We start from the raw sequence: 288358 nt of genomic DNA, 5'->3' as shown, positions 1-288358 counted from the left end.
CTTAGGAGCCCTTGGTTTATGGACATGTTTGATTAGGGTTTCAGTGCCCAAAAATGTCTATAACAGTTGACCCCTAAAGCATGAGGTTGTTAATCTTTTGATGTCGGGTGAAATGCTTTATCATGAGGATCCGAAGTTTTTTCGAGCTGGAAGGTGACCTGTAATAAGATACAATACAATACATTATCTTCATAATGTTTTTCATGATCTAGCTGAGGCAGGCATTCCCATGCTCAGCTTTAGAAATTCATTTTCATGTACATAAGACAGACAACCGTCTGTGCAGGAGACTGATGATTCTAATAGAGTCATCATCCTTTGATTCGGATGATCATCTGTGCAGCAAAAATGTACATTTGATGTCTTTATTTTCCTGAATATATCGCAGCTCGGATGGATGAAACTAAATTTGGGGTCTTCAAACTCATTCAATCTTCACTCAGAGTACAAGTCGATCCATGTGAAAGATGCTCTGGAGTCGAACATGGAAAGACATTGCTTGATTACCAGTGAATGATGTAAGTTGTTAACAGGCACGAGAGGAATCACCGATAATGATGATGACCCTCGAGGTACTACAGTACAATTCGCGTGGTGTGAATAAGGGACTTGGCGTCGAACACCACACAAAATCTTTCGGTATAAGGCCGTTGATGTAAACCTGTCGCCGGAAGTGAGAAACTTGCCATTGAGGCATGTAAGCTTCAAAGTACTGAAAGGGTTGTTCCTAAGTTGACTTCTTGGATAGTGAGCTGATGTTGACAAGAAGCAACCCGCTGTAGGAGAGCCTTAATGAATCCCACATCTACGACATGGAATGGAGTAAATGATTTTGGAGGTGAAAACGATCTGATGATACAGGGTTCAGGGTGGCGGTCATGAAAGAATGGAGCGTGAATGTATTGCAGTGGATGAGACACAGGTGAATTCTCTGAGCGACTTCTCTTGAACATACCGGCAACACTGACATGGATTGGTAGCGTTAACCCAAAATATGGATGGTGTGATGGACCAATGGTGATATGACCAGTGAATGGAACAACCCAACTCGACTCGGATGCGGAGTGAAAGTGTCATGTTCAAGAGCGACTTGCTACCAATAAAGTTTCTTCAAGTTTTCTTCCTAATTTTTCCCCAGTCATTGCTGACCAGTACCTCTTTATTTTTGTCAAGCTTGAGGAGGATAACATATGCTTATTCTATAATTTTCCCTTTGGGAAAACCCATCGCTATGTTTTAACGAGCCTAGCGACAATGAAACTCGTTCTTGTCTGTATGGACAAGTTTGTCACTATTCGGTTTTAATGAGTTTAATGACAAAGATAACTCGGTCCTTTTCAATTTTAGAGTGTATAAAAGTGACGTAAAGGAAACTCCAATAATCCTTTTTCGTCATATAATCCCTTAAGTCCAAAAAAGTATAAAATAATATGAAAGGGATGAATTTTCGGTAATTCTAACGAGCCGAACCAGACAAGAGATCGATCTTTTTGTGTAATAATCCCTCAGGTCCAAAAAGGTTAAAATCTAGAGTAGGAACAGCACTTCCGATCACTTTAATGAGATGGAGAGGCCAATCTCTCGGAAATATTTTCATATTTTATGAGTCAGGTGAAAAGAGCTTAGAGGAGACTCGTTTTTGAGGAACGAGTGATATTTTCAGGTAGCAGCTGGTTCTAGGTAAGGTTTGGAATTTTCCAATCATGGCAGTGTCACAAGGATGGCTAACAGGATCACTCTTCACAGTTGTTCCTCAAAAAGGGGTAAAAAATCAAATGGAGGTGAATGATCAGCTAAAACAGAGTGGAGGTGATGATGAGAACACGACCAGGGCTCAAAAGCTGATGATAATGCATTCACAATGGTTATTTACCGGAAATTGGTTCATTTTTTAATGAGCTTAAACTCTGGGGTAACGTTTTCTCATTGCTTATGTTTAATTTTTAACGAGCTTGAACTCCACATAAAAACTGCTCATGCCAGTCGTATAATAAGGATATCTCATCTAAGATGCCATTTTTTATGGAGCTTGCACCTTTCAAAGCTTTGCCTCGGATCCTTTCTTTATGCAAGTTAGGAACGACCAATCCTATGAGTTTAAAGGGTTGAGAAACTAAAAACTTTGAAAATAAATGGTCGCTCTTCACTTGCATGCAAAAATGTTTGCATGCCCCCAGGTATAGCGAAAAATTTCCAGGTTACCATATGAAAGCTCCCCATCCGTGTTGCAGACAAAATGCTTCCTTGCCGATGTCTACCGAAATAGACAAAGGTGAGTGGCGTGGTTGCCTCCACTCACATAACTTTGACGAGGGAATCTTATTCCAGTCTAATCCCATTTTCCTAAATGGATGAGTGTGTCAGACTAGTCATATATCCCCCGCGGAAACCTAACCTATACCCAAGGTTTTCCTGCCGAAATAGACCAGGGTGCATACCCCCTGGGTTTCAGTCATGTCCTCCCGAATCACTCGCGCTCTTCAGGTGGACGAACTAGAGATTGATGAGACATTCCTTGCGTGAAAAGACCATTTAGGGATGGCATTTGACTATTTTCTATGTGTGAGCCAGGGAACGAAAGCTGGTTTATGAGCTTGACCACTCGGCCTTCATGCGGAAAACACATTACTCTAAAGAGTGAGGATACAACGCCTCCCATGCAATAAATATAGTCACGCCCAAGGAGTAGATTATAATCTAGAGGTCCTCGGACTACCATTACGTTCATGTAAATGGTTTTCCTTCTCAACGTTATGGGCACATTGGGAAGGATCCCTAATAGTCGACGGGTTCCTTTGTCGAAGCCTGTTAGATTTCTCATCTCAGGCAGAAGCAATGATGAACCAAGCACTTCCCAAGCAATTGAGGAAAGGATACTCACAAAAGCCCCTTCATCTATGATGGTACCGACCATGATCATTTTGTAAGCTTGTACAATGATTCAGAATGGTACATTGGCCGGTACCCGGGGTCTGCCTAGTAGATTCCAATCGAAAGAAACGACTAGGTTGCTTGGAGGTGGGACCGAATAGACGGCCGGATATGACTCTGACGAACTTCCTTCCTGCGGTAAAGGAACGGGTAGACTGCCCCCATGTTCATCGGAGTCTGTGTTTATGAAAAGAATTTGGACGGTGTCGTTCTCATTCTCTTCGGTGATTGTGTCATCTGAAGATAGACCTTCCGAAGACAAGATCGGGTCGACTGCCGCCTCAACCTTTTGAATTTCGTCTAGTATGGATTCAGCGGGTTTATCTTCAATGATAGATGCTTCAACCGACCACAATGGCGTGTCGGTCGGATTTTCAACTAGCGATGGACTCGGCAAGAGTTTCTTGTATCCAGGAGGAAGCCGTAGCGACGAAGCCGAACGGTTATCCAAAACTCTTTTAGCTTTGTCTAGGAAGGGACAATGGTGGACGGCGTGATCGCCTTCACACAATTTACAAGGAAATTTACATTTCCTTTTTTGTCCAAATGCTTCATTTTCACTAGTTTATGGTGTACTTTCAACATTGTCTTCAGAGGTTGATGACACCGGGTTGTGCAAACGAGGAGACCATTCCCTTAAGATCTGAGGGATGCAAGGACAATCTCGATGATAGTGGTCTCCTTTGCAAATGACACATGGATATTTAGGCTTGGATGGTGCAGTGTGTGGATTTTCACTAGACGATGCCTGGTTACCCTTTTTCGCCTTTGGCTCCTTCTTCTTCTTCTCTTTCTTCTCCTTCCCCTTCTTCTCCTTCTTAGTTACTTGATTTTTGGCCTTACCAGCTTTATCAAGCAAAGAGGAAGGAGGAGAGGGAGAATCGGATGAAGTAGAAGGTTTGGGGGTAACTTTAGTATCATCCAGTTGCTGACTTGATTGCTTAGGAATCACGGTGTTCTGAACGACGGAGGTCAAGAAGAGCCATATTGGCAAGCCAATCGTCAATCCTGGAAGTGACAATGTGGCCATATGAGGTGCACCAACATCTCCCCAAGAGGAGAAAGGACTAGGATTTCCCCCAAGGGGAAATCCTTGGTTGGTGGACTCCATTTTCCTCAACCTAAGACCAACGTGGGAATGGTGATATTATTCCGATTAAAATAAATTTTAGACGCTTTAACACAACTTGTTTTTTCAATTTTTAAGAGTCGAGAAAAAACAAAAGATGACTCTAGTCACCTTCGATTTTTAATGAGCCTGAAGTGACAAGTGCTCAGATGGACCTTTTCCTTTAAGGAGTCTAAAAGGGAATGAAAGAGACTACTCTGGAAATCTAGACAGAGGGATTACCAAACCAATCGCAAAACTGCATAATACTTTTTACGGTACGGCAGTCAATCTTCCCGAATGCTGTGTTCAGTGCATTGCAATCAATAGGGCGGTAGACACGGCTTCCTATGGATAAAGGATATAGCCTATTGTGGTCTCCCAATATATACTCGACGATACGTGGGAGCACAAGTCTGTACTAGCACTTGTCATCTCAAAGAGGAGGAATCACCCAACCAACAGTGAAAGCGACAGTTACCATGCTTTACGACGTCGGAATATGTCTCTAGCCTAGACATCTAGATGTTGTGCGTTAGGTTCCAAAGCGTTTTTAGGTTCATTAAATTTATTTTACATTTGATCTTTCTTAAGAAATTTGCCTTTCAAGTTCACCGCGTGATGTAGATGTACAATTCCTAAAATGCAATCTAAGATGATAAACAATCGTTTAATCTTATTTTTTGCAATGAAAATCCTAGCTACTAAAGAAAGAGAGATGATATTCTTTCAACATAGAGCAGAGAGCACACACTAGATGCATTGTCCTAAATCAAACCAACAAGCAGTCCAAATGCAACTGCACATGCATGTATTTGTTTTCAGATTTCTTAATGTGTGAATGACAAGAAGAATGCTAAGTACAAATCTCAACTATCTTTTCAAAGCGACAGTACTAACAAATTTCTCTTCAAAAATGAAAGGAAGATAATGACGACACTTTACTATTTTGAATTGAAAACTGCTTTTGACACTTGAAAAACTACTAATTCAAATCAAATACAAGAGTAACTGTATAATCGACCATCAAGAACAATAGAATTCTTTTCTTTGACTAAAAACATAGCTTCTCATCATATAGCAGCGGGTATTTTGGGTATATTAGCAGGTCTATTCCATCTCAGTGTTTGTCCTCCCCAACATTTATACGTAGGATACAAGATGTAGAATCTTTTCACATTGATGAAACAGAATGAACAGATTGGTTCAATTTTTACCATATCCTGATACTTGCGACACTTTCAAATCAAAAGACGACAGTTCGACTATGCTACTACTTTGTAAAAGAGAACTGAAAATGGCGGAAAATACATAAAAACATTCACAGTTCTTTGCACAATGGAGGCGGAATGATGGAAAGGAAGGGGGTTTCGACAGTGGTATACTGATCACAAACAGCAAAACTCCTGAATAGAGCTGAAGAGAGTGAACATAGAAACCAAAATCTGAGAGCAGAAGAGGTCTTGTCTGATATGCACACCTGTAACACAGGGAAAGTGCGATGCAGTGCACCTACTGCACATGGGAGATGCATCTAGATTCCCAAGAGTAAAAGGTGTGATGGTCCAGGGACGAGACTTCAATTAGGTTCCGGGTCACAGTTTGCAGCTCAGTTCAGGGATTTAGGCTGGGCAAGTGATGTACAGTAAATAGAAATCACAGGGGCTAATCTAATGAGGTTACTAGAGATACCACTAGGACAATTAGAAAGTTTGAAAATCGATTGTTCAGTTTATAAACAAAACCCAGAGATAGACTGAAGCAGCATTGATCTACTTTGCACTTGCATAGAAAATGCAGTTCGAAGGCTAGTTGGCTTGACTTTAGGCTCCGTCTGTAAGTTTATAAAACAAACAAATATAGACAAATAAACAATCTATTCGTTCCCCAGTATGGTCGCCATTTTGTTATCGGGAAATCTAGTGTCCACTCGGAGCTGCTAGTCCCACTAAGACTGGTAGCTATCTTAGAAACAAACAAACTAAAACCACTTTCGTTTTCCTTTATGAGAAGTAGATAAGAGGGGAATGAAGGACACCAACCTCAGTCTTGCACTTGGTTCCTTGCTCGGTTCCTCTCCCTTCTGACAGATCCTTGCCGCTTCTCCCTCATCTACACAGCTTCAAAGAGCACCTGTGGAATCAAAGTAGCATAATACTATTGAAGAATAGAGATCTACAATCATAAACAATATAGGACCAGATATATATTGACCACACAAATGCATATATCATCAAACATACAAGAATGTGGAGGAAAACTTGAATAGCTTTATTAATATCAAGAATAGCAAAGAGGATTACAACCAATTGTTCTGACCCAGTGTCATCCACCAGCATGAAAGCCCTTCTTTCACCTCATGAAAAGCTTAGATCACCCAACACTATGATATTCCAACAAGAAACCAACATCACTTCCTTACAAGATACAAAATTCCAGCCTCCGGATCTCTGGGATGAGGGATCCATATATAGATGATTGCATGGGGATGAGTCAGCTTCTGGGATTTTGATTAGTGTCCTCTCTCTGATAGTTCTTGATTCCACTTGGAGATTGATGATCTCTTACTCATCCCTGGGCGAATTCAGAGAGGTAAGTGTCACAGGAGAAGTTTCTGGAAGATTCCATGATCATCCACCTCGCAAACTGTCTCTGCCATTTGTCCACTCTCGTCCATCGTACCCTACAAATTGGCTTTTCAGTATGCATTGCACCCTTTTCACTGGGCAGGTGGGATGCATCGCACCCTTAGCACTGAGCAACCTGTATGGTCCAGTTTTGACTAGTTCTGAGCAGTTTCCTGTGGAGAACTTCTGGGAGATGATGTAATCAGCTGACCTTGTTGCTTCAGGGTATGAAACAATACTTTTAAGGACTTAGGAGCCCTTAGTATATGGACATGTTTGATTGGGGTTGCAGTGCCCAAAAATGTCTATAACAATCCTGGTGGTATTGGCCCATTTATTCATTTGGACCACTCTGAAAGTCCTCCTCAGTCATGCCAGGAAAACTTGGATAATTGGTCTCTAGAATGCATACAAGGATTTCTGTTGGGCATGGTGAAAATTCTTCGATCTCAGGTTCAGCTGGATGTTCCCCATCAGATTTGGTACATGATTTCTCAATCTCCTTGGTAGATAGGTAAGAGGAATCAAGGGAGATTTCCAAATCCTATTCTGGTTGTGGAAAGCGAGATAATTTCTTGAATGTGGAGAAGATGAACTCTTCATGAGAGGTAGATATCCCAGCTACTACTAGGATTTGAGAAATTACTTCGAGGGACATTCTTCAATCTCTCGATCATTCTTTGAATTTCTCGTGTTGTCTTACGATCCCTGTCTCGCAACATGGATTAGTAAAAAGGGTTTCTTACAACACCCCAATAATGTTTAATCTTTAAAGAGCTTTGAAATTTTAACCTAAATGAATTAAAAACTACTAATTGCAATAAAACTCACCAAACTTGCTTATTTGGATGACCAAGCTTTGGAGCAACCCCACAATAGTGGATGTGTGTCTCTTCACTCACGTCTTACCATACACTCTCTACCCTTTTATTTCCCTGCAACAAAGATTACGCAAAAAACTTGTGAAAGAAACTAAGCTCTAATCCCTTTAGCACCTCCCTGGAAACAACGCCAAAAATGTTGGGGAAAATATGTGTTTTATAATTCCAACATTAAATTATCAATCTGGGACTCGTAAGCTTCGAGGCACAAGCCTAGGTAACACAGGATTGGAGCATCTAGCCTAAATTAGAGTGCGAAGTCAATTTATTGTTTTAATGCTATAAAATAACACTAATTACTGCTATAAAATCAATTCTTAAAAGAACACACCATACACTTGCTCAAAAAGAACACCTATGATAGCAATTCTAACTTGAAATATCTATTAAAAGAAACTCATTACAACTTAATCTATGAAAAACCTTCAATTCAAGACTCCTAATCTAAATGAAATAAATCATTTGAAAGAAATTTCACTCTTCATAATCAAGAAAATCATAATCGAATTTCAAAAGTAAATGAAAGATAAATCAATCTGCATTAAACTGATATGTCTACTTGCGCAATTGAATTCACACTCAGACTTTCTCTTACAAAGAAATGATTATGCTATGAAAAACAAGAAAGATTATAATTGAAAAGGGATCTAATTACTAAGCTAAATCCCAGGTGATGAAATAAATCGACAAGTATTTAATTCTACAAATGCTTAAAAAGAAACTAAGTAATGCAAACCTTAAATCGATATTCCATACTGATTGTTTTAACATACTCAAATTTAAAGTACCAAGAATTGTTCTAAACTAAAACTCAGAAAGTTATTTCATGAAAAGCATTAAATTTAAGTTTCAATTCAATCTTATTATAATTTTAATAAGTCTCTAAACCAAGTTGCAGATTCAATCGAATGTTTTGTCACAGGACTGTTAGGCATTGTTCATGTCAAATACGATGCTATATAATTCGATGCCAAATGGAAAATGTATAGGCAATAAACCAATTTCGTTTTTGAACTTATCACACATGATTGACCTCTGTATCTTTTCGAATTGGACATGTCCCTTTAAATGTTCTGAACCATGAAACTCATAAGATAAACCATTCATGCATCATGAGTCATCGTTCAACATAATTCTTGCCAGTTTATAACAATTAAAAACAAGATCTATAGCGTTTTATTCAAATCTACAAAACATAGTAAAGACTTGGGTACAGAATGAAAGATTTCTAAGATCTAATCATTAACTTCTTCAAAATAAAATCCACACTTCTAAATCTGAATCAAACGTAATTCCTATTGCCTAGATTAACTACAGGACTTCCTTCCAGGTGGTGGTGGGCCCTTGCCACTCCTGGAGCAAGTCTAAATTAACACAATAGTTCTTTTAAAAATTAAAACACATAATCACTTACAGGAATTAAAGTGTATAATCAGAATTATTCTAATTTTTCAGCGATACATCAAAGCTTCCAGTGCAAACAGAATTACATCATAGTTCTACTATTGTTGCTCCTATTACTACCCTCCTAATTTACCACCACCAATGTACATGTAGAGAGAATTGACCTTTTTAAGGTGCAGCTGATGGAAACAAAGCACAACCAATGAACTCAGAAAAAGCAAATACAACAACAAGGCTAAAGTAAGTCACATAGATCTTCTGGACAATCTTCAAATGGGTCACAGTTGGGTTTATTCTGATCAATGCATGGATGGAGGAACCACTTCCATGTTTAGCACAAGATTGTTCAGCAAAAGGCGTTCAAGACCAAACCCAACTTGACATGTTCAGACCATTCACGTTCAACATGATTCTGTACTTAAGATTCTGTACTTAAGAATTGTTTTGACCTTAACTTCCTTATGGTGATGAATTTTTCCGAATGGCTTCTGGGTTATATGAAACAATCTATTTTTAGCATGATGCAAGTCTTAGAATGTCTAGATTCTTCACCATTTGATCACAAAATGCATATTTCCACCTACATAAATTTCATTGCGTACTCAACCTTGTAGTAACTAGTTTAACTGACTTGTGAAGAATTTCGGTGATCGAACCCTGTGACAAAGGAAATTAGCAAAGCCGTCATTAGAAAATCATGGAAAAATCATCTTTAATCATAGAAGAGTCAAGAAAACTAATGATAATGAACCATAGAGTGTAAGATATGTATTTAGCATAAAGTTATGGAATTATGGTATGAAATCGGTTAAAAGTACATGAAATATAGGTTATGAATGGTGGTATTGTATGATGAAGACATAGGCATATTTAAGGCCAAAAAATTATCCTTAGAGAAATTAAAGAATGGGAAAGAGTCTTACCTAGAATCCATCGTAATATTTACTTTCCTCCTGGCTTGTAAGATCCAATCGGAGCTCTGATTTCTATACTTAGAACCTGCACATACATTCACAATAAGCCAAATATCCACACCATCTATGTAGCATAATTTAATTACACTATTCAATGGATTAGTGAAGCGTTTAAGTGTATGAATGTAAATGTAACATAATACGTATAGGAAAATGGTATACTCTTTATATTAATAGAAATAGGAGAGAATTTATAACCAAGAATAGTAGATAATCTTTTAGAGATCTCGTCAAGCTGACTTTTCGTTCCTTGTCACAAATCACGCCTCAATGTCACCCTTAAGCATGAATATGATGACTCTCCTAGATTCAAGGTAGAAACATGAGGGCATGATTAGTCTCCAAAAACAAACCTGATGTTGTAGATGGCAATAAATTTATAAGAGAAGGATCGTACTTTAGGAATTCTTATCCATTTACCAATCTAGGCTCGATATCCACTTAAGATGGGAGGATGAGCTCAAGGGATGAGAGGCGAAGTATCTAAGATAGAATCAGATAGGAATCAAGCTTCGTATCTAAGGTAAATGGTTAAAACAACCCTTGGAAGCTTATGGAAGAGGAATCTTTAGGATTCTTTTTAATTTTCTTGAATTTCTAGAATTAAAGCACCCCCAGCAAGGATAAATCTGCTACTAATCAACACAGGTGCAGAAAGGAGAAACATGTTGTTGAATGAAGGTCTCTAAAGGGGCAGGGTGTACCGAGGCTTAAAAAATCTGATTTGAATCAGTTAGACCCAAAAACTCATTTATCTAGAAAGGTCACACTTAGGGCTTTGTGTAGGGATGATGAATACATGTTCATGAATGATGCTTGATCTAGTTTATAGGCCTATTGACTAGATGCAACAAAATGGCCTATAACAGATTACCCCTAAAGCACAATGTCAGAAATGATGGTTGATGACTTAAGTGATTTACCTTGTGACAAGTTCATATAAAAAACAACTTGTCGACATCATCGTCCATTACAATACATTTTTATCATGATATCTCTGATGAGGGAGGCATAACCATGCTCAACACATAAGCTAATATTACATGTACAATGATCAATAAGTAGTGTCCTCTAATGACAAAGTGTGGATCCATGATTGGATGAATTTAAGACTAATCATAGCCATCATACTTTTTAATATCATATTCATCCTGAAAGCATAGCCCGAATGGATGGAAAGAGATATGGGGTCTTCTATCTTGTTCACTCGATCATCCAACGTACGAATCTAACCATGTGAATAAAGGAGCTAGAGTCGAACATGGAAGGCACCATCTTATTACTGTCCAATGATATAAGCCATTAATATACGTGAGAGAAACCATCGATGATGTTAATGGCTCTCAAGGTACAACAATACAATTTGTATGGCATGAACGAATGAGTTGAAGTCGAACACCACACACAATCTATTAGTCGAAGTCCAATGATGCAAACCTATCGCTGAGAGCGAGGAAACTTTCCATTGATGTATGCAAGCCCTAAAGTACCAAAGGGAGATTTTCTAATTCAACTTCCTAGATAATGAGCTGATGTCAATAGGAAGTGACCCATCATAGGATGGCCTTGATGTACCCCTCATCAATGACATGAAATGGATATCATGAATTGAGACGGAATGGTGCTAATGTAAAACAAGTTAAGGAATGGAAGAGATGGAATGATGGCTTAAGAGTATCGTAGTAGATATCAATTGAATGAATTCCCTTGAACATGTCGGCAACACTAAATGGAGTTGGAAACATTGACCCAAAACCAAAATTAGAGGCTTTGATATGGTAAGATGAAACAAAAAGACAAACAGATTTCCCAACACAACCATAAAGGCAGAGTGGGAGAGTTTTCCCATTTTCCCCAACCATTTTTTGTAAGTTCCTCTTTATTTTTTAACAAGATTGAGGAAGATAACATATGTTTGATCTGTAAGTTCATCCTTTGGATAAATCCCTCTAAGTATTTCTAACGAACCCTAAGAAGGAGTAGCTCGGTGTCGTCATGTTCGACGATTCCATCATTGTTTGACATTTTTACGAGTCCAGTGAAGGTCTAACTTAACTCCTTTTTCATGTTTATATAGCTTAAAAAGAGGCGCAAAAGAAAACTCCAAAGGTCCATTTTTGTAACTAGTCTCTTAAGTCTGAAAAGGTAGAAAACAATACTCAGGAGAACCTCTTAGCCATGTTCGACTAAGGTATTCCTTTTTTGTAAATAGTCTATCTCAGTGTGGAAAAGGGTTAAAATTATATTAAGTAGACTTCTTTTATTTACTTTAATGAGTTCAAAAAGAGAAGTGCTCAACAATATTTTCATATTCTATGAGTCTAAAAGGAGTTGAAAGGGGACTTTAGGGGTTCCTTTTTAGTAAGTTTACAGAGCTTGAAAAAGTGATAAAAATATTCTCTTTGTTCAAAATGATCTATTTTAATTTAGACATCATCAAATCCATTAAATAGTTTTTAACCTACTCATAATGCCACCAAAATATTAAAAATACCTAATTCATGATAAAATTGAGTCACATTTAGGTCAAAATGTTAAAATATTAATAAAATAATTATGAAAATGACCATAAATAGGAAAAAAAGTAATTCATTTTTACCATTTCACATTTTACCTCTCAGTGAGTGAGTTCTAAGTGATTTTTACCATTTATCTTCTGGAGCTAATTGCGGCTAATCCGGTGGATCATTTTGGGTGTTTTCACTTCCAGGTAGGATATCTCACCTTCTTATTTATTTCTACCATTTCCTTTCTTCATTTCATGCATTTTTTTTCAGTTTTTGAGGGACTTAAGGCTTTACATTTTCATCCTAAATCTAGCTCACCCTAGCAGTTTCGAAAGGTGTGTTGGGAAGGAAAAAAATTCACTGTTTATGGCACTGCAGTGCACTATCTGGCCTTAGAGGGGTGCATTGGGTGTAATTCACACAATTATTTTATTTGTTTTACTCAAAATCTTCCCAATTTGTTTTTTTTGTGAAACTCACTTAGTGATTCTTCTTGTAGTGTTTCAGGTTTCTACTAGAATGAAATGGATCTGATATGGAGAGAAAGAGAACATGAAGAACAAGATATGAATACAGAAAATGATGTAGCCACTCTCTAGGAATTGAGATTTTATGGGCTCTTGAAATTTTTATGGCTTCCTGGAATGAGGCAACAGATGGAGTTGTTGGAGCATCTTATTCCATCATGGGATGTTCAAGCACATACTTTCAAACTTGGAGAACATATGCTTGATATACATGTAGATGACATCTACTTCTTGATAGGCCTATTGAGGTGAGGTGCCCCCATCTCATTACCTGGTTCGAGGAGGGTTGGAGAGACAATCAAGGATTACATTAGTACAGATTGTAGACCTCGATCCCAAACGACCAAGAATGGGGAAATCGAGATAAAGGATGTGGTATGTTTACCTATGAGGACGATCATATTTATCAGTGTTAGATTGGCTAGTAGTGCTACCCAATAGGTCTCATATGCAGTATTATTTAGAGTGTATAGATCTGATAGTATTCAATTAGAGCGAGGGAGTAGTGGAAAATATGAAGGAACAACTTACTAAGGCAAAGGATGGACGGTTACATTTTTTTGGTAATGGCTCAATCTTGATTTCATTTTCCTTGGAGTGGATTCCATTGCTCTGACCACAACATATCTCACTCGAGCCTACAAAACCGAGAGTCCCACGGATGAGGAGATGGGTGGATCTCATGTCTAGACATGCATGCCCATCATCGATGAGCTTCACACCAGTCTTCTTTCGATGGTTGTGCATGAAACACATTATGATTGATGACTACCCATACATAGGGATGAATTTCCACAGAGAACTAGAGCTCGTGCTTCCTGATGGCGAGCGATGGGCTGCCATAGGTAAAACAATAAAAAAAATTGATCATTTTTTTGAGTTTTTTAAGTTTACAATTTTTTTTGTATTTTCTATGTATCTGAGTCTAAACTATTGATTTTTTCACATGCAGACATTGGACCCATTTGACTTGCAGGTTCCTTCTATCTTTAGCATGGAGGAGAACCACAATAGACACTATTAGGAGAACATGTTTCTATAGGGGGATGAGAGGTATTGCAGGATCTCAATGTGGTCGAGACTCTTGTAGAGGTCGAGTGACACATGGAGGGGTTGACCCAGGGCATAGTCGAGACTAGGGTCAACCAAATCCCTATGAGACTATAATATCACACTATTAGCATTCCTAGTCGTATCAACTGATGACTATGTAAGATGGCTCGCACAGTTTCTTGCTATCATGAGTATCATGATTAGTATACTAGGAAGCTTATACATAGCCATATTTTCATTGCATGTATATTATTTATATGATAGGCCATGTGGCCATATCTATCTCGGGCACAAGTTTTGTAATACCAAACTTTGATATATATATATATAGCTATTTACCTATACATTTTTCTTATATGCTCTACTATCTCATTTAATGTATGTGATGTGACTTAAATTCAATTTACATGTGTCACAAATGTCTATCTAAAACATGATTTACTAAAGCATCTGTCAATGTGTTTAGAATTCTATAATGTGTTGATATTAGATATAATCAAAATATCTTTCCAAAAGGTGAATCCTTAAGAACTACATTGTAATACTACAAGTTGTGATTCAAGTCTGATAACTTTACAACGGATACCATGGGAAATAGCATCAAACAAGAGTTTGATCACTACACTATACTCAACAATATTATTTGTAGAGTGACCTATACAAATACCTTGTAAAATCAATAACTCACCATTCGGAGCATATATAGCCCATGTTGCGAAAGAAAGATTCTCAGTACTACGACTATTGCCATCATCATAACCAACAAATGGTTGAAGAGATGTTGACATCTGCAAACCAAATGTAAACAATATTAACAGAGATTGTAAGAAACTCCAAAGGGAATCACACTTTAAATACACTCAACACACCTATATACAACATGTACACAATGACCTACACAAAAAAACTCAAGAAGAGTTCTTTTAAGGTACAACCCATTTCTAGGTTGCTCCAATGGAACTCCATCGAAATCAACAATCTCGTAGGCTCATTTAGCAAGAACACATTCAAAAATGTATGGGCCTAGACACATTGGCTCAAACTTCCTCGATCCCAACTTTTGAGACTTTTGATCATACAACAAGACAAGATCACCTTCTGAGAAGAAATGAGGCTTGAAATTCTTGTCATATTGCAACTTAATGTGTTTCTTATGAGCTTCATTAGCCATTGTTAACTCATGTCATGTTTCATCTAAGAAATTCATATGTAAGAGATGCTCTTCTTCTATAGAAGTGGCAGGGAGGAGCTCAACAATCAGTTTTAGAGACAAAATTTCACACTCAATCAAAAGGATTGCTTCCAGAATGTATACCAATTGAAATGGTGTAAACCCAGTAGCAGTTTGAACATAGTTTTGATATGTCCACAAGGCTGCATAAAGGATAATAAACCAATCTAATTTACGAACCCCTATCATGCATTGAAGAAATTTTTTTAAAACTTTATTGATGGCCTCAACTTTCCCATTCACCCGAGGATAGTGGAGAGTTGAACTCTCATGGGAGATACCCAACTTAGCAGTCAGTTTAGACATTATGTGGTTATGGAAATGTTTCCCATGATATGTAACTATAGCCTGTGGTTCACGAAACATTTGTAATAAAATGATTGAAAAATAAGAGGGCAGATGTTTTGCTGGTGTTATTGTATGTAGGCATCACCTTGGCTCACTTGGTAAAATAGTCTACCGTTACAATAATATAGCCATGCCCCCCGACAGAGTGAGGGTTACATCTCATGAAATCAATGCCCCATTTTGAAAATGGTCCAGTGGTGATAAAAAGTTCTAGAGCGAGTGTAGCATAGTTTTTACGATTGTATATATGATAGGCATGACACTTTTGAACCATGAGGATGCGGTCATGAAACGTAGTAGGCCAAAAGTAGCCAGCACACAAAATATTATGTGTGGTGGCATAACCAAACATATGACCACCACATGCCCCAACATGACATTTATTCAGGACTTTCTCAACCTCCTCATGGGTGAGGAACCTTCAAAACATTGTATCGATATGTTGGGCATGGAATCCCCCCATAGCAGGTTTTGGGGCTCAAAGCCCAAGTTTTGGTCAAAGGTTTTGTAAGACTCCGCGAATTGTGGGCGTGGAGCGTGAAGTAGAGGTCAAGTCATAGGGTTTTCCACCCTAAAGTAATGTATGTAATGTAAAGTCATGTCGGCCTACCCATGGTCCGTGGACCATGGGATTGTATAAATAGAGTGAGGCTCTAAGTTGTAAAGATAGTAGATGATAGAGTGAGTAGCGCAGGAATGGTTCAAGCTTAGAGTAGAATTCTAAGTGTCTTGGGTTGTATTAGTAGGAAGAGGCTCTATAGCTGAGTGCGCAAAGGCCTAGTAGAGTCTACAGCTGAGTGCGCAGACCCCTGCAGCTGAGTGCGTAGGGCGGTGTCGAATTTGTAAGAAATATTGAAGATTAATAAAAGAGAAGTTGATTCCTATTCCTGTGTATTTGTTGTGTATTATCTTCTTTATGTTTGTATTCATTTATGTATTGTGCACACTGATATGATTGTTGAATATGTTGTAATAACCATAAATCTTACACACACAAGTTAAGTAATCGGTTAATTAGCAAGGATCTTTGGTATTATACAAGTCACGCCCTGAGTAGGGCTGCACAGAAGCCGCAACGCAGGTCATGAAGGGATCACAAGTGCGCGTAGCAACAGGTCAGACCGCGGACCTCCAGAAGCCCATCAAACATCCCAAGGGTGCGAAAACCTAGTTCTAGCACCCTCCCATACTACTTCAGGTGAGACCTCAGTCCGCGTGCCATGGACTGTTGCCGAAAGGGCCAGTAGTACCAGGATTTGCTTGGCTAAATCACCTCTGAACCTGGGATAGGCCCATACAATCCAACAAATGGTTTCGTTGTCAGGACCAGGATCTGCATAAAGGATGTCTGATGTTGTGCCATTGGAATCCTACAAAGAAAGAAATTGAAGAGCGGTTGGACAAGAAGACTCACGAGTTCGTGGTGCATGAAAATAGGAATCTGCAAGTATCTAAGCAATAGTGGTTAGATCACTACTTGTACACTGAAATCCATGAAATTTTCTTTGCATATTTTCCATCTGAGCTGTATGAGTGGATTGCAAAGTTAGCAGATAGCCAGGGAAGGTGTAGGCTTGACAAACCAACAGTGTGGGCTCTGGAACTAGTGTGCATACTAGAAGCCTCAGAAGGGAAGATATCGTGAGTTGTGGACCACTGGCTTGACCGAATAATAGGAGGATTTATCACTGAGTTCACGATAGACACGATTGTCAGCTACAGTGAGACAGAGCGACGTTTTCTCAAGGGACCACGAGGTATGTATATTAAATATTTGAACATTTGGATTAAGATGTTATTGGGTGAAAAGTGGTTTATGTGAATAAATTAATGTTTGGGACTATGCGGAGCAGAACGATCTACAGAAGTGGAAGTAGTGAGGAATTGGAAAAAAGTCCCCTAATTTCACCCTCGCGAAAAAACGAGGAGGAGCTCACGAAAGTCTCTTCGAGAAGCGCAATCAGTTTGATAAGATCAATAATTCCACGTTTACCACCTCCATACACACCACCACCCATTTCATGACCCTAACCTCCATCTCCACCTACTCCACCTCTGCCACCACCACAGTTCAGGATGGCGAGTGTGATCAAACTGTTGGTGTTCAGAGGAGTAGGAAATGAATATCCGTACCAATTTTGGTTCATGGTAAGAGCAGTATGGGAAGCACAGGGCGTCGTGGATGATAATATTAAAAAGGCTACACTGGCGAGCACGCTACAGGATCGTGCATTAACGTGGTATATCAAGAATTCTAATGACCACCCGAATGTAGGGATTGCAGAGTTCCAGACCGCGCTGAATAGGGAATTTAGCAGGCCAAAACCAGAGACACAATCAATCATCGGGTTTAAGGAAATCGTGATGCTCCTGAGCAAGACCCCTTGGGATCTGGACCAAAGGCTGAAGAGTACGATCCACGAAGCCAATATGACGTTAACAAATGCACAGCATCGTGCATGGTTTGTGGCCTCACTTACGCCACACTTAAGGACGGCATTGTCACAACAAAAACTTTCCACCCAGGTCGAAGCATTGGATATGGAAATGAGGTTGCACAAGACCCCTATACAAGACCCTGGGTTGGGAGTCCAACAAATCCATGCGCAACTGTAGAATCTGTGTCTGGAGATGCAAAGTTTGAAACAAGACCGGACAACTCAGCTGGAGGTGCACGAGGAAGTATGGTGCATAAAATGCAAAGTACAAGGGCACGACAAGGACCACTATCCAGTATTCACGAACTACTTGGCAGGGGGAGGGGAAATGCCATTAAGACCGGAGGCATAGGTGGGGCTGAGCGTGGCGTCTACATTATGGTGCGTGATCTACCAGATAGGAGGAAAACATACCACGGATAATTGTCATCTGTTGCAGAAGTATACATAGACATCCCAGCAATTGTTTTGTAATTTTTGTAGGTTGGTAGGTCATGACAAAAACACATGCCGAAGCTATGAACTAATGATGGATTGAACTCCTGCCTATAGGGTACAAACCAAAACACGAGCCTTTGAACCAAATGCAGGGATGGAGCATGCTAGGTTTTAGGGGCGCAGTTGGGGTCGAGGTGGAATGGGGCCAGGAAGGGTTCACGGATAGATAATTTGTTACAATTGCGGAGGGCCAGGGAATTATGCCCATGATTGTACGAATCTGACTAGGATATCATGTTGGTACTATAACCAGTTTGAACATGAGGAAAAATATTGCCCTTCGCTAATAGCGAAGATGCATGAAAAGGGGGTACTTCAGTCCCCTCCAACCCAGAATTTACAAATGATGAGGTCTGAACCGCGCGAAGAAGACACAAATGTAAACATGATGCTCAAGAGTGGTATGGCCATGGGAGATGATAAAGGGAAGTAGCCAGAAGACAGTGCGTGGGTTCACAAGGCTCCTACAAAGGAACCCTAGTTTGACGTAGAACACGCAAAGGATACATTCATGGAAGCTAAGAAGAGCTTCACGGAGGCCTCCACTTCAGGTAGTAAGGATCAACCAGAACCAAGGATGGATCCTTCAATGCTCACTACCTTTCTGGAGACATGCATGAAACTATTGCGCGAAAAAAAGGCAGTCAAAGGGCTACAGGAACTTATCACTAGGTGTGCGGGGTCAGAAGAACCGCGCGTGGTCCAAAAACTCGGAAAGCATGCATTGCGCACAGGAAGGGAGATGAGGTTGACTGTGCAAATAGGTGAGTACAAAATGGATTAGGTAATCCTAAATCTGGGTTCGGACATGAATGTACTACCAAAAAAAACATGGGAATGCATGGGCAGACCCAAATTACAATGGTCCCCTATTCAGTTACAAATGGCGAACCAACAAAATATTTTTCCCATGGGAAGATTGCAAGGGGTCACAGTTGATATTGAAGACACAGGTGCGCAGGCAGATTTTGAAGTGATAGAGATTGTCGATAACAACAATCCCTATCCCACCCTACTAGGAATAGACTGGGCTACCGATATGAATGGAGTCATAAATCTGAAGAAAAGCAAAATGATCTTTGAGAAAAAATCACTACGCATAGTAGTACCACTAGACCCAGCCGAAGGAGCACAATACACTAAACCGTTGTGCGAGGACAATAGTGATGACGATCTTGACTGTATCTACAAGATAACTGCACAAGGAGAGGATTGGGTGAATCCAACTGCAGATGGAAGAATTTTGTGGGAGCATGAAAGCTCCTGCACTTCGAATTCAAACGAAGAGATAGAGCGATGGCCGAATCGACTGCACGAAGTAACAACACTGAACTGCAACATGATGATCAGGCCATTGCGTTGCATAACAACAGAGGTAAGGGAGCTATCAACATATGATGGATTGTCAACGGTGGATGAATTTCTGAGCAAATTGGAAAGTGTAGTACCATAACAGTAGCGGTTCAATGCGCTAAAGTGGGCATTGCGCGCAACACCTACATGATGGTGTGGTGCGCATCAAGGAACTTTTGAAGACTAGTGCAGATGCAGAAGGATGATGTGCCTACATTTTCAAAAACCACAAATGTGACTAGTAGACAAGTATGACGAATGAGATGATCCACGAATGAACCTCGTGAAATAGACCAAGGTCTATGGGGAAGAGCCCCAGCCTGAATGGGTACATTTATTCTACCATACTCTGGACGTCATACCCATGAATTGGTATACGGAGATGGAGCTCTGCCATGGTATGGGCGAATGGGATGTCTTGCGTGAGGGATTCTTGTTAACATTCACATTTGAAGATCATTGTTTAGATACTGTTGACGATGCACTACAAGCAGTAAAAGCTGCTATCTTTAAAATACCATAGGAGCCAATGGGAGTACTTCAGCCAGAATGGGCAACACAGTTAAGTAGTGCACTGGAGTGTTATAATGTGAATGTTGAGGAGGATGATGAGGACCCACAAAACATTAACATTTTAGAAACAGAAGGCTCTCACGAGATTCACGGACCATCACTTGAAGACCCCGACATCACTGCGCCACTAAAGACGAAGCAGGTCAACATTAGAATAGAGGCGGAACCAAAATACGCAATGCTTGGGGACTATTGGGATGTGCCACGGTTGATAAGATCGCTAAGCTACTCCGCGAATACCAAGGCTTATTCACGATGAAGATCACCCTGAAACCCGACGCGAAGTCAGTTAAGCAGTGGCCTTACCACTTGAATCCAAAGTATAAAGAAAAGGCCCATGACGAATTAGACAAAATGCTCGCAACCGGAATTATTGAACCAATGGAAGAATCCAACTAGGTGATTCCTATGGTAGTACAGGAGAAAAAATAGAAGGGTGAAATAAGAATATGCGTAGACCTCAGGAAGCTAAACGATGCATGTGTACACGATCCATTCCCAACACCATTCACAGATGAAGTACTAGAGAATGTTGGTGGTCAGGAAGCATACTCGTTCATGGATGGGTTCTCAGGGTACCATCAAATCAAGATCGCGCTAGAAGACAAGAGCAAGACGACCTTCACAACAAAATGGGGATGCTTTCAATACACCGTGATGCCGTTTGGATTGAAGAATGCGCCAGCTATATTTTTGCGCGTCGTGGTAGCCTCGTTCAAAGAATACATCCATGAGTTTTTGGAGGTCTATCTAGATCATTGGATTGTTTTTGGATTAGTTAAGCACCATGTAGCGAGCCTACGCTTAATGTTGGATACTTGGCATCAGCACCAGATTGCGCTGAACCTGAAAAAGTGTACATTCCTCATTCCCTTTGGAAACCTGCTAGGACATGTGATCTGCAAACAAGGACTGATGGTATACCCTATGACGATTGTCGTTATCCTAAATTTGGAAGCACCGCAAAGTGTTAAGCAACTGCGCGCTACCTTGGGACACACTAGATACTATAGGAAGTTCATCAAAAGTTATGCCCAAATAACCACACCAATGGAAAAGCTATTGAAAAAATATGTTACATATTGCTGGAATGATGATTGCATGAAGAGTTTAGATGTCCTGAAGGGGAAACTGGCCTCCACACCAATCCTGGTCTTCCCGAAATGGGATGTGGAATTCCATGTACATGTTGATGCATCGTGTATCCCATTGGGAGTCATACTCACACAGGAAGGTGCAGAGGGTAAAGATCACCCGATCACGTTTGCAAGTCTAATATTGTCCAAAGTAGAAAATAACTACTCTACCACCAAGCGGGAGGGGTTGGAAATGGTGTACGCACTCCAAAATTACCAACACTATTTACTAGGAGGACATTTCAAGATGTATACTGACCATTCCACATTGAAATACCTGGTGAACAAAGTTGTGTTGTGGGGGTGCATATGTAGATGGCTTTTACTATTTCAAGAATATGATTTTGATTTCATAGTCAAGATGGGACGCTTAAACGTAGGACCCGACCACTTGTCATGAATTGAGACGGGCGAGGAACCAACAAATTTGGAGGAGGAACTACCTGATGCACATCTCTTTGCAATGCACATCGTGGATGGACACTTCAAAGATATAATCCATTTTCTAACAATAGGGACTACACTGAAGGAGTACTCGATCCAACAGAAGAAGGAATTGGTGGTGCGCATGGTGGAATTTTCTGTCATCGCGGGGCACCTCTACAAGATGGGCAACAATGAGATATTGCAAAGATACGTACCTGAATTTGAACACAGTCAGATCCTCGCGAAAGCACATGGGGGCACTGTAGGAGGACAATATGCAAGATGTGCGACTGCACAAAAGATTCTTCGCACACGGTTATGGTGGCCAACCCTGCACCAGGATTCGAAATCGCACTGTAAGGCCTGCGATATATGTCAAAGGATGGGTAAACCATCACGGAGAGACGAGATGCCACTAAATCCCCAAATGACACTACAGCCGTTTGAGAAATGGGAAATCAACTTTGTGGGTCCAACCAAACCCCCGGGAAAGATGGGTGCGCACTACATCATCACCGCGATGGAGTACCTAAATCGATGGGCAGAAGCACAGTGAGTCAAGGACTGCACGGCCGCTACGGCTGCAAAGTTTTTGTTCGAAAACATGTTGACACGATTTGGTTGTCCGAAAATCTTAATGAACACGTTTCTTGAATGAAACCATCAGTGCACTCACAAAAGAGTTCCAGGTGTATCATCAGAAAAGTACACCATAACACCCATAGGCCAATGGAATAGTAGAGGCACTCAATAAAATATTGGAGACTGCACTGACCAAAATATGTAACCCATAGCAGAACGACTGGGACCTACGCGTACCTGTTGTGTTATGTGCGTACAGGACAATGTGCAAGAAATTGATGGGACAGACACCATTTCGGTTGTTCTATGGTACAGAAGCAATCATGCCAATGGAATACATCATACCTAGTCTGTGAATAGCAGTGCTCATAGGCATGATAGACTGCAAAGCTCTGGAAGAAAGACTCGCGCAATTAGAAGAACTCTAGCAAGAACGGTTCCTGGCTGGATTTCACCAGCAAGTACAAAAATAGCGTGAAAGGCCTGGCACAACTGCCATATCAAGTTGCGCACCTTCAAAGTAAACGACTTAATGCTACTGTATGACAGCAAGTTTGAAAAATTTCCGAGAAAATTCAAAATGCACTGGCTGGGACCATATGTGGTGAAGGAGATTACAGGCAGAGGTGTGGTCCAGCAAGTCAAACTCAATGGAGAACCCTTCCCAGGAAAAGTCAACAGCAACCACTTCAAACCCTACACGGGTGGGCCAACTCTTTGACTAACTAGCTGAAGCACAGTCTTCGCGGCCCGAGGAGCTGGACAAGGGCGCAAGACTATAAACACAAGCACCAGAAGCCGATACCAAATAACGGACATGAGTCAGACACGGATGATTCAAAAGCAATAGAAGAGTGCATGTAGTAGGTCCAGCAAATAGCAGAACAATGTGCCGTGGACCTCCGCTCAGCGTAGGAACAGTTGGAGGGGCTCCCTGCCAAGATCGCCGCACCAACAGAGTGACTTGGGACAAGTCACGATGATTGTGTTGGGGGGCTATTGGGCATGAAATCCCCCCACAGTAGGTTTTAGGGCTCAAAGCCCAATTTTTTTTCAAAGGTTTTGTAAGACTCTGCGAATTGGGGGCGCGGAGCATGAAGTAGAGGTCAAGTCATATGGTTGTCCACCCTAAAGTAATATATGTAATGTAAAGTCATGTCGGCCTACCCATGGTCCGCGGACCATGCGATTATATAAACAAAGCGAGGCTCTAAGTTGTAAAGATAGTAGATGATAGAGTGAGTAGCACAAGAATGGTTCAAGCTTATAGTAGAATTCTAAGTGTCTTAGGTTGTAGTAGTAGGAAGAGGCTCTACAGCTGAGTGTGTAGAGGCCTAGTAGAGTCCATAGCTGAGTGCACGGACCCCTATAGTTGAGTGCGTAGGGCGGTGTCAAGTTTGTAAGCAATATTGAAGATTAATAAAAGAGAAGTTGATTCCTATTCCTGTGTATTTGTTTTGTATTATCTTCTTTATGTTTGTATTCGTTTATGTATTGTGTGCACTGATATGATTGTTGAATATGTTGTAATAACCATAAATATTACACACACAAGTTAAGTAATCGGTTAATTAGAAGGGATCTTGGGTATTATACGGGTCACGCCCTGAGTAGGGCTACACGGAAGCTGCACTGCAAGTCACGAAGGGATCGCAAGTTCGCATAGCGACAGGTCAGACCGTGGACCTCTAGAAGCCCATCAGACATCCCAAGGGTGCAGAAACCTAGTTCTAGCACCCTCACATACTACTTCGGGTGAGACCTCAGTCCGCGCTCTATAGATTGTTGCCGAAAGGGCTAGTAGTACCGGGATTTTCTTGGCTAAATCACCTCTGAACCTAGCTCAGGCCCATACAAGCCAACACGATACCATGACAATAAAGGGTGTCACCGATTATAATGTAATTTTTTGCTTGATATCAAATATGTCGTTGGTTAGAGTGAGAGGTATCAGACTAAAAAGTATGGTTTTGGATATATATGATAAAATTTCCATACCACAGGTTAGATGACACGATTAGGAACAACAGCTCATTTGAAATAGAATCATCAAATGTTGTCTAAGTTTCTGCAGTGGGAAGGTCACAGAGGAGCTCAAAAAAAACAAGAGATTTCTTCGATTTGGATTTGATGAACCTTAAATCATACTATTAAAAGATGAAAATCCATTTGGAGTACTTCCCCCCTATAAATTTTCATGACAAGATGTATGTCATGGGGTTGCAATTGGAAATGACCATAGTCTTGCGGAGCGGGATATAGTGGCGAAACCTTTGGAAAGCCTGGACAATTGCCAAAGCTAACTTTTCAACATGAGTATATTTGATATTGGTATCATTCAAGTTTTGAATCAAATAATAAATAGGGTGTTTAGTCCCTACATCATCCCCTTGGACCAATACCGTAGCGATGGTAGTAACTGCAGCAACAACGTACAAGAAATAATTGCGTTGGTAATCTGGGAGATACAACAAGGATGCCCGAATCAAAACATCTTTCAAGGCATCGAATGGCTTCTGAGAAATGTTTTCCTAATGGATGGGAACCCATTTCTTTAACAATCAAGTAAATCCTTTGGTCAATTTATGGTAGTTGGGAACGAATCTCTGTATAACGTTAGCCTTCCCCTGGAGTCGTTGAGGCTGAAGAAGGGAAGATGGACCAGGAAAATCTATGATCACGTGGACTTTCAATGGGTCAATACAAATTCAATGTTTCGATATAAAAAAAACTAAGAAGTCAACTAGAGCTAACAAAAAACACACACTTGTGCGGATTAAGCCTAATTTTATACTGTCAAGAATGTAAAAGGATATCCCTAAGTTGCATCATATGATCAACATGATTTTTTGAGTGAGTGGGTAGGTCATCCAAATATGGTTGTACAATGTTTTTTATGTAATGGAAGTCATAATTCACTTCCCTCTGAAATGTATCCCCAACATTTTTCAATCCAAAGGGGAGTTTTCTATATGAAAATATGCCCCAGGGACAAATAAATGCAATTTTATGTTGGTCTGCTCAGAGAATGTTGATCTAGTTATAGCCTGAAAAGCCATTCATAAATGAAAATATTTCACAGCCAGCACAATCATCAACAATTTATTCGATGAATGGGGTAGGATAATTTTCCTTAGGATAAGCACAATTAATGTCCCAATAATCGACACTCATGCAAATTGTCCCTTATTTATTCATGATAGGAACAATGTTTGACACCTAATCAGTTAGAGGTACATGAAATTAGCGTGTAGAATGGTTTCAACTTCAGCTTTAATAGCGGAAGCCTTGTTGGGATGAATCGAATGGAGGCGTTGTCGAAACGACCTAGCCTCGAGATACGTCTTAATTTCATGTACAATGACCTTTGGGTCGAACCTGACATATCTTCATAAGATCGAGAGAAAAAGTCTCGAAACTATTGGAAAATGGATTTATAGGTCTTGATTTCACTAGGAGAGAAAGGCACACTGATATGTACGTTCTCAACAATGTCTGGTTTGATTGAATTATCAAGAGGGATAGTCTCTTCAATATTCGAAAAATTCTTCTCAGAATCAATACCATGGATGGATATGGAATTCACATACATCTCATTGACATTGGGATGATATAGTTCACTAAGATTATTCTTGAAGGAATATTGCAAGGAGGAACGACAATGATAATCGTCCTATGGTGCTTCATCTGACATCATGATATTCATGATTCTCTCATCAATAGCAAATGTACAAGAGAAGAAATTAGAGGACATGTCATAATCTAGGGAACAACCAACCCAATTGATCGAAGAGGAGGGAGTAGAGTGTGTCGCACATGCTGAATAAATGGCTTCATAGTTGAACTCAATGGGACTAAGAGGCATGCAGTCACCAAAAGTGTCAATATTGGACTCATCTAGCACTACCCAAGGATCAGATGGAGTAGCACAAGAAGATACCATGTTGACATGGGAAACCAGATTAGACTTGTTAGGAGGAGGAAGAAGAGAAAAGTTTTCAATGAGGGGAGAATATTTAAGCAATCCCACCCTGATATGTTGATATGGATGTGGGGTTTCTCCCACAAGAGGGGCACTTCCAGTAACTTGAGAATTGGTGGCAAATAAAGTGAGTTGATCAATGACTACTATACTTCCCTTATGAGGGAAAGAATTCATTGTGAAATTTGTCGAAACAAGAACATCCATAGCATAAACCCATGTATGACCTTGTAGAAGGTTATAATCTAATGGTTCACAGATATCTTCGACTTATACTGACACTATCTTGTCTCCTAATTCTACTTATAATGAATTCATAATTCCACAAGGCTGCAAGCCTATTCCATCAAAAGCCTTTAGAGTAGTCAGTGATTGATTCAACTAGGGATAACCAATGGCCTTCCAACAAGAAAGGGACGTGATACAGGTTGAGGCTCCTTCATCAACTATGGAGTGATGGATATTCTTACCATGAATAACAACTTGAATCATGAAGGCTAATTGGGTCAGAAGTTGAGTTGTATGATTATCGTGGTTAAAAACTACAAGCTTAGAATCTGAAGGATCAATATAAGAAATTGTAGAAAGCAAAGCCTTCTTCTAGGTGAACATTTTTTCAACGCCTCAAGAGTTGACATAAATAAAGTAGCCTAAGCTAGATCCTCAACTATGTTATAATTCTGAGTAGCTCTTGCACGAGGGTTGAATGTAGATTTATGGATAACGCATTTGGGAGGCTTAATTATCAATTCTATAGGAAACGCATTCAAAGCAGGATCTGATGGAGATGTAGTCAAACTAGTAGTTTGATCAATAACCTGACCATTTGAAGGATTCACATTATCGTAGTCTTTATTTCAGGTGGCCATCATAACATCATTTTTCATCTTAGCGGAGGAAAGAATCAAAACCGAGTTAGAGGAAGCAGGATCCCGGGCAACCATATTGGTCTCTTGATTTAGAAACAGATTTTTCAAGAGAGTGGATGCAATAGATGACTTGAGGAATTGATTCACTTCTTCTCAATGTGGAAAATAATGAGTGAAATGATCCTCATTACAAATCAAGCATGGATAATGAGGTCTCCTCTTTTCATCAGAAGAATTATTATTTTTATTATCCTGCGGAGTGTTATCGGGAAAACTAGTGTCTATGTAGAGCTGCTAGTCCCACTAAGACTGGTAGCTATCTTAGAAACAAACAAACTAAAACTACTTTCGTTTTCCTTTATGAGCAGTAAATAAGAGGGGAACAAAGGAGACCAACCTCTGTCTTGCGCTTGGTTCCTTGCTTGATTCCTCTCCCTTCTGATAGATCTTCGCCACTCGCTTCCTCATCTACCCAGCTTCAAAGAGCACCTGTGGAATCAAAGTAGCATAACACTATCCAAGAACAGAGATCTACTATCATAAACAATATAGGACCAGATATATATTGACCACACAAATGCATATATCATCAATCATACAAGAATGTGGAGGAAAACTTGAATAGCTTTATTAATATCAAGAATAGCAAAGAGGATTACAACCAATTGTTCTGACCCAGCGTCATCCTCTCAGCAAGAAAGCCCTTCTTCACCTCATGAAAAGCTTAGATCACCCAACACTATGATGTTACACCAAGAAACCAGTAGCACTTCCTTACAAGATACAAAATTCCAGCCTCTGGATCTCTGGGATGAGGGATCCATTTATAGATGTTTGCAAGGCAAGTGAGTCGGCTTCTTAGATTTGATTACTGTCCTCTCTCTGATAGTTCTTGATTCCACTTGGATATTTATGATCTCTTACTCATCCCTGGGCGAATGCAGAGAGGCAAGTGTCACAGGAGAAGTTTCTGGAAGATTCCATGATCCTCCACCTTGCAGATTGACCCTGCCATTTGTCCACTCTCGCCCATCACACCCCATAGAAGGGCTTTTCAGTATGCATCGCACCTCCTGTGTGCATTTAGGTGGGATGCAGCGCACTTTGACCATGGAGCAGGTGAGATGGTCTAGTTTTGACCAGTTCTAAGTAGTTTTTCATGGAGAACTTCTGGGAGATGATGTAATCAGCTGACCTTGTTCTTTTAGGGGTTAGAACAACACTTTTAGGGACTTAAGAGCCCTTGGTTTATGGACATTTATGATTGGGGTTGCAGTGCCCAAAAATGTCTATAATAGTTGCCCCTAAAGCATGAGGTCGTTAATCTTTTGATGTCGGGTGAAATGCTTTATCATGAGGATCCGAAGTTTTTTTTTCGAGCTGGAAGGCGACCTGTAATAAGATACAATACAACGCATTATCTTCATAACATTTTCATGATCTAGTTGAGGCGAGCATTCCCATGCTCAACTTTATAAATTCATTTTCATGTACATAAGACAGACAATCGTCTATGTGCACACTGATGATTCTGGTAGAGCCATCATCCCTTGGATTGGATGATTATCTGTGCAGCAATGATGTACATTTGATGTCTTTATTTTCCTGAATATATATCGCAGCCTGGATGGATGAAACTAGATCCAGGGTCTTCAATCTCATTCGATCTTCACTCAAAGTACAAGTCGATCCATGTGAGAGATGTTCTAGAGTCGAACATGGAAAGACATCGCCTGATTACCAGCCAATGATGTAAGCCGTTAACAGGTGTGAGAGGAATCACCGATAATGATGATGACCCTCAAGGTACTACAGTACAATTCACGTGGTGTGAATAAAGGACTTGGCGTCGAACACCATGCAAAATCTTTCGGTCGAAGGCCATTGATGTAAACCTGTCGCCGGAAGTGAGAAACTTGCCATCGAGGCATGCAAGCTTCAAAGTATTGAAAGGGTTGTTCCTAGATCGACTTCCTGGATAATGAGCTGATGTCGACAAGAAGCGATCCGTCATTTGAGGGCCTTAGTGAATCCCACATCAATGACACGGAATGGAGCAAATGATTTTAATGGAGGTGAAAACGATCTGATGACATAAGATTCAGGGTGGCGGTCATGAAAGAATGGAGAGTAAATGCATTGCAGTGGATGAGACATAGGTGAATTCTCTGAGCAACTTCTCTTGAACATACCGGTGACACTGACATGATGGATTGGTAGCATTAACCCAAAATATGGATGGTGTGATGGACCAATGGTGATATGACTAGTGAATGGAACAACCCAACCCAACTCGGATGCGGAGTGAAAGTGTCATGTTCAAGAGCGACTTGCTACCAATACAGTTTCTTCAAGTTTTCTTCCCAATTTTTCCCCAGTCATTGCTAACTAGTACCTCTTTATTTTTGTCAAGCTTGACGAGGATAACATATGCTTGTTCTACAATTTTCCCTTCGGGCAAACCCATTGCTATGTTTTAAGGATCCTAGCGATAGTGAAACTCGTTCTTGTCTGTATGGACAAGTTTGTCGCTATTCGGTTTTAATGAGTTTAACGACAAAGATAACTCGGTCCTTTTCAATTTTAGAGAGTCTGAAAAGGGACGTAAAGAAAACTCCAATAATCCTTTTTCGTCATATAATCCCTTGAGTCCGAAAAAGTATAAAATAATACAAAAGGAATGAATTTTCAGTAATTTTAATGAGCCGAAAAAAACAAGCGCTCGATGTTTTTGTGTAATAATCCCTCAGGTCCAAAAAGATTAAAATCTAAAGGAGGGATAGCACTTCCAGTCACTTTAACAAGCTGGAGAGGCCAATTGCTCAGCAATCTTTTCATATTTTACGAGTCAGATGAAAATAGCTTAAAGGAGACTCGTTTTTCGAGGAACGAGTGATAAATTCGGGTAGCAGCTAATTCCAGGTAAGGTTTGGAATTTTCCAATCACGGCAGTGTCACAAGGATGGCTAACAGGATCACTCTTCGCAGCTATTCCTCAAAAAGGGTAAACAATCAAATGGAGGTGAATGATCGGCCAATACAGAGTGGAGTTGATGATGAGAACATGACCAAGGTTTCAAAGGCTGATGATAATGCATTCACTATGGTTATTTACCGGAAATTGGTTCATTTTTTAATGAGCTTAAACTCTAGGGGAACGTTTGCTCATTGCTTATGTTTATTTTTTAACGAGCTTGAATTCTGCGTTAAAACTGCTCGAAGCGGGTTTATTTTTTAACGAGCTTGAACCCTACAGTAACACTACTCATGATAAGTTTGCATGCCCCCAGCATAATAACGCAAATCGAGGTGCATGCCCCCCAAGCTTCATTGCATTCAACTCGGTGGTTGGAATGAAGGTTTACCTTCGAGATCTTCAAAAGACTCAACTTTGATTTTACGAGATCGTAATCAAAGACTCGATTTGGAAAGGGAGTCATTTCATTTTTTAATGAGGTTGACACAGTAAAAGAACTATCCTCATGACTCCTTGTTTCATTTTTTAACGAGGTCAACACGAGATAAGAACCATCCTCGAAATCCACCGTATTTACAGTATTTGATAGAAAATCAAAAAATAAAGATTGATTAAGGCTGCTGGAATAATCTTCGTAGTAATCCAGAAGATGGGAGCGATGGTGGTAATCTTCCCATGGTGCCTCTCCTATCATCATTGATTGAATGATTCCTTCGTCTATAGAATGTACATGCGACCAAGGATCTGAAGAGTTTCCATATTCCTTAGACCTATCTATCTAAACACTCAATGAGCATTGATTTGGGTTTGCCCCCTAGGCCAAGAAAATTGATTGCTACAATATTTCTAAAATGGCGATGATCCATGATGACAAAATGTTTAGGAATCTTCTGAATCCATTAGATATAGAAGATTTCATATTGCGGGTTTCCACTGTGGCCACTTCCGCCAGATTACTCGGAGGCGGTAGGGAAAAAGTACCCATTAAGGCAGGGTCTTTTAGGAGGCCTACTCCAATATTTTGAAATGAATGATTGCTTCCATGGATCATTGGAATGCTTCCCGTAACTTGTGAACTGTTGGGGAGAAATGTTTGTTGGTCGACGATTGTAATTCCTCCTTGGAAGGGAAATGTAATCTTCCTGAAGTAGGTCGACACAACTGCGGCCATAGCATATATCCAGGGCCTTCCCAGTAGGATGTTGTAATCAAGGTTTCCGTCGATTACTTCAACATCAATTTCTAGTATTTTTCCCCCCAGTTCAACTTGCAAGTTACTTAAAATCCCATATGGAGTGTATGATCGTCCATCAAATGCTTTTAACATCGTTGATGATCGCGACAAGAGTGGAGATCCTAAAGTTTTCCAGCAACTCATCGACATAATACATGTATATGCCCCCTCATCAATAATTGTTCGATGAACAGCTTTGTTGAGGGCTTTCACTTGAATGAGGAAAGCTAGTTGAGCTGGTAACTGAGGATCGTATCCTTTTTTATTAAAGGATACGAGATTAGAGTCCTTTGGGTCAATCCCACCTATTGCTGATAATAAAGCTTGCTTTTGGGAGGGGCAATTTTGCGGTACCTCAAGTTTCGACATAGCAGACAGCGATTGGGCCAAGTCCCCTACTATATTATAATGCTGTGCTGCTCTGGCACGAGGATTAAATGTTGATTTTTGTACTACTCCCTTTGGCGGCTTTATCATTAGCTCAGGAATGATGGGTGGCACAACTTCGGTCGAAGTTGTTGTCGAACTACTAGGTTGATCATTAGCCTTGTTGTTTGACAGCTGTGGATTCTCGTAATCTTTATTCCTTGTCGATATCAAAGCATCATTTTGGTGCTTCGAAACAGACAACATAAGTACTTGGGATCGGGAAGCATTGTCACTAGCAACCATATTTGTTCCTGGATTCGGAAACAGATCAATTAATACTGCTGAGGTTTTTGTATTCTTGAAGAATTTTCTAAGCTCAGCTTTATATGGACAATCTGATGTCCAATGATCCTCATCGCATATAAAGCATGGATGATTTGGTTTCCTATTTCCAGAAGGGTTTACAGAAGATTTTTCAGGAGATGACTCCTCCTGTTTCTTCTTCTTCCCTTTCTTTTTCTTCTTGCCCCCTGGTTGCTTCAGTTGTTTTCCCTTGTTGGTCAACACAGAATTTACCTCCGAGGCAAGAAGTTCTTCATTTGCATTTTGATCAGAAATCTTACGGGCTTTCTTAGATGTAGCCTTTGTCAATTTCGTGCTTGTCGTACCTATCATGCCATCGCCAGCATGAGAGTCTTTTTTTTATTTATGAGGGAGAGGAACAAAAAATTCCGGTCTAGGAGCATCAGGTATTTTATCGTAGAGCATGCTAGACTGAGTATAGATCAAGTCTAGATATTGTGCACGAGAAATAACTTGCTCTTCAATGATGACTCCTCCCTTTGCCACATCTTCTGTGATAGAAGGTAATAATGACTTAATAAACCATTCAGCTAGCAGCTGATCAGGAACATATGTTTTTACGATTCTGTGACAACGTCGCCACTCATGAATATGATCAGATATGTGAGTGGCCGTTGTCTATTTGAAATTGGTAAGAAGCTCTGTTCCTATTTCGTACCTTATTGGTAACTGAAAATGGGTTAAAAAGGTTGTGGCTAGGGTGCTAAACTTATCGAATGAAGCTCTAGGCAATTTGATATACCATTTTGCTGCCAGACCAGTTAAGGTTCGCTGAAAAAGGCGAAGCCTAATTGAATCATCGTTTAGAGTGTTAGATGAACACCACAGATGAAAGGTCATCACATGATTCGACGGGTCTTCACCCGGATTTCCACTAAATTTAGGAATATCTGACGGAAGTTTATGCGGAATCGTCGGCCACCAAGGGGCGTAAGCAATTGGATCATTTGTCAGCTAGTTTAGATTTGGTAATTCTAGAGTTGCTACAAAGGGCAACTGTTGATTCAGGTTAGGTGAAGCATACCCAGGATAAGATGGAATTGCCTGAGCAGTTGGTCTTTGCATACCAACATAATGCATTTGATGCTGGTAACTTTGGTGAGGTTGTTGGGCATAACCATTATAGTATGGTTGTTGATAACCGCTTTGGAAATGAGGTTGCCCATTACTTACAAAGACTTGTTGCTCAGGTCCTTGATATGATTGCTGGAATTGCGGTTGTTGAGATTGAACCAGCCATGGTTATTGGACCATTTGCTGTTGTCCAATACTGGATGATTGACCAAGATGAGGAGTCATAGTACTTGTTTGAGCCTGAGTCGCTCCAGATAAGGAGACACTAACCTGAGGTTGTGATTGAGTCGTTGAGACAAGAAGTTGTTGTATTGCAACCTGAGAAACTTGGGGTTGACATACAACAGGTAGCGCTTGTACTTGCGATGCAGTCACCATAGCAAGTATAGTGGGAATATTCGACACAGGGTGGACTGGTTGCATTGAATATACAACCCTTGGTTGCTGAGGCAGTATTGGTACCCAACCGCTAGATGTAATTCCAGTTTGACCTGAACTTTGTTGTAAACTCCCATATGGTTGTTCTCTGGGAGGGAACAATGAAAAGGAATACTGCCCTCCATATGGTGGCAATCCAATACTTAAAGGGTAGATTGGCCTTTGAAGACACACTGGATCAATTTGTTGAGTTTCAACATAAGAAATACCATATGATAATCCGGATGAAGAAATAGGAACTGACCATGTCGTCGAAACAGTCCCTGATTGGACTCCGGCTTATTGTTGATAACTTGCCGGGACAGATGGTATACCGACGAACATCGTTGGAGTAGCAGCAGGAGGCTCTGCCGCTGCTGCGTCAGATGACACAGTCCTGGATGTTGACGGTTGTTCAGACATATCTAGTCTATCCAAAAGATTTTCTAGCGATTTCGATTGACTTTCTTCCACGATTGCGGATTACTCGATCAACTCAAAATAAAGGGGAAAATGATTCCGAATTAAATGAATTTTAGACGCTTTGACACAACTTGTTTTTTCAATTTTTAAGAGTCGAGAAAAAACAAAAGATGACTCTAGTCGCCTTCGATTTTTAATGAGCTTGAAGTGACAAGTGCTCAGATGGACCTTTTCCTTTAAGGAGTCTGGAAAGGAACGAAAGAGACTACTCTGGAAATCTAGACAGAGGGATTACCAAACCAATCGCAAAACTGCAAAATACTTTTTATGGTATGGCAGTCAATATTCCTGAATGCTATGTTCAGTGCATTGTGATCGATAGGGCGGCAGACACGGCTTCCTATGGATAAAGTATATAGCCTATTGTGGTCTCCCAATATATACTTGACGGTATGTGGGAGCACAAGTCCATACTGGCACTTATCGTCTCAAAGTGGAGGAATCACCCAACCAGCAATGAAAACAACAGTTACCAGGCTTTACGATGCCAGAATACGTCTCTAGCCTAGACTTCTAAATGTTGTGCGTTAGGTTCCAAAGCGTTTTTAGATTCATAAATTTATTTTACAGTTGATCTTGTTTAAGAAATTTTCCTATCAAGTTCACCGCATGATGTAGATATACAATTCCTAAAATGCATTCTAAGATGATAAACAATCATTTAATCTTCTTTTTACAATGAAAATCCTAGCTACTAAAGAAAGAGAGATGATATTCTTTCAACATAGAGCAGAGAGCATAAACTATATGCACTGTCTTAAATCAAACCAACAAACAGTCTACATGCAAATGCACATGCATGTATTTGTTTTCAGCCTTCTTAATGTGTGAATGTTAAAAAGAAAGCTAAGCACAAATCTCAATTATTTTTCAAAGCGACATTACTAACAAGCTTCTTTTCAAGACAAAATGAAGACAATGGTGACACTTTGCGATTTGGAATTGAAAACTTGCTTTCGACACTTGAAAAACTACTAATTCAAATCAAATACAAGAGTAACAATGTAATCGACTATCAAGAACAATCAGATTCTCTTCTATGACTGAAAACGACACTTGCGACACTTCCAAATCAAGAAACGACAGTTCAATTACGCTACTTCTTTGTAAAAGAGAACTAAAAATGGATCACAATACATAAAAACATTTACAGTTATTTGCACAATGGAGGCGGAATAATGGCAAGGAAGGGGGTTTCCAACATAGGTATACTGACTTTTTACAGCAAAACTCCTGAATAGAGCTAAAAAGAGTGAAGAAAAACCAAAGTCTGGAGGCAAAATTAGCCTTCTCTGATCAGCACACCTGTTACACAGGGATTCCAGTATGCATCCCACCTACAGCACACGGGAAGTGCGATGCATACTGATATCCTTGAAGAGAGGGTGTGATGGTACAGTGCGATACTTTTGATCCAGTTCTTGATCACAGTTTGCAGCACAGTTCATGGATTTAGGCTGAGCAAGTGATACTCAGTAAATAAATCATAGGGGTAGATTTAAGGAGGTTACTAGAGCCACCACAAGGGCAATTAGAGAGTTTGTAAATTGATTGTTCAGTTCATAAACAAAACCCGGAGATAGACTGAAGCAGCATTGATCTACTTTACACTTGCATAGAAAATGCAGTTCGAAGGCTAGCTGGCTTGACTTCAGGCTCCGTATGTAAGTTTATAAAGCAAACAAATATAGACAAACAAACAATCTATTCGCTCCCCAGTGGAGTCACCATTTTGTTATCGGGAAAACTAGTGTCTATGCAAAGCTACTAGTCCCACTAAGACTGGTAGCTATCTTAGAAACAAACAAACTAAAACTACTTTCGTTTTCCTTTATGAGAAGTAGATAAGAGGGGAACAAAGGAGACCAACCTCTATCTTACGCTTGGTTCCTTGCTTGATTCCTCTCCCTTCTGATAGATCTTCGCCACTCGCTTCCTCGTCTACCCAGCTTCAAAGAGAACCTGTGGAATCAAAGCAGCATAACACTATCCAAGAACAGAGATCTACTATCATAAACAATATAGGACCAGATATATATTGACCACACAAATGCATATATCATCAATCATACAAGAATGTGGAGGAAAACTTGAATAGCTTTATTAATATCAAGAATAGCAAGGAGGATTACAACCAATTTTTCTGACCTAGCATCATCCTCTCAGCAAGAAAGCCCTTCTTCACCTCATGAAAAGCTTAGATCACCCAACACTATGATGTTACACAAAGAAACTAGTAGCACTTCCTTACAAGATACAAAATTCCAGCCTCTGGATCTCTGGGATGAGGGATCCATATATAGATGTTTACAAGGGGGGTGAGTCAGCTTCTTAGATTTGATTAGTGTCCTCTCTCTGATAGTTCTTGATTCCACTTGGAGATTGATGATCTCTTACTCATCCCTGGGCGAACGCAGAGACAAGTGTCACAGGAGAAGTTTCTGGAAGATTCCATGATCCTCCACCTTGCAGATTGACCCTGCCATTTGTCCACTCTCGCCCATCGCACCCCATAGAAGGGCTTTTTAGTATGCATCGCACCTCCCGTGTGCATTTAGGTGGGATGCAGCGCACTTTGACCATGGACCAGGTGAGATGGTCCAGTTTTGACCAGTTCTGAGTAGTTTTTCATGGAGAACTTCTAGGAGATGATGTAATCAGCTGACCTTGTTCTTTTAGGGGTTGGAACAACACTTTTAGGGACTTAAGAGCCCTTGGTTTATGGACATTTATGATTGGGGTTGCAGTGCCCAAAAATGTCTATAACACGGAGGATTATCATTCTTCTTTTCACCTTTGTCCTTCTTCTTACTTCCTAGTTGTTGAGATTTTCCTTTGGAACGTTGAATGACATTAATATTGGAAGTAGAATCCGTATGAGTAGTGGAATGAGGGATTTGGGTAGCCACAACTAGAGTTGAACTAGATGGTTTATTCGTCGACTACTAGCTGGCATAACCTGTCATGCCATCAGCGGCATGTGATTCTTTACTAGGAGGTTGAGGAACAATATTGGAAGGTTACAGAGCATTTGGTATTTTATCATAGAGCATGCCAGATTGGGTATAAATAAGATCCAAATACTGGGCATCAGCAATTACTTGCTCTTTAGTCACAACTCTACCTTTAGAGTCATATTTTGTGATGGATGGTAACAGAGACTTAATAAATCATTCAGCTAACAACTCATTAGGAACAAAAATTTTAACCAAATGACAACGATGTCGCCACTCATGAATGTGATCATAAATGTGAGTGGAATCAGTTTGTTTGAAATTGGTTAAAATTTTAGTTCCAGTCTCATATCGAATGGGTAACTGGAAATGTGTTAGGAATGTGGTAGCCAAAGTGTTGAAATTATCGAACGAATCTCATGGTAGTTCAATATACCCTTTTGTTTCCATGCTAGTGAGTGTACATTGGAAAAGACACAAATAGACAGAGTCATCATTGAGAGAGTTCGAAGCACACCACAAATGATAAGTCATAATGTGTGCAAAGGGATATTCTCTAGGATTTCCATTCAATTTAGGGATGTCACTATGAATTTTTTTGGAAATAACCGATCACCTAGGAGAATGTCCAATGGGATCATTGATGAGCTTGGTTAGACCTAGAAACTCAAGAGTTGCTACAAATGGGAACTTCCTATTGAGATCTAGTGGAGGATACCCTGGGTAAGACGGGATGGCCTGAGAAAAAAGTATATGTGTTCCGGGATATGAAGAATTTTGATAACCGGAATCCATATAACATTGCTTCATAACTCTAGGATAATCTTGTAAAGGTTGAAACCATTGGGTTTGGATTTGTTAACCGTAAGGAATTTTAGGTATACCTTGATATGGTTGCCTTGTGGGATTTTGCATCATCCCTACATAAGGTTGGTTAGGATGCATCTGAACTATACCACATACATTATGACCCACTTGAATTTGAGGAACGACCTAAACAAGCAGTTATGATTGTAAGTTACCTTGAAAAGGTTGGGTATATGTGGCTTGAGAGGCACCAGATACCAGTGGAATAGGTTGGGTTAAAGTTGCAACCTGTGAAGTTTAAACTACATTAATTTGAGCTTGAAAAGGTTGTTATACAAGTTGATGAATAGGAATCTGAGATGTAGATGGAATAGGTTGAGAGATTAAAGATGAATCCATAACCAAACCAAGTTGTACGAGTGAGGTAGGTTACCAAAAATTAGCATCCATTGCTAAATGTGGAGGACTCAAATGAGGTTGATCAATAATTTGAAGAGATGGACATATTCCTGCAATAGGTTTCCCCCCTCCTAAAAGAGGAGGGGAATACGAAGGAAACTTCTCCACAAGAGGAGGGTTCCCAATATGAGGTGGTTTGGGTTGTTGTATGTGTTCATACCCACTAACATAAGGACCATCCTACTGTTTAACCGCAAGTGTAAATGGAGGAGGAATAGCATAATGTGTAGCACTCATCAAAGAAGTTCCATATAGGATTCCAGAAGAGGATGACATGGGAGAGGTCCATGGACTAGATGTTGCGCTAGAAAAGGTACCAGACAATGATTGGTAACCAAGCAGGATGGATGGGCCACCATACAAATGTGACTTTAGAGATGTTACAAACATGGATAAAGTTGCAACATGGGTTGTCTTGGTCATAGTAGTAGACACATGATGAGAAACCATAACATATTCAGTCATGGTTAACTATCCCAAAGAGGGTTGTTGATGGAAACTCAAGGGTGATTTGAAAGGAAATGAACCAATAAAAAGAGCTTGTGATGGAGTATGAGGAGAAGGAAAATGATGGGCCTGATAAAAATGAGTCCCTTCCTGGATAGGAGAGGAAGTTCGAGGCTCTTCCCGAGGAATCTCTTCAATACTCACAATACAAGATGTAAGCAGTTCACCATCGAGTCCAACATATATAGGTGGTGGTCGGGTGTAAGACAGAGGAAGAGAAGAGGAAGGTCCTAAAGTAACAGGTGTAGATAACTGAGGTTCCTGAGGTTATATAACCTCAGTGATCCAGGTGTATCTTCAAACACCATGGCATGGAAATGCTCAAAAATCAAAGAGTTTGGAATGATGTCGACACAAAGCATAGATCTCGTCTTCCTGATCATGGTGGTGCAAACGGTTCGTCAATCCGAGTCTGGATGACGAAGTTATCACGAAAAGAGTTGCCTTGGTTCCTTTGAAAAAGGAGGCTTTTTCATAAAAATGGACTTAAAGCCTTTATAAGGCAAATCGCATCGGGAATCATGCCAAGGGTGGACTTAAGGCGGGCCTTTGGAACCCCCGATTAGCGATCTCTAATTAATTGGGATCCTAGGCAGGCAATTGGCGATGACAGAACTTTAGAACCAGCGATGGAGTGATTGTCGATATCGGTGATCAGAACAATCGGCGTCGATGAAAACCAAAGGCCAAAGACCAGGACCCCGGATATGTGATGCGACCTCAGCCATCGGATTGGAAACCAATCAACAGTCATGATTAAATCGGTGACCGGAACGATCGGCGTCGGCAATTGGCGATCTGCGATCCCAACTTGTGATATAGCATAGACCCGATCGATTTACAGGTCCGATTTTATAAAATTTGAAATCTGAACTTTCAGATTTTTCAATGTTTTCCAGTGTTTTTTTGGTTTTTGTATTATCGTTTTAAAATGATAAAAGGCTATTTTTTAAAAGTTGTTGCGCCCATCGATTGTTCTATACAAACAAATTCTATTCTTAAGCAACAAACCTCCAATTTTGAAGTAGTCTTTTCCCAAACGTGTTATAAAACATGATGGGTGGCAGAGATTCAAGGCTAAAGGAGGAGGGAGAGAGAGCCTGCATGGCAGAGAGTGCCTGAGAGCCCATAAGCCTATGCTAGAGTGCCGAGAGCATGGATGCAGAGAGCCAAGAGCAACGAAAGGCTGTGTACCAGAGGGCAAGGGCAGTATAACAGAGAGCCTGAGAGACTGCGTGGAGAGAAGCCCAAGATCCTGAGCATGCAGAGAAGCATGAAGCCAGGGCAACGGTTCAAATCCACAGAGCCGCAGAGCTATAGAGAAGCATGGAAGCCAGAGCCGCGCTTGAGATGTGTAGAGCCATAGATCTTGAACTTTAGGCAGATCTTAGAGCTACAATGACATAAGCCAGAGCGCTACAGAGCCAATAGCCAATGAGCTATAGAGCCGAGAGTCTAGAGCAGTTCTGCTCTTTTATGATCGATTCTTCTCTTCATGATCAATTCTACTTCTTTTCATTGATTATTCTCTATGATCTATTCTTCTTTGATCGATTATTCTCTGTGATCGATTCTACTTTGATCGATTCTTCTTTGATTGGTTCTTCTTCTTTCAATCGATGCTGTGAAATCGATGTTTAAGCAAGCTTCAGCACTTTGATAGTCTGATTTAGATGTCCACATTCTTGTGTGAGCAGCCATCTTCTTTCATTGATTCCTTGAGATCGATGATCTGAGTAGCTTCAGCAGTGAGACATCCACTTCTTCAGATGGCCCATGGTGTGAGGTATATAATTATTGTTCATGTATTTCTTCTTTTACATTATGCTGCATGGATCCTTGATTGATATTGATGCAGGATCTTGTTTATTTCATGTTGTCATGATTCCTGATTGATTTGATGCAGAATCTTTCTATATGATGTACTTAGTGTCATAACTCTTCATGTTATGCTTTGAGATCCCTTATTGTATGTTGTTGGGATACTCTTGTTGTCGTCATGCATGTGTTTTTTTTTTACATCCCTTTTGTGTCATGTTGGTGGGATGCGCACAATGCTTGTTTTTGTATCATACTGATAGGAGTCTTTTGATTAAGAGTTCTAGTTGTGGAAAATCTCTTAGAGCCACTCCTGTGTGAGGGAGATTTTCCTTGTATGATCGAGACATCATCTCTGTGTACATCATCTTTATTGACAGCACTTAATGCAGCAGCCTACACCATCTTGACACCGGGGCCCGGAGATGTAGTCCCTCCTGGACGAACTCCGTTATCAACACTTATGTTGTCATGTGTTGATGATTGTTATGTTCCTCTTCTTTTTAGCATGCAGATGTATTCATTAATGTTCTTTTAAAAATAAATTTTAACACATCACGAATGTAAAAGGTCTTGGAAGGGTCCTTCTTCACACCCGAACCTGGATCAAGTGGTATGAGAGCGGTCTTTACGTGTATGTGAATTGCAGTGTGAAAAATGGAATGTGCAATGACAAAGGATGAAAGAGCAAGGTACGAGACCATGCTCGACATTTCCAAGAAAGTGGAAATTGTGTATGAAACTCTACAGAAAGAGACAGAGGAAAAGGGGCGATTACAGCTTCAGTTGCAAGCCACAAAAGAGGCCATGGAAGAACTGAAGCAAAATAGACATAATCTTCAATCAGAGAATGATGAATTGAAGATGTGTCTACATGAAGAGAAAGAGGAGAATCAGAGTTTGCTACTACAGCTGCAAGTAAAGGACGAGGCCTTGGAAAAGCTGCAGCAAGACTCACATGAGGTAAAAACTAGTTCTCCAAATTCATGTATGTTTCCTGATGATGATTTCACTATGTTTGAAAATCACACCATAGGAATTGACTCCAAACTGTTGAAGAGAATGGGATATGAAGGAAAAGGCTTTGGCATTAATGGCCAAGGCATTGTCAATCCCATCTAAGTAGAGGAATTACCTTGTCGAGTAGGACTTGGGTATGTCAGGAAAGAAGTTAGGGAATGCGATCCACCAACAACAAATGATGAGCAGCCCTCATCAGTTCTTTCTAAATCGAAAGAGAAGGTAAAAGATGTTGATTCCTTTAGATCTCATCTTCTGATAATATGATGTCTGTTGGATATTTGGAGATCCCGATTACAGGGTCAAACATGAGGCTTTTTACAAAGACGAGGCACGAGGAGGAAGAACTTGGTGTTAATAACCAAGGTATCACTCAACCTTTGGAGGTTGTGCATGAGCATCGATTTGCAGACTCGAGATACACTAAAGGAGAGTGCTCAAAGTTGTCTGATACTTATTCGAGGAAAGAGAATGATGGGAAAATATACCCATCATCCCATGGCAGTTTCCATTGCAGGAAGAGATTTGAGGCAAACTCTCACCGCCATACTGACATCAGAGACAAAAAAGGAAGGTATAACCATTTTTGATCTTCGAATGTTCATTTTGATTATGATCATGTTGTTAATTATGAACGAAGACAAAGGCATCAAAAAACATGTACTTTTTGTGGTTTACCTAACCATATCTTTTCTAAGCGTTGGAAAAGAATGGTAGCACTCATGAGGCATGAAAAACCCTTTTGACAGCATGAAAAGAAACAAGTTAAGCAGGTATGGAGGAAGAAAGCTTACTGTAGTCATTGCAACAGAAATGGCCATCAAAGAGCCACTTGTTGGAGGCTTCATCCAGAGCAATGCCTTAAAGACAAAGAGTCGGTGTCTGAACCAAGAAGAGCAGTCGTTCGACAGGAAAAACCACCTCAAGGAGGTGACCCATTCACAAAGATAAGTGAGAAATCGTTTCTAGACATGTTGTCGTTTCATGGTCATTATTTTGTAAATCACTTGTTGCATTTTAAAATGTAAACATGATGATGTGTTTCCATCATATAGTAAGCAACAATGATGATTGGTCATGTTTTGAGTCACATATTAATACTCTGAAAGTGATGTTATGTTTCCATCACGTGTTGAAACAATAGTGTTTGGCCTTATGTATGTAAATCATGCGTTGCAGTGATGATGTGCTTTCCATCACTTTTTTGAAGCAAGAATGATGAGTTGACCTTGTGTCATAGCTAGGGTATTACCTCCATCTTGTTGTAAACTTGATCACCGAGTATGTGTTATAAACTCGTGGCAAGTATGGGACATTTGGGTCATTAGTTTGGTCTTGTCATTCAAAGCATGTAATTAGCGAAATAATGTACTATAGGTTGCAGAGGTAGCAGGTGTCGGCTCATTACTTAAGGCTCCAAAGAAAAAAGGTGAAGGAGATGGAAGTGAGACCTTTTGAGGACATTTGTGATGTAGATAGGGTACAGAGAAAGATGCAGATTACTTTTTATGCTTTTGGAGGGCCAAAAGCTCCTCAGTGGGGAGGATTGATTTAGGTGGATCTTTAGACACCATGGTTTGGAAACACTCAAAAATCAAAGTGTTTGGAATGATGTCGACATAGGACCAGAGCATAGATCTCATGTTCCTGATTGTTGTGGTGCGAACGTTTCATCAATCCAAGTCCGGATGATGAAGTTATCGCGAAAAGAGTTTCCTTGGTTGCTTTGAAAAAATGAGGTTTTTTCATAAAAATGGACTTAAAGCCTTTATAACGAAAATTGCATCGGGAATCGTGCCAAGGGTGGACTTAAGGTGGGCCTTTGGAACCCCCGATCAGCAATCTCTGATTAATCGGGATCAGGGGCAGGAAATCGGCAATGACGGGACTTTAGAACCAGCAATGGAGCAATTACCGATATCGGCGATCGGAATAATCGGCGTCAGCGAAACCCAAAGGCCGAAGACCAGGACCCCAGATTGCAGCGATTGAGATATGTAATGTTGTCTTAGTCGTCGGATCGAAAACCGATCAATGGCCACGATTAAATTGGTGATCGGAACGATCAACGTCAACGATCAGCAATCTGTGATCCCGACTTGCGATATAGCGTGAACCAGATCGATTTATAGTTCCGATTTTATAAAATTTGAAATCCGAACTTTCAGATTTTTCAATGTTTTCCAGTGTTGTTTGGGTTTTTGTATTATCATTTTAAAAATATAAAAAGGCTATTTTTTCAAGGTTGTTGCACCCGCCGATTGTTCTATACAAACAGCTTCTATTCTTAAGCAACAGACTTCTGATTTTGAAGTAGCCTTGTCCCAAACGTGTTATAAAACATGATGGGTGACAGACAGCTGAGGCTAAAGGAGGAGGGAGAGAGAGCCTGCATGCCAAAGAGTGCCCAAGAGCCCGAGAGCTTGTGCTAGAGTACCGAGAGCATGGATGCAGAGAGCGAAGAGTGGCGAAAGGTTGCATAATAGAGGGCAAGGGCAGTATAACAGAGATCCCAAGAGACTGCGTGAAGAGAAGCCCGAGAGCTTGAGTATGCAGAGAAGCATGAAGCCAGAGTATCACTTCAAATCAACAGAGCGTTAGAGCTACAGAGAAACATGGAAGCTAGAGCTGCGCTTGAGATGCATAGAGCCACAAAGCCTGAACTTCAGGTAGATCGCAGAGCTGTAGTGACATAAGCCAGAGCACTACAGAGTCAATAGCCAGCGAGCTACAGAACCGAGAGTCTAGAGCAGTTCTTCTCTTTTATGATCGATTCCTCTCTTCATGATCGATTTCGCTTCTTTTGATCGATTATTCTCTGTGATCGATTCTTCTTTGATTGATTCTTCTTTGATTAGTTCTTCTTCTTGCAATCGACGCTGTGAAATCGATGTTTAAGAAAGCTTCAGCACTTTGACAGTCTGATTTAGATGTCCACATTCTTGTGCGAGCAACCATCTTCTTTCATTGATGCCTTGAGATCGGTGGTCTGAGTAGCTTCAGCAGTGAGACATCCACTTCTTCAGATGGCCCGTGGTGTGAGGTATATGATTATTGTTCATGTATTTCTTCTTTTACATTATGCTGCATGGATCCTTGATTGATATTGATGCAGGATCTTGTTTATTTCATGTTGTAATGATTCATTGATGATTTGATGCAGAATCTTTCTATATGATGTACTTATTGTCATAACTCTTCATGTTATGCTTTGAGATCCCTTGTTGTATGTTTTTGGGATACTCTTGTTGTCTTCATGCATGTGTTTTGCTTTTACATCCCTTTTGTGCCATGTTGGAGGGATGCGCAACATCTCTTAGAGCCACTCCTGCGTGAGGGAAATTTTCCTTGTATGATCGAGACATCATCACTATGTACATCATCTTTATTGACAACACTTAATGCAACGGCCTACACCATCTTGACACCGGGGCCTGGAGACGTAGTCCATCCTGGATAAACTCCGTTATCAATGCTTATGTTGTCATGTGTTGATGATTGTTATGTTCCTCTTCTTTTCACCATGCAGTTGTATTCATTAATGTTCTTTTAAAAAGAAATTTTAACACATCACAAAAGTAAAAGGTCTTGGAAGGGTCCTTCTTCACACCCAGACTTGGATCACTCAGATTGTGTTGTCTCTGATTCAGTATAGTTAGGTTCAATAAACTTAGGTAATAAAATTTAAAGTGCTTCTATTTCGACTATGTCGGACTCACCAGCAAATGAAGAAGTAATTTTGGGTTCAATACTCACAAGAAATGATGATTTTGGTGGATCTATTTTAGGTAAAGGACAAGAAGTAGTAGCTCCTGAAGTACCAAATGTAGTAGTCTATGTCTTTTTATGCTTCTGACGATAGCCAGGAGTTGCCTCACATGGAAGAGGAGGCTTATTTTTCATTCTATCCAAACGAAGAAGTGTAGGGTGTTTTTCTTCCACGTCGGTATAGTAAATTTTAAAAATTAAGAACAAAAATAAATCAAGTAGGGTAATCTAGGAATAAAGGTTTACCAAGCAACTATGAACTACAATACACCACCTTGGAGAACCAAGGATCTACATACGGACAGGAAATCTCCTCGAATGTTCTGTTCGGTGTATCACAGTATACAAGGCGATCGAATCGGTTAGCTAAGGTGAGGATAAAAACCTATGGTGGAATTCCAAAATATACTCAACGATATGTGGAAGTGTAGTTTGTGTTAGTGTTGTCTAGTGTGTAACTGTACGATGAGAGCATTCCCATATACTTTTCGTGTGTGGAGTGTCATCCAATATACTTGAAGGTACATGGATAACAGTATTATACAATTACGTACATGGATGTTATAGACATTTTTGTGCCTCGCGTCAAGGAGCAGGAAATGTCGATAATTACAGGGATCCTCAGTCCCTAAACATGTTGTTCTTACCCCTAAAAGAACAAGGTCATCAATCAACAGCACTTCCAATCAGTTCTCCACCTGAAAACACTTCAGAATAGGCTTATTTTGGATCATGTCAGCTGCTTAACTAAGCTTCTGCGCTGTATTGCAACTGTCCCACTCTGTACCTGTGCTGGAAGTCAAAAACAATGAAGGCTACCTGCGCTGGGCGAGATTGGCCAAGTGGCACAGTCCTCCTGCAAGGTGTCAATTGCCCAGGAAGCTTCCAAACTGACACTTGGTTCATCAGATTCGCCTTGTGATGAGTAAGAGGTACTTGATCACCATGTGTAACCAAGGATCTCCAAGTGGACTCAAGAACTGAAGATTAACTGAAGAGGGAGAGGACACAAGGCAGCTTCATGTCAGTCTCAAGCTGACTCATCCTTTCTTCTTCTCTCCTATATATAGAGCTCTTCTATGAGGTCTAAAGAGGCTGGAATTTTGTATAAGCAAGGAGGTGCTGTTGGTATACTGCCAGGATTATTGGGTGATTGTTTTACTAGAGGTGAAGAAGAGAGTTCTTGCTGCCGAGGAGGTGCTGCTGGATTGGGGCCAACATCATTGGTTGTAACTTCCTCTGGAACCCTGTTACTTTCTATCAATAAAGTTTGCATGTTCTTCTATATACTTGTTTTACATAGATTCTTTTGTGTTTACATGTATATTTGATGCAACCTAATCCATGCTTCAATTATGATTGCTTGTATCTCGTAGTTTGCTCCCTTTTGTTGTGCAGATTCTGTGTGTAGCTGGATCGGCTTGGAGAGTAAAGAGCTGGGAACGGGATACAAAGCGAGAAGGACAAGGATCGACTAAGCACAAGACACCAGGTTGGTTGATCCTCTTTCTATTCTCTCTGTGCTTTCATAAAGATGAACATGAAAACTTTGTCATTCAGTTGTTGCTAAAGTCTGTCACCTTTAGAAAGGGTTAGTGTCATCCGCATCGGATACTTTTCCCCACAACAAACTGGCGAATCCGCTGGGGAGATCCTAGTATCTTGTTGTTGTAGAATTTTGCTATTCATTTCTTGAAGAAAGGAGTACCGAATCGAAAAGCTTTTGACTCTATCAAAAGCGAAGTAGAGGGTTTTGCTACTCTTGCTCCTTTGCTGAGCAAATTCAAGATTTAAAGAGCTAATCTACAGATGAACCCTTACTCTTTGTGATAGATCTTTATCCTCTTGATCATCCCTTAGCCTGTACTTAACCCATAGCATTTTATTTCAGTCAAAACAGTACATTTTTGAGCTTTTTATGACCCGGAATTCTTAGCAGACGTAACTCTCGTAAGTCAGTGCAGGCTGTCCACAGGCAGTCTGCATTACAGCGCAGGTGCTCCCTTCGGGAACTGCGCTGAGAGTGAAACTGGAAGACCAGTGCCTGCGCTGGTCCAGTTGGCCTTAGTCTAGCTCAGCTCTTCCTTTGTGTCTTGGCCCTGTTTGCACTTGTTTTTGGCTGATTGCTTGCTGGTTATTGTATTTGCTGTAGACCACTTCTCCTTGACATTATTCTGCCTCAGTTGTGTGATGAAATTGTAAACGTTCTTTCAGTATTTCTTGTTTCAGTTACAATTTCCCATTGTGAAAAGCGAACCTAGTAGCCGTGGCCTCTTAGATTGCGATCTTATGAGTTAGTGTTATTGCTGTTCATAGCTGTTTTGGATTGGTTTGCTTCTCACTTTATGGTTTGAATCTATACTTTTCCTGTATTTAAAACAAGTCTTTCATAAGGTGTTCTTTTGATTGTGGACAAGCTTGTTTATTTCTACTTGAAAGTTGATTCAAAAATCATACAACAGTTTCCTTTTGTTAAGCATCAACATTAAGGATAACGAAAAGAAATACATGCATTGTGCATTTTGCATTTGACTGTATGCTTGACGATTTAGGAAAATGTGCATTTTAGTGTGTGTTCTTTGATCTGTGGAAAAAGTTGTGTCTTGCTCTTTCCTCAAGTAGATTAAGGTTTTCAAAGTTGAAAGATTGAAAAGATTTTGCTTCTCATTCTTAGATTGCATATAGGAAGTTGTATATATACATCTCGTGGCGAACCTGAAAGGCAAACTGTTAAGGAAGATCAACATTAAAATAAACTCAATTTACATAACAACGCTTTGGAATTTAACGCAAACATCTAGAGGTCTAGGTAGAGACGTGTTCCGGTGTCGTTAAACATAGTGACTGTCGATCTCTACGAAGGTGGGTGATTCCTCCTGAGAGTCGGTGGCACTAACACGGATTTGAGCTCCCGCGTACCGTCGCGTATATTGGGAGACCCCTATAGGCTTTTATCCTTTATCCTTAGGAAACCGTGTCGGCCGCCCTACTGATCGCGATGCAGTGAACACAGCATTCACGAAGATCGACCACCCGTACCGTAAAACGTATTCTGTGGTTTCGCGAAAGGTTTGGCACACCCTCTGCCTAGATCTCCAGAGCAGTTTCTTTTGGCCCTTTTCAAACTCTATAACTGAAAAGGTCCAACCGAGCATTTGTCACTTCGGGCTCGTTAATACATCGAAGGCGACTAGAGTCATCTTTAGCTTTTTCTCGACTCTTAAAACATGAAAAAGCAAGTTTGTGTCTAAAAGCGTCGTAAATAAAACTTATTTTAAAGCGGAACATAATCACCTGTTATTCCCACGTTGATCTTTCAGTTGAAAAGTATGGAACCCACCAACCAAGGAAGTAACCTTGGCGGAAGTCCAAATCCCTTCTCCTCTTGGGGAGATGTTGGTGCGCCTCATATGGCTACATTGTCACTTCCAGGATTGACAATCGGCCTTCCTGTTTGGCTCTTTTCAACTAATGTTGTCCAAATCGCCACTAATCCTGAGCAGTCGAATCAACTGTCAGAACAATCTAGAACTACCCACCAGCCTTCTACCTCTTGTGATACTTCCTCTGATCCTTCATCTTCGCAGGGTAGAGCCGGAAAAAGTCAGCCTCCCAAGGAGAAGAAGGAAAAGAAGAAGAAAGGGAAGAAGCAGAAGGAGCCTCTGGCGAAGGCGACTGGGGGCAAGCAGAAGAAAACTGACAAAAACCCACACACTGCACCGACCGGGCCTAAATCGCCATGTGTCATTTGCAAAGGGATCCATTTCCATCGTGATTGTCCTTGTATTCCCCGGATACTAAGGGACTGGTCCCCGAGGTTGCACAATCCGGTAGCATCAACCTCTGGTTGTCAAGTTGATTGCATTCCCTCAACTAGCGAGAGTGAAGGACGAAGAAGGGGACCAAGATCACCCTGTCTATTGTGTGAAGGTCACCATGCCATCCACAAATGTCCATTCTTAGATGAGGCAAAGAGAGTTTTGGAAGATCGCCCGGTGTCACCGGTGCAACTTCCGCCTGGATACCGAAAACTCGCGCCTAATCCCTCGATAGTTGAAAATCCAGTTGAACCACTCAAGTGGTCAGCTGATGTGTCAGTCATTGAGAATGAACCTACCGAATCTAGATCAGACGAAAGTCTAAAGGTCGAAACGGCAGTTGACCCGGTTCTTCCTTCAAAGGTTCTATCGTCCAATGACTCCGTCATTGAAGACCCGTCTTCAAATGACACCGTCACCGAAGTGTCGTCTTCATGTGACACCCTCACTGATGAGAACAAGGATGACACCATCCAGGTTCTCTTTATCAGCACCGACTTCGACGAGCATCCGGGCAATGCGCCCATTCCTTTATCGCAGGAAGGAACATCATCTGAGTCGTATCCGGCCGTATATTCGGTCCCACCACCAAGCAACCTGGTTGTATCCTTTGATTGGAATCAACTAGGCAGACCCCGGTTACCAGCCAGTACACCATTTAGAATCATTGTCCAGATCTATAGAATGGTTATGGCTGGTACTATCATTGATGAAGGGGCGTCTGTGAGTATCCTTTCCTCTATTGCTTGGAAAGCACTGGGTTCCCCAGCGCTTTTACCTGAGTTGAGAAATCTCTCAGGTTTTGATAAAGGAACCAGTCGACCATTAGGAATCCTCCCCGATGTACCTGTTACATTGAAGGGGAAGACCGTCAGGATGAACGTGTTGGTAGTTCAAGGACACTTGGATTATAACCTACTCCTTGGACACGACTATATTTATTGCATGGGAGCGATAGTCTCCTCACTCTTTAGAGTAATGTGTTTTCCACACGAAGGAAGGGTGGTCAAGCTCGTAGACCAGCTTTCATTTCCGGGATCTCGCATCGCAAATAGTCAAATACCAATCCTAAATGGTCTGTTCACTCAAGATTCGCCTCCGCCCCCAGTCCTCCTTCCCGATGAGCGCGAGTAATTCGGAAAGAAAGACTAGGACCCAGGGGGCATGCACCCTGGTCTGCTTCGGGCAGAAGAAACTCCGGGTATAAGGAAGAATTTCCGCAGGAGAACATGACTAGTCTGTACCCCGTCCGAAGGAAGTGGGGTTGTTCTGGAATAATGATCTTTTGTTAAAGTTATGTGTTTGGGAATCATTCACCTTTGTCTAAAAAAGTGGGCAATGCCCAAGTAGGAATTCCCTTATCGTAACAAGTAGTCACCATCTTTAAATTCAAGCCTCGCCCATCGAAACATATGTTTTGGAGGATAAGCAGGGGCAGTAAACTAAGAAGGAGACCGTATTGTTGTGACAGAGGGTAACCATCTTTGGACAACCCAATGATAGACACCGCCGAAGAAAGAGATTGATTTGCGGCAGCGAATAGAACCACTCTTCGGATAATAAGAAAGAGGCAAGCCTCCCTCGATAATACCAATGTTTTATCTTTGAGTAGTGTTCTTCTATTGTCACAATAGCTGTTTGTTAAAAGTGGGCCGACAGGAAGTCTGAGTACTGCGTAAGACCCCTTAAAATAACGAGAAGACAAGTATCGTTAGCATTAGATTAGCAAGATGACAAATAACTGTGAACACCCAAAGAAAAGCAGAAGTAGGAGAGAGGAGGGGCAACCTCGAAATTCTATCCTATACCTGGGGGCATGCAAACTTTCTAGAGTGCAAGCTAGGGGCGGTTATTTATCTGGTTTTAAGATTAGCCGTTTCCAAACTTGCATGAAAGAAAGCCTGTGGGGCAGAAGTAAAATTTGCCAAAATAAGAGCATAGCTGTAGTAAGGCATAAGCTCTATAAAAATTGGTCCTTATAGGAGGCATTCTTATGACTGGTATATCGAGCAGTTTTAGCATATAGTTCATGCTCGTTAAAAAATAAACGCGAAATTCGAGCAGTTTTAGGCCTGAATTTATGCTCTTTAAAAAATAAAAAAGTGTGAGCAAATGTTTCCCCCAGAGTTCAAGCTCATGGAAAAAATGAACCGGTAAATAACCTTTTGAGATCGTAAATTCATTAGCCATAAGAACCTTGATCGTGTTTTCATCCACCACCTCCACCGTTCATTTGGCCGATCATTCACTTCCATTGGTGTGTTTACCTCTTTTGAGAAACAGCTGCGAAGAGTGATTTCACCTAGCCATCCTTGTGACACTGCCGTGATTGGAAATTCCAACCTGCACCTGGAATCTGTAGCTATCCCTGTTTATCACTCGTTCCTCAAAAGACGAGTCTTCTTTCAGCTCTTTTCACTGACTCGTAAAATATGAAAAGTTTGCCGAGTTTTGGCCTTCCAGCTCGTTAAAATGACCGGAACGCTATCCCTCCTCTAAATTTTAATCTTTTTGGACTTGAGGGATTATTGCACAAAAGGATCGAGCGCTTGCCTGGTTCAGCTCGTTAAAAATACCGAACAGCCATCCCTTCTGTATTGTTTTATACTTTTTCGGACTTAAGGGATTAGCTGACGAAAAAGGAATTATGGAGTTGACTTTCTGTACCTTTTTAGACTCTCTAAAAATGAAAAGGACCGAGTTTTCCTTGTCGTTAGACTCGTTAAAATGATTAAATAGCGACAAACTTGTCTTTAGACGAGAACAAGTTTCCCTATCGCTAGGCTCGTTAAATCTTAGCGATGGGCTTGCCCGAAGGGCAGGTTATAGAACAAGCATATGTTATCCTCCTCAAGCTTGACAAAAATAAAGAGGTACTGGTCAGAAATGACTGGGGAAAAATTGGGAGAACATCAAAGTTTAGAGGTAGCAAGTCACTCTTGAACATGACACTTTTCCTCCGTATCACATCGGGTTGGGTTGTCTCATTCACCGGTTTCATCACCATGGTCCTCGCCACACCATCCATTCGGGGTAATGCTACCGATCCATCGCATCAGTGTCGTTATATGTTCAAGAGGGGTCATTCAGAAAGTGTCAACCGTATCCCATCCACTACCATACATTTTCCTTCATCCATTTCATGATCGCCACCCTGAATCATATGTCACAGTTTGTTTCACCTCCACTAAATCATTAGCTCTGTTCCGTGTCATTGATGTGGGATTCATCAAGGCCCTCCTTTGACGGATCGCTTCTTGTCGACATCAGCTCATTATCCAAGAAGTCGATCTAGGGACACCCCCATCAGTACTTTGAAGCTTGCATGCCTCAATGGCAAGTTTCTCACTTCCGGCGACAGGTACACATCAATGACCTTCGACCAGAAGATTTTGCGTGGCGTTCGACGCCAAGTCCTTTATTCACGCCACGTGAATTGTACTGCCGTACCTTGAGGGTCATCGTCCTTATTGGTGATTCCTCTCGCGCTTGTTAACGGTTTTCATTATTGACCGGTAATCAAGCGATGTCTTTCCATGTTCGACTTCAGCGTAATTCTCACATGGATCGACTTGTACTTAGAGTGAAGATCGAACGAGTTTGAAGACCCCGGATCTAGTTTCATCCATCCGGGCTGCGATATATATTCAGGAAATATAAAAGCATTTACCATGTACATCATTGCAGCAGATGATCATCCTCCTCAAAGGATGATAATTTTAGCGGAAGATTATCAGTCTGTCTTCAGACGATCGTCTGTCGTATGTACCAAAATGTATTTATAGAAAGCTGAGCATGGGAATACCCGCCTCAGCTGGATCATGAAAATAATGATGAATGAAAGATAATGTATTGTATTGTATTGTATTACAGGGCACTCTCCTCAGCACTGGAACGAACTTCGGACCCTCTAGCTAAAGCATTTCACCCGATTAATGGCCTCATACTTTAGGGGGCAACTGTTATAGACATTTTTGTGCCTCGCGTCAAAGAGCAGGAAATGTCGATAATTACAGGGATCCTCAGTCCCTAAACATGTTGTTCTTACCCCTAAAAGAACAAGGTCATCAATCAACAGCACTTCCAATCAGTTCTCCACCTGAAAACACTTCAGAACAGGCTTATTTTGGATCATGTCAGCTGCTTAACTAAGCTTCTGCGCTGTATTGCAACTGTCCCACTCTGTACCTGTGCTGGAAGTCAAAAACAATGAAGGCTACCTGCGCTGGGCGAGATTGGCCAAGTGGCACAGTCCTCCTGCAAGGTGTCAATTGCCCAGGAAGCTTCCAAACTGACACTTGGTTCATCAGATTCGCCTTGTGATGAGTAAGAGGTACTTGATCACCATGTGTAACCAAGGATCTCCAAGTGGACTCAAGAACTGAAGATTAACTGAAGAGGGAGAGGACACAAGGCAGCTTCATGTCAGTCTCAAGCTGACTCATCCTTTCTTCTTCTCTCCTATATATAGAGCTCTTCTATGAGGTCTAAGGAGGCTGGAATTTTGGATAAGCAAGGAGGTGTTGTTGGTATACTGCCAGGATTATTGGGTGATTGTTTTACTAGAGGTGAAGAAGAGAGTTCTTGCTGCCGAGGAGGTGCTGCTGGATTGGGGCCAACATCATTGGTTGTAACTTCCTCTGGAACCCTGTTACTTTCTATCAATAAAGTTTGCATGTTCTTCTATATACTTGTTTTACATAGATGCTTTTGTGTTTACATGTATATTTGATGCAACCTAATCCATGCTTCAATTATGATTGCTTGTATCTCGTAGTTTGCTCCCTTTTGTTGTGCAGATTCTGTGTGTAGCTGGATCGGCTTGGAGAGTAAAGAGCTGGGAACGGGATACAAAGCGAGAAGGACAAGGATCGACTAAGCGCAAGACACCAGGTTGGTTGATCCTCTTTCTATTCTCTCTGTGCTTTCATAAAGATGAACATGAAAACTTTGTCATTCAGTTGTTGCTAAAGTCTGTCACCTTTAGAAAGGGTTAGTGTCATCCGCATCGGATAACTGTTATAGACATTTTTGTGCCTCGCGTCAAGGAGCAGGAAATGTCGATAATTACAGGGATCCTCAGTCCCTAAACATGTTGTTCTTACCCCTAAAAGAACAAGGTCATCAATCAACAGCACTTCCAATCAGTTCTCCACCTGAAAACACTTCAGAACAGGCTTATTTTGGATCATGTCAGCTGCTTAACTAAGCTTCTGCGCTGTATTGCAACTGTCCCACTCTGTACCTGCGCTGGAAGTCAAAAACAATGAAGGCTACCTGCGCTGGGCAAGATTGGCCAAGTGGCACAGTCCTCCTGCAAGGTGTCAATTGCCCAGGAAGCTTCCAAACTGACACTTGGTTCATCAGATTCGCCTTGTGATGAGTAAGAGGTACTTGATCACCATGTGTAACCAAGGATCTCCAAGTGGACTCAAGAACTGAAGATTAACTGAAGAGGGAGAGGACACAAGGCAGCTTCATGTCAGTCTCAAGCTGACTCATCCTTTCTTCTTCTCTCCTATATATAGAGCTCTTCTATGAGGTCTAAAGAGGCTGGAATTTTGTATAAGCAAGGAGGTGCTGTTGGTATACTGCCAGGATTATTGGGTGATTGTTTTACTAGAGGTGAAGAAGAGAGTTCTTGCTGCCGAGGAGGTGTTGCTGGATTGGGGCCAACATCATTGGTTGTAACTTCCTCTGGAACCCTGTTACTTTCTATCAATAAAGTTTGCATGTTCTTCTATATACTTGTTTTACATAGATGCTTTTGTGTTTACATGTATATTTGATGCAACCTAATCCATGCTTCAATTATGATTGCTTGTATCTCGTAGTTTGCTCCCTTTTGTTGTGCAGATTCTGTGTGTAGCTGGATCGGCTTGGAGAGTAAAGAGCTAGGAACGGGATACAAAGCGAGAAGGACAAGGATCGACTAAGCACAAGACACCAGGTTGGTTGATCCTCTTTCTATTCTCTCTGTGCTTTCATAAAGATGAACATGAAAACTTTGTCATTCAGTTGTTGCTAAAGTCTGTCACCTTTAGAAAGGGTTAGTGTCATCCGCATCAGATACTTTTCCCCACAACAATGGAATGGGATATCACCCTCAAAATGCAACACTAGAAAAAAAAACAACATTTCCTATGTTTATAAATGTTAGAATATGTCTCTAGCCTAGACCTCTAGATGTTTGTGTTAATGTTTCAAATGGTCCTTAATATTAATTCAATAAATTTTAAAGTTTATCTTGAGTTATGTTTCAATTTTCAAGGCTCACCACTACTTTCACTTAAATATCCTAAAGATGCAATTGAGAATGAAAAAATGTAATTTTCATTTCAATGAAAATCTGTGTATGGGAGGGAAACAAATAAAGAGTGATGCAACATATAATATGCAATAAACAAAATTGTTAAATCAATCCCCCTAATGAAATTGTTCCAATTTCCAATTTCACACGCAAAACCCTAAATGCAATGAAAAATCCATGACATTTTTCTTTTCAATCCACTTAATTTTCAAATGAAATTGTTGGGTAGCGGATCCCCCCACAGCAATTTTTTGGGGCTTGAAGCCCGAATTTTGCTCAAATGTAATGTAAAGACTCCGTGAAATGCAGGCACAGAGCGTGAGAGTCTAGGGTTGTCTGCCCTAATATAATATAATTTAATGTAAAGTGTGTCAGCCTACCCATGGTCCGTGGACCATCAGAGTGTATAAACAGAGCGAGGTTCTAAGTGTAAAGTCAGATTCATATGGGTTTTGGATAAGGAATTAGCTCTGAGTCTGTAAGTTCGCGTCTTGGGTTGTAATAGTAGTAAGAGGCTCTGCATCTGAGTGCACAGAGGCCTAGTAGAGTCTGCAGCTGTGTGCGCGGACCCCTGCAGCTGAGTACGCAGGGCAGAGTCAGGATTGTACTTGGACAGAGAATTAATAAAGATAAGTTGATTCTGAAATATTGTGTGTCTATTATTCTGTTATATCGATGCATCTCTTTACAGTTTTATGTTTGCGCGCACTTGTTATGAATGTTGAATGATTAATGACAATATTGGGCCCACACAATTAAGTAAGATCTATAATAATAGCACAGTAAGGATAAAGGATTTAGACAACACCTCTTTGCGCTCTTTACAGAGCTGCGCGGAGGCAGTTGCACAAGTTGTGAAGGACAGACAGCTACGCAGAGCAACGCAAGTGTGTAGATTCGGTTCGCAAACTTCCTAGACTTCATAAAGACATCCCTAGGGTGGGGAAACCTGGTTCCAGAACCCTCCCATACTACCTCGGATGAGACCTCAGTCCACGCATTGTGGACTGTTGCTGAAAGGGGCCAGTAGTTTCAAGATTTGTTTGGCTAAATCACTTTTGAACCTGGGTCAGGCCCCAATAAACCAACAAATGGTTCCTTTGCCAAGACAGGGATCTGCCTAAGGGATGTCTGATGTCGTGCCACTGGAACCCAACAAAGAAGGAAATTGAAGAGTGGTTGGACAAGAAGCTTCATGAGTTTGTGACCCAGGAAAACAAAATTCCATAGGTATCTGAGAAAAGGTGGTTGGATTGCTACGTGTATACGGAAATCCACAAGATATTCATTGCATCATTTCCTTCTGAACTGTACGAGTGGATCGCGAGGTTAGCCGAAAGCCAGGGAAGGTGTAAGCTCGACCAACCAATAGTGTGGACTCTAGAATTAGTGCGCAAACTAGAGGCATCAGAATATAAGATCCTACGGGTTGTGGACCATTGGCTCAACCGAATAATAGGGGGATTTATCACTGAGTTTGTGATACACATGACCATGAGCTACAGAGAAGCAAAACGACGTTTTCTCAAGGGACCGTGAGGTAAGTACATTAAATCTTTGAATACCTGGATTAATATGTTGTTGTGTGAAAAGCAGGTTATGCGAATACATTAATGTTTGGAATGACGCGGATCGGAAAGATCTACAAAGGTAATGGGGAATTAGGAAACATTCCCTTAATTTCACCTTCGCGAGAGAGCGAGGAAGAGCTCGCTCAGGTCTCTCCGAGAAGCGCGGTTAGTTTGATAAGGCAGCGCATTCTGCAGTTACCACCTCCACTTATGCCATCACCGACTTCACCTCCTTCACCTCCATCTCCACCCACTCCACCTCCACCACCCCCGCAGTTCACCATGGTGAGCGCGATCAAGCTACCCATATTCAGAGGAGTAGGGAACGAGGATCCGGACCAGTTCTAGTTCATGGAAAGAGCAATGTGGGAAGTGCATGGGGTGACGAATGACAACATTAAGAAGGCTACATTGGTGAGCACGCTTCAGGATAGCGTGTTGACATGGTATATCAAGCACTCTAATGATCACCCAAAGGCAGGAATAGCAGAGATCTAGAATGCACTGAATATAGAATTTAGCCAGTTGAAATCAGAGACACAGGCAATCATCAGATTTAAAGAAATCGCAATGCTTCCAGGCGAGACCCCCTGGGATCTAGATTAGTGACTGAAGAGTACGATCTGTGAGGCTAATATGACACTCACGGATGCACAGCATCATGCCTGGTTTGTGGCATCTTTAACATCGCACCTGAGGACGGCGCTGTCGCAACAAAAATTTTCTACCCAGGCCGAAGCATTGGAAATGGCGATGAGGTTGTATGAGACACCAATACAGGATCCGAGGCTGGGATTTCAATGAATCCACACGCAACTATAGAATCTCTGCCTGGAAATATAGAGCTTGAAGTAGGATAGGGTGCCGCGGCCAGAGGCACGCGAAGAAGTGTGGTGCATAAAGTGCAAGGGCTAGGGCCATGACAAGGATCACTATCCAGTATTCGTGAACTACTTGGCAGGAGGGGGGTCAATGCCATTTAGAATGGAGGCACAAGAAGGGCCGAGTGTGACACCCATGCTATCGTGCGCAATCTGTCATATAGGAGGAAAGCACACGATGGATAACTGTCATTTGTTGCAGAAGTATACACAGACTCCTGCAGCTATTTTATAATTTTTGTTGATCAGTAGGCCATGACGAGTGTACTTGTCACAGCTACGAGTTAATGATGGATCGGACCCTAGCCTATCGGATGCAGATAGAAACGTGAGCACTCGACCTAGTGACAGGGATGGCGCGTGCTGGATTTCAAGGGCAAGGTTGAGGACGAGGTGGAATGGGACTAGGAAGGGGTTGCGGATAGTTAATTTATTACAATTGCAAAGGAGTAGGGCACTACACCCATGATTGTACCAACCCAATGAGAATATCTTGTTCGTACTGTGCTCAATTCAATCATGAAGTAGTAGATTGTCCTACATTGATCACATAGATGCGTGAGAAAGGGGTACTCTAGTCTACTCCTACTCAAAATATTCAAATGATGAGGTCTGAACCGCGCAAAGAGGACCCAAATGTGAACATAGTGCTTAGAAGCGGTGCGACCACAGGGGAAGATAAGGGGAAGCAGCTCGAGGAAGATACATGGGTTCACAAGGCTCCTACAAAGGAACCTGAGTTTGACTTATAACACATAAAGGAGACGTTCATGGAAGCTAAGAAGAGCTTCGCGGAGGCCTCCACTTCAGGTAGTAAGGATCAACCAGAGCCAGGGATGGATCCTTCTATGCTTACTACATTTTTGGAGACATGCATGAAACTGTTGCACAACAATAAGGCAATTAAGGGACTACAGGAGTTGATCACTAGGTGTGTAGGGTCAGGGGAACCGCGTGTAGTTTAGAAACTGGGAAAGCATGCATTACGCACCAGGAGGGAAATGAGATTAACGGTGCAGATTGGTGAATATGAAATGGATCAAGTAATCCTAGACCTGGGTTCGGACGCGAATGTATTACCAAAACAGACATGGGAACACATGGGCAGGCCTGCGTTACAGTGGCCTCCTATTCAATTATGGATGGCAAACCAACAGAAGATCTTTCCCATGGGGAGGTTGCAAGGGTTAACAGTTGATACCGAAGGCGCGAGCATGCAGATGGACTTTGAAGTAATAGATATTGTCGATGACAACAATCCTTATCCTACATTGCTAGGAATAGACTTGGCCACTGATATGAATAGAGTCATCAACCTGAAGAAGTGGAAGATGATATTTGAGAAAAAGTCCCTCCGCGTAGTAGTTCCACTAGATCCAGCCGAAGGAGTGTGCTACACCGAACCAGTGCGCAATGATGAAAGTGACGATGAGCTAGATTTTATTTACCAGATAACGGCGTGAGACTAGAAGCAGGTGAACCCGACTACAAATGGGATAATCTCATGGGAGAGCAACAGTTCCTGTACTTCGGATTCTGACGAAGAAGTAGAACGCTGGAAGAACCAACTGCACCAGGTGACAACACTAAATTGCAACATGATGATTAGATCACTGTGTTTCATGACAACAGAGGCAAGGGAACTGCCAACCTATGATGGGGTGACAGTGGTGGATGAATTCCTGGACAAATTTGAAAGCGTAGTACCGGAACAGCAGCGGTACGGTGCGATGGAATGGGCACTGCACACCTGCACGATGGTGGAGTACACATTAGAAGACCATTGGAAACTAACGTGAATGTAGAAGACGAACGCGCTTACGGTTTGGAAGTCCCTAGCATCGAACGATAGCTGGGCAGCCAGGACCAAGCAGCTTGCGCACCCACCTATGTCGATGGGTGCAGGCGTGCGCTGTCAAAGCATATCCAAAAAGAAGTATCAAAAATCAAAACCCAACGCAGCAGCAAGAAAAGAAACACACACCACAAATATCTCACGTCGAAGCATTCACAAAGCTATGCGGAATCATGAATAGAGTTTACCAGGTGGAACAAATTGATTACGACATACACATGCCAGCGATCCGATGGGCCTATAGGGCCATGCACAAGAACCTGAGCACGGGAATGATTCCGAAGACAACAAGTAGAATCGAGGCCAAAGCTTTGGGAAAGAATCCCCACACAATAATTGGGACAGCACGCGAGGACCAAAGCGAAGAGATTAAGCAGCCACGTGAGGATGAACATATGCAGATTTAAGAAGCCATTCAGCGAGGGAACCTTGAGCTTCACGAACTCGAAGAAGATAGGGTACGACTGAAGCAGAGAAACATGATTAGGGATGCGGAAATCAGAAAACTGGAAACCGAAATCACGCAAGCAATATGCATCAACAGAAGGACAAGACAACATATGGGTAGCCATAACACCACACTAGAAGATTGTCGCCAAGAATTTCTGACTCGGGTACCATGGTTGCGACCACACCTTATCAGACTAAGTAACCATGAAAGCGCATCGCATAAGAAAGAACGTGAGGCGTTGACTGGCGCGAGTGTAACTAAGGAAGGCCCACGAACTGGGATGAAAGGTGATTTGAAGCATCGCACTGGTGGTGAGACCACCTGACTATCCCTAGGAAGCACAGTCTCAGCACTCCAAGCAATTGAAAGAGAGCACGGGACTATAAAAGAGTCTGTATGGGAGCTGCGCGACAAGGAGGTTTCACGCAGGATTGGTATGTCTCAAGGGTCGTGGCCGTGCATAGGGGGCTGTGCTGTCGCGCAGGTACGTTGGGAGGCAACTGTTGGTGTCACTGTTCATGAAAAGAGGTCCAATTTAAGGCAAAAAGGAGTGGGCGGCGGGCAATTAAGACACGAATTAAGAACAAGATTTGGGAGGATTTGCTGCCAAGAAGGAATTAATGACGTGGAAGTGGGGGAAAGGGTCAAATTCAAAATCAAAGGATGCTCTAAAACCCCCAGGGCCAGCTCCAAGACAACACTTGGTTGTGTGAGAATTGAGCAAGTACAGAGCCTTGAGCGTCACGTACTATTACCATCATCAAGTGTAGACACAATGACAGCTACTAGAACAAGAGTGTGATTCGTTGAAGTTACCGTGGAGCCCAGTATGGCCCATGAGGAGCCTAGAGAGGCGGTAGCTGCTCCAGAAGTTCCAAAATCACCACGCACACCATGGCCATAGAAAGAAAAGAAAATGATGGGGCTAGTCCGTGTATCACCACAAAACCCCCAGTTTAGCAAATTGTCAATGGCAGAGAAGGGCAAATTTGTCACCCTTGAAATAGAGGAGGAGGAGGAAGACTTGCCAGCTCTAATCACCCAAATTGAGGCATAGAACGATAAGGCGGAGAATGTCTCCCAAGTGCCTTCTACGATAAAGTTACCCTGTACATCCCTCCGTGGAAGGGGAAATCCAAGATACCGAAGGACCTGGAGGCCATGAAGAGTGCACTCCATACCTCACTCCTTCTTGCTGAAATAAGGTTTGAAGGTGCGTCATTGGGATGGGTACCTAATATGAAGTTCGAAGATTGGGACCTCGTAGACAGCGAGAAGTTCCCATAGTTGGTCGCAGAGAAATTATTGAAGCATAAATGGTTACGCAATGTGGAGAGGGCTGGGTTACTCCATTTGCGATGGATACCCCACTACCACTGCACGCCCATCACCATTTTTGTCATCCAGCAGCTACTATGCCTGGTGCATGATGGGTATCTCTAGCTGGAGGAGCCAATTCCCATCACGGCCAATCTAATTCATTGGATTTCTCAACTGCCAGTTAAAGGAAACAACCCTGCAGCCATCGCAAGAAAGAGCAGTGACTTTGCCCTCGCAGAAGCTATGAAGGCCAAGTATAAGCTAGAAAAGAGAAAGCGAGGGTACATAATAGCAAGCATCAAGGACCAAGGGGTGTGCGTAGCCACCCAGCTATTGGCCAGCAAGCTAATGAGGAAATGTCGTGCCAATGAAGTGCCAACATCTGTAATTGCATTGGCAGAGTAGTGCACAGAGGGGGTCCAATTCAACTAGGCGCAGTTCCTCTGCAACGAGTTTTTAACAAACTGTAGAGAGGCCCAGGAGCATGGTAAGACCTTCTACTATGCGTGGTTTCTCTTATCCATCTTGTTGGTTACAGGGGAGTTGCCAGAGGATAGCCAGTTTCCCACTATTGAGGGTGACCTACCTGAAGCCACGAGGTCCACCTCACTCTGGGCTACGAAAGTCGTGACGAGAATTCGTGAGATAAAGGTGTTCTAGGTGTTCATGGAGGTGAGCATACGAACATGGATCAACCGTAGGCCATGCTTGTCCCCTATAGTTCATAACAGCTTGCAAAGCGCGGAAGAATTCAAGTTGGATATGCATAACCTGTATATCCGGGCACGCAAGGATCCCACACAAAAATGGGTGAAGCTCTCGTTCATCACAACGGATGATGCGATCTTCGCGGTAATGGAGTCATGGCCTCTGGAGTGGCGTGCCCTAGACTTGGCAGAAATGGAAAAGATTGTAGCGCAACAACTAAAGAAGGACACCAAGCTACGCATCGCACAGTTGGTTGAGAGGAAGCGCCAAGAACAGGAAGCAGCTACACGTTAGAAGGCGACCGATGCAGTAAAAGTGGCATAGACGACAGAGATTACAACTGCGCCGACTAGAGAGGCCGAGGAAGGCCAGGAGATGTCCTCGGGGCAGTAGACCGGGGAAGTGGACAGGGAGGAGGACCGCACGGACCCTAGTATGACATCAAAACAACTCAAGCGGCCACGCGACCCAGAGAAAACCATCCCCAGGAAGAAAGGGAAAGCCACAATGACGTCCGACAACCCGATCACGTGTACATAAGGTGATATATTTGGTATTAGTAAAACGATTCGGGAAGTCGCGGAGGGCACGCTACAAGGATTTTGGATGGAGCAAAACACTGTGTTGGGGGCACTCCATGCGCAGCTACAAGGTTTACAGGTACAACAACCCCAAACAGGAACAATGGCCCAATATGTTGCAGCAAGAATCATTGAGGCCAAACAGCCACTGCACACTTGTATGGGTAACATCTTCATCTTGCCCGAAGGTGCGTTAGCAGCAGCAAGCGAGGATGACCGAGCTATGATGAGTAGTATGAAAAGCGTCGGCTTGAACTTGGCTGCCCTGTCGCATGAAATACTATACCAGCTGCAGGATGGGGTCATCACTGAACTCTGTGCCTGGGAAGGTTGAGCGATCCAGGTCCTACATGAGCAGAAAATCAACATGGACCAGCTCAGCATCCAGAGGGATGCATTGATTGCGCAAGCTAGCAGATTGGAGTAGGCCGTAGAGGATGCATGTAGGAGCATTCCAGAGTTGGTCGTGCCGGCAGAGCTACCAGTAGCAGAGTGCGTTCATAGATTGGTGCCCAGAGTCCACGAGGCCCGGGAGGAAACGGAAAAGGTTCAGTTGGAGCTGAACCTGCAAATCGTCGAGCTTTGATTGAAGGCGCAACCCTCCACACCCCTGGAAGTCCGAGAGTAGTGCCACCGCACAATTCAATCGGGGTTGGAAGCAATAGAGTGTGTCGTACAAGATTGCACGGGCTTGTTGGATCAATCACTCTTCACGCTAACCTCACTGCAAGAAGATCCAACTATACAGAATCTAGAGACAGAAGCACGATAGTTGCAACAAACTTATGATAATGTCCGAGGGTCTGCGCAGACGGTTGCCCTTACTCAGCGATTGGCCAAGATGAAGGAGGCCCAGGCTCTAAAGGAACAGGTGGATGCCGCACATCAGAAAGAAGCAGTGCTTAAAGCGTGCATCCAGCCTTGGCTTGAGGAAGCATTCACGGTCACCACCAAGATCGAGGGAAAGCTGGCACAGATGCAGGGCATATATGTGCTAAGACAAGGGTTTTCCCCTGACGATGATGCATCAGAGATACACGCACAACTAGTACAACAGACAGTAGAAGAATGTGTTGCGGACTTAGGAGAAGCGCAAAAGCTGCTGAATGGACTCCGCGCGAAGATCACCGCACTAGCCGAGTGACTCAGGACGAGTCATGATGATTGTGTTGGGGGCCTGTTGGGCAGCGGATCCCCCCATAGCAAGCTTTTGGGGCTTGAGGCCTGAATTTTAGTCAAATGTAATGTAAAGACTCCATGAAATGTGGGCGCGGAGTGCGAGAGTCTAGGGTTGTCTGCCCTAAGTTAATATAATTTAATGTAAAGTGTGTTGGCCTACCCATGGTCCGCGAACCATGGGAGTGTATAAATAGAGCAAGGCTCTAAGTGTAAAGTTAGAGTCATATGGGTTTTGGATAAGGAATTAGCTCTGAGTTTGTAAGTCTGAGTCTTGGGTTGTAATAGTAGTAAGAGGCTCTGCAGCTAAGTGCGCAGAGGCCTAGTAGAGTCTGCAGCTATGTGCACAGACCCCTACAGCTGAGTGCGCAGGGTGGAGTCAGGATTGTACTTGGATAGAGAATTAATAAAGATAAGTTGATTCTAAAATATTGTGTGTTTATGCTTCTGTTATATTGATGCATCTCTTTACAATTTTATGATTACGCACACTTGTTATGAATGTTGAATGATTAATGAGAATATTGGGCCCACACAATTGAGTAAGATCTATAATAATAGCACAATAAGGACAAAGGATCTAGACATCACCTCTTCGCACTCTTGACAGAGCTGCGCGAAGGCAGTTGCACAAGTTGTGAAGGACAGATGGCTGCGTAGAGTAGTGCAAGTGCACAGGTTCGGTGCGCGAACTTCCTAGAGTTCATCAAGACATCCCTAGGGTGCAAAAACCTGGTTCCAGCACCCTCCCATACTACCTCGAGTGAGAATAGCACAATAAGGACAAAGGATCTAGACAGCACCTCTTTGCACTCTTTACAGAGGTGCGCAGAGGCAATTGCACGAGTTGTGAAGGATAGATGGCTGCGCGGAACAGTGCAAGCACGCAGGTTCGGTTCACGAACTTCCTAGACTTCATCAAGACATCCCTAGGGTGTGAAAACCTAGTTCCAGCACCCTCCCATACTACCTCGGGTGAGACCTCAGTCCACGCACCGCGGACTATTGCCGAAAGGGCCGGTAGTTTCGGGATTTGTTTGGCTAAATCACTTCTGAACCTGGGTCAGTCCCCAAAAAGCCAACAGAAATGAAAACTAAGATACTTGCTAAAGCACTGACAAAACGGAATATATAGAATGGTAGCTACAAATAGAAATTCTTTCAAACAATCAATGAACAAGCAACAGTTTGCTAATGACCTAACTAACAAGAACAAAGAAAAATCTAAATAAATTCTTATCAAAGGTTATAAAAAACAAAAGAAAAAAAAGTGAATACTTTTCAGAGACCAAGACACACTCAAGTACTGAAGGAAAACCAGTTGGAACCAAGAAAATTATAGAGCAAGGCACAAAATGCAATTTTTTGCATCTAACAGGGGCTAGTGCAGGTGTAGAAAGGGCATCAGTTCTCTACAACACAAGTGCAAAGAAGGCCAAGGTTCCCTGCAACCACTAAGGATCATATATGACTCTGAAAACTGCAACATAATTAGCATAATGACAACAACAATAACCATATAGTAAGATCACATTCAATCATAGTCATCATCATATAACAAGGAAAGTTCAAGAAACCATAATGCCAACAATGAACCATTAGAAGCATGGAATATGATCCCCCTAAACTTGTGCCAACTCTTCATCATATCATATATTTCTCATCAATCAAAATAAATATCAAAGACCTTGGAACATCTCAATATTCATCATGAGCCAATACCCTAAGAAGCATAAGATCATCACCAACAGACTACAACAAATCAATGTTAGAACCATAATGATAATCATGAAATGATGGAAGCATATGAGAAGCTCCCCCTAGCTCTATGCCACTTCTTTTTCATTACTAAAAGGTATACATGACTGTCTAGATAAAAAAACAATGTATACACGTGACTATCTTTCATGAGATTTGCGTAGAGAAAGTAAGAAGCTAAATTTTCATAACCATAGCCCCCCCTCACCATGACATGTTTGTTCTTGTTCACTTCATCAATGCAATGTCAGTAATAAAAATAATATTAACAAAACATAGGGAGTCATCATCAAGATACACATGCATAACTCCCCCTGTTATCATACACCACTAATCCTGTGGACCCTATATTCATCACTTGCTTACCTCACATTCACTTCTGCGGCCACTATTGGAAGTATGATTTTTAATAGAAATGGACTACAATAGTGACAATATTCCCTACATCTTTGTTTGATGTTCTTTCCTCTTCCAAATCTACTTGCAATTTCTAATCATGTGCTTGAACTTGTGGAGCTTATCCCACCTTTTGCTTTCATTCCATATGTTTGACCTACAATCAGTGACCTTATGCCCAAATGAGTTACAAGAAAAGAAATATCCATGAAACCATATTTTATGCCTAGGGACTAATCTTGACTTTGATTTGCTTGATTTCATTTGTGATGAGTGACTTCATTCAGTTTTCTTCAAAACCTTAAGCTAGTTCTTGTCATTACATTGTGATTCTGAAGCCATGTGTTTGTATCTAATACATGTCTTACTTAGAGGAGAGTGTTGTTCATTGATAATATTCTCTAGTGATTCATATGACTTTACCTATTTTTTTTCTCATATTCTTTCCTTAGAGTCACAACTTCTGATTCTATTTTTTCACAATGCCTTTCCTTTTCTTGAAGTTGTTTTGCTAAAAAATTTGTTCTTATATTGGTTTCTTCCAAATGAAATCTTAACACGCTTATTTCCTTGATCATACTACTCTCTTTTGTTTCCATATCTTTGCTTTCATTCCTAAGTCTATCAATTTCATTTAATATTTCCATTAAATCATCTTATTTACAACTATCTTATTCACTAGAAGATTGATCTTCAAGAGCCATAAGTATCTAGTAACAACTATTAGAATCTGAATTTGAATCTTCTTGATCATTAGGTGTGCTTTGACTATCTTCATTATAATATAAACTTTTCTTGGCATAAAAACTTATTTTTGGAATTTTTCTTTTCAACATCCTTTCCCTTTTCATGATTTTCTTTATATGGACATTTGGATGTATAGTGACCTACTCTTCCACAAGCAAAAATTTTAAATGGAAGCTTACCTTTGAATTTACCAGTTCCCACTTGCAACTTTCTTACGAAATTCACTTCTCCCTCATCTGAAATGTAGCTTGTGTCTTTGGGATTTTCTTTTTCTTTCCCTTTGTATGTGCCTTTGAATGTTGCTTCTCTAACACCTGATGTATCCCCTTTTCTTATTTCAAAATTTGTCAAGGTCTCATGGAATTTTTCAATGGTGAGATTATTTAAATCTTGCATTTACTCAATGGCCAAAACTTTAGAATCGAACTTTGGGGTTAGTGATCTCAAGATATTTTAAACAACAACAGTTTCCTTTATTTCGTCACCAAGATTTTTTCATTGTATTAACAATTCCATCTACTCTAAGGAAAATTCTTGCAATGATTTCACCATCATGCATTCTAAGAGTCTCATATTGAATTTTATATGTTTGAAGTTTAGCACTTTTTACCTTGGTGTCACCTTCATAGCTTTGGGCAAGCTTATCCCATATTTCATTTGCAGTGCTCAACTGCATGACTTTAAAAAACTCAAATTCAGCCAAACTTCCCAAAATAACATTTACTACCTTTGCATTATTCTCATATTTCTTATTTTTTTCATTATGGAATTGAGGCTGGGTATTGATATCCACCTTCAAAAATTTCCCATACATCAATTCCTAGTGCCTGCAAATATGCTCTCATTTTGAATTTCCAAAATATAAAGTTAGTTCCATTAAACAAGGGTGGTCTGGAAGAAAATACTCCCTCTTGGTTGCTCATTTTGATAGATCTCCCTTTAAGAAATCAAGATTCTTCTGAGGGGCCCATTATGATACCAATGTTTAGGAAAAATACTTGGGGTTGGAGGGAGGATGGTGGGGGCGAATCGGTATTTTTAATTCACTTTAACTTTTCAGTTGCATATTCATAATTTTGTACGATATGCAACTTGCGGAGGGAGGATTTGGGGTGGGGGGGTGGGTGGGTAGGGTGAATCGGTATTCTTAATTCACTTTATCTTTTCAATTGCATACACATAATTTTGTACGATATGCAACTCGCGCATATACGTGACTTCAGTGAAGTAAAACAATGTATATTCAGTTTACTTAATCTGTCATTAATTCCATTAGTGAGTTAACTTAACCATTGCATTATTAATTCATTGATCATCAAGTATCTAGTAAAGAATATATAAATCACAACACATAAAACACAAAAATTTTAGGTGGAAACCCAGTGTGGGAGAAAACCACCATTATCATCATCTCTAAATTCTTCTTTTATTATAAAGAAAAACTCCATTACATCTTGTACAAGCGCATACTCTTACCAATACGCAGGAACCCACCTGCAGGAGGCTACAACCTCTAGTCATTCCCCAACATGTACTGGAAGGGAGCTACAACCCCTTGATCTCGTTCACCAACTCCTACCAGAAGGGAGAACCTACCTCCTAAACAAATTTACCAGCGACCACTAGAAGGAAGGTCCAACTCCCATACTAAAGGCTCCAACCCTCAACACCTCTCATGAACCATGTTTCATAATATTTTAGACTGGATCCACCTATCTCAAACAAACATTAAAATATGCAGGCTACCTTTCATCATATTTTCAAACTGGACCCACACCCAACATTATTCTCAATACCAAACTGAACACTGAATCTAAAATACAATCACTGAACCAACTGAATCATTGTAACATAATCCCATTGAATATTGAATCAATGATTGCAACTAGATCAGATCAATGCACAACAAAACCACAACAGATATAAACCATTGATATCAAGACATCATTGACAGACAATAAAAAAAATATAACATAACTCATCAATAGTCATCATCAAGCAGCACTGCAAACCCTGACCAAATCCAACTCAAAATATATACGTGAATGTTATTAAGCATACATTACATGCACTTATGATGTGGAACACCCGCATACAGATCTCAATATATTGAAGAATAAATCTCAGAATATATACGCTACTCAACAAAAATGGGTTTGTGTATGTACGTGATTAGCCAAAAACAAACCTGCGTACAGATCTGAAACGTTTCACTGCAAAGATAATTCACATTCCGCAAACTTCACTATCACACATTCATATCATTGTTAGCTAGAATCATAAACAAATCAAGCAAGTGTATTCATTTGTCTTCACTACACTTTCAGATCTATCAGATTTGAGTGATCTCCTTACTCCCTGGTGCACAGTTGTTCCATATCAAATCACATATGTATAACTCATTATTTTTCACTGCAAACACCTTAATCCTCATCTCCTTATATAGCGTTTTCCTTAGCCAATACATTAGGTAAAGCCTTTGGTAACGTCGTTAGTATTCGTTGATGGGATCAAATAAACATTTCCACCCCAATTACTATGGGCTAGTACAATGGTAATGACCCATGGTATCCATTTTTCATGGTTCAAATTATGTACGTGACTTTTTCTCATAGGACTTGCATATGCATGTGACCCTTCTTCACAGGAACCGCATATACTTTCTTAAACTTCACTTTTGTCACTCATTTGTAATTGAAATGTCATTTCCCTGTCCATATCATCTGTAGCATATGTGTCTGTTATCTACTATAGTTCCACAATCATATTAGCACATTGTTGTCATCAAGTACATATTTATCAAGCAGGTTTCCATAAAGCACAACACATTAGCCATAATTCCAACAACAATGTCTGCAGCTAGTCATGGAAAGAATATAACACATAGCCAACATTAATTGAGAAATAAGGCAATGAGAAGGTAACAAAGACCACAACTTGTAAACGAGTGTTGGAAATCCATGCTATCTGTACAGACAAAATTTAATGAAGGAACTATTTGAGTATGTAGAGGAACCGATAGTTAATTTTCAATATGGGAAACACTCAAGTGCCCATTCTCTAAGTTAAGGTTGGTGCAATGGCCAAGTAATTTGATGCAACTGCTACATAATTAAATCACTAATAGAAGAACCTCACGAGATCCGCATCGTATATAACTGTCTATCCAATGAAGGGATATAGACCTTAAACGGGCGCTTGCTCAATTGTATCTGTTCACTTTGTTACCAGGTCAACTGCCTATGCCCCTGCTGGGGGTTATGGGTCCACTGAATAAACAACGGGATCAATAGATTCAAAGCCTTGCTATAACTTCACCAAAGAATTTCACACCGATGTATCGCCCTCGACCGGGTCATCATGATACTCTATAGGCCTTATCGATCGAACTGGGAGGTTCACTATCTGTAAGTCAATCCGTTTTCCCCACCAGACAGATAAGGAAAAACCTTTCCCGAGCCGAGCGAGCAGGGGAAAAAAGTGAAACCTTTTACTTCAAGGGGCATAGCGAGGGGAAGGTGAAACCCCGCTTAGCTTAACTTCAACCCGCTTAATGGGGGGGAGTCGCCTGCCGGCCGATACGCATGTTCTTGATTGAAGATCGGTGTGCCATACTACAGGATGAATGCGCTAGTTAATGGATTGACAGGCTACAACGTTCACTATGTTGTTGCTAAACGAAAATCTCGGGAAACACTGAGCAAAACTGGGGAGCATTATTGGATGTTGTAAGTGTGAATTGCAACAAGAGACTATGTGTGTGCATAAGGATAAGTGTGGCTGAGAATTGAAATTTGTTTAGACTAATTGAAGGCCAAGTGCAGAGCTAATGGAGCTATGGAGTGTGCAGTGCAGCGAGGGGTTGAAAAGCAGGCAGGAAGGATTTGTATGTGACAACATATCAAGTTCTTTATATTTCTGTGTAATTGTTGTAGGCCTCTATTTCTCATTTTGAAATTTATATGAAAAGTAGGATAGTTGGTTTAAGCAGGTTGGGTCTTGCATGTAGAAGAGGTTGATGTCTCTTGGCAAGTAGTGGCTTGTCATTTTTAAGGGGGTTGGGGCCTCCCGTGAGTGGGTGCTCACAAACAATAATAACAAACAACATGGTTGTTTTCCCATTTGGGTTTCCATGTTAAATCTTTGTGTCCATATATGTATGCTACTCGTGCTGATGGTGTGTGTTTATAAGAATAATTTCCTTGCTCCTTATGTATTTATTTATGAATGCCCATCTGGATTATTGCTAATTTAAATGAGATTATAAGTTAAAATTTATGCTAATTCCTTATTCACACTCCTTCCCTCTCTACCCCTCAATAATTCCTTATTCCAACCGTAAGCAGACTTTAAATTGCAATTTATTTAGTGGACAAGGTTGGGAAGACTATTCTATTTATTGGTTTAGAAATGATTGATATAACTTACATTACAATGCATATTATATTTTTCATTATTTTTTTCCATAATAATGAGTGAATTATTAATATCATAAAATTGTTTCGGAAGAGAATCATAAAAGTTATTACTATTCATCTCAAAATCAAAATAATTTTTTATTTTATTTGAATTACTTAAATTACTCATCACCATTTTTAACATATTTAATTTTTTTCCACATCCCCACATAACAACATGTCTCCATAAAATCAAACCGATATAGAAAAGAAATCAGATTGAGATAACATGTCTCCAATAAAACCCAAATAGAAAAGAAATCAAATTTTACTTTGATTCATTACAACGAAAAGAATTAAATAAAAAATCAGAAGTCGATTTGGATCACATGTTTATTGATTTCGGCCACAATAGTTTTAACCCAAAGTCAGCATAGTCGTAACAAAAAATAAAATAATATAATAGCAGTACATATTTTCCGCTAAACTAGTATTTTTGTAACGTTTGTTCAAAGTCAATAGCAAAATGTTGGATCAAATGTTAAACGACCACGTTCCGCGTCTTTCTTTTTAAATTATACATCGCGTCACATACAAATAGTTCCCGCCTGTGAGTTCTACGTGGTTTTACCATAGTTATGCAAGTTGAATTCGGACTCCATCATGTAGGAAAAAATAGACTCTAAAATCCAATATTCGAAAATTTTTGGGTGTATATATATTACATATATTCAAAAATAAATGTAATGTTGGAAAATTTCGGGAGTATACGTTTTATATATATTCAAAAAAATTCATGAATTCTCCAACATTCATGTATAGAGTTGAAGATATTATAAAGATTTTCTATTTAATATGATCCAAAAATGTTCAAAACAATAAGTATTAATGTTTATGTTTTAGGTTTGTTCGTTTAGATTTATTGGAGAGTGTTCCATTCCAGATTTATTGGAGAGTATTCCATTCCATTGGGAAAGTATTCCATTCCATTTCATTGGGATTTCATTGGGTATTGGGATTTCATTGGGTCTTTGCAAGGGGAATTTTTTAAAATTAGATTAGCTATAAGAATTAAATGATTGGTAAACATCTATAGGCATCAAAATTATTAATCTATAATAAACATCAAAATAATTATCTATTGATACATCTCACATCATTTAAATTTAAAAAATCATAAAAATTAATTATAATATAATTTTATTTTAAATTGTTATTATTATTAATTATAAAAAGAATTAATGTATTAGTTAAACATATGTATATTAATAATAATAATAATAATATTCTTAATCATGGAGATTCACCTCACTTTATCATGAAAATTCTGAACTTGTAAATAGTTTTGTTACAGTATTATTGGCTAACCAACCTAGATCCATCTTAACACCAGATCTATCAAGCGCCGAGACGGATCAAATCTCTCGAGCTGAAAACCTATTTTTTGAGTGCAAAACTTGAGGAAAGGTTTGCACCTCGAGAGATTTGATCCCTCGTGGTGCTTGATAGATTTGGTGTTAAGATGGATCTAGGTTGGTTTCAATTGTGTGCAGTCATACAAAATTTGTTGAACATCTAATTATTTTGATCATTTTAAATATTGTTGGGTTGTGTTATATTCTTTCCACGACTAGCCCACGTAGTTAACCAAGGGGTTAGAAGGGGGGCGGAGCCCCCCCTTTGTTGCATCGATTGCGTAGCGGGGGGAGTCATAGGGGGTTTGAGGGGTGCATGTTTTTCGCACATGGTTTTGGTCGCGATGGTTTTTGGTCCATGGTTTTGGACGCGATGGTTTTCGGTCCATGGTATTGGATGCTTCGGCATGTATAAATATGTATTGTAACATTGAAAGGAACATAATGAAAAATTAAGCTAGTAGTCCCAGTTTTAGGATCGAGGGGAAAATCTCTTTGTATATGTGTTTTATGTGTTATGCTCTCGCATTATTTATTTTTTGTGTTTTAGAATTCGTATGCAGGCAATTTCTCTACAAAGTTAAAACCTACATTTCGTATTAGAGTTGTTTTGGCTTCAAGGGGACGCCTTTGCTGCCGAGGGGTTTCGCTCGGGCCTGTGGTAGACCTTGTTCAGTGGGAGACCTGCGGGGTCGATTCTGGTGGTGAAAGAAGATGGCGAGCAGTGGAAAGATAGAGATTGATAAATTTAATGGTCAAAGTTTTGAGTTATGGAAACTCAAGATGGAGAATCTGTTGGTGGATAAAGATCAGTGGATTGCAGTAGATCCAGGTACTAAACCAACAGGAGTGTCCGATGAAGAATGGAAGAAGTTGCATCGGAAGACAAAGAGCACAATACGATTGTGTGTCTCAGATTCAGTATTGCTGAATGTATCAGGGGAAGCTACAATGAAGGCTTTGTGGGACAAGCTAGGGACTTTCTACTAATCTAAGTCTCTGGTGAATACACTATTCCTACGGAAAAAGTTGTATAACCTGAGGATGAAAGATGGAGACTCGGTGACAGAGCATCTGAATGCATTTAATACTGTGGTAAGTCAGTTATCATCTGTTGATATTAAAATTTCAGATGAAGATAAGTGCATCAGTTTGTTGTGTTCTCTACCAAGTTCGTGGGATAATCTAGTTATTGCAATATGTAGCAATGCAACTGCCATGCAGTTTGATGAAATAGTCTCATCTTGCTGACAGAGGAAATGAGACGAAAAAATATGGAGAGCCAGAATGGTGATGCCTTGTTTGTACGAGGACGGTCCTAGAACATAAACAAAAATAAGTCATCGAGTGGGAGGTCTAAATTTAGAGGGAGATCTAAATCTCCAGAAAAACCTGTAAAGGTGGTGTGCTAGAAATGCGGAAAGGAAGGGCACTACAAAAGGGACTGTAAATCTAAAGCTCCTGATAAAGGAAAGGGATTTGATGATGCTCCTTCTGCAGAGGCGAAAACCACCTCAAATGAAGGTGGGGATGTGTACTTGGATTCTTCAAGTACACATGTAGATCACGAGGCATGGTTGATTGACTCAGGTGCATCCTTTCACTTCACTCCCCATAGAGAGTGGTTCTACGAGTCTGAGAAATATGATGGTGGTGATGTCTTCTTGGGGGATGACAGGAAGGCTAGAATCGTTGGTCGTGGGAAAGTAAAGTTGAAGTTGCAAGGTGGAAGGGTTAAAACACTTCCGGATGTTTTGCATATCCCTGCATTAGCCAGAAATCTAATTTCTGTAAGAAAGCTAGATGATGCAGGTGTAAAAACAGTGTTCGAGAAGGATACCTACAAGATGGTTCGGGGGCCACTGGTATTGATGCAGGGAGTTTGAATTGGAACTCTGTACAAGCTGCAAGGTAGCACTGTTGTTGATGGGTGCAACAATTCAAGGCTTGGATATATTGGAGAGAAGGGCCTTCGAATACTTTATGGTAAAGGTATGAGTAATAGCTCTCTAGATTTTGATTTATGTGAAAATGGTGTATATGGGAAGCAGAATTGGGTGAGTTTCCCCTTTGGTGGTAAGAGGGCGAAACATATATTAGAGCTTGTGCACAGTGATGTGTTTTGACCTATGAAGGTTCCATCACTGGATAAGTCTGTATACTGTGTATCCTTTATAAATTACTTCTCAAGGAATACATGGATATATTTCCTTAAAAAGAAATCTGAAGTCTTTAACAAGTTTAAATAATTTAAGGCTCTGGTGGAAAATCAGACAGAGAAGAAGATAAAGGTGTTGAGGACAGATAACGATGGAGAGTTTTGCAGTAAGGAATTTGAAGAATTCTATAAGAAGTGTGGTATAGCACGACAGAAGACTACTCCATACACATACCTGAGCAAAATGGAGTTGCAGAAAGAATGAACAAGACATTGATTTGAAGGTCAAGAAGCATGCTCAGTGGTGCCGAGTTAGGACAGGAATTCTGGGCAGAGGCGATGGAGGCAGCATGTTACCTGCTCAACAAATCACCTTCATCAACATTGGAGGATAAGACTCCACAAGAGGTATGGACTAGTAGTAAACCCTCTCTTTCACATCTAAGAGTATTTGGATGTGATGCATATGTACATGTTCCAAAGGAGAAATGAACCAAGTTGGATAGTAAATCTGAAAAGTGCATCTTTATTGGGTATAAGGATGGTTAAAGGGTTATAAGCTTTGGAACCCAGTAACAAGGAAGGTTGTGTACAACCGAGATATGGTGTTCAGAGAGGTAAAAGATGTTATTAAACATGAAGTCCAACCAAAGGAATTTGAGAAGATATAGTTTGAGCTAAAGGAGGAAGAATCAAAATCTACAGCAGAGGAGGAATCAAAAGATGAAGAGCCACAAACTCCGGGTGTGAGAAGATCAATTCAAGAAAGAAAGCATCCAGAAAGGTATAGTCCATCTACTTTCTGTTCAAATTTTTCTTTATCTATTACGAATGATGATCCCAAAACTGTGAAGGAAGCAGTAGATTCAGAGAATGGAAAACTCTGGAAAGAGGCCATGGTTGATGAAATGGAAACTTTGTACAAAAATGAGGCTTGGGATCTGGTGGAGTTGCCGGCTGGAAGGAAACCCATTGGCAGCAAATGGGTGTTTAAGAAGAAGACAAATGCAAAAGGAAAGGTGGAGAAATACAAAGCTCGGTTGGTAGCAAAAGGTTATTCCCAGGTGCCGGGAATTGATTTTGGTGATATTTTTTCTCCTGTTGCCAAGGTAACTTCTATTAGATTACTTTTATCTATTGCTGCTGCTTTTGATTTTGAGGTAGAACAGATGGATGTGAAGACAACATTTCTTCACGGGGACCTAGAAGAGAAGATCTACATAAAGCAACCTGAAGGCTTTGTGGTGAAGGGTAAGAAAGAACCGGTATGCAAGTTAAAGAAGTCTCTGTATGGGTTAAAACAGTCACCAAGGATGTGGTATCAGAAATTTGAGACATTTATACAGGGACTTGGCTTCACCAGAAGCAAAGCAGATCACTGTGTGTATTTTAAATTAATTGGTGACCGTGTTATTTATCTGGTCTTGCATGTGGATGATATGTTGCTAGTTGGAAATGACAAAGAAATTATCCAGGATTTGAAGACCCATTTGTCCTCCAAATTCAACATGAAACATCTTGGTGCTGCAAACAATATTTTGGGCATGGAAATTAAAACAGATCAGACAAAGAGGAAGCTCTAGTTAAACCAAAGGAAGTATGTCAAGACAATATTGTAGAGGTTTAATATGCAGGATAGTAAACTAGTGAAGGTTCCTATTCATGTAGGTGTAAAGTTATATGCTGAAAAATGTCCCAAGACACAAAAGAGGAAGAGGACATGTCCCGTGTTCCATATGCAAGTCCTGTCACTAGCCTGATGTATGCGATGGTCTGTATTTGACCAAACATTGCACATGTAATGGGAGTATTGAGCAGGTTTATGTCAAATCCAGGGAAGGAGCACTGGACAGCAATGAAGTAGGTTTTTAGGTATTTCCGTGGCACTAGTGATTATGGTTCGTGCTATCGAGGAAGACCAAGATTGGACAGAGTGTTGGATATTCGTGGCTTTGTTGATACAGACTGGGCTGGAGATTTAGATTAGAGAAGATCTACAAGTGGGTATGTGTTTAACCTATTTGGAGGTGCAGTCAATTGGATGAGTAAAAAACAATCTATAGTGGCACTATCAACTATAGAGGCAGAATACATGATAGCCACTCATGTAAGCAAGGAAGCAGTTTGGTTGCAGAGATTGTGTTCAAGGATGGGGTTAGTACATGGAGCTATAAGGATAGACTGTGATAGCGAAAGTGCAATATTCTTGGCAAAGAACCCTGCATATCATTCAAAGACAAAGCAAATTGATGTTCAGTATCACTTTGTGAGGGATATGATAGAAGACAAAAAGGTGTTGCTGGTAAAGGTGGACACTTTGAAGAATACTACAGATGCATTGACAAATATTTGAGCTTTGGGAAGTTCTCTTGGTGTAGAGAAACAATGGGCATTGCAGGGCTAGATAAATGACTAAGCTCTCTTGTGGCCCCCTGTGGAAAGAAAACAACAAGTGGGAGAATGTTGGGTTGTGTTATATTCTTTCCACGACTAGCCCACGTAGTTAACCGGGGGATTAGAAGGGGGGAAAATCCCCCCTTCATTGCGCCAATTACATATAGGGGGGAGTCAAAGGGGGTTTGAGGGGTGCAGGTAACCCCACTCTATGGGGTCGAGGGAAGCACCCCAGAAAATTTTGGTTTTGGACCCTATATTAGGTTGGAAAGACCTACCTACGGTTTTGTGCATGTTTTTCGCACATGGTTTTGGATGCGATGGTTTTCGGTCCATGGTCTTGGACGCAATGGTTTTTGATCCACGGTTTGGATGCTTCAGCATGTATAATATATATTGTAACATTGAAAGGAACATAATGAAAAATCAAGCTGGTAGTCCCGGTTTTGGGATCCAAGGGAAAATCTCTATGTATATGTGTTTTATGTGTTATGCTCTCGCATTGTTTATTTTCTGTGTTTTAGAATTCATATGCAGGTAATTTCTGTATGGGGTTAAAACCTACAAATATGCTAAATATGTCTAAGATTAATTTGGTCAATTTAATTTAAAATTTTCTTAGTTACCTCAGTTTGTTGAGATGAGAGAGATTGTTAGTAACTTGAATGATGAAAAATGATGAAATACAAATTTTGAATGGAAAGTGTCAATGTAACAATTTTGATAGATAGAAAATGTGAATACTAAGGATATAGTCATTTACAAACAACCTTCATTACAATCAATATCAAACTATTTTCTTCTATTGTTCCGATTATCACACCTATTAGTTTTTCCATTTTCTCGTATATGAAAAGAGTAGTTGGAATCATAGACCATTCAAGCATTTAACTCGAGCTACTATAGTAAACAACATACCTTGTCTCTGTTAGTCTCCAATATTAATAGTAGTTTTCTCCAAATTCAATCATTGTGACTTATGGAGTGTTAAACCTCAAATAATTTTCAATGGTAGTTATTTTATATTACTGTGTTTGAATGCAAAGTAATTAACAATGTTGAATGATGGAAAATGGGAATAATAAGAATGTACCCAATTATAAATAGCTTATAGTTTCAAGAAGAAAACATTTGGGGTAAGCAAACTTTTTATTTAGGATGAAAATTCAAGTACTGTATTTATGGTTGAATAATTTTTATGTGCTTACATTGAGAGAGTATGTGTGTGTTTTGGGGGTTAGAAGGAGAGACAAGGGGAGATATAGATATAGATGGTGGGGGGGGGGGGGGGGAGGGAAGAAGAGAGATGCACAGACAGGGAAGGAGGAAGATATATATATATATATATATATATATATATATATATATATATATATATATATATATATAGATATAGATATATATGGAGAGATAAATGTTAGAGAGAGAGAGAAGGGAAAGAGAGAGAGGGGGATGGGAAAGGGACGGAGGAAGAGAGAGATAGATAGATATAGAGAGAGAGTGTGTATGTTTAAGGGCTAAGATAGAGAGATAGAAAGGAGAGACAATGTGAGATAGAGATATAGATGGAGGAGGTAGAGATGTGCTTACACTGAAATCAATGCACATTATTAATCTAATTACTTTGAAATTAATGTACATCATAAATCTTGTTTCATCAAATCAAAAATCAACATCTACACTAAAATCAATGCATGTAGTGCAAACAATCAAATAGGATTAGAAATCAACATCTATACTAAAATGAATGCATCTAGTGAAAGAAATCAAATAGGATTAGAATCAATATCTACATTGAAACCAATGCATCTAATGCAAGCAATCAAATATGAGTAGAAATAAACATCTACGTTAAAATCAATGCATCTAGTGTAAGGTATTAAATATGATTAAAAATCTACATTGAAATCAATGCATCTAATGCAAGTGATCAAATAGGATTAGAAATTAATATCTACACTGAAACCAATGCATCATGTGCAAGCAATCAAATAGGAGTAGAAATCAATATCTACATTGAAACCAATGCATCTAATGCAAGCAATCAAATATGAGTAGAAATCAACATTTATGCTGAAATCAATGCATCTAGTGTAAGGTATTAAATATGATTAGAAATTGACATCTACACTGAAATCAATGCATCTAGTGCATGTGATCAAATAGCATTAGAAATCAATATCTACACTGAAACCAATGCATCATGTGCAAGTAATCAAATAGGAGTAGAAATCAACATCGACATTGAAATCAATGCATCTAGTGTAAGGTATTAAATAGAATTATAAATCGACATCTACATTGAAATCAATGCATATAATGCATGTGATCAAATAGGATCAGAAATCAACAACTACATTGAAATTAATACATATATTTTGGTGAAAATCTAAAATATTCATGACTTTCTAGATCTAACTTTTATGTCTGTATTTGTCTCTATGAGATTCTTTCTTCTTCCCTCTCTCTCTACCTTCCAATCTATGTCTATCTACATCCCTCTCTCCTTCTCTCTCTTCCCCTCCCTCTCTCCCCCATCTCACTCTATCTGCCTCTCCCTAACTTTCTCTTTCTCTTCTTTCCTCTCTCCTCCTTCCATCTATATTTATACCTCCCTCCATCTCTCCTTATTTGTCTCTCTATCTCAACCCCCTAGACATAAGTCACTCTCTCTATCCCCCCCCCCATATCTATCTATCTATCCATCTCTCTCTCTCTCTCCCTTTCCCTCTCTATATCTTCCCCTTCTCTCTCTCTCTCTCTCTCACACACACACACACACAGTGTGAGGAAATTTGGTGACTGATAAATGATAGGTTGATATTGGGATTATTTTGTGGTCTGTACTCTCTACTAATCTAAGAAATCGACAAAAGTGTATCTTTTATCAAAATTTCCAACCTAAGAAATAGCCACTGTTCATATTAACCCAGTGCAGAAACACCACACGCATGTCTGCATTCAAGCCTATTGTTGAAATCAATGTTATCAAATCAATCACTTGAATACTCCACAATCAAAAAATAAATCCATACCTAGCAATGTTGTAATGACGTTGCCATTGCCCATTCTATTGTATTGGACAATGCATTGGCTGTTGTGATGATCACGCTATGCAAATTATAAGACAGGCTAGTTTAATGTATAAAAACCTAAACCCTAATGACATCAATTTCAAACCTAAAATCCTGTGTAGCTGTAAGAATCCTTCCATACCCTTACATGCCAGACTGGACCCTACGCAGGTAGGGAAACCAGATGGAAAGCGCTTCCAAACTTGGAGTTAAAAGTGTCAAATCATTCCTTTAGGACCCCCTCTCAGCCTGCTATCAATGAAATGGTCCATTCTTCAAATACACCAATGGTAAATCAAACAGAGTTATCTGATTGTGAATTTAAACACAAATGCACAAAATGGGGAGAGTGGAGTGTTTTTGGAATTCAACACATGTTAATAGTGTGGAGATTTAGTGTTTCCATGTTTTGAAACTGAACACTGTTGAAACTCTTTTAATTTCATCCATTACATTGCGTATATTATTAAGAATATTCTCCCACAATTGAGTATAAGCCAATCATAATTTTTTATTTTATAAGGAATCAAATTTATGCCCCCAATACTAATATAAACCATACCGATATAACAAGCTAGTTTTGGAATGTTTATGTCTCGCCTAATAATTGGAATATTTCACATGTTCTAATGATTCCAAGATAAAGTTGAGATGAACTTGGGGTTTCATGTTAACGATATCAGAGCACATTCAATGAGTTAGTGTATGTATATAAGTATTATCATATTGAATTATGAAACCAATTTTTGTTTGTATGGACCACTATAACGATGGAGATATGATGGCCAATAATATTTATTCAGAAGCCCTGCAAGTTTATGCTGAGAATATAGAGGATTTCTCTGGGTCTTTGTGGGAGAACGATATTTTGTAGTTGAATGATCATCAATTCATTCAAAAAGATTTTGAGTTGAATGATTATCCAATCATTCAAAAAGATTTTGAATCTCCACAGAAAGAAGAAGTTGGAACAGTAGTTAGTGTAGTTGAGTTTCCTGAGGTTTGGAACATCAAATAGGCTAATCCAACATATGAACAATAATGAGGGAGGATCATAATGTTTTGGAAAAACTGTAGAATTGAGATTTGTTATAAAATAAATTTTATAATGCCATTTAAGCATATCTTGTGCATGAAATATATTTAGTTTGTAAGCAAAACCATTATTGACACATCATAGTGGAGTTTTGTTTGATGTACATCATTATTTGATATTTATGTGCATGATTATTGAAAGTAAATCAAACCAGATGGTTAATACTGCCATAACATAAGTTATACAACCATAGTGTAAGTTTTCTTGAGATTTTATAGTTTGAATTATCTAAACAAAGTTATCATCTTAACGAGAATAAAGTTCTCGTTTTTCTAGAGGTTGCAAAAATCATCTTATTTTGAAAAGTGTTGATGCAAAATCAACCTTTTTATTGGAGCATATTTTTGAGAATTTAAATTTGCTTATGTATTAAGAATTTACTTTTTTTTTAAATGTTAGTGATTTTCATACAAATTTTGAAAAGTGTTGATGCAGCATCAACCCTTTTTTTTGCTTATTTTTGACACTTTAAATTTTCTGATATATTAAGTATGATTTTTTTTTCAAATGTTCATGATTTTCATGTGGATATTGAAAAGCATTGATGCGGCAACAATTTTTTTTTCCTTTTCCCGGGGCCATATTTTCAACACTTTAAATTTTCTTATATTTTCAGCACTTTAAATTTTCTTATGTCTTAAGTATGCACTTTTTTGTTTTGTAAGCTTCGCACAACATTTTCATTCATCTTCTGCCAAAAAGAAGGTTACAACCAGAATTCAAGGATTTCGATGGCCTCAACCTACCTAGAGGGAAACTAGATCTGTTGCCAACGAACATCACTGTATGCCATCCAAAAACAAAAAATCTTGAGCTTGTCTAACAGTGCCTTATATCACTGAATGTCTTGAAGCCTTCTAAAATCTAAGTGACTGAAATATAATAACCTAGCCCATAGATTTACCATATAAATTTAGACAAAATTTGAAACCAAACAAAGCCAGGCAAACTATTATTCATCACGAGAATCCATTGGATCTAGATCTTTCACACTTGAACCTAGTAATTTAGACAGGGGAAGACACAAAATTTGTTTCTCAATGTGGCTGAGGTGGAAATTCTACAGCTAAATTTGGAACTGAATAAGTTGAAATTCCTTATGTATTTCCTAAAGACCAGGATCATACTTAAAGGAACTAGTTAGAGGGTTCATTATGGTCTTAGCTACAATGTTCTTCATTAATTAATAGAGGTGAACATTCTTCTTGTATTGAGAATTACGACCTCTGGAGTGGCCAGGGTCGGGGACTAGGTCTCTCCAATTGTCCATTTGAATCTCAACTTTTGTATGTTGATTAAGTTCAGTCTCCCAATTGGAGATAAGATGTTGGACCTGAGATGGGGTACCTGACTGGTAGGATTGAGCTGTGTCATGGATTTTTCATGAAGTTGAATTACAACCCCTACCTCTCAACTGGCGGGGCTAAGCTTGGCTATTGGTGCTATGTCTCTCAGCTTTCCTTCCCCGACCATGACCACCTCTCACCAAAGAACTAGAACCGAAGGAGGGATGAACCATGATGCCTCTCAACAAAACTATGATGGAATAGAAAACCCTGAAACAAACAACCCAAACCTCGAGCTTGAAGCAGCCAGACAACTTGAGGTCCCAACAATTACACTGACAATGTAGACCTGGTAAGTTATCACAGCATAAAGGCATTAAACATTGAACGTTAGGCCAGAACCCAACAATTGACCTAAAAATGAGATGGGCATGTTGCCCATGGCATAGAACAACATACACAGGCTCCCCGAGCTCGCTTAAGACCAAACACACAAGTAAAACGAGAGGAACCAGACACAAGAAACCCTGAATCTTCCACGCTTTCAGAGACATCGAATGGAGTAAACAAGGAGCATAGGCAACCATACATGTGACATATAAAAGACTCCATGCCAAATAAATGTAGTACATTCACATGCGAGAGATTAAAATTCCAAAGAGGAGAGAGACAGTGATATAGAAATAAGACAACTCATAATAAAACCCAACGGGATCTTTCCATAATTCTCGACAGAGATTCCAATTGATTTCAGATTCCTTATTAATAAAACTTCCCCATCGAATTGACCCGAGAGTATAGGTCGCATAGAGTGAGCGAGGAAAAGGGCGACGAAAAATAACATACCTTGTATCTTTGGACATGACACTAAGGGAACCAGCAACACCAAGGTAACCAACCAACGAGGCCTCCCTCTCGAACAACCATGAGCGACCCAAGAACACTACATTGATATCAGAGGCTAGAACTAGAAAACAGACGCCTGAGAATGAGGAGAGGCGACCCCCTAACATCCTCAATAAGGTGTCGCTCTCACCAGTCTCGTTGACATTAATTGCATTCATGTGCGCTGCCACCATTCCTTCCTTACCAAACGTGCGAGCGATATGGTTAAGATGCCCTCCATCCCTTACAATCTTAATCTTACACATGACCCAGATCTCGACAGGACCTTTTTGCCGGCACACACCCTGATTAGGGAAAGTATGCACTTTTTTCTGAAATGTTGGTTATTTGACCATTTTTCAAGTTTTCTTCTTCTTTTTCTTTGTTTTCTTCTTGAGATGTATGTTTTTAAAGTGTTTTTCAAGTTTGTGTTCTTTTTTTTCTCTTTGTAATGCTTTTCTATAATGGAATTTTCATTTTTTTAGCAAAGTTAAAAGTTAAAAGTTAAAAAAAAAAAAAAAAAAAAAAAAAAAAAAAAACAAAAAATAAAAACAAAAACAAAAACTAAATTCATGTTTTTGTGATCCATAATGAATTAAGAAAGTCTTTCGGTAGTAATATTTCTCTTATGTGATTTCTACGGAAATACTTTTCTTAAATAATAATAATATTAATAATTTGAAGTTAAGAGTTTTTATAGAGTTATGTATAGTTAATTAACACTTCAATACACATAAAATAATTGTGACTAAAAAAATTAATAATTTTGAATAGTTGATAAAAAAACAAATATTTTGCATATAGATATAATTAAAAAATATATCTCCACAGGTCTTGGATATATGGTGATTGGGTGTCTTGTTAAGACACTCCTTGATGTGAACTCACCATTCGATTCCCCATTGGGATGATATATTGGACATGATGAAAATGTAGTCCCGCCAAGATTACAAAAAAGAAATAGAAATATGAATTTGATTTTAAAAAAATATTAATAAATATACATATTTAAGGATTTTTTCGCTAACAATGGCATGTCAAATAAATAATTTTTATAGAAAACAATAAACAAAAAAAACTGAAAGGTAGCAAATTTTATTAATCTTATGTCAAAAAATGATAATATTTGATGTTTTTTTTCCAAAAATGATGATTAACATAGAATTTTAAGTAAAACAATGTTTTAAAAAAAACTAAAACCAACTTTAACAAAAAAAAAATAATCAAAATAACAAAAAAAAACCAAAATAACAAAGGAAAAAAATGTTAAAATAAAAATAAATTGAAAACAAAATTTAAGCCAAAAAAAATTAAAAGAAATACTTGAAAAAAATAAAAATTTAACCAATAAATAAATAAAACAATATAATTGAGTTAAAATCAATATTTAAAAAACGAGAAAAATAAAATATTTTTTTTATTAAAAAGTGAAAAAAAATAAAACAATTAAAAAAAAGAAGTTTCACAACTTAAAAATAAAATAAAAAAAATAAAAAAACAGATTAAAAAAAATAAAACCAAATAAATTAGAAGAAAAAAAAAGTGAAAAAGCATAACTTAACTCAAAAAGAAAGGGAAGAAAAGAAAAACAAAATTTAAAATCATATATATATATATTAAAACATATTTTAATAATAAAAATAAAAAAAATTATTAAAATGTAAATTTAAAAAAATAATAAAAATATTATTTGTGTAGAGTTATTTTCTGGATCTATCACATTAATATTGTTAGAATTTACGCTTTGAACCATTTTCTGGGTTCATCATCACAATAGATCAATGTGTGAGGTATATAAATAAAGGTATGTGGATGTGATAGAATGGGAATGATGGGCAACCAACAAGACCTGTAGAAAGGAGAGTGAATATTAAGTTAAAATAATATGAAATAAATTAATAATATTTTAATTTTAATTTCAATTCATAATTTCTTTAGAAGCTAAATTATTTTAAAATCTTTTAAAAATTAATACTAATTATAATTATTATAGAATGGCCCATAGGGGTTTGGTCTCATGGTCAGCGAACAGTCTGCTAAGTCATTCATGCCGCTGTGTAAGTCACAGGTTCAAGTCTCATCTTATCCTTAGGGGTCGTTCCTTGCAGGCTGGGTGGTTCCTCCTAGCTGTTATAGTGGTAGCCGATAGGATTCGACCCCGTGTAACGTGAGTACGATACCACCGCCGTTGCCGATTCAACTAGATATAAAAAAAAAAGTATTATAGAATGATAATTAATTATTGCTATAAAAATAATTTAACCTTACTAAATGATAATTATTAAAACTTTAAAAAAATGGTTTAATTTTAACCATTATTAATTAAATTTTTAATTTCGATAATTCATGATTATTAACCATTAATAATAGCTATTAATAATTATTAAGAATAATAAGTATATTGATTATGAAAATGAAATGAAAGCTATTTATTTAAAGTTTTAATAAAAAGTTATTAATTAGTTGTTATATTTTTTTAACTTAAAATTAATAATTATTAAGCATTATTAATGATTATTAAAATTAAAAATTTTTATTTTTATTTTGAGTTAAATTGGATTAGATTAAATTAAATTAAAATTAAAATTAAAATTAGGGTTAGTAATTATTTCAATAAATGGATGGCATTGAGTGAGATAAAGAATGGTTAGTAATTGAGAGGTCTAATTAAGTGAGAAGTAGGAATGGAGTTGTTAGGAGAGGGTTTGTTAGGAGAGAGTGGATTTGGAGGTTAAAGTGGGAATCCAATTATCACTTATTTTCTAGTCATCATCACGATTGAGGTTGTTAGGGTGTTTTCTTATTTCTATAGCTTCTTTAAATTTTCTATGGTGATAATGATCAATTTTGGCCACAATATAAGAGTTTTCAATACAAATATGATGATGGTTTTACTGGAATGCTCGTTCAAAACTGAGGTTTAGATGGGTTTTTATGTCAACGACATGTTCTTGAATCCTAGTTAAGATTGATTGATTGGTCTCCCCAATGTAGGTTTTTCCACATGAACAAGGAACTAAATAAACCCCTTTGTGGCATTTAGGATCAATGGGATATTTGACAGATTTTAGGCACCTGAAAATGGTGTTCATAGGTTTAAAAGTGGTTCTAACATTGTTCTTTTTTAAAATATAAGCAATTGTGTCGATGGTGCCCATTATGTAGGGGAGGTGAACCTTACCCACAAAATCATCCATTGGTTGTTTATTTTTAGGATTCTCCGCATTCTTGAAAGCTTTGATCCCTTGGTGTCTTTTGTATCCATTCTTTTCAAATACATCCATAAGATGGTGTTTCTCCTGTTTAAAATGATCATGATCTGAAATTCACATAGCCCTGGTTGCTAGAGTGTTGAGAAACCCAAGTTTTTGAGTTGGATGATGGTGAGAGTTGGCATGAAGGTAATGCTCAGTGTGGGTTTTCTTACGATATACCTGGTGAGATATGGAACCATCTTGGTTTCTATTGATTAGGATGTCAAGAAAGGGAAGGTTGTCATTCTCCTCCACTTCCATGGTAAACTTGATAGAATTAGATTGATTGTTCAGGTGTTGCAAGGAAATGTCCAATTTTTCATTTCCATGAGGCTAAATAATACAAGTGTCATCGACAAATATTTTCCAAAGTTTTGGTTTTAATGGGGAGGATTCAATGGCTTTGGCTTCAAAATCTTCCATTAAAAAGATCAGCAATGATAAAATATTTAGAAAATAAACATTAAAAATATATGAAAAATATATATTTAAAAAAAAAATAAAGAAAAAACTTAAAAAAAGAAGGTTGATAGCTACAATGAACCATAGTCAGCTTATACCGCTAATTAATTAATTAAAAGTTGTGCAAAGTGCGGAGAAAGCTCAGTACAGTGAAAACTCTCTGCAGAATGAAATCTCCTTAATACAATAAAAACTTTCTGCAGAATGAAATCTCCTCGGTACAATGAAAACTCTCTACAAAATGAAATATCTATGCACAATGAAAAATCTTCGCACAATAAAAACTCTTTGTGCGCATCGAGCAAGGAACGAAGTAACTTATCCGCATCGGGCAAGGAACGCAGTAGCTTGTCCGCAAGCTTTAACAATACTCTAAAGACTCATAATATGCAACAATGAAATGTGGAGCTAAACTTGGAATAACGGTCATTAAATTTATTTTTACTATTAGCATAAAGCTAATGTTACTAAATATAATTTAATATTAATAAATCTAATGTGCCAAAAAAACCATTATAAAACAATTAATATAATTAATATAATATGCTTACACTAATTGTGGATATCTTGTATTAACTTGTATTGCTAATGTTACTAAATCTAATTTAATATTAATAAATCTAATCTGCCAAAAAAACATTATAAAACCATTAAAATAATTAATATAATATGCTTACACTAATTGTGGATATCTTGTATTAACTTGTATTGCTAATATTACAATAGCAGATTAGTTTTACTAGCATTAACTATTTAATAAATACAAGATTAGTTTTACTAGCATTAACTATTTAATAAATACAATTATGTTTATTAGCTTTAATTAATATGAATAGTTAATTGATTCATTTTAATATCGAATATTCCATAATTTGTATTGTTCTCTTGCGGCTTTAGTCTTATGGTCTTATTGGATGTATGTATTTCATTGGTTTTGATTGATTTGTACAATATTCTTTGGCGTAACTCTATTAACTTTATTGATGTTAGGTATGTGTACATATTTTTGTTCATTATGCGAGAATGCAGAGCTGCAGAGCTCCGCATTACTGCACATTAAAACCTAAATTAATTAACGAAAGTAATAACAATAAGAAATAATTAATTAACGACGGGAACCATTGAAATTTATGTTCACATCATTATGCGGAGCTCCCATGTCATTATTGGATTTTTCTACCTTAAATCATATTTGCGTATTGAATCTTTATTCTTCTCACTTATCTCTTTTAAGTTGTAAGTTATTTGTTATAGATTAGGGTTGTCGTCTTATGCAACCATTTAATTGTTTCACAAATAGATATTCTATTATCGCTTATTTAAAAAAAAAAAATAGTAATATTTTTCCGTGATGTATGATTACATTAAAATTAAATTAGTTTACATTAAATTTAATTAATTTAAAGTTAATTTACATTAAAATTAAATTAATTTAAAGTTAATTTACATTAAAATTAAATTCATTTTTGGAGTAGCGAAATGAAAAAGCAACAAAGGACAGCAAATCATACAAATTTTAATTCATCTATTTATAATGTTAATTGAATTAATTTACAATCAATAACACTCATTGATATTCCTATTTCATCTCTTATCTCTCCTAGGGCACTTAGAGCAAGCATGCCCTCTAACAATCTCAAATGAATTCAATTCTATCATTGAATATAAGGGGCTTGGGGCCCATCCAAAATTCCTCGCTCTAAGAGATCTTTTCATTTCATCTAAATCCAGCGTAATTCTTATCCAAGAAACAATGCACTTTGTTATCCAAACTATTAACTATTTTAGGAGGATGCTTCCCACATGGTATATTGTGGCAACAGATGCCACTGGTAGATCTGGTGGTCTTGCTGTTCTCTGGGACCCAAGGGGGGAAAATTTGAAGGCTTTTTCTTGTTTGATGGGTATTCTCCTGATAGGTGATATCAGAGGTATCCCGGGTAGATCATATATTCTTAATGTATATGCTCCTTATAAAGAGAAGGAAGGGTTTTGGAATACTATGGAGGTATCGGGGATTCTTAATGCTCCTTCTCTAATTTTGGTAGGGGATCTTAATTGCACCATCGGTATAGAAGAATTGTGGGGACAAACTAGGGTGGAAGACAAAATGGCAGAGAAGTTAAGAGAAATATTTCTTGTTCATAATCATGTCGATGTTTGTCCACTCAAAATGCCCCCCCCTTGGGATAATGGAAGATGTGGTAATAAGTATATTGCTAAGAGACTTGATAGGTTTCTCATCCATGAAGACATGATAGAGAAGATGGGGGATGTTAGTTCATTTATTGTTGAAAATTATGTCTCAGACCACTGCCCAATAACTCTGCTTTGGAATAATTCTGATGCAAGGTTTGGCTTTCCTTTTAAGGTCAACAAAATTTGGCTTGAAGATCCAAGTTTCAATTCATTAATTCGATCATTCTAGAAGGACAATAGATCCATAGGGGTGGGAACTTTCAGCTTTGAAAATTTCATAAATAGATTCAGACTCCTCAAAACAGAAGTAAAACAATGGGAAAGGAAGAAGAAGAAGGAACTGAGAAAGGAATTGGCCATCATCGAGGAAGAGTTGAATGTCCTTCATAACCAAGTGAATGTACATTCTCTTCCTCCTATAGTAAGGGAGAAAATCCATGCTTTAGAACTTGGAAAAAACAAAATTCTTCAAATAAGGGAAATGACTTGGAGACTGAAAAGCAGAGCCATGTGGATTAAGGAAGTAGATAAAAATACCCATTTTTTTCATCAATTTGCTAATCACAGAAGAAAACTAAATACAATTTGGCAAATAAAGGATGGTGAAGGAAATAGTTTTAATAAGCATTTGGATATTTCATCTCTGGCAGTTTCATATTTTAAGAAAGCATATAACAGAGTGGAAGTGGGGATGTGGATGCTCAACTATGGGCAGTCGAAGAATATCCCAAAATGTTTAATGAAGAGGATAATGTGGAACTGTATAAGGAGGTTAAAGAGGAAGAATTGTCATGGGCCATTAAATCAATGAAAGGTGACAAAAGCCCAGGCCGAGACGACTAGAGTGTTGAATTTTTTGCTCATTTTTTAGACATTTTTCAAGAAGAACTGCTTCAGATGGTAGACGAATCTAGGTCTAAAGGATTTATACATCCTTTGTTAAACTCCACTTATATCTCACTTATTCCTAAGAAATCTGTGGTGGAAACTTTTGCTGATTACCGCCCTATTTCTGTAGAAATTCCCACTGTAGATTAACAGATTATGCAATATACTAAAACACAATACAAGATCTACTTCTATAACACTTTGCGGAAGCTTAATCGAATTGAGCAAGATCAAGAGAACACATATAACTGAGAATGAGAAATCAATCGCACATAACACATCATTGGACCCCAAGAAAAATTGCGCAAGGAAATAGGAGACTTGGATGGCTTGAGGAGGACATATACTATGTCTATTCAGTCCGTGAGCTGTATTGTTTGATTGCAGAGAGAGCAGGATAGCTTGAGAGCTGATTCTTTTTGTAACTTTAATAAGATTTCCACTTGTATGATAATATAGAGTTGGGGTTTTAGGCCGAGGCTTTCCCCGTGATATTTATTCTATGTTATGTGTGCTTGATTTCTCATTCTCAGTTATATGTGTGCTCTTGATCTTGCTCAATTCGATTAAGCTTCCGCAAAGTGTTGTAGAAGTAGATCTTGTATTGTGTTTTAGTATATTGCATAATCTGTTGATCTATAGTGGGAATTTCTACATGGTATCGAAGCAAAGGTGATCAAGGTGAAGAACAGTATACAAGAAGGAGAAGTTCAAAGTTTGGTTCCTGAATATAGAAATCAAGTTCTTATCACATCTCTATTTCACCCATGGCGTTCAGTGGTTTAAGACTCGAGTATGCCCTTGATGGTAGCTCGAATTATATAGCCTAGAAGGATCACATGGAGGCAGTGTTAGAGGATAACGGTCTAAAGGACTTCATTGATCAAGAGGTCCCCAATCCAACTGATGCTACTCAACTGGAGGAATGGAAGAAATGTGTGGCTAGTGCAAGGAGAATCCTCCTAGAGGGAGTTCGAGATCACATGTCTCGAGCCTCCTTTGGAAGGAGACATTGTTTTCGATGTGGAAAACATTGAAATATTTATATCAAAACATCAGCGATCAGAGGAAGCTGATGCTGAAAGACAAGCTTTGTAAGATCAAGTGTGAAAAGGGCAACACGATCTCTACATATCTAAACAAGCTCACCACCTGCAGGGATGAGCATGGAAGTGTAGGGATCACGACCGCTGATGATGACATGTTGAGTCTTGCACTCCTCGGTCTTCCTGAGAGTTGGTATAGCTACCAGGACTTGGTTAATGGAAGAGAAAAACTGCCAGATTGGGAACGACTTTGGTCAGATCTGATGCAGGAGGAAATAAGAAGAAGCACCAGAGATGGATCCTCATCGAAGCAAGATGATGAGGAAAATCTAGCCTTAGCGAGTAAGGCGAGGAAAGGGAAAGGGAAGGCATCCCATCCCAAATCCGGTTCTTCCCATGGTGGGAAGAAGATTGACAAATCGAAAGTGTGATGCTTTCATTGTCATGAAGTGGGCCATTATGCTACGAATTGTCCACAGAAGAAATCCAAGAAGGGTTCCTCGAAGGGATCTGATGGTGAGGCACTGGCCTCACAGTTTGAGCTAGATTTCTTGCTTATCGCATGCATGGTTTCATCCATGGTGGGATGTGTGTGGTACTTGGACAGTGGAGCTTCATTCCACATGTCAGGTGACAAGAATCTTTTCAGTACCTTGGAGGAGAAGGATCTCCAGATGCGGATCGAGATGGGTGATGATGGAAAGTACCGTGTTTCAGGTGAAGGTACGATTGTGTTTTAGAGGGAGCATGGAGCTCCCCTCACCTTGACTGATGTAAAGTATGTACGAGGTCTGAAGAAGAATCTTGTGTCTGTCGTTATGCTATAAGATAAAGGCTATGATGTAGTCTTTAGTCAAGGAAAGGTATTCCTGAGGAATATCAGTATTGGACAAGCAAAGCGAATAGGGATTCGAGTCAAGAATCTCTACAAGCTGGAGTTAGACGACTGTGCTACTTTGAGTTCCAAAGCTGAGATGGTGTAGAGCCAAGATGTTGGCAAGCTATGGCATAGAAGATTGGGCCACTTGCACCATGGAACCTTGAAGATCATGCAGTATATTTCTACTAGATTACCCGAGGGAAAACTTGAGCAGACGACTACATGCAAAGGTTGTACCTTGGGTAAGTATGCGAAATCTTCCTTTTTGGATCAAGACAGTAGAGCTGGAGCAATCCTGGAGCGAGTTCACTCAGATGTTTGTGGACCTTTCTCTACAGCCTCCACCACTAAACAAAGGTACTATGTTATTTTTATTGATGATTTTTTTGGTAGATACTGGATCTACTTTATGCAAAAGAAGGATCAGACCTTCTTGAGGTTTTGTGAGTTTAAAGCCTTGGCAGAGAAAGAATCTGGAAAGAAAATAAAAGTCTTGTGTAGCGACAATGGTGGAGAGTATGTCTCCCAACAGTTTAAAGACTTTTGTGCTCCAGAAGGTATTAAACGGGAATTGACGGCACCACATAACCCACAGTGGAATGGGGTGGCCGAAAGGAAGAACAGATCGATTTTTGGAGCAGCTCAAGCGATGTTGCATGAGCAAAGCCTACCACTGCATTTGTGGGCTAAGGCATGCAATACAGCAGTATACTTGCAGAACAGAAGCCGGCACCATATACTGGGGATGAAGACACCTATGGAGGCCTATTCCGGGAAGCAACCTGATGTAAGTCACTTCCGAATCTTTGGATCATCAGTTTACTGTCATGTGACCAAAGACACCAGGAAGAAGCTAGACCCAACAACAGAGTTGGGAATACTTGTGGGGTACACTGATACACCCCACAACTATCATGTGTACCTGCCTTCCACTCAGAGGAATATGGTACGCAAGGATCTGAATTTTGACGAGCAAAAAGCCATGCACTTATCACTTGAGAGGGAGCTCGAGTTGCATTCAGATGAGGAAATTTCAGTTCCTAAGGATGAGGAGCCTCAGATTGATGCAGAGCAACCGCATGCAGAGGATCCGGGAGTGGAGACATCCACTCATGTTGATACTTCCAGAGATGGGTGGAAACACTCAAGGGAAGCTGACAGGTTGATGCTAGATACGCGGGAGAATGTGGGACAGCCATCTTCTCAACGCGGATAGAGGAGGTCACCCAAGAGGTACACTAGGTACATGGCCCTGGTTGGGGAGTGTGTAGATACTGAACCTTCTTCATTCGAGGAGGCAGTGCAACAACCAGTCTGGGTTGATGCAATGGTAGAGGAGTACGACTCTATCATTTGGAACAGTGTGTGGGATGTTGTCCCAAGGCCTCAGGGCAAGTCAATGGTGAGTTCTAGATGGCTTTACAAGGTAAAGCAGGCCGCTGATGGCAGTGTTGAGAAACATAAGGCAAGGTTTGTTGCCCGAGGTGTCTCACAGGTCGAGGGGATCAACTACGATGAGGCTTTTGCTCCAGTAGCAAGGTACTCATCGATTAGATTGATGTTGGCACTATCATCTCAGATGGGGTGGAAGATCCACCAGATGGATGTGAAGACAACATTCCTCAATGGGAAGATTGAGGAGGAGGTGTACATTGAGCAGCCAGAGGGTTTCAAGACCTTCGATCATGAGTCACGTGTGTAGACTCAAGAGGGCTCTATATGGGCTGAAGCAAGCACCTTGTGCTTGGTACACTAGGATCGACAGCTATTTCACCGGTTTGGACTTCACCAATAGTGAAGTAGATGTGAACCTTTACCACATCATGGTAGAAGGTAAACCATTGATCATTGTTCTTTATGTCGATGATCTGATTTTGACAGGTGATGATCAGTTGATACAGTCTTGCAAGGAGGACCTTGCAAGAGAGTTCGAGATGAAGGACATGGGCCTTATGCACTACTTTCTAGGCATGGAGGTGTGGTAGAAAGATGGGGAAGTATTTGTGTCTCAAGGCAAGTATGCCAATGAGATACTCAGGCGCTTTCACATGGAGAAGTGCAAGCCCATGCAGACTCCTCTAGCTGGGAACTGGAGGAAGGAGGATGCTACTTCAGGTGAGGTAGTAGTCGATACCATTTATCGGCAGCTAGTGGGTTCACTTATGTATCTGGTGAACACACGACCCGACCTATGATTTGTGGTGAACCAGCTGAGTCAAGCTATGGTTCAGCCTACCAAGCTGTTTTGGAAGGTAGTGAAGCATGTGCTGAGATACCTCAGAGGCACATCTCAGTTCAGATTGTGGTACAGACGGACAGAGGGAGTGAAGCTTCAGGGCTTCACAGATGCAGATTTGGCAGGGAGTCCATAAGACCAGAAAAGCACTTCTGGAGGAATCTTCAACCTTGGTTCAGCTGCAGTTTCCTGGTACAGTAGGAAACAGAGATCAATTGCACTTAGCTCAGCAGAGGCTGAATACATGGCTACTAGTCAGGCTGCATGTGAGGCCATTTGGATGCAGAAGATTCTAGTGGGATTGTTTGGTCAGATGATGGATCCTACAGTGATCTACTGCGATAACCAGAGTTGTATCAAACTCTCAGAGAATCCAGTTTTTCATGATAGGTCCAAGCACATAGATATCCAGTATCACCATCTTCGAGACTGTGTGGTCAAGAGGATCATGTTGTTGTTGTATGTTTCGACCGAGGAACAGGATGTAGATATCTTGACTAAGGCATTGTCAAGATGCAAGTTTGAGTTCCACAGAGACAGGATTGGGGTTATTGATAATCCCTTTCTTGTTGAGAGGGAGTGTTGAAAATAGCAACAAGAAATGCTAAAAATATAATTGCTAAAAATAGCACTGTTATAAATAGCAGTTCAGCTAGTGTTGATCTTAGCAACAATGGATGGAAAAATGGAAGTGCTAAAAATAGCATTCTATAAATAGAATTTCGGGATACCTTCCTATTTTAGTCAGTCCCTAAACTAAAATAGTGAAGTAAAATTCGAATTTGATCTTAGCAGCAGTTTTTAAAATAATTAATTAATTCATCTTGAGTTAATTAGTTAAGGAAAATCAAACTTGAAGTCTATGTGGGGACATGCAACAGATTCTCCATTAATTGAGGAATTTATCCATCAGTTAAAGAGATAAGGATCAGGGAAAATTTTAAGAACCCCCCTAAATTTATATGTATAATAAATGGGTGAATCTCCATGGTATATAGGAAAAATGGAAGGTGATTTTATCAATAATATAATATGTATATATAATTTTTTGGCGAATCTCTCACCAGGCATGGCGAATATTTTACTCAATTATAAAATCTTGTAAGATCTTGGTTAGTCTTTTACTAAATAATAAAACTTTGTAAGGTCCTAGTGAATCTTAGCATTGTGAACTCTTAGAGAATTTTTTGCAAAAGTATAAAACCATATATTACAAGAGCCATGAGTATTTATTCTGCCTTATTGCTCTTCTTTTATCATCATTCTTCAACCCTGATGATGGATCCCACTTGGGATTTGAAACGTTGGTATAAAGATGTTCAAACTGTGGATTCTCCGATCACTGATTCAAAAAAATATCACTGTTTTTTTCACATTTCCATGAAATGGAACTTGTTTATAAAATTATAAAAAAGCCAACCAAGTCCCTTATAATATGCAGGTAAGCTTATAACAGAGTCTAATACATCTACTATGCTTGTCTTCATTCAAGTGTCATAGCTGCTATACTTAACACTGTGAATCACAACTCTCTCACAACTCAACTCTATAGTGTAATTAAAACCTTTGGAAATTGAATCTGATAACTCTATAAAAAGGATTAGTGAAATAGAAGCTTTTGTGAATGAGCCCACTAATTATCACTGCTAAAAAATCAATCCAGACTATGAAGTCTTCCATCTTGATCACAATCGTGCTCACGATCAAGGGAGTGCAACCACCTAGCCTGACATAATGGCCATCATAGCTTCCAATAATCAACAACCACCTTGCAAGGACATCCTAGCTCATGTCTCATGAATTTTATTCATCAATCTTAACTAATATAAATCTTATAAAGATAATATTAGAATCCTCTCTGGATTCACTGTTAATACAAGGGTAAAGGAAATTTTCTAGCTCAAGGCACTAGCCAATACCAACTTTGGTATTTGTGACCCCTTTGTGGGGATGCACCTATCGTGCCCCGTTGGGTTTCTGCCTTGTAACATAGTTCAAGGATCACACCCTGTCAATACACAAGTATGTTCCTGTTTACGGTTAGAAAAATTACCCAAATTACAATCTGTTTACTCTAGCATATGTTGGAAAGTTATAGAAGGATGACTAGTGCAATCAATCCATTCCTTTTAGCCCTGGATTTGTTTCAGTTTAAAACAGAAGTATACAAATATACTTGTCCAATGTCTATTCTTTAACCATTCACCTTAAGATGTTTTTACAATATAATTTCCTAAGTCTATTTAATATCTTCATTATCATAAAAACCAACCTATATCCATCTTAACTCCACATCTACCACTCTTAGGGGGATGAAATCTATTTATCCCTCTGAGCACTTGGTAGACCCAGAATTAAGATGCATCTAAGATGATAGAATTTCCCCTTTAAATAGTCTATGCTCACATGAATACCATGGTATTACCATGGGTCAATACCATAGGTTATCATAAACCTGGATCTTAAAAATTACTCTTAGTAATTTATAAAAATTAATAAAATTAATAGTTGAATTTTATTTTATTTTTTATTTTAACCAAGCCCCGAGAGGGATCAAATATTTTTTCACTCTATGCTAGTTTGCATATCACGATATTTGATACCTCTCGGGGGTTAGTAGATCCAAAGTAAAGATGGATCTATGCTGGTTTAATTCCCCCATTTAAATAGGCTACATTCCTGGTGAATACCATGGGTCAATACCATGTGCCATTTTATTTTTATTAATACTAATATTAGAGTTAATAATGTTTTTTTTCATGGTATTAATAACAATCTAGTCCATGGTATTTGTCCCATAGTATTTTGCCCATAGGTTTCACCTAAATATAACGCATTTTTTGAGTGTTCGTAAATATAAGGTGACTTGTGGAGTAAATATAAAAAAAATGTTTTATTTGTTTACCATACCTCTCATTTATTTATATTTTTATTAATTTACCATACCTCTTTTACAAATATGGTATTTGGCCCATAGGATTCACTTAAATAAAACCTCTTTCTTGAGCCTTAATAAATAGAACGAGGGTTATGGACTAAATATAAAAAGAGTTTTTATTTATTTACCATAAGTCTAGTTTATTTATATTTTTATTTATTTACCATACCTTTTGAGTAAGTATAAAAAGACGTTTTATTTATTTACCATACCTCCACTTTACTTATATTTTTATTTGTTTACACCCTTGCATGTATATAAGGTGACTTATGGAGTAAATATAAAAAATGTTTTATTTATTTACCATACCTCTCATTTATTTATATTTTTATTAATTTACCATACATCTTTTATAAATATGGCATTTGGCCCATATGATTCACTTAAATAAAACCTATTCTTGAAAATGAGTGAATGGAAGGTTGTAACTCCTAGTTTCAAGGGCTAAATTTACCTTTTTTACCCTCTCCCTTATAATAAGGTGGGCTATTTGAGGTGATTTGTAAAAATGTGATATGATACAAAATATTCGCCCACTAAAAATTCAAAACCCCTTAATTTCGCCAAAGGGTGAACATTCGCCCCTAAAATTTTCTATGATAAGGATGAGTTGTAATTAGCTGACTTAGTTAACTGAGTCAAGTCTAGTTAGATTAATTCAAACAGTTTGTTGAATTAATGTAAGTTCAGTTAGTTAATGCTTGCATGCATGTAACTACTGCACTTCAGATAACTGAGTATTCTCTCATAAATAACTCATGCATGTCAGTTTAGACAGAGACCCAGTTGAGATCAGATGGAGGGGCAGTGTACTATCAGTTGCTAGAATATTCCATTGTGAATATTCCTTGCATGCAGAAGGAATTCTTTCCTTGAGGATTGCGCAGTTACTTCTTCAGGTTTAGTGAGTGTGATGAGGCCAATTCACACATGTGACATCATTGGACCCCAAGAAAAATTGCGCAAGGAAATAGGAGGCTTGGAGGGCTTGAGGAGGACATATACTATGTCTATTCAGTCTGTGAGCTGTATTGTTTGATTGCAGAGAGAGCAAGATAGCTTGAGAGCTAATTCTTTTTGTAACTTGAACAAGATTTCCACTTGTATGATAATACAGAGTTGGGGTTTTAGGTTGAGGCTTTCCCTGTGATATTTCTTTTGTGTTATGTGTGATTGATTTCTCATTCTCAGTTATATGTGTTCTCTTGATCTTGCTCAATTCGATTAAGCTTCTGCAAAGTGTTGTAGAAGTAGATCTTGTATTGTGTTTTAGTATATTGCATAATCTATTGATCTACAGTGGGAATTTCTACAATTTCTCTGTGTAATCTAACATATAATATTATCTCTAAGATTATAGAAAACAGAATGAAAGTTTCTTTATCTAAATTCATCTCTCCTAAACAATATGGTTTTTTAAACAACAGAGTAATCCATGATGTTGTAGCTGTTGCACAGGAATGTTTGCACAGTATTAAAATTAAAGAAATTAATGTTGCGGTGATGAAGGTTGACTTAAAAAAGGCTTATGACTGTGTAGATTGGGGATTCCTAAGAATGGTGTTGTTTAAAGTTGGAGTAAATTCAGAAATGACTGAATGGATCATGGGGTGTGTGTCATCAGTTTGATATGCAGTTATAATTAATGGTTTTCCTACAAAAAATTTTGCTGCTGGTAGAGGTCTCAGACAAGGATGTGCTTTATCCCCCCTTTTGTTTATCTTGGTAATGGATGGATTAAGCCTAAAAATAAGAAAAGCAGTGTCTACTGGAGTTTTTGAAGCATTAAAGATTAGCAGTCGTGTTACAGTCTCACACAGTTTTTTTGTGGATGATATTCTGTTGATGGGTATGGTAAACAGGTATAAATGGTTATCACTATCCATAATCATAAAAAAGTTCGGGGTAGCCATGGGCCTTGTTCAAAATGAACAGAAATCTATTATTCTTTATGGATCATGCGCCCAGGATGATATCTCTTTTATTCAGAATTGTTTTGAAGTGAATGCAGAAAATATAGAAAAGGGTATGAAATATCTGGGTTACCGACTTAAGCCAGGCAGCTACAAAATGCAGACTGGATGTGGCTGGTGGAGAGATTCTATATGAAGATTAAGGGGTGGGAAAATAGATGTTTATCTATGGGAGGATGTATCATCCTTACACAGTCAGTGCTGACTCAACTGGGGATTTGTATTCCTCAAATGATTATTAATCTTATGAATTGAGCAATAGCAAGTTATATATGGTCTGGTGCTAGTATGAACAACAAGTATCATTTAGTGAAGATGGAAAAGATCACTAGACCCAAAATATTGGGTGGCTAGGGTATTCTTAACTTAAATTTTTTTGGATGGGCTCTTATTTTGAAATCACTGTGGAGGGGTATCAATAGTCGAAGTATTTGGGGAGAGTTGCTCCTATCCAAATATATGAAGAATAAGGATTTCTCCTTCTGGTTTAGACAAGGAGAAATCGGGAAAAAATGTGGATCGCAAATCTGGAATAATTTTCGAAAGGTCAAGAATATTCTTTTACAAAACATAATATGGTTTTTTGGATCTGGTAATAGTATTATTCTGGGAAAAGATTGTATTGTAGGAGTAGGTGAGGGTGTTCCAGGGTCAGTGGAACAGATAATGCATCTGAATAGAAGAGGCTTTTTTTTGTTTTAAATTAGCTGATCTGTGAATGGAAAGGGAATATTCCAATATGGTGCGAGTTCTCCCAACTGAATTTGGCTTATCAGTATAAACAGGAGTGGTTACAGCTGGTAAAAACATTAAAGGAGGTAGGCATAAGTTATGACAACAAAGGAGATTGTTTGACATGGGCTGGAAAGAACAAGATCTCAGGAGAAGTAGAGGTGGTGGACTGTTACCTCAAAATTTGCATGAAGGAATTTCTGAATGTTGAATATTGCTAGTTTTTCAGTTTTTGGAAAGTAAACATTCCAATTAAAATCACGGCCTTCCTTTGGCTAACATGGAAGAACAAAAATCTTACATGGGCAAACTTACAAAAGAAGAACTACCATGGCCCTGGGATATGCTATCTATGCAGGAATAATTCTGAGGACAATGAGCACTTATTTTTACATTGTCATATATCTATCAGCGTTTGGAAACGTTTCACAAACAAGAGGCAGATTCCATTCACCCAGTTTAGTATAGTTGAGGAGTGTTTAAAATGGTGGAGCACTCGGAGTAAAAGCAGGAGAATGCTTGCTTTGGTCATTTTTTGGGAAATCTGGAAAGACCAAAATCATATTATTTTGGTCACAACAGAGGGGGGGAAACTTAATCTATGAATCCATAGAACAATGGGTGGTTTTAGAACAGAATGAGAATACCAAGAAAAGTAAAAAGAAGAAGACAGAGAAGGGGAGAGTTCAGTTCTCAAACTATCCGGTGGGATTTTTTGACGGAGCAGCTCAAGGAGGTAGATGTGGGAGTGGCTTTTGCTTAAAATTGACAGAAGAGTAGGAATTCTGGAGTCACTGGTATGGGGGAGAAGGAACAAGTATGAAAGCAGAAGCTGTAGCTTTATGGGGTCTATTATGGTTTATCAAGTTCTTGGATATCCCTCAAGTACAAATTTTTGGGGATTCCAAATGTATAATAGACCATGTTAATGGGAAGAACAACATTCAACAAACTTCACTACAAGGTTGGTTGAGATGTATAAAATGTATATGGAGTTGCTCTTGGAATTCTTCCATTGAGCACATCAACAGGGAACATAACAAATCAACGGATGAATTATCGAAAAAGGTGTAGGAATTTACAGGGTAAGTTCCTCAGAAAGAATACCAAAAGGACACCGCTCACAACCAGATCACAGATCAATACACCAGTATTTTTGACGTGGTTAAAACCCTCAAAGAGGGAAACAGTCCACGGCCTGTCCCAACGTGGGTACTACAGGCAATTTATTAATCAAAGAATGAAAATTTACATAAGCTTCTCTCATGCATGGATTACCCGAACAATGACCCTCCATGCGCTTTAAATAGAACTCATGGACCAATCGGGTGTCAAGCCACGGATCAAGTGTCGGTAATACCGAGGTGAGAGTGAACCGTCAGATCACTACATATCGTGACCGTCGGATTGTAAGTTACAAAATGTACAACGGTAAAGAAAGACACTTTACCTAACTCTATACCTAACTCTATACTAGACCAAGTTGAACTTAACTATATCCTATGTGTCGGAATATCCTAACATCCCCCCTTAAGAACAACTTGGGATAGGATTGAAGGATTTACAAATATGACACAATAGGAGAAGGAAGGAGGCACTAGAGCCTATCCCCCCTTAGTGACAACTTCCTGAACTCCAAGCATATATCGAAGTTTAGTGAACTTCGCCTCTGTGAGAGCCTTTGTGAAGATGTCTGCAACCTGATCATCTGTTGAACAATATTGCATTTCAAGAACATGGTCATGAATGAGCTTTCTGATGAAGTGCATGTGTAGTTCAATGTGTTTGCTGCGCTGATGCTGGACTGGATCTTTGCATAGCTGAATGGCACTTTGATTATCACACCAAAGTGTGGTTGGATGCTGCTGCTCAAAGCCAAACTCTGATAGGATCTGACGAAGCCACAAGGCTTCCTTACTAGCTTCCACGGCACCACGATACTCTGCTTCTGCTGACGAAAGAGAAATGGCAGCCTGTTTCTTACAAGCCCATGTAATAGGTCCTGAGCCAAGAGTGAATACATAACCGGCAGTAGACTTCCGATCATCAGGGTCACCAGCCCAATCAGAATCAGTGAAACCAACTAATAGAGGAGCTGCTTTGGCACTGTAATGAATCCCAAACTGTACTGTACCTCGAACATAACGAAGTATTCTTTTAGCTGCTTTCCAATGACTTTCACGGGGGTTTTGCATAAAACGAGAAACAAGGCCAACAGCAAAGGAAAGATCAGGACGAGTATGGGTTAAATACAAGAGTTTTCCTACAAGTTGACGGTATAATGTAGCATCAATTTCAGGAGAAGTACAAGAGACTGAAAGTTTGACTCCAGACTGAAAGGGAGAAGGGGCTGGCTTACAATCTTCCATGTGAAAATGACGAAGAATATCACAAGCATACTTGGACTGGGAAAGGGAAATACCCTCCTTGGATTGCAAGACTTGAAGACCGAGAAAATAGTGTAAGTGTCCTAAGTCTGTCATTTCAAATTTCTTTTTAAGGCTGGACTTCACATGGTTTATAAGGTTGGGATCACTACCAGTAAGAATAAGATCATCAACATAAAGAACAAGGATGATAAGAGAGTTGCCCACTTTCTTGGTGTAGACAGTATTGTCAGAATGACACCTAGAAAAGCCAGATTCTAAAAGAAAGCTATCCATTTTGGCATACCAAGCCCGAGGAGCTTGCTTGAGGCCATAAAGGGATTTCTTAAGTCGACAAACAAGGCTGGAGTCTGTTTGTATGAAGCCAATGGGTTGTTCCATATAGATTTCTTCCTGCAAGTCCCCATGCAAGAAGGCAGATTTAACATCCATCTGATGGACTTCCCATTTTAAAGAGGCAGCAAGGGAAAGAACAAGGCGGATAGAGTTCATTTTGGCAACAGGGGAGAAGGTTTCAGTGTAGTCAATTCCTTCAACCTGTGAAAATCCCTTAGCAACGAGACGAGCTTTATGTTTATCAACTTTCCCATCTGGTCCATACTTGGTTCTGTAAACCCATTTACATCTAACAAGTTTGCGTCCCTTTGGTAGAGGAACAAGATCCCATGTATCATTTGTCATCAATGAATGATATTCTTCATTCATAGCTGCTTCCCAATGTGGATGGCCTGAAGCTTCTGCAAAAGTGTCAGGATCATGATTTACTGGAGCTTGAGCCAGTAAAGAAGAGGCTCTTTCAAACTGAGAACGTGTACGTCGCTGATCTGTAGGATCACCGGCAAGATCACCTGCTGCATCCCGAGTAGCACGGACCCATCTTGGAAGTTGAGGATCCTGAGAAGGTGGGAGAGGATTATCATCCTCGCTTTCATCATCTGAAGAAGAAATGTTTTCAAAAGTAGAAGAGATAGGAAGAGGTGGCACATCCGCCGGACTAGGCTCGCAGGCCGATTTATTTTCATCAAATTTTACATCTCTTCTAATGATAACATTTTTGGACTTAAATGGAATAAGTCTATAACCTTTTACATCTTCAGAATATCCAACAAAAGTACATTTCTCACTTTTAGGTTCTAAAGCTTTATGCTTTTCATCTGGAATATGGGCCCATGCTTCACTTCCAAACACACGAAAGTGACTTACATCTGGTTTAATGGAACTCCAAGCTTCTTCTGGAGTGATATTCTCTAGAACCTTAGTAGGAGTGCGATTGATTATATAATTTGCACAATTAATTGCTTCGGCCCAAAAACTAAGACTGAGTCCTTTAGATTGCAGCATACAATTAGCCATTTCCTTTACGGTGCGATTTTTCCTTTCAGCTACACCATTTTGTTGTGGAGTGTATGGAACAGTATGTTGCATTTGAATTCCATTTTCGGTGCAAAAGTTGATGAATGTGTTTTTAACATATTCTCCACCATTATCAGTTCTTAGCTTAAGAATTTGATGTCCAGATTGTTTTTCAACAAAGGCTTTGAAGGCCAAAAATGTGTTAAATACTTCGCTCTTGAGTTTTAAGAAGTATACCCAAGTGCGTCTGGAGAAATCATCAATGAAAGTTAAGAAGTACTTGCAGCCAGAGAATGAAGCAACAGGAAGAGGACCACATAAATCACTGTGCACAAGCTGTAAAGGGGCTGAGGCGTGCCAAGAGGCACGTTTGTCAAAACTGTCCCGATGATGTTTTCCGAGTACACATCCGGAACAAACACCATCTCTGCAAGATACCATAGGAAGACCTGTCACCATATTTTCTTTACATAGATGCTGAAGGGAGCGATAGTTTAAGTGACCAAATCGCTCATGCCAAAGTTTGCTCACTTCATCATTATGAGCAACAAATACTGAGGGAAGATTGGATGACCCAAAGTTGTGAAACTTATACAACCTTGTGGAATCATCAGCAAGACCAGTAGCTAGAATCTGTTTAGGATCTTTTAGATCCTTGATTACAACATCATGAGGTGAAAATTCAACAATTTTACCTTCACCTGAATGAGTTATCTGATAGACAGATAGAAGGTTGCAGGATAAGGTTGGAACACATAATACATCATTAAACTGACCATTGTCTAGATGAACAGTTCCAGTCCCTACAACATTAAGAGATCTATCATCACCAACATATATATTTTTGGTGTTACAATCATTTAAAGAAGAAAACATGGCTTGGTTTTTGGCCATGTGATAAGAGGCTCCAGAATCAATGAGCCACTCATGAGAATGAGAAGAAGAAGAAGATACATTTAATGCATAACCAGACTGAGATGATTGACAACGACATGCAGAAAGTGCCATTCCGGAAGTTGAAGTTGAAGTAGGCTCCACATGGATGTTATGTTTCTTCATTGCGGCTTCCAAGGCTTCCATCTTCTTAAAGCATTTAGATTCTAAGTGGCCATCTCGATTACAAAAGTTACAATGTCTATCAGTCTTCTTCCATTTGTTTTTATTGGTCTTATCATTTTGCTGAAATGATCTTTCATTTTGAGGCTGAGTTGGTTTAGGACCATTCTTTTGAGGATATGACTTCTTAGGATTCTTTGAATTTGGTTGTTGTTGGGCGGCTAACGCTTTCGTGGAAGAGTTTCCAAGATTAAGAAGACCAAGGTGTAAGAGTTTTTCTTGTTCTCTTATTAAGGAATCACAAAAGGAGTCAAAGGAAGGGGCCTTGTAGTCTTTTCCTTGACAAATGAAAGCTTCCCTTGTAGAATGGAAAGTGGAAACAAATACAGAGTAGGCTGGTCCCAACTTAGTAAGGATGGAATAAATAAGGTTACCATCTTCTTTCTTAACTTTAACACCTTCCAAAAGATATCTAAGGGTCTTGAATTTGGACAAGAAATCTTCAATGCAAGAAAAATTATTAGGATCCAAAGTAAGCAACTCATTTTCAAGTTGATGGGCTCTAATTTCATTTTTAATCCCAAAAACTTTAGCGAGTTTTTCTAATGCTTCATGAGGAGTCTCAAGTTCTGCAATGTGGAATCTAAGATCAGGAGAAATAGACATCCCTATCAAACCACGTGCTTGATCTTGTCTATTTTCCCATTTTGCAGCCTTGTCTTCATCTTTTGGTTTCTTCTCTTGGTCTGTGGCTATTCTGAAGAGACCTTTACTTCTAAGTAAATCTTCCATGTAGGCTACCCATTGGAAGTAGTTAGTGCTGTCAAGAATGACTTGGCATGGACTTTCCATTTAAAAAAAAAACTGAAGCTGAAGATGCTGAAAGTAAGTGTTCCAATGGATAGATCTCGAAAAAATAGGCGGTTTTAAAAAAAACGGCTCTGAAAAAGGCTTCCGGATGAAGAAGTTATGGCTTTTTGAAAAAAAATTGTTGATGTTGCCGGCAAAGTGCGCGAATGTGCGGGAATGAAAAAATCCGCCCCCACAAAATGGAGACTTGAACCCAAGACCTCTACTCTCTAAAAATATCTTTGAACCAATTGATCTATACAAAAAATTTGAGAGAGAGAGAGAGAGAGAGAGAGAGAGGGGGGGGGGGGGCCTTGGTTTGCGTGCTTGCCTTGAGAAAGCTCTTTTTCCCTACAAAACACAAAACACAAAACCCAACACGAATATGCAAAGAAAAATGAACCTTGCAGCTCGAAGTTAGCTTTAGCCAAAAAACTAGAAATTTTTAAAAAAATCTCAAAGTTAGCTTTAGCCGAAAAACTAAATATTTTTCTCAATGTTTCTGATTTTCCGAGATCACACTAAGGTGCAGGGAAAAGAGCATACGCATGAGAAAAATCCTTCCTTTCTGTTTCTGATTTGCCTAGATCGCACAGAGTCGCAGGGCAAAGAGCATACGCAGAAATGAAAGGTATAGATCCGGTTAAAAAAAGGGATAAATAAACCGAAACCAAAATAAGCAGAGAGAAAATAACAGTAAACTGCAAAAAACACTGTATACCTTCCGATCTGAAAAATGACGCAGCTAGGGCTACCGGAAACATTTTCGCGTGAAACGAAAGGGGTTCCTCACTGGAACAGATGCTCCGAATGCAACAGAGCAGTCCTCTCGGCCCGAAAGCAGTCAGAAACAGCAGATCTAGGAAACGACAGTTGCATGCAGTTCTACCGGCTTCAGATTTGGATCACCAACGGACGCGGCCCTCAAATAGCTCTGATACCATGTAGGAATTTACAGGGTAAGTTCCTCAGAAAGAATACCAAAAGGACACTGCTCACAACTAGATCACAGATCAATACACCAGTATTTTTGACGTGGTTAAAACCCTCAAAGAGGGAAACAGTCCACGGCCTGTCCCAACGTGGGTACTACAGGCAATTTATTAATCAAAGAATGAAAATTTACATAAGCTTCTCTCATGCACGGATTACCCGAACAATGACCCTCCATGCGCTTTAAATAGAACTCATGGACCAATCGGGTGTCAAGCCACGGATCAAGTGTCGGTAATACCAAGGTGAGAGTGAACCGTCGGATCACTACATATCGTGACCGTCGGATTGTAAGTTACAAAATGTACAACGGTAAACAAAGAAACTTTACCTAACTCTATACCTAACTCTATACTAGACCAAGTTGAACTTAACTATATCCTATGTGTCGGAATATCCTAACAAAAGGGACTACAAGACACTGAGGAAGGCATGCACATCATGATGAAAATGGGAGCAGAGGAGACAAAAGTTGAAAATCTAAAAGTGCCGAGATAGATCACTGAAGCGGGATCAAAAAAGCAGATCCTCATAGCAGATAAGTCCATATTAAATTTCTGTCTCTTTTTGTTTTAAGTTTTGTATAAATTTTGTAGCTAATTTTGTATAGAAATCATATAAGAAAAGAGTACATTAAGTATGCGATATTTAGAAATGTAAAGGATCTGATCCACTTATTAGACTTTCTATAAACTGCAAAAATGGATGAGAGAAAAAAGTACCATTATGTTGTAACTTTTAGACAATAGTACTAATGGATGTAAGCAGAGAATATTTTTCCAAGGCAATTTATCAAGCTATGTATATCTCAAGGTTTATAAGGACAATTTTTCCATCATAAGAATGTACTGTTTTATCCATAATATTAAAACGGATAGTTTTTTTCCTGCTGAAAAAAAATAATAATATACAAATTGTTCCTATATAATTTATAGGGGAAAGTTGATTGTGTTAGAATGTGGAAAACTGTATTTTCTCTTCACTCGTACACTATCAAATTCTCCATGCTCAAGTGAATCTCAACACTATTGCAAGTGTTAAAAAACCATTACGGTGTGGCATGGGTGTGGCATGTCATTGTGCTTTCCACATAAAGATCAACACCTGCACCTCCGCCTCCTTCGTTGTTAGAACGACACCAATTTTCCAATGTGGACTACAATAAAGGAAGGGTGTTCATGGAAACCGTACAACTGCAATGGCAATGACATTGAGCTTTTATTCAACTGTTGATCAATAGAAATAGCTTGAATGAAGATACTTCATTACCGAATAAGGCCCATCTAACCTGCAAATAATAAATTTTATAAACCCCAATGTGTCTAAACAATCCAATGACGAATGAGATGTTGGAATAATGAGGAAATGATATGTCTAGATAGAGTTGATGAGTTGTGTTCTCGTAGTTAGTGTTTGAGTATATCTGAGTTGTCTTCGTAGTTTGTGTTGTGAGTTGGTGATACAAATTATTTGTATCTGGATTTTCCTAGAGGTTGTCTATGTGTGCCTATATAATGTACTAGTTGTCCAAGAAGTTTGATCAATGAGATTTGATTTCATTCTTGTGCATCTATCTGATTTTCTAATTTGGTATCAGAGCCAAGGGTCATGTGAACTGAAAGATCTGCTATCGAGAGATCTTGGAGGTGTGCTGTGTTGTGGTCAAGCAGTGAATAATAGTGAAATTTGAGGTGGCCACATAATTATGATGCTGTTGCGGTGTACTATTTGTGTGCGATCTGAATGTGATCGTTGATTACAAAGAAGGCCTTGTGGTTGTTGGCATCGTTGTCGTGTGGAGGACGGTGGTCATTTTGTTTAGCCTCCTTTTGAAAGTTGAGTTGAGTGTGAGATGCTGAGGAGTTATCGAAGGGAGCCTACATAAACCCTTGACCGGTAGTCTGTGTACTGATTGAAAGAGTTCAGGGTCAAGCGTTGTCGTTGAATATTTCACTCTTCACTGTGAAGTAATAATTTACCTTTGTTTTTCCTTTGAAGTTGAAGTCACGTAGTGGTATAAAGATTTCATAAGGAAATCTTTTTGTGAATGTGAAAGTTTTTATATGTAGACATAAGGGATTATAACATTTTTTATGGTAAAAAAATTTGGGTGAAAATACTTCGTATCAAGTTTGTATTTGGAGCGAAAATTGGGTTTGGTTAAAAAAGGAGAAATAAGGAGTATTATTTGACCTTGTTTTTTATTTGAAACAAGATTGAGTCTTTTTTTTTAGATCACGTGTATTTGATTTTGGATCTGGTGAATTTGGATGTAGATTTGGTGAATTTGGGTGTAGATCTGGTGGATTTGGTTGCTTTTTTTTTGTCATCATGTCTATTTTTTTGGCTAAAACTTATTTGAATGAGTCAACAAGGCTTGATGGGGAAATTATGCAAATTGGAAATTCAAGGTATTAATAGTTTTAGAGGGAAATAATTTGTGGCCCATAGTGAGTGGGGCAGAGCCCAAACCCACTCTTGTTGTAGCCATTCCAGATTGGGAAAAGAGGGAAACAAAAGCAAAGGTATTTCTACGCATCACAGTTAAGGACAACATCATTCCTCATATCAGGGACTGAAAAACATCCAAAGAAACATGGGATGTTCTTAAAATATTGTATGAAACATCTAATACCAACCGGTTTTTGTTCTTGAAGACCAAGCTTTTGTCAATTAAAATGGAGGCCAATGAAAGTATAAGCAATTTCATTTCCTGTGTCAAAGAGCTAAGTGATAATTTAGGAGACATTGGTAAAAAGGTGTCCAATACTGACTTGGTCACCATCACATTAAATGGTTTAGCGCAGGATTATCAAATTTTTGTTTCAAGTCTTTCAGCTAGAGAGAAGCCTCCTACTTTTGATGAACTAACAAGTATTCTTCTCCAAGAGGAAGAGAGGATGAAGAAATTCAATTTGGGTTCAAACAATTTAGATTTGGCACTGGTAGCCAAGGGTACGCAACCATACAAAGGTAAGCCATGGGACAAGAGAAAAGGAGGAAAGTTTCAAGAAAAGTATAAAGGTATCACACAATCTAAATTTCTAGATCATGATAAAAGAAATGATGATTGTTATTATTGTGGCAAACCTGGACATCATGCTAAAGATTGCTATAAAAGAAAATATAGTGAGTCTAAGTAGAGATATAAAAGGAATAATGGGAATTTTGTGGACAAAGATACCTCAATCAATGACGGATTTAAAAATCTCAAATTGTTTGTTTCTGACGCTGCATTGTCTACTGATACTGATGATGTGAATGCTTGGTTCATTGATTCTGGTGCATCACTCCATATGTCTTGTAATAAGGATTGGTTTGATGAATATCATGAGAACATTGATGGAACATGTGTTTATCTAGGAGATAATAGATCCCTTCAAGTTCAAGGTTATGGAATAATAGGTGTGATGTTGCCTAATGGAAAAGACAGACATGTCCATGATGTGATTTATGTTCCTGGTATCAAAAATAATTTAATTTATGTTTCTACTATTATTGATCAAGATCTAAAGGTGGAATTTGTCAAATCATAGTGTGTTGTTAAAGATATCCAGGATCACTACAAGGTTATTGTCACAGGTACCAGAGTTGGAGGCTTGTATAAGTTGGATGTGACCAAGACAGGGCATCAAGCATTGGCATCTACAACAATGTCAACATAAGAGTTATGGCATCAAATGTATGGACATTTAAATAACAATTATTTAATGTTACTTCAAAGAAAAGCAATGGTTAAAGGTCTTCCTGTTATGAAGAATAATCATGTTGAATGTGAAGCATGTGCACTTGGCAAGAAATATAAAGAGGAATTTCTTGTACTTGAAGAAAAAATACAAAGAGAAATACTTGAATTAATTCATAGTGATGTATGTGGACCTATGGAAACTAGATCTCTTGGAAGAGCATTGTATTTTCTTAGTTTTTTTGATGATATATCTAGATACACTTGGGTCTATTTCATAAGAAAGAAAAGTGATGTTTTTGAGTACTTTATGGAATTCAAAAACATGGTGGAAAAACAAACTAGGAAATACATCAAAATTCTCAGATCTGATTAGGGGGGAGAATACAAATCAAGAGCTTTTAATCAATATTGCAAAAGTCATGGGATTCTATAATAATTTACAATGCCTCATACACCTCAGCAAAATGGAGTCATTGAGAGAAAAAATAGAACACTAGTGGAATATGCTTCAAGGTAAAAATATCTCTAATGGTTTTTGGGTTGACGCCATTAATACCACTATTTATTTGAAAAATAGGAGTCCAACCAAATGTTTAAATATGAAAACACCTTTTGAAGCATTTTATGGATATAAACCAAAAGTGAATAATTTAAGAGTTTTTGGATGTAAGGAATTTGCTCATATTCCAGTAGATGAAATAAGAAAAGTTGAAGCAAAATCAATTAAGTGCACATTCATTGGTTATTGTGATGATCAAAAGGCATACAAGTTGTTTGATCCTAATTCATATAGATTTCTTGCAAGTAGGGATGTGGTGTTTCATGAAAATATAAATGAAGGTGATAAAATGAATAAATAGGTGTATGGCATGATATTGATTATTATGCCAAAATAGAAGCAAGTTTTGAATAGGAATAGGAACTGGTACAACAATAGATACAGGAATAGGTATAGGTTCAAGAGCAGGAAGCATCCAATAGTCATGACACTCCAAGAAGAACAAGAGACTCCACAAAGAATAAAGAAGGATGAAAGAAGTACAAATCTAAGGAGGTCATCATGTCAAATTCAGCCACTTATAAAGGTATAAAGATTATGCATTGATGTCTCATGTAATTAATGTTGTAGAACCTTCAAGTTATGAAGAAGCTAAATAATATAAAAAATGGAGAGATGTAATGAATGAAGAATATAACTCCATAATGAAGAATGAAACATGGGAATGATCCAGGTTGATATTGGTGGCCACCCACCTATTCCACCTAGACCCCCTAGTCAATTTCATATATTTCCTAAATTGTAGCACAATTTACTATTTTTGGTAGTTTTGATCCTGAACTTCCGAACCCATTTTGAGGCCCTAAACGACGCTTTTTTTTGGCAAAATTCCTTTGTAAATTGCTATAGTCCTCGGAGAGATATTTCCAACGAGGTATCATACACGTCAAACGGAGATAATATGACCAAGTTACGACCCTAGGAAGTTGGCTGCCCAACTAACCCCAACGGGGCCCATAAACTCTTGGTGTTACATCTCCTTGGGTTAGGATTTTGGTTGTCTATGGTTTTCCCTTATTGTTCAATAATAAAAAGGCTCTTGACCCTCATTATAACTCAGTTTAGAGGCATGTAGCCGCCACATTTCTTCTCAGAGATAAGCTACCATCGCCTGAGCTATCTTATTTCCATTATGTTTATAAGCATAGTTCAATATTTTTCTATTAATGAAATGAAGTGTTTTTCTATTGCATCTCTATGTTTATGATTATATATGTAAGTTTTTGCATTCATGTTTAAGTTTGAATCAGTGGTATCAGAGTGGTCTGCTCTTTCTCTACTTTTCTTTGCTTGTCTCCAACAAGGTCAAGGCATAAGGAGTTAGGGCTTGATCTGTTTGAACCATTGCAAGATCAGCCTCACAAAACCTAACGACCTCCCATGGCAGAAGAAAATAAAGATGAAGGGGCAAGAGATCCTTTCAAAATGTTGCTCGAGGAAGCCCTCGAGCGATAGAGGGACATGATGATGGATAAATTTTCCCAAATCCTTTGATGGCTACCCACATACAACGCATCTTCATCTAGTAGCCACTCCGGAGGCACCACTCCTTTTATAGTACAAGTTAACTTCGATATTCCCATATTTGAAGGCCTGATAGATGCAGACACCATAGATAAATGGTTAAATCTATTGGAAGGATATTTTTCAGTTCATGACTTTTCCAATCGGGAAAATATTATGTTTGCACTTCTCAAAGCCGCCCCACACGTCAAGGACTGGTGGGAAACCTACTGCGAAAAAAAGAACGAGAGTGAACCCTCGCTGTTTTTAGTTGCACCCACTTGGAATTCTTTCCGAGGTGCCATTAAGGAACAGTATTACCCTGTCTGGAGCTATGAAGATAAATACATAAAATGGACCATGCTATGACAGGGAAGGGACCAAGATATGATGGAGTTTACAAATACTTTCCATACCCTTCGCACGAAGTTGGGTATCAAGGATACTGAGTGGTATTTGGTGCTCAAGTACCGCAATTGTCTACACAAGTACATCCATGACGTGATGGAGTTCCTGGAAATTTCCTTGCTCAACATGGTGTATCGGTACACTGTAAAGATTGAGCAAAACTTTAAGCAGAAGAAGTGGGACTGTGGATCTGTGAATCCAAAGCAAGGAAAAGGTGCCCTGAGACCATAGAACAAGGAACCAAGCCAAGGTGAGGCTACCCAAGACAACCCGCCGAAGCCGCAAGCAAAGAACAACACCACAAAGATGAAGAAGGACACGGGAAAATGATGTGAGTTCCATAAGAGCTCCACTCAAAATACAAGTGAGTGTCGGGCCAAGTAGTCACTGGTGGTTGAGCTGAAGGCTTCCGAATTAGTTGAAGGTTCCGAATGTGAATCAGAACCTGATAAGGGGACTAAAAAAGGGAAGCATATCATTGATGTGGAGCCTAGTGCCACTGTGGCCACCACAAAGATCTAGAAAATTGATCTTGAAGCTCCAGAGGAGGGGGAACTCATCTTCCACTCATAGATGTGGGTGAAGAGTTCTCTGTTGCAGTTCATTGTTTTTTTCGGAAGCCAAAAGAACCTCATTTTAGTAGAAGTCTTGAAGCGGTTGGGCCTAAAGACTACAACACATCCATAGTCATACACCATCGAGTTGCTTCACCAAGGACGAGATCTTTGCGTCAACCAACAATTCCGCCTTCCCTACAACATCAAGCCCTTCATGGATGAGGTATTGTGTGATGTTTCTCCTCTTGAAGTTTCTGATGTATTGTTATGACAACCATACTTGTGGAAGCTACATGTTGTATATGAGTCTAAACCTCACTTTGTGATTATTACTTTGGCTAATAAGTTGTATAGGATATCTGAGGTAGCCCCGCCTACCGCCATCTCTGTGATCACTGAAAATCATTGCAGTAAGATCATTTCCCAGACCAAGAATTCGTTTTCCTTATGATTCACCCCCAAGGCAAGAAGAAGGTTGTGGCCATAGCTTCTAGGCATGGCTCCTCTACACAACAACAGCAGATGGAAAAGGTTGTGGAGGAGTATAGGAACATGTTTGCCTCACCCACAGGGGTACCTCTGAACTATCAGGTCAAGTACTCCATTGATCTGGTCTTAGGCGTGCCGCTGCCCAATGGACCAATCTATTGACACTTTGTTATGGAGAACGATGAGATCAAGAGGTAGATTCAGGAACTATTGCAGAACAGGAACATCAGGCCAAGCTCATCACCTTGTGGGAGCCAAATTGTATTGGTATAGAAGAAGTATGGGACCTAGAGGTTTTGTATTGACTATTGGGTGCTGAACAATATCATTGTCCATAATAAGTACCTAATCCCACAGATTTATGACCTTTTGGACCAGCTCAAGGGAGCCGAATATTTCAGCAAGATTGACTTGAAGTCAGGTTATCACCAGTTTCTTATCGAACCCTATGATGTGTGGAAGAATACCCTCAAATATAAGGAGGGACTTTTCGAACAGTTGGTCATGCTGTTCGGATTTACAATCGTCCCTGTAACCTTCATGACACTGATGGATGACATCTTGCGGCCCTTCACCAATGCATTCGTGGTGGTGTATTTAGATGACATCTTGATCTTCAACCAAAGTTGGGAAGAGCACCTCCACCATATTCGACAGGTCTTTCAAACCCTTCGACAACACAAGTTGTGTGCTGAATTGGAGAAATGCACCTTTGGCCTGACCCAGGTTCAATATCTGGGGTACACCATTGATGAGCAGGGTGTACATGTGGACCCATCCAAGATCCAAGTCAATCAGGATTGGCCAGCCCCAACTACTCTAACTGAGCTCCGTAGCTTTTTGGGTCTTGTCGATTTCTTCAGCAGGTTTGTATTGGGGTTCTCTCATATCACTTGGTCTTTAATTCAAGTCACCAACGACAGAGCGAAAGAAAAATTATTTTGGTCGGAAACCCAACAATGAGTGTTCTCTGAGTTGACGAATCACCTCTGTTCTGGACCAGTGCTCACATTACCAGACCTACAACAACCATTTGAGATTGAGAGAGACGACTCTGACTATGCTATTGGTGCAGTTCTTACTCAACATGGGCATCCAGTGGCTTACCACAGTGAGACACTTTCAGACACAATTTGAAATTACCCCACTTACGACAAAGAAATGTATTCCATTGTGCAAGCTTATCGTTAATGGAGGAATTACATTCTGGGGAAGGAAACAGTCATCCACACAGACCACCGACCTCTACAGTTCATACAGACATAAGGGAAGTTGCAGAACAATCACCATCAGAAATGGTCTACCTATTTGCATCAGTTCCATTTGAACATTAAGTATAAGAAGGGCAACATCAATAATGTCGTTGATTTCCTCAACCGACCACCGGCCATGGTGCTATTCACTATGCTTGATTCCTGTGGGCACTAGACATTGGGGTGGCCGCATCTTTACAAGAGCGATCAAGAATTCGATAGCATATACCAGACACTCCTAGTAGGGAAGAAAGTTCCAAAGTTTCACCTTTAGGATGTACTATTATGCCACTTAGGACACATATTTGTTCCTTTAAGTGAGCGTGCCAAGATGATTTGGGAGGCGCACTACAGTCGGGTCGTTGGATGTTGGTTGCATGGGGCCTGACCCAGGTTCAACGTTTGTTAGCCAAACAAATCCCTACACTACTGGCCCTTTCAGCATCAGCCCGCGGAGTGCGGACCAAAGTCTCAACCGAAGCAGTGTGTGGGGATGTTGGAACCAAGTTTCGGCACCCTGAGATGGTCATAACGTTGGTTTATTCCCTTTTTTCCTGCTTTTGCGCATATCGTTAAGTTTTAGGGATCTCTCTGTCTAGCCCTTTATTCCACCCTTTGGTACCTCCATAAAGGGGTACGATTGACCTTCGCGCAGCCCTAACCTTTGGTTCAGGTACTTTCGTGCTTCTAGGGTAGCGTATTGTGTAGATTTCCAAATTACCTTAAGTGTCTTACTTATCTTATTAAACGATCACGATTAGCACCGTGTAAATAGATATCCTTACTTGCGTTCAATTAACCAACATAAGTACATACATTCACGCATCACATAGGCATTATAAATGAAATTCATACACAATATGACAAGATGCATTAACAGGAAATAATGACACAGAATTTGTAGAATGCTTCTCTTTATTGATATCTTCAGACGATTACAGACTCTATCTGCTCTGCGCACACAGCTACAGGGGTGTACGCACTCAGCTGTGGACTTCCACCCTAGGCCTCTGCGCACTTAGCTGTAGAGCCTCTACCTACGCTAAGACCCGAAACTTAGACTTCTCTAAAGACTTCCTTCTTATCGCTCAAGACTTCTCACTTCTAAAAACTACTTAAAGCTTACTTACTTAGCTCTTTTTATACAATCCCATGGTCTGCGGACCATGGGTAGACATTTACAGCTGACTTTACACTTTACAAAATAAGGGCGGACAACCCTTTATGACTTATGACACCTTCGCACTCTGCGACCACAAAATGCGGAGACTTTACAACTTTATTACAAAACCTAACCCAAAACATGGGATTTTAGCCCCAAAACTATCCTTGGGGGATCCCATTCCCAACACTAGACATTTTGGAGTAGAGAAAACAATGGTGGTATTGCAGAAGTATTTTTATTGGTCGAAACCTCATCAGGATGTTGGGAAGTATATTAGATCCTGCACCACCTGCGTCATTTCCAAACCAACCATCAAGAAGCAAGGCATGTATACTCCTCTACCTACTCCTAGTCGGCCTTGGGAATCTGTCTCCATGGATTATATGTCAGGCCTTCCTTCTACTAAGCATGACAACAATTGCATTTTCATGGTCGTCGATAGATTCTCTAAGATGGCCATCATGGCGGCCTACAAGAAGAGTATCACAACAGAGGCCACTGCTAAGCTCTTCTTTGAGTGAGTGTGGGTAAAATTTTGGATCCCACAGTCAATTATCTCAGATCAGGACAGTAGATTCCTGAGTATATTTTGGTCAAGTCTCTGGGCGATGCTGGATACAAAACTCACTGAGTCCACGGCTTTCCATCCCCAAACTGATGGCCAAACAGAGGTTGTCAACAGGATGATCATATGCATTATGGGCATGTACAACTCGAAGCATCCATTCACATGGGATGAAAGTCTCCCCTATGTCCAACATAGCTACAACAAAGCTCTCCACAACTCAAAAGGCCACAACCCCTTTCAAGTAGGGTTGGGATTTCAGCCATTATGCCCCATTGATGTGGCCATACCATTTGCAACCACTCAGGTAGATTCGGCTCACGTGCAGTCCAAAGCTGAAAGGGCTAAAAACTTCATTGAGATAATTCAACACATTTACCAACATTTCCATGATATATTGGACAAATCCAATGCTAAGTACAAGTAGCGCCATCATCAGCATTGAGTGTCGCACAAGTTCCAAGTGGGTGACAAAGTTTGGCTTCATTTGCAGAAAGAGTGCCTGTTGGACCCCATCACAAGCTTCAACCGCTCCGATATGGGCCATACACCATCACCAAGGTTGTCGGTGACAATGCCTTCAAGCTCAACATCCCACCGTTCCTTGGTCTGCACCCAGTGTTTAATGTAGATCACCTTCGGCCATACTTCCCACCATTGTTGGACACATTTGACATTGCAGAATAACTCACACCAATAGAGCTCAACCCGGACTTCATGGAATAGGCCACAAATGATCATATCATGGACACACAGGTCAAGAACACTTGAAAATAGAGGATACATCTACATCGAGTTGTCAAAGCAAGCCAACTCCGTCACCAAGGCAGGTGGCTCACTAGGGACTAGGTTCAACAGAAATTTCCTCACCTCATGGAGGCTCTGCATGTAATGGGGACCATTGCTTCCTAAGGGGGAGGAATGATCTAGTTGGATATTGGTGGCCACCTACCTATTCCACCTAGACCCCCTAGTCAGTTTCATCTGTTTCCTTAATTTTAGCACAATTTACTATTTTTGGTAGTTTTTCGAATCTTGAACTTCCGGAGCTGTTTTGAGGCCCTAAATGAAATTTTTTTGGCAAAATTCATTTGATGATTGGTATGTAAATTGCATCGCTAACTGTATTCCTTGGAGAGATCTTTCCAACGAGGTATCATGCACGTCAAATAGAGATAATATGACCAAGTTACGACCTTAGGAAGTTGGCAGCCCAACTAACTCCAACGGGGCCCATAAACTCCTGGTGTTACATTTCCTTACGTTAGGGTTTTCCCTTATTGTTCAATAATAAAAAGGCCCTCAGGCCTCATTGTAACTCAGTTCAGAAGCATGTAGCCGCCACATCTCTTCTCAGAGATAAGCTACCATCGCCCGAGCTATCTTATTTCCATTCTGTTTGTAAGCATAGTTCAATATTTTTCTATTAATGAAATGAAGTGTTTTTCTGCTACATCTCTGTGTTTATGATTATATTTGTAAGTTGTTGTGTTCCTCTTTAAGTTCGGATCAGGGAATTAACAAAATTTTCCAAAGATAAAGTTCCCATAGGATGCAAATGGTTGTTCAAACCAAAGTTTAATGTTGATGGTAGTATTGATAAGTATAAAGCTAGATTGGTTGCAAAAGGATATTCACAAAAATAAGGCATTGATTATGAAAATAATTTTGCACCTCTAGCTAAACTGAATACAATTAGAATCGTGATTGCATTAGCTACAAAACAAAATTGGAAAATGCATTAGTTAGATGTCAAATCTGTTTTCGTGAATGGTGAATTAAAAGAAGAAGTTTATATGGTTCAACCTGAAGGTTTTGTAAAACAGGGACAGGAGCATCTTGTTTGCAGATTAAGGAAAGCTTTGTATGGTTTGAAACAAGCACCAAGATCTTGGTATGTGAAAATGGATTCATTCTTTTATGAAAAAAGTTTTGTAAGAAGCAAAAGTGATCCTAATTTGTACATCAAGAGAGATGAAGATGGGAATATTGCTTTGATATCTTTATATGTTGATGATCTTATCATAACAGGTAATGCACTCAGGTTGATTGAAGAAATTAAAATTCAATTGTCACGGGTATTTGAAATGAAGGATCTTGGTGAATTGCATTATTGTTTGGGTCTTGAAATTTGGAGGGAATCTGGAAAGACAATCATCACACAAAGAAAATATGCAAAGACAATCCTTGAAAGGTTTCATATGTTTGAATGCAAACTAGTGTCTACTCCTTTGGAACAGAATGCCAAGTTGTACAATGATGATGGATCTAAAGAAGTGAATGGAACTTTGTATTGTCAATTGGTGGGAAGTTTGAACTACCTCACCACTACCAGGCTAGATATAGCGTATTCTGTCAGCATCCTTAGCCAGTTTATGGCTAAGTTTGTGAAATCCATTGGAAAGAAGCAAAGAAATTCCTTCAATATCTGAAGGGAACACTTTATTTTGGTATTTTGTATCTCATGAATCTGATGTTGAGTTGGAAGGTTTTTCTGATTCAGATTGGGCTGTAAATCCTGATGATAGAAGATCAACCTCTCAATATGCATTCAATTTAGGATCGGGGATCGTATCATGGAGCAACAAGAAACAACCAACTATTTCTTTGTCATCCATAGAAGCTGAATATAAAGCCCTGACCAATGCAACTTGTGAAACTATTTGGTTAAGGATGATTCTTGAAGATGTTGGAGAAAAACAAAGAGAACCAACAAGCATCAAATGTGACAACTAGAGTTCCATGAAGCTAGAAAATAATTCAATTTATCATGTCCGAACAAAACAAATTGAAGTCTAGCATCATTTTGTAAGAGAAAAGATACAATCAAATGAGATTCATCTAGTTTATTGTAATACAAGTGAGAATGTAGTTGACATCTTTACCAAGCCTCTTAGAAAGATGAACTTTGAAATATGTAGACAACAACTAGGATTGTTGAAAATCCATATCTCCATTAAGGGGGATGTTGGAATAATGTAGAAATGATATGTCTAGATAGAGTTGATGAGTTGTGTTCTCGTAGTTAGTGTTTGACTCTATCTTAGTTGTGTATTCGTAATTTGTATTGTGAGTTGGTGATCCAAATTATTTGGATCTAGATTGTCCTAGAGATGGTCTATGTGTGCCTATATAGTGTATTGGTTGTCCAAACAATTTATTCAATAAAATTTAATTTCATTCTGGTACATCTCTGATTTTCTAATTTGAACTTTGCTTATAATATTTAGATTAACTTCTCAAACTAAAATAAGTAAATTTCCATAGCCATGACCAACCCAAATCTCCACATGTTTTCTCGAAAACCACTCTTCCGCAAAAAAATCCAACTTTTCGGGAAGAGCTCAATCTAGAAGGCACTAATATTTGCTAAAATATTTGCAAGATGCACCTTTGATAATCATGTCGACAAAGGAAAAAAACCAAAGCATAAATTCAAAACCTACAAAAGTAAACTAGAATACGAGATTTACGTTCAAGAGGCACTAACAACATTAATAGACCTGACGCTCTTCTTGCAATTAAAAAAATAGAAAAAGATGCATTGCACAACATATGCCAGTGAGTCCACACATTCATACCGAACAGCTCGGTTTGGGTGACCATGACACCTTTTTCAACCACAACCAATCCTCTACCTAGCAGTCAACTAGGCTGACTCTCTCGTTTGAGATCGAGATCGAGATCCAATCCCAGGTAGATTAAAGGCAACAACTGAAGCACATGACACCTCTTATAGTTTGATTCACTAAAAGAACTTGCAAAAACTCATCCTATTATGTTGCAGAAGTCTTTGTGTAGTGTTTCCATGCATGTATTAGAGAAATTGACCATGAAAATTAAAATGAACACTATTTAATATATTAAAAACATTGTAGGAAGTTCATTGTGCAGAGATCCTCCACACAATAAACTTTCAGACAGAGACCTCCGTACACCTCCAGATAATGAAATTCTACACAAGGATCACAGGAAGTCTGCACATTATGCTTTTACACAGGAAGTCTGCATAGTCATCATGGACATTTCTTCTCGGAGCCATGATTGGCCATTGGCCTGTAGAGTTCCCATATCAATAAGGTACCATGAGAATCGACCACAGTCGTCGTTGTCTTGAGCAGCCATAAAACCCAAATCCACGTTCATTGATGCACAATCCGAAACTTCATTGTCGTTTGGTCCATATACAACTTAAATAGAGTTTGTTGAGAGTTTGTAAATGTGTATGTTGTGCAGAATCTGTGCAGTAAAGAAGTTGTAGCTCATTGTTAATGAAGGACGCATACGAAAAGATCTAATCCTACCCATCACAATTAGAAGGTTTGAAGTTTTATAAGTTATTAAGGGCTTGAAATTTTTTAATGGTTTGAAAAGCATAAAGTTTTGAAGAGTAAAAGAATTAAAAATGGTGAACGAGATATTTAAGGTTAGAAAGGGAAAAATGTTATATATATATATATATGAGAAGTTGTAAGTTCATTGTGCGAAGGTTTTTCATGGTCCTCAACATAAGGACCTCCTCACATTGACACTGTGATTCATTCCACTCACAAAAGTATATTAATTATTATTATTATTATTAATTTAAGATTGATATTAAAAATTTATTGTAAAAAAACATGCTTCATACTTTGAAATGATAATCTTAATTAATTAATAATAATAATAAATCTCTACATAATCTTAATAACATAGTAATTAATATTATTATGGTATTGTTAATCTTATTTATTAATGGTTTTATTAATTGACTTGATTATTGATTATTAATAAGGCTTTATTGATACTTAATAAGAGTGCATATGTGTCAAATAGTGAATTGGTTTGGAAGCATTGGAATGCTCACCTTACCATTGCTTCTTAGTGTTGCACTCCTTCAAATAGCAATGCCCACATAATTTTGGGAGTGTGGAGCTCCACACTGCACACACAATACATCCAAATTTACTAGTGATAAGTCACCATATTAGAATGTATTGCATAGGGTTAAAATTTGTTATAACTGCGGTGGTGCGAAGCAAAGTGATAAGTCACCAGATTAGAATGTATTGCATAGGGTTAAAATTCGTTATAACTACGGTGGTGCGAAGCAAAATGTAATGGCGTAGCTTTTAGACTTATTATATGATAGTAAAGGCCAATTTTTCACTATGCTTGTAATTTAGAGAAGTTTTGCTAGGTTTCTTCTAACCGAATGGATTACATGGTCATGGCCATTGTCCCCCTATTGGACTAAAACTCTTGCGAAAAAACTCATCCATTTTTTAATGCCCAAGCTAGCAGCCCAAGCTTTGGACATACTATTTTTGATTCTTGAAGCTCTGAAAGTATTCTAGCAAAAATTATGGACCTTGATCATAAACCAACCACTAATCAGCACTGAGATGAATAGGCATAAAGGATAATCTATAATGGTTGTCAGAGAGACTTCTCCATATTATCAGTTTTAGGCCAATAGAAAATAATGCAAGTGCAAACTCTCTCCTGCTATGGTTTTCGAGTGGGCTCCAGATATGGAAGTGCTTGAATTTATGAGCATAGAAGCATGGAAATAAGACAATGTGTGTAAACCATTATATACTTTCAAGCTGGTGGCCTTACATCGTCTTTTTATCTTAAATGATGCATGTAGCATGGATTGATGGGGAAGCATAGATTTTATATTTATAGACTAGCCACTTTACATCGTTAAGGTTATCTAACACGATGCATGTTTCTACATGGATGGTTGGGCAAACACTTTGAACGTTGTCTTCTGCCTGTTGGTCAACTAGGCTGACCCTCTCATTCGATATCAAGATCGAGATACAATGCTAGGTAGAGTTAAGGTACCATTTTGTTCAGGATTATAAGGAACTATCAACTCCCTTGTAATCCTTTCTTCCTTGCCAAACACTATAAGTTATTTGGAGGTACATTATCCACCATTTTGAGACCTCAGAGTCTTGATCTTTCTTTCTGTCGGATTCTCCACTTCCTTCTTAAATTCTTGAAACTTCTTAAATACTCATCATTTTTTAGGAGATAAAACCATGTTTTACTTGAGAAATCATCAATCAAGGTCACATAATATTGATTCCCACCAAGATATTTTATTTCCATAGGACCACATACATTCGAACCAAGATATTTTATTTCCACGGGACCACATACATTCGAGTGTATCACTGTTTGCAAATGGCTTTTTCACGTGCTTTCCTAGAGCACAATATTTCTAGGTCCCTTCATGTTCTTCCTTTAATTTGGGGATTCCATTGACCATTTGATTTTTAGATATTGCAAAATCCTGTTAGGAGATATAACCATGTTTTCCTTGAGAAATCATCAATCAAAGTCACATAATATTGATTCCCACCAAGATATTTTATTTCCATAGGACCACATACATCCGAACCAAGATATTTTATTTCCATAGGACCACATACATTCGAGTGTATCATTGTCTTTAAATGGCTTTTTCACGTGCTTTCCTAGAGCACAATCTTTGTAGGTCCCTGCATGTTCTTCCTCTATTTCAGGGATTCCATTGACCATTTGATTTTTAGATATTGCAAAATCCTGTAATGAAGGTGTCGATGCCTTTGATGCCATAGTTCAAAAGGGATCACATCTAAGTGAACTAGGGCTTGAGATAGAGGTGTAAAAAGTATATATAATGCTCCCTCATGAATCCCACTTACACTAGCATTATCAATACTAGATTCCTTACCCAAAACCAAATTATTACCATCAATAAAAGCAATTCTTTCACCCTTATCCTCTAGACAAGAAATAAAAATTAATTTTTTCTTCAAACCTGGAACATATAGAATATTTTTGAGATGAATACTTCCACCATACGTGATATCCAATGAAGTAGATCCAATCCCTTTCACTGGATAGCTCTTCTTGTCCAAGTTTGATCAAATGAGAGGAGATTATTTTTAACAAAGTATGGAGTTAAATGCATTCACCTGTCATATGTATCGAAGAACCACTATTAATAACACGTACATTCTTTTTTTTAGAAGTTTGAGACAAGCTGGAAAATAAAATTCCATCCATCACTTTTTTTGGTAGCTTGGAGATTATCTATAATATGAAAATCTTGATGGATACAGCTAGATACCCAAGAAACTTGAAACTCTTCTTCATAACCCTTGCCATAGTGCTAACTAGGATGTGATCTTCAGTCTCCTTATGCACCTTAGCTATGATCCCATGTTGGAAAATCAAGAGATTTGTAGATTATAGATGATTTTCATTAACTTGATTATTACTTGTGATATTTGTTGGCTTCTTATTATTTATTATATCTTGTTCACCAAACAATGAAGATCACAACGAGACAAAGTACACAATATATAGGCTCCAATCAAGGGAAAAACCCCTCCAAGGGGAAAACCCAGAAAGAAACTTATATTCTTATAGAATCTTCTAACAATGAGACTTACAAGACCCAAAGACCAAAGCCCAGAATCCTCCCAAGTACCAAGTCAACCCACAAACAATATCTCTCCAAGGAAGCGTCAAAACATCTACCTTCTGTAGCTTCACTCTAGAATTTTGGCCCTGCAGTTACACTTCATAATTTCATCCCTACAATTTCAGCGTCCTATAACTGGGAGCTAAACAAAAACTCTAGAAACTTTGCTCGTGTGGACAAAGAGAGAGATTATCCCAAGAGACTTTGACTTCTTCTTCTTTTCTTCGTTTTTTCATCTCTTTTCCTCCTTCGTCATTGCATATAAAACTTGTGTTGTGATGGCGCTTCAAATGAGTCAAGATCCTTCTATTTATATCCTTCTTGAGGGTTCAAATAACCCTCCTTTAGGCCTACTTCATCTTGACTAGGCCAACTTGGTCTTGGAGGTATAAATGTTTTTTTTTACTCAAAATAAATATTTCATTTTGTTACAAAGAGTCTAAATGAGACTATAATACATGACACAAATTCTTCTTTGACTTAGAAAGACTTAGAAATACCTATAAGCACAAAGAACATACTTTTGACCTAGACTTGAGCATGAAACCCATGCTTTGAATCAAATAAAATTATTTTTCTTTCTTTATATAAAATATACAATGTCATGTTTACACAAATGTCATTAGGAAGACCAAACTTACTTGCAATTTCCGACTCACATTACACAACAATTGCTAAAATATTATGTAAAACCAAAACCATGTTCTTTAGTGGCTCAAGAAATGGCCATCTTCTATGGTGATAAGGCATTGAATTTGGAAAACTAATTACTTTCTTAACTATTAGAAATTGTCAATAACCATGTTAGATATAATTATTTATGATAGTAATTGCTTGAAAACCCATGTTGTACCAGTGTGATAATGCTTTGTGGCCTCACATGATTAGTTGGAACTTGGCGGCAATGACAATGAGACTAATAAATTTTATTATCAAACTCCACCTTATGTGGAAGGTTTGATTTATCTAGTATTACATGAAAACTCAACTCTAACACAAGGAACTATTGTGAGAGTGTGGAGCTTCATTTGAGTGTGGAGAAATTGATTGTGAAAGAGTGTGAAGAAAGTGTTTTCCTCACACTCCCACACAATCAAGTTATGTGCACTCAAACGAAAATACGTACTCTCGCGTTAGTTCCTTGTGTCAATGTTGAATGATGTACAAACATGATTTGTTATGGAACTATGAGGGATCAATTAAACTAAGCCATTCCATAAATATAACGAAAAAATTAAATAGTTTAGAAATGTGCTTCAACCTACTTTGTAACGTGTTGATGTTTCATCAAATTTGAACCACTTTCTCTTGTCTCGTGGTAGTTTGTGCAATGAGTTTTAAATGTTTTGGTTAAATCCTTTTTACTTGTTATTACTATGCCTATTCATGACACACAAAGTAGCAATAAGTTTAACTAGTAAAAATATCAACATATGTCAGAGTGTGGAGACACATAGTTGGTGAAAATATTAGATTTCTTCCGTAAGTTGACTATGTGAAGCAATGGTGAAAATATTAGATTTCTTTGGTAAGTTCACTATGTGAACCAATGATTCAATTATGTGTCAAATATAGTATGATATTTTGAGGCATATACGCCAGGGAGCAATTCTAAAGAATTCAACGCTAAAGTAAAAGGATCAATTCTGGTCCCAATAATTATGCATCTCACCAGAACTCATTATCTTAACCACTAATGAAGCTTTTTCAGATTTTCGTTTTGCAAATGTGATCATCTCTCTCCATATTAACGCATTATCAAGATGGGTTGACTTCCTAGACAAAGCATTGGGAAGAGAATTTGCGGCAACATGGGATCAGGGGTCACAAATCTCAGATGAAATCTGAACGCGAGAACAGGGGATCAGGTGGCAGATTCATGCTTTTAGACTCAAAGTTTTTATACAATTTGGTGTAAATGGAGTAATTCATTCATTATTTCACAACCATGCAAGGATTTTGGTTTTCATTTGTGCTATCGGTGGTGATCTTGTTGGGGTTGTTTTTGTATTTGCTGTTATGAGGGATTCTAGTTTTCAAACTGATCCCGGTCTGGATAGTATACACATCGGCCTTCATGTTCTGTTTTTTCCAGGGAAGGGGAAGCGCTAATGATCAGATGCACTAAATTCTGGCGGTTTTTGAACTGGTTTTAGCAGTAGGCTGGGCATTCATTTCTGATTAGACATGGGTCTATATCATCACACACACAATACAACTATCCTCTGACGCCTTGGGTTGTGAATGCTTATGTGCTGATCCTCTTGATCGAGCACTATTTATTTCTGGATATCTAGAGTACATCTTTCCATATCTGGACTTAGTTTCGATGGCGGTTTTTTCCTCGGCTGGCGGGATCTAGGTTGCTATCGGCGTGGATTCTGACATTCTCGCTGCAGACGGTGGGTCCCAACATATTCTTATAGGATTTAATCTCACTTGGAAGGATGTAACATATCCTTACACTGTTCTCACTAATGGGTGGATTTCCTTGATGGACCCATTCGCATCTAACACATCAGCCCACTTGGCCTTCATTAGGGCCACCATGGATACTAAGTCACTTCACCACTCATTCCCGGGGACGAGGCTGGGCATGGCCCCCCCCCTAGGTGGCGATCCTTGGGGTTGGGTGGGATCTATGGACAGATGGTAGACATGCTCCGTATGGATCCCACGAGGCATGTAACAAGGGTGGCGGTCGTGAGGGTGGCCAAAAACATCGTGCTATCAAAATTACATCCCTGACACCTTTCTTGTGATTTGGCCAAGACGTCCTCATAAACAGGGTTATCAACTTAAGAAGAGAGCACTGGTTGGAAAATGGTATTTTGTTGAGGTAGATGAAGGCGAGATGAGGAGTTGGGTTGCTACAAAATGGAAGTCTTTATTGGGATATATGCTCACGGTGGTTCGATTAATGGGTGGTTGGTATAGTTATCATTTTCTCAGTGAGGAGGATTTACAAAAAATACTGGCTCTTCCATGGGTCAAGGGTCGGGGATTCCTTGCTCTAAATTCCTGGTATGTTGGCTTTAATCCTATGAAGGAGACGCCGAAGAACAAGATTATCTAGGTCAAGCTACCAGGAATGCCAATTGAATTTTGGACCAAGTAAGTTTTCACAAATATTGGGAATACTATGAGGAAATTCGTTTATGTCGACCCTCAGTGCTTGGGTGCCCGTGACAAAAGAGTTGCATGGATATTGATTGAGAAGGATTTTTGTGGGGAATTTCCTGATCATATCGAGTTGAGATGGGAAGACACCAATCTAAGGTAGCATCTGGACTTCTGGGGCATTCCTTTTTGATGCCTAATTTTCCATCACACAGGCCATCTTATGGCACAATGGCCTAGAGGAAAGGGTGGTCATCGATACCCACATGGTCGTCATGAAACTAGCTCCAAGTATATGGTGTAGGGTAGACCTGAATATTACAACCCGACTTGAGGGAAGAACGTTACTCATGGTGGCGAACATACTTCTACTGGTAATCCTAATCACCCTTCACTGTTATTTTCTTTACTACCCCCCCATTTAGAAAATGACATGTTTGTTCCCATATATGTTCCCTCATCTCCTTGGACGTCAGAACACTCTGGCTCCCCTACCATTGCTGACTCATCCCCATCGGAACTGAACCCTCTTCTCTCCACCCCTATACTGCCACCCCTGGAATATGTTCCACCTCAAAGACCTCCTTTCGACATTCCCTCCACATCTTACATCACATATAGCTCGGCACGCAAGCCCTCCCCCTCTACTAGCCACCCTATATTGACCCCTACTTGGCCTATTACTCTGAGATCCTCGATATCCTCACCAAACAACTCAGTAGATAGCGATTTATACTTTTTACTACAAAGGAAGACTCTTGACCTTCATTCTCTTACTATCCATAAACTGCCAGGCTCATCATCCCTGGTCATTAGTCCATCCTCCGCTGGTAACATTACTGTCAGAAGGAAACAAAATAGAGGAAGCTGACATTTTCGTGGACGCCCTCGCCATACTAATACCACTATGATGAACTCTACTTCTCTGATCGATGTTCCTATTTCCTCCCCCGTCTCTCCTCAGGCCCTTAGAGCAAGCATACCCATATCATGCCCTACATGAATTTCATCCTGTCTATGAACATTTGGGGATTGGGGGCTCTTCCTAAATTCCTTTCCCTCAAGGAGATTTTCCTTTCTTCTTGTCCTATCATCATTCTCATTCAAGAAATTATGCACCCGGCTCGATAGTTGATCGAATACTTCAGGCGGATGCTCCTAACTTGGCATATGGTGGCTATTGATGCTATTGGGAGGTCGGGGGCGCTGGCAACATTATGGGATCCCCGCTGGGTCAAGATGAAGGCTTTCTCTTATTTTGCGGGTATTTTTTTGCCTGGAAACATTAGGGGCCTTTTGGGGAGGACTCATATACTAAAATTATATCCCCCTTACAGGGATTGAGATAGTTTTTGGAGTAACATTGAAGCTTCTGAAATATTGCTTTGATTTCTCTGATATTGGTTGGAGATTTAAACTGCACTACTGGGATAAATGAAGTTTGGGGCTAGTCCCGTAGTATAGATCATATGGTGGAAAAGTTTAAATATATTATTTGTGAACACAACTTGATTGACATTTTCCCTACTAGGATTGAACCTACATGGGAGAATGAAAGGGATGGCATGTATTACATAGCAAAGAGATTGGATCATTTTCTTACTCATGAACAAATGGTGGAAAAACGTGGCACTGTGCAATCCTATATTGTTAATAATTACACATCGGACCATCATCCTATTATTCTCACATGGCATCGTGGGGATACTAGATTTGGTATGCCTTTTAAATTTAATAGGGTATGGCTAGAAGACCCTAAATTTGAGGATCTAGTTCGCGCTCATTGGAAATGAGACAAAATTGCTAAACTATCCCCCATGGTGGATATCTTGAACAGACTACGTGCCTTAAAAGTAGTGGTTAAGGGCTAGGAACGTAAGAAGAAGGCATTATAGAGACAAGATCTGATTGATATTGACAAGGCATTGGAGCCTCTCCATTACCATATGGATTCACACTCCCCGTCAGTCGAGGTGTGGAATGAAATACGTGCACTTGAATTGAAAAAGAAGAAGATTCTACAACAAATAGAAAACACTTGGCATCTAAAGAGCCGTGCTATATGGATTCGGGAGGGAGATAAGAATACTAAGTTCTTCCACCACTATGCTAACCATAGAAGGAAGGTCAATACCATCTGGGAGATATCAGATGTAGAAGGGAATTGTTACTGCTCACAACGGGAGATCGCTAATCTTGCGGTCACACACTTTGAACAAGCCTATAGTCATAGGGAACTTGACTGCAGGGAGGAACAAGTCTAGGGAGTAAGTGAATACCCAAGGATGTTTGAGGAGGAGGCGAACTTGGAGCTATATAAGGCTGTCACGGCGGAGGAGATACAACAAGTTATAAAAACACTGAAGGGGGACAAAAGTTCGGGACCAGATGGTTGGATGGTTGAACTTTTTGTACATTTTTATGACATCTTCCAGGAGGACCTTCTAAACATGGTGGAAGAGACAAGACTTCAAGGGTTTATTCATCCTCACATTAATTCTACATACATTTCTCTCATCCCGAAGAAGGCAACGATGTCCACCTTCTCTGACTTCTGTCCTATCTCACTCTGCAATCTTATTTATAAGATTATCTCAAAGACAATTGCCACCAGAATGAAGTTAATATTATCAAAGTATATCTCCCCGGAACAATATGGCTTCCTACAAAACAAACAAATTCATGATGCTGTGGCCATAGCTAAAGAGTTCCTGCACTCTATTCATGTAAAAAAATGAACGCAACGGTTATGAAGGTTGATCTAAAAAAGGCATACGACTGTTTAGACTGGGGATATCTTCGGATGGTTCTTCACAAAATAGGGATTCGGTCCAATGCAGTTGAATGGATTATGGCATGCATCACTAATGTCAGGTACATTGTTGTTATAAATGGATATCCATCTCATTTTTTCGGGGTTGGGAGGGGTCTTAGATAGGGTTGTTCCCTTTCCCCCCTTTTATTTATACTTGCTATGGATGGTCTAAGTTTACATATTAAAAAAGCGGTGACGGAGGGTCACTTTGATGTATTACACATAGGTAGTCAAATCTCTATATCCCACAATTTTTTTGTATGTGATATTCTGATAATGGGCATGATTAATAGATATAAATGGCTCACATTATCATAATTTTTCAAAAAAAATGGATGGGCCACAGGACTCATTATGAATGTTCTCAAATCCTCTATTCTATATGGCACATGTAATTTAGAGGACATTGCATATATACAGAGAAATTTTGGGGTGGGTGCAGATCCACTGGCTGTGGGCATGAAATATCTAGGATATCACTTAAAGCCATGTAAGTACAGGAACATTGACTGGATGTGGCTGGTTGATCGATTTCATAAGAGAATTAGGGGTTGGGAATTTCGGTGCCTCTCACTGGGGGGTCGTATTACCCTCACCCAGTCTGTGCTCACCCAACTGGACGTCTATTGGGTTCACTTATTTCGACTCCCGCAGCTCATTATAAACTCTCTTAATGCATTATGGCACACTATATCTGGTCTGGGGCTGCACAAAACTACAAATACCACCTGGTTAAAATGGAGAAAATTACCAAACCAGAAAAGCTTGGAGGATGGGGCATAATAAATCTCAGGCATTTTGGCTGGGTGCTGCTACTAAAGTCGTTATGGCGGGGTATTTTCGGAGAAGGCATATGGGGTAAAGTGATACGTTACAAATACCTCAAGAGAAAAGATTTTATATGCTGGATGCGCCAGGGATCCATTGGTATCACAATGGGGTTGACGATATGGCATAGTTTTAACAAGACTAAAAATACTTTTTTGCAAAACTTATGCTGGAAATTCAATACTTGACACCGAATTATGATAGGAGGCGATCAGATCTTGGGTATGTGCACATAATCATTTATCTCTATAGACTTATTAAAATTTTTCAAGAGCAGAGGCATCTTCTTCTGGAACCAAGTCATCCACGAATGGCTTGGTAACATTCAATTTGGAAAAAGCCCAATCAGCTGTAACTGTGCAGACAACTAGCATTGGAATGGGAACGAATCACATAAATGATGAAAAGTGCTAGAATATGCCATGACGGAAGGGGTGACAAGATCTCTTGGGCTTGAAAGAAAATAAAAATTAGGGAGATTGAGGTAGAGGACACTTATTTCAACCTTTGCACACTAGAGCTACAAATCACTTAAATATGTTGGTTTTACAAATCCTGGCATATAAGTGCCTACCAAGTTCATCATGTTCCTGTGGTTGACATGGAAAAATAAAATCCTTACCTGGGACAACCTACAAAAGAGAAATTGACAAGGGCCAGGGATCTGCTACCTATGTTGGAATGAGGGGGAAGATAACAATCATCTATTTCTGGAATGTCCTTGTTCTGTCTGCATATGGAAACATTTTTCTGCTAATATGAACATTCCATATGTGCAATACAATAATATTGCTGACTATTTAAAATGGTGGAGCATACAATGTTTCAGATGGAGGATGCTTTCCCTGGCTGTTTTCTGGGAGATTTGGAAATGGTGCAATCAATGTATTTTTGAAAATGTTAAGGTGAAAGAAGATATGGTACTTGCTCACATAAATCAATGGATCAGTGTTGATAATGACAATGGGAGCTCGCATAAGGATAAGGCTGTCACGGGGGTGGCTCCACACACTCCTTACCCTGCGGGATTTTTTGACGGGGCATCACAAGGAGGGAGGTGCAGCTGTGGCTTTTGGATTAAGTTCTCTGAAGACCAAGAGTATTGGATACACTGGTATGCGGGAGGGGGATCGAGCATGAAAGCAGAAGCCATCGCTTTGTGGGGATTACTCTAGTTCACAAAATACATGGACATCCCTCACATGCATATCTATGGGGATTCTCGGTGCATCATTGATCATATCACTGGAAAAAACAAGATTCAACATAATACACTACAAGGCTGGCTATGTCGGATTGAAAAGTTATGGGCCACATTTCAGGAATCCACTCTACAACATATTAGTCGGGACTACAACCAGAATGCAGATAGGATGTCAAAGAAGGGCCTATTGGATTCATCAGAAGGACTGCACATCCAAATAAAAATGACGACATTTACTATAGATGCTGGATGCCTCCACCTGCCTAGGTAGTGAACACTTTCTTCTGAATCATGTGAAGAACACTGCCATATGAGATAAGTATATTTCTATATGTTTTTACTCTACTTTTTTGTATATGGTATTTATGTAAACAATGACACAATGTGCTTCCGCACATAGTTGACAATGTTCGATACTTACACTTCCTGGGATATATATTAGTGTCATATAGTGTTGTAAACTATATGAAGAATATGGGGCTAGACATCCATACTTGATTAATATAAATAGGATTTTAGAAAAAAGTGGCTACAAAACTCAATTTTTTGAATTATGTATTGTTTTATATAATACAAAACAGAGGTTTTTTTCCTGCTTAAAAAATAAAAAAAAATTTAAGACATTATCACACTCAAAGATACATAAATTTTGATATGGTTGCTCAACATGTCTATGCATACTAAAGTCTACGCTACACAACAATGGCTAAAATATTGTGTAAAACCAAGGCCATGCTCTTTCGTGGCCCCCAAGCAGTGGCCATCTGCTAAGGTGAGAAGGAATTGAATGTGGAAAACTAATTTCTTTCTTAACTATTGGAAATGTGACTCTCTCTCCGTATTAACGCATTGTTAGGTTGAAAGCTACATAGATTTTGATATGGTTACTCTATCATACTAAAGTCTACGCTACACAACCATAGCTAAAATATCGTGTAAAACCAAAGCCATGCGCTTTACTGGCTTTAAAAAACTAATTAATTTATTAGCTATTGCAAATTGTCAATAACCATGTTACATATAATAGTTTATGATTGTAATTAAGGAGCAAGTTACGAGCAAGTTACTGGTGTTGAATTCGCGGAGCTTATCGGTTGCACATTGGTGTGTGAGCTCTAAGGTAAAATTCGTGTTATGCCTAGCTAACTCCGATGATTTTATGTAATTATTTATGATAGTAATTAATAGTTTATGATAGTAATTAAGGAGCAAGTTAATGGTGTTGAATTAGCCGAGCTTATTGTTGGCACATTGGTGTGTGAGCTCTAACGTAAAATTGGTGTTATGCCTAGCTAGCTCCAATGATTTTATGGAAGGGGAGCTTCAAGGATCGATTGAAAAGGAGAGGGAAATAGCTCCAAAAAAAAATGAACTATCCATTTGTCATTTCAATTATCACCTACTTTCGTTCGATTGTTGCCACCCATATCACAGAAAATATCGATGAATGGAGGGATGATTCTGTTATTTGCATTTGCGCGAGACCTGTTAGTAGAGAGCACAATATTTATGGTGTTGATGATATGATTTAAGTATTTTTTTGTGGAGTGTATTTATTTCTGTGGAGAGGAAGATGATGGAAAATTCTTATAATTTCGTTTTTTATTTCATTGCTTTAGAAATGAATGGCTAAATCTCGACTTAGTGAAATCTCTGCAAAAAGAAATATTAATTGGAGATTTGTTCATCATCCCCGTGTCTACCTAAATGACATGCAAAGTTTTGGCATCATCAACCAACCTAAAGCTCCCCACAAGGAAATATTAATTAGAGATTTGTTCAACCCCTCTCGCCGACCTGCAAAGTTTTGGAATCATTAGGTAGAGAAGTACCATAAAAGTGTTAGTCTTAGTGCCACTCACATAATGGCCACTCACACAATCAAGTTTTTCTTTTAATGAATTGTCATGCACTTACAAATACCAAAAATAAAATGATCTCCACCATGGGAATTATGTCCCATCATAGGTCATTGAGCCAATAAAAAATTAGATTTTTTTTTTCTAAAAAATTAGAAAAATATTTTTGAATTTACAGAAAATAGAAATATTCACCATTTTTCCAAAACTTTGGTTAAAATTGCAAAGAAATAGTAAAATAATGCAGATTCAACTCACTTTGACAGCAAGGCGAATATTAGGGAGGGATTAAAAAAACATAAAAAAAATAAAAACAAAAACAAGGTCTTGCCTTCGCTGTGCCGCTGCGAGGGTGGTAGGAGTGGTGTCCTATTGCTCCTTCCAACATGGCGGGGACCCTTTAGCAGCATGACCATTGCGGGGTGTGGATTTAGACCTCGACACAACACTACTATCACAATGTGTTGCAAGGGGGGTTGCGATTCCGGGAATTGACCCTGTGCCTTGGCCACGCTGCCAAAGGCTTGTAGCCAAGGCGGAAAGAGTGGCTTGCCACTGCTCCCATTGTTAGGGAGGTGGCCCTTTAGCGACACACCCCCTTTTTGTATTTTTTTGAAATGTTCTTTTATATTTTATTTTTTATTTTTTTATTTTTAATAAATATGTTTTAAGTTTTTTTTAATCATTCTCTCTCTCTCTCTATATATATATATAACACGATTAATTAATTAATTAATTAATTAATTATATATATATATATATATATATATATATATATATATATATATATATATATATTTATTTATTTATTTATTGCATTTAAAAAAAATGTTTTTATTCTTATTATTTTTTTATGTTTGAATTTTCATTTTTATCGGTCATTTTTATGTTTTTTTTTTGGTTTCTTCCATTCTTTTATAAAAAAAAATTATTTGATTGTTTTTGGGTTTATTTTTGTCATTTGTCATTTGTAATTTATCTTTTTTCAATGTATTTTTATTTTTTTGCTGAAGCAAGAGTTGAACCTTCAATTTCATTATAACTAAAAACAACTTACATAATATACAACATTCCCAAAGGAATTTTGGGCAAAAGAAAAACTAACCACTTACAGCCCAGGCTTAAACACTGAGCCTCGGTCCTTGAAAAAAAAAAAAAAACTACTGTTACCTCAAAATACAAACCAAGCTGAAACCGTTCGAGCCGGAGATAACAAATAGATTAAAAATTAGAAACGGACCCGATGCGGAAATAGGGACACCACTAAAAGGAATTCGGGTCCGGAAGGGGAACAACGCCATCACCCTTGACCGTCGATCCTCCATGCCAGATCCAACGGCGGAGGATAATATCACAATACCAAGTAGCCCGGCGATTAACCACGCGATAGCCATCCTGGACCCACCAACATGCTCGATTGTTCCTGACCATTGATCCGTCTTGCATGATCCGATGGCCGAGGTGCATATCGCGTGGGCCTAACATTCTGAAGATTAGCGCGTGATGAGGGCGGTATTCCTGCCCCATACAATGCCACATGTTGCTTGGTGAGTGGAATCACTCCCAACTCCGCAAAACCACTTCCCGTGTGAAAGGCTTGCGATGGATGATAAACCACCTCCCGAGTGGTATTGCATCCACAAAAAGGAAGATAGGGGTTTTTAGGCTACCGGGAAAGCCGGAATTCCAGCCCCACTTACCATCACTTCTCTGCCACTTACCATCACTTCTCTGCCACTTACCATCACTTCTCTGCGAATGAATGTACCCATGCAGAATGATAATCCATCTTTTCAGCCAATTATCTGTAGAACTGTATCTGCTCAGCGACTCTGATATGAAAATTCTGTGTTCATACTATCGAGGGTTGGGGAGGCCAACAGTGCCCTGAATCCCTAGAATATTCTTTCTTCTGAGAAAACCCTGCATAAAGAATCCAAATTAACTCGACCCCGCCTCTGTCTTTGTTTCGAAACACCATTATATCCTCATCCGCCTGGTCGTGACATTGCACCTTTAATCTATTCAGAGGCATCTCATGCCAATTCATCGCAACCCTGCTATTGTTACAGAGTACACCTTGATTGGCCAAGATGTCCGCCAGTTTGTTTGCGGTCCTTCGTACATGGTCAAAACTCACAGTGTGTAGACCACAGAGATGAAGCTGAATCCTTTGAAAGACCTGGAGTAGCCTCCATTGTTTTGAGACCTTTTCTGGCTCTGGGCCATAGCTTATTCTTTTGACCGAGTTTATGATTAACTCAGAATTGGATTCTACAATAACATTCTGGAGATTATCCTACTTCAGGAATTCCAAACATTGCTCCAGAGCCATTAACTCCACCATATTGTTAGTGGCTCTTCCCAAATGGCAATGAAAAATAAAAAAGAGATTGTCATTTTCATCTCTTAACACCCCTCCACAGCCAGAAATACCTGGGTTATCTTTGGAAGCCCCATCAATGTTGTACTTCAAAAACCCTAAGGGGGAGGATGCCAAAAATCCTGCTTAGTATCCATTTTCAAAACCTTCCTGTCTAGGCCCTATGGAATAAGCCCTTGCATACCTAACTTGCAAAGAATCTGTGTTTCAGCTTCTGAAGGTGGATTTTTAGGGAAAGTTTACACTATGGTACTTACCATCTCCTTAAGCTGTCTTAAGCTTTTCTCAAAAAGGCGTTGGGAAGAACATTTTTCATTCTTAAAGATTCTGTGGTTCCTTTCTTTCCAGACAATCCAAATTATGAAGCTTGGTATTAAAGCCCAGGCATAGCTTAGAAGTTCAAAATCAGAGAAGTTGCTTCTCCAATTTATTAAGGTATTGATAATAATTCCTTTGTCCATATCTGTCTGCTGGAAGTTAGTGGCAAATGTATCCCACAACCAAGAGGTGAAAATCCAATCATTGAGAAGGTGCTCCATAGTTTCCTCTTGGGATTCACAGAGCTGGCATCTGGAAGGGCCCATAACACCCCTCCTCCGAATGTTTTCCCAAGTCAAAATTTTCCTATGATGAACCAACCACGGGAAGAGTTTAATCTTCATCCATCCTTGATGTTTCCATATGTTCTGCCAAACCCTGTCCGAATCATTGGAAATCAGCTTAAAGAGTATGTGTTCTGCCTCCTTAAGATTGAAGGTGCCTGCATTGTTGTTGCCCCATCTAAGTTGGTCATGCCCCCCTATCACTAAAATTTTCCTTTGATCCAATATTCTCAGAAGTGCCTCTGCTTTGGCTTTCAGTGGGTTGTCTTCCCTATGATCCAAATTCTTCCAGGTTCTCCATTTTCCTTCACTGTTGGTTAAATCCCAAAAATATTTTACCTTGAATAACCTTTTGGTATCTATTTCTATCTTGAGGTCCAAAAGGTTCTCTCTTAAGAGTGTAGGTTCTTGTTGCCATTTTTCCTCCCAAAACAAAGCAAGATCACCCTCTCTGATTTCCCAGAAGCTGTTTTTTTGAACTAATCCTCTATTCTCCCAGGCCTTATTCCATATGTGTAAGCCCTTTATAATGCCATACATCCTTATTAGATCATTATCTTGCCAATTGCTGGCATAATTTTCTTTCCATATTCTAGCCCATTGTGCCTTTGGGTCTTTCACCCAGCGCCACCATAATTTCGCCCCTAAAACTTTACTTAGTATTTCCAGATCATCCAGTCCAAGACCCCCATGATTTTTAGGTTTGCATATCTTCTCCCAAGCTACCAAGGCCCATTTCTTTCTTTCCTCCCCCTTACCCCAAAGAAAGTCTCTTTGAATGGTTCTAAAAACTTGTAAAACTCCTTTTGGAGCTAGAAGGGATGATAACATGAAGACGGGGATTGATTGGAGAATAGCTTTTGTAAGCAATAACAGACCAGCCAGGTTTAAATATCTAAAGGTCCATTTCCTGATTTTATCCTGCATCTTATTAATCATCGGCTCCAAAATTCGCTTGTGCAAAGTCTTATCACTAAGAGGAACTCCCAAATATTTGGAGGGAAGGACATCCCTTTGAAAGCCTAGAATCCTGGAGATATTTTTTTGAATAGCTATATTGGTGTTAAAGAAAAAAATCTTAGATTTAGAGAGATTAATTTCCATACCTGTAGCCATGGCAAAGTTAGAGAGGATATGTTTGTACGCTAGAGCTTCTTTGACCGTGGGGATTCTCTGCAACATAGTATCATCAACAAATTGTTGATGGGTCAAAGCCTGACCAATCTCTGAAAGTTGGAGGCCTTTGATATTACCAACTTCTTTCGCATGCTTGATAGACCGACCCAAACCTTCCATCATGAGGATGAAGAGAAAGGGAGAGAGTGGATCACCCTACATGAGGCCTCTAGAAGGAGTAAAAGTCTTGGAAGGAGAACCATTAACCAGAATTGAAAAGCTGGAAGAAGTTACCAGGGCCATGACCCATCTAACCCAGTTATGGTCAAACCCAAAAGCAATAAGGACCCTCCTTATATAGGACCAATTTAGCTTATCATAAGCTTTGGCTAGGTCCAATTGCATAATCATACCAGCCTTCCTATTGCTTGTCAATGAGTGCACCACCTCATGCGCTTGAATGATGTTATTGAGAATTTGTTTGCCTTCCACATAACCAGATTTCTCTACAGAAACTAGAGTAGGAAGAAGTGGTTTGAGTCTGTTAGCAACAACCTTGGATATGATCTTGTAAACCACATTGCACAAGGCTATGGGTCTAAACCTGTCAGGAGTCTGAGCATTGTCCTGTTTGGGGATCAGGGAGATGAAGGAAGTATTGAGCACCTTCAAAATAGTTCTATTCAACCTGGAATCTTCTACTACTTTCAGAATATCTTGTTTATCTATATTCCAGCAAGCTTTAATGAAATCCACGCTGAAACCATCAGGGCTTGTCGCTTTAAGATACTACATTTCTTTGATGACCTCACTAACCTCCTCTTCTGTCACTGGCCTATTGAGATTGAAATTATCCTCTCTAGTAACCAGTCTAGGAATATGCCCGGTTAAATCCCTGATAAAATTCTCTATCTGATATGGTTTCCTGTGTTATTCAATGAAAGTGTTGAACTAACACATTTTCTATATCTTCATGGGAGTTAAGAAGATGACCGCCCTCATCCTTAATCAAAGATATCCTATTATGAGATTTGTTCGCTATGGTTTATCTGTGGGAAAATCCAGTGTTACGCTCCCCTTCTTTCATCCATTGAACTCTAGATTTTTGTCTCCAAAATATTTCCTCTTGTTTACATAAATTTTCCCAGTCTTGATGGTGTTTGGTGACTTGGTCATTTCTATCTTTATCAAAGTCCTCTAAGATAAGGGTTTGATTGAGTTCCCACATTTTATCTTCAACAACTTTTTTAGCTGCAAAAATATTGCCAAATTCATTCTTGTTCCAATCTTTAAGTCTTAGCTTGATGTGCTTTAGTATTTTATGTAGTTGGAACATACTTGTACCATGAATATGCAAATCTTCTGTCCACCACTTTTTAATGTTGCTGATGAAGTCGGCGTGTGTGAGCCAGATATTCTCAAATCTGAAAGGTCCGTTCTTGGGGGTACCAATGCCTTGAACCTCAAGTTGAACAAGCCAATGGTCCAAACCTCCAAAGGGGAGAATTCTCGCTATCATTTCCTTGTTGCTGAGCATAAGGTCCTCTGAGATTATGAATCTATCTAACTTTGAGGCTACTTGAGATTCTCCTCCTCTTTTATTGTTCCAAGTGAAGAGACCATTACTCATGTCAGTATCAACAAGCTTCATATTATCTATAAAAGTTTGAAAAGTTGTGGAGTCTCTGCTTAATGTTCTGGTTCCCCCTTTTTTCTCTGAAAGTGATTTGATCATGTTGAAGTCCCCACACAAGATCCATGGTACATCTACATGTCTGTCTCTAAGCTCCATAAGAGAATCTATAAACCTGAGTTTATCATCCATTCTTTATGGGCCATATACATTCGTGACTATATCGGTCTCCCTATCTCCCACCGGCTGTATAACCACTGACAAATAATTTCTAGATGCCTCAGCATCTATTATGCCAATATTTTGGGGGTTCCAAAGAGTAAGTATGCCCCCTGCTGTGTTATTTACTTTGACTTCTAGAAACTCAAATCTATTGATCCATTTGTTGTGAATTTCTTTTATTTTCTGAATGGAACATTTAGTTTCCTAGATAAAGATCATATCCAGAGCTTCTTGTTTCATTCTATTACTAAGAATTCTTTGTTTCCTTTTACTACCTAGACCTATGATATTCCAAGATGTAAACTTCATTATTAAAGATTCATAAGGGAGTAGCTGGTTAGATCTTTCATCTTACTTGAATCTATCATTAGCTTTCCACATTCCATCAATAACTCATTCTGCTTTTTCCTACCTCTCTTCTTAATTAGGCTTCTGGGTGCTAATCTAGGTGTGATTTTCATAGTTTTCACACCTTTGTTTCCTTGCCTTTCATTTTTTCCTTCCCTATCCAACCCTATATCCTGAGTTTTCCATAGGAACAGTTGTTGTACTCTATTGAAATATTTTGGCGGTAAAGAGTCTACCCCCCTCATGGTCCCCTATTTCAAGAACCCTTCCAATTCTAAGTGTTCCCTGTCAAGAATCTCCTGTAGTTCATGATCCTCCATTTCCATCTCACTCTGGGTCATTTCTTGGTCCATCTCTGGTTCTACATCACTCAGCATAACCTCTTTCTATTTGTTAATATCCTGTGTTTGTACTCTGTCTTCTTCTTTCTCCTTCTCCATTGGGCTTCCTTCCATTACCTGATCTTCTTTTGTTAGTTATTCTTCATCTTCGAGTACTTGGAACTTATTTAGATCTTCTGTTTGATGTTGCTTTGGCCCCCTCTTGCCCCCTTTTCCTCTATGAACCACTTTGTGAAAGCCTTCAGTATCTTTCATTGTGGTCACTTTACTTCTGTTCTCTATTTTACTGAGAGGGCAGTCTCTAAATAGGTGCCCATGCTCATGGCATCTCCGACATCTAAAAGGAATGTGTTCATAGTCTACTGTTTGCACCCATTCTTCATCAAAAACTTCCAAGATGACCTCATTTGGTAGAGCTCCGGAGAGATCCATCTCCACACATATTTGTGCAAAGGAGGTGTACTTTCCACTTTTGGTGGCCTCAAAAGTTTTGACAAAATTCCCTAATTTGTTTCCTATGGCAGATAACAATTCCGGTTGCTAGTAATCAAGAGGTAGAGAGTAGAGTCTTACCCAGACTGGGACCGAAGTGAAAGTTTCTCGCTCAGGGACAAAATTCATCATCCATGGTCGCATGTACAGGCCTGCTTTTGCATAGAAGTAGGGCCCTCCTTCAAACACCCTATCTTTATCCTCAATATTTGTGAAGACCACAGTGAAGAAACCCTTTGACCCAAGATGTAGGTCAATGCTTCCTTTTGGTTTCCAGTTGTATTTAATCCATGACTGTAAAGCCTTTTCAGTGGGCCATAATCCCATGAATTTACAAATGATAGCATATGTCCCCATGTGTTCCTTGTGTGCCTACAGAGCCAGATCATTTAAAACTACTCTAGGTGTGACTTCAACTTACATGGCCCCTTTTGTGCTTTATTTTTCTCTCCCTGTTCCTTGTCTTCTTCCTTATTTTGTTTAATGTTGTTATTCTTGCTTGACTTGTTAGATTCTTGCTCCTTTTCCGTGTTCCTTATCCCTTCTCTTGAAGGACCTCTGACACTCTCTAATGGTTTCTTGCCTCAGCTAGCTACTGCCTACCTATAGGAGGGAGTGGAGCTCCCCCCTTTGCGCCCTTCCATGGATTTCTACTCCTGCAGACGCTTGAGAACCCTAGCTCTTCCCTTCACCAGCTTCTCAACCAAGAAAAAATCGCCACCGAAGATCCATGTTCTTTTTCAATGTTTTTTTTAACTTATAAGTATTTATATTTTATTTTTACTATTATGATTTAATTTAATTTTTTCTTATTTTGTTTTGTTTTTTAATTTAATTAATTAATTAATTTGTTCTTTGCTGTAGGGGTTGTGTCAATGTTTGGCTAGTAATCTGACCCAAATACGTGCCAATTTGATAGTTGATTTTCCGTTTTCATTACAATGAATCATGTTCATCTCCACTGTGTATTAATCTGATGATTGGTTTTTAAGTTTTTATTGCAATGGGTAAAGCATGCCCCCACTATGTGTCAATTTGATGGTTGATTTTTAAGTTTTCATTGCAATGTGTCAAGTTGTCTTAGGCTAAGATTTTAAAAGAACTATATTTTTAGCATATAGTAGAATGACTCTTTGATTTAAGTATTATTTTTAAGGTCCTTTCTAGTCATGACATTTGATCTCAAAATATGTTGAAAATCTAAGGTTTGTTATAGTCATGATATTTGTTTTTAATTCCATGGCTGAAAAAAATTGGCATTTTAAGATTTTTTAGAGTCACCATATTTTATTTTTAATGGCATGGTTGAAAAATGCCAAAATTTTAAGGTTTTTAAGAGTCATGATATTTATCTTTAATGCCACATTTAAAAATTGTTGGAATTTTTAGGTTTTTTGGAGTCCTGATATTTTAATTTTAATGTATTATTGAAAACTATTGGAATTTTATTGACTTTTGGAGTCATGTTATTTTATTTTAATGCAATTGCTAAAAAATGTTGGAATTTTAGCAAAAACACTGTTAATGCACCATAAATATTTTTTTTTTAAATTTTTATTTTGGAAAGTTTTTTTGAGTTTATTGCACAATTATTTTAGTTTTTAATGTCATTGTTAAAAAAAACTGAAATTTTAACAAAACAAAAAAAATATGTTGATGCAGCATAATGTTGCATCAACACTTTCGTTTCAGGGTGTTTTTTCATGTCTTTTGTGCAAAAGAATTGGTTTTTACTATCATTTTTAAAAAATTGTTTAAAATTTACCCCAAAAAAGATAAAAATAATAAAATAAAATAAAATAAAATAAAATAAAATAAAAATAAAAAATCTTGTTCCAATAATACACCTTTTTTTTGGGGTTTTTTTGGCTAGAGTTTTCATTTTGAGGTTACATTTCTCATTAAGTCGATAACTTTGTTTCTAAGCCTTAAATTGAATTGAAACATATTCTAAATATTGATGTCTTTTAATAGCAATTTAATTACACCTTTGGAGTACCTTTATTGCATTGTCTTATGCAACAAACAACCTTTTTAATTACACAAATTGGTATGATCTATATTAAAATCGGGGTGTGTGAATTTTTATTCTTTAGAAAATAACAAATTATGAATGGCTCGGATTTAATTGTGGCAAAATATTATTTGTGGTATACACAACCAAAAGTTGATACTACCCTAGCATAAGTTATAATACCATAGCATAAGTTTCCTTGAGATTTTGCAGTTTGAATTACCTAAGCCTTGAATTGAATTGGGACATGTTTTGGATATTGATGTCTTTTAATAACATTTTAATTACACAGTTGGATAACCTTTAATCATTGTTTCATGTAACAAACAACCTTTTTAACTACAATGATAGGCATGGTCTATATTTAAATTTGGGTGCATGAAATTATGAATGGTTTAGATTCAATTGTGGCAAAATATTCTTTGAAGAAGTTTCAAAATTTATTCAGTTTCAAAAAATTGTAACTTCAAACACCTAGTGTCCACACTGTTAACGATGTTGAATTCTTCTCCACTCTCCTTATTCACTTTTTGCAATTGAATTCTCGAGATCAAATAGTCATATTACTGGTTGAACATTAATCTGGTTCGTGTGTGTAGAAATTCTGACTGTATATTAACCTGATAATGCAATATAACTAAAGAAAAATACTTTAATCTACTTCTACAATCAAACTTGCGGAAGCTTAGTAGATTTGAGCAAGATCAAGAGGAACACATATAACCAGAAGAAGAATCAATACACATCAAATATAGAAGAATACTCTGGGGAAAGCGTCAACTAAGAACCCCACTATTTGTATTATCATACAAGGTGGAAATACATCAAGATTACACAAAGCCTTAGCTCTCACAGCTAGCCAGCTCTCAGTACAATCCTGCTGGATGCTCACAGGAAAACAAGGCTTCTCACAAACCTTCTCCTCTTCCCTCCAAGCCTCCTATTTCCTTCTGTTGTTTCTCCGGGGTGATCCTATTGTTACCAAGTGTAACACTGATCACTCACACTAATCTCACACCCTGTAAAACTATGCAATCCTCAAGGAACCTTATTCCTTATGCATGCATGAGTTTCCTTTATAGGAGAAAACATGCAACTGATAGTACATTGTCCTTGACATTTAGCTCAACTGGGTCTTTCTCAGAATAGACATGCATGAGTTTCTGATGAGGGAATCTTCAGTTATCTGGAGTACACTAGTTGAGTGCATGCATGCATCAACTGACTGATAACTCACAATTAGTTCCTCAAATAGTTTGGAACTAATTTAACTAGACTTAACTCAGTAAACTGAGCTAACTAATTTCAACTCAAATATAACTCAATCTTATCTCTTTAATTAAGGGATAATTTCCTTAATTTAAGGGATAACTGTTGCATGACTTCAGAAAGAATTCTAACATGAATTACTCCAACTAATTAATCCATAATGAGTTAAATAATTATTTCCAAGCAGCTTGTGAGACTAAATTCGAATTTAATTCACAATTTTAATTCAAGAAAAAATTAAAATTGGAATATTCTGGATTCTATTTTAATCATTTATTGTTGCTATTTTCAACACTCCCTCTCAACAAGAAAGGAATTCAACTTGATCCCGATCGTGAACCTTTGGAATGTTCTGCATGCAACACTTCTCTCGAGTGTTGTAGCTCCAGCAACTCCAGAAACAAAAAAACATACAACCTAAATCAATATGATGCATCTGTCATCAAAATCTCTGACTGCTATTGCCTCTGTCAACTGAAAAACTTTGTGCTTCTACTGACTCAGCCTTTCTGGATTGTTGCCAATCCTTCTCTGCGCTCTTCAGTATCTGACTGCTCTAGCCTCTGTCACTTTGACCTCTGACTACATCAATCCCACTGATTCCTCCCTCTACTATATACTTTGGGCTCCCGTATCAAGGAACGATCCATGAGATAAAAACTCTCAATGGACCCTACCCAATTTCACTCTTCTTGAGACTATCACTTCACATTTCCCCACCTCACACCTAGAGGTATGACTGCATGTGATGCCTCTGCTCACTTGGCTCGAAATTTCCCCCTACTAGAGGTCTTTGCATGAGTGGACGCGTCCACTCGGTCTCCTTTCAGCATCTCCAATTGTGGCTCCTCCACAATTGTCTAAGACTTCTTCTGGGGCTGTATGTTGAGAGGTAATTTACTCTCCCTCTCAACCACCAAGTCTCTAACATTTGCCTTGCTCCTTAAGGCTTTGCATGCATCTTGAACCTCAAGAGCATACATGTTCTTAACTCGTGAACCGATCTGTTTCACCTGTCCCATGGTGATGTGTCTAAGGAAAACCTTTCCCTTACTGAAGACAACATCGTAGCCTTTGTCCTCCAACATCGCGATCAATACCAAATTATTCTTTAGTCTAGGCACATACTTTACATTTTTCAAGGTGATAAGATCTCCATGATCCCTCTGAAAAGAAACCATGCCCACTCCTGAAACACTATACCGTTCATCATCACCCATCTCTATGTGCATCTTCAGGTCTTTCTCCTCCAAGGTATTCAATAAACTTTTATTGTCAGTCATGTGGAATGAGGTTCCACTGTTAAGAAACCAATCACAACCCATCATTGATGACACCATGCATGCGATGAGGGTGAAGTCCATTTCAAACTGAGAGGCTAATGCCTCACCTTCCGATCCTTCCGAGGATCCCTTCTTGGACTTCTTCGATGGGTAATTAGTCACATAATGACCCATCTCATGACAATTAATGCATCTCACTTTAGACTTGTTAACCTTCTTCCCACCATGAGAATAATTTGATTCGGAATGGGACGCCTTCCCCTTCCCTTTCCTTGCCTTACTTGCTAAGGCTACATTTTCTTCATCATCCTTGGATGAAGAACCATATTGTGTGCTCCTCTTGATCTCTTCTTGCATGAGATCTGACCACAGTCGTTCCCAATCTGGTAGTTTCTCCCTTCCATTCACAGGGTCCTGGTAGCTATTCTAGCTCTTTGGAAGGCCAAGGAGAGCGAGGCTCACCATATCATCATCAACAATAGTTATTCCCACACTGCTAAGCTCATCTCTGCAAGTGGTGAGCTTGTTTAGATATGTGGAAATAGTATCGCAGCTCTCCATCTTGATTCTTCGAAGCTTATCCTTGAGCACCAATTTCCTCTGGTCGCTATTGTTATGGTAGAGGTTCTTCAATGTATTCCACATCGAATATGGAGTATCCTTCCCATGGAGACTCGAGAAAATATGGTCTTGAACTCCCTCAAGGATGATCTGTCTCGCCCTCACCACACACTTCTTCCATTTAGCCAACTCTTGTGCATTAGTTGAAGTTGGCTTTTAGATTTCTTGATCAATGAAATCCTTCAAGACGTCGTCTTCTAATACAGCCTCCATGTGATCTTTCCATGCTATGTAATTTTAGCTTCCATACAAGGCATACTCGAGTCTCAAGCCATAGAATGCCATTGACCAACCTGAAGTATGAGATGAATTCAATTTTCACTTGCAACCCCAAACTTCAAACTTTGAATTCTCTTCTTTGTATACTGTTCACTGCTCTAATGAACTTGGCTCCGATACCATGTAGAAATTCTAACTGTAGATTAAACTGATAATGAAATATAACTAAAGAAAAATACTTTAATCTACTTCTACAATCAAACTTGCAAAAGCTTAATAGATTTGAGCAAGATCAAGTGGAACACATATAACTAGAAGAAGAATCAATGCACATCAAACACAAAAGAATACTTTGGGGAAGGCCTCAACTAAAAACCCCACTATTTGTATTATCATACAAGGTGGAAATACATCAAGATTACACAAAGCCTTAGTTCTCACAGCTAGCCAGCTCTCAGTACAATCCTCCTAGATGCTCACAGGCAAACACGGCTTCTCACAAACCTTCTCCTCTGCCCTCCAAGCCTCCTATTTCCTTGCACTGTTTCTCCTGGGTGATCCTACTGTTACCAAGTGTAACACTGATGTCACATCCTGTAAAACTACGCAATCCTCAAGGAACCTTATTCCTTCTGCATGCATGAATTTCCTTTATAGGAGAAAACATGCAACTGATAGTACATTGTCCTTGACATTTAGCTCAACTGGGTCTCTCAGAATAGACATGCATGAGTTTCTGATGAGGGAATCTTCAGTTATCTGGAGTACACTAGTTAAGTGCATGCATGCATCAAGTGACTAATAACTCACAATTAGTTCCTCAAACAGTTTGGAACTAATTTAACTGGACTTAACTCAGTAAATTGAGCTAACTAATTTCAACTCAAATATAACTCAATCTTAACTCCTTAATTAAGGGATAATCTCCTTAATTTAAGGGATAACTATCACATGACTTCAGAAAGACTTCTAACTTGAATTTCTCCAACTAATTAATCCATAATGAATTAATTAATTATTTCCAAGCAGCTCATGAGACTAAATGTGAATTTAATTCATGATTTTAATTCAAGGACAAATTAAACTTGTAATATTCTGGATTCTATTTTTATCATTTCTTGTTGCTATTTTCAACATTGTGGCCATGGAGGGTCCACATTAGCATGCAAGGGTCTTTACAACTGTATGCATGTTTCTATTTGGAATTGATGTAATTAAGGTTTAGGCTTTTATATAGTCAACTTATGTGTCTTTTATTTTGCTAAGCATGATCATATGAGTAACCGACTCATAGGATTTCTAGCTATGACATTGCCTTTGCAACACTGATAGCTATGAATTTGTTTGGAGGTGGTGGAGGATTCAAGTGATTGTTGAGGAGTTTTGATAGATAAATTGTTGTTATTCATAATAACGTGTACATGTAACTTATAAATTCGATTTAAATGGTCAATTAAATCTCCTTATAATAACATGTAGTATGAATTCTTAGAGTGGCATTTAAGAATTATAAACACATTTGATTTTACGATTTTGGGGGAGGTATGGATTACAGGCTTTTGTTTGCGAATATCGAATACAGGTTTTTGTGTGTAAATTAAGAGTTGAGTCTCGTGGATTTGATGGGTAGCTAGTTAACATTACCTGTCAAACTACAAAGCCTTCGCGAGAGAAATGGATTCTTTAACGAAGAAAATGCTCAAGAGTATAAATATACCTGGCAAGATCGCCAACCTTGAGCTTTGCAAATAGCTGACTCTATTTATAAAGGAAAAGGAAAATTATTCTAATATAGATTTAACAAATATTTTGGTTGTTGTATTTTCTAGGTCATAGTTTCAAATTTGCTTACAGGGATTTGTATTTCTTAACATTTAAATTTATTGTTTAAAGAAACCATAAACTATGCAAAGTACTTACTCGATTAATGAAGGTGAATAATTGCCAAAAAGGCTATCAATATTCAAGTGTATGATTAATAGATAGCTTTTAGGATAGAAATCAAGATTCAGATGTAGGATTAACATAACAAGATATAGGTTTTGGGATAGTATTGGAAATTCCCCTCACAAGAATCTTAACTTTACATTGGAGCAATTAATAAAACAATAAAAGGAATTTCAACCACAACAATTTTAGGGGCAACAACAATAAAAGGAATGGCAGGTTCAACAACAAAGGAAAAAGGAATGCTCCCGCTACTCAATATGGAAATTGATGACCTCCCGAAAGATCAAGAAACTCTAGGTATGATGAATCTAATGTTGTAGATAACAAGAAAAAATAATTTTATCTTATATCTTCCCGCTCTACTGCCTCTCTGCCAGATAGCTTGGGTAATTGGTTGATCTATAGTAGTGCCTCAAGGAACTTCACTAGGTATAAAGAAGCTCTTTCAAATTTGATAGAAAAAGATACAAATTTGGAAATCATTCTTGGCGACAATGCCACTTATCCCGTGAAAGGGACTGGGAATGTTACATGATGAAATTAGTGACTAGGTGACTAAAATCGTTAGGCACCGCAATTATTTCAAGTGAATTACTACTAAATTTGAGCAATTTTAAGTGACCAAACCAAAAATGACTAACTTAAATGACTAATTTAGTTTAGGGATAAAATATATGACTAGATAATAAGTGACCAAACTAAAAACGACTAATTGAAATGAATAATTTAGTCAAGGACTAAAATATATGACTAGATAACAAGTGAACGAATTAATAATGATTAACGTAAATGACTAGCATAGTGCAACAATAAAAATATGACCAAATAATAAGTACAACAAGTATATAAATTAGTCAGTTATGTTAGTAATTTTTAATTTTGTCAATCTAGAAATGGAAAATTTCAATTTTGATACTGAATTGTTTCATTTCCCTATAGGGGTTTCTGAATCCATCTGCAGGGTTAGAATTTAGAGACAAAGGGGTCTTCGAATCCATCTACAGTGTTAAAATTATGAATACCCTTTTGTCTATAAATTTTAACACTACAGATGGATTCAGATATTCTCAACATCAGTTTGACCTTCCTTCATCATCAGGGAAAGGCTCTCCTTCACCAGTTCATCCAAGGAGGGCAAGGCCAATGACACTTGAGATGAAGTATAAGAAAAAAAATAAATCAGAGAAAGTCGTAACTTCTGAAACTTCTGAAAACGCTAAGAAAGTCATAACACATTGCATGTCTTTCTTCGATCTCTAGGATGAAAGGGAAACCAAAATCAAAGCTAGAGAACCCCAAGAAGAGTTTTGCAGCCCCTCTCAAATGGCCTCAAGCCTTGGGCTGGCCAAAACTAGAGGACCCAAACAATGCGAAATTGGAGCAGGGGTTAGGGCCTTTGAATCATTAGATGACTGCCCTATCAAATTATTAACTTTTCTAAAGACCTGGTAGGCCTGAAAACCGAGGCATGGTGACCTTTCGATCTAACTTCCAAATGTGAATGGATAAAATCCTTGTTCTAGCCCAAATTTTTGAAAACCCCCTCCTCTAATGCATAATCCACTAACTCCTCCTCCTTCATGTGGGTCTGATAGTAAGAAACCAACATCTCATCTAGAAAAACACTTTTGATGGTTAATTATGTGACTTCAAAGGGTTGAACATGACGACGATCTATGTATTTAAAAAATATACATCATGTGAATAAAAATCTCATCGTTATCATTTAATCTTATTTTTTATTTTGACAAGGATATGAGAACATGACATTGTCCAGAGCCCATTCACTCTTCATCAAAATTACGCCTCACTCCAGAAACTCCACACCTCTTTCTCCACCTAAATTTTTTTGATGGGCCTATAGGGTCTCTCCATAATTATTTAATTCTCTCGCATGGTAGAGATGTTGTGAGGTCCACTTTAAAATTTTGACTTCGTAAAATAAATAAGTATATATATATCTATATATCTATATATATATATATATATATATATATATATATATATATATATATAGTCTTAAGGTGCAAACCTCTCTTTTAGAGTCAAAAGAGATTTGATCCCTCTCGATTCTGTCCAAAGTTAAAATGGGTCTATACTGGACATATACAATGAAAAAAATAAAAAATTTGAGAAAAAAATTATCTTGCAAATTCAACTACCTTTCTTTTTTAAAAATATTAAAACATTTATAACCTTTGATAACTTAAAAAAAATCAAAATATTTATTTTATTCGAATAATATTTTTTTTTACATTATCGTAAAAGTTTTGGGGGCGTTCTCATTTGGAATTTCATTTTTCCACTCAAATTTAAGAGGGTATGGCCAAGGAGGATTGGCGGGAAAATGTTGGGATAGTGTCCCTAGGGTTAGTTTTGGGGTTAGATAACCCAAATTTTGTATATGTTTTGAAAAAGAATGTAAAATCTCCGCGATATGGGGATGCCGAGCACACAGATAGATAGGAGTAAAAAGGGTCTTAGCCTTGCTTTTGGTCGGCTTTAAGATTCTCCCATGGTCCGTGGACCATGGTATTGTATCAAGGAAAGCTATAAATAATTGAGTCATAGTGAGTCCTAGAGATAACTTTTGATAGAGAATTGCGTATGCTGAAAGGTTTTTGTTGTCTGGGCAAGTGCTAAGGCAGGAAGGCTATGCTTCCTGTGTTTAGGTGAAGAAGGGAAGGCTCCTACAGCGAAGTGCGCATGAGGCCTGGGTAGAGTCCACAGCTGAGTGAGCAGACCCTTGCAGCTGAGTGCGTAGGGTAGAAGAGTCTATAATCTAAGAATTGAAGATAAATAAAGACTGTTTTTGAAAGAATTACTGCTTATTTATGTGAATTTGTTTATGTTATATTCTATCACTTAATGATATATTTTATGAAATATTGAATGACTGATGCACGAAGTCACTAAATCTATCTTAATAATGCATGATATGAATGGTTATATACTTTCGCAAAGTTAAAAAAAAATTCTACTATGTTTTCTGATGAATTAAGTAGATCTACGCGAACTCAGATCTAGGGTAGTATATTGATGAGCGAAAGTAGGTAGATCGTCAGTTTAAGGTCTGGAAGGGCTGATTGTGGACCTTTGCGAAGGTATGAATGCCATTTTAACCTAGTTACAGTGAAGAGTCCTATAAGATTACCGATATGAACGAAAGTAGATCTAAGGCACTGAAAGACATCACACTAGTCTTTGGATGCTGAAACTTGGTTCTTACATCCCCCAATACTGCTTTGGGTGACACTGTGACTTGCGTTATGTAGGTTGCTGCCGAAAGGGCCAACATTGTATGGTTTTGTTGGTTGGCGCAACTAACTTCGAACCTGGGTCAAGACCCCTTAAGCCAACAAATAGTTCCATTGTTAGGACCGAGATCTGCTTAAGAGATGTGTAAAGTCGCATCATTGGAATCCGATTAAGAAAGAGATTGAAAGGTGTTTACCGTGGAAGATTTACCAGTTTGCGGCTCAAGCAAACAGGAGTCCCCACTTGTCAAAGGAAGATTGGCTGAATAGATATCTATATATAGAGGTACATGAAATTTTCTTTTGCACTTTTCCATGTGAGTTATATGAGTGGTTAGCTAAATTGGCAGACAATCAAGGGAGGTGAATGCTCGATAGTCCTATAGTGTGGACCCTAGAATTGGTGTGATGACTAGAGGCATCTGAAAACAAGATCGCACGGGTTGTCGATCATTGGCTTGATCGAATTCTGGGAGGATTTGTTACTGAATTTGCAGTTGACACATCAGTTAGCTATAGTGAAGCGGAGTGAAGATTCTTCAAAGGACCGCAAGGTAAGTACTTAAGGTCATTGAATACTTGGATTAAAATGTTATTATGTGAAAAGAGGGTAATTCCATTACCTTAATGTTCACAGCTACGTGAAGTGGGAGACTCTTTAGAAGAAACAAAGGATCTAGCCCAAAATATAGTCTGCTCATTGAACCCCCTTCAGGTGACGATGAAGGGGCGGTGCTAAGTACACCGCAAAGTGTCACTTAGTTAATAACTCAGGGTATTCCAAGGAAATCTCATCCATCTACTCCACTTCTGCCTCCACCTCCACCTTATACACCTACGCCGTCACCTCCTCCACCTCGACTTCCACCATTCAACATGGCGAACGTGATGAAGATGCTGATTTTTAAAGGAACTGGCGATGAAGATCCCGAATGATTTTGGTTTGTTGCAGGAGCTGTGTGGACAACGCATTAGATTGCAATGAAAATATTAAGAAGGCATAGTTGGTTACCTCCTTGTAGGACCGTGTGTTATAGACATATTTGGGCACTGCAACCCCAATCACATATGTCCATAAACCAAGGGCTTCTAAGTCCCTAAAAGTGTTGTTTCATACCCCGAAAGGAGCAAGGTCAGCTGATTACATCACCTCCCAGAAGTTTTCCATGAAAATCTACTCAGAACTGGTCAAAGCAGGACCATACAGACTGCCTAGTGCTAAAGGTGTGATGCATCTCACCTGCCACATGGAAAAAGTGCGATGCATACTGGAAAGCCTTTTCATAGGGTGCGATGAGTGAGAGCAGACAAATGGCACAAGCAGTTTGCTAGGTGGAAACATAGAGAACCTTCTAGAAACTGCTCATTTGACACTTGCCTCGCTGAGTTTGGCCAGGGATGAGTAAGAGATCTAAAATATCCATGTGGAACCAAGAACTATCAGAGAGATGACACTAATCAAAATTCCAGAAGCTGACTCACCCCCCTGCAAATATCTATAAATGGATCCCTCATCCAAGAGATCCAGAGGTTGGAACTTGGTAATTTGCAAAGAGGTGCTGCTGGTTTCTCTTTGAAGACATTGTTGGGTGATTTTGCTTTGTGTGAGGTGAAGAGGGCTTTCAAGCTGGGAGGATGGCACTGGGTTAGACCAAGTGGTTGTAATCCTCTCTTCTATGACCTTTTACTAATAAATCTATTTGAGTTTTCCTCCATATTCTTGTGTATCTCTGAATATTATGTTTGTTATATGAATTTGTATGGCCAATATATATCTGATCCTATATTTTTTACGGTGAAAGATCTCTATGCTTTTATGGTATTATGCTGCTATGAATCTACAGGTGCTCTTTGACGCTGGACAAGTAAGGAAGCAGTGGCAAGATTCTGTCAAAGGGGAAAGGAAACAAGCAAGGAGCCAAGCGGAAGACTGAGGTTTGTACTCTCTACTTCTTTCCCATCTCTCTCTCGTAAAGGAAAAACAAGTGACTTCAATCTGTTTGTTTCTAAAATAGCTACCCGTCTTAGTGGGACTAGCAGCTCTGCATAGACACTAGATTTCCCGATAAAAAAATGGCGACTCCGCTGGAGAGCGATTAGTTTGATTGCTTGTCTCTATTTTTTTGATTCATAAACCACAGATGGAGCCTGAAGTCAAGCCAGCTAGCCTTCGAACTGCATTTACTATGCAAGTGCAAAGTAGATCAACGCTGCTTCAGTCAATCTCCGGGTTTGTTTATGAAATGAACAATTGACTTGCAAACATCCTAAGTGCCCTAGAGGTAGATTGAATAACCTCATTAGATCAACCCTATACTTTGTAGTTACTGACTATCATTTGCTCGGCCTAAATCCCTGGACTAAACTGCAAACTGTGACCAAAAACCAAGTTAAAGTCTCGTTCCTGACCACCGCACCCTCTCCTTTAGGAAATTTGGATGCATCGCACCTCCCGTGTGCAGTAGGTGGGATGCATCCATGTTTCCCTATGTTGCAGGTGTGATGATCAGACAAGACTAGGTCTGCCTCCAGATTTTGGTTTTTTCTTCACTGTCTTCAGTTTTATTCAGGAGTTTTGCTGTCTGTGATCAGTAGACCACTGTTGAAACCCCCTTTTTTGCATCATCCAACCTCTATTGTACAAAGACTTGTGAATGTTTTTATGTATTGTGCACCATTTACAGTTCTCTTTTACAAAGAAGTAGCTTAATCAAACTGTCGTCTCTTGATTTGGAAGTGTCGCAAGTGTCGTTTTCAGTTAAGGAAAAGAATACTTCTCTTGTTGATAGTCGATTAAACTGTTACTCTTGTATTTGATCTGAATTAGTAGTATTTCAAGTGTTGAAATTAGTTTTCAATTCAAAATCACCAAGTGTCGTCTTGCCTTTTTGTCCTTTTTTGAAAAGAAAATCGTTAGTACTGTTGCCTTGAAAGAAGAAATAATTCAGATTTGTATTTAGCATTCTTTTTGTCATTCACACATTAAGAAAGTGGAAAACAAATACATGCACGTGCATTTGCATTTAGATTGCTTGTTGATTTTGATTTAGGACAGTGCATCTAGTGTGTGCTCTCTGCTCTATGTTGAAAGGATTTCATTTCTCTTTCCTTAGTAGCTAGGATTTTCATTGCAAAATAAGATTAAAAAACTGTTTATCATCTTAGATTTCATTTTAGGAATTGTGTATCTGCATCACGCGGTGAACCTGAAAGGAAAATTTCTTAAGAAAGATCAACTGTAAAATAAATTTAATGAACATAAAAATGCTTTGGAACCTAACGCACAACATCTAGAAGTCTAGGCTAGAGACATATTTTGGTGTCGTAAAGCCTGGTAACTGTCGCTTTCATCGTAGGTTGGGTGATTCCTCCTCTTTGAGATGATAAGTGCTAGTACGGACTTGTACTCCCACGTATCATCGAGTATATATTAGGAGACCACAACAGGCTATATCCTTTATCCTTAGGAAGATTGATTGCCATACCATAAAAGGTATTCTGCAGTTTTGCGATTGGTTTGGTAATCCCTCTATCTAGATTTCCAGAGTAGTCTCTTTCTTTCCTTTTTAGACTCTTTAAAGGAAAAGGTCCATATGAACACTTGTCACTTCAGGCTCATTAAAAATCGAAGGCAACTAGAGTCATCTTTAGCTTTTTCTCGACTCTTAAAAGTGAAAAAGCAAGTTGTGTCAAAGCATCTAAAATTTATTTTAATCGGAATAACTTCAATGTTACCTCATTGGTCTTAGGTTGAGGAAATGGAGTCCACCAATCAAGGATTTCCCCTTGGGGGAAGTCCTAGTCCTTTCTCCTCTTGGGGAGATGTTGGTGCACCTCAAATGGCCACATTGTCCCTTCCAGGACTGACAATTGGCCTACCAGTATGGCTTTTCTCGACCTCTGTCATTCAAAGCACTATAATTTCTGAACAATCGAATCAGCAACTAGATGATACCAGAGTTCCCCCCCAACCTTCTACTTCATTTGTCTCTCCCTCTCCTTCTTCCTCTTCACTTGGTAAAGATAGTAAAACTAAAAACCAAGTAACTGAGAAGAAGAAGAAGTGGAAGGAGAAGAAGAAGAAAGAGCCAAAGGCAAAAAGGGGCAACCGTGCATCGTCTAGCAAAAATCTACACACTGCACCGTCCAAACCTAAATCTCCATGTGTCATCTACAAAGGAGACCACTATCACCAAGATTGTCCTTGCATCCCATGGATCCTAAGGGACTGGTCTCCCAGCTTGCACAATCCGGTGTCGTCAACCTTTAACGATCATGTTGAAAGTACAACGTCAACTAGTGAAAGCAAAGTCACCAGACAAAAAGGAAAATATAAATTTCCTTGCAGACTGTGTGAAGGTGACCATGCCCTCCACTGTTGCCCCTTCCTAGACAAAGCTAAAAGAGTCTTGGATAATCATCCTGTATCACCACAACGACTCCCTCCTGGGTACAAGAAACTCTTGCTGAATCCATTGCTAGTTGAAAATCCGACTGACCCACCTTTGGAGTCAGTCGAAGCACCTATCATTGAAGATAAACCCTCTGAGTCCACATCGGACCAAAGTCAACAGGTTGAGATGGCAGTCAACCCCATCTTGACTTCAGAAGATTTACCTTCAGATGATACAGTCACCGAAGAGAATGAGAATGACACCGTTCAAATTCTTTTCATAAACACAGACTCCGATGAACATGGGGGCAATCTGCCCATTCCTTTACCGCAGGAAGGAAATTTGTCGGAGTTTTATCCGACTGTTTATTCGGTCCCACCTCCAAGAAACCTAGTCATTTCCTTCGATTGGAATCTACTAGGCAGACCCCGTTTACCATCTAATGTACCATTTCAAATCATAGTGCAAACTTACAAAATGGTCATGGTTGGTACCATCATAGATGAAGGGGCTTCTGTGAGTATGCTTTCCTCAACTGCTTGGAGAGTGCTTGGCTCGCCATCGCTTTTGCCTGAGATGCGATATCTGATAGGCTTTGATAAAGGAACCAGTCGGCCATTAGGGATCCTTCCAAATTTGCCTATAAATTTGAGAAGAAAAACCGTTTATCTGAACGTAATGGTAGTCTAAGGACCTTTAGATTAAAATCTACTACTTGGGCACAACTACATTTATAGCATGGGAGCCATCGTCTCCTCACTCTTTCGAGTAATGTGTTTTCCGCATGAAGGAAGAGTTGTCCAGCTTGTAGACCAGATTTCATTCCCTGTTTCTCACATAGCTAATAGTCAAATGCCATCCATAACAGGTCTTTTTGCACAAGGAATGTCTCGCCAATCTCCAGTCCGTCCACCTGATGAGCGCAAGTGATTCGGTGGTCAAGACTAAAACCCAGGGGGCATGCACCCTGGCCTACTTTGGCAGGAAAACTTCAGGTATAGGGTAGGTTTCCACAGAGGATATATGACTGGTCTAACACACCCATCCGTTTAGGAAAATAGGATTAGACCGGAATAAGATACCTTTGTTAGAAGGTAGGCCTTTCCTGATAGAACAAATGTTTTTTTTTCTGAAAATTGAAGGGTAACTTGGAAAGGTAGGCCTTTCCCGATAAAACAAATGTTTTGTCTGCAAATTGAAGGGTAACCTAGAAAGGTAGGCCTCTCCCAATAAAACAAGTGTTTTGTCTGCAAATTGAGGGGTAACCTGGGGAAACTCTACTTCTCTATACCTGGGGGCATGCAAACTTTTTGCGTGAAAGTGAAAAGTGACCATTTATTTTCTTAGTTTGTAGGTTCTTAACCCTTTAAACTCGTAGGATTGGTCATTCCTAGCTTACATAATGAAAGGAGTTGGAGCATAATTTCGAATGGTGCAAGCTCCCTAAAAAATGAACCTATCGATGAGACATCCTTATTATACGACTGGCACGAGTAGTTTTATGCGAAGTTCAAGCTCATTAAAAATTAAACCTAGCAATGAGCATATGTTCCACCAGAGTTTAAGCTCATTAAAAAATAAACCCATCGCCGGTAAATAACCATTGTGAATGCATTGTCATCAGCTTTTGAGCCTTGGTCGTGTTCTTACCATCACCTCCACTCTGTTGTTGCTGATCATCCGCCTCCATTTGATTGTTTACCCCTTTTGAGGAACAGTTGCGACGAGTGATCCTACTAGCCAACTTCTTACACTGCCATGATTGGAAAGTTTCAAACCTTACCTGGAACCAGCTGCTATCTGAAAACATCACTCGTTCCTCAAAAAATGAGTCTCCTTTAAGCTCTTTTCATTTGACTCGTAAAATATGAAAAGATTTCCAAGCGATTGGCCTCTCCAGCTCGTTAAAGTGATTGGAAGTGCTATCCCTCCTCTAGATTTTAATCTTTTTGGACCTGAGGGATTATTACACAAAAAGATCGAGCATTTGTCTTGTTCGGCTCATTAAAACTATCGAAAAGACATCCCTTTCGCATTGTTTTATACTTTTTCGGACTTAAGGGATTATGTTACGAAAAAGAAATATTGGAGTCTTCTTTCCGTCTCTTTTCAGACTCTCTAAAATTGAAAAGGACTGAGTTATCCTTGTCGTTAAACTCATTAAAACAATAGTGACAAACTTGTCCATTCAGACAAAAGCGAGTTTCACTGTCGCTAGGCTCGTTAAAACATAGCAACGGGTTTGCCTGAAGGGAAAATTATAGAACAAGCGTATGTTATCCTCCTGAAGCTTGACAAAAATAAAGAGGTACTAGTAAAAAATGACTAGGGAAAATTGGGAAGAAAACTTGAAGAAACTTTATTGGTAGTAGGTCGCTCTTGAACATGACACTTTCACTCCATCACCATGATTGAGTTGGGTTGGGTTATTTCATTCATCGGTCATATCGCCATTGGTCCACCATACCATCCACTTTTGGGGTTAACACTACCAATCCATTTCAGTGTCGCCGATATGTTCAAGAGAAGCCGCTCAGAGAACTCACCTACACAGCTTGTGTCTCATCCGCTACAATACCTTCACGGTTCATTCTTTCATGACCGCCACCCTGAACCTTGTATCGTCAAATCGTTTTCACCTCTACAAAATCATTTTCTCCGTTCCATGTCGTAGATGTGGGATCCATTAATGCCCTCCTACGATGGGTCACTTCTTGGCGACATCAGCTCATTATCCAAGAAGCCGACCTAGGGACAACCCTTCCAGTACTTTGAAGCTTGCATGCCTCAATGGAAAGTTTCTCACTTCCGGCGACAGGTTTACACTAATGGCCTTCGACCGAAAGATTTTGCGTGGTGTTAGACATCAACTCATGTATTCACGCCATGTGAATTGTACTACAGTACCTTGAGGGTCATCATCATTATCGATGATTCCTCTCGCGTCTGTTAACAACTTACCTCATTGGCTGGTAATCAGGCGATGTATTTCCATGTTCTACATTAGGACACCTATTCACATGGATCGACTTGTACTTCAGGCGAAGATTGAACGATTTTTGAAGACCCTGGATCTAGTTTCATCCATCTGGGCTATGATATATTCAGGAAAATAAAGACATCAAATGTACATCATTGCTGCACAGATAATCATCCAAACTAAGGGATGATGGCTCTAGTAGAATCATCAGTCTACACACAAACGATTGTTTGTCCTGTGTAGATGAAAATGAATTTATCAAGCTGCGCATGGGAATGCCCGCCTCAGCCAAATCATGAAAATATTATGAAGATAATGTATTGTATTGTATCTTATTACAGGTCACCTTCCAGTGCGAAAAACCTCAGATCCTCACTATAAAGAATTTCACCCGACATCAAAGGATTTATGACATCATGCTTTAGGGGGCAACTGTTATAGACATATTTGGGCACTGCAACCCCAATCACATATGTCCATAAACCAAGGGCTTCTAAGTCCCTAAAAGTTTTGTTTCATACCCTAAAGGAGCAAGGTCAGCTGATTACATCACCTCCCAAAAGTTTTCCATGAAAATCTACTCAGAACTAGTCAAAGCAGGACCATACAGACTGCCCAGTGCTAAAGGTGCGATGCATCTCACTTGCCACATGCAAAAACTGCAATGCATACTGGAAAGCATTTTCATAGGGTACGATGAGCGAGAGCAGACAAATGGCACAAGCAGTTTGCTAGGTGGAAACCTAGAGAATCTTCTAGAAACTGCTCATTTGACACTTGCCTCTCTGAGTTCGCCCAGGGATGAGTAAGAGATCTAAAATCTCCATGTGGAACCAGGAACTATCAGAGAGATGACACTAATCAAAATCCCAGAAGCTGACTCACCCCCCTGCAAATATCTATAAATGGATCCCTCATCCAAGAGATCCAGAGGTTGGAACTTGGTAATTTGCAAAGAGGTGCTGTTGGTTTCTCTTTGAAGACATTGTTGGGTGATTTTGCTTTGTGTGAGGTGAAGAGGGCTTTCAAGTTGGGAGGATGGTGCTGGGTCAGACCAAGTGGTTGTAATCCTCTCTTCTATGACTTTTTACTAATAAATCTATTTGAGTTTTCCTTTATATTCTTGTGTATCTCTGAATATTATGTTTGTTATATGCATTTGTATGACCAATATATATCTGATCCTATATTTTTTACAGTGAAAGATCTCTATGCTTTGATGGTATTATGCTGCTATGAATCTACAGGTGCTCTTTGAAGCTGGACAAGTAAGGAAGCAGTGGCGAGATTCTGTCAAAGGGGAAAGGAAACAAGCAAGGAGCCAAGCGGAAGACTGAGGTTGGTACTCTCTACTTCTTTCCCATCTCTCTCTCGTAAAGGAAAAACAAATGACTTCAATCTGTTTGTTTCTAAAATAGCTACCCATCTTAGTGGGACTAGCAGCTCTGCATAGACACTATATTTCCTGATAACACTGTGCACTAACTTGGTATATAAAGTAGTGCACTGATAACCCCAACGCATCATTGGGAGATACCCAGCTAGCTTTGAATAAAAAGTTTAGTAGGCCTAAGTCAGAGGCGCAATCAGTGATTGAATTTAAGGAGATCCGAATGAGAGTCAGTGAGATCCCTTGGGACTTTGATTAGGGGTTGAAGTGCCAGATTAGGCAAGTTAATATGCAAATCTTAGATACCCAGCACTATGACTGGTTTATAGCATCACTTTTGGCGCCCTTAAGAATACCTCTGTCACAACAGAAGATAGTAACGCAAGAAGAAGCATTAGATATCGTGAGGAGGATACTTGCATCACGTATTCCGGATACGAACTTGGGGGTGCAACAGATTCATTCACAACTGGAGAGCTTGCACTTGGAGTTGTAGAGCCTGAATAAAGGAAGGGAAGCTCAGCCAGAGGTGCGCACTGAGATTTGGTGTCTAAAATGTAAAAGCCATGGACATGATAAGGACCATTGCTCGGTCTTTAAGAATTATATTATAGGGGGAGGAACTCTACCCTTGAAACCCGAGATTAATATTGGGATGAGCATGGGAGCTGCGCTATGGTGTGTTATTTTTCCAGTCACGGGACATCATGCTACAAATAATTGCCATCTACTGCAGAAGTTTGTACAAACCCCTTAGTAGTTATTTTTCAATTTCTATAAGTCTATAGGGCATGATCAGAGCCATTGTAGAATTTATGAGTTGATGATGGATCAAACCCCTTCCTATAGAATACAGGTAGAAAGATGGCCTCAAGATCAAGGTGCAGGAGAAGCACGTGGAGGATTCCAAGGCCGAGGACGAGGAAGAGGTGATGGACCAAGGCCAAGGCGTGGGTAGGTAATTTTTTATAACTGTGGAAAAGTAGGGCACTTCCTATGCGATTGTCTAAATCCCATGCATCCCTCCTATCAGTATTTTCGACAGTTTGATCATGTCAAGAGGAATGTTCGGTCCTCATGGAAAAGATGAAAGAGAAGAAGGCGCAGCCCCAGCAGCCTACATAGAACATTCAGATGATGAGGTCTAAACCATGTGAATAAGATCTAAACATAAACATTGTGTTAAGAAGTGGTATAACAATTGGTGCAGATAAGGGTAAGCAGCTTGAGGAAGAGGGATGGGTACGCAAGGATGCTAAGAAGGAAGCTGACTTTGATTTTAATCGCGCTAATGAAACATTCATGGAAGCAAATAAGAACTTCGATGAGGCCTCCACCTCAAGAAGTCAGGAGAAAATACTTGAGACTAACATGACTCAAGAAGTAGATCCTTCAATCCTAGCTACCTTTCTGAATACTTTCATGAAGCTTCTGCACGATCATAAAGCAGTTGAAGGATTACAAGACTTTATAGGCAAGTGAGCAAATAAGGAAAAGACTCTTAAGGAGCAATGCATAATAAGGAAGATTGGAAAGCATAAGGCATGAACAGGGCGCGAGATGAGGCTAACCACATAGATAGGTGAATATGAAATGGACTAGGTCATCTTGGATCTGGGGTTTGATGCAAATTTCTTGTCTAAGCAGACATGATAAAGGATGGGAAGACTTGCACTGTAGTGGTCTCCTATTCAATTGCGCATGGAAAATAAGCAGAATATTATTCTGATGGGGTGCTTATATGGGGTAATAGTGGACATTGAGGGTGCGAGTGCGCTGGTTGATTTTTAGGTCATTGAGATAATGGATGACAATTACCCATAACCCGCACTACTAGGAATCAACTGTGCTATTGATATGCACAAGGTAATCAACTTGAAGAAGCGAAATATGTCCTTTGAGAAGAATTCTCTCAGGGTCGTAGTGCCATTAGACCCTGCAGAAGGAACGCGTTACATTGAACCTGTGCGTGAATATCTAGAAAGTGACAATGATCTCGATCAGATATACAAGATAACAACGCGAGATGAGGATTGGATCAATCCCATGACAAACAAATGAATGACATGGGACAAGGATAGCTCCTGTGCCTTAGATTCATATGAATAGCTTCAGAATTGGCATAATAGTTTGCATGAAGTATTTATGCTCCGCTATAATATGATGACCAAGTCGCTCAGGTGTGTTTCGACTAAGGTAATAAATCTTCCGCATTATGATGGATTGGTTGATGTGGAATTGTTTTTAGATGAATTTGAAAAGGAAGTACTGAAGAGCATCGATTCCAAGCACTGATATTGGCATTGTGCACTACACCTGCTAGTTGGTGGGGTATGCACAAGGGGAGATTTGCTTGGTGGAGAGAATACTAAAGAATGATGAAGCTAAGGTTCGGCTACGCTAATACTAGAATGATAGAAAAATATAGTGGGAAGGATGATCTGCACTATCATTTAGCACGATGGACTGATGCCTGGGGAACAAAACCAAAACCTGAGTGAGTGCATATATTATGTCATATGTTAGATACGATCCCCATGAACTAGTATTTGGAGACTGAGCTTCACCATGGGACTACAGAATGGGATGTTTTAAAAGAAGGTTTTCTATTAAATTTTAGCTTTGAGGATGACTTTGAGAATATTGATGAAGCACTGCAAGAAAAAAAAGTAGCTATATTCAAGACACCAAAGGAACTAGTAGAATGGACTCAGCCAGATTGGAGTACTCAGCTACGCCATGCACTAGAGTCCAATAATGTGACGGTTGTAGAAGAGTATGACTCGTGGAATATTACCGTCCCTGAGACTGAAGGACATTTTTTACATCAATGGACCGAAGGTAGTGAACCCATATATATCTAAGCCTCTGAAAACTTGATAGGTAAACATTAGGTCTGAAGATGAACCCAAGTTCACAAAGATAGGAGATTATTGGAATGAAGATATGGTTGATAAGGTAGTTGAGCTGCTGCGCGAGTACTAGGACTTATTTCCCATGAATATTTCATATTTGAAAGGGATTGTCGGAGATTTATGCGTTTTGAAGATTACATTGAAACCGGATGCGAAACCTATTAAGTAGCACCCTTATCAATTGAACCTAAAGTATAAGGAAAATGTGCGCCTCGAACTGGATAAGGTGTCGGAAGCTGGAATTATTGAGCATGTAGAAGAATCTGATTGGGTAAGCCCAATGGTAGTCTAAGAAATGAAACATAAGGGAGAAATATGCATATGCGTAGATATGAAGAAGTTGAATGATGCCTATGTGCATGACCCATTTCCGACACTGTTTACTGATGAAGTATTAGGGAATTTTGGCGGACATGAAGCATATTCATTTACTAATGGGTTTTCGGGTTATCATCAAATAAATACCACACTGTAGGATAGAATAAAAACAACCTTTGTGATTCATGTTGCCATTTGGATTGAAGAACGCGCTTGCAATCTTTTCCTGGGTAGTGATCGTGATGTTCAAATAATTTATTCATAATTTCTTGGAAGTATATTTCGATGATTGGACCTTGTTTGGGTTGGTGAAGCTCCATTTTGCGAGTCTGTGCCTCGTGCTGGATACATGTCAAATATTTCAGATCGTGATGAACTTGAAGAAGTGTATATTCTGTGTGCCTTTTGGGATCTTTCTCGGCCATGTTGTATGCAAGTAGGGATTGATGGTGGACCCTGTTAAGGTCACTATTATTGTAAATTTGGAAATCCCTAGGAATGTGAAACAATTGCACACGACATTGGGACACATGGGGTACTACAAAAAGTTCATCAAGGCGTATGCCCAAATAACTGTGTCGATTGAAAAGTTGCTAAAGAAGAATGCGATGTTTTGTTGAGATAAATATTGTCAGCGCAGCTTAGATGTATTAAAGGAGAAGATGGTGAAAATACCTATTTTGGTGTTTTCCGACTAGAAAAAGGAGTTTCATGTGCATGTTGATGCCTCTTGTATTACGCTAGGAGTAGTATTAAACCAGGAAGGAGAGGGCGAGATCGATCATCTGATAGCTTTCATGAGAAGAAAGTTATCCAAAGTGGAGAAGAATTACTCCCTATAGAGCGCAAAGGGCTGGTGATGGTCTGCACACTGCAGAAATTTAGACATTATTTGCTGGGCGGACAGTTTAAGATGTACATAGATCACTCCGCATTGAAGTACCTAGTCAATAAGCCTGTGTTGGGGGGGAAGATCTGTTGATGGTTGCTATTGTTTCAGGAGTATGACTTCGAAGTAATTGTGAAGCTTGGAAGGCTGAATGCAGGACCAGACCATCTCTCAAGGATTGAAACAACTGAAGAAACTAGTAGTTTGGAGTACGGAGTTCCAGACGCATAGATCTTTGCAGTGCGCATCACTAATGAGCACTTTGCTGATATTATTTAGTTTTTAACAATGAGAACAACTCTACAAGGCTATTCCACTCAAGAAAAGAAGGAGTTAGTAGTTCATGCTACAGATTTCCAGTAATTGCGGGTCATTTATATAAAATGGAAACAAATGAGATATTGTGTAGATATGTTATGGAGTTTGAACGTGGCAGTGTCTTAGTTGAAGCTCATGGAGGAGTGGCAGGAGGCCACTATGTAGGGAAATTAACCGCGTAGAAGATCTTGCGCGCTTGGTTATGGTGGTCAACATTGTACAAGGATTCTAAGGAATATTGTAAGGCATGTGATGCTTGCCAAAGGATGGGGCAACCTTTGTGAAGGGATGAATTTCCTTTAAATCCTCAAGTTTTGTTACATTGAGAAATGGGCCATTGATTTTATATGTCCCATACAACCAACAGGAAAGAAGACGGGTGCGCGTTATATACTGGAAAAGAGTACTTAACTAGATGGGCGAAAGCACAGCCAATGAGAGATTATACAGATACCACTACAGTGAATTTTCTCTTTGAGTATGTCTTAACAAGGTTTGGATGCCTGAAGATTTTGATGAGCGATCGAGGAACACATTTTTTGAATGAAACGATCAATGCGATGTTGGAAGCATTTTAGGTATATCATCAGAAGAGCATGCCCTATCACCCAGAGGTGAATGAAACAGTGGAAGATTTTAATAAGATATTGGAGCATGAATTGATGAAGGTATGCAATGTGTAGAGGAATGACTGGGACATGCACGTACCTACTGTATTATGGGCTTATAGAAAAACATGCAAGAAATTGATAGGACAAACACCATTCAGGTTGGTCTATGTAATTGAAGTCATCATGCCAATGGAATATATTGTGCCAACCTTAAGGATAATAGCCTTGACTGAGATGACCAACCGTGAGACCTTGGAAGAATGGCTCGCACAGATCATGGAGTTAGAGGAAGACCATTTCCTAGCTAGATTTCATCAGCAAGTACAAAAGGAACATGAAAAAGCATGGCATGATAGGCACATTAAGTTGCGCACATTCAAGGTTGATTATTCAGTGTTGTTATATGATAGCAAGTTTATGAATTTTCTAGGAAAATTTCAAATGCACTAGTTGGGGCCGTATCTTAATAAGGAGGTCACAGATGGTGGCACAGTTTAGCTTGTGACGCTGAATGGGGAACCACTCCCTCGAAAAGTGGATGGAAGTAGATTGAAGTTGTATATAGGGGATCCTACACTTGCATGATGAATATATGGCAGCAGGATAGTCTCAGTAATCCAGGCAGCTGGAAGGGGTTGCAGGACTATAAACTATGCTACCTGACTAAGGGAAAAGCTTGGTAGGGAGGCTACACGACAGATAGCACGGGTGTGACAGGTACAGTTGTGATACATGAGTTGCGCCATAGAGGATGGTATCGCACAGGTGGGTCCACAGGTAACCGTTGAGGCTAATATTCATGGATTGATGGCTAAAAAACGGTTAAGGGGAGCGGGTAGGCATTATTTATTGCAAAAATCTTTGGAGATCTACTACCAAAGGGGCATTTATTATCATAATTTGGGGGGAATGGTTAGATTTGAATTGAAAACCCCCTATAAATTACGTGTGTTGGTCCAACGAAGAACACTTTACATTCTAAGAGTTGCTTGCGTGTTTTTCTATCTGAAGCGTATGAATCGTGCATTCTGGGAAGAGTTCAGATGCGCCCCTTGTTTACAAATTACACAACAACAACCTAAGAATGATTCTTTGAGAAAATGACCTTTTACAAACTCTGTTTCTGATGTGTCAGGCCCTGAAGTAACCAGTATGGAAGTTACGGTCATTGTACCTATGACGCCGAGGTCGCCTAGTGATGAGCCCCAAAAATGGATAATTATTTGGGCTCATTCAACCTCCTAATTGGACTTAATCCACCATTCTCATTAGTTTATTGCATGTTTTTAATTATATTTATGCTAATAGAGTGAATTGGGTTAGTCATTATGCCAACAAGTCTAATGGGTGCTTTGTGTATCCTTTTTGGTCAATTTGGAGACAAAATTGAAGGTTTTAATGAGCACTTGGCAGCCAAATTCGTGGGAGAACAAGGGAGAGGATTTGTAGGAAGGTGTCCCCTTCATTTATGGGCCCTTACCTCGAATTCTACATCATCAGCTCGGAGTTCAAGGGCCACCAAATCAATTAACACAAGGGCAGCCAAGCAAGTCAAGTAGGACTGTTGTTAACTACAAGTTTTGGGCAGCCGAGTCCCTAAAGTTTACGAGGACTGTTGGGGTCCTCAATTTGTATAAATAAGAAGGCTTAGGGCCTCATTTTGGTTAGCTGGTGGTTAGTCATTTTGTAGCTAGTGGTTAGTCATTTTTCTCAGCCAATAGTTAGTCATTTTTGTATTCATTTTGTAGTCATTTTGTAGTTCGATTTTTAGGCAGTAGATTAGCTTTGCTTTCAGCGCATTTTCAAGTTCTCCTTGTGGACAATTTTTGGAATGTAACATTTCTTTTGATCAATAAAGATGAATCCAGCTTTGCACCAGCTCTAAATCTCTCTTAGGAGGCTGTAGCTCTTGGGGTTGGGCCCATCTCAAGTGCCCAGTACCTCCTTTGTTTACTTTCATGTGTCTTTGCTGCATTCTTAGAATAAAATCTGCTATTTAGATTTAAATATTGTGTTGTTGTTTAGGTTTCTCTTGATGATTAAAAAGGTTTTTCATGTTCAGATTTGCTTGATAGGTTAATCATAGGGAAGATATTCATAAAAAGGCTACCAAACACCTTGGATCTCACCTCCCCCTCAGTGGAATCATGAGCTGGGACCAATGTGACTTTGCTACCAACAAAAACACTGTTTTGCTTTGCCATGCAATTCTTAGTGTTGGAATCCTCTTTTGTAGATGCTGATATTAGTAGTGTTTAAATGCTTCAGTTGATGATTTCTTAGTGGCATAAGTTAGTTCACGCATTTCATTTCGAATAAACTGCTGTTCATTTCCTTTTGTTGTTACTTAGGTTAGAATAGAGTAAAGTAACTAGGTCATAGGTTTTATAAGTGTTTGTTTGTTCAGTTTGAAAAACCACTTGCAGAGTACCTATTGCCCGTCCTTACCTGCACATACTCCATCCAACCTACCTGTTTCATCCTTCACTTAGAACCCTTACCTTACATTTGCCTCATTCGCTTACTTTGCCATGATTCTCATCTTCTTGTGCAACATCGTTTCATCCCTCCTTGAACAAATCTCACCATCTGCGCCACTCCTCGACTCCATCCTCCAAGTCTTGAACTCCCCTACATCCCTATTTCACCTCCATACTCGTTCCTCCACCTTTTTCCATCCATCCATTCTCCAAAATCCTCTTTTCAGAACATCCTGTAGAAAATTACAGAACATCTTGTAGAAATCTCTGAACATCCTGTAGAACCCCTACAGACTTCCTGTAGAAGCTCACAAATGAGGTTTCTTGATAGCCAAACTTTGTGAAACTCTCCGGAAGGGTGTTAGGGACTCCTTAGACCCTCTCTGAACCTTCTCAACCTTTTCCAAGCATTTCTCCTCCTTGATCCACCTCTGCACAGTAAAAAAATAGTTAAAAGCACATGCATGATAACTCTAACAACTTATTCAAAAATAAAAAAAGATGTTTTCTTCAGATAGAGGTAGTCTAGATACATGTATTTTACCTTCATAGAAGTAATGGCATCTCTGTCAGTAGTTTGCATGCTCTCCTTTGCGTCAGTAGGACTAGCTGGTAGAATTAGGGTTTGCTAGGGTTTGCGTTTCTTTTTGGCTTTCAGTTTCTTTCCGTAAGTAGATTAGCTTCCTTTGAGTTAGCTTCCATCCATCCATTAAAAAGCTTCTTCTAAGAGCTCATAGAAGTTGGCTTAAGCTCCTAGCGGACTTGTGCCAGCTGACGAAGTGACAACTGCGGCAAGAGTTAGTACTTGTGCATACAGCACCGTCGCTTCCAAGTTTGTTACGAACTACCGGGTTGATAAAATTAAAGAAGGGAGTTCCAGGAGTTGCAGCATTATTGCTGCAATACTGGAGCCCACCACCTAGGCCGAAGCAAACTGCCGCAAAATAGAAACAACTGAACGCAAGGGAGAATCACTCCACTGTGAAGGAAAAGAAGAAGAAGTTAGTGCGTGTGCGAATGTTACCAAGAAAGAATCCAGCCGTGCAGCAGAAGGAGAAAAATGACAAATAGACGACGAAAGTGGTGGATTTAGAAGAAGAAGAATACAAAGGTGTCAAAGAAGTTGATGTCGAAGAGATTGAGCCTATCTTAAGGCTTCTTGAGCATGTCCCTCTGTAGAAGGGATTAACCAAAGTACCCAAGGATCCCGATTCAGGGAAATTGACAGCGTCGAGACCCCTGCTGCCTAAGAAAATCAAATTTGAAGGTCCTAGGCTAACGCACATTCCAGTATTGAAAATGGAGGGCTGGGACCTCGCGGACCATGAGAAGTTCACACATTTAGCAACCCATAAATAGATAACCAAGATATACTATGTAGAAATGGGGGTTACGATGTTGGAGCCCATGAAGTGGGTCCACGGTGTTGAGCAGGCAGGGCTATTGAACATGCTCTTAGTGTCGCACTATCACCACTCAATTATCAACACACTGTGTGTGCACTAGCTCCTCGCGCTAGTGCACGATGGGTGTCTATGGCTGGGAGAGGGCATCCCAACTATGGACATGTTGATCCACAAGATCATGAAGTTTCCTTACAAAGGAGTTTGGAAGGAAAATTAGGGAGACAGAATTAGCCAATAAGATGAATAAGGAGCATGGTATTGTTAAAAAGACACGTAGATACTCTATCCTTTCTATCCAAGACCAGGCAGTATAGTTCGTTTCCCAGATTATCGTGGGTAAGATCATGATAAAGTGTCACGTGGATGAAGTTCTGGTGCTAATAGTGTCTCTTGCAGCATAGTGCATGAAGGGCATTCAATATAATTGGGCCAAGTATCTATGCCAGGAGATCCTAAAGAACTACCGAGAAGCCCAGGAAGAAAGCAAGCCATTTCATTTATGAGTCAAGGAGACAAATACTTTTTGGATCCTGATGGAAATGGACCTTCATATGGTGATCAGTCAAATGTCAAGTTTTTCCCCAACCTTGTTCGCACAGTTCTCGACCTACGCAGAATTAAAGGCTGACTTCCACAGTGTGTCGATAAGAGCGTGGAAGGACCTAGAGAAAAAATAGCACCAGTTTCCTTATTTGGTATCGGCAACAGGTGTGCAAGAAGTAGTGGGATATTGGCCAACCGAGTGGCGCAAAGCTACGACATTAAATGTGGGAACAAGCAAAGGCACAGAGAGCTTTGTTGCATAGAAGCAGAAGGTACCGCTCAGAAGGCCACACACGACTTGGCCGAGTAGAAAAAGAAGGAAGATGCTAAGGTAGCCATAGAGAAGGAACAGATGGACAAAGAGTGCAATGCTAAAGAGTAGGTAGAGAAGGATCAATAGGATACAAAGGAGAGTGAAGAGTTTGCTTCACATCACATTAATGAGCAAGAGTTGTCAGGGTAGGGAGGAGGTGGTGGCGAGGAGAAGAGAAATCATTTCATCCTAAAGACACGTGGGCATGAGTAGATTGTTGGACAATGGAAAAAGCATAAGTTTGATCAACAAACACATCTCAATCCCATAGTGCTAACTAAAGGTGATCTCAATGAGATCAGAGACAAGATATGGGACACTACAATTGAGGTGCTGCAATAGTTTGAGCAACAATATATGCAAATGATGGGGAGCGTCCAAAAGGATATTCGCGAGTTGTAGATCCAGGAAAACATGATCTAGGCGGGTTTCAGACAAGCGAGTGGAGCACAAGTGAGCCTGACATAGGGCAGTAGCATAGTGGCAGAGCTAGAACGAACTCTAGACCTCAGAGTCATTCCATTGGTAGAGGGGTCCATTCATGTAGAATCAAAAGAGGATCACACTATGATTAATATAGTTAAGGACATGTGGCTAAATTTTTCCACGTTTCCACTCCAGACCCTCCATGCATTCCATGAGGGGGTGTCAGAATAATTGAGGATTAGGGAACAACGCGCCCTCACTGTTGTCAGTGAGTTTGAGGTCAATAATGAACAACTGTTCGTAGAGAAAAATTAGGCATTGAAGGAAAAGGAAGAGTTGCAGACACATTGTCAGCAGTTGGAGACAATGATTGAGTAGGCTTGCAAGTCAGTGCCTGAAATGAATATACCAGAGGATGCAGAGGCCTAAGCCAAAGTGAGGAAATGGACTGCTGTAGTACGTGCTTCAAAGGAGGAGTTCAGTAGGGTGACTTTCGATTTCTAGATGAAAATTTTCGAGTTACAGTTAAATTTGCAGCCAACGACTCCGCCAAAGGTTCAGGAGAAACGTGGAGCAGTAATCAAGGAGGTAATGAATACATTGGATGCCATAGTTAATGACTACTCTTCAATGTTTGATGTCGCGATGGAGTTATGGACAAATCTGCAGGAGGACCCAAACCTGCAGAAGCTAAACACAAATGTTCAAGAGATGCAACAACAATATGATGAGGTTTGAGTGACTACACACACTTTGGCGCCAACACAATGCCTCACGAAGCTATAGGAGGGCAAGCAGCTTCTCACATAGGTGGAGGACTTGCAGAGGAAGGAGGCCTTTCTGAAGGCCATATTGCATCCACGGCTAGAGGAAGCTTGTAAGCTTACTCTTTCACTACAAGAGAAGCTCAAACAATTACAACAGACGCAAATCACCATGCACCTCGTAGTGGAGGGGCCAACAACTAAAAAATTGGTCGAAGAAGTACAACAGGCAACGACACAGCGCTGCAGAAGTTGTAGTGATGCAGGTTGAGCTGGATGGTCTTCAGAGCAAGATCACGGTGCCAACTGAGTGACTCGAGGGTGTGTCACGATATTTGTGTTGGGGTACTGTTGGGATAAGGTCCCTAGGGTTAGTTTTGGGGTTAGATAACTGAAATTTTTTATTTGTTTTGAAAAAAATGTAAAGTCTCCGCGATATGTGGATGCAGAGCGTGCAGATAGATAGGAGTCAAAGGGGTCTTAACCTTGTTTTTGGTCAGTTTTAAGATTCTCCCATGGTCCACAGACCATGGTATTGTATGAAGGAAAGCTATAAATAGTTGAGTCATAACGAGTCTTAGAGATAACTTTTGATAGAGAATTGGGTACGCTGAAAGGTTTTTGTTGTCTTGGGCAAGTGCTAAGGCAGGAAGGCTCTGCTTCCTGTGCTTAGGTGAAGAAGGGAAGGCTCTTGCAACTAAGTGTGTAGGAGGCATGGGTAGAGTCTATAGCTGAGTGCGCGGACCCCTGCAGCTGAGTGCACAAGGTAGAAGAGTCTGTAATCTGAGAATTGAAGATCAATAAAGACTGTTTTTGAAAGAATTACTGTGTATTTCTATGAATCTGTTTATGTTATATTCTGTCACTTAATGATATATTTTATGAAATATTGAATGAATGTTGTGTAAAGTCACTGAATCTATCTTAATAATGCATGATATGAATGGTTATCTACTTTCGTGAAGTTAAAAGTTGTTTCTGTTATGTTTTCTGATGAATTAAGTAGATCTGCACGAACTCAAATATAGGGTAGTATATTGATGTGCGAAAGTAGGTAGATCATCAGTTTAAGGTTTTTAAGGGCTGATCATGGACCTTTTTGAAGGTCTAAAAGCCATTTTAACCTTGTTATAGTGAAGAGTCCTAGAAGACTACCGATCTACGCAGAAGTATATCTAAGGCACCGAAAGACATCACACTAGTCTATGGATGCAGAAACTTGGTTCTTGCATCCCCTAATACTGCTTTATGTGAGATTGTGGCCTGCACTATGTAGGTTGCTGCCAAAAGGGCCAGAAGTGTAGGGTTTTGTTGGTTGGTGCAACTAACTTCGAACCTGGTGTTAGGTTCCTATACCAATAGGAGTCATAATTTTTGAATGACTGAGATTAAACCTGTAATATGTACATACCTTTGCTTTTTGCAAATGTTTTCCATATTCAAAAAATTAAAAAATGTAAAGAGGGTATGTCCTAAAAAAAAAATCAAAGGACAAAAAGAATAAAAAGGTCAAAAAATATGAAAAATATGAACCCCAAGAAAAGAAAAGACAATGAAAGTGTGCAACTCAAAATGCCACTACTGTTTACCTTTTGTGAAAAATAAATGATTGTGTGCAGTTTGTAATTTTTACCACAATCCATGATAGTCAAAATGCTTAAGCTTGGCTATTTCATGTTTCAATTTCATGTCCGTAGTTAGAGAATAAAATCTAACCAAACTGTGTAATCTTGGCAGATAATTAGATAGGTAGAGTAAATAAAAGGAGCTCAACTATTTAATCTGAGCCCTTGGATGTAATAAGGTTAGATTTAGTTAGTTTACTATTGTAAAGAAAAATAAAAAATGTTTGATAAGGGTTCGCTAGCTTAAATGCACCCTAATAAAGAGAAGTAAAAATGGTAGGATGAGTAGATGGGTAAGTAGAAGAAAGGTTGCAGAATTGTGATGATTGTTAGACAAAAGCATGTGTATCATCTTTTTCATCATAAAGTTCCAAATGTGAATGGGCACTCAAGCATGCAGATGGACATCAAAGTCAATTAATTAATTTCCCTCATTCATTTCACCTTTTACTTAACTAATTTCCCAAAATAAAGATCAAAGTACTCAAAAACCCTAAGTCAAAGAGGCTTAGAGCATTTCTCTGACTTTTGGAGGGACCAGACCCTCGGCTCAATGACTTATAGACTATAAGTACTAAAATCCCCTCATAAACATTTACCCCCCACCATCTCATTCATTCTCCTCAATAAATTCCTTTTCCTAAGGTTAAAACTCTATGTTTCCTAAGGGAAAGCAATCACCCCCATGAATGATCCTTTTTTATAAAAAACCCACAAAAATACACTTAGCCTAAGTTATAATGTTTCCATGTAAAAAGAAAATAAATTACAAAAACACATTATGCTTAGCGTAATCCATTTTCCGCCTTTTTCATATTAACTTCTGATTTTATTTATATTTATTTCCTAAAAAACCCCTTTTTCCCATATATTTTTATTAAATCACTTTAAAATATTAATATCCATAACCCATAGTTTGAAATATAAACTTTACTTTATCCAACCCCAAATAATTGACATAATTAATCAATCTGTGATTAATTAAAGTCAACCCATCCACCAACCACATGCAGCCCGATGCCTTAACCCCCGCCTTAATCACGCATTAATACTAAACTGCCGCACTTAATTGACCGTCGGGGCCCTCCATTACTTTCTGTGCAACTGTCGCGCCCGACCACCACACAATCTCTCCCCTCCTCATCTGACGGCCCATGTTGATTTCAAAAGGGCCCGAAATTTGAACGATACCCGCCTGAAATGGGTTGCTTTTCGCTGGGCCCCCGAAGCGACGTGGTGCTCGATGAATGGAATCGGATGGCCTCCCCCCAATATCGCCAAGCACCCAAAGGCTGTGCGAGGTAAACCACTTACCACCAGCTCGCTACACACCAAAACTGTCACTATTCACCCGACTACACGACAAATTGTCACTGTTCACCCGTACTCGCCAAATTGACTTTTCGCGCATAAATCCAAAAAGCCCCAAAACATTGTTTTATCATTTTTTAACTGTAATTTTCCATGCATGCGCCTGTGAACATTGAAAGCCATCAACCCACATACACTTTCACTCAGAAGACGCCAAAATCTCCTAGATTGCCTTCCAGCCTGATTGAAGCCTTTTCAACCGGTCAGAATCACCATTTACCTGGTTGAGACCCATTTTTCTTCAATTCCAGGTATTTAAGCCAGAATCCATTGAAAGCCCTGTTAATTTTCGAACCAGTCACTATGTTTTCTTAATTTAAATTAAAGGGGAACTTTAGTAACCTAAAACCCACCTAGAATTGAACCACCTTGCCCTAAAAAACTAAAAATTTACCTTCCCCATTCTTAAATCCACAAGAACTAAGAATGGTTGCCCCAATTGCCATGGATGTTAGGCTAATTACCACTCCTCACCTGTACCTGGACCACCTTCCCCTTGATGATAAAGATTTCCAAATCAAGGACACCTCTGTCCTTGAATCCCCTATCAAACTATACTATCGATACAGAGACCAATATCTAAACCATGCTGATAAAATAGGTCTTTGGGAATCTAATTTGCCTAAGTATCAATTCCCTGAGGTGCACATATTTCCAGAAATTGTCCATTATTGTCATGCGAACTACATTCCTAGTCAAAGAGTAGTGATGTCCCTTGACCAAACCATACTTTTCACCATCACTTCCAAGTCAATCAATGAAATGCTGCAACTACAACCAGGGAAAAACTTAACCCCTATTTCCATTGGAGACCTACTAGACAGATTCCCCAAGCTTACCACTGCCAAACTTGCTGAGATGTTCCAAACCTTCATCAGGGAGGAAAAGCATATCCCAAAAGACCCTCCCCCATATGTGGCTACCATATTTTCCCCATTTGGTCAGGACATAGTAGCAATGATTTCTTGTGTTTTAGGCTATACCACCAGTGAGTACATAGATGAAATCATCTTAGCCTTCATGTCCATTTTCTCTCCAGGACAGCCCCCTGCTGTCATGTATGATTATGCCAAGTTCATAGCTGATAAAATGCATGACCAATTCCTTAGAATGAGTACTGAGAGAGTTTTTAAGTATTCTTCAGTTTTGTACCACCTTTTCTTATATTACCAAGCTGACAAGTTCCCCTTCACTCTCCAAAAGCTTGATACTAAAGGTCATCCTAGGTCAGTGATTTTTTGGACTCCTTTGATCCATAAGTATGATTCCCCATATCCATACACAGACTTCATAGATCTTTTTGTACATCCAGTAGTGACCATGCTGCTAGGAAGTCCTCCTCCAAGAATTAGTTCAGATATCAGGAGGATCCTGCAGCTGTCAAAACAACACAAAGTCAGAGATTGGTACTTGTACCAAAATCACACAGAAATTAGGATCTATGGCTGTGAGTTGGCCCCATATAAACTGCCTAGATACCTCCCAATGAGGTTATTTGCTCTGGAGTACTACAGGCAGATAATCAATTTAGATGAGGTGCATTTTGTTAAGGCCAAAAAGAAGGCCCAGCTCAGAATCAAAGATCAACTAGGCCCCTTTGTATGTAATAGCCGAGAATTTGGAAGAGAAGCAGAGGAAATCCTTCAGAGACTTAAAATAAAATAGGGCTTTTTGTGGAGATATGATCCTTGTGACTTCATTTGCAACAGAAGACAAAAAATCAAGATGGCTCCCTACATTCACCACTGTATCCATAAAATAGAGAAATATGCAAATTAATTGGAATGAGTGGAGAATACTTTAGTAGACAGGGATAGCACTGAAGTTGCAATTGAAATGCTCTAATTGATCTAGAGAAAAGGCTTGATGAAGGTTCTTTCCTGCAGGTGCCAGGATAATCTCAAATCCAAGGAGAATCCCAAATCCAAGAATAATCATAGACACAAGGAGAATCTCAAGCACAAAGTGAATCACATATAGAAGAATAATCCCAGGTGCAAGAAGAGCCAGAATAGCCAGGCCTATCAGAGGAATTAAATCAAACATGAATACTAGAGCCCATCATGAGTACTGCCCCTACCTTGCAAACTCCTCTAAATGAGGAGAAAAGCCTCAAAAGAAATATGGAAGAGGCACTACCTCAGGTAGAGAAATCACACAAACATATGAAGAGACCAACCTGGTCAAAAGGAAAAGGTTAAATCCTATTTTTGAATAGGAATTCACAGAAGAAACAGTTGGGGCCACCAGCACAGAAAGAGAAAGAAGCAGGCCTGCCACTCCCTCTGGGGGCACACTAGAACCTTCCACATCAAATACTCAGATGTTGGAAAGGCAACAGAGTGTTGAAGTGTCCTCATTTAGGATGCCAGCTGATAGGGATCAAGACATCAGAGAAAGGTACAAGGATATAAAGGCCAGGAATGAGAGGCTAAAAGCCCAGACTTATGCACAATACCTAAAGATGGCACCTACAAACCAGACAAGGCTTATGTCAGCCTATGATGTGAAAGAAGGTAAAATGCAGATGACATTTGTGAAACCTACCACTCAGCAACCAAGAACAACAGTAGACTTCAAAAAGATAGATTTCGAAGTACTAGAAAAGGACATACATCTTATTGACCAGATTGAGCTGCACAAGCAGACAGGGGAGATGATTTACTCCACCTTGACAGGGAAAGCCATTGCAGCTCACCAATTGCAAAATTCCCTAAATAACATATTAGCTCAGTTCCAATTGGAGAAGGCCTCTTCATAGGCCAAAGACACCAGAATCAAGTCCTTAGAGGACTTAATAATTGAGTTGGGACATGATCCCAAAGATGTAAATGCTAGGGAAAAATTGATAAAGAAGAAAAATGATGACATAGCTGCTTTAAAGAAGCAACTTAAGATTCCACCATTACATCATCCATAGATAGCAGAAGTCCTGGAGACACAAAAAGGACAAGAAGAGCTTATGGACTTGGTCCTAAAGCTAAATGACCAGTTGAAAGAAATAGAGAAAGAATTGGACACATTGATTCAGTCCAAACAAAGTGAATTGGCCACCACTTCTACAACTGCCATTCCCATAGTAACAACTGTAGTTCCTTCAACACTGGCAACATCTTTGGCATCAACATCTCCACCTACCACAGCACTGCCAGTCACAACTGAGTCCACAACAATAGGTGCTTCAACAGAAAACATAGCAGAGCTAGTGAAAGCCATGGAGGAAATGTCCATCCAGGCAACAAAACTTAAAAGGCTTAAGGAGAAAGTGGCAAGCTTAGAAACTAACTATAAGCTTGCCCAAATATAGCAGAGAGAAGAAACACAGAAAGCCCTAAGGATGGGTGAAAAGATCAAGGTCCTAGAGAAAGATTTAACACTACAAAAGCCACTAGGACAGACCAAGGAGATGCTCTGGGCCAATATCATTAACTTTGTGAATGGTATTTGGCCATCAATTCGAGTAATATTTAAGCAAACAGAATTGGTGAAAGTGGCCACTGAGGCTATTAAGAAAGTAAGGGAAGATTTAAGGGACCAACTTGAGGATGCTAATCGACTCATCCACTTCTTGAATAGCCAGAATAGACATGAGATAAATGAGCTTGGTGTAGAGGATAGAATTGAAGCCATCATAGAAGTAAAAAAGGTTCTTTCCAAAAGAAACCTTATGGTAAACCTAGAGGAAAAATGGCATAACATGTAGGTGGGCATTGACAGATTCATGGCCAAGTTTCAAATTTTGAGGGATAAGGGCCTTCCCAGTCCTATGGTCATCCATGATAAACTTATGACCCAATTGGACTACACTAACAGATTAAGGAAGTTGGCCAAGGATCAAGCAAGCACTTCAGGTATCAAGGCCTTGCGAACAAGGAAAGTATTGTATGATACTTTAGGGAATCCGTTTTTTTCTAGAGCATGAGGTGAAACATTTGTTTGTCACCAAGCCTAATTTTTTCAAATACAAAGAGGCAGATGAGATCTACAGAAGAATGCTCAAAGTAAAGTTACCTTTGGATGAATGGTGGGAAAAAATGACAGATTTACTATAAGTTATCACAGTAAATCTGAAGGCGGGTAAGAAATAGATTAACAGGGTCAAAGAGTAGCAGGGTAAAGAGTATCAGTGAAAGATGAAAGATAAAGATGATTCCAACATACAAATATCAACCAGCTTAAAGGGCTCAAACTCAACTGCAACAACCAACACTTCCACAATAAAAGGGACAACATGATACCTTTTTCCATTTGTCTCTATCTTCATGCTTGAAGATATTTTTATTTCGTTAATTAAATCTCAAATTGTTATGAGATATTTTGTAATATTTTTTGTATAAATACTTCACATTTCGAAGTACTTTTTGTGGATTCAAAGACATTTCTGTAGAATTTTCTTTCAAATTAAAGTCTTATTGTATCAAAAAAATTAGATTGGCTTACTGGATCATGGAATAAAGCTCAGACATTTTACAGGAATTTGTGTAAAGAGAAAATAAAATAAGTATTCTCTCATGTGTATTATTGTTTTTCCTTATGTTTCTTAATAATCATATGTGTTTATATGAAATCTGAATGTTAAAATAGGAATGGTATCTCATAATTTACTTCAATGCACTTTGCTTTGACTATTTACATTCTTAAATTTTTCTGCTAAACTATCATAGCTAGGGAATTCTTAGCTTCTCCTTAGCTTCCATGGTTTTCCTTCTGGTCTATGTAACAAAGGATTCTTAACTGCCCTTTGTTGATGATTACCCTTTCTTCCTCATTCTAATCCTGGTCCAAGGATTGTTAAGTGCCCTTTCACCCTGGTTAGAATCATTCCATCCATCAACCCTTGAAGATTTGCTTTCTGCTTTTCTAGCCTGCTCTATGAACACTCCCTTTAATGACCTGATCCAGTTATGCTATCCTTTTATTGACTCCATATCCCAATGGCTTGAAGAAGCTAGCTCTACCCATCTGTTCCTAGAATTCCACCATCCAACCAAAATTAAAACCTTATGAACACTTAGGACTAGCCTAAAATCCCACCCAAACAAAGTTAAATTATAAAGAGAGAGCCCTCTTTGGACTTAGGTTGGCTAGAACCTGATTCTGAAGATTAGTTTGTGGTTACCTCAGATTATTCCTTCTTTTGATAATTTATAGGGAAGACTTCTGAGTGATAACATAGTGGCGACCATACTGGGGACCTCAAATCCTTAGTCTTAATAAACCTTTGAGAAATTTCAAATCTTTATTTCAAGCCTCTTGAAGGGTTTATTAGATGTTATTTACAAAAATTTCATAAAAAGAAAGTAACTAGAAAATTTTGAAACTCTGGCTTCAAGGAGAACTCACTATCCTAGGGCCAATCTTGATCCAAACCCTACCCTAGTATTTGATAATCCCAACCTGATTTCAAGAATATCTAGAAGACAAGAAAGTTCAATCAGTCCTATACCTTCAATCAAAGCAGATTCATGCCCTGATGAGTGGTTGTTTTTAGAAGATCTTCCCTTTGATGAGTGGTTGTTTTTAGAAGACCTCCCCTTTGATGAGTCATTTGACCTTTCCCTATTTAGAACCAAGTTTGAAAGTGCACTTGATGATATAGTTCTAGATCCAAATTTTATTTAGATCTTGAAGTCCAAAAGGAAAACCTGTCAATTGATCAGTATATTCTAAATTCCCCTCAGTCATCCCTTACTACTGCTAAGATCCCTGAGCTTTCTGAAATAGTTTCAACTCCCTTTAGTTCACCATTATTCCCTTCCACCTTTGAAGTTCATTCCTCATCTCCATTTATACCTTCACTTCCCCACCGACCTATCATTATACTCAGACACCCATTACTCCCAATTCTTCATCAACTATTGTATCACCTCTTGCTACCCAAACCCCACTTCTTAGTCCTGCCCAACTTAGAGCCATGGCAAATAGATATGCTCCTCTTGTGTTACCTGCTCCACGTGGTGCCATGCCAAAATATTACCAGAACGAAAGTGTCCAATTCAATGGCATAGGAACTTACACAAGTGCTCCCTCTCTGACATCTGCGCTATTGCAACATCTCCATGCATCTCGCACCATTGCACACCTCTCTGTGCCACCTAGCACTATGCAAAACACTTGTGCCTCTCGCATTGCTACAACCTGCTAGCTATGCGTTGTCCTGGGATTCCCTACACTATCACTCTCTCTGCTGCTCCATCCGCATCTGTCTCTACCCAATCAGTCAGTTCCTACTACTCCACATCAGGGCTCCCGTAGCAAGGTCTCATCCAAGAGGTTGGGTACCTCAAGGATCTTGCCTCTCCTCCTCGAGACGATCACTCTATATCGCCCCACCTCCTACCTGGGGGTATGGCTGCATGTGATCCCTCAGCCAACCTGGCTCGAAGTTTCCCCCTACTGGAGGTCTCTGCATGAGTAGATGTCTCTACTCGATCTCCTCTCATCTTCCCTTGTTGTGGCTGCTCCACAACCTCCTGAAGTTGTTGCACCAATCGTGGCTCCTCCACAATCGTCTGAGACTTCTTCTGGCTCTGCATGTTGAGAGGTAATATACACTCCCTCTCAACCACCAAGTCTCCATCAGTTGCCTCGATGCTCAAGGAATTGCATGCATCTTGAACCTCAAGAGCATACAGGTTCTTGACTCGTGAACCAATGTACTTCACCTATCTAGTGATGATGTGTCTAAGGAAAACCTTTCCCTTACTAAAGACTACATCATAGCCTTCGTCTTCCAGCATCGCGATCGACACCAAGTTTCTCTTCAGTCTTGGTACATAGTTGACATCGGTCAAGGTAAGGCGAGCTCCATGCTCCCTCTGAAAAATAACCGTGGCTACACCTGAGACACTATACTTCTCATCATTACCCATCGCTATGAGTATCTGGAGATCTTTCTCCTCCAAAGTACTGAACAAACTCTTGTCACTGGTCATGTGGAAAGAAGCTTCACTATCAAGAAACTAACCACTTCCCACCATGGATGAAACCATGCATGTGAAGAGTGTGAAATCCAACTCAAATTGTGAAGCAAGTGCCTCACCTTCAGATCCTTCCCTGGATCCCTTCTTGGATTTCCTCTGTGGATAATTTGCAACATAATGGCCCACCTCATGACAACGAAAGCATCGCACTTTCGATTTGTCAACCTTCTTCCCATCATTGGAAGAACTGGATTCAGAAAGAGAACCCTTCTCCTTCCCCTTCTTTGCTTTGGCAGCCAAAGCGCAATTTTCTTCATCAGATGCCTTTGATGAAGATCCGTCCCTGGTATTCTTCCTGATCTCCTCTTGCACAAGATCCGAACAAAGTCTCTCCCATCCTAGAAATTTTTCCTGACCATTGACAGAGTCTTGATAGGAATGCCAACTCTACGGAAGACCAAGGAGAGCCAAGCTCACCAAGTCCTCATCATCAACAGTCACCCCCACACTTCCCAGCTCATCTCGGCATTGGGTGAACCTCGTGAGATACTCGGGCATACTGTCTCCATTCTCACACTTAATGTTTCTGAGTTTATCCTTGAGCGCCAACTTCCTATGGTCGCTCTTGCTTTGGAATAGGTCTGTCAACGCTTTCCACATCAAGTATGGAGAAGCCTTTCCATGCAGGCTGGATACAATGTGATCCTTCACGCCCTCCAACAGAATCCTTCGACTCTTTGCTGTCTTCTTTTTCCAAGCCTCAACTTGAGCAGTATCAGTAGGCTTTGGGACCTCAACCTCTATGAACTCCTTTAGCCCATTGTCATCTAACACCGCCTCCATCCTGTCTTTCCATGCAATATAGTTCGAGCTGCCTTCAAGAGCATACTCCAATCGCAATCCGTTGAAAGACATTTCAACTTTGACACCAAGAAAACACTGCTGCAAATTCGGATTCCACCAGCTCAAAACTCAACTGCTTCTGATCTAAAATTCGTGAGAACAAAGTATTTCTCGTACAGAGATTGAATGTATGGGCTTTTACCGAATATCTCACCTTCCAAAGGAAGGATGAATCCAGAGGCTACCTGGCCTGATTACAGACTCTTCCTGAAGAAATAAAATGTAAACAGTTTCTGAATAATAGATCTGATGATCAACAACTCTGATACCATGTAGAAATTTTGAATAATATGACACTTATTCACAAATATTATCCCGATTATACACTATTGTGGAATACATGCATAATACATAACCTCCTCTACGTTGATCATCAATTTTTCTGAATTAAAAACAATGAAACATCAATCACATGCGCACATTAACACAGTATGTAACCCGGGGAAAGCATATAGCTGAAAACCCCACACTATATGTATATTATATTGATTGAGAACATGTAACAATACATAGTACAATACTCCTCACAAGTACTCAGTAATATCTCCACCTGTTACACACAAGACTAGCTCAGATTTGAATCAATCACAGGTTCAAATCTCCTCCACTGCTTGCCTGCCTCCACTGCGCAATCCTGCATGAGAATAATGATGAATGGCTGATCCAAACTCGTATTTCCTTGGCTGAACCACGCAATCCGCATTGGCAATACTCAATCCATTCATGTGCAAATCTCATGCACAACTATAGTCACAACTGACAGCTATCTTGCCCTTTCACTCAACTCTAACACTTGTCTCCACTGAACTATCCATGCACTGAGTTAACTGATGTATTCTTTAGTTGCTATATGAGTTAATAATTAGTTCACATCACTCATCACTAGTGTATTCTGTAGTTAGACTAAATACAACTAGTTCAACTAAGTCCAACTGAACACAACTCCATCAACTCCTCAATCAACTCCACCAAACTCAATCACTTGAGTTCTAACTGAAGTCCATCATGCAATAGCTCAACTGACTCATAAGAAAAGCATATTTCCTTCTAACAGTTGCATGTGTCACATCTCTAGCTTGAACTGAAGTGCTCCAAGAGGATAAGATAATGTTTATAGTCCAAATATTATTATGAGCTAATAATATTCGGATGTTCTATTTTTAGCCTAGCAGTCTAAAAATACTGCCCATATGTCTAAAAAGAGAAGTCCATCTATTTTTACCAACATGACCAATCATCCACAAATAGCATCTTGCAACTCATAGACCATGATCCATATGTCTAAAAATAGACTTTGCGCCAAAAATAGCCTCTGGGCCCACTTAGTGAAGGCGACTCCTTTTCACTAAGCTCCATCATCTTGTTGCATTTTCAACACATATATATATATATATATATATATATATATATATATATATATATATATATATAAACACTTGGTAAATCAGAAGCTAAAATAAATCTAGATTGATTTATAAAAATAAATTATTTAATCAAAACAAATTACACTAACCCAAAAAAACCCACATACCAACCTTAAATTATTAAATTAAATTAAATACACTAAAAAATACATACCCTTATATAATTAAATAAAAAAAAGCATCACCAGCTTAATAGTAACTACCTCATATACTAGAAAAACCAAAAAGAAAAGATCACCAACTTAAAAAAATAAACCCTCGCTAAAAGTAATCACTAAAATGGAAAGTTTGAATGGTCCCTCCGTTTTGGAAGAAAAAAACAAGCATCATCAACTTAATAGTAACTACCTCATATACCAGAAAAACAAAAAAAAAGGTCACCAAATTAAAATAATAACCAACTTAAAAAAAAACCCTTGCTAAAAGTAATCACTAAAATAGAAAGCTTGAATGCTCCCTCCATTTTACCAAAATGATTCCTAAAATAGAATGCCCAATAGATCCATGGGAATTCATACAAGGTACCTTGCCAAATAAATCCATGGAATGCATCGAAGGTACCTACCTTGGGGCTTTTAGGACTTCCTCATTTTAAGACTTACAATACCATTTTTGAAGGTCTTTATCACTGCTCGCAAGGTGGAGGAGGCATCAAGAATTTTTTATGGTTGTAATTATGGTCTTTATCACTACCCACAAGATGCCTGTAACGATGTGGAAACACATTATACAGAAGGCCATTTTCCCAAAATCAGATTGTGCTGCTATATTAATTGATTGGTTTTGTGACCCAGTAAATATACAATCGCTATTACTTTGATCACATCTTTGACTTTACGTTTATTCCACTCGACCAATTCTTCGGATCATATCTTTTTCCAGCCCATTCTTACTCCCCCAAAATGGAGAATGGAAAATGAATAGGCAATTCTTTGACATAAAAAAAATTCTAGTTTACGGTATATCTCTATCAAAATATAACATAAAATTACTTTCAAATCATGTTTAATCGAATATTTCAACGCTTTATAATCATTCGTTATTACATGTTTAAAGTCCCCCATAAAATTGAAGAAATTGACTAACACAATAGAAATTTGACAAAATGAATTGATTGGTTTTGTGACCCAGGAAGAGCATTAGAAGCGGTTAGGAATTATATGGAGGCAGTTGCCAGAGAACAGATCAGAATCAGAAGTTTGAGAAAGTTGAATATTTGAAGATCTATGCACAGGTTCGTCAAGGCTAAGTCACGTATACACACAGGTACAAAGAAGCAAATTCGTGTACACGCTGGTGCACTAATTTAAGAATACCAAGGGTCCTTACCATGGTATTAGCCCACAAGATTGAGCACAATAATGGTTACTTGATTCCGTCCAAGATTACCACCAGCACTAGTGTAGTTTGGACTCATGGTATTGGCTACGGCTCTAACCATATAAGGAGGTGAAGATCAAAGTGCTAAGTGTGCATGTGAAATGGTTTTTGATGAATACTTCAATCTAAAGTATATTTGCATTATAAGGACCATAGTTGACACATAGATCTGAAATAAGTATGTACCGATGAATACAATAATGAATCAAGATCATGAGACCTGAAATGACTTTCCATTATATGATTTTCTCATGGATTTACTAGATATAAGTATTGACACATGTTTTTATCTCTGAATATTATGATCTAGGTATTTCTGAAGTTCTGAAGAGCTGCGCAATTTTAGGTCAAAATTTGCAGATCTGTACGGAGGTTGGTCTCGGTGAAGTTGCGTATACATGTAGGTTCATTTCTTCAAGTTCGCGTATATAAAGGAAGGGTTATGTTCATAAATGATTGTTCAACCTGATCAGTGTTGGCGTATCTCTATTATTTGTCAATGATGTCCTCATGTTGATCCGAGTTGAGTGATAATGTCCGAAGTAGAACTGATTGAATGTTGAAGTTGAATTTGATTACATGTTGATTGGTTGAAATGATTATTTATGCTTCTAACTGTATGAAGGTTATGTAAGCTAACATAATATTTTAGAATAACTATGGTCAACTCTATGCCTGATTCAAAATTACAAGTTGTTATTATATTTAGATCTGTATGCAAGTTTCTCTACATAAAAGAACGTATACACGCGGGTTTCCTTAAGCGAAGTAGCATATACATGTTGACATATGAATGATCAGGGTTTCAGTTGATTCTATGTGCTAATGCAGTATTCTGAGTTCAGTTCTGTGTTTTGGTTACATTGATCTCACTGTTCTATTTGGATTAAGTTGATGTTTTCTTTAGTTGAGCTACAAGTTGTGATGTATTAAAGCAGGTGGATCCAGTGTGAAAATTTATGAAACGTGGTCCACAGATGTTGCTGAGGGTTGAAGCCTTCAGCGAGGAAGTTGAATCTTCCTACGAGTAGTAGTTGGTAATCAGATTAGGGAGTTGGAGCTCCCTTCCAGTAGGAGCTAGAGAACGAGTGAAGGTTGTAGCCTTCAACAGGTGGGTGCTTGTGTACTGGAATGAGTCTACACCAGTACAAGAATGTAAGAAGTTTTTGATATTACTAATGATAGTAGTGGTGGTTTTCTCCCACATTGGGTTTCCACCTTAGATCCTAGTGTTCATGTGTGATACTTATTCTATTCTTACTGCACCTGCTTACTACCTATCAAATTCCTGATAAATCTCTTACATTTTGGTTTAAGTTTAACATATAAAGAATTAGTTGTTTTAAAAGTTTACTAAGAATACGCATACCAATTTCAGAAAATAAAATTATATTATGAGTTTTTAAAATACTGATTCACCCCCCCTCTTAGTATTTTTCCCAACAATTGGTACCAGAGCAGGTCCTTCAAAAAAAGTTTGATTGCTTGAAGGAAGATCTCCCAAGATGAGAAATCAAGGCTGAACAACATCTATCAACCCACCACTATTCAACAAAAATAATTTAATATATTGGAAGACAAGAACCAGATCCTCTCTTAAGTCTGTTGGATCAGATGTTTGGTCAATTGTGGAAGGAGGTTACCAATATCCAGCTGCAGTTCCCACAGATGCAGTAGAAAAGAAGACGTATGAAATCAATGCCAAAGTTGTCAATGCATTATTGGGAAGCCTGAAAGAATCAATTTTTTTCAAAGTTATGTAGTTGAACACAGCAAGAGAAATATGGGACAAAATCATTCAAATCTATGAAGGCAATACCAAGGTAAAAAGTGCTAAACTCCAAACTCTTAGAATTCAATATGAAACTCTCAAAATACATAACGATGGAAGTATTACTAGTTTCTTTCTACGCATAGATGAGATTGTAATCGCATGAAAAATCTGGGTGAACAAATAAAGGAAACCACTTTAGTAGAGAGAATCTTAAGATCTTTAACTCCTAAATTCGAGTCAAAAGTGTCTACCATTGAAGAGAAGCAGGATCTACAGAATCTTATTGTTGTTCAACTTCACTAGATCCTGACTTCTTTTGAAATGAGGAAAGGAGGTTCCTCAAAAGTCAGAGAAGCCGCATTTAAAACATCTGAAAAAGGAAAAGAAAAGGAAGAACGCAAGGAATCAGGATATATATTAGAAGAAGATGAGGTGAACTTTGTAAAGAAACTTCAACTAGGCACCAGAAGGTTCATAGGTAAGCTTCCCTTATAATTTTTTTCTTATGGTAGAGTTGGTAATTATGCTGCTAAATGTCCTCATAAAGACAACCATGACAAAGGGAAGGATACTGCAAAAGGTAATAAGAGACGGTTTGACAATAGAAGAAGTTATTATACTCATGAAGATAGTGATGGCTTGTTAAATAGTGAAGAAGTAGAATATGATCAAGATCTTAAATTACTCATGGCTTTTGAGAAAAATAGTAATGAGTCTAAAGATAAATTTGTGGATTCTTTAGAGGAAAAAGATTTCTTTGAAGAAATTACTCAACTCAAAATTTTCTTGGAAGAAAACAAAGTAGCCATAGATACATTGAAGCATCAACTCATAGAAAAGGAAAAGCATAATGAGAAGTTAGAATGTGAAGTAGTAAGTCTAAGAAAGGAACTTGAGAAAATAAAAACCCTAAATCTTATATTAGCTAAAGGATCTGAAACCTTAGGTGAAATTATCAAGATACAATGCTCTCCTCTTACGAAGACAGGTCTTAGATACACTGGAGAAATATCTCAAACAAAAAAGTCTTCAACCACCACCGGAAGCTATCTAAATGCAACAAAAACCAGTAAGCAAAGCTTCAGTTCTCAACAAAAGAATAAAGGCATTCCACAAGTAAATCATGTTCACTCTAATCCAATGATGAACAACAAAAGAAGCACCAGTCAAAAGGTAAAAAACACCAAAAGATTCTATGATCACAGAAATTTCTTCTTTAACGGACAATGTTTCTCATGTCATAATTTTGGTCATAAGGCTGGTCAATGTGTTGCATACAAAACCATCATGACTAGAGAAGCAAGAAAACAAAGGAATGAGACATGAGTCAAGAAGAATACTTATAATAAATTCTAACCTCTTAAATATGAAATTGAATGCTCATTTTGCAATAACTTTGGACAGGAAGAATCTGAATGCATGAGAAAATTACAACCAACATCTCAAAAGGAGCAAATATCAACAAATTCTTAGGTATGGAAAAGGAAGGAGTTACAGCCTGAAATTTGTGGCATAGAATTGTTTGCAAAAGGAAAATAAAATCAATGGTACATTAATAGCATACACTCAAAACACATGACAGGTGATAAAGATAAACTTATTTCATACAATGCTTTAGAGAAAGAAAAGAATGTCACTTTCGGAAATGACTCACTTCTTGTCATTAAGGGTAAAGGTTATATTTTTATAAAAGAAAATGTTAAAGTTGGTAATGTTATGTATGTTGATGGATTAAAGAATAAATTTTTGAGTGTTAGCCAAATGTGTGACCAAGGAAATGAGGTAGTATTCTAATCAAAGGAATGTGTGGTTTGTGAACTTGATGTAGGAAAGACAATAATAAAAGGAACAAGAACCCCGATCAATTTGTATATATTGAAAGGTGGCCAAGAACAATGCTACCTAGGAAAGGTAGAAGAAAACTGGTTATGGAACAGAAGGTTAGGACATCTAATCTTCTCTCAAATAAGCAAATGAAGCGAGCTCAAAGATGTTCGTGATCTACCCAACATCACCCTACCAGAGAGTACCATATGTAAGTCATGTCAATTCGGTAAGAAAACCAGAGTTCAATTAAATGCCAAAGAAGGATAAGAAAGTAAGCATATTGAACTTATACATACTAATTTGTGTGGACCAATAAGGAAAAATTCACCTCATGGAGAACAATACTATATATTATCCATTGATGACTTTTCTAGAATGTGCTGGATGGGTTTATTGAAACACAAAGATCAAATGTCTCAGATCTGACCGAGGAGGATAATACATATCATATGAATTCTTTGATTTCTGTGAACAACATGGCATGACAATTTTCTATAGCTAAAACTCCTCAACAAAATGGTGTGGCAGAAAGAACGAATATAATTTTTCAATAAATGGATCTTGTTATGCTTGATGAGTCTAGAACTTGTAACACCTTCTGGGGTGAAGCTGCATATACCACAGTAAATATTCTCAACAAGGCTCATGTTCGTGTGAATAGTGATAAAACTATGTATGAACTTTGGTATGGAAAGCATCCCACTGTAAATAATTTTAGAGTTTTTGGAATCAAATGTTTCTTGGTTACTCATATAGAAGCAAAGGATACAAATGTTGCAATAAGAGACATCAGAAAATTGTTGAAATGCATTGATGTTGTGATTGATGAAGCATGCATAGATCCAAAAAAGGTAACATAAACAAAAAAGGATGATGATAATGAACTATTTCCCACCTCAAATCAAAATGATATAGAAGAAGAAACTAATGAAGTAGCAGAAGAAGACACATCAGGCAAAGAAAAGTCTGCATCCAAGTATGTTCAAAAGAATCATCTAGAAACTCAAACTCTAGTAGAAAAGGAATCTCGAGTACAAACAAGAAGAACCCTTGTAGGATCTCCTAGTTATCTAGCTCTATTATCTACCATTGAACCAAAAAGTGTAAATCAAGCTAGTAAAGATGAATGTTGGGTTAAGGCCATGAATGAAGAACTTGATCAAATTGAAAAGAATGATAATTGGGAATTGGTTCCAAGGCCTCATGATAAAAATGTTATTGGTACAAAATTGATCTTCAAAAATAAGTTGAATGAAAATGGAGAGGTCATTAGGAATAAAGCTAGACTTGTTGTAAAGGTTATGCTCAAAAAGAAGGTAAATACTTTGAAGAAACATTTGCACCAGTAGCCAGACTTGAAGCCATAAGAATACTTCTTGCACTTTCAAGTTTTCTACATTTAAAAGTTTATCAAATGGATGTAAAATCGGCTTTCCTTAATGGAGATCTAGAAGAAGAAGTATATATTGAACAACCCAAAGGATTAATTTTGGGTAATGATGAAAACCTTGTATGCAAACTCAAAAAGGCTTTATATGGGCTAAAACAAGCTCTGTGGGCATGGTATTATTGTCCTAACAAATATCTTAAACAACAAAGTTTCACAAAAGGATCCACAAAAAAAAACTTGTACACAAAAATTGAGGAAGATAAACCGTTAATTATTGTTGTTTTTGTTGATGATATCATCTTTGGCAGTAATGAAGAATCTATGAGTCAAAACTTTGCTTCTGTTATGTAGTAAGAATTTGAAATGTCTTTACTTGGGGAACTAACCTATTTTCTTGGTCTACAAGTGCAACAAGAAAAAGATGGCATCTTTCTCTCACAAAAAAAATATCTCAAGCAGATTCTGAAGAAGTATTGGATGGAAGATTTCAAACCTGTATGTACTCCCATGATGATAGGATGTAGCCTCAGTTCTAATGATGATTCTCCCACAGTAAACCAACTAGAGTATAGGTCTATGATTGGAAGTCTTCTTTATCTAACAAGTACCAGACCAAATATCATGCATGTAGTTGGGATTGTTGGATGTTTCCAAGCCAATCCAAAGGAATCTCATCTTCAGGTAGTAAAGAGAATATTCAAATATCTCCAAGGAACCCAAGACTTTGGTATGTGCTATCTTAAAGATGTAGATCTTACCCTTCATGCATACACAGATGTGGATTGGGCTGAAAAGGTTGATGACTGGAAAAGCACTAGTGGAGGTGAATTTTACATGGGGCCCCCATTGGTATCTTGGTTTAGCAAGACACAATGTTCCATTGCCTTATCTATATATGTGGCTGTTGCATCTTGTTTTACATAACTTCTCTTGATGATGTAAACATTACAAGAATTTGAATATCTCATAGATAAACTGGGAGTTGTCTTTGCCTCATTTTGCTATTAATCTAGTCTACTCATTATATAGGTGAAAATTTAGAAGGTTTCTTTCTGTACGTGGGTTTCATGAAGTATAGTCGCGTATATACGCAAATTTCTTTGCAGAGAGTCGCACATGTTTTTCTCTGATATAAAAATAGTGGGACAGACTCAAGATCATCCTCTGACATGCTACTGATAGCTATGATCTGATTTTTCTTTGTCTAGTGTTGATGGGTACAGTCTGCTGATATGGTTTTGAGTTATGTTTTTCTCATTGATATTTATCTAATTGATGAAGATGCTTTGATGAATGAGTTGTTGACAATGAATAGGTAGCACAGGTTCAAGGGGAGCATTAGCCTTGCAAAATATAATGCATTGTTGGCATTACAGTTAATGAATTATGCTACTATTAAGATATTTTGGTCTCAATTATTAATTTCATATCTATCATTTGATGCAAAGGTCATGTGGAGACCTATGATGTAATAATTGTCATATTCAGTCATGTATGGATTTTGAGGTCATGTCAAATATGTAATCCTACTGGGTTGGGTGGTAGTGTCAAAAATGTAATCCCACTTGGTTGGGTGGTTGACTCTAATATGTATCCCCACTTGGTTGGGTGATTGATGTAAGTATGAGTCCTTGGTGATAGAAAGGTCATACTCAGTTGAGTTATAAATTCATGTTCTTCATTTGAAAATATTTTTGAAGATTCAGCATGTGCTTAGGGGGAGCATGGACAGTATAGTGCAAATCAGATCCAAAGGGGGAGCTTTGGTCCACTCTTTTCCCTTGATGTCAAAGGGGGAGAGTATCTTTGTGTTTGAATAACAATTATTTGATGTATCTAACAGGTTTCTACAGGTTGAGGTGATCAACACCAACATGGTTTCCATCAAGTCCAAAGGGGGATATTGTTGGCATTATGATGCATGTGTTGTCCTTGATGGTAACTCACTTGTAACAGAACAAGTATATGGTAAATAGATGAATCCACAGGTCCGTTTAGAGGTGACAAAGTGATGGAACAAAATAATAGAATGACGGGACAAAGGTTTACAGATCAGAATAAGAAGTTTGATAAAGGTGAATATTTGAATATCTTATGCAGGTTCTATTAGAAAATAATATATTATAGAGCAATGGAACACATAAAATATTGCAGAAATATAAACAAAGAAAACGCATAAAACAAGAGAGACACAGATATACATGGTTCACCTAGTTTGGGCTATGTCCACGGAGAAACAGGCAATCTTTATTTTTATATTATCCAGCAAACTGAAGAGATACAACCTACAACAGATCCATTGTAATTCCCTCTTCGCTCTCAATCCCCTCTCTCTTCCTCACTCAGAATACAGATCTACATAGACGCAATACAATTCCCTCATATATAGCGAGGGGTTTCATTCTAGGGAAAAAAACCCTAAATTAAACATAACTTCTACCGTCAGATCTCTGCCTAATGAATGGCCCAGATTGACTACGAAATTACAACATTTTACAAGGAATTTTTACATCTATTTTTAGCTTCAGGGGTGCTGCCCCCGATACCCCCACCAGAGGGGGGCTCCCAAAGGTCGCAACCGCCTCCCCCTAGGCCCCCCCTGTAGTGAATATTTTACGGGTGGCGTTGCCACCCCATTACGAGCTGGGGTCCAATGCAGCGATACCTTTGAATACATAAGATAATAAAGCTCCACACCCAAAAATCTCCCACTTCGAGACTGATTATAGCTACTCCACCGATACTTCATTTGCTGGACAATGACTCCACTTTCTACCTAGTTATTTCTCATCTTCTTCATCATACTTGAAGACCAATTGAAACTGAGTAGATTCTTAGTTTCTCCCTGGTTACAACTTTTGTTAACATATCTGTAGGATTCTGGCTACTGTGTATCTTTTCCAGCTTCAACTGTCCATCTTCCAATGCTGACTATATGAAATGGTACTTGATCTGTATATTTTTAGTCTTGGAATGAAATGTAGAGTTCTTTGCAAGATGTATGGCACTCTGGCTGTCACTGTGTAACTTTCCCAACTCCTACTTCTTACCTAATTCATCCATGAAACCTTTGTAACCAAATCATTTCTTTACTAGCCTCTGTAGCAGCAACATACTCCGCTTCTTTTGTTGAGACTGCAATAACACTCTGCAGTTTTGAGACCGAACTGACAGCTCTTCCACCTACAGTAAACACATACCCTATTGTGCTCCTCCTGTTATCTCTATCACCTGCTATATTTGCATCAACATATCCCTGTAGAGCAATGTTTGAACCATCGAAGCATAATGCTTGATTTGTAGTATCTCTCAAATACCTAAGAATCCACTTCATCGCCATCCAATGTTCCTTTCCTGGATTATTCATGTACCTACTTACAACTCCCACTACATGTGCAATATTAGGCCTTGTGTAGACCATTGCATACATTAAGCTTCCAACTGGTGATGCATATGGAACTTTAGACATATGAGCCATTTCTTCCTGTGTCTTGGGACACTCCTCCTTACTTAATTTGAAATGGCTAGCCAAAGGTATACTTACTGGTTTTTCATTCTGCATATTAAACCTATTCATCACCTTTTCTATGTTCTCACTTTGATACAATGTTAATTTGCGATTCTTTCTGTCTCTAGTTATTCTCATACCAAGGATTTGTTTTGCAGCACCCAAATCCTTCATTGCAAATGAGTTTGCCAATTTTCTTTTGAGCACATTTATTTCCTGCATGTTAGAACCTGCAACAAGCATGTCATCTGCATACAATAACAATATAATATAGCTGCCATCATTTTTCCTTTTGAGATAAACACAATGATCATAGTGACATCTAGTATAACCTTGTTCAGACATAAACCTGTAAAATTTTAGATACCACTGCCTTGGAGCCTATTTTAAGCCATACAAGCTCTTCTTCAACCTGCACACTAGTTTCTCCTTCCCTTTTACCTCATATCCTTGTTTCTGCTGCATATATATCTCTTCCACCAAATCCCCATGGAGAAAGGCTGTCTTTACATCTAACTGCTCAAGTTGCAAATCTTCAGGTGCTACTAGACTTAAAATAGTTCTAATTGAAGTCATTTTAACAATAGGAGAAAATATCTCATCAAAGTCTATACCCTTTTTCTGTGCAAACCCTTTCACCACAAGTCTAGCTTTATACCATTTTCTACCTCCATATTCTTCCATCAACTTGTAAACCCATTTATTTTGCAATGTTGTTTTACCTGCATGCAACCTGACTAAGTCCCAAGTCTGGTTATGTGCTGAGGAGTCCATCTCTTCTTTCATGGCCTGCTCCTACTTCTTCCTGGTTTCTACCTGTACTGCTTCTTCATAACATTCTGGTTCACCATAATTAGTCAACAATACATAATATAATGAAGGGGAGTATCGTTTAGGGGGTCTACTTATCCTGGAAGATATTCTAACACCACTTTCAGGTGTTTGAGGTGAATGTTGTTGTCGTGGTTGTTGTTTTGGACGTTGATCATTATGATTTTCAGGCACCATCACTTTTTCTGTGATCTCGTCAAGTACTGTGTATTCTCTGTTTTCTTTTTCTTGTTCTTTTCCTGCAGTTGATCCTTATACAAAACCTTTTCATTGAATATGACATCTCTGATCGTAATGATTTTTTGTTTTTCATAATCATAAAAGAGATAACCAAAATCATTAACACCATATCCAATAAAGGTACATTTCTTTGATTTTTCCTCAAGCTTTGTTCTATTTTCTTTATTAATGTGGACAAAGGCTTCACAACCAAAAGTCTTTAAAAAAGAGTAGTTTACCTCTTTACTTGTCCATGCCTCCTTTGGAATACCGACATCGAAGGAACTTGAAGGCCCTTTGTTTATTAGATAAACAAAAATATCTATAGCATCTATCTAAAATTGTAAAGGCAATCCTGCATGCAATCTCATGGACCTTGCACTCTCCATGATTGTCCTGTTCATCCTTTTTGACACACCATTTTCTTGTGATGTTCCTGGAACTGTCTTCTCTTTGTGAATTCCATTCTCTGAACAATACCTATCAAACTCTTTGCTGCAATATTCACCTCCATTGTCTGATCTGAGACACTTCAACCTTTTTCCTATCTCATTTTCAACCAAAGCTTTCCATTTCTTGAAAATATCAAATACATCAGATTTATTTCGAATACAATAAATCGAGGTTTTCCTGGTTGCATCATCTATAAAAGTAACATAATTACAAGAGCCACCAAGAGATGATACCTGAGTAGGTCCCCATACATCTGTATGCACAAGCTCTAATTTTTCGCTCTTCTTTTCTTTCCCAACTTTGAGGAATATGACTCTCTTATGTTTTCCATAAACACAATTCTCACAAAATTTTAAATCAACATTCTTCAAACCTGGCAAGAAATTTCTTTAGTGAAGAATCTACATCCCCTTCTCACTCATGTGTCCAATCCTATGATGTCAGAATGACGTATCTTCTCCTGTAGATGTTAAAGCATTAACAAAATTAAAAATACGATTGCATAAATTCAATGTACCAACCTTTTCTCCTTTTTCTATTACCAAGGATCCTTTAGTGACCTTCCAGGTTTTATTTGTAAAAGTAGTCACACAGCCTTCATCTCCCAACTGCCCTATTGAAATGAGGTTTTTCTTTAAATCTGGAACATGCCTTACCTCCTTTAATAGCCGTTGATTTCCATTCTGTTGTTTTATGAAAACTATACCCATTCAAATGATTTTATAGGGTTTATCATCACCCAATCAAACCTGTCCAAAATCTCGTTGAACATAATCATGAAAATGTTTCCTATCATGTGTGGCATGGAATGAAGCCCCTGAATCTACTAGCCGTGCATCAATAATATTTTGTAAAGAAAGAATTAAAGCATCTTGCAACACATCACCTATCACATTTGCTTCATGGTTGTTTTCTTTTTGCGTGTCTCCTTCTTTTCCCTTTAGAGACTTGCAGTCTTTCTTCAGGTGTCCTTTCTTCCCACATTTCCAACACACTATCCACGATCTAAACTTGTATCTATCTTTCCTTGACTTACTGTGGTATCCTGGGCTCTTTCCTCCTTCCATTTTTCTTTCCCTAGTTTTGGCAGTCAAAGAATTGCCTGATGTCCCAACGGAGATTTTCCATCGCATTTCCTCGATAAGTATTTCACTGACAACATCATGAAACTTTAAAGTGCTTGATCCAGAGACAGAGTTACTAATGGCCATAAGTAAACTATTCCAACTTTTTGGCAATGAGCATAGAAATAACAGAGCCCTAACTTCATCATCAAAAATTTCCCCTACAGAACTCAATTGACTGGTAACTGTATGAAATTCATTTAAATGATCAACAAAAGATCCACCTTCTGACATTTTCATATTAAATAAATGCTTCATAAGAAATACCTTATTTGAGGCCGAGGGTTTTTCATATAGTTTGGCCAATGTTGACATTAAACCCACTGTAGTCATTTCCTTTGAAATATTAAATGGTACCGACGCTGCTAGGCACAACCATATTGTTCCAAGTGCCTTTCTGTTGAGAATATCCCATTCTGTGTTTTTCATACTCGTTGGCTTCTTTGCCTTTCTGCTCAATGGTTAGTACATATCTCTCTAATACAGATAATATTCCATCTACATCTTCCACAGCTAGTAGTTTTGGCCATTAATTTTTTTGACCCTAGACCTACCATCTTCCTCCATTGCTCCCACTCAAACCAAGAACCCTTCTCTACTGTGAGTTTATCATTCAAATAGACCTTCGGCTTTGATACTAGTTGTTAGAAAATTATATATTACAGAGCAATGGAACACATAAAATATTGTAGAAATATAAACATAGAAAACACATAAAACAAGAGAGACACAGATATACGTGGTTCTCCCATTTTGGGCTACGTCCACAGAAAAACAAGTAGTCCTTCCTTTTATATTATCTAGCAAACTGAAGAGATACAACCTACAGCAGATCTGCTGTAATTCCCTCTTTGCTCTCAATCTCCTCTCTCTTCCTCACTCAGAATCCAGATCTACATAGACACAATACAATTCCCTCATATATAGTGAGGGGTTTCCTTCTAGGGAAAAAAACCCTAAATTAAACATAACTTCTACCTTCATATTTACGCCTAATGAACGTTCTAGATTGACTATGAAATTACAAAATTTTATAAGGCAATTTTACCTCTATTTTTAGCTTCGGGGGTGGTGCCCGCGATCTACCCACCAGGGGGGGCTCCCAAAGGTCACAGCCACCTCCCCCTAAATCCCCCCTGCATCGAATATTTTACAAGCGACGTTGTCGCTCCATTACGAATTGGGGTCCAATGTGGCGATACCTTTCAATACAGAAGATAATCAGGCTCCACACCCAACAATCTCCCACCTAGAGACCGATTATAGCAACTCCACCGATGCTTCATTTGCTAGACAATGAATCCACTTTGGACCTGGCTATTTCTCATCTTCTTCATCATACTTGAAGACCAATTGAAATTGAGCAGATTCTAAGTTTCTCATTGGTTACAACTTTTGTTAACATATCTGTAGGATTTTGGCTAGTGTGTATCTTTTCTAGCTTCAATTGTCCATCTTCCAACGCTCACCGTATGAAATGGTACTTGAGCTGTATATGTTTAGTCTTGGAATGAAATGAAGAGTTCTTTGCAAGATGTATGGCACTTTTGATGTCATTGTATAATCTGCCCAACTCCTACTTCTTACCCAATTCATCCAGAAACCTTTGTAACCAAATCATTTCTTTACTAGCCTCTGTAGCAGAAACATACTCTACTTCTATTATTGAGAGTGCAACAACACTTTGCAGTTTTGAGACCCAACTGACAACTGTTCCACCTACAGTAAACACATGCCCTGTTGTGCTCCTCTTGTTATCTCTATCACCCACCATATCTGCATCAACATATCCTTATAGAGCAATGTTTGAACCACCAAAAGATAATGCTTGATTTTTGGTACCTCTCAAATACCTGAGGATCCACTTCACCACCATCCAATGTTACTTTCCTGGATTTTTCATGTACATGCTTACAACTCCCACTGCATGTGCAATATCAGGCCTTGTGCAGACCATTGCATACATTAAGCTTCCAACTACTGATGCATATGGAACTTTAGACATATGAGCCATTTCTTCCTAAGCCTTGGGACACTCCTCATTTAATTTGAAATGGCTAGCCAAAGGTATACTAACTGGTTTTGCATTTTGCATATCAAACCTTTTCAACACCTTTTCTATGTACTCACTTTGAGACAATGTTAATTTGCGATTCTTCCTATCTCTAGTTATTCTCATACCAAGGATTTGTTTTGCAGCACCCAAATCCTTCATTGCAAATGAGTTCGTGAATTTTCTTTTGACCACATTTGTTTCCTGCGTGTTAGAACCTGCAACAAGCATGTCATCTACATACAATAACAATATAATATAGCTACCATCATTTTTCCTTTTGAGATAAACACAATGATTAGAGTGACATCTAGTATAACCTTGTTCAGACATAAACATGTAAAATTTTAGATACCACTGCCTTGGAGCCTGTTTTAAGCCATACAAGTTCTTCTTCAACCTGCACACTAGTTTCTCCTTCCCTTTTACCTCATATCCTTGTGGCTTCTGCATATATATCTCTTCCTCCAAATCCCCATGGAGAAAGGTTGTCTTTACATTTAACTACCCAAGATGCAAATCTTCAGCTGCTACTAGACCTAAAATAGTTTTGATTGAAGTCATTTTAACAACAGGAGAAAATATCTAATCAAAGTCTATACCCCTTTTCTGTGCAAACCCTTTCACCACAATAATAGCTTTATACCTTTTTCTACCTACATCTTCTTCATTCAACTTATAAACCCATTTATTCTGCAATGTTGTTTTACCTGCATGCAACTAGACTAAGTCCCAAGTCTGGTAATGTGCTAAGGAGTCCATCTCTTCTTTCATGGCTTGCTCCCAATTCTTCTCGGTTTCTACCTGTACTGCTTCTTCAAGACATTCTGGTTCACTAGAATCAGTCAACAATACATAATATAATGAAGGAGATTATCGTTGAGGGGGTCTACTTATCCTAGTAGATCTTCTAACACCATTTTCAGGTGTTTGAGGTGCTTGTTGCTATTGTGGTTGTTGTTTTGGATGTTGATCATTATGATTTTAAGGCACCATCACTTTTTTTGTGATCTCGTCAAGCACTGTGTATTCTTTGTTTTCTTTTTCTTTTTTCTTTTCCTATAGCTGATCCTTATACAAAACCTTATCTTTGCTCGTAATGATTTTGTGTTTTTCATAATCATAAAAGTGATAAGCAAAATCATTAACACATATCAAATAAAGGTACATTTCTTTGATTTTTCCTCAAGCTTTGTTCTATTTTCTTTATTAATGTGGACAAAGGCTTCACAACCAAAAGTATTTAAAAAAGAGTAGCTTACCTGTTTACCTATCCATGCCTACTCTTGAATACCACCATCCAAGGAAATTGAAGGCCCTATGTTTATTAGATAAACAACAGTATCTACAGTATTTGCCCAAAATTGTAAAGGCAAACCTGCATGCAATCTCATAAACCTTGCACGCTCCATGATTGTCCTCTTCATCTTTTCTGACTCACCATTTTCTTGTGGTGTTCCTAGAATTGTCTTCTCTCTGCGAATTCCATTATCTGAATAGTATCTATCAAACTCTTTGCTGCAATATTCACCTCCATTGTCTGATGTGAGACACTTCAACATTTTTCCTGTCTCATTTTCAACCAAAGCTTTCCATTTCTTGAAAATATCAAATACATCAGATTTATTTCGAATACAATAAATCCAGGTTTTCCTAGTTGCATCATCAATAAAAGTAACATAATAATGAGGGCCACCAAGAGATGATACCTGAGAAGGTCCCGATACATTTGTATGTACAAGCTCTAATTTTTTGCTTTTCTTTTCTTTCCCAACTCTGAGGAATTTGACTCTCTTCTGTTTTCCATAAACACAATTCTCACAAAATTTTAAATCAACATGCTTCAAACTTGGAAACAATTTTCTTGAGTGAAGAATCTGCATCCCCTTCTCACTCACGTTCTCGAGCCTATGATGCCACAATGACGTATCTTCTCATGTATAGGTTAAGGCATTAACATAATTAGAAATACCATTGCATAAATACAATGTTCCAACCTTTTCTCCTTTTTCTATTTCCAGGGATCCTTTAGTGACCTTCCAGGTTTTATCTGTAAAAGTAGTCACACAGACTTCACCTCCCAACTGCCCTGTTGAAATAAGATTTTTCTTCAGATCTTGAACATGCCTTACCTCTTTTAATAGCCATTGATTTCCATTCTGTTGTTTTATGAAAACTATACCCATTCCAATGATTTTACAAGGTTTATCATCACCCAAATGAACCTGTCCAATATCTCCTTGAACATAATCATGAAAATGTTTCCCATCAGGTGTGGCATGGAATGAATCCCCTGAATCTACCACCCATGCATCAATAATATTTTCTAAAGAAAGAATCAAAGCATCTTGCAACACATCACCTATCACATTTGCTTCATGGTTGTTTTCTTGTTTCACGTCTCCTTCTTTTCCCTTTCGAGACTTGCATTCTTTCTTCAGGTGTCCTTTCTTCCTACATTTCTAGCACACTATGCCCAATCTGGACTTGGATCTACGTTTCCTTGACTTACTGTGCTATCTTGGGCTCTTTCCTCTTTCTATTTTTTTCCCCTAGTCTCTACAGTCAAAGCATTACCTGATGTCTCACTGAAGCTTTTCCGTCACATTTCCTCGCTAAGGATTTCACCGCCAACATCATCAATCTTTAAAGTACTAGATCCAGAGACAGAGTTACTGATGAGCATAACTAAACCATTCCAACTTTCTAGCAATGAGCACAAAAATAGCAGAGCCCTAACTTCATTATCAAAATTTACCCCTACAAAACTTAACTAACTGGTAACAGTATTAAATTCATTTAAATGATCAACAACATATCCACCTTTTGACATTTTCATAATAAATAAACGCTTCATAAGAAATACCTTAGTTGAGGCCGAGGGTTTTTCATATAGTTTGGCCAATGTCAACATTAAACCCTCTGTCGTCGGTTCCTTTGAAATGTTAAACTCTACCGACACTGCTAGGCACAACCGTATTGTTGCAGGTTCCTTTCTATCGAGAATATCACATTCTATATCTGTCATACTCGTCGGCTTCTTTGCCTTTCCACTCAATGGTTGGTACAAATATTTATCATACAGATAATATTCCATCTGCATCTTCCACAACTGGTAGTTTTGGCCACTAAAGTTTTCGACCCTAAACCTACCATCTTCCTCCATTGCTCCCACTCGATCTAGGAACCCTTCTCTCCTGCAAGTTTATCAGCCAAATAGACCTTCAGCCATGATACTAGTTGTTAGAAAAGTATATATTATAGAGCAATGGAACCCATAAAATATTGCAGAAATATAAACACGGAAAACACAAAACAAGAGAAACAAAGATATACGTGGTTCACCTAGTTTGGGCTACGTCCACGGAGAAACAACCATTCCTTCCTTTTATATTATCCAGCAAACTGAAGAGATACAACCTACAACATATCCGTTGTAATTCCCTCTTCGCTCTCAATCTGCTGTCTCCACCAATTCCATCATTCCAACACCGGATCAGACACCAAGCATAAACACTTTCTGAAATCCAGCTAAAGGGATAGAGTACCTAACACACCCTAAACTCGGTGGAAACTAGTCTGATGGTTCTTAGACAACTGGTTATTATGGGAATATGCTTCATATATGTTGATACGGAAGAAGATGGAACAACCTTGGTCGAGCGAACTCACTCAGAATACAGATCTAAATAGACGCAATACAATTCCCTCATATATAGCGAGGGGTTTCCTTTTAGGGAAAAAAACCCCAAATTAAACATAACTTCTACTGTCAGATCTCTGCCTAATGAACGACCCAGATTGACTATGAAATTACAACATTTTTCAAGTCAATTTTACATTTATTTTTAGCTTCGGGGGCGCTACCCCCCATCCCCCTGCTAGGGGGGGGCTCCCAAAGGCTACCAACTTTTGTTAACATATCTGCAGGATTCTGGCTACTATGTAGCTTTTCCAGCTTCAACTTCACATCTTCCAATGCTGACCATATGAAATGGTACTTGAGCTATATATATTTAGTCTTAGAATGAAATGTAGAGTTCTTTGCAAGATGCATGGCACTCTGGCTGTCACTGAATAACCTTCCCAACTCCTGATTCTTACCTAATTCATCCAAAAACCTTTGTAACCAAATAACTTCTTTACTAGCCTCTGTGACATAAACATACTCTGCTTCTGTTGTTGAGAGTGCAACAACACTTTGCAGTTTTGAGACCCAACTGATAGTTGTTCCACCTATAGTAAACACATACCCTGTTGTGCTCCTCCTGTTATGTCTATCACCCGCCATATCTACTTCAACATATCCCTGTAGAGGAATGTTGGAACCACCAAAGCATAATGCTTGATTTGTGGTACCTCTCAAATACCTGAGAATCCACTTCACCTCCATCCAATGTTCTTTTCTTGGATTGTTCATGTACTTGCTTGCAACTCCCATTGCATGTGTAATATCAGGCCTTGTGCAGACCATTGCATACATTAAGCTTCCAACTGCTGATGCATATGGAACTTTAGACATATGAGCAATTTTGTCCTGAGTCTTGGGACACTCCTCCTTACTTAATTTGAAATGGCTAGCCAAAGGTATACTAACTGGTTTTTCATTCTGCATATTAAACCTTTTCAACACCTTTTCTATGTTCTCACTTTGAGACAATGTTAATTTGTGATTCTTCTTGTCTCTAGTTATTCTCATACCAAGGATTTTTTTTGCAGCACCCAAATCCTTCATTACAAATGAGTTCGCCAATTTTCTTTTGAGCACATTTATTTCTTACATGTTAGAACCTACAAGAAGCATGTCATCTTCATACAATAACAATATAATATATTTGCCATCATTTTTCCTTTTGAGATAAACAGAATGATCAAAGTGACATCTAGTATAACCTTGTTCAGACATAAACCTATCAAATTTTAGATACCACTGCCTTGGAGCCTGTTTTAAGCCAAACAAGCTCTTCTTCAACCTACACACTAGTTTCTCCTCCCCTTTTACCTCATATCCTTGTGGCTGCTGCATATATATCTCTTCCTCCAAATCCCCATGGAGAAAGGCTGTCTTTACATCTAACTACTCAAGATGCAAATCTTCAGCTGCTACTAGACTTAAAATAGTTCTGATTGAAGTCATTTTAACAATAGGAGAAAATATCTAATCAAAGTTTATACCCTTTTTCTGTGCAAACCCTTTCACCACAAGTCTAGCTTTATACCTTTTTCTTCCTCCATCTTCTTCCTTCAACTTGTAAACCCATTTATTCTGCAATGTTGTTTTACCTACATGCAACCTGACTAAGTCCCAAGTCTGGTTATGTGCTAAGGAGTCCATCTCTTCTTTCATGGCTTGCTCCCACTTCTTCCTTGTTTCTACCTGTACTGCTTCTTCATAACATTCTGGTTCACCAGAATCAGTCAACAATACATAATATAATGAAGGAGATTATCGTTGAGGGGGTCGACTTATCCTAGTAGATCTTGTAACACCACTTTCAAGTGTTTGAGGTGCTTGTTGCTATTGTGGTTGTTGTTTTGGATGTTGATCATTATGATTTTGAGGCACCATCACTTTTTCTGTGATCTCGTCAAGCACTGTGTATTCTCTGTTATCTTTTTCTTGTTTCTTTTCATGTAGCTGATCCTTATACAAAAAATTTTCATTGAATATGACATCTCCGCTCCTAATGATTTTGTGTTTTTCATAATCATAAAAGTGATAACCAAAATCATTAACACCATATCCAATAAAGGTACATTTCTTTGATTTTGCCTCAAGCTTTGTTCCATTTTCTTTATTAATGTGGACAAAGGCTTCGCAACCAAAAGTATTTAAGAAAGAGTAGTTTACCTTTTTACCTGTCCATGCCTCCTCTGGAATACCACCATCCAAGGAACTTGAAGGCCCTCTGTTTATTAGATAAACAACAACATCTATAGCACGAGCAAGGAATCAAGCGCAAGACAGAGGTTGGTCTCCTTTATTCTTCTCTCATCTATCTTTCATAAAGGAAAACGAAAGTAGTTTTAATTTGTTTGTTTCTAAGGTAGCTACCACACCTTAGTGGGATTAGCAGTTCTGCATAGACACTTTTCCCTGTAACAAAATGGCGACTCCACTAGGGAGCGACTAGGTTGTTTGTTTATCTACATTCTGTTTACTTTATAAACTTACAGACGGAGCCTGAAGTTGAGCCAGGTAGCTTTCGAATTGCATTTGCTATGCAAATGCAAAGTAGATAAATGCCGCTTGAGTCAATCTCTGGGTTTTGTTTATGAATTAAACAACTGATTTACAAACTCTCTAATTGCCCTTGTGGTGGCTCTAGTAACCTCCTTAGATCTACCCCTATTGTTGATTTACTGATTACCACTTGCTCAGCCAAAATCCCTGAACTAAACTGCAAACTGTGACCCGGAACCCAAGCAAATTCTCGTCTCTGGCCCGGTGCACTCTCTGTTCTGTGAATCTGAAATTCAGCGCACTTCACGAGTGTAGTAGGTGCGCTGCATTTCAAATTCACTGTGTTATAGGTGCGTTGATCAGACTAGACATTGTTCCTAAATGTTGGTTTCTGTTCACTCTTTTCAGATCTATTCAAGAATTTTGCTGCCTGTAGTCAGTACACCTCTGTTTGAAACCCCTTTCCTTGTTGATATTCCGCCTCTATTGTGCAAAGAACTGTAAATTTTTGTGTGTATTTGTTGAGTCATTTTCAGTTCTCCTTTGCAAAAGAGTAAGGTAATTGTACTGTCGTTTCTTGATTTGAAAGTGTCACAAGTGTCGTTTTCAGTCATAGAAGAGAGTCTGATTGCTCTTGATAGCCGATTACCCTGTTACTGTTGTATTTGATCTGAATTTGTAGTTTTTCTAGTGTTGAAAGCAAGTCTTCATTTCCAAACCGCAAAGTGTTGTCATTGTCTTCATTTTTGATTTCGAAAAGAAACTTGTTAGTAATTGTCGCTTCAAAAGTAATTCAGATTTTCGCATTAGCTTTCTTTTTATCATTCACATATTAAGAAGGCTAAAAACAAATACATGCATGTGCATTTGCATTTAGACCATTTGATTGGTTTGATTTAGGACAGTGCATATAGTGTGTGCTCTTTGCTCTTTGTTGAAAGAATTATGTCTTTCTTTCCTTAGTAGCTAGGATTTTCATTGCATAAAGAAGATAAAAGACTGTTTATCATCTTAGATTGCATTTTAGGAATTGTACATCTACATCACGCGGTGAACATAAAAGGCAAATTTCTTAAGCAAGATCAACTATAAAATAAATTTAATGAATCTAACAACGCTTTGGAACCTAACGCACAACATCTAGAAGTCTAGGCTAGAGACGTATTCCGGTGTCGTAAAGCCTGGTAACTGTTGTTCTCACTGTTGGTTAGGTGATTCCTCCACTTTGAGACGATAAGTGCTAGTACGGACTTGTGCTCCCACGTACCATCGAGTATATTTTGGGAGACCACAATAGGCTTAATCCTTTATCCATAGGAAGCTGTGTCTACCGCCCTATCGATCGCAATGCACTGAACACAGCATTCGGGAAGATTGATTGCCGTACTGTAAAAAGTATTCTGCAGTTTTGCGATTGGTTTGGTAATCCCTCTACCTAGATTTCCAGAGCAGTCCCTTTCGTTCCTTTTCAGAATCCTTAACGGAAAAGTTCCATCTGAGCACTTGTCACTTCAGGCTCATTAAAAATCGAAGGCGACTAGAGTCATCTTTTGTTTTTTCTCGACTCTTTAAAATTGAAAAAACAAGTTGTGTCAAAAGCGTCTAAAATTCATCTAATTCGGAAACATACTTCCCCTTGATTTTTAGTTGAATGAGTAATCCGAAATCGTGGAAGAAAGTCAATTGAAACCCCGTCGTTCACGGAGGCTTATGAGTCAACCGTCTTTGTCTCCGGAATCGAAACTATTACGGACAAAGCAAACTCGTTTAACCGGTTCCAAATCTCCTGGTAAAGTTAGAACAAGTGTTCCAACAACATCAAAGACTCCAGTTACTCCAAACATTTTTGGTATCCCTACCTTTACAGAAGAAGTTCAGCAGCCACTGAAGGAAAGTAGTATTGATCCTAGTCTGAGGTTAAACACTTGTATTACTGAACCAGTTCCATATACAACCGGTTTGGAGAGTGTTTTTCCCAAAACATCTGTCGCTGCAGATTCCATACCTTCTTCGGCACCAGAAATATTCTACGGACCTGACGGTCTACCTCTTCCACCTGGTCTGATTGCTATAGAAGAGATTGTGGAGGATCCTCCATCTAGTACTCCATCGCAATTTGGAGTCGGGATCACTATGTATCCTTCTTCATCAGAAATTAGTCTACCACCAGCAGAAGCTCCTGTAGAATCGCTAGGTAATCTTTTGGATAGACTAGAAATGTCTGAACAACCGTCAACATCTAGGACTGTGTCGTCCAACACAGTGACGACAGAACTTCCTGCTATCACTCCAACAATGTTCGTCGGTATACCATCTGTCCCAACTAGCTCTCAATCGCTAGAAGGAGCCCACTCAGGGGCTATTTCGACAGTATGGTCCGTTCCTGTTTGTTCATCCAGAATAGTATCCGGAAACTCTTATGTTGAGTCTCAACAAATTGATCCTTTGGGATGTCAATTTGGGCAGTCCGATCCTCAAGGGAAAACCATTCCTTTAAGTACCAGATTACCGCCATATGGGGGGTAGTATACCCTTTCACTGTCCCCTCCGGGAGGATAGCCATACGGGAGTTCACAACGAAATTCAGGTTACGCTGGAATTACGTCTAGCGGCTGGGTTCCGATACTACCTCAACACCCAAGAGTTGTATATTCGATGCAACAATGTTTACCTATGTCAAATATACCAACTACGCCAGCTATTGTGACATTTTCACAACTACAAGCGCTGCCTGTTGTATACCAACCTCAGGTTTCTCAGGTTGTAATGCAATAGCCTCTTGACCCTGTGACTCAACCACAATCGCTGACTGGTGGAATGACACAGGTCCAAATGGGTACAATTACCCCTCATATTGGTCAAATAGTTAGTATCGGACAACAACACATGGCTTCACAACCATGGCTAGTGCAATACCAACAACCGCAATTCCAACAAGTATACCAAGGATCTGAGCAACAAATCTTTGCAAATAGTGGGCAGCCGTATATTCAAAACGGTCAAAATCAACCATTCTACAATGGTCATGCCCACCAACCTTACCAAAGTTACCATCATCAAATGCATTATGCTGGTATGCAAAGACCAACTGCTCAGGAAATTCCATCTTATCCTGGGTATGCTTCACCTAACCTGAATCAACAGTTACCATTCGTGGGGACTTTAGAGTTACCTGATTTAAATCGGTTAGCAAACGATCCAATCACTTATGCCCTCGGTGGCCAGCGATTCCGCATAAACTTCCATCAGATATTCCTAAATTTAATGGAAATCTGGGTGAAGATCCATCAAATCATGTGATGACCTTTCATCTATGGTGTTCATCAAACACCCTAAACGATGATTCGATTAGACTTCGCCTTTTCTAGAGGACGTTAACTGGTCCGGCAGCAAAATGGTATATCGAATTGCCTAGAGCTTCGTTTGACAACTTCAGTACCCTAGCCACAACCTTTTAACCCATTTTCAGTTACCGATAAGGTACAAAACGGGAACATAACTTCTTACCAATTTCAAGCAAACAACGACCACTCACATATCCGATCATATACATGAGTGGCGACGTCGTCGTAGAATGGTAAAAATGTATGTTCCTGATCAGCTTTTAGCTGAATGGTTTATTAAGTCATTATTGCCTTCCATCACAGAAGATGTGGTAAAAGGGGGAGTTGTCACCGAAGAGCAGGTCATTGCTCGTGCACAATATTTAGATTTGATTTATACTCAGTCTGGCACGCTATACAATGAAATACCTGACGCTCCCAGACCGGAATTTTCGGTCCCCCCTCCTCCTAAATCAAACAATGATTCTCATGTCGGCGATGGCGTGATAGGCGCAACAGACACGAAATCGACAAAGGCTACATCTAAAAAATCCCGTAAGATTTCCAGTCAAAATGCAAAAGAGGAACTTCTTGCCTCGGAAGTAAATTCCGTCTCGACAGATAAAGGCAAAGAAACTGAGCAACTAGGGGGCAAGAAGAAAAGCAAAGGGAAGAAGAAGAAACAGGAGGAATCATCACCTGAAAAATCTTCTACAAACCCTTCTGGAAATAGGAAACCAAATCGTCCATGCTTTATATGCGATGAGGATCACTGGACAACAGATTGTCCGCACAGAGCTGAGCTTAAAAAATTCTTCAAGAATTCAAAAAGCTTGGCAGTATTAACTGATCCATTTCCAAATCCAGGAACAAATTTGGTTGACAGTCGAAATGCTTCCCCGTCTCAAGTGCTGATGTTGTCGGTTTCCAAATAGAAAAATGATTCTTTGATATCGACAAGGAACAAAGATTACGGGAATCCACAGTTGTCGAACAACAAGGATAAAGATCAACCTAGTAGTTCGACAACAACTTCGACAGAAGTTGCGCCACCCATCATTCCTGAACTGACGATAAAACTGCCAAAGGGAGTAGTACACAAGTCGACATTTAATCCTCGTGCTAGAGCAGCACAACATTATAATATAGTGGAAGATTTGGCCCAATCGCCATCCGCTATGTCGACACTTGAGGTACTACAAAATTGCCCATCCCAAAAGCAGGCTTTATTATCGGCCATTGGTGGGATAGACCCAAAGGATTCCAATTTTGTATCCTTCAATCATAAAGGATATGATCCTCAGTTGGCAGCTCAACTAGCTTTCCTCGTTCAAGTGAAAGCCCTCAACAAAACTGTTCATAGAACAATTATTGATGAGGGGGCATCTACATGTATTATGTCGATGAGTTGCTGGAAAACTTTAGGATCTCCAACCTTGTCGCGATCTTCGACGACATTAAAAGCATTTGACGGATGAACATATACCCCATATGGTATTCTAAGTAACTTGAAGGTTGAACTAGGAGGGAAAACAATAGAAATAGATGTCGAAGTAATCGACGGAAACCTCGATTACAACATCCTACTGGGAAGACCATGGATATATGCTATGGCAGCTGTTGTGTCGACCTATTTTAGGAAGATTGCATTCCCCTTTCAAGGAGGGATTACAATCGTCAATCAACAAACTTTCCTCCCCAATGGTTCTCAAGTTACGGGAAGCATTCCAATGATCCATGGAAGCCCGCATTCGCTTCAAAATATCGGAGTAGGCCTACTAAAAGACCCTATATTAATGGGAACTTTTGCCCTTCTGCCTCCAATCAATTTTGGCGGAAGTAGTGTCGGTAGGAACCTGCAATATGATATATTCGACTAAAAAGATCTCAAAAAACGATATCAACATGGATCATGCGTAGGTATTGCCTCCAAGCCCAACAGAAATATTGTAGCAATCAATATTCCTAGCATGGGAGGCAAACCCAAATCAATGCTCATCAAGCATTTGGATAGATAGGTCTAAGGAATATGGCACCCCTTCAGATCCTTGGTCGTGAGTGCATGACACCGATGAAGGAATTGTTCAATCAATGGTAATTGAAGGGGCACCATGGGAAGATTACCACCATCGTTCCCTTCTTCTGGATTGTGAAGAAGATACTCCTGATGACCTTTATCATCCTTCAGTTTTTGATTTTCTATCAAATACTGTAAACACGGTGGATTCCAAGGGAAACTTGTCCAACATTGAAGAGACTATCGCCATAAATATCTCGACCAAAACAAATGTTGTAGAGAATATTTATTTTGGCAAATGTTGTTCTCCTTCAAAACTGGAAATATATAACGCTCTTTTTTGCGAATTCAGAGATGTCTTTGCTTGGTCATATGAAGAAATGCCAAGCATTGACTTGAGTATAGTTGAACACGAAATCAAGATGTATCCAGATGTCAAACCAGTACGACAATGGCTACGGCAGGTGCACCCCAAGAAAGTCGTTTCCATCAAAGCAGAAGTTGAAAAGCTTCTCCATGCTGGTTTCATTTACCCGGTTCCTCTAATCGATTGGGTATCAAATATTGTTCCTGTTATGAAAAAACAAGGAACGATTAGAGTGTGCGCCGATTATAGGGATGTAAATCAAGCTTGTCCAAAAGACAACTACCCTACACCCTTCATTGACCAGATAATTGATGAATGCGCCAGATGTGGAATCTTTTCATTTATGGATGTGTTACACAAAAATATCGTCACCACGATTATTTGTAGTCAGTATGGGTCTATCATCACTTGTAATGTCCTCCTAAGCAAGTCTCAGGCCTCAGCTCTTCAAATCAAGCTTTGGAAATGAGAGAAAGACATTAAAAATCAATGTAACTCTGGTTCCGCACTTTCTCTCATAGTCACCTGCGGTCCCGCACCTTCTATGTACAAAAGCTGCGTACCTGCCCGCTCTATCCCTAACGGTGTAGGTGCGGACCCCTGTGAAAGTCAAAAGGCGCAAGTTTTATCTTTAAAAACTCACTTTGGGTTAATTCTAGAGGTTTCTAGAAGGAATTTTGACGTGGATTGTTCGCTCTGAGGTGGTTCATGCATCCCAAAAGAGAAGGAGCTAATCCCTTGATGAGAGGAACTATCCCTTTGAAGGAGGGCTTTATCCCTTTGAAGGAGGACCTAGTAACCTCCCTCCATTGCACTATAAATACAGGCATTGGGCTGGTTTCTAGGGAGGTTAGAAGTTGAACATTTTTTGAGGGTAAATGCTGGTGAAATCAAGACTTCCTAGTTAAGCCTAAAGAGGAGAGATCACATACCTTTTTGGTTTCATTGGGGAGTGAGTGAAACTTGTAAAAGTAGAGGAGACTTCTTGCTAGACCCTGGGAGGAGCTTATACAGTGTCAAGGCAAAGGTTGTAAGGTTCTTCTTCTTTTGAATTAATACAATCAAACTCATTTTTCTCAACAAGTATCTTATGTTATTTGTTTCATGGACTCCTTGACATTCATGTTAAATATGTTTTATGCAATTGGATTTTCAGGTGCTATTTAATTTGTTTGCCTTGTTTGTGTTTGCAGATTCGCGAAAAGGAGCTCATTTGGATCAAAGGAGCGAGGGCATCCACAAGCTAGCGTTGGACCTAAGGTAGGCCCTAAAAACACTTGTTTGCTATTGTTTATTAACGCATATTTAGAGAAATATAGTGTCTGGTTGGTTTGCTTGTCATTATGTCTTCTTTAGATTCTAGGAAGGTCTATCTTTTCCGCAAGATCGACTTATTCCGTGTGACAAAATGGCGACCATACTGGGGACTTGATTGTTTTCCTTATTTTTACTTTGACCTGAGAAACTGTATTTTTGTTTCTGTTTTTGACTTGATGATTGTGGGATTGGGTGGATTTAGTTAATTTTGAGTTAGTTTTTATTTTTCATAGTTTTGGGAGAAGTACGCACCCTATGAGTTAAGCACAGTGCGTACCTGTACACACTTTTGCTTTGTGCACAGAGCGTGAACGCACCTGTGTAAACAGGCTGCCTGCGTACCCTGTCAAAATTTTGAGAAATTTTAAATTTTTCTCTTTTTTATCAGTTTAGAATTTGTTTATAGGTTTTAGCCATTGCCCAGACCTGTGTGTGCCCTGTCAAAAACTTTCCTTGGTTTAATTTCACTAGTGTTAGGGTTTTAGGTGAAATTCCTAGGAGTTTTGCTTGTTGGGTTTGTTTTTCATTTTGGTTGTGTAGTGGCTTTGAGCTTAGAAGCTGTAGGGACTTCAGATCACCTTAGTGTCTACCAGCCTTCTTATGAGTCTGACCATGTATGAAATCTCCCCTTGTTTGAGGAATCCGCTTTGAGTTTTCTCTTTACAAAACTTCGAAAAGCTTGTGTTTGAGAGTTTGGATTTTCATTTTCAAAAAGAAAACGAAATTGGTTGTTCTTGACTGATTTGTGATTCTGCATAAATTAGTCCTTAGCTTGCATCTAGCTGAGTAAAACATCCTTAAAAAGACTTTTAGTAGGCTTTGACTTCAAATAGGTTTTTATAGTTTGTAGATCTCAAAGTTAGTCATTTTCATTAGTTTTGAGTGTTTTGCAAAAAATATATAAAAAAAAATCTCTTTTGGAAAAAGTTTGTTTTTTGTAGTGATTGAGCGCTTTGAAACGAAAAAGGGAAATTTTCGTGAAATAATTAGTTGTCTCGTTTTGAGTGCTTTGGAAAGGAAAAGCTCTTCTTTTAATTTGTTTAATTGGGAAAGATTTGTGTTTACAAAGTTTTTGCATTCTCAAACTCTTTCTTAGTTTAGAAGTTCATCGAAGAGAAAAATATTGTTTAGATCATCTTAGGTGCATTTTTAGTGATTTTGAGTCGAGTCTTCATACCACGAGTTTCATCTCCGCACCTTTGGACTTAAACAAAAACCACTAAAATTAATGCTTAAAGTAAAATTCACCTAGTAAAATTTTTATTTCTAGGGCTCTGATACACGAACTTAGCTTAGGCTAGTGTCTTGGAGTAGGAGAGTAATTAACTCTCCAAGACAGTAAAAACAAACAAGTAGCTGTATCTTGTGGTAGGGAAGAAATCCAATTGTTGCATTTGTGCTCTGGGAAAGCTCCTCTTAAAGGAGAAGCACGAGATCGTGTCCCAACCAGCGTGGGAATCAATCCTTCCTCATTGGGAACGACGCCAGATATTCACGTATTAAAAACGGTAAACCTCGGATTAACCATTGTCGAGGAGCCCGGGGTCACTTGTTGGTAAACCTTGGATTATGTCAAGGAGCCTTCAAGGGGATCGAGCTTGCTACTCTACCCTTGCATGTGTATCAGATCATAGACTGTTCCCCCAGGTGTATCTGTCTCAGTTGGTAACCTTAGTGGCCATATTCTTTAGGACTCTTCCTGAGGTGACAGTGGTGGGAAGATCCCACTGTACCTAGAGCAGACGTCGGCTAGACTCACTTGGATTTTCTGGGGGGTTCACTTCAGTCGAGACGGTTAAGTGGAGGAACTTGTGCCAGTGTATTCATTAAGCAGGTTGCCAGGGTAACTGTTCCAATCGCAATTTCTGTATTGAACTCTGCGACGTTGGATTTCATCACCAACTAGTGTTTTCGGTCCGGAAAGTTACTGTTTGTGTGTGTTTGATCTCCTAGATTCTTTAGGCATGTGATTCAAATTTGTTTGGTTCTTTAGAGACCTTAGGTGCTTTTTATTGAGATTTTACTTTGTTTGTGTGTGAAGTAGTTAAAAGTCTTTAACTGTGGCTGAATTACCAAGACAGTCCCGTAGACTTTGGGGCCAGTCTCCTGAGATTGTAAACGTGGCTGAGTTATTGAGGAAGTCCCGTAGACTTCGGGGCCAACCTCCTGAGGAAGTACCGAGCCAACTTGAAGGCTTAAAAGTCCTCGTAACTCCTAGAGACAGTAGAGTTGGGTCACCGGAAGAAGGAGAATCTTCTTTGATAGTACATCCTGATTTTCAAACGCCAGTAGCAGAATATAATTCACAATCAGTGTCTGTCTCCGAAATCGCTGGTATCTTTTCATCTACTAGTGATATAGGTGAAGAACCCAAAATATCCGAGCCTGAAAGTGAATTTGCTGCTACTCCGACATCGGGGTTTGTTTCTCCAACTTTTAGTGGTCCTGGTTCACCTAGGGTAGAAAGAGTAATCACTCAAGATCTTCCTTCTGGACTTATTTCTATTGAAGAACTTGCTCCGGAAGAAGAAGAAGTAGGCATCCCTATCCCTGAAAATCAACCTGTTATTGAACTAAGGGAGCGTGAATCAATTTTTTATAGTCCACCTAGGAGTAGTTCCTAGTATCTTTCTTTGACTAATTATTTAGAAAACTCAGGGTTAAGTTTTTCACCACCTCATGCTCCTTATCACTCAACACCTAGAGGTTTTTATACTCCCATCAATATGGCAGGACAGTCGTCCATGTTTATTAAATTGCCCGAATCCTTTTTGTACGACGGTCCATCTGTTCCCCCTGGGTATCAGTCTCTTTCTGGTACTTTTTTGGGAGCATCTCCTCAACCCATTGAGCAAGGGTTATTAACTGGAAGCAATGGTACAAAGCCGTTGAACGTAGAAGACATTCTTATGATGTCAGGTTCTATTCCCAATCCTCAACCTCAAGGTGGCCAATTACTGCCTGGGGGGGGCCTCAATTAACGCCTGGGGGGCAACCTCAAGGTACACAATTTGCATCTGGGGGGCAACCTCAAGGACAGTACATACCTACGGGACAGTACATTCCTCAAGGTCAATTCCAGACTCAATATGTACCCCAACGTCAACCTCAGTATCAATGTATACCTCAAGGTCAACCCCAGTATTAGTATGTGCCTCAAGGGTATCAACCCCAAGGTCAATACTCGAACCAAGGTTTCCAACCACCCCAAGGTCAAACGTATGTTCAAGGAACGGGAAATGTACCTTTCAATTATCAATCCTACCCTCAACCCAGTTATGGTCCTCAGTATTCTCAACCTGTTATGGGTCAGTACCCCGGAATGAATATAGTGTGGGATCCATCGCAAACCCAACAGGTGTTGCAGCCAAGTGTACAGTTGTCATCTCAAACTGGACAACCCCTAGTTTCTAGTACACCCCAGCAACCAGTCTAGTCTAACATTCAAACTTCTGTACCTTCGGTAGTTTCTCAGCCTGCGCCCAGTACACCTCGTACTCCGCCTCAAACGACTGCTATAACTTCCGCTACATTTGTTCAATCTACCCCACCTACTTCTGGAGTATCGACAACTCCAGTTTCTACTGTTCCTGTATCTACTCCTCAGACATCTTTACCACCGTCTGGATCTACGATTCAAACTTCAGTTCAGATGCCTGTAGGACAACCTGGTTTAAGTACAGTTGTCACAAGTCAACCACAATTCACCTATCAACCGTACCAGGGACAATACTGATTCAGTCCTACTATCCAGCAGCTAGTTTATCAGTATCAACCGTATCCTGGGTACACTTATCAACAACCTCAACAACCCCAGTACGGTTCGGTTAATCCTGGTTTTCTGGGAGGATACAATATCGCGAACGCGATTCCTATTCCTAGTTATCCTGGATATCCTCCTCCTGGGGCTGGTCTCATGACCTAGAGTTTTAGGGACCCTAATCGGCAGTTACCATTTATCGCAACTTTGGACTTGCCTGACTTGTCGCGCCTAACAAACGATCCCATTAATTATCTTCCGTTTTGGCCACCAATGCCGAATAAGTTGCCTAGTGACATTCCCAAGTTCGAAGGTAAATCAGGAGAGGACCCGTCGAACCATGTGATGACTTACCACCTCTGGTGTGCGTCTAACTCCATCACAGATGATTCAATTCGTCTTAGACTTTTCCAGCGCACTCTAATTGGTCTCACGGCCAAGTGGTACATTGAGTTACCGCGAGGCACTTTTTATAATTTTAGTCAGTTAGCTACCTCGTTTTTAACTCATTTTCAGTTGCCAGTCTGATATGAAAATGGCACGGAATTGTTAACTTCGCTAAAACAATTGACATCCACGTACATTTCAGATCATATTCATGAGTGGAGATGTCGACGTCGTTTAGTGAAGGTATTTATTCTGGATCAGATCCTGGCTGAGTGGTTTGTAAAATATTTGTTGCCAAAGATCACTGAAGATGTTGCTAAAGCCGGAGTTGTTACTGAGGAGCAATTCATTGCTCAAGCATAGTACCTTGACTTGGTGTATACTCAGGCAGGTACGTTACAAGAAAAAATCCCTGATCTTCCCAAGAAAAATCAAATCGCTACAGCTCCTTCAGGATCTCATGCCGCCGATGGTATGATTGGCACGGTTAACACTAAATGTAAGAAGAAGTCTTCCAAGAATTCTTTCCCTATCATAACCTTGCCTGATTCCCCAACAGGAGATTCTTCTGCAGAGATTTCCGCCGATATTCACGTTGTAGAGTCATCTACAGCCAAATCAAAATCCGGTGGGAAGAAGAAAAGAAAGAAGAAGAATAAAACAGATAAAATTTCAAAGGAGAAACCTAAAAAGGTGGAATCCAATGACGAAAAGCGCAAACCTCGTTATCCTTGTCTCATTTGTGACGATGAACATTTTACAAGAGACTGCCCTCATCGTACAGAGGTTGCGAAAATTGTCAAGGATTCCCAAACTCCTACTGTTTTGAAGGATCCTTTTCCGGCTCAAGACAGTAATATGATAGGTTCATCCTCGAGTGCCAATGAAGAACCCATACTGATGATGTCCCATGTTAGGATTGCGACTCGATCACAAGATTATGGTAGTAAGAGTCCCGTTGATGGTAAAGAAGCAGAATCTTCTCATTCTAATCCATCAACTTCAGCTCCCGGTTCCGATCCACTACAGATTGAGAAACCTAATCCAGACTTGGTAATCAAACCGCTCGCCAAGGGTATACTTCGAAAGTCATCTTTCAATCCACATGCGAGAGCAGCTCAGAATTATAACATTGTTGAGGATTTAGCTGTTTCACCCTCGGAAATGTCGGCTTTGGAAGTGCTGCAATCATGCCCAGCACAACGTAAATTACTTTTGTTGGCTATAGGAGCTGTTGATGTTCAGGACCCGAACCTAATAATTTTCGATCTAGAAAATAGTACACCGCGTTTTCCTCATCAAATGGCTTTCCAAATTCCAGTGATAGTCAAAAACAGGCCTATTCATCGGACTGTAATTGATGAGGGAGCCTCAACGTGTATTATGTCGATACAGTGTTGGAGATCGCTAGGTTCTCCTTCACTAAATCAATCCCCGACGATTCTAAAGGCCTTTGATGGCCGTGGGTTTCATCCTTTTAGCATTCTATAGGATTTGCCTATAGGGGTTGAAGGAAAAACCGTTAGTCTAGATGTGGAGGTGGTTGATGCCCCTCTAGATTACAACCTTCTCTTGGGTTGAAGTTGGTCTTACGCTATGACAGCGGCCGTTTCATCGGTCTTTCGAGTAATAAAGTTCCCACATAATGGAAAGATCGTAACAATAGACCAGCTGGCTTACTTTTCATCCGACCCAGCCTCTTCGGAGAGTATACAGCATGTTGATAAAACGACTATCCCATATAAGGATGTTGGAGTAGGACTAGTTAAAGATGCCGGTTTACTGGGAACTTTTCCTTTTCCTCCAATCAACGCATCATCTTCATTCGCAACCATTCATATGATTACATCAGACACCATTGTCTATGATGATCCTTGGATTATTCCTTCTGAATCTGAGATAGACTCATTTGGTAATGCCATGCCTTTGAGTACAAATGAAATTGCCTATGAAGCCGTGCAGTCTTTTGCCGACCCGTGTTCAACCAAAAATGACTTAATGAATGTGTTCCGTGAGGAATCATTTTTCACATCAACCTCGGATTTAACTACGTTTTCTAAACTTGTTCACTCTGATGAGAAAATTCGTGAAATCCTATGTGTAGATGATTTACCATGGGAAGGTCTCCATCACAGATCTTCATTTTTACTTGAGGATGATCGTTTTGAAACTGATTTCTCATCAATTTTTACAACTGAATATGTCAAGGAACCTTAGAATCCAATGAAACATCCCGATTCAGAGTTAAATTTGGGAAACATCTCTCGAACTATTCCTATTGACATTTTAGTTAAGCCCGGAATTGTTGAGAACATTCATATAGGTGCCTCGTGTACAAATGACAAAATTAAAATATATAAGGCCCTATTTCAAGAATTCCGCGACGTGTTTGCCTGGTCCTATGAGGAAATGCCAGGAATTGATCCCACGATTATTGTTCATGAGATCAAGACTTACCCGGACGCTAAACCCGTCCGGCAACGTTTGCGTCAAATTCACCCACGAAAAGCTGCTGCAATTAAAGCAGAAGTTGAAAAATTGTTGAAAGAAGGTTTGATTTATCCGATCTCGTTAACGGATTGGGTATCGAATATTGTTCCGGTTAACAAAAAGCAGGGAACAATAAGAATATGCATCGAATATAGGGACATTAATCGAGCCTATCCAAAGGACAATTACCCGGCACCCTATATCGATCAAATCATTGATGATTGTGCCGGCAGTGAAATATTTTCCTTTATGGACGGTTTTTCCGGATACAATCAAATCAACATTCTACCTGCCGATCATCCAAAAACGGCTTTCATTTGTCCATGGGGGACATTTGCTTATTGAAAATTACCTTTTGGGCTTAAGAATGCCGGAGCAACTTTTCAAATGGCGATGTCTTATGCGTTTCATGACATCAAGCACATTGTGCAACCGTATCTCGATGATTTGCCTACTCATTCATTACATCGAGCTGATCACCTCGTCCATTTACAAGCAATCTTTATGAGGTGTAGGCATTATCGTATTCGGTTGAACCCACACAAATGTGTCTTCTGTATAGAAACGGGTCGATTACTGGGATTTGTAGTTTCAAAAGCCGGCATTCGCATTGATCCCTCGAAGGTTGAAGCTATCATCAAATTGCCTCCTCCTTCGTGTCTTCGCCAACTCCAAAGTTTGCAGGGGAAAGCAAACTTTTTACGACGATTCATTCCTAACTACGCCGAGGTTACAAAGGGTTTTACCCGGTTGTTGAAGCAAAACACTCAATTCTATTGGGATGAGATAGCTCAAAAATCTTTTGATGCACTCAAACACGCGTTAACCCATGCACCGTTGTTGCATCCTCCCAATTACAACCAGGATTACTTCTTGTATCTCGCCGCCTCTCATTCCACCATTGGAATGGTCTTAGTTCAGGAAGATGAATTCGCAACAGAACATGTGATATATTACCTCAGTCGCACGCTAAATCCAACCGAGCTAAAATACTCACATGTGGAGAAATTGGCATTGGCAGCCATTCAAGCTGTCCAACGTTTTCGTCACTACATTCTACTACGTAAAACTATGGTAATTTCAGATTGCAACCCTATGATCTACATTTTGACCAAGCAATTGCTAGGGGGCAAGTACTCTAAATGGATCGTTATCCTGCAAGAGTTCGACTTGGAGTTTGAGAAATCTAAGTCTAAGAAATCTTTAGTTTTTGCGGAGTTAATGTGTGACTTCCCGCGTGCTGACACGGAAACTGTGGCGGAGGATCCCATTGCGGACGAATCCTTGTTTCTAATCAGCACTTTAGATCTATGGTATGGGGATATCATTGTTTATCTCCAGACCCAATCCTTTCGGCCAGAAATTTCAAGGTCAGAACGTCGGAAAATCTGATTCCAGTCCCAACAATTCAGGATTATTGGAGATACTCTTTATCATCGTGGGGCGGACTCTGCTTTTCGACGTTGCTTAACTCACGAGGAATCTGAAAGGGTTCTAAATGACTGTCACTCTGGAGCGTGTGGCGGTCATATGTCTGGGTATGCCACAGCCCAAAAGATATTGTGCGCTGGCTACTTCTGGCCTTCTTTATTTAGATATTGTATCACGGCGGTCCGAAAATGCCACAACTGCCAGATTTTTGATCGTAAGATGCGCGCTCCACCTGCTCCTATCCACCCTATAATTGCCGTTGGTCCTTTTGCCAAATGGGGTATCGATTTTATTACATGTAACCCTCACGGTCGGGGGGCATGCGTATATCATCCTTGCGGTAGATTATTTTACTAAGTGGGCTGAGGCGATGCCTACATTCAAGGCAGACAGCAAGACAGCTGCAATTTTCGTGTTCAATCATATAATTGCTAGGTTTGGTGTCCCTCAAGTGATAATCACTGATTATGGGCGTCATTTTCGAAACGTTATGATGACCGAACTTATAGGCCAGCTTGGTTTACGTCACGATAGTTCAACCCCTTATTATCCACAAGCGAATGGTCTAGTTGAGTCCATCAACAAAGTTTTAGTTATCATGATCCGACGAATCATTGGGATTCATCGGTCGAATTGGCACAGCATGCTATTTTCAGCGCTTTGGGCGTACCGAACTTCAGTAAAAACATCAAAAGGGTTCACTCCTTTCCAACTAGTCTATGGTTTGGAAGCCGTGTTACCCATTGAATGTGAAATCCCGTCACTGCAAATGGCCATCGAATTACTTCCAGCCACTTCCGCAGAGGAAAAGCATTTGTTATACTTGGCTCAATTAGATGAGAATCGACGTGATGCTTCATTGGCGATCACGACTCACGCAAAACGCATGAAAGCTCAGTATGATCGAAATGTGACCCCTCGAAATTTTTCGGAAGGAGATCTGTTCTTAGTTTATGATCAAGCTAATGATAAATTAGGCACTGGAAAATTCGTTCCTATGTGGCATGGTCCCTATGTTGTCAAGCGAAAGCTAGCCAAAGGGGCTTATGAATTGGTAGACTTTGATGGGGACTCTTTGGGTAAACCCAGAAATGGCCTTTACTTAAAGAGGTATTACGCTTAAAAGAATGGGTATGGAGATCTTTAGTTAGGATAGTTTTTCTTTCTAGCTGGTGTGTTTTAGTTTAAATAGTGTGCTTAGCTTAGAGAGTGTATTTTCGTCATTATTCCTACTTATCTTGGTTTTACTCTTGATATTGAAGATGTTAATGCCTCTCCAAACATACATTGGTTTTGCTGATGGTGCTTGTCGTAATACACGAAACATCTCTTCCACAGCTTGGGTTATCTATTCGCCCTCTGACGAGTTAGTATCTATGCATGGGGTAAGCCTCAGTCAAACAACGAACAACATTGCCGACTATAGTGCAGTGATCGAGTTATTATCTGAATCTATTTCAATTGGGATTTGGAGTTTGATAGTGAGGTTAGATTCTGAACTCGTTGTATTACAGCTTAATAGAGTGTATGCCATTAGAAATCCAGTGTTATTAAGATTATTTTTGAGAGTGCGTCTCTTGGAACGTGAATTTGATTACATTGAATATCAACATATTCCAAGGTCTTTAAATACATTAGCAGATGCAATTGCTTCTCGAATGTTAAATAGAAATTTGCAATAATCATACATGTAAATTTAAAATCATTCCATAACATGATTTACAAGATAAGCCGGTGATAGTGATATATATATATAGGAGTGTGTCAAAAAATACATCGTCTTCGATCATAGGTTGAAAAACACCTTATGATCAGCAAAAATGATAAGTACAAAAAACAAAAATGTCACATGTGCCCACAATAGGCGATCATCCTATCACTGGTGATGATCTCTATAAGAAACCACTGCATGGGCCACCTTGCAAAGGAACCTCCTAAAAGGTCCCGGGACTCCAATCACATAGTGCTGAAGTCGACGAGGAATGTCGTCTATAGTGGTCTCAGGAATATCTCCTGTCAAGCGCTCGAGATGACCCTCCAACTCGGCCAAAACCTCTGCTGACTTGTCCTGTGGGGCTGGCGCGGGTGCAACTGGTTGCGTCCTCTCGAAAGGCCGGAGAGCAGCTGGTCGTTGTGGACCCACATCTGCATTTTAAAATTTTTACTATTAGTTTTGAGACGATGGAAAAATAAAAAAAATAAAATAGGAAAATGTTGAAAAGGATTTTACCTGACTCATCCCACTTCTCTCCTGGTGGAAGAACCATGTCTGGGTCACCACGAAAATCTATCCCAGCATAAGGGAAGTCCTGAATGGAAAAGACCTGGTTTTCCAGCCATTGGAATACTTAGGTTTGAAGCGAGCAACCTCTGTCCTCTCGTCTGGGTGACGGGCCATGACTGCGACCCATCGCATCAGATTGGGCTCTCGAGGAAGCCCAGCTCCAACAGTAAGGTGTTGTGGGATCAGCATAGGAACCCTCTCCAGGCCAAAGCTCACGACCAAAGCCCCATAACCAAAGGTCTTTAGTCGTCCGTTCTTGGCCCTAGTCAGTTGGCCTTTCACATTGGCCAACACGGCATCGCACCAGTTGAAGATGGTGCCTCGAAAGCAATCAACTGCCATACGCATCTGGGATCCGGTGGCAATATGTAATGCGGCAGCTCTGCAAAGTCTGGTGACAGTGAATGCAATCACCATGAGCTCAGGACGAGATATTGTCTTTATGTCTATCCCTTTGTCTCTAGCCTGGCTGTTGCAGTACTCTAGCCGGAGGCTATCGACAGACTGGCCACCTGGCCTAGTCCCGTGCAGAGTCAAGTCTTCGCCTCTCTTAGGCAAACCAGTCAAGAAATATATGTCCGCCGGCTTGATTTTGAGCTGGTGGCCGCCAATGAAGAAACACTGGTCCTGTATGCTCCATCTATCAACCAGCCACTGTAAGAAATCCACCTGAGCCCTCATGCCAGGAATGGCCCAGAATTTGTACAGTCCGCACGCCCTCAAAGCATCAAGTGAAGGCTGATGATTCCATGCAGCAGCATCCACGTCCTCGTGCTCTCGTTCACGCCAATCTAGCATGATGTATTCTCTGCATCAAGAATAAAGACAAATTAAAATGCTAGAAAATATTTTGTGTGGTCCATTTTTGAGAATTTTTGGGTTCAAAACCCTTGCGGCGGGGTACACACCCTTCGGGTTAGACACAGTGCGTGGGACTGCACTTTGTCTACAAGGAAGGTGCGGACCCTGAGCTTTTTCCCAATGGAGAAAAAGTCGGGGTCCGCAGGCCCGCAATGGTAAGCCTGCAGGCCCCCGCGCGTGGGTTTTGCGCCTAAAAACCCTCCCAAAAATGAAAATAAAGGGCTAAAACAAAAAATTAAACAGTTAAAAATGAAGAGTAGGATGATGTGGATTACCTAGAGAAGATGGCGCTCGATTCCAACGATTGGATTTTCCAAAATCTTCACGGGAAGTTTTTTGAGCAAAAGCACTATTTTCTCACCCAAACTCAAATGGTAAAAATGAATTGACAAAGGCCCTTTTTATAAGTTTTTTGAGTAAATAAATCACAAATTTGTTTATGTTTCACTTTGAAAAGGTATTTTGCAACGTTTTTATCTATTTCAAACAGGTATGAGTAATGTTTGTGTTTTTGTGCAGAATAAAGGATTATTCAGGCGAAATCTATCATTTTCAACAGAAAAACATGTAGAGTCGTCTTTAAGCTCTTTTTTGACTCCTAAAACATGAAAAGATTGCCGAGTGTTTCTTTTAAACTCGTTAAAACGGAATTAGAAGACGGTCCACTTACAGCTCTTTTCCGACCGTAAAAACACGAAAAGATTGCCAGATTTTTGTCATTTCAAATTCGATATTGGTTATAAAACGCCATGTCATTGATCGCTTTTTTAATTTTTCGGGTCAAAGGCACTAATAACGAAAAGTACTCCCTGGTCGTAAAAGATCAAGCGGTTCTCTCAAGTATTATTTTATACTTTTTCGGGCTTGGGAGACACAAATTTACGAAAAAGGTCAACCCTGGAGTCTTCTTAAGTTTTCCAGACTCTCTAAAACTGAAAAACGCCGAGTTTCTCCTATACTGGACTCGTTAAAATTTCACAGTAAAGGACCTGTTCAATTATAAACAGGAACGAACCAGTCCTTATTAGGGTTCGAATCTGAAATAAGTTGGACTCATCCGAAGGATGAGATTATAATCAAGCAAATGTTATCCTCCTCAAGTTTGTCAAAAATAAAGAGGCACTTGCTAGCAATGGTGGGGGAAAAGAGAGAAAAATGAGCCTGTTTGTTATACGTTGTAACCACTCTTGAACACGACACTTTTATTCACCTGGGTTGGGAAATCCTTTGCCTAACAGTTGGTCAAACCACATTGAAAGTCTTCAGCCGGTTTCTGGGTTTTAACTTTGGGTCAATTGTCACCAAACCATCTGTCGTGTCGTTATGTGTTCAAGAGGTCACTGCCAATAAGCCATTCATCTGCAAAATATTTGTCATCCATCTTGACCATCCCTGAGTCGGTTCTTGCAACTAAATTTATTCAACTTGATCTATGATTTCGTGTTGTGGGCTTGCCTACGACGGATCACTTTCTATCGACATCAGCTCATTATCTAGAAAGATGATCTAGGAATCGTCAGTACCTTGAGATCTGCATGCGTCAATGGCAGGTTTCTCGCCTTTGACGACAGTTTACATCATTGACTTTCGATCAAAGGATTCCATGACATGCTCGACATCAACACATTTATTCACATCTCATGGATTGTACTGGGTACTTTGAGAGCCATTGACATCACTAGTGGTTTCTCTCACACTTGTTAACAGTTTACATCATTGACTGGTAATCAAGTGGTTTCTACCATGTTCGACATCAATACATTCATTCGCATGGATAGAATCGTACTGTTTCAGGAAGTAGAAATGAAGACCCTGGATCTAGTTTCCACAATCCAGGCTGCGAGGAATTTTTTATTCATTATATAATGGACTATTCATAAACATATGGCTGCGCCCATACTGTGTCCACATGACTCTATACTTGTGATGTTTTACAAGATCATTCCTGTATCAGAATAGTAGTTAGTTTCTAGTCAGTTTTTATCTGAGTATGGGAATGCCTACCTCAGCGATGATATGATCTCATATATATATCTTGCATTGAATGTTTTTACAGGTTCCAACCGGGTTCTCCACAAGATGATCCTTGAAATGATAAAGTACTTCACTCTTCCTAAATGATAAGAAATTCTCATCTACTACAGACTTCGCACTTTAGGGGGCAATCTGTTACACAAAAATATCGTCACCACGATTATTTGCAGTCAGTATGGGTCTATCATCACTTGTACTGTCCTCCTAAGCAAGTCTCAGACCTCAGCTCTTCAAATCAAGCTTTGGAAATGAGAGAAAGACATTAAAAATCAATGTAACTCTGGTTCCGCACTTTCTCTCATAGTCACCTGCGGTCCCGCACCTTCTGTGTACAAAAGCTGCGTACTTGCCCGCTCTGTCCCTAACGGTGTAGGTGCGGACCCCTGTGAAAGTCAAAAGGCGCAAGTTTTATCTTTAAAAACTCACTTTGGGTTAATTCTAGAGGTTTCTAGAAGGAATTTTGATGTGGATTGTTCGCTTTGAGGTGGTTCATGCATCCCAAAAGCGAAGGAGCTAATCCCTTGATGAGAGGAGCTATCCCTTTGAAGGAGGGCTTTATCCCTTTGAAGGAGGACCTAGTAACCTCCCTCCATTGCACTATAAATACAGGCATTGGGCTGGTTGCTAGGGAGGTTAGAAGCTGAACATTTTTTAAGGTTAAATGCTGGTGAAATCAAGACTTCCTAGTTAAGCCTAAAGAGGAGAGATCACATACCTTTTTGGTTTCATTGGGGAGTGAGTGAAACTTGTCAAAGTAGAGGAGACTTCTTGCTGGACCCTGGGAGGAGCTTATATAGCGTCAAGGAAAATGTTGTAAGGTTCTTCTTCTTTTGAATTAATACAATCAAACTCATTTTTCTCAACAAGTATCTTATGTTATTTGTTTCATGGACTCTTTGACTTTCATGTTAAATATGTTTTATGCAATTGGCTTTTCAGGTGCTATTTAATTTGTTTGCCTTTTTTGTGTTTGCAGATTCGCGAAAAGGAGCTCATTTGGATCAAAGGAGCGAGGGCATCCACAAGCTAGCGTTGGACCTAAGGTAGGCCCTAAAAACACTTGTTTGCTATTGTTTATTAAAGCATATTTAGAGAAAGATAGTGTCTGGTTGGTTTGCTTGTCATTAGGTCTTCTTTAGATTCTAGGAAGGTCTATCTTGTCCGCAAGATCGACTTATTCCGTGTCACAGGATGGATTCTCTGGGTATAATCAAATAAATATCCGCCCACAGGACTAGTCAAAGACTGCATTTATTTGTCCATGGGGCACATTCGCATATCGAAAATTACCCTTTGGTTTAAAGAACGCAGGGGCAACATTTCAGAGGGAAATGAATTATGCCTTCCATGACATCAAAAACATCGTTCAACCATATCTTGACGACCTTCCGGCTCATTCGCAAAAGCGGACTGATCATCCGCAGCATTTAAGAGCGATATTTCTATGTTGCCGACACTGCAAGATACGACTCAATCCACACAAATGTGTGTTTTGTGTCAGTTCTGGTCGTTTACTTGGCTTTTTAGTCTCAAAGGACGGGATTCGTCTAAACCCATGTAAGGTTCAGGCAATCATAAATTTGCCTCCACCTTCGAATTTGCTTCAGATTTAGAAACTCCAAGGGAAAGCAAACTTTCTGAGGAGGTTCATTCCAAATTACGCCGAACTTGCTAAAGGTTATACACGTCTTTTGAAAAAGGAAGTGCCCTTCTTCTGGGATCAAGTTGCGCAAGCTTCCTTTGATGCTTTAAAAGAATCCCTAATGAAAGCATCATTAATGTACGCTCCTGATTATCAAAAAGACTTTAATCTGTATCTGGCTACAGCAGATACAACATCGCAATGGTTTTAGTTCAAGAAGACAACGGAATTGAACATCCTATATATTATTTGAGTAAGAACTTAAATGATACAGAAAGAAAATATTCTTATGTTGAAAAGCTAGCACTCGCAGCTGTTCAAACGATACAGAGATTTCGACACTATGTCCTCTTTCGAAAAACTACCATTTTGTCAGATTGCAACCCCATGACTTATATATTGTCGCGACAGTTGCTGGGGGGAAAATATTCAAAATGGATAGCGATTCTAAAAGAGTTTGATCTGGAATTTGTAAAATCCAAGTCGAAGAAAGCCCTGATTTTTGCAGAATTATTATGCGATCTCCCATCGTCGTCCAACGATGAAACATCCGAAGAAACAATCGTGGACAAAAATTTGATACTGATATCTTCACGCAATCTGTGGTATGGAGATATAATCATTTATCTCCAAACCCAAAAATATAGGCCCAATACCTCCCGCTCCGAACAAAAATGTATTCGATACCAATCAAAAGACTACATGATTGTCGGTGATACACTTTACCATCATGGTGTCGATACAGTTCTACGGAGGTGCCTCACCCATGAGGAGGCCGAAAAAGTCCTGAATGATTGCCATTCAGGCACGTGTGGGGGGCATCAATCCGGTTACGCTACGACGCAATTTTTTTTATGAGCATGGTACTTCTAGCCAACAATGTTCAAAGATTGCATAACCGCAGTCAGAAGTTGCCATGCCTGTCAAATTTTCGATAGCAAAACCAAAAGACCACCCGCACCTCTGCAGCCAATAGTTGCTGTTGGGCCATTCGCCAAATGGGGCATCAATTTCATGACATGTAACCCCACCTCAACCGGGGGGCATGGTTATATCATAGTCGCAGTTGACTATTTTACCAAATGGGCCGAGGCGATGCCTACATTAGATAATACTGGTGAAACAACTGCCCTCTTCTTTTTCAATCATGTAGTCGCCAGATTCGGCATCCCACAAGCTATAGTCACAGATCATAGATCGCATTTTTGCAATCACATGATGGTCAAATTAGCTGCCAAATTAGGGTTGTCTCACGACAGCTCTACTCCATATTACCCGCAAGCCAACGAACAAGTTGAAGCAATCAACAAGGTCCTGAAGCGCATGCTGCAAAGGATGATTGGAGTTCACAAAAGAAGTTGGCACCTGATCTTGTACTCAGCCTTGTGGGCTTACCGAACATCGGTAAGGAATGCAACCGGGTTTACACCTTTCCAACTGGTGTATGGCCTAGAATTAATCTTACCAATCCAGTGTGAAATCTCATCCCTCAAACTCGCAATCGACCTTCTCCCCAGGACTTCAGAAGAGGAGGCTCGTTTCTTGGAACTAATCCAATTGGATGAAACCCGTCATGATGCCGCTTTGGCTAACGAAACCCATAAGAAACGAGTCAAGGCACAGTTCGACAAGAATGTCAAACCTCGTGTCTTCTTAGAAGGTGACTTGGTCTTGCTTTATGACCAAGAATCCAATAAATTGGGGGCAGGTAAATTCAAGTCTTTATGGATGGGCCCCTATATTGTTAAGCGAGTGTTAGCAAAAGAAGCCTACGAGTTAATGGATTATGACGGGATTCCACTGGCACAACCTCGTAATGGGTTGTACCTTAAGCGTTACTATGCATGATTCGGTGTGGTAACCTATATGCTTTGTTACATTTTTGTTTTCGCTAAAGTATTTGTTTTGGTCAAGTAAATCCACTTTTTACATTTGTCGCAGATGTCGAACCTATTGGAATCTTTTGTTGGATATGCCGACAGAGCAAGTCGTAGTTCGCGGAACCTATCTTCTGCGGCCTGGACCATTTTTGACCCAAGCGACAAGTTAGTAAGTTTCAAAGGGGTATGCATTGGTCGGTCAACGAATAACATCACTGAATATAGCGCATTGATAGAACTTCTCTTTGATGCCATCACACATGGCATACGTCGACTGGTCATCAAGCTAGACTCACAGCTCGTCATACTACAACTCACTGGTATCTACTCCATCCGAAATCCAGCTATCTATCGAATGTTCCTAAGGGTCAAGATTTTGGAAAGGCAATTTCATTTTATTCAATATCAGCATATTTACAGAACCTTAAACACATTAACTGACTCATTGGAAAATTATGTGTTAGATAGACATTTGCAACATTTATAAAAAGAAGCATCTCATCAATATTTGCATCAGGATCATGCAACTTAACCAAAATAAAACTCCGAAAATCAAAAATATATATATAACTATTTATGGTTTACACATAATGTTTTGTAACCAAGACAAAATTGGTCAAATGACCCAAAACTCAAAACTCTAGGGGGCACCCTAGTCTAATGATGCTCGTGATAACAAGTCACAGCCTGTGCGATCATGCGTAAAAGCCTAGTCCATCGTCTTGGCACACCAGTAGTATGCCGCTGCAACCTCAAAGGCAGCTCGTCAATCCTCACATCTGGAATACCGAGAGTGAGGCCCTCGACCTGATCCTGTAATGCTGAAAGAGTCTCGGCCACATCGAGGTCGCGAAGGATAGCCCTTCCAACAACCTCTCCTGCTGGGGTGGCAGCTGGCACTCTCAGGCATACTACTGGCCGAACAGGACCGACATCTGCATGAACACATGAGTTTTGATTAGTCTTGACAGAATAAATCACAAGGACATTATAAAAGAAAAACGATAAATAGGAATATGGTCAAAGAATTTACCAATGGCACCCCACTGTTCGCCAGCCGACAATACCAAATCTGGGTCACCCCGGAAGTCCATACCAGCATATGGATACTCGGAATAAACCATCTCCTGACGATCAAACCACCCGAAGAAGGTATCAGAAAAGGAAATCTGAGACTGACCAACATGCCTAGACATATGGTCGACCCATCTTTGCATACGTGGTTCAGTCGGTGGAGGTAAACCGAGTGCAATATACTGCGGCTGCATCAGTGGTATCTTTTCCAAGGCGAAGGCAGTCAAGATAGAACCATATCCAAAGTTCTTCAGTCTCCCGCTCTTCACCTTGGTCAACTGTTCTTTCATCACAAGGAGTACTGCGTCGCACCAGTTGAACACCTTCGGTTGGAGACATTCCAAGGCGTACTGCATATAAGATCGGTTGGCCACATGAAGAGCCGCACCACCAGCCATCCTACCAAAAGTGAACAGAATAGTCCTCAGGGACCTGTCAGTGACATCTCGGATGATGATCTTGCCATCTTTACTCGGCTGAGATCCCTCTTTGCAATACCTGCGAACATAATCTCTCACAAATTCACCTCCTCGGGCCGAACCTGATAAAGAGATGGGGGCACCCCGCCTCAATAAGCCAATCAAAAAATAGATGTCCACTACAGTCAAGGGGATAGATTTGCCCCTAATCTGGAACACCTGGCTGGTAGGATCCCAAGCATCGAGCAAATACTACAGCAAGTTGATTTGTTGTCTCATGCTAGAAATGCGGAAAAACTTCAACAGGCCACAGTTCCGCAGTGCGTTTACTGTAACCAGATCATGTAAAGCAAGCATGTCCTCTTCTTCATGGTCACGTTCTCACCATGTAATAGTCATCTTGCTCCAAAAAATCTCTGAAAAAAAACAAGAGAAGAGTTAGATCCTGATTTGGTGAGAAACGGACAAAATTTCAATCAAAAAACTGTGCATAAATTTCCTTCCTTGCGCTCATCGCACCTACAGTAGTGTTCTAGGTGCATTGCATGTCAGTTGGCCATTGGACAGGCTAACATCCAACGCACCTTTCGATACACAAAGGGTGCGATGGAGCCAGGGAGAGTTTTTCAAACCCCAGAGGCTCAGAAAAACCAGAAATCAGGCTCAGAATGCAAAATGGAAATCATGAAATAAAAGAGCTCAGGTTTAGCTCCTACCTGGTCCAGACGGTGCCGAAAATCGTCCACAGAATCTCCTGGAATCAGCTGATGAAAATCAAGGGGGGAAAGCACCTCCAAAGCTCCAACAAGCCAAAGTTCAAAAGAAATGGTAAAATGAGAGATAAAAGAACTTTTAAATTACTTTTTACGTAATTCGAGTAAAATATTAGTGTTCTAACTCATTTTTCAAACATGTATTGTTCATTTCTAACTAGTTTTATGAAGAAATTGAGCATGCAGTACAATCTTTGAAAGAACAAAGCTATTTATGGTAAAGTCAAGAAATGACTGTTGTATCGAGTAGTTTTAACGCGGACTTCATGCTCGTTAAAAATAAACATAAGCAATGAGAAAATGTTTCCTCCAATGTTTAAGCTCAATAAAAAATGAACCAATTCCCGGTAAATAACCATCGTGAATGTAGTACTCCAGCCTTTAAAGCCTTGGTCGTGTTCCCATCATCACCTCCACTCTATATTGGCCAATCATTCACCTCCATTTGATTGTTTACCCCTTTTGAGGAACAGCTTCGAAGAGTGATCCTATTAGCCATCCTTGTAACACTGTCATGATTGGAAAATTCCAAGCCTTACCTGGAATCAGCTGCTACCCAATTTTATCACTCGTTCCTCAAAGATGAGTCTCCTTTAAGCTCTTTTCAACTGACTCATAAAATATGAAAAGATTTCCGAGCCATTGGCCTCTCCAGCTCGTTAAAGGGACCGGAAGTGCTATCCCTCCTTCAGATTTTAATCTTTTTGGACCTGAGGGATTATTACACAAAAAGATCGAGCGCTTGTTTTGTTCGGCTTGTTAAAAATATCGAAAATTAATCCCTTCTGTATTGTTTTATACCTTTTTGGACTTAAGGGATTAGATGACGAAAAAGGATTTTTGGAGTTTCCTTTACATCTCTTTTCAGACTCTCTAAAATTGAAAAGGACTGAGTTATCTTTGTCGTTAAACTCTTTAAAACCTAATAGCGACAAACTTGTCCATAGCAGACAAGAACGAGTTTCACTACCGCTAGGCTCGTTAAAACATAGCAATGGGTTTGCCCGAAGGGAAAATTATAGAAAAATCATATGTTATCCTCCTCAAGCTTGAAAAAAATAAAGAGGTACTGGTCAGCAATGACTGGGGAAAAATTGGGAAGAAAACTTGAAGAAACTTTGTTGGTAGCAAGTCGCTCTTGAACATGACACTTTCACTCCACATCCAAGTCGGGTTGGGTTGTTTCATTCACCAGCCACATCACCATGGTCCCATCACACCATCCATATTTGGGGTTAATGATACCAATCCATCACGTCAGTGTCGCCGATATGTTCAAGAGAAGTCACTCAGGGAATTCACCTGTGTCTCACCCGCTGCAATACATTTACGCTCCATTCTTTCATGACCACCACCCTGAACCTTATATCACCAAATCGTTTTCACCTCCATTAAAATCATTTGCTCCGTTCCGTGTCATTGATGTGGGATTCATTAAGGCCCTCCTATGATGGATCACTTCTTGTCGACATCATCTCATTATCCAAGAATTCGACCTAGGGACACCCCTTTCAGTACTTTGAAGCTTGCATGCCTCAATGGCATGTTTCTCACTTCTGGTGACAGGTTTACATCAATGGCCTTCGACTGAAAGATTTTGCGTGGTGTTCGATACCAAGTCCTTTATTCACACCATGTGAATTGTACTGCAGTACCTTGAGGGTCATTATCATTTTCGGTGATTCCTCTCGTGCCTGTTAACAACTTACATCATTGGCTGGTAATCAGGCGATGTCTTTCCATGTTCGACTCCAGAACATCTCTCACATGGATCGACTTGTACTTTGAGTGAAGATTAAACGAGATTGAAGACCCTCGATCTAGTTTCATCCATCCGGGCTGCGATATATATTCAGGGAAATAAAGACATCAAATGTACATCATTGCTGCATAGATAATCATCCAATCAAATGGATGATGACTCTACCAGAATCATCAGTCTACACTCAGATGATTGTCTGTCCTATCTACATGAAAGTGAATTTATAAAGCTGAGCATGGGAATGCCCACCTCAGCTAGATCATGAAAATATTATGAAGATAATGTATCGTATTGTATCTTATTGCAGGTCTACTCCCAGCTTGAAAGAACATCAGATCCTCATGATAAAGCATTTCACCCGACATAAAAAAAAAAAGATTAACGACCTCATGCTTTAGGGGGCAACTGTTATAGACATTTTTGGGCACTGCAACCCCAAGCATAAAATGTCCATAAACCAAGGGCTCCTAAGTGCCTAAAAGTGTTGTTCCAACCGCTAAAGGAACAAGTTCAACTGATTACAACTTCTCCCAGAAGTTCTCCATGAAAAACTACTCAGAACTGGTCAGAACAGGATCATTTCACCTGCTCCATAGGCAAAGTGCGTTTCATCTCACCTAAGTACACTCAGTAGGTGCGTTGCATTTCAAAAAGCCCTTCTATGGGGTGCGATGGGCGAGAAGAGACAAATGGCAGTGTCAATCCACGAGGTGGAAAAGCATGGAATCTTCCAGAAACTTCTCCTGCGACACTTGCCATTCTGAATTCGACCAAGGATGAGTAAGAGATCATCAATCTCCAAGTGGAAGCAAGAACTATCAGAGGGAAGACACTAATCAAATCACAAGCTGACTCATCTCCCTTACAGATATCTATATATGGATCCCTCATCCCAGAGATCCAGAGGCTGGAATTTTGCATCTTGTAAGGAATTGTTGTTGGTTTCTTGAGGCAGCATCATAGTGTTGGGTGATCTAAGCTTTGCATGAGGTGAAGAAGGGCTTACTTGCTAAGAGGATGATGTTGGGTCAGAACAATTGGTTGTAACTCTCTTGGCTCTTTCTTGATTATCAATAACGCTATTCATGTTTTCCTCCATACTCTTGTGTCATTTATGTTTCATGCATTTGTATTGTCAATTTACATCTAATCCTAGACTGTTTATGATAATAGATCCATGTTCTTGTATAGTGTTATGCTGCTTTGATTCTACAGGTACTCTATGAAGCTGGGTGTACAAGGAAGCAAGTAGCAAAGGACTATCAGAAGAGAGAGGAATCGAGCAAGGAACCAAGCGCAAGACAAAGGTTGGTCTCCTTTATTCTTCTCTCATCTATATTTCATAAAGGAAAACAAAAGTAGTTTTACTTTGTTTGTTTCTAAGGTAGCTACCACACCTTAGTAGGATTAGCAGTTCTGCATAGACACTTTTCCCTGTAACACAATGGAGGGAAGTTACTAGGTCCTCCTTCAAAGGTATAAAGTCCTCCTTCAAAGGGATAGCTCCTCTCATCAAGGGATTAGCTCCTTCTCTTTTGGGATGCATGAACCACCTAAGAGCAACCAATCCACGTCAAAATTCCTTGTAGAATCATCTAGAATTAACCCAAAGTGAGTTTTTTTAGAATAAACTTGCACCTTTTTGACTTTCACAGGGGTCCGCACCCACTCCTTTTGGGACAGAGCAGGCAGGTCCGTAGGTATTATGAACAGGGGGTGCGGGACCACAGGCAACAGTGAGAGAAAGTGTGGAACCAGAGCTTTGTTGATTTTCAATGTCTTTCTCTCATTTTCAAAGCTTGACTTGAAGAGCTGAGGTATGAGACTTGCTTAGGAGGACAGTACAAGTGATGATAGACCCATACTGACTGCAAATAGTCATGGTGACGATATTTTTGTGTAACAGATTGCCCCCTAAAGTGTGAAGTCTGTAGTAGATGAGGATTTCATTTATCATTTAGGAAGAGTGAAGTACTTTATCATTTCGAGGATCATCTTGTGGAGAGCCCGGTCGGAACCTGTAAAAAAATTCAATGCAAAATATATATATATGAGATCATATCATCGTTGAGTTAGGCATTCCCATACTCAGATCAAAACTGACTAGAAAACTAACTACTGCTCTGATATGGGAATGATCTTGTAATACATCACAAGTATAGACACATGCAGACACAGTATGGACGCAGCCATCTGTTTATGAATAGTCCACAATATAATGAATACAAAATTCCTCGCAGTCTGGATTGCGGAAACTAGATCCAGGGTCTTCATTTCTACTTCCCGAAACAGTACGATTCTATCCATGCGAATGAATGTGCTGGAGTCGAACATGGTAGAAACCACTTGATTACCAGTCAATGATGTAAACTGTTAACAAGTGTGAGAGAAAACACTAGTAATGTCAATGGCTCTCAAAGTACCCAGTACAATCCATGAGATGTGAATAAATGTGTTGATGTCGAACATGTCATGGAGTCCTTCGATTGAAGGTCAATGATGCAACCTATCGTCGAAGGCGAGAAACCTGCCATTGAGGCATGCAGATCCCAAGGTACTGATGATTTCTAGATCATCTTTCTAGATAATGAGCTGAATTCGATAGAAAGTGATCCGTCGTAGGCAAGCCCACAACACAAAATAATAGATCAAGTTGAAGAAATTTAGTTGCAAGGACTGACTCAGGGATGGTCAAGAGGGATGACAGATATTTTGCAGATGAATGGCTTATTGGCACTGGCCTCTTGAACACATAATGACATAGCAGATGGTTTGGTGACAATTGACCCAAAGTTAATACCCAGAAACCGGCTGAAGACTTTCAATGTGTTTTGATCAACTGTTAGGCAAAGGATTTCCCAACCCAGGTGAATAAAAATGTCGTGTTCAAGAGTGGTTACAAAGTATGGCAAACAGGTTCATTTTTCTCTCTTTTCCCCCACCAATTCTGGAAAGTACCTCTTTATTTTTGACAAGCTTGAGGAGGATAACATTTGCTTGATTATAAGCTCATCCTTCGGATGAGTCCAACTTAGTTTAAATTCGAACCCTAAGAAGGAGTGGTCCGTGCCTGTTTGTAATTGAACAGTTCCTTTACTGTTAAATTTTAATGAGTCCAGTATAGGAGAAACTCGACGTTTTTTTAATTTTAGAGAGTCTGAAAAAACTTAAGACTCTAGGGTTGACCTTTTTCGTAAATTTGTGTCTCCCAAGCCCGAAAAAGTATAAAATAATACTTTAGAGAACCGCTTGATCTTTCTGACCAAGGAGTACTTTTCATAATTAGTGCCTCTGATCTGAAAAAGTAAAAAAGCAATCAATGACACGTCATTTTATAACCAATATCAAATTTGAAATGACAAAAATCCGGCAACCTTTTCATGTTTTTACAGTCAGAAAAAGAGCTGTAAGTGGACCGTCTTTTTAGTTCCGTTTTAATGAGTTTAAAAAGAAAAACTCGGCGATCTTTTCATGTTTTAGGAGTCAGAAAAGAGCTTAAAGGTGACTCTAAACGTTTTTTCGTCGAAAATGACTGATTTCGCCTGAAAAATCCGTTATCCTGAACAAAAATGCAAACATTACTCATACCTGTTTGAGATGGATAAAAATGCTGCAAAATTTACCTTTCTAAAGTGAAACATAAACAAATTTACAATTCATTTATTCAAAAAACTTATAAAAAGGGCTTTCGTCAATTCATTTTTACCATTTGAGATTTGGGTGAGAAAATAGTGCTTTTGGTAAGAAACTTCCCTGAAGATTGCGGAAAATCCATTCGTCGGAATCGAGTGCCATCTCCTCCAGGTAATCGACATCATCCTACTCTTTAGTTTTATTCGTTTCAAATTGTTTTTTAGGGTTTTAGTTTATTTTTTAGAGGGTTTTTAGGCTAGAAACCCACGCGCGTGGGTCCACAGGCATAACACTGGCAGCCCGTGGACCCCAACTTTTTCTCAATAGGGAAAAAGTCAGGGGTCCGCACCTGCAGTGAAGGCAAGGTGCAGACCCATGCACTGTCTCTAATAGAGAGGGTGCGGTCCTCGCAGCAAATGTTTTTAACCCTAAATTTCTCAAAATTGACCCAAACAATTCAATTTTTTGCATTCTAATTCGCCTTTTTATTTGATGTAGAGTATACATCATGCTTAATTGGCGAGAATGGGAGCATGAGGACGTAGATCTTGCCACATTAAATCACCAACCTTCGATCGATGTATTGAAGGCATGCGGCTTGTACAAATTCTGGGCCATACCTGGCATGAGGGCCCAGGTGGACTTCTTGCAGTGGCTGGTAGACAGGTGGAGCATACAGGACGAGTGCTTCTTTATTGGTGGCCACCAGCTCGAAATTGAGCCAGCAGACATATACTTTTTGACTGGTTTGCCTAATAGAGGCGAAGAATTGACTCTATTCGGGACTAGGCCAGGTGGCCAGTCTGTCGATAGCCTCTGGCTAGAGTTCTGCAACAACCAGGCTAGAGACAAACGGATAGACATTAAAACCATATCCCGTCCTGAACTAATGGTGATCACATTTACTGTTACCAGGCTTTGCGGGAGCGCCGCACTACATATAGCCACCGGATCCCAGATGCGGATGGCAGTTGACTGCTTTCGAGGCACCATCTTCAACTGGTGCGATGCTGTGTTGGCTAATGTAAAAGGCCAACTGACTAGAGCCAAGAACGGACAACTGAAGACCTTTGGATATGGTGCTTTGGTTGTGAGCTTTGGTCTGGAGAGGGTCCCAATGTTGGTCCCGCAACACCTCACTGTTGGAGCTAGGCTTCCTTGAGAGCCCAAACTGATGCGATGGGTTGCAGTTATGGCCTGTCATCCTGACGAAGGGAAATAGGTCGTTCGATTCAAACTTGAGTATTTCCATTGGTTGGAAAACTAAGTTTTTGCTATTCAGGACTTTCCTTATGCTGGGGTAGATTTTCGCGGTGACCCAGACATGGCTCTTCCACCAGGAGAGCAATGGGATGACTCAGGTAAAATCATTTTCAACATTTTCCTATTTTAATTTTTTTTTGTTTTTATCTCGTCCCAAAACTGATAGTAAAAGTTTCAAATGCAGATGTGGGTCCACAGTGACCAACCACTCTCCGGCCTTACGAGAGGAAACAACCAACTACAGTGGCACCAGTCCCATAGGACGAATCAATAGAGACCTTGGCCGAGTTGGAGAGTCATCTAGAGTGTTTGACAGGGGACATTCCAGAGACCGGCATAGATGACATTCCTTGTCGACTATAGCGCTATGTGATTGGGGTCCCAGGACCTTTTAGGAGGTTCCTTTGTAAGGTGGCCCGTACAGTGGTTTCTTATCGAGATCATCACCAGTGATGGGATGATCGCCTATTGTAGACACATATGACATTTTTTTCTTTTTGTACTTATCATTTTTGCCGATCATAAGGTGTTTTTCAACCTATGATCGAGGACGATGTATATTTTGACACACTCCTAAATTATACTATATCACTATTACCGACTTGTCTTGTAAAACATGTTATGGAATGCTTTTAAATTTACATGTATGATTATTGCAAATGTCTATTTAACATTCGAGAAGCAATTGCATCTGCTAATGTATTTAAAGATCTTGGAATATGCTGATATTCAATATAATCAAATTCACGTTTCAAGAGACGCACTCTCAAAAACAATCTCAATAACACTGGATTTCTAATGGCATACACTCTATTAAGTTGTAATACAACGAGTTCAAAATCTAACCTCACTATCAAACTCCGAATCCCAAATGAAATAGATTCAGATAATAACTCAATCACTGCACTATACTCTGCAATGTTGTTTGTTGTTTGACCGAGGCTTACCCCATGTATAGATACCAACTCGTCAGAGGGCGAATAGATAACCCAAGCTGCAGAAGAAATGTTCCATGTATTACGACAAGCACCATCAACGAAACCAATGTATGTTTGGAGAGGCATCGACATCTGCAATATCAAGAGTAAAACCAAGATAAGCAGGAATAATGACGAAAAACACTCTCTAAGCTAAGCACACTTTTTAAAACTAAAACACACCAGCTAGAAAGAAAACTATCTTAACTAAAAATCTTCACACCCATCCTTTAAGCATAATACCTCTTTAGGTAAAGACCATTTCTGGGTTTACCTAAAGAGTCCCCGTCAAAGTATACCAATTCATAGGCCCCTTTTGCTAGCTTTCGCTTGACAACATAGGGACCCTGCCACATAGGAATGAATTTTCCAGCACCTAATTTATCATTAGTTTGATCGTATAATAAGACTAGGTCTCCTTCCAAAAAATTTCGAGGGGTCACATTTCGATCATACTGAGCTTTAATACGTTTTGCGTGAGTTTCGGTCGCCAATGTAGCATCACGTCGATTCTCATCTAATTGAGCCAAGTATAACAAATGTTTTTCCTCTTTGGAAGTGGCTGGAAGTAACTCGATGGCCATTTGCAATGACGGGATTTCGCATTCAATGGGTAACACATCTTCCAGACCATAAACTAGTTGGAAAGGAGTGAACCCTGTTGATGTTTTTACTGGGGTTCGATACGCCCAAAGCGCTGAAGCAGATGCATCAAGTGATGGAGGTAAAGGTGTCAGAACTGCCGTGATTTCGAAGATGTGGTGCTACAATAGGCAATAGGTGACAACATAAGAGGAAAGGAGGAGGTTTCATTCACCTACTTAAGAAGCTAAGAAGGTTGGGAAAAGAAGGTAGTAGTTGGAAGAAGACTCACCTACTTATTCAGCCTCACATAGAAGGTTTCACTATCATGTTATGCCAATTCGACCAATGAATCCCAATGATTCGTCGGATCATGATGACTAAAAATTTGTTGATGGATTCAACCAGACCATTAGCTTGTGGATAATAAGGAGTTGAACTATTGTGACGCAAGCCAAGCTAGCCTGTAAGTTCAGTCATCATAACATTTTGAAAATGACACCCATGATCAGTGATAATCGCTTGTAGAACACCAAACCTAGCAATTATATGATTGAAAAAGAAAATCGCAGCTGTTTTTCTGTCTGCCTCAAATGTAGGCATCGCCTCGACCCACTTGGTAAAATAATCTACCACAAGGATGATATACGCATGCCCCCCGGCCGAGTGAGGGTTACATGTAATAAAATCGATACCCCATTTGGCAAAAGGACCAACGGAAATTATAGGGCGGAGAGGAGCAGGTGGAGCACGCATATTTCGATAAAAAATTTGGTAGTTGTGGCATTTTCGGACCGCGTTAATACAATCTTTAAACAAGGACGACCAGAAGTAGCCAATGTGCAATATCTTTTGGGCTGTGGCATACCCAGACATATGACCGCCACACGCTCCAAAGTGATAGTCATTTAGAACCCTTTCAGCTTCCTCGTGAGTTAAACAACATCGAAAAACAGAGTCCGCCCCACGGCGATAAAGAGTATCTCCAATAATTCTGAATTGTTGGGACTGGAATCGTATTTTTCGACGTTCTGACCTTGAAATTTCTGGCTGAAAGGATTGGGTTTGGAGATAAATGATGATATCCACATACCACAGATCTAAAGTGTTGATTAGAAACAAGGATTCGTCCGCAATGGGCTCCTCTGCCACAATTTCCGTGTCAGCACGCGGGAAGTCACATATTAACTCTGAAAAAACTAAAGATTTCTTAGACTTAGACTTTTCAAATTCCAAGTTGAACTCCTGCAGGATCACAATCCATTTGGAGTACTTGCCCCCTAGCAATTTCTTGGTCAAAATGTAGATCATAGGGTTGCAATCAGAAATTACTGTAGTTTTACGTAGTAAAATGTAGTGACAAAAACGTTGGACAGCTTGAACAACTGCCAATGCCAATTTCTCCAAATGTGAGTATTTTAGCTCAGTTGGATTTAAAGTTTGACTAAGGTAATATATCACATGTTCAGTACCAAATTCATCTTCTTGAACTAACACCCTTCCAATGGTGGAATGGGAGGTGGCGAGATACAAGAAGTAGTCCTGGTTGTAGTTGGGAGGATGCAATAACGGTGCATGGGTCAACGCGTGTTTTAGTGCATCAAAAGATTTCTGAGCTATCTCATCCCAATAGAATGGACTATTCTATTTCAACAACCGGGTAAAACCCTTTGTAAACTCGGTGTAGTTAGGAATGAATCATCGTAAAAAGTTTGCTTTCCCTTGCAAACTTTGGAGTTGGCGAAGACTCGAAGGAGGAAGCAATTTGACAATAGCTTCAACCTTCAAGGGATCGACGCGAATGCTGGCTTTCGAAACAACAAACCCCAACAACCGACCCGTTTCTATACAGAAAACACACTTGTGTGGATTCAACCTAATCCGATAATGCCTACACCTCATAAATATTGCTCGTAAATGGATGAGATGATCAGCTCGATGTAATGAATGAGCAGGAAAATCATCGAGATAGGGTTGCACAATGTGCTTGATGTCATGAAAGGCATAAGACATGGCCCTTTGAAAAGTTGCCCCGACATTCTTGAGCCCAAAAGGTAATTTGCAATAAGCAAATGTCCCCCATGGACAAATGAAAGCCATTTTTGGTTGATCGGTAGGTAGAATATTGATTTGATTGTATCCGGAAAAACCATCCATGAAGGAGAAAATTTGGCTGCCAGCACAATCATCAATGATTTGATCGATATAGGGAGTTGGGTAATTGTCCTTTGGACAAGCTTGATTAATGTCCCTATAATCGATACATATCCTTATTGTCCCTTACTTTTTGTTAACAAGAACAATATTCGATACCCAATCTGTTAACGGAATCGGATAAATGAAACCTGCTTTGAGTAATTTTTCAACTTCTGCTTTAATAGCAACAGCTTTTCTCAGGTGAATCTAACACAAACGTTGCTGGACGAGTTTAGCATCCGGGTAAGTTTTGATTTCATGAACAACAATCACGGGGACAATTCCTAGCATTTCCTCATATGACCAGGCAAACACGTCGTGGAATTCTTGAAATAGGGCCTTACATATTTGAATTTCATCTTCCGTACACGAGGCACCTATATGAATGTTTTCAACAATTCCAGGCTTAACCGAAATATCAATAGGAATAGTTCGAGAAATGTTTCCCAAATTTAACTCAGAATCAAGATTTTTCATTGGACTCTGAGGTTCCTTGACATATTCATTCGTAAAAATTGATGAGAAATCATTTTCAAAACGATCATTCTCGGGTAAAAACGAAGATTTTTGATGGAGATCTTCCCATGGTAAATCATCGACACATAGGATTTCACAAATTTTCTCATCAGTGTGAACAAGTTCAGAAAACGTTATTGAATCTGAGTTTGATGTGAAAAGTGATTCCTCATGGACCACATTCATTAAGTCAATTTTGGTTGAAGATGGGTCGGAAAACGATTGCATGGCCTGATACGCAATTTCATATGGACTCAAAGGCATAACATCACCAAATGAGTCTATCTCAGATTCAGAAGGTACGATCCAAGGATCATCATAAACAATGGTGTCTGACGAAATCATATGAATGGTTGCAAAAGAAGACGATGCGTTGATCGGAGGAAAAGGAAAAGTTCCCAGTAAACCGGCATCTTTAACTAGTCCTACTCCAACATCCTTATACGGGATAGTCGTTTTGCCGACATGCTGAATGCTTTCAGAAGAGGCTGGGTCAGATGAAAAGTAAGCCAGCTGGTCTATTGTTACGATCTTTCCGTTATGAGGAAAATTTATAACCCAAAAGACCGATGAAACGACAACTGTCATAGTGTAAGACCAACTACGACCCAAGAGAAGGTTGTAATCTAGAGGGGCATCAACCACCTCCACATCTAGATTAACAGTTTTGCCTTCAACCTCTATAGGTAAATCCTGTAGAATGCCAAAAGGATGAAACCCACGGCCATAAAAGGCCTTTAGAATCATCGGGGATTGATTTAGCGAAGGAGAACCAAGCGATCTCCAACACTCTATCGACATAATACACGTTGAGGCTCCCTCATCAATCAGAGTCCTATGAATAGGTCTGTTTTTGACTATCACTGGGATCTGAAAAGTCATTTGATGAGGTAAGCACGGTGTACTATTTTCTAGATCGAAAATTATTAGGTTCAAGTCCTGAATGTCAACAGCTCCCATAGCCGACAAAAATAATTTACATTGTGCTGGACATGATTGCAGCACTTCCAAAGCCGACATTGTTGAAGGTGAAACAGATAAATCTTCAACAATGTTATAGAGTTGAACCGCTCTCGCATGTGGATTGAAAGCTGACTTTCGAAGTATACCCTTGGCGGGCGGTTTGATTACTAAGTCTGGATTAGGTTTCTCGATTTGTAGCGGATCGGAACGGGGAGCTGAGGTTGATGGGTTAGAATGAGAAGATTCTTCTTCTTTACCATCAACAGGACTTTTACTACCATAATCATGCGATCGAGTCGCAATCCTAACATGGGACATCATCAGTATGGGTTCTTCATTGGCATTTGAGGAAGAACCTATCATCTTACTGTCTTGACTTGGAAAAGGATCCTTCAAAACAGCAGGTGTTTGGGAACCTTTGACAATCTTCGCAACCTCTGCACGATGAGGGAAGTCTCTTGTAAAATGTTCTTCGTCACAATTGAGACAAGGATAACGAGGTTTACGTTTCTCGTCAGTTGATTCCGCTTTTTCTGGTTTCTCTTTCGAGTTTTTATCTATTTTATTTTTCTTCTTCCCTTTCTTCTTACCACCGGATTTTGATTTGGCTGTAGATGACTCTACAACATGAATATCGACGAAAATTTATGTGGAAGAATCTCTTGTCAGGAAATCTGGCAAGGTTATGATAGGGGAAGAATTCTTGGAAGAATTCTTCTTACTTTTGGTATTAACCGTACCAATCATACCGTCAGCAGCATGAGACCTTGAAGGAGCTACAACGATTTGATTTTGCTTAGGAAGATCGGGGATTTTCTCGTGTAACGTACCTGACTGAGTATAAACTAAGTCAAGGTACTGTACTTGAGCAATTACTTGCTCCTCAGTAACGAATCCGGCCTTAGCTACATCCTCAGTGATCTTTGGCAATAAAGATTTTACAAACCATTCAGCTAAGATATGATCCAGAATAAAAACCTTCACTAAACGCCGTCGGCGTCTCCATTCATGAATGTGATCTGAAATGTAAGTGGAAATCAACTGCTCTAATGAAGTTAGTAATTCTATGCTATTATCATATCTGACTGGCAACTGAAAATGAGTTAAAAATGAAGTAGCTAACTGACTAAAGTTATAAAAAGTGGCTCGCGTAACTCAATGTACCACTTGGCCTCAAGACCAATTAGAGTGCGCTGGAAAAGCCTTAAACGGATTGAATCATCTGAAATGGAGTTAGATGCACACCAGAGGTGATAAGTCATCACATGGTTCGACGGGTCTTCTCCCGATTTGCCTTCAAACTTAGGAATATCACTAGGCAACTTATTTGGCATTGGCGGCCGAAATGGAAGATAGTTAATGGGATCGTTGGTTAGGTGCGACAAGTTAGGCAAGTCCGAAGTTGCGATAAATGGTGACTGACGATTAGGGTCCCTAAAACTCTGGGTCATGAGACCAGCCCTAGGAGGAGGATATCCAGGATAATTAGGAATTGGAATTGCATTTGGGATATTGTATCCTCCCAGAAAACCAGGATTAACCGGACCGCACTGGGGTTGTTGATATGTATACCCAGGGTACAGTTGATACTGATAGACTGGCTGCTGCACAGCAAGACCGAATTGTACTGTCCCTGGTACGGTTGATAAGTAAATTGTGGTTGACTTGTGACAATCGTACTTGAACCAGGTTGTCCTACAGGCATTTGAACCGAAGTTTGAATTGTGGATCCAAACTAAGGTAAATATGTCTGAGGAGTTGATACAAGAACAATAGAAACCAGAGCTGTTGATACTCCAGAAGTAGGTGGGGTAGATTGAACAGATGTTGTAGCAGTTGCAGTAGCTGTTTGAGGCGGAGTACGAGGCGTACTAGGCCCAGGCTGAGAAACTACCGAAGGTATAGAAGTTTGAATAATATGACTGGATAGGTTGCTAGGGTGAACCAGAAACTAAGGGTTGTCCAATTTGAGATGACAACTGTACATTCGGTTGCAAGACCTGTTGAGTTTGCAATGGATCCCACACTAAGTTCATTCCGGGGTACGGACCCATAATAGGTTGAGAATATTGAGGACCATAACCGGGTTGAGGGTAGGGTTGATAATTCAAAGGTACATTTCCCATTCCTTGAACATATGATTGACCGGAAGGTGGTTGGAAACCTTGGTTCGAGTACTGACCTTGGGGTTGATACCCTTGAGGCACGTACTGATACTGGGGTTGACCTTGAGGTACATATTGATGCTGGGGTTGACCTTGAGGTACATATTGAGTCTGGAGTTGACCTTGAGGAACGTACTGCCTCGTAGGTATGTACTGTCCTTGAGGTTGCCCCCCAGGCGCAAATTGGGTACCTTGAGGTTGCCCCCCAAGCGATAATGGAGGATTTTGAGGCTGCCCCCCAGGTGGTAACTAGCCACCTTGAGGTTGAGGATTAGGAATAGTACCTGCCATCATGAGAATATCTTCTACACTCAATGGCTTAGTACCATTGTTTCCAGTTAATAACCCTTGTTCAATGGGTTGAGGAGACGCTCCCGCAAAAGTACCAGAAAGTGACTGATACCTAGAGGGAACAGAAGGACCACCGTACAAAAAGGATTCTGGCAATTGAGAAAACATGGACGACTGTCTTGACATATTTAACGGAGGATAGTAACCTATAGGTGTTGGGTGATAAGGAATACGAGGTGGTGAAAAACTTAGTCCCAGGTTTTCCAAAAAATTTGTCAATGAGAGATACCAAGCACTGCTCCTAGTAGGACTGTAAAAAATTGATTCACGCTCCCTAAGTTTGATAACAGGTTGATTTTCAGGGATAGGGATGCCTACTTCTTCTTCCGGAGTAGCAAGTTCTTCAATATCTATAAGTCTAGAAGGAAGATTTTGGGTAATTATTCTTTCTACCTTGGGTGAACCAGGACCACTAGAAGTTGGAGAGGTAAATCCCGATGTTGGATTAGCAGCAAATTCACTTTCAGGTTCAGATATTTCAGGTTCCTTACCGATATCTCTAGTAGATGAAAAGCTACCAGTAATTTCGGAAAGCACCGATTGTGGATTATAATCTGCTACTAAAGCTTGAAAATCAGGATGTACCACCAAAGAAGACTCTCCTTCTTCAGGTGACCCAACTCTACTGTCTCAACTCTTAACCCTTCAGGTTGGCTCGGTGAAAATTTAGGAAGTTGGCCCCAAAGTCTACGTGACTTCCTCGGTAATTCAGCCACGATTAAAAAATTTTAACTACTTCACACAAAAACAAAGTAAAATCTCAATGAAAACCACCTAAAGCCTCTAAAGAACCAAACAAATTTGAATCACATGCCTAAAGAATCTAGGAGATCAAACCACACACAAACAGTAACTTTCTGTACTGAAAACACTAGTTGGTGATGAAACCCAACGTCGCAAAGTTCAATACAGAAATGGCGGTTGGAACAGTTACCCCGACAACCTGCTTAATGAATAGACTTGCACAAGTTCCTCCACTAAACCGTCTCGAGTGAAGAGAACCCCCCAGAAAATCCAAGTGAGTCTAGCCGACGTGTGCTCCAGGTACAGTGGGATCTTCCCACCACTGTCACCTTAGGAAGAATCCTATAGAATATGGTCACTAAGGTTACCAACGGAAACAAATATACCTGGGGGAACAGTCTACGATCCGATACGCACGCTAGGGCAGAGTAACAAGCTCAATCCCCTTGAAGGCTCCTTGACATAATCCAAGATTTACCAACAAGTGACCCCAGGCTCCTCGACAATGGTTAATCTGAGGTTTACCATTTTTAATACGTGAATATCTGGCGTCGTTCCCAATGAGGAAGGATTGATTCCCACACTGGTTCGGACACGATCTCGTGCTTCTCCTTTAAGAGGAGATTTCCTAGAGCATAAATGAAACAATTGGATTTTTCTCCTACCGCAAGATACAACTACTTGTTTGTTTTACTGTCTTGGAGAGTTAATTACTCCCTACTCCAATACACTAGCCTAAGCTATGTTGGTGTATCAGAGCCCTAGAAATAAAAATATTACTAGATAGATTTTACTTTAAGCATTATTTTTATTGGTTTTTGTTTAATTCGAGAGGTGCGGAGATGAAACTCGTGGTATGAAAACTCGACTCGAAATCACTAAAAAATGCACTTAAGATGATTAAGCAATCTTTTCCCTTCAATGAACTTCTAGCTAGGAAAGAGTTTGAGAATGCAAATACTTGTAAACACAAATCTTTCTTAACCAACAAATTAAAATAAGAGTTTTTTTTTTGTCTTTTCCAATGCACTCAAAACGAGACAACTAGTTATTTTCACAAAAAAATTCCCTTTTCTTTCAAAACACTCAAATACTACAAAAACAAACTTTTTTCAAAAGAGATTTTTTATTTTTTATAAAACACTCAAAACTATGGAACTAACTAATCTTGAGATCTATAAACTATAAAAAACTATTTGAAGTCAAAGCTTACAAGATGTCTCTTTCAAGGATGTTTTACTTAGCTATAAGCAAAATAAGGACTAATTTGTCCAGAATCACAAATCAGTCAAAAAACAACCAATTTTTGTTTTCTTTTCTAAAAATGAAATCCAAACTTTTAACACAAGCCTTTTCGAAGTTTTGTAAAGAGAAAACACAAGGTGGATTCCTCAACAAAGGTAGATTTTGTAAATGGTCAAACTCATAAGAAGGATAGTAAAAACTAAGGTGATCTGAGGCTTCTACAACTTCTAAGCTCAGAGCTACTACAAGACCAAAATGAAAACCAAGCCCGACAACCAAAACTTCTAGGAATTTCACCTAAAACCCTAACACCAATGGAATTAACCTAAGAAAAGATTCTGACAGGTTATATGCAGGTCTGGGCAGGGGATAATAACATCTAAACAAAAACTAAGCTGACTAACAGAGAAAATCTTAGGTTTTCCAAAATTTTGACAGGGTTCGCAGGCCCACAGTTCACACAGGTGCGGTACCGCTTTGTGCTAAAAGCAAAAGTATGGACAGGTCCGCACTATGTCCCAAGAAGAGGGTGCAGTCCTCTCCCAAAGTTATGAAAAACAAAAAATAATCCTATATCTACTAAATCTACCCAATTCCACACACAACAAGCCAAAAACAGAAACAAAAACACAGTTTCTCAGGTCAAAGTAAAAAGAAGGAAAAAATCAAGTCCCCAGTGGAGTCGCCATTTTGTCACACGAAATGAGTCGATCTTGTGGACAAGATAGACCTTCCTAGAATCTAACGATATCTAGTGACAAGAAAACCAATAAAAAACTATCTTTCTCTAAATATGAAAATATAAATAAAGGCAAACAAGTGTTTTAGTCCTACCTTGGGTCAAATGCAAGTTTGTGGAAGCCTCGCTCCTTTGATCCAAATGAGCTCCCTTGTTGCGAATCTACAAACACAAACAAGCAAACAAATTAAATAGCACCTGAAAAGCCAATATCATAAAGCATACTTAACATGATGATCAAGGAATTCATGAAACAAATGACATAAGACAATTTGTTGAGAAAAATGAATCTGATTGTATTAATTCAAATCAAAGAAGAACTTTACAACCTGTGCCTTGATGTTGTACAAGCTCCTCCCAGGGTACAACAAGAAGTCTCCTCTACTTTGAAAAGTTTCACTCTCTTCCCAATGAAGCCAAAAAGGTATGTGATCTCTCCTCTCAAGCTTAACTAGGAAGTCTCAATTCCACCACCATTTACCCTAAAAAATGTTCAGCTTCTAACCTCCCTAGCAACCAGCCCAATGCCTTAATTTATAGTGCAATGGAGGGAATTTACTAGGTCCTCCTTCAAATGGATAAAGTCCTCCTTCAAAGGGATAGCTCCTCTCATCAAGGGATTAGCTCCTTCTCTTTTGGGATGCATGAACCACCTAAGAGCGACCAATCCATGTCAAAATTCCTTCTAGAATCATCTAGAATTAATCCAAAGTGAGTTTTTTTAGAATAAACTTGCGCCTTTTTGACTTTCACAGGGGTCTGCACCCACTCCTTTAGGGACAGAGCGGGCAGGTCCATAGGTATTGTGAACAGGGGGTGTGGGACCGCAGGCAACAGTGAGAGAAAGTGCGAAACCAGAGCTTTGTTGATTTTCAATGTCTTTCTCTCATTTTCAAAGCTTGACTTGAAGAGTTGAGGTTTAAGACTTGATTAGGAGGACAGTACAAGTGATGATAGACCCATACTGACTACAAATAGTCATGGTGATGATAGAGAGTTTGAAAAAACTTAAGAAGACTCCAGGGTTGACCTTTTTCTTAAATTTTTGTCTCCCAAGCCCGAAAAGGTATAAAATAATACTTGAGAGAACCGCTTGATATTTACGACCAAGGAGTACTTTTCGTAATTAGTGCCTCTGATCTGAAAAAATAAAAAAGCGATCAATGACACATCGTTTTATAACCAATATCGAATTTGAAACGACAAAAATCCAACAATCTTTTCATGTTTTTACGGTCAGAAAAAGAGTTGTAAGTGGACCGTGTTTTTAGTTATGTTTTAACGATTTTAAAAAGAAAAAATCGACAATCTTTTCATGTTTTAGGAGTCAGAAAAGAGCTTAAAGGTGAATCTAAACGTTTTTTCGTCGAAAATGACCGATTTCGCCTGAAAAATCCATTATCCTGAACAAAAATGCAAACATTACTCATACCTGTTTGAGATGGATAAAAATGTTGCAAAAGTTACCTTTCTAAAGTGAAACATAAACAAATTTACAATTCATTTATTTAAAAAACTTATAAAAAGGGCTTTCATCAATTCATTTTTACCGTTTGAGATTTGGGTGAGAAAATTGTGCTTTTGGTCAGAAACTTCCCGTGAAGATTGCGGAAAATCCATCTGTCAGAATCGAGCGCTTGTTATAGCTCCAAATCTCACTCTTATGGTTTGTGATGCTGCACTCATGGCCTAGGGAAACCCCTCCTTCCAGACCTGGTCCTAAAATTTAAAAAACAGTGTTTTATCCCTTATGCGTGACATTGCCCTGAGTTAAATGCGTGTATACGCGGGTCTTTGTATACCCAACCCGCGTATATGTATTAAAACACTTAAAAAAATATAAAACTCCTTATTTTCGGTCGGAGATCGCGGGTTTTACTTGCTGATCACCTGTTAGTGCCCGTCACCCAACTGTTCCCAACCAACTCCCAACTAAAGAACTACTTTGGGAGAGGTATAAAAAGACCTCAGAGGGAAGGCCTAAGGGAGGAGAGAAGAGAGAGAAAGGTTATTATGCTAAGATTTTTCCCCTGACCAGGTCTGAAGTCCCTTGTGCCTTCTGCACTTCCCCCATTTATACAGGAAACTCTTATTTCCTTGTGTGTTGATGTTCATTCACCATTTATGACATCATGGAGTGAGTCATGGAAGGAGTTTGTTAGAGGCTTGAGGCTGGAATGGATCCGGAAGGAAGCTTTGCTTGGAGCCTGTTGAAGGTGACGCAGGTGAAATTATTCCTTTTTATGTACTTTATTTCTCTATAATAAAAGAAACACATGTCTTGGTTCCCGAAATGAATATTCTTTATGTTTATGATATTCATGTTTAGAATTCATATGTAAATGGTTGTTTGGATTTCATAACTAACTACCTTTATTTATAACATGAAGATGGTTTCTTTATAAGGTTTTGTCCATATATTGTTGTGTTCTTTGGAATTGGTTGTTTTGTAGGACAAAGGAGAAGAAGGGAACTCCAAGAAGGGTTTGGACCCTAAGGGCCTTCTCAAACGTAGGACCTAAGGTACGTACCCTTTACAATAAAATTTGCTTATAATAGCATAATGGCTGTGTGAGTGTGTGTTTCTTTGAATAGATAACTTTTAGTCTGCTAGGGTTTCAACCCAAAAAGCCCTAGGGGAACATTTCCCTCCAACAACGTCATCTCCTCCAGGTAATCCACATCATCCTACTCTTCAATTTTATCCGTTTCAAATCATTTTTTAGGGTTTTATTTTATTTTTTAGAGGGCTTTTAGGCTAGAAACCCGCTCGAGGGGGCCCACAGGCATAACACTGGCAGCCCACGGACCCCGACTTTTTCTCAATGGGTAAAACGTCAGGGGTCCGCACCTGCAGTGAAGGCAAGGTGCGGACCCATGCACTGTCTCTAATAGAGAGGGTGCGGTCCCCACAACAAGGGTTTTTAACCCTAAACTTCTCAAAATTGACCCAAACAATTCAATTTTTTGCATTCTAATTCACCTTTTTATTTGATGTAGAGTATACATCATGCTTGATTGGTGAGAACGGGAGCATGAGGACGTAGATCTTGCCGTGTTAAATCACCAACCTTAGATCGATGCATTGAAGGCATGCGGCTTGTACAAATTCTGGGCCATACCTTGAATGAGGGCCCAGGTGGACTTCTTGCAGTGGCTGGTAGACAGGTGGAGCATACAGGATCAGTGCTTCTTCATTGGTGGCCACCAGCTCGAAATTGAGCCAGCAGACATATACTTTTTTACTGGTTTTCCTAAGAGAGGTGAAGACTTGACTCTATTCGGGACTAGGCCAGGTGGCCAGTCTATCGATAGCCTCCGGCTAGTGTTCTGCAACAACCAGGCTAGAGACAAAGGGATAGACATTAAAACCATATCCCGTCTTGAACTCATGGTGATCGCGTTTACTATTACCAGGCTTTGCAGGAGCACTGCACTACATATAGACACCGATCCCAGATGCGGATGACAGTTGATTGCCATCCACATCTGGGATCTGGTGGCTATAAGTAGTGCGGCGCTCCCGCAAAGCCTGGTAACAGTAAATGCACTCAAAACCTAATACCTAGTAACCAAATTTTACTTGAAGACTCACTAAAATGACAAAATTTGACTTTGAAACCCTAATACCACTTTGTAAGAGCATATTTGATCACTGGTGGAAGGTTTCAAAGACTGACACTAACACCACTGACCAGATAGAATTCCACAAGCACGCTGGAGAGATGATCTATTCCACCCTAACAAGAAAGGCCATGGCTTCACACAGGCTGCAGGGTTCACTGGACAACATCACAACCCAATATAAATTGGAAAAGGCTTCCTCACAAGCCAAAGACAATAGGATCAAGTCATTGGAAGACTTGGTCATTGAGCTGGGCCATGATCTAAGTGACATTAAAGCTACTGAAAAGTTGATAAAAAATAAGAATGAGGATACAGCAGCTCTCAAGAAAAATTTAAAGCTACCTCATTCAGAACACCCACAAACAAAAGAGGTCCTGGAGAGCCAAACAAATCATGATGATATGATGGACCTGGTGCTTCAATTGAATGATCAGCTAAAGGAGATGGAAAAGGAGTTGGATAGCTTGATACAGGTGAAACAAGCTAGTCTTGAAACTGCCCCTACCACTATTATCCCAACAGTAACTACTATAGTACCTTCGACTTTGGTAGCATCCTTAGTTCCTATAGCTACAATGGCTACAACATTGCGAACTTCTACACCATCTACATCAGAAACAGGGTCTACAACAATAGGGTCAACAGGTGATGAGGCAAGTAGATTGGTCAAGACAATGGAAGACATGTCCATTCAGACCAATGAAATGAACAAGCTCAAAGAAAAGGTGACCAGTCTGCAGACTGACTACAAGCCTACCCAGATCATGCACAAGGAATAAGTGCAAAAATCCATCAGGATGAACGAAAGAATAAAAAGCCTGGAGAAGGATCTGACATTGAAGGAACTCCTAAGTCAGGCGAAGGAACAATTGTGGGCCAATATCATTGACTTTGTCAATGATATTTGGCCATCCATCCAAGTAATTTTTGAGCAAATTGATTTGATAAAAGAGGCTACAAAAGCCATACAAAGAGTAAAAGCAGAACTTGGAGACATGCCAGAGGAAGCTACAAGGATCATTCACTTCCTCAACTCCAAAAATAAGTATGAGTTGCAAGAATTAGAGATACCTGACAGAACAGGTACAATTTTGGAAGTGAAAAGGGTCCTCACCAAGAGGAATTTAATGTTAAACCTGGAAGATAAGTGCCAAACCATGCAACTGGCCATTGACAGATTCATGGTTAAATTTGAAATTTTGAGGCAAAAGGGTTTACCAAATCCCTTGGTAATAAATGATAAGTTAATGACACAAGAGGACTACAATAGAAAAATCAGAGAAGTAGCTAGAGATCAAGTGAATACTTCATCCATGAAGGGGATACCTACTGACAAGGTCTTATACCAAACTTTTGAGAATTTGTTTTACCTCCAGCATGAGGTAAAACACCTTTTTGTGAATAAGCCTACTTTTACCAAGTATACAGAGGTAGATGAGATTTATAGGAAGATGTTGAATATCCAATTACCAGATGTTGAAACATGGGAGAAATTAAATGACTTAGAGTAGAAATACACAGTCAAAAGGTAAAAGTGTACAATAAGAGTAAAAAGGCACAGTAAAAGGGTAATGACAGGTCAGCCAAGTCAAAGTGTGTCAATTGAAAGGTCAGAGTAAATAGAACATCCAACATGAAGACCAAACAACAAAGCAGAGATTAAAAGGCAAAATATCAAAGATTAAAGACAACACAACCTAATAAACAAGGACAACAAACAACAGTTCAATAACTGTCTCTATCTTCTTGCATGAAGATATTTCTTTCTCCTAGATTAGTTCCCAAGACAGTTTGGGATATTTTGTAAATTATTTTTGTATAAATACTTCATAAATCGAAGTATTGAGTGTGGATTGCTATACATTTGTAAAGTTATTTTGATCATAAACCTAAGGGTTATTGTACCAATTTTTCAAGTCAGCAGACTGGACCAAGTAATAAAGAGATTGCATTAGAGGATTCATGTGTTGAGCTATTACAGTGAAGTATTTTCTTTGTCAATTTGTTATTTTCTTATGTTTTTCACAAACTTGAGTGTTATCTAAAGTTGAATGAATTAACTAGAAGTTTATCTCAGAATTTGTTTAAGTACACTCTGTTTTCAACAGCTAATCATTTACATGTTTCTTTTGATATCCGGATTTGAGAGTCCTTAATTTCTCTCCCATCCTGGTTGACCTATTTCACTTTATTCATAATCCGGCCTAAGGAACCCTTAATTGCTCTTTGGATTCGATTGAAAACCACTTCACCATCCAGCCTTGAGATCTGAAGTAACTCTGCTATCTTGGCCTATAGACATTGTTTTTATAATTTGATCCAATCCTGTTTGTCTGACATTTGACCCCATAGCCCAATGGTAAAAGACACCCCTCTTTTCATCTAAGTGATCCAAATACCAAATCTAAATCAAAACCCAAGCACAATCATAACTAGCCTAAAATAAAATAACTGAACAAAGTTAAATAAAAAGAGAGAGCCCTCTCTAAGAATTAGGAAAGCTAGATCCTAAATCTCCAAAGTTGGTTTGTGGTTACCTCTAATCATTTCTTTCTCAAACACTCTAGAGAAATATTGGAGTGATAAAAGAACCTAGATCATTGGAGGGGGCCATTCGAAAGCTAAAGCATTTCTATGAACAATTGAAGTGCAACACTGAAACTAAGCTAAGCTAGAGAGTTAATGTAAAGAACAAAGGAAAATGGGATAAAAAGAGAGCAAGGCCATAGGGTACAGATAACAAGGAGAATGTTGCACCACCTAAGAGGTTCAACACATCAAATAGAGGACAGGGACATCAATATGAAGAAAAGAGTAAGGACAGAGGTTGGAAGCCTGTAAAATGTTAGACTTGTGGCAAAGATCATCATAGGAGAGATTTTTTGCAGAGTCAGGGTGGTAGACCTCAAATGTAGAGTACACAGGAGGCGCATACTGTTGGATATGTAGGCCATAATATTCCTCGTATCTATGTAGTCGTGGACAAGAGGCGGTAATAACACTAGGAATCTATCATTGAGATAGATGGTAAGCTTTGTGATCAAGTTATTTCTGTTTTGATTGACCCTGGATCTAATTATAGCGATGCTAGTCCTGACTTGGTGGATAAGTGTGGTTTGAATAAGGAGTTTCATGAAGAGTCTTGGTTAGTGTAGTTGGTTACAAGTACAAAGAAGCAAGTGCATTATTGGGTAAGAGATTGTGCTTTTGACTTAAATGGTATGCCTACAGTAGCACATTTAAATGTATTACCATTGGGTTCATAAATTATGTTATTGTGTATGGATTGGTTGTATATACATAGAACCAAGGTAGATTGATATCATAAATCTATTGAGTGTGTTGGTGACAATGGAGAACCAAGAGTTTAATAGGGTAGGAAGAAATCCGCATTAGTTGGGATGTGACAGCTATGCAAACAAAGCGTAGCTATAGGAAGAGGTGCAAGCTATTTGCAGTACTCATTTCTAGTGATAAGGGTAAGGAGGCTGAGGATGTGGATGTGTTGAACAAATACCCAATTTTGAAACAATTTCAGGATGTATTTTCTAAGGACATTACAGAGTTTCTACCTCACAGGGAGGTAGACTTTTCTATTGAGATAGTGCCAGGGGAAACTCCAACATCTAAATCACCTTACAGGATGAGCACACTTGAGTTGGTTAAGTTAAAATTTTTGTTGAAGGAAATGTTGGACAAAGGATACATTAGGCTGAGTGTATCATCATGGGGCACACTGGTATTTTTTGTGAAGAAGAAAGATGGTACTCTCAGATTATGCATTGATTATAGGTAGTTGAACAAAGTGAATCTCAAGAAAAAGTACCCTTTGCTGAGGATTGATGACTTATTTGATTAGCTAAAGGGAGCAGCAGTGTTCTCGAAGATCAAATTGAGATTAGGTATGCATCAAAGAGAAGGACATTTACAACACTACGTTCAATACTAGGTGTGGGTATTATGAGTTTGTTATTTTTCCATTTGGCTTAACTAATGCTCCAGCTACATTCATGTGTTTGATGAATAGTGTGTTGCATCCATATTTGGATAATTTTTTTATTGTGTTCATTGATGATATACTGGCATATTCTAAAAATTAGGAATATCATGCCAAACATTTAGCATTAGTGTTAAGGTTGTTGAGGGAGCACCAATTGTATGCTAAGCTCAACAAGTGTAGTTTATTTTAGACCGAGCTTCACTATTTGGGACATGTCTCCAAGGAAGGAATTTTAGTAGATCCAGAGAAGATAAGGACCATCATGGAGTGGGTAGCTCCTAAGAGTGTGGAAGAGGTGAGATCTTTCATGGGTTTGGCAGGATATTATAGGAGGTTCATTAAGAACGTCTCGCACATTTATTATCCCATTATATCCTTGCAGAGGAAACGTAAGAAGTTAGAATGGACTGCAGAGTGTGAGGCTAGCTTTAAGTAGCTTAATTAGTTGTTGGCACATGCACCAGTACTACATATTGCAGATCTGGACAAGGAGCTTGTGGTATGCACAAATGCTTGCAAGAGAGGGATTGGTGGAATCCTTATGCAGGATGGATAGGTAGTATGATATGAGTGCCATAAACTAAATGAACAGGAGAACTACCAGACACATGACCTTGAGTTAGCAGTGATCATACATGCCTTGAAGATGTGGAGACATTAACTTCTTGGTAGGAGGTTTGAACTTATGAGTGATCACATTGGGTTGAGGTATTTGTTTGACCAAACAAATCTGAAGGCTAGGCAGGCTAGGTGGTTAACCATAATCAACGAGTTGAATTTTGAGATTAGGTAGATCAAAGGTAAAGAGAATAGGGTGGTAGATGCTCTCAGTAGATGAGTACAGGTACATCACTTGGCAGCTATGAACTCCTATGGTACGGACTTATAGGATAGGATCTTGTAGGCAATATAGCAAGATTTCAAGTATATGGAGATTGTGCATAGGTTGTAGCAGGATCATAGTATAGGTACAAGTACAAGTGCATGTACATGTAGTGGTATAGGTATAGGTACATGTAGCAGTATAGGTACAGGTACATGTATAAGTGGCAGTATAGGTACAGCTACAGAGGGCATGGATTATCACCTTACAGTAGATGGATTGGTCAGGTTCTGAGACAGGATATATGTACTGGATAGCAGTGAGATCAAGAAGGTGATATTGACATATTCAGGTCACCCTAGCTATCTGAAGATGCTAACAACAATGAAGAGATATTATTATTGGCCAAATTTGAAGAGGGATGTAGCAGAATTTGTGGCGAGGTGTTTTGACTGTCAGCGAGTGAAAGTGGAGTGTATACATCCAGGTGGACTACTACATTTGATTGCGATTCCAGAGTGGAAATTGGAGGTTATTTCCATGGATTTCATCACAGGGTTGTCAAATATAGTGAAGTAGCATGATTCCATCATGGTCATTGTGGACAGGTTAACAAAGGTTTCACTTTTCATTCCAGTGAAGTCTACATTCTTAGCTAGTGATGTAGCCTAGATATTCATCCAAGGTGTGGTTAGACTTCATGGTGTTTGAAAGAAGATTGTGTCAGAGAGGGATGCAGAGTTCACTTCCAAGTTTTGGAAGGAGTTATTTGCAGGTTTGGGCATACAGTTGGAATTCAACACAACTTATCATCCATAACAGATGGACAGACAGAGAGAGTCAACAAGATATTAGAGGATATGTTAAGGATGTATGTGATGCATCAGTAGTGGAAGTGGGAAGAGTATCTCCCTTTGGTAGAGTTCGCATACAACAAAAATTATCAGGAGTCATTGAGGATGAGTTCTTTTGAGGCATTGTATGGGCATAGTTGTAACACTACTATAAGTTGGAGTGATCCAGTTAGCAGAGTATTGATTGGACCAGATATGTTGACAGACATGGAATAGGAAATGCAAGTGATCAAGAAGAATCTTAGGGCAGCATAGGATAGGCAAAAGAGTTATGCAAATAGGAACAGGTTGTTCAAGGAGTTCCAGGTTGGGGAACAAGTGTACTTATGCATCAAACCGAAGAAGAGATCCTTGCAGATTGGCTCATGTGCCAAGCTAGCACCATGGTTTTGTGAACCCTTCAGAATCATTGAGAGGATTGGACCAATAGCCTATCAACTTGCACTGCCTTCAACAGTGAAATTCCATGATGTTTTCCATGTATCTTTTCTTAAGAAGTATGTTAAGGATGTTGATCATGTGATTAATTGGTTTGTATTGTAGGTGGAACCAGATGGAGAATTCTTGTCAGAGCCTCAGTGTATATTGAAGAAAACATTAATCATGATCCAGAACCGAACAATAGAGCAAGTTAAAGTGCAATGGAAGGACTTTGGGCCCAATGAATCTACATGGGTGATGGCGGAGAAGATGCAGAGTATGTATCTTTCCTTGTTAGTTGATTGAGGAAAAGTAGCTTTATATGGTGATGTGGTATATGCTTTATGGTGGTTTGGTATATGCTTTATGGTGGTTTGGTATATGATTTATGATGGTTTGGTATTTTCTTTATGGTGGTTTGGTATATGCTTTATGATGGTTTGGTATTTTCTTTATGGTGGTTGATATATGCTTTATGATGGTTCGATATATGCTATATGAAGTTTTGATATATGCTTAGACATGTTGTTTAGTACATGTTTTGATATATGTCTTGGTATATGATTTGGCATATGTTTTTGGTATATATATATATATATATATATATATATATATATATATATATATATATATATTGATGATTATGCTATATGTACACCCATGCATCGATGTAAATACCATAACGAGCTATGTTATAAAGCTCCAATGTGCGGTATGTTGTCATGTTGTCATGATGTTTTTCTCTTGAGCAGACCATTTACTATAAATATTGCATCGAGTTGTGTTATAAAGCTCCATGAGAAGTATGTCTTCTTTCACTAGGTTGCTGAAGTATATGTGTGATTGAACATCAAGGATGGTGTCCCGCAAGGGGGATCACTTCTGATTATTTATGGCTAAGGAAATTGGCAAAGGCAATGGCTAAGGCTTTGGAAAGGCAAAATGGAATTTTTGGCACAATTATTTATGAAAACAATGAAAATTAGGAGAAAAGGTAGGTGAAATGTCATAGGTTTCATGTGAGGAGGAAATTAAAGGAAAATAATGGAAAATGAAGAAAATAGAGGCCTCATTCATAAAAAGGCTTCTGAGGATCAGTTGGTAACCTTTTGTCAATTTGCTGTTGGAGCTCTCTAATTATTATCTCTCACTCTCTCTCCCATACTCTTGGATACTTATATTTTTCTTGGAGCACTCTTGGAGGGTGTGGCATACTTCAAGTTTTGGAGCGGGAAGGCAAAGGAAGAGAAGGAAAGCATAAGAAGGCATCAACATCAACAACTACATCAGATTTTCTTATAGGTACTGAGTTGCATGTATGATTTCTTCACTAATTTTGGCATGCATGACATATGCATGTGGTTTCTTGGTTGTGATCTGTCATTGGCACGAAGGATTTCTTGGATCGACAATGGATTTCCTAGCCTTGCCCTTTCTTGGATAGCCATGGTGATTGTGGGTTAACTTTCATTGTTTGTTCTTGGTTAGGTTTCATGTTTCCTTAGCTTGGGTTGAGTTATTAGTCCTAGAAGCCCTGGTTGAACAAACGCTCGGGAAGCCCTATAACAACTTGGATTGAGTTACTAGTACTAGAAGCCTTGGTTGGAAAAATGCCCCGAAAGCCCTTAGTGGGTTGAGTTACTAGTCCTAGAAGCCTTGGTTGGACAAACGCTTTGGAAGCCCTGTATAACTTGTGGGTTGAGTTACTAGTTTTGGAATCCTTGGTTGGACAAATGCTTTGAAAGCCGTGGATGGCTTGGATGGAGACCAATATGATGATCGTTTTGTCATGTCTAACCGTGAGGTGGAATCATTTTTTGATGGGTTAAGGTGTATAGCCTCTAGAAGCCCTGGATGATTTTTTATTGATGTGTTATATGAGATCCCACATTCATACTTGGAATATGGCATGGGGGAGAATGGCTAGAGAGAGATTTGGCTAAGCCATTCTATGGTCAGGTGGAACGTGGTAGTCCCATATATGGTTGGTTTATTTAATTTATTCATGAGAAATTCCTTCCCTTAATTTTCATGTGAAAATGTATTGATGTATATATGGAATTTGATGGTTGATGTTATCACTGAAAATGCTGTTGTCAAAAATTTTTAGTCTAGCTTAAAGTCAGGGTGTTTTCGCAGCGCCTGAATTCTATTTAGCAGTTTCGCAGCGCTACCTGTTTGAGTGGTTTCGTAGCGTGCTACGAAACTGGGGATTTGATTGAGTTTTCAGTGGAGGCCTGAATCATAGCATGTCTATTGTACACTGACTGCAACTGCTGTGGATGAGGTTGATGTGCTTAAAGGTCTAAGGTTGACTAAAGAATATAACTCTGGTGTTGTTGCATATGATACTCTGATCTATGGATTTTGCAAAATGGCCAGAGCAATCTGAAGAGCTATTAGGGTTGATTGTCGATTCTCTCAAGGCATTTGATGGTGTAGTTCCTCACGGTGGCCAAAGAGCATCGCACAGTAACATTCCTTCATACCAGCTACATAAACAACATAGGAATCAAGTTGTTGTTTCAAATCTTTGGAATTGAGAAATATGGAGATGAATGTCGGTGATTTCTCCTCCATAATCATAGTTGGAGTATGCGTAATGGAAAAGAAGGTTCCTTCTGCTGCCAAGAAGTACATCCTGGATTGGCTGAGGGAATTTGGTGAATTTGAGATCATAATATTTGGAGACATCATCATTCTTGAAGAAGCAACGATGAAGTGGTCAATTTGTTATTGTTTTTATTAAACCAGCTATCCTTTTGAGAAAGTTGAAGCTTATGCTACTCTTTGAAAGCCTTTCCTTCTGAATGAGCTTAGATCTTAACATCCTCTCCATGATAATCGAAAGGTATATGAGCGCCTTCAAAATTTTGGCATTCCCACTCCAAGTATGCACTTGTAAACGGGGATTACCTCTATCAAGAGTTGGACTATTTTGTGGAGCAAGGGATTTTGTTCAAGTCCATGAAAAGTGAATTATGAAGCCTTTTGTGAAAAAAACAGTTCATGGATATGATCACAGTGTTATGATTTACTACCCAAGTTCTGCTGGTGGAGGAATGAAAAAGCTACTTTAAAGGGTTGGAAATCATTCATGTGAGTTTTGTCAAGATTTTAGAAATGTACGATGGAAGGGTCAGCCTATTGATTCCAGTTAAAGGGAATGATAAGGAGCGCATTTCCTGGAGTTGATGTGGAACTTTCAAATTATCCCTCCACCATTATCGAAGTGTGGGCTCAGCAAGTTTGTGCCAGTGTTACAGATAGGCAGCATTGTGTTTATTGCTGGCAGAAGAAAAAAGGGACACCGAGAATTCTGTTTGGAATCGGTGTAAGAGATTTGTTTCTTCCCAGCCATTGAGTAACATATATTAAAGTTCATCTATGCATTCTATGAAACATGAACTTTTCAGCCAGAAAACGAGATATTAGAGGCCGAACTCTTCTGGTGTTGATTTTATAATTATTGTGCATTGGTAACGTGGTATGAGGCCAGAAATTTTCTCAACAACCATAGCCCCTGTATTTGTCATCACAATGGTCCGAATGGTAGCAATGTAGAAGAAGAGTTTAGTAAATGAATTCTTGAAGGACGAATGGTATCGTTTGAGAATTTGCGAGCCAAGCTTTTGCTAGAAAAGGGATTTATCTGTGATTTAAGTCACACCCTGCTACCTAAAAAATCAAGCAAATCCTCTTTCATGGCTTATGCAAAATGCATTGCAGCCGTTTCTTCAAGGCACACGGGCTTTTAAAATAACTGATATAAATGAAAATGGCGTGAATGTTATTAAGCACGTTGTTTCATTATTAATGAATACATTGAAGGCATGAAAGTGCTCTTATGAAATGCAGCGATTAATGCCAAGTGTCAAGTAGCTTTATAAAGAATTTGATTGCCATAAGGCCGCCATGGTTAGTGACACTGGGATAGAGATGTGGCGCAAAAGCTGGAATGATATTGATTGATGTCGTTAAAAGACGAGTGCGCATTGAATAAACACAGAAGGAAGGTTGGATTTGGAGGAGAGATAGAATGGCGCTTTTATCTATCAATATTCATCTTAATATTGATGAATATTTGATAGATAAAAGAGTATCATAAAATCGCTGCTGTCGTAGTGTTGCTCAGGTGCGCGCTATACATTTCATTCTGTGGAAGATAATCAGATCAGAGGATTTTTGTTAAGATCCTTCGATCTTGTGAAACGCATATGATTAGAGTTCTTTCAGATATGGTAAAATAAAGCTCGTTTTTGGGGGTTTCAATTGTGGATTGAATCGTGCAGAAGTTGTGAATTTTGATCTTGTAGATTGGCTACCACATGGTGGGTTTGCAGTGGAAATGTTTCTGATATTTACAATAAAGATTTGGATCGTTGGTCAGTAAGCAGGAACCCAAACGCTCCCAAGGGAACAGAAGGCTAGAGTTTGCATGGTTAAATTGTTGAAGCCATGAAGCCACATTTAATTGGAATGACAGGTCTCGGGGAAATCCATTGCCGTTGTATCATTCCCCTATTTCTGCATTGAGCTGCCATATTCACTGGTATGCTTGGGAATAAGTTGGGAAGGTACAACATTTATAAAGGAATAACTTTAACTTATGGAATGGAAGGTCACCGTGCTAAGATATGATTTAGAACTTTCATCTTTCTTATTCCTTAATTGAGAGGGTGTCATCTTCACAAATTTGTTTGCTAACCAATCTGCCATCTGTAACATGTTTGCAATCTTCATAGTACTGTCATGGAATGTTGCTTTCTATCCTGGGATGGGATTCAAATCGTGCTGTTAAGAAATCTCGTTTTTCAGAGGATGAAGCACGTTTCTATATTGCAGAGATTGTGGATGTCCTTGAATACCTTCACAAAGTAGGACTGATACACCGAGATGTAAAGAGAATATACTTCTTCAAACCAATGGAAAACACCTCAATTTCAATTATTCCGACTACTTCAAACGAGAAGACCTGCACATTTGTTGGTACAGCTGCCTGCGTTCCGCCAGAGGTCCTTAAGCATGCACCTCCAACAATTGGAAATGATCTATGAGCACTGGGTTGCACGTTGTATCAGATGCTGTCTGACATATTACCTTTTAAAGATGGCAGTGAGTGGCTCACATTCCAAAGGATCATGGATAGAGATTTCAAATTTCCTGAATATTTTTCTTCTGAAGCATGGCACCTTATTGATTGTTTGCTGGATATGGACCCATCTAAAAGATTGGCTTCTGGCCCTGAAGGGTATGCTTCTCTCTAGAGTCATCCTTTCTTCAAGGGAGTTGACTGGGATAATGTTAGGAGTATGCTGGCTCCAAAGTTAGCCCCACCATTAACTGTGACTCTAAATGGGAGAAATTTCTAGATCCAGGGGAGTTCATTGTGATGGTTTCATTGGTTAAGAAAATTCGGAAACTTTACAACAAAAAGATGCAGCTGATTCTGACAGACAAGCCGAAGTTGATATATGTAGACCCAGTTAAATTGGTACAGTAGGTTGAGATAGTTTGGTTTGATAATCCTAAGGAGCTTAATGTCCAAGTGTTGAATTCTTCCAACTTTAAGATCTGTACTTTGAAAAAGACCACCTCATTTGAAGATTTGAAGACAGCAAGGAATACTACAGTGACTTTATGTTCCAGTTGGGATTTATGAAGCTTTTTATTGGTTTGATGCTAATCAAGTTGGCTGTGATATGTAATGACAGAAGCAAGCTTCATCTTCTTAAAACTATTTAGGTTCCTAATAGCTGTACAAATGTCTGAAGAGATCATGAATCTAAGCAGAAAACGCTTCAAAGATACATAGGTTCTGTTTTGACATCTACAGCAGTTTCGTAGCGCGCTACGAAACTGCTGTAGAATGCTGTTTTGTGGAAAAACAATGAATTTTGATGATGAGGTCAGCTAACGGTAAAAAGAAGGTCTCAAACACAGGCAGAGAGATCATACATGGATTTCCTAACAGCTCAAACAGTGACAGGTGTAGGTCTTGAAGAGAAAATAAAATATTTTGTTTATTTTCATAAAGTTTTCTCAAAGGCAATTTATGATCGAGCTACTAGGGTATTGGTGGGGTTACCAGAATGTTCGGTTGATACACCTGTTTGGTCCTTGCAGCATCCAGATCATATAACATATGGTGGTTATGCGTTGTTAATTAAAGGTTCAAAGAACTTGGAGTGTGGTTTTTAAATGATGAAGAGGAATGGAAGACAGGGGACCGTGGATATAGGGTGATTAATTTTATCAATTAATAAGCTGTCTTACAGCTAGCATCCGAGACCAGCTTGCTCGGTGAATGCTCCCTTAACATATCTTAGCCATAATGGAAATCATACAGCTGTCCAACATCCAAGAAGAATCATATTACGAGGAGAAATGAATTAGTGTTTTAGTTTGATTAGGACTTTATGTAATCATAGCTTAGCACTTTTGTAATTAATGCATTAGTTAAATAGCATGTAGGAGTAGTTAATAGCCACCTTCGAGGCTCCCCTCATGCTGGAGGAGGAAGCTCGAGGTGGGTGAGTTTGCTTGCCTATATAGGGATCAGATTAGAATGTAAAAAGGGTTGAATACTTTATAGAAAAACAGTGTTGTTTTGGGCCATTGTAAGACCTTTTTTGACAGTAATAGTAAAACAGAGTTATTCTCTTCTCAAGATTCTCGAAGGATTGTCATGTTCAAATGTAGTGATGGTGTTTTATACTTTATGTTCTTTTATAGTCTTGTTGTAATGCAATCACTCAGAATTCATAATTATATGCTCTGACTTCCTGTGTATTCAGCAAGCTATGTTTTGGTGGAGTATGTTTGACATGTAATGCTAAGAGCCTTGATTTCCATGAGATCACTGTGTTTTCCTTGTTTACTTAATATTATAGACTCCATAGCCCAATGAGAGCCAGTTTGATGTGTTTCCAACCAGTTATGCTTTCATAAGTGAATAAAGAGTTAGCCATCTAGTGTTTGAAGGATTTTATCAAGAGTTGTGAGAGAGCCCTCTCTGATCAAAGAGGCTAATCTTTGGTCTAAAGATAGGTTGAAATAGTTACATGAAATCTTGCTTGGTTGCAGCCCTCAGTAGTGATTTTGTGATAACATTTTGGTGCGTCTGCCGGGAGCTTAAGATTGAATTTCTGAAGGTAGCAGGAGTTCAAATGATTTTCAAGGCTGCAAAACTACCTTGGCGACTCCACACATCAAAGAACAAATTAGAAGGTGACTCCACTGCTAGAAGATCAGTAGCTTGATGAAGTTTCAAGATGGATTCCACTGCAAGAAAGAATGCCAGGTATGCTCCTATGAATCGGTCTCATATCCCTGGTTTTCCAAATCCTATGCCAAAGGTTGATTGGTTGGATGATCTTCCAATATTCAAAGATGAAAAGAAGGATGATGCTGCTCTCCATTTGGTTAAGTTTCACATACATGTACGCAGTCTTAAGGTTCATTTCCCTGAAGATTGTCTCATGAGGATGTTTATGGCTACTTTAGAAGGAGAAGCATGGTCTTGGTATAAAAGTTTGGAAAATGATTCATTATCTTCTCTTGCTGATTTCCATGATGCGTTCTGTGAAATGTATAAAGAATGTTATCCTTCTTTGTTGCTGCTCAAAGATTGCTGTAGGCATTCTTTGAATCTTATTCAGTACTTGGAGGATTGTTATGATGATGATGAATTTACAGATGAAGAAATTTTAGAGGCTCTTCATAGCAATGTTTTTCAGCATCAAGGAGAAGGTATAATACTCCATGAAGCACAGCATGAGGAGCAGCAAGAGTTTACCTGTGAAAACCATGTTTTATCCTTTGATATTGATGTAGAGATGCAACAGATTGGTCTGGCTTCAGATCATGATGAAGATGAAATTGATTGCACCCAGCAAGAAGAAATATTGGAGGAAATTTTCTATGACCCTCAGGCATAGGAAAAGCTTGCTCAATTTTGTAATTCCTTACAGCAGCTTACTTCAAATAATGATCATAGTAGTGAGGAAAATTACATTGTTTGTGAGCATCATTCAGATAGGCAGTTGGATAGTATATCAAATAAATTTGGTGTGGCTGAAGATAAATTGTCTAAAGATACAGAAAGTTTTGAGAATCAGCAAACTAACCATGTGTTTTTTGACCCTATAGCTGAATACATGGATAAGATTTACTGTTCAGGCGGCTTCCAGTTATATTTTCATGTTGAAGAACAGTTACACCTCATGCCGCCTCGGTTACTTCAGTATCTGATTTATTTTTGTTTCAAGCACAGCCAAAGGACTCAAATGTCAGATAAGATGAATGATTGGCTACATTGGAAATATCATGTTGCTTGAGCTACAAGTGGAGTTTGCAGCTGGTAGGGTAGGTAGGTAGAGGTAAATGCAAAATAAGCTCAAGGTCAACTGAGCATTTCTCAGTAGATATAGTTTTCTTTCTCCTACAGTCATGCTTATAAGGCACTGGAGCTGCATGTTCTTAGTGTACCACAGGGGCACACTATCCCTAGTGGAGCCACTGTTATCACTGAAAATGCTGTTGTCAAAAATTTTTAGTCTAGCTTAAAGTCAGGGTGTTTTCGCAGCGCCTGAATTCTGTTTAGCAGTTTTGCAGCGCCAGGATTCTTTTTAGCAGTTTCGCAGCGCTACCTGTTTGAGTGGTTTCGTAGCGTGCTACGAAACTGGGGATTTGATTGAGTTTTCAGTGGAGGCCTGAATCATAGCATGTCTATTGTACACTGACTGCAACTGCTGTGGATGAGGTTGATGTGCTTAAAGGTCTAAGGTTGACTAAAGAATATAACTCTGGTGTTGTTGCATATGATACTCTGATCTATGGATTTTGCAAAATGGCCAGAGCAATCTGAAGAGCTATTAGGGTTGATTGTCGATTCTCTCAAGGCATTTGATGGTGTAGTTCCTCACGGTGGCCAAAGAGCATCGCACAGTAACATTCCTTCATACCAGCTACATAAACAACATAGGAATCAAGTTGTTGTTTCAAATCTTTGGAATTGAGAAATATGGAGATGAATGTCGGTGATTTCTCCTCCATAATCATAGTTGGAGTATGCGTAATGGAAAAGAAGGTTCCTTCTGCTGCCAAGAAGTACATCCTGGATTGGCTGAGGGAATTTGGTGAATTTGAGATCATAATATTTGGAGACATCATCATTCTTGAAGAAGCAACGATGAAGTGGTCAATTTGTGATTGTTTTTATTAAACCAGCTATCCTTTTGAGAAAGTTGAAGCTTATGCTACTCTTTGAAAGCCTTTCCTTCTGAATGAGCTTAGATCTTAACATCCTCTCCATGATAATCGAAAGGTATATGAGCGCCTTCAAAATTTTGGCATTCCCACTCCAAGTATGCACTTGTAAACGGGGATTACCTCTATCAAGAGTTGGACTATTTTGTGGAGCAAGGGATTTTGTTCAAGTCCATGAAAAGTGAATTATGAAGCCTTTTGTGAAAAAAACAGTTCATGGATATGATCACAGTGTTATGATTTACTACCCAAGTTCTGCTGGTGGAGGAATGAAAAAGCTACTTTAAAGGGTTGGAAATCATTCATGTGAGTTTTGTCAAGATTTTAGAAATGTACGATGGAAGGGTCAGCCTATTGATTCCAGTTAAAGGGAATGATAAGGAGCGCATTTCCTGGAGTTGATGTGGAACTTTCAAATTATCCCTCCACCATTATCGAAGTGTGGGCTCAGCAAGTTTGTGCCAGTGTTACAGATAGGCAGCATTGTGTTTATTGCTGGCAGAAGAAAAAAGGGACACCGAGAATTCTGTTTGGAATCGGTGTAAGAGATTTGTTTCTTCCCAGCCATTGAGTAACATATATTAAAGTTCATCTATGCATTCTATGAAACATGAACTTTTCAGCCAGAAAACGAGATATTAGAGGCCGAACTCTTCTGGTGTTGATTTTATAATTATTGTGCATTGGTAACGTGGTATGAGGCCAGAACTTTTCTCAACAACCATAGCCCCTGTATTTGTCATCACAATGGTCCGAATGGTAGCAATGTAGAAGAAGAGTTTAGTAAATGAATTCTTGAAGGACGAATGGTATCGTTTGAGAATTTGCGAGCCAAGCTTTTGCTAGAAAAGGGATTTATCTGTGATTTAAGTCACACCCTGCTACCTAAAAAATCAAGCAAATCCTCTTTCATGGCTTATGCGAAATGCATTGCAGCCGTTTCTTCAAGGCACACGGGCTTTTAAAATAACTGATATAAATGAAAATGGCGTGAATGTTATTAAGCACGTTGTTTCATTATTAATGAATATATTGAAGGCATGAAAGTGCTCTTATGAAATGCAGCGATTAATGCCAAGTGTCAAGTAGCTTTATAAAGAATTTGATTGCCATAAGGCCGCCATGGTTAGTGACACTGGGATAGAGATGTGGCGCAAAAGCTGGAATGATATTGATTGATGTCGTTAAAAGACGAGTGCGCATTGAATAAACACAGAAGGAAGGTTGGATTTGGAGGAGAGATAGAATGGCGCTTTTATAATTTGCAAGGATTAGTTCAGGGTTTTCTAGAATCCGTCTTTCGGGCAAACTGTTAATATTGATGAATATTTGATAGATAAAAGAGTATCATAAAATCGCTGCTGTCGTAGTGTTGCTCAGGTGCGCGCTATACATTTCATTCTGTGGAAGATAATCAGATCAGAGGATTTTTGTTAAGATCCTTCGATCTTGTGAAACACATATGATTAGAGTTCTTTCAGATATGGTAAAATAAAGCTCGTTTTTGGGGGTTTCAATTGTGGATTGAATCGTGCAGAAGTTGTGAATTTTGATCTTGTAGATTGGCTACCACATGGTGGGTTTGCAGTGGAAATGTTTCTGATATTTACAATAAAGATTTGGATCGTTGGTCAGTAAGCAGGAACCCAAACGCTCCCAAGGGAACAGAAGGCTAGAGTTTGCATGGTTAAATTGTTGAAGCCATGAAGCCACATTTAATTGGAATGACAGGTCTCGGGGAAATCCATTGCCGTTGTATCATTCCCCTATTTCTGCATTGAGCTGCCATATTCACTGGTATGCTTGGGAATAAGTTGGGAAGGTACAACATTTATAAAGGAATAACTTTAACTTATGGAATGGAAGGTCACCGTGCTAAGATATGATTTAGAACTTTCATCTTTCTTATTCCTTAATTGAGAGGGTGTCATCTTCACAAATTTGTTTGCTAACCAATCTGCCATCTGTAACATGTTTGCAATCTTCATAGTACTGTCATGGAATGTTGCTTTCTATCCTGGGATGGGATTCAAATCGTGCTGTTAAGAAATCTCGTTTTTCAGAGGATGAAGCACGTTTCTATATTGCAGAGATTGTGGATGTCCTTGAATACCTTCACAAAGTAGGACTGATACACCGAGATGTAAAGAGAATATACTTCTTCAAACCAATGGAAAACACCTCAATTTCAATTATTCCGACTACTTCAAACGAGAAGACCTGCACATTTGTTGGTACAGCTGCCTGCGTTCCGCCAGAGGTCCTTAAGCATGCACCTCCAACAATTGGAAACGATCTATGGGCACTGGGTTGCGCGTTGTATCAGATGCTGTCTGACATATTACCTTTTAAAGATGGCAGTGAGTGGCTCACATTCCAAAGGATCATGGATAGAGATTTCAAATTTCCTGAATATTTTTCTTCTGAAGCATGGCACCTTATTGATTGTTTGCTGGATATGGACCCATCTAAAAGATTGGCTTCTGGCCCTGAAGGGTATGCTTCTCTCTAGAGTCATCCTTTCTTCAAGGGAGTTGACTGGGATAATGTTAGGAGTATGCTGGCTCCAAAGTTAGCCCCACCATTAACTGTGACTCTAAATGGGAGAAATTTCTAGATCCAGGGGAGTTCATTGTGATGGTTTCATTGGTTAAGAAAATTCGGAAACTTTACAACAAAAAGATGCAGCTGATTCTGACAGACAAGCCGAAGTTGATATATGTAGACCCAGTTAAATTGGTATAGTAGGTTGAGATAGTTTGGTTTGATAATCCTAAGGAGCTTAATGTCCAAGTGTTGAATTCTTCCAACTTTAAGATCTGTACTTTGAAAAAGACCACCTCATTTGAAGATTTGAAGACAGCAAGGAATACTACAGTGACTTTATGTTCCAGTTGGGATTTATGAAGCTTTTTATTGGTTTGATGCTAGTCAATTTGGCTGTGATATGTAATGACAGAAGCAAGCTTCATCTTCTTAAAACTATTTAGGTTCCTAATAGCTGTACAAATGTCTGAAGAGATCATGAATCTAAGTAGAAAACGCTTCAAAGATACATAGGTTCTGTTTTGACATCTACAGCAGTTTCGTAGCGCGCTACGAAACTGCTGTAGAATGCTGTTTTGTGGAAAAACAATGAATTTTGATGATGAGGTCAGCTAACGGTAAAAAGAAGGTCTCAAACACAGGCAGAGAGATCATACATGGATTTCCTAACAGCTCAAACAGTGACAGGTGTAGGTCTTGAAGAGAAAATAAAATATTTTGTTTATTTTCATAAAGTTTTCTCAAAGGCAATTTATGATCGAGCTACTAGGGTATTGGTGGGGTTACCAGAATGTTCGGTTGATACACCTGTTTGGTCCTTGAAGCATCCAGATCATATAACATATGGTGGTTATGCGTTGTTAATTAAAGGTTCAAAGAACTTGGAGTGTGGTTTTTAAATGATGAAGAGGAATGGAAGACAGGGGACCGTGGATATAGGGTGATTAATTTTATCAATTAATAAGCTGTCTTACAGCTAGCATCCGAGACCAGCTTGCTCGGTGAATGCTCCCTTAACATATCTTAGCCATAATGGAAATCATACAGCTGTCCAGCATCCAAGAAGAATCATATTACGAGGAGAAATGAATTAGTGTTTTAGTTTGATTAGGACTTTATGTAATCATAGCTTAGCACTTTTGTAATTAATGCATTAGTTAAATAGCATGTAGGAGTAGTTAATAGCCACCTTCGAGGCTCCCCTCATGCTGGAGGAGGAAGCTCGAGGTGGGTGAGTTTGCTTGCCTATATAGGGATCAGATTAGAATGTAAAAAGGGTTGGATACTTTATAGAAAAACAGTGTTGTTTTGGGCCATTGTAAGACCTTTTTTGACAGTAATAGTAAAACAGAGTTATTCTCTTCTCAAGATTCTCGAAGGATTGTCATGTTCAAATGTAGTGATGGTGTTTTATACTTTATGTTCTTTTATAGTCTTGTTGTAATGCAATCACTCAGAATTCATAATTATATGCTCTGACTTCCTGTGTATTCAGCAAGCTATGTTTTGGTGGAGTATGTTTGACATGTAATGCTAAGAGCCTTGATTTCCATGAGATCACTGTGTTTTCCTTGTTTACTTAATATTATAGACTCCATATCCCAATGAGAGCTAGTTTGATGTGTTTCCAACCAGTTATGCTTTCATAAGTGAATAAAGAGTTAGCCATCTAGTGTTTGAAGGATTTTATCAAGAGTTGTGAGAGAGCCCTCTCTGATCAAAGAGGCTAATCTTTGGTCTAAAGATAGGTTGAAATAGTTACATGAAATCTTGCTTGGTTGCAGCCCTCAGTAGTGATTTTGTGATAACAGTTGACATGTTTATGGTATTTTGGTTCCTATTATGTTGGTTATATGTACATTTTGTGACAACAACTATGTATGGCTCTTAGCATGTTTTTACTTGTATATGAATGGATAATGTGTCTATGACCTAATAGATGATAATGAAGCAAATGGCATAAGGGAACAATGGTTCATAGCGATTCTCAGATAAGTATGAGATCCCTACACTTAATTCTATTGTTTACACCTGTAGGTTACATGTTCATGATATGTTTGATGAAATGTATATCATGGCTAGTAGGGGTCTAGTTAAGGTCTTGATCAACTTATTTCTTTTTCATGATTGTTTCCCTGTACATCTCCTGATTCTAAGCTATCATTCCATTTTTGGAAATGGCCTCGGCTCTAGTCTTGAAAAAGTGGCTTAAATCTCAGATTCGCTAGGACATAACTAGAAATTCTAGTCCACAGTTGTTAGAAGGTAGGCGTATGAGAACGACTTTGGGTCCTAGTCACTCCCTTTCCCATAGCATGAGAGTGGCCATGGCCTAAGAGGTCCAAATCAATAGTGGGAACCAAGAAAAGATTGTCTGAGTGGCTGACTTGTCTCTTGAGGGTTATGTTGATGATCTTGGATGACTGTGTGTGATGTTCCATCGATTCCACTTTCTTGAGGTCACAAAGAAGATAAAATTTGATCATAGTAGCCTCTTGTCTCACGTTTACTCCAGTTGGCATGGTTACTTGGGTGGATGTGGGAGGAGGGTGTTACATTTATCATGTGTTTGACAAAATGTCTATCATGTACTAGGCATGTTCTAGTCAAGATCTTGTTCAAGTTTGGTTAGCCTTGTTATCATGTTATTTATGCTTATGGAAACTTACAAGAAGTTTTGGGCAATGTTATAGAGCCTTTCCTGAAAAAGTGGCATATATGTAACAACCCTGGTGAAATGATATGTAAAAAGTATAAGACCATGGTGATGGGACACATATTCCAAGTTGAATGGTGGGCAAGACATCCTAGTATGGGTATTGATTCGGTTTATTATGGCTAAGGAAATTGACAAAGACTTTGGAAAGGCATGAGGAATTTATTGGCATTTAATTATGAAAATAATGGAAATTATGATAAAAGGAAGGTGAAAGGTCACAAGTTGCATGTGAGGAGGAAATTGAAGGAAAATAATGGAAAATGAAGAAAATAGAGGCCTCATTAATAAAAAGGCTTATGAGGATCAGTGGGTAGGCTTGGTCAGTTCAGTTTTGTTGGAGTTCTCTTTTATTCTCTCTCTCTCTCTCTCATTCTTGGACACTTAGAGTTTTCTTGGAGTAATTTGGCATTGGATCAAGAAAGGCAAAGAAGGAAAGAGGAAGGAACGAGCAAGAAAGGAAGAGCAGGATCAAACAACTACAACAAGATTCTTTGCAGGTATTGATCTATGTAAAAAGTATAAGACCATGGTGATGGGACACATATTCCAAGTTGAATAGTGGGCAAGACATCCTAGTATGGGTGTTGATTCAGTTTATTATGGCTAAGGAAATTGGCAAAGGCTTTGGAAAGGCATGAGGAATTTATTTATGAAAATAATGGAAATTAGGATAAAAGGAAGGTGAAAGGTCACAAGTTGCATGTGAGGAGGAAATTGAAGGAAAATAATGGAAAATGAAGAAAATAGAGGCCTCATTAATAAAAAGGCTTATGAGGATCAGTTGGTAGGCTTGGTCAGTTCAGTTTTGTTGGAGTTCTCTTTTATTCTCTCTCTATCTCTCACTCTTGGACACTTAGAGTTTTCTCGGAGTAATTTGGCATTAGATCAAGAAAGGCAAAGAAGGAAAGAGGAAGGAATGAGCAAGCAAGGAAGATTAGGATCAAACAACTACAAGAAGATTCTTTGCAGGTATTGATTTTCATGTGTTATTTCCTTTCTTGATTTGGCATGCATGGTATTGCATGTGGTTCTTTTATATCATGGCATGGGTTTTGCCAAGTGTGCCAATGTTTTTAGCCTAGCCTTTCCATTTTCGAATAGCCTTCATGAGATGGGTTCTCATACTTCGCCTGAGTTGGATTGCTGGATGGATTCGAAGCTGAGTGAGGTGGATCTCCGAAATGGAAAACACATGGCCTAGTGGTCCCTAAACTAGACTGTGGATCATGGTAAAGCCACTAGCCTAGTGACCCCTGAACCAGACTATGGGTTGCGGTAAATCCATGATTGTGTGCCTCGGTGGGCATAAGAATCCTTGCCGATGAATGGTGGGATATAAGGTAAAGCCAAGAGGTGGATTTCTCTTAGTTGGGCCTAATATTCCTGGGATAGGATGTATGGAAAATCCTGGAGAGAGTGCCTTGGTGTAAGGCCGAGTGATCCCTAGATCGGACTATGGATTATGGTAAAGCCTGAGAGACTATGAGGCACTAAAATTCCTCATGATGTAGGTGGATAACTCTGGTAGCATTCATGATTGTTTGGTTATTTTTGGTTGGTTATGAGTCCCACATTCATGCTTGGAATATGGCACGGGGGTGATTGGCTGAAGAGAGATTTGGCTCAATTAATCTATGGTTAGGTGGAATGTGGTAATCGCATCCCCAGTTGGTTTTACATTCATTAATCAGAAATTCATTCCCTTGGCTTTTCATGTGTAAATGTATTGGTTTATATGTGGATTCTAAGGTTGATGTATTCATGGTATTTCCATTATTATGTTGTTGGTTATAAACATGTATTCTAACAGTGATGATGTATGGATCTCCTCATGTTTCTACTTGTAAATGAATACATAATGTATCTATGACTGAATAGATGGTACTTTAGAAAATCATGTAAGATAACAATGATTCTTAGTGATTCTTAGATAAGTATAAGACCCCTATGTCCAAATATGTTATTTAAACCTATAGATTTCATTCATGCCAAGTGTTTAATATAATGTTAGTCCCATTTGGGGATTTTTAGGCCTATTACCAGAGTTATTTTTTGGTTTATTGGTCTTTTCATCACAAGTTTAATGGATTCTGAAAGTTACAACAAGTTTTTGGTAGTGGCCAAAATTCTAGGCTTGAAAAGTGCTTTAAATTCCCCAGACTCTGGCATAGGTCTACTGGAAATAGTTCCTGGACATAGGCATCCTAGCTTGTGGAGCATCCAGAGCACTCTAGATGCTAGCATGCCCATAGCATGGGAGCATTCAAAGATTTAATAGCTTAAAAACTCAGTGGGATCCAGGGGCATGATACTTGAGTGGTTGGGATGGCTCCTAGGAGTGTTGTTGCTGATGTGGAAGGTATGTTTGATGTGTTTCCATCAATTATACTTCCTTAAGGTCACCTAGGAGGTTGAATCATATCATAGTAGCCTCTCATTACATGTTTAACCTGGTTGGTCGGTTAATTAGGTAGATTTGGGATGAGGGTGTTACAATAGATATCATTACTGCATCCACAAAATAGAGGTTTTTTGGTCACAACCGCATGCAGGAAGGCTTATGAATGTGGTTGGATCCTCATAATTATATGCTTAGTGTGTCAAGGGTGAAGTTGGGGTGTTAAGTCATTGAAAAAGAGTTTCATCTCATGGATTGATCACCTAGGGTGGTTGTCAGTCTCCTGAGTGGTCTGTAGTCTGTGAGGGATGTCAGTAAGTTGTCAAATTATAGGCCCCACATCCATCACTATAACTTGGAGGTCAGACCATGTCATAGTAGCACTGAGGTCATGTTTACCTTAGAGAGCTTGTCAAATCGGGTAAATGTGGGAGGGGGCATTATAGATGGAAAACATTAAAGAGGGCTATAACTACTACAAAATATTTTAACTGGTTGAACTTCTCTTAAACATAATGGTGACACTATATGGATTTGGTAGCACTGACTCAATATGGGATCAAAAACTAGTATGAATACTTTCAAGAAGGTTTTATCAATAGACGGGTAAGTGGATTTCCCAACTCAATCATACACAAAAGTGAAGGAGTTGTTATCACTCAGAAATTTCTCTAGAAGTTATTAGAAGAAAGAAAATGACTGAGGTAACTACAAATCAACTTTTGAGCATAGGCTCTAGCCAACCTAGGTTTAGAGAGGGCTCTCTCTATAAGATTTAGATTCATTTGCGAGGATTTTAGACTAGTTATGAATGTTTAGGGGGATTTTGATTTGTATTGAAGATTGGATGGTGGGATCCATAAAATAGATGGATAGAATGAGGTCTTTAGACCATTGGGATATGGAGTCAATGGAAGGGCAGCAGAATAGGATCAACTCACTAAATGGAATGTTCAAAGGGCAAGCTAGCAGGGTAAAGTGCAAGTCTTTGGAACAGAGGGGTGAAATGGTTTAATCAGGGTGAGAGAGAAAATAAGAATTCTCAGACCGGGATGTAAAAAAGGAATGAAGGGTAATCAAAAGCAAAGGGCACTTAAGAATCCTTTGATCTGGATTAGCAAGAAACAACCTAAACTAAAGAGCAATTAAGAATTCCTTAACTTAGATATCAGTAGAAAACATTTATATGCCTAACTGTTAAAATAGAGTGTAATTAAACAAATTCAGAGATATTGTTCTAGTTATAGCATTCAGATTCAGAAATACATTAAAGATTGTGGAAAAACTTCAAGAAATATAACAATAACATAATAGAATACTTATTTGCACTTCGCTCAACACATGAATATTGTGAAATATCTTGTCTTTATTCATTAATCCAGCTTGCTGGTTCATTTAGTGATACAATAGCTTTACAGTCTTTTGATCAAGAAGTCTATAGAAATTTCTAAGAATCCACCCTACATACTTCGAATTGTGAAGTATTTATACAAAAATTATTACAAAATATCTAAAAATAACTTGAGATTTAATCTAGGAAATACAAATATATTCTTGCAAGAAGATAGAGACAGCTGTTGAACTGCTTTCATGCTGTCCCATTTATTGTGGTGCTGCTGGCTGTTATGGTTTGGTTTTATCCCTTTATGTTGCTTTGCTATTTGATCATTTATGATGGAAGCTTCATTTACTTTTGGCTTTCATCTGATACTCTTTGACACTGATACTCTTTGATCTAATACACTTTTACTTTGATGACCTGTCAATATCCTTTACTGTATTTTTACTTTTACTATAAATTTTAACTTTTTACTATGTATTTCAATAGTAAATTATTTAGTTTTCTATATGTATCAACATATGGTAATGGATATTGATCAAATTTCTGTATGTTTGATATGTTTGTCTTTTGACTGTATGCTCTGTCTGGTTCCTTTGTTTTAACAGTCAATGACTCTGTGTAAATGATTTCTTTCTTTTGAATGAAGGTTTTTAAATAGATTTCCTCTTGAGTCTTAGAGTAAACAAGTTTCGTGACTAGTATCAAAACTATTTATCCAAGCTCGGTCTTCTGCTAATTACCTGTAAAATACAACAATCATTAAGAAAACATAGGTTGGTAGGAAAGGTAATTGATGGCTTTATTACACAGGGATGTCTAGGGAAGAAGTCATGGCAATGTTTTGAAAGTAATCAGAGTTCGAATTACATTGCAGAGGTTTAGGGTGGCACCGAAAGGGTTTTATAGGTTCTATTGTGAAACATGGCAAAAGGAATGAAAATGAGGGTTTTTAGGGTTTTAACGGGCAACTTTTTAAATTTGGCACAGGATTAGTTAAGTGAACAGTGATGGTCTCTCAGGTTGAGTGGGGAGGCAGTTTCCCAGGCCGTCACACTACTTTTGTGGTGAAGGCGGTATTGAGGAGGGGTCTCCCGATCTACCTCTGTGCCTGACACATAGCATTTGGGGTTCGGGGGAAAACAACTTTATCGGGCGGGTAACAATTGGCCTTCGGGCGCGGACGATATGGTTATGGACATCGGATGAGGGGGATGGTGATCGGATTGTAGTTGGGCGAGGGAGGTGTGTGGGTGATAAAAGCATGGGCTTCGGGGGGGGGCAGAGCTTTAATCCTTGACGGATTGGGATTTATTAAGATTTAATCATGGGTTTAATTGATTGGGCGGGTAAAGGTTGGGCGTCGGGTGAGCCCGATATGGCTGTGCGCCGTTTGATTTGGGCGCAAATGATCGGACAATAGTTGGGTGGTAGACTAGCGCAGAGGAAATGGACGGAGGTTTAGGGGGGGCCCAAGGGCTTTAATTATAGTGGATTGTGATTATTGTGGGGTTAATCATGGGGTTAGGGGATCAGACGAGTTTTAATGAAGGTTTAACTTAACTTCGTAAAGAATTGATGGGTTAAGTGGGTTTCATCGGGGGGAATAGAATAAAACTATAGTTTATAGTTAAACTATGGGTGGGGATAATACATAGGGATTTATTTATATAGGAGAAACAAGGGATTATGGGAGCTATATAATTAAATTAGAAATTAATATGACATGAAATGAGTGGAGATGAAAATAGTATTAAGTGTAATGTAATATTTGTACATTTCCTTTACATACACTTAACTTAGGATAAAATCTTTTGTGGGTTTTTGAATGAAATGGGATTTAGCATGGTATTTCTCACTTTTCATAGGAAAATGGAGTTTAACCTTAGGAAAAAGAGTTTTATTAGGGAAATGAAGGGGGATGACTTTTATGAAGGGGATTCTAACACTTGATGTCCATAAGTCATTAACCCGAGGGTCTAGTCCCACCAAAATCCAGAGAAATGCTATGAGCCTCTTTGACTTGAAGGATTAAAAGTACTTGAACATACTTGTGGATAGGAAATTAGTAAGTAAGGGGAAAAATGAATGAGGAGTAGTTAAACATGTTAACATGAAAATCTTTGTTTTTGCTTCCATAGTTGATCATACATATTGATATATGTGTCTAAGCGTGATGCATGTGTTTTTATCCAACCAATTTTATACTTTAGCAACCTTTCTTCTACTTACCCATTACTTACCCTACCATTTTTTCTTCATTTTATTTGGGTGAATATAGGCTAGCAAACCCTTATCACCTATTTTTCCTGGTAAAAGTAATCTATCTAATTCTAACCTTATATCATCTAAGGGCTTATATTAAACTGATGAGCTCCTTTTACTTTCTTTACCTATCTAATGATCTGCCAAGATTAAATTGTTTGGTCAGATTTTATTCTCTAACTAAAAACATAAAATTCAAAGCATGGAATAACCAAGATTAAACAGTTTGATTATCATGGATTTTGGAATGAATAACAAGCTGCACACAATCATTATTATGCATAAAAGCAAATAGTATTGGCATTTAGACTTACACACTTTCATGGTCTCTTTTTGTTTTTTGGGGTTCATATATTTTCAATTTTTTTTTTACCTTTTCTTATTATTTTTGTCCTTTGTTTTTTCTTCTAGGAAATACCCTCTTTATATTTTTAAATTTTTTAATATGGAAAACATTTGCAGAAAGCAAAGGTATGTACAATATTACAAGGCTTAACCTTAGTCATTCAAAATTATGACTCCTATTGGTATAGGAACCTAACAGTGGCTCCACTTGGGGATGACATTTTCTAGTGAAATGCCAAGAACTCTAAAGATCAGTAGTCTTTGAATTGTTTTTGGTGTTACCTTGTAAAGTGTCCTTTTGTGAATCTGCATTATTGATACTTATGACAGTATATCTTTTAAAGCTTAGGGCGTTCTCTTCGGGCTTCAAATTCAAAAATCACCATCAAATCCAAACTAGACTTTGTAAATAAAGTATGTACAAATGAGAAATGAAAACTAGTAACTTGCTTCAAAGTAATGTTTTAGCATTCGACCATTCACTGGCCCACCTTCTTCATCTGTACCATTAATTTCTCTCAAGAAGAAGGAATTATTTTCTCTGTAAGCATAAATGACATAGGGACTTTTCCATAGGAAATCAAATTTCCCATGTTTGTCTTTGTCTTCCCTCCTAGAATCCCACTTGAGCACTTTGTCACCAATGTAGAAATATTCAGCCTTGGTTCTCTTATAAAAAATCTTGTTAATCTTTTTCTGCACAACTTGAGACCTCACATAGACCTCTTGTGTAGTTTGTTGTAGATGAATAGTTTGGTTGATTCTTCTTTGGATACTATTTGGTTCAACCTGAAATTCTTGAAGTATCTTCATTACTGGTACTCCCAAAGAGGATGGAAAGACAACTTCCATCCCATAAACTAGTTGATAGGGAGAAGTACCAATTGATTTCTTAGTAGTCAATCTGTCTTCCCATAAGGAATTGACTAGCTTTTTATTCCAATTTTTCTTATTGTCCTCTAGTAACGTCTTGATGATATTTACTAGGCTTTTGTTTGAGGATTCTGCCAGTCCATTACCTTGAGGGTAATATGGTGTGGAATGGCCAAGGGTGATATGGTATTTATTGCAGAAATCTATCATTCTTTTTTATTTAAAGGCTATTGCATTATTAGTAGTGAGCTCAGTTGGACATCCAAATCTTGATAGAATATTGGTTTCAAGGAAGGTTATGATAACAGTATCTATGGCTTCCCTTGAAGATATGGCCTCTATCCATCTTGTTAAGTGGTTTGTGGCTGTAAGGATCCATTTATGCTGGGCAGAGGAGGGTGGGTGAATTTCACCAATGAAGTCTAAACCCCATTGTTGAAAAGGTATTTCTACAGATATTGGCTTGAGGGGTATTTCTAAGGATTTTATCTGTATTGGTCTTCCAGTAAAGGTGTCCTCCACAGTCACCTGCATGAAACTCTTTTAAAACTTTGTCAAATTCATGTTTTAATAATCAATTAAGAAGAATAACTTCATGATCTCTCCAAAATAGAGAATTGTCTAATATACAAAATTTCAAGGATTTCATCTTCAAAAACCTTATTTTAGTCCTAGATAATTTAGGAGGAGCCTGTAAATTCAGTAAAACATAAATAATATTAGCATACCAAGGTGATTCAATAAAGGCATCACTAATTAGTGGAGTCGCCATCTCCTCTTCATTATCTATTACTGCAATAAAGTTTATATCCAAGGCCTGACAGTTTGATTCGGCCATGAGCTTGGCTAAACCTTGGCCCTTGATTAACTTAGTAGGTTTGATTTCTATATCATACTCTAAAATAGTAGCAATCCACTTTCCCCTCTTTCCATCAGGACAATCCTAAGTTAGCATGTATTTAACTACTGAATTACGAACGTAGGCTGCTATATGAGAATATCAGATGTATACCCTGAAATCCTTAATGGCTTTGACTAAAGCCAAGGCTTGTTTTTCCATTATATTATATTTCAAGAGGGCATCTCTCAGGGCTTTGATAAAGAAAGCAATGGGTTGTCCATATCCCTGCTCATTTTTCTGCAATAGAACTATAGCAATTGTGTGCTCAGAAGCAAAGGAAAATAAGATGAAATCTTTGTCAAATTTAGGACTGATTAACACAGGTGTTTTAGTCAAGGCTAGTTTAATGTCTTCAAAAGATTTTTAGCCTCAACAGTCCATTTTATGGTGGAGTCCTTTTTCAACATGTTTTTTAGTGATCTAATTAATTCTGCCAGGTTAGATATAATTCTTCTAAGAAAATTAATTTTTCCTAAGAAAGCATGTAACTCTTTAACGTTTGTAGGGTGTTTTATTTGCAGGATGGCTTCTATACTAGTAGGGTCTATTCTTATACCATCTTTTGAAATTATGTGAGCTAACAAATTTCCTTCTTCTAACCCAAACAAGGACTTTTTGGGGTTTAAGGAGATTCCAAATTTCCTGCATTTAATAAAAACTTGCCTTAGATGATCCAAGTGCTAATTGTCAGATTTTGAAAATACAGTAATATTATCTAGATATATCATAAGTAAATCATGAATTTGTTTTGCGAAGGCTATATCCATAGCCCTCTGGAAAGTGGCTCCTGCATTCATTAGCCCAAAAGGAAATTTCACATACATAAATGGGCCCCAAGGAGTAGTAAAGGCAGTTTTGGGTTGGTCATCTAGATGAACCAAGATTTGATTGTAACCAGAAAACCCATCCAATAATGAGATTATGGTTGATCCAACTACTCTTTGTAAAATGTGATCCATTTTGGGGAGAGGGTAATTTTCTTTTAGTGACACTTTTTTGAGGTTTCTGAGATCCACACAGAGTCTGATCTCACCAGTTTTCTTTCTAGTTGGCACCAAGTTTGAGACCCAATCAAAAAATATAATTGGTGCAATTATTTTGGCATCATACATCCTCTGGATTTATTTTTCAATTGCATGTAACAAGACAAGATTAATCCTTCTAAGTTTTTGTTTGAAAGGCTTTTGATTTTCTTTAATAGGAATTGTGTGTTGGATGGTGTTGGTTTCATAGGATTTGAGGTCCTCATAACTCCAAGCAAAGACATCCCGAAATTCTTTCAACAACTCAATGTATTTCACTTTTACAGTTGGGGGTAATGATTTTGAAAGTTTTATCAGTTTAGGATTTTCATTGGTTCCTATATTACATTCCTCTACATCAGACTTCAAAGGTTCCATTTTAGGTTTCCTAGGAACACTAGTTAAATCAAATAAATCTTCCAGAGGGGTTAATCCCTTTGGTAAGAAGTTATCCTTGAGATTAATTACCTTGGTTTCTTCACTAATTATTTCATCAATCTCAATTTGCTCTAAGTTATCTATATCTAATTTGGTAAATTTAGTTGGGTTGATTCTATCTATTTCGTCACCTTCTATCTCATTCTTAGTGTCAGGATCTACTGATGTATCAGTATCTATATTCTTATTGGTAAATGTTAGGTCTTGAAAATGTCGTTCATTTCCATTACACTTTCACTATTATCTCCATTATATCACCTCCATTACACCTCCATTTCACTACTATGTCACTACATTCATCCCACTTTCATTATCATTGGGCCACATTTATGTTTTTCCAAACTTTATTAATTATTAGCCTTTTTAAGTGAATTTGTGGTTAAAGATTAGAAAATAATGTGCATATGCTTATACCTAACAAGTGGGTTGAGATTTTTGACATGTGTAGGTCAAAAGGAGGCTTCTAGAAGACCCTTATGTGGCACTCTAAGGCCCAATTCGAATTTGAGTGGAAAGAATCATGGGATCATGAGGATATGTGTCACATCTCCTAATTGTATTGAAACTCTAAGAAGACATGTGTCTTATCAGTTCCTATTTTGATTAGGACTCTAGAGGTAGAGGGAGAGATTTATGGACTCTCATTAACGACATGGCTTCTCATCTTTTTGTATAAATAGGAGATCTCTCTCCTTCATTAGTGAGTTTAGTGCTTAGCTTGTTAGCTTGTGAGTCTTAGCTTAGCTTGGAGTTTGTAGTTCTTCCTTGATGGCTTTTGAAAGCTTTGGAGAGCTTTGTTGTACTTTGTAATTTTGAAGAATTTGAATAAAGCTTTGATGTTCTCAACATGGAAGGAGATGTGAAGTAGATGTCATGGAGCACATTAGAATGTAAGGTAGAGTAGATTTTATTTTGTAATTTTACTTTGATTTCATTATGTCATTTTATTGCTTTCAAGCTTGATAGATTAGATTTTCCATTCATGCAATTTTAATTCATGCAAGTGTGTTCAACCGGTTGATTGTAGATTAGTTTTTCTTTAAATGTTTTTTCATCAAATAGTGACATGAGATTTGCCTCTTTGCTGACTTTGTTTTTTTTAGCTTTTCAATTTCAGTTATGCTTTGATTTCAGTCTTATTCATTTGCTTTGTTAGTTAGTTTAGATATCAAATTCTTCATGTCATTGACATTATCTCCAAAGCCATAGCTTAACCTCGAAAAGACTACTTGGTGAGCTAATGGATTATGAATGAAGTGATTTGATTTTACATTCATTTTTTTTTTGCAATTAGATATCAAGTTCTTCATGTCATTGACGTTATCTCCAGAGCCATAGCTTAACCCCGAAAATACTACTTGGCGAGCTATCGGATTATGAATGAAGTGATTTGATTTTACTTTCATTTTTTTGCAATTAGATATCAAGTTCTTCATGTTATTGACGTTATCTCCAGAGCCATAGCTTAACCCCGAAAAGACTACTTGGCGAGCTATCAGATTATAAGTGAAGTGACTTGATTTTATTTTCATTTGCAAGTAGGTAATTTAGATATCAATTCCTCATGTTATTGACGTTATCTCTAGAGCCATAGCTTAACCCCGAAAAGACTACTTGGCGAGCTATCGGACTATAAATGAAGTGAATTGGTTTTACTTTTATTAGTTTGCAGTTTTTGATTTGTTTGAGTGCAATAGCTTAACTTTTATTTCTGTATTTAGATAAGCAGCAGAGACAGTGATTTCATGATCAGTATTTCATCTTTTTCTTGATTTAAGTAGCTGCATATTTACACTTTTGTTCAAGTACTGATTTTATCAATAGCATGTTTTGAGATCTTTTGAAGTGCTAAGTTTTGGAAGTTACTATAAGGGACATAAACCTTGTCTTAAAATCTACATCCATACTTGACCTTTAAAAGTATTCTTAAGACCTTAGAATAGGATTTCCATTTGCATTAGACACTTTAGGAGATCAACAAGAACAAAACCCCAAAAAAAACATAAACTATAAAACAACGAAGTAAGAAAAAGGTTAACTAAGCACATATGGTGCACCACACTTCATCAGTTTACGATACCTGGATTGATAATTTATGTAGAGCAATTTAAGACTTTAAATTGACTAGACATTAAATTCCTCTTTTGAATTTAAAAATTTATTTATCTGTTTATCATTAGAAAATATTTTCCCGTTCTTCAAATTATCTGGAATTGCAGGTCTATGCCTAACTTCAGCGATGTACCGATGGTTAGGATGGAAGGTTAATTTGCAGGTGCTGGAAAACATTGCTAAACTATGGGCTTGCATGCTATGTTTTCTGGGAATTACTGCAAGCATTGTTTCTAGGAAATTGTTAAGTATTTCTACAATAGTTCCCCTATAACAACTTAATCTAGGGCCCTTTGTCATATATATAGCATCAATCTGTTTTATAACTAGTTCAGAGTCTCCCATGAAAGAAACTCTTTTAGCTCCTAGATTCCTAACTAACTTAAGACCTAAAATTAATGCTTCATATTCAGCCATATTGTTGGTACATTTAAATTCAATCTATATGCATGGCCTTCTGAGTAATTGTTTTCCAAATTATATATCCACACTCCTGTTCCTGCTCCTAACCTTTTGATTGACCCATAAAATTCTAGATGCCATAATATATCATAATCTATATTTACACTATCTGGCGCAACAAAATTTTCATTATTTACAACAATTTGACCATCTTGTTCATTGAACAGTTTAGTCTCATTAGTTTCATTTTGTGTAGAAACTGCAATTTCTTTTGGTTCTGTATTAGTACTATCTAAAAAAATTTCTTGTGTTTGATCAACATTATACATGATAAAAGAATCAATATCTGAGCGTATGGAGTAGATAAGAAAGTTTTGAGGTTGATCCTGGCTACTTACCATATATTTCATTAAGGTTTCTTGGTATAGTTTCTTAGGTTGTACAAAAATAGAGATTGTTGCATATGACATATCTAGTTGTAAGGATCCCTGAAGTTTGGCTCCCCATGATTTGGATAACAACATGTCATACTTTGCTGGGATGTTAGCAACTACAATATCCATAAAGATGCTTTTGGTAGGATATTAGACTAAAGTGACACACAGGACTTTAATAAATCCTAGACACTTTACCTGACTTGAGTCAAATGAGAATAAGTCTTTGTAAGGCCTTGTAATGTCCAGGTTTAATTTCTCCATTACTAATTTGGGCATTAAGTTGTGGGAGACCCTAGAATCAAACATTTTATTATGTAGAATTTTGTCATGGATACTAAGGCTAATGTAAAAAGGTAGAACTCCTCCTTCTAATGGTTTGCCATTAACATCTGGACCAAATATGAGTTATGGTTGGTCATCAAACAAGTTGACTGAATCCTCATTTTCAGCAATGTTTAAGGTCTGGGTTATTTGTGATTTATAATTTTAATTCTTGATTAGTTCTATTAAAGGAACTGAAATCTTTAGCTTTGCTATGTCCATTCACAAATTGAATGGCAAAGAGACTTTTTCTATTTGAAGGTTTTGAACTTTTGTAGTAGGGATTTGAGTAGGCCGGTCTTCTTTTCCTTTATTGGGGATCTCCTTATGTGGATTTTCAAATCTGATTTTTTGAGCTTTGTCCACTGGTTCCTTAGGGGGAATTGAAGTGGATGGTTGATCAGCAAAAGGTTGATCAAAGGTTATGTCTACAATTGTGGGGCTAGAAAGTTTCGGGTTTTCCCTAGGGAGAATTTGGAGGATTTTTGAAACAAGGACTTCCTTTATTTTCTTGGGTTGATTTTGTACTATTTTCTTGGTTTGGTCAGGGACATCAACATTATTTTTTTTTCTTAGATTATGTTGTTTATGTACTTCAAAGATGGCATAATCATATCCTTGTTTGTAATCAAATGATTCCTAGACTGTATTTGTAATTGCTACAGCATATACAGTTCCTACTCATCTTGGGTTAGAAAAATAGTGTCTTCATCATTTATTCCCATTAGGTTAATTTATGTATCTTGTTATGGATCTTCTGGATGGGATGTCTCTGCATAATTTTCTTGAAAAGGGGGCCTAATGTTCTTATTTGGTCCATTTTTCCCAATGTTTTGGTTTTTTCTAAAATTTGGCTTTCTAACGGAGGTGCTTGTTGGTTATCCCATTGAGGTTTCCTCTCCATATTCTCTATTCTATCCATTAGTATCTCCATACATTTGGCTAAAGTATATATTTTAATGTCAGATGGTGAAGTTTCATCCTTTGCAGTTGTTATAAACATATTTGGGCACTGCAACACCAATCTTATATGTCAATAAACCAAGGGCTCTTTAACCCCTAAAAGTGTTGTTTAATACCCTAAAGGATCATGGTCAACTGATTACATCATTCCCCAAAAGTTCCACCTGAAAAACGACTCAGAATTGGCCAAAACTGGAACATACTGACTGCTCCACTATTAAGATGTGATGCATACTGGCTGATACAATAGCCAGGTGTGATGCATACTGAAGAAGCCTTCTGTGGGGTGCGATGAGAAAGAATGGACAAATGTCCGAGACAGTTTGCTAAGTGGAGGCTCATGGAATCTTCTAGAAACTTCTCTATGACACTTGCCTCTCTAAATTCACCTAGGGATGAGTAAGAGATCCAAAAAATCTCCAAGTGGAACCAAGAACAACAAGTAGAATGACACTAATAAAAAACCCATAGATGACTCACACCCTTGAGACATCTATAAATGGATCCCTCATTTGAGAGATCTAGAGGCAGAAACTTTGTAATTTGTAAGGAAGTGCTGATAGTTTGTCTTTGAGAAAGAGAATTGTATTGTTGGGTGATTTTGCTTTTCATGAGGTGAAGAGGGTTTTGATGCTGGGAGGATGATGCTGGATCAGACGACTGCGTTGTAATTCTCCCTTCTATTTTAATAAAGTTCTTTGATTTTTCCTCCATACAATTGTGTATTTGTGAATCTTGTTATTTGTGAATGCTATTGTATGTTCAATCTATTTCTGATTCTGCATTATTTATGATATAATAGATCGATATGCTTTGATGGTGTTTTGTTACTTTGTTTCTAAGGGTATTCTCTAAGCGGGACAAGTAGGAGAGGAGTTGCAAGCTCTATCAAGGGGGAGAGAAATCAAGCAAGGAGTCAAGCAGAAAATCCAGGTTGGTCCCTTTGCTTCTCTCTTATCTATCATACGTAGAGGAAATCACAAATTACTTTGATTGTTTGTTTCTAGGATAACTGCCAATCCTAATGGGACTAGAAGATCGAAAAGACACTAGTTTTCTTAGAAACAAAATGGTGACTCCGCTAGGGATCGAATATTTTGTTTATTTGTTGTTGATTTTTTGTTTTATAAACTATAGACGGAGCCTGAAGTTAGCCAGATAGCCTTTGAACTGTTCTTTCTCTGCAATTGCATAGTAGATGAATGTTGCTTCAGTCAATCTCCGATTTGGTTTATGAATTGAACATCTGACTTAAAAACATTCTAGATGCCATTTTGGTAGCTCAGTAACCTCTCAAGATCATACCCCTGTACTTTGTTCTTTATTGTCCATAATAGCTAAGCTTAACTCACTGAATTCAGCTGCAAATTTGAGCCAAAAACCACCTCAGTTGTGCTTCCCGGCCCATCACACTATCTGTCATTGGAAGCCAATATGCATCACACTTCCCGAGTGTAGCAGGTGATATGCATCCCTATTTTTATGAAGCACAGGTGCGATGACTGAGTAATCCTATTTCTCTCCTTGAAATTTGGGGTTTTTGTCCTTGTTTTCAGCTCTGTTCAATTGTTTTGTTGCTTATGAACATTATCTCATTGCTGAAGCCTCCTTGCATTACATAGACCAACCTCCATTGATTAGGATTAGTAAATGTTTTTATTTATTTTTCCATCATTTACAGTCCTTCATCAAAAAGTTGCTAATCGATCTATTGGTTTGGTATAAAAAGTGTCGTAACTGTCGTTTTGTGTCAAAAAGAGTAGTGTCATAAAATCTTCCTTCTCTAGATAGTCGATTGAACTTTTTTGCCATGTATTTGATTTGATTTGTTGATATTTGAAGTGTCGAAAGCATCTTCTATTCGAAATTGAAAAGTGTCGTTTAAGTCTTCCTTTCTATTTT

General features: G+C 39.1%; 1 pseudogene; it reads left to right on the top strand.

Annotated features, from left to right (window-relative positions):
- The first annotated feature begins 262143 nt into the window (after nt 1-262143).
- LOC149192976 (3-phosphoinositide-dependent protein kinase 2-like) lies at nt 262144-270281 on the top strand (annotated as a pseudogene).
- Nucleotides 270282-288358: the final 18077 nt, after the last annotated feature.

This window comes from Pinus tabuliformis, chromosome 2_2, assembly GCF_031772625.1.
Source record: "Pinus tabuliformis cultivar Carrire ecotype Pingquan chromosome 2_2, CPIR1, whole genome shotgun sequence".
NCBI classification, from domain to species: domain Eukaryota; kingdom Viridiplantae; phylum Streptophyta; class Pinopsida; order Pinales; family Pinaceae; genus Pinus; species Pinus tabuliformis.
This window is presented reverse-complemented; position numbering and strand designations above follow the sequence as displayed.